At 46.2% G+C, this 227,054-nt stretch overlaps 1 long non-coding RNA gene across 4 annotated transcripts; it reads left to right on the top strand.

Annotated features, from left to right (window-relative positions):
• Positions 1–9,909: 9,909 nt before the first annotated feature.
• LOC108178851 (uncharacterized) lies at positions 9,910–156,477 on the top strand. 4 transcript variants are annotated; one of them, XR_011380551.2, is made up of 5 exons: positions 9,910–10,181; positions 82,469–82,634; positions 104,370–104,531; positions 147,452–147,667; positions 154,219–156,477. It is a non-coding gene; the product is annotated as an uncharacterized LOC108178851 (long non-coding RNA). The 4 variants fall into 4 exon arrangements; XR_016218715.1 differs by having other exon boundaries at positions 82,381–82,634; XR_016218714.1 differs by lacking the exons at positions 9,910–10,181; positions 82,469–82,634 and adding an exon at positions 95,049–95,352 and having other exon boundaries at positions 154,219–154,498.
• Positions 156,478–227,054: the final 70,577 nt, after the last annotated feature.

Here is a 227,054-nt window from a genome sequence, read left to right as displayed (position 1 = left end):
AGCCAACGTGCATTAATATTTTAAACCATCGCTAACACTGGTGCTTGGTAGATCCAATTCTACTAATTTTTTAAAATAACACCTCCCAGTGCAATGTTTAATTTTGCATATTTGTAGCATGCTTAGAATGTGATTGTAAGGGTCCAAGAACCAGAATTGTACTGTATTCACAATGGCCAAATAACCAAGGGAGAAAATGTTAAATCCGGTTAATCAAAGGGTTGTTTGTTTCCAAATGATGTTTAAAAAAAAAAAAAAGAAGAAACTGTTTGACAGGGCTTCTGCATTGAGTCGGCTGATTATCCAGGAGTGTGGAGAGGCGGGGACGTGGGACGCATGGGGCCCAGCAGCAGTCCTGGGTGGTGGTGGAGCACAGCAGTGTCCCCCATGCTTGGCGGTTCCAGGGATGGGGCGGGTGGGGCTGGGGAGAGAGACTGTTTCACTCCACCTGTGGGGCAGGGTTTGCTCAGTGCCTGGAGCTGGGCAGTGGAAGGATCCTACAGGGAGGAAGGACGGAAGTGAGGAAGGGGCCAAAGCAGTTCCAGGAAGAAGGAGCAGCCATGAGCCGGGGCAAAGCCCGGCAAGATGGGTGTGAGGTGCACTGTGCCATTGGCTAAGTGCCTGACAGGGAAGGGGCCGTGGTGGGTGATGGGAAGTGAGGCTGGGAGGACACAGGGAGGTGAAACCATGAAAAATCTTGCAAGTTGAGCTAAGAACACCTCCCCTCTCTCCCTCTCCTCCCCTCTTCCAGTCCCTACCTTCCTTTCTCTATTTCCCTCCTTTTTAAAAATAAAGTTTATTGTGTATATTTATGGTAGACAACATGATGTTGTAAGATACATATGTGAAGGCACTTCAAAAAGCTTGTGGAAAATGGAAAGTTATTTTGGTGCAAAACAATTTTGAAGCCCTGGTATCCAAGGGATCTTCAAAACGTTCATGATGGGCCGGCGCCGTGGCTCACTAGGCTAATCCTCCACCTGCGGCTCCGGCACACCGGGTTCTAGTCCTGGTCGGGGCGCTGGATTCTGTCCCGGTTGCTCCTCTTCCTGTCCAGCTCTCTGCTGTGGCCTGGAAAGGCAGTGGAGGATGGCCCAAGTGCTTGGGCCCTGCACCCGCATGGGAGACCAGGAGGAAATACCTGGCTCCTGGCTTCAGTTCAGCGCAGCACTGGCCGTAGTGGTCATTTGGGGGGGTGAACCAATGGGAGGAAGACCTTTCTCTCTGTCTCTCTCTCACTAACTCTGCCTGTCAAAAAGAAAAAGAAAAAGAAAAAAAAAAAACGTTCATGATGAAAAGAACTGTGCCTGGGTTTAAACACCGTTTGGCACTAAAATAAACTTTTAATAAATCTTTTAATCGCATCTTTGCTGGGGACTTTTAAGCTCCATCCTAGATAATAACTCTGGCGTCAGAGATTTCCAGATGTGGGTGCTGTGTGTCCAGGAAGGGGCAGCCCCACCCCGAAGCATCTTTGGTTTGTGCCTCTCAGCAGCCAGGCTAGCCAAGCCCCGCTTCCGCTGACCTTCTGCCATGTGTCCGGCTGTCCGGCCGTGGGGCTGGGGCATCCAGGATGTCTGTGCTCCGGGGTTGAGAGTCTGTGCTGCAGGGTCGAGGGTTGGCTGCGCCTCAGCCCCAATGCGCGGGTCCTTTCTGAGATCTCACTGGTGCCTGAGTCCTTTGCTGGCTCTTGGGGTCACTGGGAGCAGACACAGCACCAGGGCGAGGGACTGCAGGTAGACCTAGAGCCCCTGGCGAAGCCAAGGAGCGACGTGGATGGACAAGAAACCGTCCGCATTCGTGCCAGCTGGGCGGGGGATTGTGCTGGCCACGAGCTGACGCCCCGCTGAGCTCAGTTGTCATTGGAATGTCCTCTTTGCAAAGTTTATTGGGTCCTGGAGCGACTTGTTAGTGAACTGGTCAATTAATCTATTATTATTATTTTTTAATGAGTTAGGGGATTTCCTGGAGCAGAAAACCACCAGGAAGCGTGACCCAGTGCCCAGAACTCGGGGAAGGGCTGGCCGTACCTTCCAGAAAACCCTATTCAGCATCGAAAGGAGGAAGCGGACGCCTCCCGCTACAGGTGGCGAATTGGGCCCAGCCGGGCACTAAAGAGGAAGGATTTATTCCGCATGGGGTTGAGCGCTGAGGAGCGCCATGAAACCGATTACTGAAGCGCAGCCATCTCAGCACTCTGAAATAAAGCCGCGGCGTCGCCCTGCTGAGAGACAAATGATTTCTCTTTAAAAACCTGCTTGTTCCGTGCAGGAACTCCCAATGTAGCCGTAATTAATGGTATCAGAAGGTGAAGGGAGGCCTTCCTCTGGAACCCCTCCTGCTCCAGGCATGAAATTGGATTAAAGTGAAGATAAACGTAGACGTTAAGTCTGTTGAGGAAATCAGTAATTACGGGGAAATGCACGTGTCCTGAGCTCCTTGGGTGAGTGGGGTTGATGCTCCGTGGTTGGTCTTGTGCCAGGCATTTGGGGCTTGGGCGGGAGGAAGTCTGGAGAGGTTGCTACACAGGGCGTCCCATCCACCCTCGGCCCAACCGTGGACTTGACGCTTTTCTCAAAGTGAAGCCCTGTTGGTCTTTTGCATGCACTGTGGCCAGTACTGTTGCCTGCCTGCCTGCCTGCCTAAAATCTATTTCCCACTCTCTTTATTGGCAGTTTTCCCCCAGTAGGGGATAATGCATTGGTCAGAGAGTATCCCACTGTCCTTGGGTCTCCTCAGGGGATGGGTTCCAGGGCCCCTGCACCCCCCATTATCCAAGGCCAGAGAACTCAAGTGCATTTTGGAGAATGGGGTGACCTTTGATTAGAACCTGTGCACATCCTCTTGTGCACTTTCCATCAGCTCTGGGGGACTCCGAACGCCCGGCACAAGGTAAGTGCTGTGTGGCTAGTTGGGCTTATGTGTTGTTTAGGGAATGATGACCAGGAAAAAGGTCAGCCCTGTTCAGGGCAGACACTTCTTTTCCCAGTGGTTTCCAGTCCACCATGGGCTGCATCCTTGGACATGGAGCCCCTTTCTGCCGAGGGCCAATGGGAACTTCCCAGGCCAGCTGGACAGGAGTGTCCGTGGTTCAGGCTGAAGAAATTTAAATGGAAGTGTGCTGGGGGGCTCCTTCATGAGAAATTTCTTTTTTTCTGAGACAGAGTCGGGGGCCAGCTGGTCCCCCCCACCTTCTCTCCTACCTGGAACGGCACAGGGATGGAATTTCTGTCCTAAGGACCGTTCGTCAACAGCCGGAAGAGCCCAGCTTCCTGGTGATTGATTTCCTTGAGCAAGTGGTAAGGAGAAGGTGCTGCCATCGAGTGTCTTAACAGATCAAGCCTGAGCCATGACATTCAGATTTAGAATGAAATCCTGTTCTTGACTTCAGGTGTAGAAACACAGAAAATCCCGGCATGCAGCGTGTGCTGTTGTGGGAGGACTCCATGTGTGCTGACCTGGCCCCCTTGGGGAAGAAGACACACACCTGCCTGCCCAGACCACTGAACCGCTGGGCTGTGGACACAAAGGGTCAGGAGGAGGTGGTGATGCCCGCTGTGGCCTGCGGCAGAGCATCACGGCTCTTTCCATCCTCTCTGGGTCTCCTTGGTCACCCTTGATGTATCACACATCTTCCTCCAGTCCTGTTTGCTTCTGAGTTGAGCAGGAGGCGTCTTGGGATTACTGACTTTAGAACTAACAGGAAAAAGAAAACTCTTTAGTCTCTCTCCCTGCAGATGTCTGAAGGTCACCATCTGAAGAGAGGGCTGCATTGCACGTCACCTGCTGCTGGTGCTGGGATGTTAGTTACTGTTTGGATTCGGGCCAAGCTGAATCGGAGAGCTGCTTCTTGCCTCTGTGATGGGCTTGCTGTACTTGGCACTCGTGGATGTGGACCCGGGATGCAGGGGCTGTGAGCTGAGCAGGCTCTGCTGGATTTGAACCAGCAGCAGGTCGGAGGCTGGTTCCTCTTCGAAAGCACTTCTCCCACACTTCCATGTGTTGTCTCAACTGGCCTCATGATAGTCCTGGAGCTAGTTATTTTTAGCTTCTTGCCACGTGCGAGAAATTGAGGCTTCAAGAGGTTCAGTATCTGGGTCCAGACCACTGCTGGTCCACAGCCAGCTGGCCGAATTCACTGGAGCCTCCTTCCCCTCCCTCGTTGCTCCCCAGTGGCTCCCACCTCCTCTCCAGACAGGGCCTCCTGGGGGCATCCTGGGATCACGGAGACTGTTGTCTGAGCTCCTGGTGGGCACACATCCAGGTTTCCACTCTGGATTCAGAGCTGAACTGCCTCTCCCAAGCCTCCCTTGCATCAGATGGTATAGGCATCAGTCCTGTTGGTGCAGACCTGTGAAGGTGGAGAATCCAAGCAGACTGCCAGGAAACCAGTGGCTGCCACTGTGGGGGCGGGGGTTGGCGGTCACTGGTTTCTAGTTTAATTCCTTTGTAGTCTGAGAACATTGTACGTTTCTTTTCCAAAAAAAGGTTAAGTGGATTTTGCAGCCCAGAGTGTGCCATGTGTGAGCTTGAGAAGGATGTATGGGGTGTGTAATACGCTCCTGTTGGGTGAAGCAATCTATAGATGTACATTCTATCAAAGTGACTCATGGTGTTTTTGAGTTTCCTTAATGACTTTCTGGCTGCTGGATCTGTCCATTTCTGATAAAGCACTGTTAAACTCATCTGTAATAGTGGAGTCATCTGTTTCTCTTTGTAATTCTGTTAGTTTTTGCCTTATTTATTTTGATACTTTATTGTTATATATGTATGCTTCACAAATTCATTACATAATTCCCTTCTTTATCCCTGATAACGTTTCTTTGTCTGAAGTTCTCTCTGTCTGAATTTAATATAGCTTCTCTCACTTCCTTTTGATTACTGTTATATATTCTCTATTCCTTTCTTCTAATGTATTCGAAGTCAGTTTGTTGTAGATAACATAGAGTTGACTCTTGTTTTTTGAACTGTTCTGAAAAATCTCTGTCTTTAATTAGTTTATTGAGAAAAAAATTTGAAGTCATTATTGATATGATTAACTAATATCTACAATATTTGTTATTTTGGGGGCCAGCATTGTGGCGCAGTGGGTTAATGCCTCGCCCCGAAGTGCCAGCATCCCTTATGGGTGCTGGTTCTAGTCCCAGCTGCTCCTCTTCTGATCCAGCTCTCTGCTATGGCCTGGGGTAGCAGTAGAAGATGGCCCAAGTCCTTGGGCCCCTGCATCCGTGTGGGAGACCTGGAAGAAGCTCCTGGCTCCTGGCTTCAGATTGGTGCCGTTCCGGCTGTTGCGGCCAATTGGGGAGTGAACCAGTGGATGGAAGACCTCTCTCTCTGTCTCTGCCTCTCTATGTAATGTTGTCTTTTAAATAAATAAAATAAATCTTTAAAAAAATTTACTATATTAGTTATTTTTATATGTTGCCCTTATTATTTGTTTCTATTTCTGCTTTCTATTTTTTTTTTGCTCTCTTGGTTTTAATTGAGAATTTTATATGATTCTGTCTTTCCTTAGATACCATTCATACTCTCCTCTTAGTGTTTTTTATTTTTAATATATATTTACAACTAAACCCAATCTGCTTTCAATTAATGCTATACTACGTCACATAAGTCATGCAAATGCTAACAAAATCTTTCTAATTCCCATCTCTTGTGTCATTCATTATCTCTCTTATACATAAGTATATGTAAGCATATATGTATTTATATATACATACATAATGAAATACACTGTTGTTATTGATGTTTTGAATACACAGTTATTTCCTAGATCAATTAAGAGTAAGAAACGGACCTTGTGCTGTGGCTTAGCAGGTAAAGGTGCCGCTATCTCATCTGGGGACCAGTTTGAGTCCTGACTGCTCCACTTCTGATCCAGCTTCCTGCTGATGTGCCTGGGAAAGCAGCAGAGGATGGCCCAAGTCCTTAGGTCTTTGTACCCATGTGGGAGATCTGGAATAAATCCTGGCTCCTGGACTGGTCCAGCCCTGACCATCATGGCCATTTGGGGGTGAACTAATGGATGGAAGATCTCTCTGTCTCTTCTTCTCTCTCTCCATAACTCTGCCTTTCAAATGAATAAATCTTTAAAAGAGAGAATAAGAAAAATTTTAATTTTTTTAAATTTCACTTACTTTTTTTCTCATGTTTTACTTTTCTTTATGTGGTTATGAGTTTCTGCCTGTATTATTTTCCTTCTTTCTGAAAAACTTATTGTAACATTTCTTGCAAGACAGGATACTTTCACAAGTTTCAGAATTCCAGGGATGGGAGGGTTTTTATATCTAAATATGTCATTGCACTGTGTATTGTTTGCATGATTTCTGACGAGAGATCAGGTGCAGATCTTATCCTCACTCCTGCATAAGTAAGGTCCCCACCACCAACCCCTCATTCTTTCATGAATTTTTATTTATCTTTGATTTTCTCCAATTTGAGTATGATACAGCCAGGTATATTGCTTTTGGTCCTTATTCTGCTTGGATTCTCTAAGATTCCTGTATCTGTAGTTTGGTGTCTGATTTTTCATTCTAGGAAATGCTCAGTAGTTATTACTTCAAATATTGCTTCTGTTCCTTTCTCTCCTTCTGGAATTCCCACATATATTAACATCTCATAGCTGTCCCACAGTTCTTGGATATTCTGTACTTTTTCTAAAATTCTTTTTTCTCCTTTTCTGTTTTGGTTGTTTCTATCATCATATTCAAAGTTTTTTTTTTTTCCTCAACTGTATCTAATTTACTGTTGAGCCCATCACAGAGACTCTGTTAAAGTGTTTTTGTTATTTGATATTTCTTTTTTTTTCCTTTTTTTGACAGGCAGAGTTAGACAGTGAGAGAGACACACACAGAGAGAAAGGTCTTCCTTCCGTTGGTTCACCCCCCAAATGGCCGCTACGGCTGGCGCGCAGCACTGATCCAAAGCCAGGAACCAGGTGCTTCCTCCTGGTCTCCCATGTGGGTGCAGGGCCCAAGCACTTGGGCCATCCTCCTCTGCTTTTCCGGGCCACAGCAGAGAGCTGGACTGGAAGAGGAGCAACCGGGACAGAATCCGGCGCCCCAACTGGGACTAGAACCTGGAGTGCCGGCACCGCAGGCAGAAGATTAGCCCAGTGAACTGCGGTGCCGGCCCTCTGATATTTCTTTTCTGTAGATTCCTAGAATTTTCAACCTTCTGTTTACATTATGCCTTTATTGTTGCATGTTATATCTCTTTTCATTAAAGACCTGTATATATTATTTATAGTTTTTAAAAAAGTTCCTGGTCTAAAAACAGCATGATACTGGGCATAAACTCTGCTACATAGATCAATGGAACAGAAACGAGAGCCTGGAAATTAATCCGCATGCATGCAGCCAACTGACTTTTAACAAAAGTGCCCAGACTGTACAGTGGAGTAAAGAGAATCTTTTCAACAAATGGTGCTGGCAGAACTGGACGTAATTATGTAGCAGAATGAAATTAGATCCATACTGCTCCTAATGTACAGAAATCAACTCAAGATGGATCAAAGACCTAAATTTAAGACCTGAGACTATGAAGTTGCTGGAAGAAAACATAGGGAAACACTCTAAGACATTGGCATAGGTGAAGATTTCTTGGAGAAGACCCCCAAAGCACAGGCAACAAAAGCAAAACTAAACAAATGGGACTATGTCAAACTTGGCAGCTTTTGTACAGCAAAGGAAACAATCAATGGAGTAAAGAGATATCCAACAGAATGGGAAAAAAAAAGATTTGCAAGCTACCTGTCTCACAAAGAATTAATATCTTGAATATATCAGCAACTTAAAAACTCAACAACAAAATAACATACAATCCAGTTAAGAAATGGGCAGAGGACCTCAATAGACACAGTTCTCAAAAGAAGAAATACAAATGGCCAGCAAATATATGAAAAAATGGTCAATGTTACTAGCCGTCAGAGAAATGTGGATCAAAGCCGCAATGAAGGGCCAGCGTTGTAGTGTAGCAGATAAAGCCATTCCCTGTGATGCCGGCATCTCATATGGACACTGGTTTGAGTCCTGGCTGCTCCACTTACAGTCCCGCTCCCTGCTAATGCACCTGGGAAAGCAGCAGAATATGGTCCAAGTCCTTGGGCCCCTGCACCCATGTGGAGACCTGGAAGAAACTCTTGGCTCCTGACTTTGGATTGATCCAGCTTTGGCTGTTGAGGTCATTTGGACAGTGAACCAGTGGCTGGTAGATCTCTCTCTCCCCCTACACTCCTCTCTTTGTCTCTCCCTCTCTCTCTCTGTAACTCTGCCTTTCAAATAAATAAATCTTTAAAAAAAACACAATGAGATATCACTTCACCCCTCTCAAAATGGCTAAAATCCAAAACACAAAGAGTAACAAATGCTGGTAAGGATATGGACAAAGGGGAACACTTACATACTGTTGATGGGAATGTAAATTAGTGCAGCCATTGCAGAAAACAGTCTGGAGATTTCTTAAAAAATAGAAATAGACTTGCCATATGATTCAGCAATCCCGGGACTGGGTATATACCCAAAATACATGAACATATTGTATCAAAGAGATACCTGCACCACCACACTTATAGCTGCACAGTTCCTATTAGCCAAAATTTGGAATCAGCCAAGGTTTCCATCACCAGATGAATGGATAAAAAAAATGTGGTATATACACACAATGGAATATCATTCAGCTGTAAAAAAGAATGAAATTCTACCATTTGCATCAAAATGGACATAACTGGAGGACATAATATTGACTGAAATAAGTCGGACACAAAAAGACAAATACTCCATGTTCTCCTTTATGTGTGAAGCTAAAATTAAAAAAAAGAAAGAAAAAAGGAAGAAATGCCTGTGTATATCAGTATTGTTGCAAATATATAGTTTTGTGAAATTTTATATCTTTCTCAAAACAATGGTTAAGAATGTTATACTACTATATTTTAATGATCTTTGATTACCTTAAAATTTACTGTATATTGGTAAAATTTCACTTTCCATTCAATTATTGTTTATAGCCATTGCCTATATTACCACTAAAATATGGTCTTTTTTCTGGTTAAACTTCTTATTTGGTGAAGTATTTAGCCTTATTACTATAATGTACTTTTTTATTTTTTTGAGATTTATTTATTTATTTGAAACTCAGATTTACACAGAGAGAGGAGAGGCAGAGAGAGAGAGAGAGAGAGGTCTTCCATCCAGTGGTTTACTCCCCAATTGGCCGCAACGGCTGGAGCTGTGCTGATTCGAAGCCAGGAGCCAGGAGCTTCTTCCTGGTCTCCCACATGGGTGCAGGGGCCCAAGGACTTGGGCCATCTTCTACTTATTTCCCAGGTCATAGCAGGGAGCTGGATTGGAAGAGGAGTAGCTGGGACTCGAACCGGCGCCCATATGGGATGCCAGCGCTTCAGGCCAGGGTGTTAACCTGCTGCACCACAGCGTCAGCCCCATTTACTATAATGTGTTTTCAAAATATTTTATGACAAAAGCTTAAAAAAGGAGAAGGGAGAAGGGGGAGGGAATAGTATTATGTTCTTAGAGTTGTATCTACAAATCATATGGAATCTGTTAAGAACTAATTGAAAATTTTAAAAAAAGAAAGTTCCCGGTCTAATAATTCCCATATCCCCGACATATCTGAGTCTGGTTCTGATGTTGCTCTGTCTCTTTAAACTGTATGTTTTGCCTTTCACTATGCCTTGTAATTTTGTGTTGAAATATGGGCATGACAGCCTTGCAGAAGGGAGCTGTGGGCCACGATCCTGGAGGTGTGGTGGTGGGCTTGTGCACGCCTTTCTCAGCCTTTGTTCCCCTCTCAGGTGGGCCAGGATGGCCGCAGGGGCAGCAGCTGGTTGTTTTCCTCCCTACAGGCAGGTCAGGTTTAGATAATCTCCCAGCAGGTGAGGGTCTGATTAAGTCAGTGTCCCTGGAGATCAGGCCTTGTTAAGAATAGAAGGGCCCAGTGTGGTGTGCTTCAACGGTTTCCTTTCCCTTCTGGAAAGCATGAGTGGGCCTGGGCCTCCTCTTCTTTGCAAGGACCTGGCCGAGCCCCTGGAGGTGAAACTCACAGAAGCGTGGAGACCCTGGAGGTTGTGACCCTCAGGTCTGTCCACCAGGAGCCTCTGGTCAGTCCTGAGCTGCAGCCGGGGCTTGCCTGCCCTGGCACTGGTTCCCACGGAGGGTTCGGCTCTGGTGAGTTGTGATTTTCTTTATCTCCTCTTTACCTTTCCATTTCTGGGGCCCTGTGACCTCATTTCTCTTCCAGATCCTGGAGGAAGTGCTGATGTTTCAGTTTTTTGGTTTGTTCAGCTTTTTACTTGTTGCTAGCTCCTGACATACCAAACAAGAAGCCAGAGTCCATCCGATTGTTTTTAAACAGAGCCTTGTTATGTTTACTAAAAAATTAACATTTTATCGGGATTCCAGCATTCTCAACCCCCTTTTATTCTCTTTACTTTCTAGCATGTTATCTGGATTGTTTTCAGTGAGAAGCCCTGTAAATGTGAACACTTATCACTGATGTGTGTGGAAGAGGCTTCCCTCTGCTCTCAGCAGTAGCCCTGCTGGCGTGGAGATCAGGAGCTGGTTTTGAGTAGGTGTTCCTCTTGACGAATGCAGCAGGTCTGATTGCTCTCCGTCTGGGATGGCTTCCGCTTGGAGTGCGCTTTAAAGTGCTGTGGCTCTCTCTTCCTATTGCAGTTTCACTTTGTTTCTTCTTTGTTTCACTTTGTTTCTTCACCATCACCAGACATGGCCAGAGCTGGCAGCTTTTACATTATGTATCCAAAGAAATATTTTGGGGACCTATTAATTCTCAACAACTTCAGCTGGCATTTGCAGGGTCTGCAAACAAATGGAGTTGGCGGGCAGCCCAGGCTGTCGACCCAGGCCCCTGTTCGTTGGCAAGGACCTACCTTTTGTGCTCTGACGTTGTTCTGCTTTGCAGATGGCTTCTTTATACAAGCTAGTGGACGGCTTTGGGGGCTGATGGTTCTTACTCCCCTCACTCAATCAGGGGCTGGGGAGCACAGAGGACCATGCAAAAGGCAGGCACAGCCAAGGCTCTTTGTAGAAGGTCTGCATGGATTCCACTCACACACTGTTTCCATTCCTGACTATTGGGTTTGCATTTCAGTCCCACGGATGGGGAACTACTCTTCCTTTTGGAATGGGAAGTCACATTCTGGGCACGTTGTGTGAATGTTTTGCCTGGGAGCAGAGCCTTGGGCGTTTCAGCTGCTCCTTGGTTCTTTGCTCACCCTGTCCTCTGCTTCCAGCACCGTTGGGGTCTCCGACTTGGGAGCACCCCCATCCCTGTGAAGTCAGAGAAGGGGGAAAATTCTCTGGATGTTCATTTTCTCCTCCTCTCTGCCTCCTCCTTTTAGAAAACACATTTATTTTTAAATTACAAAAGCGTTATGTGTTCCCGGTAGAAACTGTGCAAACTGCTGGGATAAGATGCCCTAGTGGAGGTTAAACTGGGACTCATGATGGCAGTGCCTGGCGAGCAGGGAGGATGTATGCTTACCTTGCTCCCTTGTGCCTGCCCACCTGCCCGGCCCTGGGGGCTATTGATTTGTGTATTTCCTGTTAGCTTCTCCTTCTGGGTAGGAGGCTTGCCAAAGGGAGAAAAAATTCATTCACTCATCAGAACACTTTAGACACCAGAACTACCAAACCCACCTGGCATTATTTCCTGGGATCCTGGGTGGGAACTGCACTGCTTCTCTAGACTAACTTCTACATCAGTGGCTGGCAGAGGATGGCCCAAGGATGCCTGAGGGTCTACAGGCTCTTTCAGAGAGTCTGAGTATCCCTGGCTTTCCAATCACATGTCTTCGGGGGGCTGATTTTCATCATGTACAGTCACGTGCGGCATCGTGACAATCGAGTCAATGACAGGACATGCGTTCAAGGCTGGTCCCCTGACAGCGAGAGATCTAAACAGTTCCTCTCATGTAGTGACGTGGTAGCTGTCACATTGTAACACAGTGCGTTGTTCACGTGTGTGTGGTGGTGCTGGTGTGAGCCGACCTGCACTGCCAGGTGTGACACACCCAGTTACGCACAGTACAGAACACTTCATGGTGACCATCAATGACTACGTTACTGGTTTATGTAGTCACTACACTACACTTTATATTGTTATTTTAGAGTTACTCCTCATCCTTAGAGAAGAAGTTTACTCTAAAACAGTTTGTCAGGGGACAGCAGCTCAGCCTCCCATGACTTATGTTCTCTGTGTCTCGCCTGCATGGGTTTCTCCTGCGCTTTGTTTAATCTCAAGTGGTTTGGTGCATTGTGGCCATAGGAGGAAAGACCATGCATGGCTACATAGGAGGATACTTTAAAAGGGTTCATGGTAAAACAGAAATTAAAGCATACTTTTTTGAAATCCATGTATAGTTTTTTTTTTTTTTTTTTTTTTTTTGACAGGCAGAGTGGACAGTGAGAGAGAGAGACAGAGAGAAAGGTCTTCCTTTGCCGTTGGTTCACCCTCCAATGGCCGCCGCGGCCGGCGCGCTGCGGCCGGCGCACCGCGCTGATCCGATGGCAGGAGCCAGGAGCCAGGTGCTTTTCCTGGTCTCCCATGGGGTGCAGGGCCCAAGCACCTGGGCCATCCTCCACTGCACTCCCTGGCCACAGCAGAGGGCTGGCCTGGAAGAAGGGCAACCGGGACAGAATCCGGCGCCCCGACCGGGACTAGAACCCGGTGTGCCGGCGCCGCTAGGCGGAGGATTAGCCTAGTGAGCCGCGGCGCCGGCCGAAATCCATGTATAGTTTTTTCGTAATGTGCATTTCTGTGATCTTTTTGAAGACCTCCTGTATGCAGGATTTCAAACTTCCACTTTCTGGCCAGGAGCCCAGAACTCCATCCAGGTCTCCCACATGGGTGGCAGAGGCCCAAGTGATCTGTCCATCTTCTGCTGCTCTTCCAGGCACATGAGCTGGGAGCCAGCTTGGAAACAGGGCAGACAGGATTCAAACCAGTGCTGCAATTTGGGATGCTGGAGTATTAGGTGTGCCTAACCTGCTGTGCCACAACAGTGGCCTCATATTGTAGGTTTAACAACTGGTAAAAATACAGCCATGCACCGAATGACAGTGTTTTAGTCAACGGGCTGCTCCTACCACATGTGTCCCATAAGGCTGTAAGGCCAACCACATCAGAGCCATCACGCTTTGTGTAAGTGCACTCCGTGATGCTCACACAGAATTCATAGGGACAGAACTGCTTAGCGTGTTCCTCAGAATGTATCCCCATTGGTGAGCCATGCAAGACTGTGAACTGTGTGTTTCAGGATGCACGCATTGGTGGTAAACGCATAAAGAAAACCGCAGAGCAGATAATGTAGGAGTTGAGAGTGTTCTTGATTCTGTGAGCCTGAGCTGAGGGCTGTGAACAGGGAGAAGAGGGGAGCTTCTCAGAGCCGGCTGTTCTCGTCTACACTGAGGTCTTCCTGTCTTCCCTCCATGTGCTCTGCTGAGTGTCAGCTCATTGTCTGAGTGCAAGACTTGTCCTTCTGCACACCTTTTAGGGTGCTGGGGCTGTGATTCTAAAAACTACATTTTCCTGGCCAGCACCGCAGCTCACTAGGCTAATCCTCTGCCTGCGGCGCTGGCACCCTGGGTGCTAGTCCTGGTCGGGGCGCCGGATTCTCTCCTGGTTGCTCCTCTTCCAGTCCAGCTCTCTGCTGTGGCCCGGGAAGGCAGTGGAGGATGGCCCAAGTGCTTGGGCCCTGCACCCCATGGGAGACCAGGAGAAGCACCTGGCTCCTGGCTTCGGATCAGCGCGGTGTGCCGGCCACAGCGCACCACCGGAGCGGCCATTGTGGGGTGAACCAATGAAAAAGGAAGACCTTTCTCTCTCTCTCTCTCTCTTTCACTGTCGACTCTGCCAGTCAAATAAATAAAAAATAATAAATAATTAAAACTACATTTTCCTTTGCCAAATGGCTCTGCCAATGGCTGCGAGAAACGAGCTGGGGGAGAATGGAGGTGTTTGTTGTTTGTGGTGGCTGTCTGCTCTTGTCAGCATCGCAGCAGCCAGCGGCCATGTTTTCCCATCAGAGCAGGTGCAGATCGCAGCAGAGGCAGTTGATTCCAGCAATCAGTCTTTCATGGCCTCTGAGGACCCAGCGCTGAGCCAGCATGACACTCAGTGCAGGGGGGCCAGCGGCTTGTCCTCAGAGATCTGATTTCCACCTCTGTGGATGCTACTTTCAAGCTTCTGGATTTTAATATTCCCAACCTCTTCCCTTTATCCCTGCAGCTCTAGAGGAAGCAGCTGCTTCCTGGAGACAGCACTTGTAACTTAGAGTTAACTGAGGTGCTTACGTGGCACTGAGCCCTTTCATTGTTGTTGACATTTGCTCTGCATTGCCCACCTTACAGTTCAGATGAATTGCTTGGGCATCATTGGTGTGGCCTGCTGTCTCTTGACTGAACCCTTAAGATACAGAAAATGGTTTCAGAGTGACCCCAGGCAGAAAGAACCCCAGACATGGGATTTGGGGCATATTTAATGTCTCTGGACTTCAATACAGTACCAAGCTCATTGTCTGGGGTTACCTGTGGTGGCTTGGGACAGTGTTATGGGAGCAAATGCCATGGGGATCAAGTAGGAGCTGTGCATGGCTGTTCAGGCAGGAATAATGATTGTGGGGGTATCATGGCTCCTTCTTGTGCATTGACACATTAACAGAAAGATAAATGACAAATTCAAGTCTTGAAGCCCTCATTTCAAGTACTGGTCAGAGAACCAGAGTGATTCCAACTAAACTGATTTCTTCTTTCAACCACAGGGCTGACCTTGCTGAAAATCAGACAAAATGTTTAATTGTGCAGGATGCAGAATTATAATCTAAAGTGAATTCAAAATCATGGCTAGTCTGTCCCATGAAATATGGGGTATTCTTTGGGAAGGACGGGCACCCAGAGACCTGCCATGGAGACATTTGAATGGATTCAGATGAGGCTGACAGTTTTGGAGTTTGGAGTCAGTAGAAGCAGCTGGCTATATGCTATAGTTTGGGTCCATGAGAGGTTCATGTGCTTGAAGCTCAGTCCCCAGAGATGGTGGAACCTTCAAGGAGGGTGGCGTAAGTAGGTCACTGGAGGGATTGCATTTGGAAGGGATTAATGTTAGTTTTGCTTGATGAATTTGTTCCCATGAGGAAGGATATTTATAGAAAGAGTGAGCCTGGCCCCTGAGTCTCTCTGGCTTATGTCTCACCATTTGATCTATCCTGCCTGTGCTCCCACTGTGATCATGTCCTCTGCCATGAGGTCCTCACCAGAGGCTGAACAGGTGGGATGACCTGATTTTGGATTTTCAATCTTCAAAATTATGACATAATAAACCTCTTTTTCTCATAAAGTGGCAGCCTAGGTATTTTGTGACAGTAATACATCACAGACTAAGACATCCTCTGTTTCAGAAGAGACCAGGCCTTTATTGCTGGTGGACACTGTAATCATCTCATGCAGGCAAGGTGCCCTGCAGTGTAGGCTCAGTATTCCTCAAAACCTATGCAGCAGCCTGTTGCTAAGTGGGCTCTGAAAACAAGCACCAACCGTGTACAGAGGGGAAGAGCTGATAGGAGTATTTCAAAAAGATGCCTACCTTACACCTTATAAGTCAGCTCAAAATGTAACAAGGACCTAAATCTGTGACCTGATACTATCACATTACTAGAGGAAAACATTGGGAAAACTCTGCGAGACATTACCATAGGCAAAGACTTCTTGGAAATGACCCCAGAAGCACAGAAAATAAAATGAAACACAGACAAGTAGGAGATTGCATCAAGCTAAGAAGCTTCTGCACTGCAAAAGAAACACTCAATAAAGTGAAGAGGCAAGCAACAGAATGGGGGAAATATTTGCAAACTATGCAATTGGTAAGGGATTAATATCCAGAATCTGTATACAGAGTTCAAGAAACTCAACAACAAAACAATCCAGTTAAGAAATGGGCAAAGGACTTGAACAGGCATTATCAAAGGATGACATTCAAAGGGCAACAGACACATGGAAAAATGCTCAAGATCAGTAGTCATCAGGGAGATGCAAATAAAAACTACCCCTCATCCCAGTTAGAATAGTTATTATCCAAAAATAAAAAATTCTGGCGAGGATGTGGGGAAAAAGGGACCCCAATCCACTGTTGGTGGGAATGTAAACTAGTACAACCATTATGGAAGACAGTATGGAGAGTCCTCAGAAATCTGAAAATAGATCTACCATATGACTCAGCCATCCCACTCCTGGGAATTTACCCAAAAAAATGAAAGCATATGAAAGAGTTATCTGTACCCCTATGTTTATTGCAGCTCAGTTCACAAATACTAATATATGGAATCAATCCAGATGCCCATCAATGGATGACAATATAAAGAAATTATGCTGTATATACACTATGGAATACTAAGCCATAAAAAAGAATGTAATCTTGTCTTTTGAAACAAAATGGATACAACTGGAAATCGTTATTCTTAGTGAAATAAGCTAGTCCCACAAAGACAAATATCATATGTTTTCTCTGAAATGTGGCGAATAATATAGAATACAAAAAAGTATGGGAATGAAATGGACATCTTGATATATGATTGTTCTTAGCCCTTGTTTATACTCCTGTGGACCTGTGGTCTTCCTACTTTTTACTTATTAAATCTTATGGTTTGTGGTGAATTAAGTCTATGATTATAGCGTGTAATGAAGTAAGTCTTTGCAAAAAATAAAGAAAAAAGAGAAAGGAAAGGAGGAGGGGATTGAGGGACAGAGAAGGAGAGGGAGAGAAGTTTGGTTATCTTAGAACTGTAGCTATGAAATACATGAAGTCTGTTCTCTTTATATTAATACAACACAAAAAGAATTAAAAGATGCTGCTAATTTATATTACCAGAAAATTGGAGAATATAGACAGTAGTGTATGTCATGTGTGCTGGAAAAAAAAGACAGGATGTGACCTAGGATAAAAGAAAATTTCTCTTGATGATGCCAGACATCCTACATTTATTTTATTTTTTTCCCAGAAACCTTTCCTTTAAGATATACAAACTTCATGAATTTCATAAACACAACTTAAGGAACATAGTGATTCTTCCCACTGTACCAGCCATCCCACCCTTCTTCCTTCTTCCAGTCCTATTCCCATTCTTATTTTTTACTAAGATCTATTTCCAATTAATTTTATACACATAAAATTAACTCTATACTATATATATATATATATAAAACTCTATACTAAGTAACGAGTTCAACAAATAGTATGAAAAAAACTGTTCCTCAACAATCGAAACAAAGGCTGTTCAAAGTCATCACATCTCAAAGTGTCAACTTCACTTGTATAGATTACCTTTTAGATGCTCTGTTAGTTACCACAGATCAGGGATAACATATGGTATTTGTTCTTTTGGGACTGGGTTATTTCACTATGTATGCTGTTTTCAAGTTTCATCAATTTTGTTGCAAATTACAGGATTTCATTTATTTTACTGCTGTGTAGTATTCTGTGGTGTACGTATCCCATAATTTCTTTATCCACATTTGGATTGATTCCGTATCTTAGCTATTGTGAATTGTGCTGCAGTAAACATGACAATACAGATAACTTCCATATGCTCATTTCATTTCCCTTGGGTAAATTCTGAGGGGTGGGATTCTGGGTCATATTGTAGGACTATATTCATTTTTCTGAGGTACCTCCATACTATCTTCTACAGTGTCTGTACCAGTTTACATCCCCACCAACAGTGGACTAGGGTACCTTTCTCCCCACATTCTCATCAGCATTTGTTGTTTGTTGATTTCTGTATGAAAGGCATTCTAAGTGGGGTGAGATGAAACTTCATGGTGGTGTTGATGTGCATTTCCCTGATGGCTAGTGATCTTGAGGAATTTTTCATGTGTTTATTGGCCATTGGATTTCCTCTTTTAAAAAATGCCAGTTTAAGTCTTTTGTTCATTTCTTGACTGGGTTGTTTGTTTTGTTGTTGAGTTTCTTGTGCTCTTTATATATTCCAGTTATTAATAGTTTGCGAATAATTTCTCCCATTCTGTCAGTTGCCTCTTCATTTTGCTTAATGTATCTTTTTCTGTGCAGAAGCCTCTCAATTTGATGTAATCTCATTTGTCAATTTTGACCATGACTGCCTGTGCCTCTGGGATCTTTTCCAAGAACTCTTTACCTATGCCAATATCTTGCAATGTTTCCCCAATGTCTAATATTTTGATGGTATCAGGTCATAGATTAGGTCTTTGGCCCATTTTGAGTAGATTTTTGTCTAATGTGTAAGGTAGATCTCTTGGTTCATACTTCTGCAAATAGAAATCCAGCTTTTCCTGTACCATTTGTTGAAGAGACTGTCCTTGCTCCAGGGATTGTGTTTAGCTTCTTTGTCAAAGATAAGTTGGTTGTAGATGTATGGGTTGATTTCTGGCATTCCTATTCTGCTCTATTGGTCTATCCATCTCTTTTTGCACTAGTACCAGGCTGTTTTGATTATTTGATTATAACTGCCTGTGAATTGCTTTTGGTAGTATGGACATTTTGATGATATTGATTCTTCCACTTGATGAATGTGGAAGATTTTTTTTTCCATTTTTTCTCTGTTCTTTTATTTCTTTCTTTGTTATTTTGTAACTCATTGTAGAGGTCTTTGAGGTCCTTGGTTAAAGTTATTCCAAGGTATTTGATTTTTTTTGTAGCTATTGTGAATGGGATTGATCTTAGAAGTTTTTCTCAGCTGTGGCATTGTCGGTATACACAAAGGCTATTGATTTTGTGTATTGATTTTATATCCTGCCTCTTTACCAAACTCTTTTATGAGTTATAATGGTCACAGTCTCTTAGTGGAGTCTTTTGGATCCCCTATATATAGACTCATCATCTGTAAATAAGGATAGTTTGACTTCCTCCTTCCAAATATGTATGTATTTGAATACTTCTTCTTGCCTAATGGCTTCAGCTAAAACTTCCTGGACTATATTAAATAGCAATGGTGAGAGTGGGCTTCCTTATCTGATTCTGGATCTCAGTGAGAATGCTTCCAACTTTTCCCTATTCAATAGAATGCTGGCTCCGGGTTTGTCATAAATTGCCTTGATTGTGTTGAGGAATGTTCCTTCTATACCCAATTTTCTTAATGTTTTCATCATAAAATGATGTTGTATTTTATCAAGTGGTTTCTCTGTATCAATTGAGATAATCATGCGTTTTTTTTTTCAATTTGTTTATGTATTATATCACATTGATTGATTTGCTAATGTTGAACCATCCTTGCATACCAGGGATAAATCTCACTTGGTCCAATGAATGATCATTCTGATGTGTTTGTTGTTGTTTTCAATTGGCTAGTATTTTGTTGAGGAATTTTGCATCTATGTTCATCAGGGAAATTGGTCTGTAGTATTCTTTATTGTATCATTTTTAGGTTTAGGAATTAAGGTGATGCTGGCTTCATAGAAGGAGTTTGGGAGGATTCCCTCACTTTTCATTGTTTTGAATAACTTGAAGAATTGGAGTTTGTTCTTCTTTAAATTTCTGGTATAATTCAGCAGTGATGCATATCTGAGTTGTTGATTTCCAGCTTCATTCCATTGTTGTAAGTGAAGTTGCATGGTATGATTTCAGTTTTTTTGAATTTACTGAGACTTGCCTTATGGCCTAGCATGTGGTCTATCCTAGAAAAAGTTCTGTACACTAATGAGAAGAATGTGTATTCTTCATCTGCAGGATGAAAAGTTCTGTAGATATCCATTAGGTCCATTTGGTCTATAGTGTCAGTTAACTCTGTTGTTTCCTTACTGATTTTTTGACTGCTTGATCTGTGCACTGCTGAAAGTGGGGTATTGAAGTCCACCATTGTGGGGAGCAGCTGAGACTAGACTAAATTACTGGAACTAGGACTAATTCTATGCATCTGATTTCCCATAATATGGTGCTGGGGAGGAGTAAACAACTTCTACGCAGCTGCCTTGCCAATTTGACTGATAAGCTGCAGGAGCTGATCCTGCTCCTGATTGGAGGAGAGCAGCGTGCTTGGTGTGTGGGTAGCAGAGTTGGGATTGGTGGAAGAGGACTATAAAGGAGGAGAGAGACAACATGCACCAGGAACATCTGAGGGAAACATCTGAGGAACCCCTGAGAGCCGGCCGGCGGTGTGCTGCTCCTCCGCGGAAGTGGGGAAGCGGCGGGGGGTGCCGCCCCTCCGCGGAGGTGGGGGGCCATCAGCTAACCTGGGACGGCGTCGTTTCTCTGTGAGTGGGGGAACGGCAGCTAACCGGGGAAGGGCCGGGCAGAAAGAACAGCGCAGGGTCTGGTGTCGTTCCTCCGCAAATGGGGGAGCGACACCCCATTACTATTGTATGGAGTCTGTGTCTCCCTTTAAATTCCTTTAAATCCATTAACATTTATTTTAAATATCCAGGTACCCTGTAATTAGGTGCATATACATTTATTATAGTCACATATTCCTGTTGAATTGATCCATTAATCATTATATAGTGCTATTCTTTCTTTTAACAGTTTTTTTTTTTTTTTTTGTCAAAGGCTGTTTTGTCTGATATTAGGATGGCTACACCAGCTTTTTTGGTTTCTGTTAGCATGGAATATCTTTTTCCATCCTTTCACTTTCAGTCTGTGTGTATCTTTGTTGGTGAGATGTGTTTCTTGTAGGCAACAAATAGATGAGTCTTGTTTTTTAATCCATTCATCCAGTCTGTATCTTTTAACTGGAGAGTTGAGTCCATTTACATTCAAGGTGACTATTGATAAGTATTGACTTGGCCTTGCCCTTTTTCCATAAATATTCCTATTTTTACTTTGTATTTCAGTTTTTACTTTTACTGGTAGATTTTCCACCTTCACCTTCTTTCATAGTGATGACCATGTTTCTGTGTTTCTGTTTGTAGCACATCTTTAAGCATCTTTTGTAATGCCGTATGTGTGGTGACAAATTCTTTCAATTTCTGTTTGTTGTGGAATGTCTTTATTTCACCTTCACTCATAAATGAGAGCTTTGCAGGGTACAATATTTTGGGTTTTTTCTCTTAAACCTGGAATATATCTTGCCATTCTCTCCTACTTGTATGGTATCTCAGGAGAATTCCACTTTGATTCTAATTGGAGATCCTTTGAAAGTAATCTGGCATTTCTCTCACGCACATTTTAGAATTTTCTCTTTATGTATTACGGTAGGGAGTATGAATAATGATGTGTTGTGGTGAAGATCTTTTCTGGTCATAACTACTAGGGGTTCTACATGCTTCCTTTGCTTGGACGCCTCTTTCTTTCTCCAAATTAGGGATGTTTTCTTTAATTATTTCACTAACGAGGCCTTCTAATCCATTCTCTCTTTCCATGCCTTCAGGAACTCCTAAGACCCATATGTTAGGTCATTTGATGGTATCCTGTAGATCTCCAAAACTACTTTTTAGTTTTCTAATTTCTTCTTCTTCTATTTTTGGACAGATTGTAAAATTTCCAGACATTTGTCTTCTAGCTCAGATATTTTTTATTCTGCCTCATCTAGACTGTTGTTAAGGCTTTCCACTGCATGTTTTATTTGACATATTGAATTCTTTATTTCTAATATTTCATTTTGATTTCTCTTTAAAATTTCAGTTTTATGGGAGAAATTTTCTTTCATATCATCTATGGATTTTTTAAATGGATTTGCTTCTGATTACTTCTAAGTAATCCTATGATAAATTTTTTGAATTCCATGTCTGGCATTTCTTCAACTTGTTCATATTCAAATTATAGTATTGATGTGTTGCTGTGTTCCTTTGGGAGTGTCATGTTGTCTTCCTTCCTCTTATTTCTTGAATTAATGCATTTATTTTTTAGGCATCTGTAGAGATACTTGTTGGTTTTTTCCCCCTCTCTGTTGGCTTTTATCTTTGGATTATGCATCTGTGGCTTAGTGGAGTGTCTGCTCTTTCATTAAATATCCAGATGTGTATGCTGGGTGTGGCCAGGATGCTCTGTTCAGTGAGGGGAATGTCCAAGTTCAGTGTATTAAATATTGTCTTTTTTCTTTCTTTCTTTTTTTAATCAAAGAGAATGTTTGATCAGCTCTGTTAGTATAGTCTCGCACTCACCACCTCCCCAAGGAGACCAGTGCCTGGGTATTAGCCCCAGTGAGTACATTATTCATCTGTGCAGCCACAAGACCCACACAAATGGTCCATGCCTTCCTTAGTGTGAGCATGGATCTTGCCACAGTGGCCCTCACCAGGGAATCAGGGAACCCTGAGCATGTGGATCCACCCACAGTGACTGTCCAAAGACCCTGCACTCTCTCACACAGCCACAGTGTTTTTTAGATTTATTTATTTATTTGTAAGTCAGAGTTACACAGAGATAGAAGGAGAAGCAAATAGAAGGAAAGAGAGAGGGAGAGAGAGAGGGAGAGGGGAGAGAGAGCATGAGAGAGGGGGAAGGGAGAGAGAAGGAGAAAGAGAAAGAGAAAGAGAGGAAGAGAGAGAGAGAGAGAGAGAGAGAGAGAGAGAGGTCTTCCATCCACTGGTTCACTTCCCACATGGCCACAATGGCTGGAGCTGCGCCAATCCAAAGCCAGGACCCAGGAGCTTCTGGGTCTCCCATGCAGGTGCAGGGGCCCAAGGACTTGGGCCATCTTCTGCTTTCTCAGGCCATAGCAGATAACTGAAATTGGAAGTAGAGCAGCTGGGACTTGAACTGGTGCCCATATGAGATGCTGGCACTGCAGGCGGTGGCTTTACCTGCTATGCCACAGCACTGGCCCCAGCCACAGTGTTTTCACAGTCCAAGCATACAAGCTTCCCAAAGTTGCTAGCACCCAGCCCATTGTCAATTCTCCCATCCAGAGTCAGGTGTATCCTCTTGGCTGTTTGCTGGGCACATTGACAGAAGTTGGTGTACCTGTTATGTATGTCCAAAATGGTACCCACCCTCTCTGGGCTAGTTACCAGACACCAGTACTGGGGCCCAAGGACTTGGCCATCTTCTACTGCTATCCCACAGCAGAGAGCTGGATCCAAAGTAGAGCAGCCAAGACATGAACTGGCACCCATGTGAAATGCTGGCACTGCAGGTGACAGCTTACTGCTATGCACAGTGCTGGCCCCTCTCTCCACTTTTTAAAATCTATCTTCCCCTGGAGTAGAGCCACATGTTCCCTCCCTGTTCCACCATCTTGGAATATATTGCTTATTCTGTATTTTATTTTTTAATGTTTACTTATTCATTTTATTTCTGAGAGAGAGCGAGTGAGAGAGAGAAAGAAAGAAAGCCAGAGAGAGTGAGTGAGAGAAAGAGAAAGAGAGAAAGAGAGAGAGAGAAAAAAGAGAGAGAAAGAGAGCGAGAGAGCAAGCGAAAGGGAGAAAGAGAGAGAGAAAGAGAGAAAGAGAAAAAAGAGAAAGAGAGCAAGAGAGAGCGAGAGAGTGAGAGAGCGAGAGTGAGAGAGAGAGCAAGAGAGAAAGAGAAAAGAGAGAGAAAGAGAGCGAGAGAGAACAAGAGAGAGGAAGAGAGAGGAAGAGAGAGGAAGAGAGAGAAAGAGAGAGAGAAAGAGAGAGAGAAAGAGAGAGAGAGAGAGAGAGAGAAAGAGAGAGAGAAAGAGAGAGAGAAAGAGAGAGAGAAAGAGAGGAAGAGAGATAGAGGAAGAGAGAGAGAGGAAGAGAGAGAGAGAGAGGAAGAGAGAGAGAGAGAAATATTCCATCTGCTGGCTCAGTCCCCAAATGTTTGCAAAACCTGGTGTTGGGCCAGGCTGAGGGCAGGAGTCAGGAACTCCATCTTGGTCTCCCATGTGAGCGACAGGGATGCATGTATAGAGCTATCGTCTGCTGCCTACCAAGTTGAATCAGAAGCAGAGGTGTGGCAGAGGTGGGTCTCAATCCTGTGAACTCCCATAGGGAATGTGGTTGTCTCAGTTGGTCACTTAACCCACTGTGCCACAACGCCAGCCATAGAAACCCAGATGTGATGTGCAGCTGGTGTTGGATAATGGTTTGGTTTCCATGACTAATGCCAGGACTCAGTAGGCACCAACTCTTAATGAGGATGAAGTGCCAGAACTTCTTTGCCATCAAAGGTTAAGGGAAATGAGAGTATTGAAGTCAATTTATTACATGAAGCTTTTACTTCCAGTCTCCCTTCCTCCCCTGGGTTGTCCCACAAGGGGACCCACAGTGTCTTCCCTCTGTTAGTGATCTCAGAAGTGCAGGGGTGAGGGAAGGCTGTATGTTGGTGGAGCTGCCACCACCCAGGTGGGCGCTCTCCCTGCAGTGGGGATGATGGATCCTCGAGCAAATGTCATCAACTGGGGGCAGTTAACACCAGAGAGAAGGTGGCCATGCAGGACTGATGGAGGCCAGGTTGAGGGGTCAGCAGACTGCAGAAACCCACAGATCTCTTTGTCTGTGCTTAACTGATCACAGCGTCCTTAGGAATGGAATAGATTGGCAGCCTATGAAAGTGTTGCTTTATCTATATGGGAAGATCCTAGTCTGGTGGCCAGAGTTGCCATATAGAAGAGTCACAGCTTTCTGCTGCAATCCCAGCCCTAAGCCCATTCTCAGATTGAGAGCCCTTGATTGGACCCCCTTGAGAGCTGCCTTACTCATGCTGCACGTGTGTAGACTGTAAGTCTCCCTCCAAGCATCCCCCAAAGGGCCATGACATCATTCATGAGAGTGATGCTACTCAGGGGAAAAAGAAATATCAAGACCCACCAGCATTTTTTGACTCTGAATTGATGCTAATTCCTGGGGTTTCCATGTGCCATTGGCATCTATTACAAAGTGGAGGCTTATGATACACAGGTAATAAAAGGAGAATTGAGCCAAGAAGAAATCACAGTGGTCCCTGGAGGTTTGTGAATTCATCCTGTGATTTTTCTCTCCATTTTCAGAATTTAACATCAGGGTGCACAGACTTGGCAATAGGTAGAATCCATACATTAGCACTTTCTGGTAGGTAGTACCTGGAACTTCTCCTCTCAACCAGGGAAAGAACCCCAAAGCTACACCTGCACAATCCTGACTCTGAATTGAGTTAAGGATCTTCATAGCAGATGGATAGGTACAGGTGATTCTCACCACATGCTTACTACACTTCCATGGGACACACTGCTGGGCCTGTGCAGTTGGGAAAGATGGGTTCTGAGGGATGGAGCTCTCTTTGACTTCTGTCGCAGCTGCTGTTCCACATTTCAGACTTTGTTTTGGAGCTAGTCAGCACAGTTCTTGATACTGGGAAGCAGCTAGTGGCCAGAATAAAGCTTCTTCTGTGTTTTCAAGGAAGATGTTTGCTTTTAGCTTATGGAGTCAAATCACACATGACTGATACAGGGTGTTAAAAGTTCACAGTAAAAGATTTTGGAAATAGGGCTGACACTATGTTGTAGAGGGTAAAGCTGCTACCTGTGGTGCAGCATCCCATATGGGCGCTGGTTGGAGTCCCGGCTGTTCCACTTGCAATCCAGCTCCTTGCTAATGTGCCTCGGAAAGCCCAAGTCCTTCAGCCCCTGCACCTGTGTGGGAGACCCAGAAGAGGCTCCTGGCTCCTGGCTTTGGATCAGTCCAGTCTGGTCGTGTGGCCATATGGGGAGTGAACCAGCTGATGGAAGATCTCTCTCTCTCTCTCTCTCTGTCACTTCCTCTCTCTCTCTGTAACTCTGCCTTTCAAATAAATAAATAAAAAAATCTTTTAAAAAATCATAATGTAATTCTGATCCATGCAAGTTAAGTTTCTCTGTGTTGTTATTGCATCCAGATACAATGGAGAGGTTTCCAAGTGCGTTAGAAGGTGGACTTGAAATGGTTCAACTTAAGATAGGTTTTGTAGGACACATATTGACTCTCGAGCTCTGGGGGATATGTCACTAAGAAAGACAGTCATTCCAGAGCAGCTTCCATCAGGATACACCAGTGGATCTGCCAGGGGCTGACCTGAACACACAACTGCACATTCATGGAACATAGAGGGCAAATACCCGAGCCCAAACAAAACAAAACAAATGAGGACTTCTTTTGCAGTCTTCACATTCTGGCTCTGGATCTAGACCCAGTTCTTTGCACAAAGACATCTCAGAACTGGTGCTCTGGAGGTGGGCACAGCAGGACTTCATTTCACCACTGCACGTGAACCTGGATCAGCACTGGGGAAGGCTCAACCTGCAAGCTTGTGAGTGAGCCGGGGGTAATGGCACACTCTTTTAATGACACACCCTCTCAGTGAACCAGGTGAGAGGTGCTCTCTGAGCAGGAAGGGAGATCCCCTCTCTGGCCTAGTGCTTGATGGAGCCTGGGAAAGACCAAAGGCTTGGAATGGGCTTCAGGCAATCACACTGACCTCAAAGTAGGAGCAAGCCTGCAGAATACAGATCTGTACCATACACCAAGCAGCATAGAATGACAGAAACTTATTTCATAATCCTGGAGGCCACAAGTCTGAAATCAAGGTGTTGGTCTGGGGACACTGGGAGATTCATGTGTGTATATGTGTATGTCTACAGGATCTGTTTCAGGCCTTTGTCACAGCTCCTGGTAGGCTCAGGCTTGCAGGCTTGTGGATGGCCATACTCCCCCTGGGTCTCCTTACTCCCCCCAAGGCATGTCTCCCTGTCCAAATTTTCCCTTGAAACAAACAGGGGCCAGCATTGTGGCACAGTAAGCTAAACTGCCACCATGACACTGGCATTCCACATTGGAGCACCAGTTCAAGTACCGGATGCTCGTCTTCTGATCCAGCTCTGTCCTAATGCACCTAGGAAAGCAGCGGAGGATGCTCAAATGCTTGGGCCCCTATCACCCATGTGGGAGAGGAACTCTGGGCTCCTGGCTTTGGCTTGGACCAGTCCTGGCCACGTGGCCATTTGGGGAGTAAGTCAGTGGACGAAGGATGTCTCTCTCTACCTTCCTTCTCTCTGTCATTCTTTCAGATAAATAATTAAAACTTTAAAAACCAAACAAACAAAACAAACACCAGTAGTATTGGATCGGGGCCCATCTATCATTTAATATATTTAACCACTGTGATGAGTTGATTTCCAAATAAAGTCACATATGTAGCTATTGGTAGTGAAGACACCAACATATCTTTTTGGACAGGCAGAGTGGACAGTGAGAGAGAGAGACAGAGAGAAAGGTCTTCCTTTGCCATTGGTTCACCCTCCAATGGCTGCCGCGGTCGGTGTGCTGCAGTCGTGCACCGCGATGATCCAATGGCAGGAGCCAGGTGCCTCCTCTGGTCTCCCATGCAGGTGCAGGGCCCAAGTACTTGGGCCATCCTCCACTGCACTCCTGGGCCACAGCAGAGAGCTGGCCTGGAAGAGGGGCAACCGGGACAGAATCCGGCGCCCCGACCGGAACTAGAACCCGGTGTTCTGGCACCGCAAGGTGGAGGATTAGCCTAGTGAGCCACGGCGCTGGCCAACATATCTTTTTAAAAGGGTTATAATTCTACTCATAACAGATGCTTTTCATAGGTTCCAGCTCTGGTTCAGATGTGATGGAAAGAAGTTCAGTGGTGAGCAGTGTGCAAACCCATGACCTGAAAGGCGAGGAAGCTGATGATACACTTGGGTGGCACACTGTTGTGGCAGACCTGGGAATGGAACTCACGCCTTGGGATTTTGTGAGTGGTTTTCCTACACAGCGGGAGCTGCCATACTCAGTGATAGGAAGGGCTGGTTGGTAGCAAGCTTGCTACACCAATTGGATTCTTTTAAGGTTTTTGTTACGTCTTCTCAAAAGTGTCTCTTTTTTTATTAATTAATTTATTTTTGACAGGCAGAGTGGACAGTGAGAGAGAGAGAAAGAGAGAGAAAGGTCTTCCTTTACCGTTGGTTCACCCCACAATGGCCGCTGCGGCCAGCGCACCGTGCTGATCCGATGGCAGGAGCCAGGTACTTATCCTGGTCTCCCATGGGGTGCAGGGCCCAAGCACTTGGGCCATCCTCCACTGTACTCTCTGGCCACAGCAGAGAGCTGGCCTGGAAGAGGAGCAACTGGGACTAGAACCTGGTGTGCCTGCGCTGCAGGCGGAGGATTAGCCTAGTGAGCCGCGCCGTTGGCCAAAAGTGCCCCTTTTAATTGGAGAATTTGACGTCCACATTTTGTGGGTTGGTAAGAGCCTAAGGCAACCTAAGTAACTGTCTTTCATTAGAGGAGTCCACAGGTACATTTTCTGGTTTTCATCGGCGCTGAGCAGTTTTCATTTCTTCCTGGAATACTGGCGATGGCAAACAACCCACACGGAATAGCAAGAATTTAATTCTGTTGCTGGGCTGCTGCTGCCTGGGTTTCTTTATTCCTTCCTCCCTTTACTCCTGGTTATCTGAGAAGACTCCCTGACATGGACTGACTTGAAGGATTCAGAACTTCTGGAGCAGTGGAAGCCCACCTGGAAATCCCATGTGGTTTGGATTTTCCTGTGATAGTTTGGGACTGTGTGAACCTCCACAAAGTAAAGTGAGATTCAACTTAGAACAAGGTTTCTCCTGTCCTGCTGGGGGTGAAGAGTGGTCAGAGATGGGTCCAGGAGGCCAACTCTTTGACAACGTTGGGTTGAGGGTGACATCTGTCCTGGAGGACCCTGACACTTGAGGGTGACATCTGTCCTGGAGGACCCTGACACTCTCCTTCCGTCCATTTACTGTGGCTATAACAAAGCAGTCGAGACTGAATTTATAAAGTGTAGATGTTTCTTTGGCTCAGGCTCTGGAAGCTGGGAAGTCCAAGGGTGAAGCTCAGGAGTCTGCTGAGGGTCTTCTTGCTGCATCCTAGCAGTGGAGGGCATTGTGCGGGGAGACAGGGCATGTGTGCTGGCTCAGGCCTCTCCCCCCCGTATCCAGCCACCCCTGTGTTACCAGGGTCCTGCTCTCCTAACCCCACCTGACTTCCTGGAGGCCTCACCTCCAGGACCCTTCCCATATAAATGTGAGGATTATAATTCCAGCACAGGAACTTCTGGGGTACACATTAGACCCCTAGTATCCTCTTCATTGGCTTGCAGCTGACCCATACCTGCCGCTAATCCTGCATCTTCCCTGCATCAATCCTGGGGCATTGTGGGAGTAGGACAGCTTCAGTGCACATCTCCTTGGGGTAACACAAGGACCAGAACAGCCGAGGCTGTGAGTTCATCCAAGCTCCTTGAGAGAGACAGGTCAGGGGACAGCATTGTCCAGGGCACAGGGTGACCAGCACAGCCAAGGGCTACCTCTCCCAGCAGTGTGGAGAGAAGACCCAGACTTCTGTCCTGTCTGCTCTGAGAGCTGGAGGTGCCCACACAGAGGCCGATGGCTGTTGCTGGATTCAGGATCGGGGATATCCTGATGATTGGAAAAAACATAAGAGTAGCAAGGCTCCTTTGTTTCTCGGCTAAGAATCAGCCTGCATCTTTGAGGATGCAGCTGCCCTTACACAGTGAGAAGCGCAGGTATTTGGGGTTTAAGGAGTCAAAGATTCAGGAGGAGAAGGAGCAGTAGCAGGCAGGGAAGCCTCCAGACCACAGTGCAGGTCTGCGACCTGGGTGAGCAGAGGGACAGGAAGAGGGCTGCCACTCGGGGTGAGAAGCCAGCCACCAGAATGGTGTTTCAGTGCCAAGACTGCCCTTAGTGTCCACATGTGACAGAGTGGCCACTGGACTCTGTCCCCGGCCAGAAGCTGGAGTAGACTCTGGCTGTGACTCAGACACTGGCAGACCCCAAAGCTGCTGCAGGAGAAGGTTGTCAGCTTGTTGCTCTCCATGCCCGAGAGGCTCCCAGGGGGGCAGAGCTGAGCAGGACACCCGTGGCCATCAGTTCCTTCACCAGACACCAGCCTACCAGAGCAGGGCCTGCCTCATCTCTGGGCGTGATTTGTTGCTGCTGGAAAGACCCGAATGACCCGATCCAGGTGTGTTGCCTGCACACCCAGGAGCACAGTGTGACCAGGAAAGAGGCCACGTTGAGGACTGGAGCAGGGAGTGGCAACTGACCAGAATTAAATGACCAAATGGAGCCAGCAGAGGAAGAGAAACAAGTGATACAGAGGTATGATGTAGATGAGTGTGTGTATGAGGGTACCTCAACAAGTTGTAGAAAATGGAATTTAAAAATATTTATTTTATTTATTTTGGTAAGAAGATTTGACATTTGTGCATGTGAAGAGTCTTCAAAAAGTTTATGAAAAATGTGTATTATGGAAACACTGTGTATGGATTTCAAATTTTTTACACTAAAATAAGCATCCTTTAATTCCAGCTTCCTTGAACGTTTAGAAAGGCGTGTGTGTGTGTGTGTGTGTGTATATGTGTGTATGTGTGTATTCTCTTTTGCTAGGCACGTAGATATCTATATCCATGTCCATGTCCATGTCCATATGTACTCCAGAGGGAACATTAACACCATGCCTTATAGCAATGAAGGCTTTCTAGAATTTGAAACCTCCATTTTCAATTTCAAAAATTTTCTGTATTATTATACATATTTAATATATAGTATAAAAACTATATATACACAAATGCATGTGTGTTATGATAATGACATTTGTTTGTATAAGCACTTATGACTGTGTGGGAATAGAGAAATGTATGCAAAGATAAGTGGCAGAATGACAGTGTGGTTATGTCAGGAGTGAGAACAAGGGGAGGGACATATGTTTGCCAATTCTTAGTATCTTCTTTAGCAACTTTGGATTGTGCAATTATTCTGTCAAAGTAAAACAGGCATTTTGTTAAAAATCTAAAGCAGTCTTTGGTGGTATCATACAAATTTAAGGATAAATTTTTTTCCATCTCTGTGACAAATGATATTGGAATTTTGATACGAATAGCATTGGATCTGTAGATTGCCTTGGACAGTGTGCATTTTTAAAATATTCTTCCAATCCATGAAAATGAGATGTCTTCTTATTTATTTGTGCTTTCTTCAATTTCTGTAATCAGTATTTTATATATTTTATTTTATTTATTTTTAAAAGATTTATTTATTTATTTGAAAGTCAGAGTTACACAGAAAGAGGAGAGGCAGAGAGAGAGAGAGAGAGAGAGAGAGAGAGAGAGGTCTTCCATCTGCTGGTTCACTCTCCAGATGGCCACAATGTCTGGAGCTGCGCCGATCTGAAACCAGGAGCCAGGAGCTTCTTCCGGGTCTCCCACATGGGTGCAGGGGCCCAAGGACTTGGGCCATCTTCTACTGCTTCCCCAGGCCATAGCAGAGAGCTGGATTGGAAGAGGAGTAGCTGGGACTCAAACCGGCGCCCATATGGGATACTGGTGCTTCAGGCCAGGGTGTTAACCTGCTGCACCACAGCATCAGCCCTGTTTATAGATGTTACTATATGAGTTGGCTCTTTTACTTCTTTGTTAAATTTATAACTAATTATTTAATTTTTTGCCGCTTTTATAAATGAGATTATATCCCTAGTTTCCTATTTGGATAGCTTGTCATTAAGTATATTGAAATTACTGATCTCTGTGTGTTGATTTTGATTCTTCCAACTTCACTGAGTTTGTTTACCATTTCTAGCAGGTTGTGTGTGTGTGTGTGTGTGTGTGTGTGTTTGCGTGTGGTGTAGTCTTTAGTGTTTCTAGTGAAGATCCTGTTGTCAGAAAATATAGAGTTTCACTTTTTCTTTCTTATTAGGATGACTTTTTGGCTTTTTCCTGCCTAACTGCTCTTGCTAGGATTTCTAGTAATGTGTTAAAAAGAGCGAGAAGAGTGGGCACCCTTGCCTGGTCCCTGATTTTAAAGGAAAAGCTTTCAGTTTTGCAACTTTGGGTATGACACTAGTTTTGGGTTTGCCATATTTGAGCTTTACTGTGTTCAGGTACATCCTCTCTATACTTGATTTGTTGACAGTCTATTTATTTATTTATTTATTGACAGGCAGAGTTAGACAGTGAGAGAGACAGAAAGGTCTTCCTTCTGTTGGTTCACCCCCCAAATAGCTGCTACGGCCGCCATGCTGTGCTGATCCGAAGCCAGGAGCCAGGTCCTCCCGGCGCAGGATTAGCCTAGTGAGCCACAGTGCTGGCATGACAGTCTTTTTAATCATGAAAAAGTATTCCATGTTTTAGATACATTTTTCTGCATCTACTGAGATGATCATAGATTTTTATCCTTCATTTTTACACATCATATATAAGATTCATTGATCTGCATATGTTGATCCATCCTTGCATCTGAGATAAATCCTGGTTGATAACAGTGAATAGTTCTTTTAATGTCTTCTTGAATCCATCTGGCTAATATGTTGTTGATGATCTTTTTTCCTCTGTGAGAGTACTTCTAAAAGTTCATAGAAAATAGGAATTAAAAATATATTTATTTTGAAATCCATATGTAGTTTTTTTTACATGTATTTCCTAAACTTCTTGAAGACCCTGAGTATGCATGAATTTCAAAAATTTTGTACCCAAATTGACATATTTTAATTCCATTTTCTCCCATGAGCTTTTGAAGTATCATTATAAAGTTGTCAAGTATATTGGTCTTTAGTTGTTCTTTTTCTTGTAGTGTTTGTCTGGCTTCGGTATCAGGATAAAAATACTAAGTTTATAAAGTGAGTATGGGGCTGGTACTGTGGCATAGCAGGTAAAGCTGTCGCCTGCAGTGTTGGCATCCCATATGGGCGCTGGTTCAAGTCCTGGCTGTTCCACTTTCAATCCAGCTTTCTGCTATGGCCTGGGAAAGCAGTAGAAGATAACCCAAGTGCATAGGCCCCCGCACCTGTGTGGGAACATGGAAGAAGCTCCTGGCTCCTGGCTTCAGATTGGTGCAGTTCCAGCCATTGTGGCCAATTGGGGAGTGAACCATTGGATGGAAGACCTCTCTCTCTCTCTGCCTCTCCTTCTCTCTCTGTGTAACTCTGACTTTCAAATAAATAAACAAAACTTTAAAAAAAAACGAGTCTGGGCAATTGGCATTGTGACATAGTGGGTAAAGTGTCACCTGTAGCTCCATCATCCCACATGGGTGCCAGTTTGAGTCCTTGCTGCTCTACTTCTGATCCAGCTCCCTGATAAGGCACCTGGGAAAGCAGCAGAGGACAGACCAAGTGGTTGGGCCCCTGCCCCATGTAGGAGACCCAGAAGAAGTTCCTGGCTCCTAGCTTTGGCCTGGCCCCACCCTGGCTGTTGCGTCCATTTGGGGAGTGAACCAGTGGATGGAAGATCTCTCTCTCTCTCTCTCTCTCTCTCTCTCTCTCTCTGTTTTTTCCTTTCTCTCCCTATAACTCTGACTTTCAAGTAAATTTTAAAAAATGAGTTTGGAAGTATTCCCTCTATTTTTGTTTCTCTGGGGAAGGAGTTTGAGAAGAACTGGTATTCGCTCTTCAGTAAATGTTTGCCAGATTTCAGCCGTGAATCATCTAGCCCTGGCTTTGCTTCAGAGTCAGACTTAGGATCATGGATCAGTATCCTCAGTCATTGCTGCTCTGCTCAGATGTTCTTCTGCTTCATGATCTAGCCTTGGCAGGTCTTTAGCATGCGGCATCCATATCTATATGTGTGTTAACATGTATGTATATGTAGTTACATTGGGTATCCATCTGTTTGTATCTATGTATGTATATGAGACCATATTTAATAAGTAAACATTAATTTCTTTTTAAATATCTACTTTATTTATTTGAAAGACAGAGTTACAGAGAGAGGTAGAGACAGAGACAGAGAGAAAGGTCTTCTGTCCCCTGGTTCACTTCCCAGATGGCTGCAAAGGCCAGAGCTGAGCTGATCTGAAGCCAGGAGACAGGAGCTTCTCTTATCTAGGTGCAGGGGCCCAAGGGCTTAGGCCATCCTCTGCTGCTTTCCCAAGCACATTAGTGGAGAGCTGGATCAGAAGTAGAGCAGCCAGGACCTGAACTGGAGCCCATATGGGATGCTGGCAGTGCAGGCCAGGGCTTTAATCTGCTGTGCCACAGCACTGGCCCCCATTAATTTATTTTCTTCATTACATAATTCTAAAATTGATGTTGAGTATTATATCAAAATCCTTGAAGTATTTAAATATGTATGTATTTATGTATTTGAGAGAGAAAGAGGGAAAGAAAGAGAGAATGTGCACTCGTATCTGTTGGTTCACTTTTCAGAGCTGGGTCAGGCCAAAGCCAGGAGCCAGGAACTCAGTTCAGGTCTCCCATATACATGGCCCTGACCCAACTACTTCTTTCATAACCTTCTGTCTCCCAATTTGCATTATCAGGAAGCCAGAATCTGGAGTTTGAACCTGGGTTTGACAGGGACTTGAAACCAGACACAATACAGAATGTGGGTATCCCAGTGACGTCTTAACTATGAGGACAAATTGCTTGCCTGCCTACAGCATTTAAGAGTTGATGGTGACTTTTCTTTGTATAGTAGTGATAAATATTTTAATACATGCCCAACAATTGCATCACCTTTGCAGTACAGATACAGAATCCTACTCAATCACAGTGTTTTATTCTTCTTAATATGCTATTTGGGTCTGCTTGCTAATGTTTTTACTTAGGATTTTTGCATTGGTGTTTATGGCTGAAATCTTTCTTCACAGTTGGAGTGTTTTATTTTTGTTTAATTTTGTGTCACCGTTAAGCTGATTTCATAAAAAGAATGTAAAAGTTTGCTTCTTTTTCAATACTTCATTGGCAGTTTTAATAGTGTGGGTGTTATTTCCCTAAATAGTTGGTAGAATTTACCTGGAAGACTGATCATATCTGTGTATATTGGCTGCTTTTTGACAATTTTTCTATGCTTTAAATGGGAATTGGTAGTTTTAGATTTTTTTTCTTTGAAGTTGATGAATTTATTTAACACATTTTCCTGGAAAAATCCTGTATTTTAATCAAATTACAAATTTATCCACATAGAGTTGACCAAAGTAATCTCTTGGTTCTTTAAATTTCCTCTGTATCTGTAGTTTCCTCATTTAAATTTCCTTGTGGGTTTGCAAGAGACCTGTTTTATAACATGGGTTTTCTTTCTACCTTGACTCATAACTAGCCTGACTGAGCCAGACCCAAGGTGGGAGCCGGAACTCAGTCTAGGTCTCCATGTGGGTGGCAGGGACCCCTACATCATCTACCTGGGTGTACATTACCAACAGATGAAACTTCTTGAATCCAGATATTCTGGAAATGGGACCCAAGTATCATAACTGACATCTTAACCACTCACCCTTATTTATTTTTCTTTAATTAAATAAAAATTTTGTTTTTAATTTAATTTTTTGAATTTATTTTTAATTGACTAATAATAACTATGTATATGTATGGAGGTACAAAGTGGTGTTTTGATCTATATACACATTGTAGCCAGACTAACACATCCATCACCGTAAAAGTCATTTTTTTGGTGGGAGTGTGCTAAAAATCTGTTCTTTTAGCAGTTTTGCAACATACATTATTATTATTAATTATGGTCATTATGCAGTGCAATAAATCACTAAAACTTATTCCAGTGCATAACTGAAGCTTTGGATCCTTTGATCAGCATGTCCCATTTGCATAAAAACAAACTTATCTTTCAATTCAATTTAGCATGAACTTTCTGAAGTACTGTTGGTTACATCACATTTTCTTTATTCATTCATGCGTTGATGGGACAATTTAAATTGCCTCCATGTCTTAGCTCTTGTTGATAATGCTGAGATGAATATAGGGGTGCATTTATCTCTTCAAAATACTGATTTCAACCCTTTGGGTATAAACCCTGAAGTGGGATGGTTGGATCATGTGATAATTTTATTTTTAGTTTTTTGAGGAACCAATATGCTATTTTCCTAGATGGCTGTACTCACTTATTTTCCCACCAACAATATACAAGTTTCAATACGTGTTATCGCTCATCTTTTTGGTAAGAAGCATTCTAACAGCGCAAGATGGCTTCTACTTGTGGTTTTGGCTTTTGCTCCCCGATGATTAGACATCTTGAGCATGTTTTCTCAAGTCTGTTGAACATTCATCTCTTCTGAGAAATGTCTGTGCAGATGTTTTGCCTGTTTTAATTGAATTATTCATTCACTTGCCATTTAGTTATTTGAGTTATGTAAATACTTTACATAAGCCACTTATTAGCTGTATGGTTTGCATGCATTTTCTTTCAGTCCCTGGGTTGCCTCTTTACTCTTGTATTTTTTGTTATGCAGAAGCTTTTTAGATTGATTTAGTACCATTTGATTATTTTTGCTTTTGTTGGCTGTGCTTTTGAATTCTTATCCAAGAAATCATTGCAAATACCAATGTCATAGAACTTTTCCCCTATGTTTTATTCTAGTGGTTTTTCAGTTTTGGGTCTTAAGTTTAAGTCTAATACATTTTGAATTGTCTTTTATATATGGTGTGAAATGAGGGGACCATTTAATACTTCTGCATGTTTAATTTTTTTGAATATTCAATTTTCCCAACACTGTTTATCAAATAAATTCCTCATTGTGTATTTGGTGCCCATGTCAAAACTGAATGGACTATAAATACCTGAGTTTATGTCTGGGTTTCCTATGATGTTGCATCTGTTGATGTGTCTGTTTTTATGCCAGTACTATGCTGTTTTGATTACAATAGATTTGTAATATATTTTGAAATCAGCTAGTGTGATGTCTCTAGTTTTATTCTTTTTGCTTAAGACTGCATTGCTGGCGCCACAGCTCAATAGGCTAATCCTCCGCCTGAGGCGCCGGCACGTCGGGTCAGGGTGCCGGATTCTGTCCCGGTTGCTCCTCTTCCAGTCCAGCTCTCTGCTGTGGCCCGGGAGTGCAGTGAAGGATGGCCCAAGTGCTTGGGCCCCTGTACCTGCATGGAGACCAGAAGTATCTGGCTCCTGGCTCCAGATCAGCGCAGCACCAGCTGTAGTGGCCACTTGGGGGTGAACCAACGGCAAAGGAAGACCTTTCTCTCTGTCTCTCTCACTGTCCACTCTGCCTGTCAAAAAAAAAAAAAAAAAAAAAAGACTGCCTTGATATTTCTGATTCCATATGAATTTCAGGATTATTTTACTATTTTTGTGAAAAATCGTATTGGATTTTTATGGGAATTGCATTGTATTTTTTGATCACTTAGGATACTAAGGAGATTTCAACAAGATTAATTCTTCTAATCTATAAACATGGGATATATTTCCATTAATTTTTTTTCTTCAATTTCATTCATCTATGTTTTATACTTCCCACTGTATGCATTTTTCATCATATTAACTGTACTCCCAAGTATTTTATTTTTATTTATTTATTTCAATTTAAGTGGGATTTTTAGGTTTGATTTTTGAAAAGTTTATTATTAGAGTATAAACATGCTACTGATTTTTGAATGTCTATTTTCTAACCTGAAACTTTATGTATTTGTTCTAACAATTTTTGATGGGGTATTTAGTTTTTCTGTATATAAGATCATGCTGGCACTGAACAGAGACAATTTCACTCCTTTCTTTCCCACGTAAGAACCTTTAATTTCTTTTTCTTGCCTTCTTTCTCTGGGCAGGGCTTTCAGAACTATGTTGGGTGGCAGTGCTGAGACTGAGCCTCCTCCTCTTGTCCCAGGTCTCGGCTTTCAGCTTTTCACCGTGAACCACGCGTTAGTTGTGGTGTTTTCTTATTCTCTTGATGGTGACTTTTGCAGAGCAGGGAAATTTAATTTTAATGAAGCACATCTTATTTTTCTTTTATGAGTCATATCTTTGGTGTTGTATCTAAAAAAAGTTATAGCCATATCCATTCATATTTTCTCCTATATTGTCTGTCTGTTTTGTTATTACTTGAATATTTGCTAATTATGTCTTCTTACTTCCCCCAGATGTTCCATGAATTCTTAGTTTTTCCATAGACTGTCCTGTTATTTCTCCCACTGTGATGTGAATACTTGCTCACTAGTGCTCCTGTTCACACACACTTCCTGTGTTTCTCCCTCCCTCACTCTCCCTTCTGCTCTTTTTCTCATACACCATGCATATATTGTGTGATACAGCAATAAACAAATCAGAAATTTCCACCTTCAGGTTTCCATTCTAGTGGGTAGTTCCACAAAATAAACAAACTCCCTGAATAAGCAGTGACATATCGATTAGTGATGGGTGCTAAGGAGAGAAGCAGGGTACGGCTGATAGGAGTGATGGAGGCAGGGGAGGTGTCACTGTTTCTAGAGGGTCACCAGCGGAGGGCAGGATAAAGTACACGTGGACGGAGATTAAGGTGGGCGAAGGGGCCACTGACCTGGGTATCCGGGGAGAAAGCATTGCAGCAGAAGAAGCTGAGGAAAACTCGTCCGACTAGAGTTCTACACCCAAACTTCCACTGCAATGTGAGGGTAACGGAGACCTATTTGGATGTGCAAGGACTCAGGATACGTAACGGAAACACAATCTCTTAGGAGACCACCACGAGCTGTGGGCCAGCGAATGATCACTCTGGCGTTCCGTGGCTCTCCGTTCCGCCCGGCTCTCCGGAGTTGGAGCTTGTTTTCTTGTTTTCCGGGTCATGCCTTCCTCTCCTTCATTCACTCCTCAGCTCTGCCGGAGCTCTTTAAGTAAACACTCAGGCCTGTGGCTGTCTAGGAAAAGGCCCGTGGCCTCTTAGAGGGGAAGAGTGTTCAGACTGGTTTTACAAGTGTACCTTGAAAAATTCTTTTTCTTCAGAGTTTTATAAACCCCGTTGTCTCCTAGTCCCCTGTATTAGGAGACAGTAGGATTCATGGTCCTGATCTGCTGATATGACCATTATTTTTCTCTGAAAGTGTTTAGGATACTCTATTTACTTTAGAGGCAGTGAGAGACAGATCGTGAGCTCCTATCTGCCGGCCACTCCCCCAGTGCTAACCTTGGCTGAGATGGCTGAGACTGGGCTCACGTTGGGAGCCAGGAATCGAATCTGCAGCTGGCAGGAACGCAGTTACTTGAGGCATCACTGCTGTCCCCAGGATCTGCATTGGAGGAAACGAGTCAGGAGCCCGAGCTGAGTATCAAATCCTGATATGGGATGCAGGTGTCCCAACTAGTTTCTTAACCGTTTGGCTAAATGCCTGTCAGTATTATCTTTACTTTTGAAGGTCAGTAATTTCAGGATGATGCTGTCTATGTGTGCACATAAGTGCTTTCTCATTTTAAAACCCTAACTGTAGACAAAACCTTCTAATACTATTATATTATTTAAATTTTTTTCTCCTTAATTTTCTATGTTCTCTACTTGTTGCTAGATTTTGGATCATCCTTGAACTTTCTTGTCCTTTCTTTCACATCTTTCAAATTTATTTCATTTTGTCCTATTTTCTGAGAAATTTTCTCCATGTCTCTGCAAATTTTTCTATTAAGTTTCCTTCATTTGGTTATACATATTTTAATGTCTAAGAACACCCATAAGATGCCTTTATGTTTTTCTTTTGAGAAAGGGGACTACACTTCCATCTTTTGGAGGTTACTAGAAACAACTCTTCAAACCTGTTACCTTTGCTCTCTGCATAATCTTTTCTTTCTTTCTGGATTTATTTTTTCCCATTTGTTTATTTTCTTTCTTTCTTTTTTTTTTTCATTGCATGGCTCACTGTAATATCTGACAGTACCCCTTTAACATTGGGTAATTTCTTAGGAGACTTGCCACTTGTCTGCGTGGTTTTCAAATCCCAGACTGTGTTGATCTTCTCAGGTTTACTCGGTTTCTCCAGGTGAATTCTCTCATCTCTCCTGGAGGAATAGATCCCTGGCCTCCAAAATTTGGTGTCTACGGTGTAAGACTGGAGCCAGGAGTTGTGATCACTCAGTGTCCGGTCCCTTACTTCCACAACCCCATCTTTGCACTGCAGGTGCCTCTGAGTCTTGGCACTATCCTTTTCCAATTTCTTTAGGATGGAGACCCCCATTTCCTGCATGAAGGGGCACCTGGTGCTGGCATTCTGTGTGGGGTGGGCACTGGGGAGAGGGTGGTGTAGACATTTCTGCATTTTTAGCTACTACACACCACTCCAGGCCCTTGAGTCCAGCTTTCTGGAGGCAGCTGGGTTCTGTTCTTGTCCCTGTGCCTCTCTGCAGATGCTCTGGGCTATTGCAAATTAGCCATACTGCTCCATCTGCCTCCTGTTTCCCCAAAGTCATGTCAAAATGCTCTTGTCCACTGATGAATTTGATGCCACCCTCTTCAGTTTGTGGATTGCCTTTCCCCTCCGCGCTATTCCACCAGCAGGGCTTAGGATGGAGGTGTTTACCCAATCAGACATTTTTGAGAGTTGAAAACATGAACTAGAGAACTTCAAAGGGTGGAAAATCCTTCTGCTAGCAAAGGACCATTTAATAGGGGGGCTGACTTGAGTTTCTTCAGTCACCTCTCAGTGTGTCCTGTACTGTCATCCTCAAAGGACATTCCGGAACAGACACTGGAGGGAGCCTCTGGGGGTAGGGGAAGTCTCACTGGGCCTTCATGCACCTCTTGGAACCAGTCACCTGCTGCCCAGCTCTGGCTCCCTCAAGTGCTGGAAAATTAACTGGGGCTATTGCACAGGGAACTTGGGAGCAAGGCAGGATGGGGTGTATGTGGTCAGGGGCAGAACCTTCTGCTATATCTCAACATGGTCAATCTGAGGTCCCAGAGAATTCTCTGGGCTGCAGGTTGGGACCTTGGCACGGGCAGTATGTAATGGATAGCATTTGTTCATTTTTAGCCTGTGCCTCAGCTTCAGAACCCTGGCCCCTTCAAGGGGAGATGGGCTGAGGGATAAGTTTTTAAGTTAAAATTCTACGCTGGGCACCGTGCTAGACACCCGGCAGGAATGACCTCATTTGATTTTCATAACAAACTTGGTAAGGGTCGCTATTCCTGTTTTATAGAGGAAGAAACTGTAGCTCAGGAAATTAAGAAATTCACAACCACTAATTAAATTCAGGTCTCCTTGCTCTGCTTGGACCAAGAGGTGAGGTGGATTTGGGCCAGGTATGTCATCTGTGACCTCTGGACCAAGCTCCACTGCAGGGCATGTTCTGCTTGGCCCACATACAACAGGCTCATGCAGTGTTCTGGAATATTTTGAACCGGTTGGTGGTGCGGGGAAATTCATGAGAGTTTCCATCGTCCTCTGGAATCCCTGCTTTCCTCGAAAAGTCAGAAGCACTAGCAACACTGGGTCTACAAGCCCTGTATGGCAGCAATACCGTATAGCAAGGGGAGACCTCATGCCCTGGAAGAGCAGCGAAGTGTCGTCCCCAAACAGCCCACGTGAGCATCTCTCTCCTGGAGCGCATGGAATTACTCTGTGGGTGCAGCAACCACACACGTGCCACAGGTGTGTGCCTGCCAGCTTGCCGCTGTCTCCACCCCTCCCTGTTGCTCTCCATCCTGATGCTGGTGCTTGTGACCGAACTCATTCAGTGGTTTTCTTACAGCATTATCTGTTGGGCTGGCTGAGTCACATCTGCCTCACTGAATGAAATGGGCTTAGCAGGGGCGACTCACGAAGCAGATTGATGCCTCATTACTGTTCCCCTCTAAGCTCCCTTCCTGGGCCCCGGGTGGATCTTGGGCTGAGACACACTAGATCACAAGAAGTTTATTTGAGTGTAACAATCATATCACGTGTCAGCTTGTACCCTTCCCAGCTCCTGCATCTCGGCCACCAGGCTGCCATGCGTGGTGAGACTGACTGACGGATGGCCCGCTAGTCCCTCCCACTGCGTCTGCCTCCATGGCTGGCTGCTGCCTTCAGTCCCTGCAGGTCAGGCGTGGGACAGGGCAAGCTCTCCTGCAGCTGGGACAGTTGGATCGTGCTGGTGCCCCTGTGTTGAGCTCGTCCTGTGCAGTTCCCGGCTGGGGTCTGCGTCTACCATCCAGCGGCACTTGGATCCCATTAGTCCCTGGCATTCTCCAGGGCCTCAGGGCCTCCACAGGGTACTCTTGGGCAATATTCGGTTTTGGATGACCCTAGGCTGTCTTGATTTTGCGGGGGAGGTCCACATCTGGCCTTCTGGGAAATTCACATCTTTTTTCTGCATACTTCTGTTTAGCCAATTTCCTAGGTCCAGTTCCTTCTGTTTAAATGTAAGTGGTGTGGTTTCTGTCTCCCTGGCTGCGCTTCAGGCAGGGCAGCTCCAGCATCTGACCATTGTCTCAGTGCTTCAGACGGGACGCTAATTCCTCTGCACATGCATTGTTAACTTCCAGCTCCACTCGACATTTCTTCACTCAAGTTTGCTTTTTTTCCCCTTCACATTTATCCCATTTTACCTCTGGATTTCTCTTCCTTTTCTGTGGGGAGAATGCAATGCATCTGCCTACTGGCAAGTGTGTCCTACCTACAGCCATGGCTTGTTTAGTTAAAATGATGGTAGAAAGATGGGAATGAGTTATGCAAATACTGAGGAATTCTGAGTCATTGTTCGTTTATAAATATTGTTTCGACTTGGCAGTGTTTGTTACCCAAGCAAAATAACCAGCAGAGGGAGGACATGGGGCAGGTTAAAGATTGGGTGGTTTCCTGACCTTGAATCTCTCCATCTGTGGCGTCTGCACTGTGATTATTTATCCTGCTGAACTTTGGTCCAGCTCTCTCACTCCTGTGAAACTGCGCAAGAAATGTTTGACTAGTCACGAAAATGATCACTTGAGTAATATGAATAGAATCCTGAGGCAGAAAAGAATTTTTTTTTTTTTTTTGACAGGCAGAGTGGACAGTGAGAGAGAGAGACAGAGAGAAAGGTCTTCCTTTGCCGTTGGTTCACCCTCCAATGGCCGGCGCACCGCTCTGATCCGATGGCAGGAGCCAGGAGCCAGGTGCTTTTCCTGGTCTCCCATGGGGTGCAGGGCCCAAGCACCTGGGCCATCCTCCACGGCACTCCCTGGCCACAGCAGAGAGCTGGCCTGGAAGAGGGGCAACCGGGACAGAATCCGGAGCCCCAACCGGGACTAGAACCCGGTGTGCCGGCGCCGCTAGGCGGAGGATTAGCCTAGTGAGCCGCGGCGCCGGCCAGAAAAGAATTTTTTAAAAAAGATTTATTTATTTATTTGAAAGGCATAATTACAGAGAGGCAGAGGCAGAGGCAGAGAGAGAGAGAGAGAGAGAGAGAGAGAGAGGTCTTCTATCCACTGGTTCACTCCCCAGAAGGCTGCAATGGCCGGAACTGTGGTGATCCAAAGCCAGGAGCCAAGAGCTTCTTCCGGGTCTCCCATGTGGGTGCAGGGACCCAAGCACTTGGGCCATCCTCTGCTGCTTTCCCAGGCCATAGCAGAGAGCTGAATTGGAAGTGGAGCAGATGTGACTCAAGCCAGTGCCCATATCGGATGCTGGCAATATAGGCAGCGGCTTTACCCAATATGGCACAGTGCCGGCCCCTGAAAAGACCTTGAAGGTTACTTCGGGCTATCACTTTGCCTTTAGGCAAGTCAACTCCTAAACCAGGCTAGAAAGAATATATTCAAAGAATTTGCTTCATTGCCTTTATTAGCCTAATTTTTAGGTGAAAAAGAGTTTTATCCAGAAACTCTCCTTGGGTCTTACTCTGAATTGACTTAGTCCTTCCATGTCTCTGTCATTCATTCAGAGTGTTCTCTCAGTCTAAGCTATGTACCAGGGACTGTTGCAAGGAGACGCCATCTCCATTTAGTCCCCTGTGTCTGCACCAGCACCGATGAGTAGGATGGATGTTATCAGAAGGCAGATCTCAACTCCATGAGGAAGAGGTTCCCAGGCATGAGAAACGGCTGAGATGGATCGGGCGCAAACACGGCCGTGAGTCTCTTTGCAAGTAGAAAGGATAGGAGCTGCTGCTGGAGGTTACAAGTGTTGACCCTAAAGACCCATTTCAAGTTCAGGATATTGTGTCTTGCCCGAGCTCTCTGTCACAGCGTCTACACTTCCTTCCCATTTGATTTTCAGGGAATTCATCCTTGCAGCTATATGATCTTGATTGGTAGAGAAACCTGTCAATTGACCAGTCACTGAGTGGTGATTTGCTTTTAGTAGTTTGATCTTTATATACTGCATATTTTTACCTTTGTAAACAACTTGTAGCACCTAGTACCATGCCTGGCACCTAAAAGACCCTTTATATTGTGTGTGTATGTATGACACATGTGTGTATAGTTATGGTGCGTATATATTAGCGTCTTACAGAAGAGACCTGAGTGATTTCATGACCCTTCTGCCACGTGAGGTTAGAGTGAGAACACAGCCGTCTATGAGTAAGTGAGCCCTCAGCAGACAGCCGATCTTGGGCTTCTCAGACTTCTGAGGAATAAATCTCTGATGTTTATAAACCACCAAATCTATGGCATTTTGTTATAGAAGCCCAACTGGACACAAATCCCAATGCACAGAGGAAACCATTGGAATGGAGCAGAGGAACCTGCATATTCAGACCCCCAAGCCAGTGTCAGGAGGGGTCAGAAAGGGGCTGTTTGCCAAGGAGGCAGTAGGAATTGAAGTGGGCTGGACGGTGGGGACATTAGGTGAACTGTGGGCAGCGGCTGATGAGGCTGGGTGACTGGGAGGAAGTAGTCTGTGGCCCATGAATCTTGGGAAGAAGTCTGTGAACTGGAGTCTTAAGAACCCACATCATCAACTTAATATCTCATTCCCCAGATGGAACTATGATAAGAGATGCCAGAGCTCATTCAGCATATAATACTTTAATCCAATTCTAGGGGATCCTATACTTCCCCCATTACACTGTTTTTCACTTTCAAATAGTTGGCAAATCCATGTACTCTGCATCTATGCATTGGAACAAAATAATTTTCCTATAGGAGTTCAGGCCACACAGGCAGTCATGAAGCATCTTAAGTGACGTTTGCCATGAGGAGAAGTAGAGCCTCGCACGTGAAATTTCCCAGCATTTAGGCCCAGTCGGGGGTGACACGAGTCCTACTGGAAATGGTCCAAATCCAGACCGAGGAGTGAGGAAAGTGTTTGAGACAGATCTTATCTGCAAGAAATTCTTTATCTCCTTCTCTCCCCTTCTCAATTCTCTCTTTTTAATTTTTTTTATTTTTTATTTTTTTGACAGGCAGAGTGGACAGTGAGAGAGAGAGACAGAGAGAAAGGTCTTCCTTTGCCGTTGGTTCACCTTCCAATGGCCGCCGCTGCGGCCGCCGCACCGCGCTGATCCGATGGCAGGAGCCAGGTACTTATCCTGGTCTCCCATGGAGTGCAGGGCCCAAGCACTTGGGCCATCCTCCACTGCACTCCCTGGCCACAGCAGAGAGCTGGCCTGGAAGAGGGGCAACCGGGACAGCATCCGGTGCCCTGACCAGGACTAGAACCCGGTGTGCCAGCGCCGCAAGGTGGAGGATTAGCCTAGTGAGCCGCGGCGCCAGCTCTTCTCAATTCTCATGTCCATCCATGCATCCAACCATCATTTTTGAGTTCTGTGAGAATATTTTAATCCACAGAGCAAATTAGCTGATTTGTTTCTTTGATTCATTATTCAGCGGAATTAAGTCAACCCGTTGTTACAGTTTGATAGATCCAGCTAAAATATTAACATATTGTCTTAATTTAAAAAAATTGAGCAGGCTCTGTATTTGTTTCCAGTTCCAATTTTAATAATGTGAGTCATTCTTAATATTTACTGTTATGATAAGGTACTTTTGATTTTGAAGGTGGAGCTTACATGTGTATTCAAAGCTCCAGTGGGTCCTTGATGGCTTCCCTATAATGCTATGTCCTGTTGGCACCCACCATTGATTCTTTTTCTCAATTCAGAAGGACATACGTTACTGTTGGTGTTGACTGGAACCATAAAATTGAACACGTGGGAAAAGCACATTGCAACGGTCACTGTCTTTGCTCTATTGGATATAGAATCCTCATTTCACAAGGCCTTCAAGCACTGTTTTTTTTTTTTTAAATTCTTTGTTTCATTTATGGATGGTGCCTCAGGCATCCACTATGCCATAGGTGCCCAATAAATTATAATAGCAGTTATTATCATGGAGCAGAAATCTGCTGATCCTCTCATATGAGTGGAACCTTGAGACCCCTTTCCTATTATGTAGGAGGGTGTATTTGTTTTAACACCACATTGCGGTCGCTTTTTATGTCAACGCATCAGCATTCCATTTATCCGCATGCTTCAGGATTTATTGTTATAGCCATGTCTGTGTTTCTGTCTCCTCCATATTCCTAAGCTTCAGATTGTTTTTTCTAAATTCCAAGAGTTCTGATAACCACACAAAATGCATTATAAATTTTTGCCTCAGTAACCAGTAGAGGAAGTAAATGAACCTCTGGCCATGATTAGACTAATTTTGTCTGTGTTTTTCTTGTTCTAAAAATGTTTGATTAGCTCATTCTTTAGCATTTTGGGAAAGCAAAGAAAATGTGATTAGGGGCCCATATATCTGGGCTGTGTTCCTGGAACTGTTTTTATTTAGTGTTGCTCTGCTTGGGTGTTGTGATGTTTATGTGATGGACTTTCCCAGTTACCCAATGTTCAATGAGAGTGTTGCATTTATTTATTTTTTTTATTTTTTTTATCTTTTATTTAGTGAATATAAATTTCCAAAGTACGACTCATGGGTTACAATGGCTTCCCCCCCCATACCGTCCCTCCCACCCACAACCCTCCCCTTTCCCACTCCCTCTCCCCTTCCATTCACATCAAGATTCATTTTCGATTATCTTAATATACAGAAGATCAGCTTAGTATACCTTAAGTAAGGATTTCAACAGTTTGCTCCCACACAGAAACATAAAGTGAAAAATAATAGATGATTTTTTTTAAATGATGATGAAATCAGATCAGACCTATTGTCATGTTTAATCCCAGTAAGAGTCAAGTTGGGAATTGATAATTTCTTTTTTTTTTTTTTTTACAGAAGATCAGTTTAGTGTACATTAAGTAAAGATTTCAATCGTTTGCACCCCCATAGAAACACAAAGTGAAATATACTGTTTGAGTACTCGTTATAGCATTAAGCCTCAGTGTACAGCATAGCACTCTGGCCTCAGAATCAGCCCTAAAGGCACTCGGATCTGGCTGAAAAGCCCATGAGAGTATTTCAGGCATGGAAAGCCAAGACACTCTGGCAAAAAGATCTCTGTGAGTGAGATCCCAGTGGAAAGAACAGGTCTTCAAAGAGGGAGGTGCCTTTCTCTGAAGGGAGGAGAAAACCTCCACTTTGACTATGACCGTGTCTAAACAAGATAAGAGTCGGAGAACTCAAGGGGCTTCCATAGCCTTGGAAACTCATGACTGGTGCATAGGGAGATTACTGATGCCATAAACAGGAGTGTCAATTGGTAAAGTCAACAACAGGAGTCACTGTGCACTTACTCCTCATGTAGGATCTCTGTCCTTAATGTGCTGTACACTGAGGCTTAATGCTACAACGAGAGTGTTGCATTTAAACCTTTTATACTGTCTACATGATTGGCCTAGGGGAGGTTTTTTTTTTTTTTTTTTAACTTGCTTTAAACCTTATACAAAGCATTTTGTTTGAAAAGATGCCAATAAAGATGTCCCATTTCCCGCCATTTCATAAAATGGATGTGATGTCACCATTCTCTCATGACTCAGTCAGCATGTGCTTAAGTTGTAGGGCACTGAGTTGTCCTCAGGAGCTACCAAGATGTTCTCATTCTTGCTGTTCCCACGCTGTTTACCTGGACGTCTGTCTCCTGCTGCGCCATCAGGCCGTTCATTCTCTCTCTCTCTGCTGCTGCTTCTGCCTCCAGTGTTCCCCTCCCTCCTATCCTAACAGTAAGATGGGTAGATCCACAACCAATCCTGTTGTTATGCCATGTTAAATAAGAGCCAGTAAGCTGGGAATAGACACAGTACCTACTGTGACTCCTGGGCATCGAAGTGTGATTTCTGAGAATGTTTCTGTAGAAAAAAACATTTTCATGGCAATCCAACTTTAAAAAAATTTATTTGAAAGACACACACACATACGCACACACACAGCTGCCATTCTCGGCTTCGCTCCCCAGATCTCCACAACAGCTGGGGCTGGGTCACATTGAAGCAGGGAGCCAGGAACTCAGTCCAGGTTTCCGACATACTTGGTAGGGAGGCATCTACTTGAGCCATCTCTTGGTGTCTTCCAGAGAGTGTGTTAGCAGGAAGCTGGAGTCAAGAGCTGGAGCTGTGTATTGACTCCAGTAATCCAGTGTGGGACACAGGTGTCCAAACAAACAGGCTAACAGCCAGTGCCCACCCTCAAGCAAATTTGAAAAAGAATAATTTGAGTAAACTTTTTCAGCAAAACCATTGCCAGGTAGGGGCTGGTTTATGCACAGTCTTTTGTCTCCTTGGGTCCATGGGCCTCCTGGGTTTCTCAGAACCATCTTGCATCCATTGAGCAGGACTCTGGAACTCTGTAGGGACAAAGCCACCAGCTACAGGGTCTGTGAGTAAAGACTCAATTTGGTAAAAAAGCAGACGAGACACGTATCACACTAATGATGCTAACTTGTGGTCGTGCAGCCCTTCCTCATTTGTACGCCCTGTTGTGAGCAACATCTCATGGAATCTTCACAAGTCTCTTGTGAGGGGCTTTTCCTACCCCTGTTTTACAAGACAGCAAACTGAGGTCACATCTCACGGAGGCTGGTCTCAGGACTCAAAGCCCTGTGCTCCCACTCTCCATTGTCTGCAGAGAACAAGGAAGTCCCTCTCCTTCCAGTTTGTTCAGACACGTGTCATTGAGGGGATCAGTTCAAGCCAAGCAGTTCTATTAAGGGTACCTTTAATAAAATCCAGTCTTTTGGTTTTGCCTGGGATTTTCTTGACCTTTCAGCAGAAATCTGTTACTAGGACAGTGCCTAAGGCATGTGTGCCTGATGGCCTGCTGTAATCAGGGAATGGTGGGTATACCATCCTGAAACCCTGCCATGCCAATCAGAATGTGTGTGTGTGTGTGTGTGTGTATACTGCCAAGTGTATACCGAGTGTATATATACACACTGCCGAGCTACAGCTAAGCTCACATCTGTCTATTGTGGTTAGGTATGTGGACTGGGAGTGCTTTTTCCTCTATGTTAGTCAATCATGTCTTTTCTAAATTGTTTCCCTATCCAGCCAGAATCTACTTAAAACAGAGCGAACGTGGGAATGTAAACTGGAAGATAGTTAAGGACCATGCAGTGAAGCTAGCGCATGCAGTGATCCCCTTCCTAGCTGTGTACCCAAGAGAAGTGACTGGCAGAAAGGAACAAGGATATTCACAGCTGCTTTCCTCATAAGCATCCCAAATTGGACACATCTCCAAGGTCCATCCTCAGGAGAATGGATGAATATAAAACCACATAGAAAAACAACAAGAGTTACTGATATGCACCAGAGCGTAGATGGATTAACTATGAGTAACAGAAGCAAGATCAGATAGAATCCTTGCATTCATGTGAAGTTTAAGAATTAAAAAACTGACATATGGTGATAGAAACTATGTCACCTTCCTCTGTGAGGATAGTTATGGGCCAGAGGGGGCACACAGCAGCCTGCTGGGGTACTACAAATAGTCTATCCTTGAACTTGGTCATGATTACATGGGTAGAGATGTGTTTTAGTGTGTATTGAGCTCATACAATGGGTGGGGAACCTTTTTCTCTGCCAAGGACCATTTGGATATTTATAACATAATTTGTGGGCCATACAAAATTATCAACTTAGAAATTACCCTGCCATGGATTTATGAAAGGGCCAGACTAAGTGGTTTTGCAGGTATCATTCAGCTCATGGACCAGACATCCCCCAGTCCTATAAGGTGCTGTTTATGCCACCTAGTCCACCCCTTCCAGGATGGCCACTCATGCCTGCAGCCCCTGGGAATGTTGGCGTCAGGTAGCTCTCTCAGCTGAGCCCATTGCTAGCACCTGCCTTTGGCCACCAAGAATATTCTTGCTATGGTTATGCCCCTCCCTCAGGGTAGCCAGCCTTCAGTTCAGGCAACTGCAGGGCCAGTCCCACTCTGGAGCTCTTGTAGGAGCAGCCAAACCTTTCTGCCGGCACCACAGCCCAGCTCCTCTCTCTGCCCCACGCTGTGTCCTTCATCATCCACAGGCAAAACTGGCTCCTCAATTTGTAGGACCCGGAGCAAAATGAAAATGCAAGGCCTCTATTCATAAATTATCTAGAAGTCCAGAATGATGACAACAGCGTTGGGCCAAGTGCAGGGTCCTTCTAGACTTGAGACCCTGTGCCACTGCCCTCAGCCATCTGCCCTGGGAGACTCCCTCCACATAAATGACCAGCAGCACATTTCTGTGTGAGGCTGACCCCCAAAGGGAAGCCTGACAGGTGACAGAACTGCACTGTAAGGATTTAAGTGCTTGACTGAAAGGCAGAGTTACAAACAGAGAGAGGGAGAGACAGAGAAATCTTCCGTCCTCTGGTTCACTCCCCAGATGGCCACAACGGCTGGAGCGTGGCCAATCTGAAGCCTGGAGCTAGGAGCCAGGAGCTTCTTCTGAGTCTCCCACATGGGTGCAGGGGCCCAGGTGCTTTCCATTGCTTTCTGAGGCCATAAGCAGAGAGCTGGATTGGAAGTGGAGCATCCAAGACACTAACCGGTACCCCTATGGGATGCAGGCTGCCTCTTGACATTGCAAAGTCCAGGAAATGGATCGTGCCCTAGAACTTCCAAAAGGAGTACGACCATGCTCACATGTTGGTCTTGGCCTTAAGATACCTTTGGATGTCTGGCTCCCAGAACCATGAGAGAATAAGTAAGTCCCAAGCCGGGGGACCCCATTAGAGCAGCTACAGGGATGGGATTCGAAGCTGTTGCTTCGTTACTGGGTGCTGTTCTCAGCCTCTGCCATGAGTGGTAGCTGTGGGAAGGGCTCTGGAGGGGACATGCTGGAACATTACCCCAGGCTTGTGGCCCTCAGAGGTCCTGGGGGGCCACCGGGGACAGGGTGTTGGGGTGCCTGAGACCTGGGTGCTGGGATGGGGCAGAGACCTGGGCTGGGGATGCTGGGAGCTTCTCTGTGGCTGACAGTGCGAGTTCAGGCTTCCCTCCCAGTGCTCAGCTCACCACTGTTGCTGTCTCCAGGACAAAGGCCTTCCTTGGGTTGGTTTTCTGAGGCTCGTGCCCTCTTTTTCCCCCTCTTGTTCTTCGGTCAAGGCCACCTCTGTCCCTCCTGCTGCTGCTGCAGGTGTGTGGGCGCTTTCTGGTCTCTGTGCCCTTGGGTGCCATGCACTGCTTGCATGTCCCAGGCAGGCTTTGCCGCCCCTGAGCCTGTGGCATGCCGTGCTGCAGCCTGGGTGCCAATCACAGCTCTCCATCCCAGGTAGGTCTACCATAGCCTGAGCGTCGGCATCACTCCGTGCTCCTGTTCTGCAGGGTGAGGAGGGAGGGGACACTTGAAGGGTAAGTCTCGTGACAAGAGAAGGCATTGAGCGGCCAGATTCCTCGGTTTCTCCGGGCAGATTTTCCTTCTGCTCTCCCCTCAGACATATTTTTATGCGACGAATGCTCCAGCGCCTGACTTTTCACAACCACGACGGGCGTTGGCCCGGCGGAAGTCCCAGTTATGACCCATAAGGAGCAGTACATGCATGATGGGGGGGGGGGTTGCATCTCAGTCTGCTGGAAATGCCACCTCCTTTTCCTCTCCCTGGTGGTGGTGTTTCGGATGAACTCCGTGTGCTCAGGGAGCTCTGTGCTGTTCATTCTGTTGGGGCGAGCGCGTCAAGCAGGGGGCTGCGTACATGGTGAGGAAGGGGTGACGCAAACACTCTCCAGGTGTTCCGCTCCCTCCCCTGTGTTGACTGGGGAGCTCATGGCAGCAGCCCTGCCAGGGCATCCCCCATCCCTTGGCACAGTGGCTGAGATGGACGTGCAAGGCCTGGAACCAGCCGATTACCCGTGCTGGTCTGGGAGAATTGCCCAGCGAATGCTGCATCAGGATCCAGTTCTCTACTAGGTTTAAAATGGTCAGAGTTCAAGTGCTGAGGCAAGCCTTAGTCTTGTTTGACTTCTTGTTTTTAAAGATGTATTTGTAGTCGGCGCTGCGGCTCACTAGGCTAATCCTCCGCCTTGTGGCGCCAGCACACCAGGTTCTAGTCCCGGTCAGGGCGCCGGATTCTGTCCCGGTTGCCCCTCTTCCAGGCCAGCTCTCTGCTGTGGCCAGGGAGGCAGTGGAGGATGGCCCAAGTGCTTGGGCCCTGCACCCCATGGGAGACCAGGATAAGTACCTGGCTCCTGCCATCGGATCAGCGCAGTGCGCTGGCTGCAGCGCGCCGGCCACGGCGGCCATTGGAGGGTGAACCAACGGCAAAGGAACACTTTTCTCTCTGTCTCTCTCTCTCTCACTGTCCACTCTGTCTGTCAAAAACAAAACAAAACAAAAAAAGATGTATTTGTTTATTTGAAAGGTGGAGTTAGAGAGAGAGAGAGAGAGAGAGAGAGAGAATGAATTTTGCATCTGCTGGTTAACTCCTCAAATGGCTACAACAGCCAAAGCTGGTCCAAATGGCCACAACCAGGAGCCAGGAGCTTCTTCTGGGTGTCCCAAATGCGTGCAGGGGCCCAAGCACTTGGGTCACCTTCCACTGCTTTCTCAGGTGCATTAGCAGGGAGCTGGATCAGAAGTGGAGTAGTAGAGACTTGAACTGGCGCCCATATGGGATCTGACACTGAGTGGGCCCCACTTGTTTGGTTTAGAGAACCTGAAGATAGGTATAGATGACAGGAATGAAAACTCAGCTTCATGTTACAGAAAAAGGTCACGCCTCTGAGCCAGACATACCCCGGTTTAATCTCAATTTTACCACTTTCTGAAAGGTGTGGTTTTGGACTGGATCCCAGTCACCTTGTCCATAAAGGGGACTATAATAACTATCTTTCAGGGTTGCTGACAGAGTACGTGAAATGACATAAATTGCCTTAGCTAGTACCTGGTGTGTGGCAACGTGCTCAGCACAGTGTTAACTGCTCACCTTGTGTTGTAGTTAATAATCATGCTAGACATCTAAAGATGCCAGCTGCAGGCACCACCCAGCCACATCACCGCTGTGTGTGGAAGAGCTCTTTCATTCTGTATTCTGCAATTCTGGGCTTCCCACCTTCTGAGAAGTGGATTCCAGGTGTTCAGAAGCTTCGTGGGAGTGGTACCTACAGGAATAAGGCATTGTTCAGCTTTGACTTTCAAGTTGGATTTTGGTTTGATGCTATGGGCTTTGTGGAGGGAAAAAGGATTTTCCTAGTGCTCCAGCGGAGCCAGAGTAAAGTTTAGAGGTCTCTGATCACGTAGTTCTTGTTTTACTTTGTTTTTAGTAAAAATTCTGCAGAGCAAGGGATAGAGAAGAGACAGGTCTTTAAGTGACCTTGGGGGTGGTGGTGTTTTAGAAACACCCACAAGGATGTGTGGGAGTGGGGTCTGATAAGAGACAGGGCTAGTGGGTTTCTGTCCCACCTCCTCCTCTGAGGACAGACTTGGGGCTGTGCCTTAACACAGCAGTGCCAGCAGGAAGGTGCTAGATGAGGGAGTGTGAATTTGGCTTGAACAAGGCGGAGTGCAAGGAAGCAAAGTTCCCTGTAAGCTAGTGGTGGGGTGTGCAGGTGAGACCAGGCCTTTGAGACTCAGTCGTGCGCCCTTTCCCTGGGTTCTCGAGAAGAGGTTCGTCGTGTTGAGGACAAACGTCCTGTCTTGGCACTTTGGTGACTGGCTGGCTACTACATGGTAGCAGAAACCAAGAAGGAGCCAAAGGAGAGTGCAGAGTCAAAGTCCATCTCTCCTCTCCCACCCCGTGCCCATGGAGACAATGGACTCCCCTCACCTCTGCAGGCACCACCTTAGCGAAGAAGATGAGCGTTTGCTTGGTGAGACATAGTCAACAAGAAAGACCGCCTACTTGAGAGCTGAACATTGCTTAGCTTGATCATCTAAACCAAGAAGATGTTACTCAAACCCAGAGATGGGATGGTTAATTGGCACAGGCAAATGTTCCCCCTGCCTGGGGAGAACACATGTTAAGCACATTTTCTCTGTACATCTGGGTGTGGTGTGAATCAGTGTGCAACCCCACTAGGCGTAAAGGTCAGTATGCAAAAATTACTTTGATTGGCCGGTGCCGCAGCTCAATAGGCTAATCCTCTGCCTTGTGGTGCCGGCACACCGGGTTCTAGTCCTGGTTGGGGCGCTGGACCTCTTCCAGTCCAGCTCTCTGCTGTGGCCCGGGAGTGCAGTAGAGGATGGCCCAAGTGCTTGGGCCCTGCACCCGCATGGGAAACCAGGAGAAGCACCTGGCTCCTGGCTTTGCATCAGCGTGGTGCACCGGCCGCAGCGGCCATTGGAGGGTGAACCAACGGTAAAGGAAGACCTTTCTCTCTGTCTCTCTCTCTCACTGTGCACTCTGCCTGTCAAAAAAAAAATTACTTTGATTAAGAGTTGTGTTATATTTAATTCACTTCCATGGAGTTGTGAGTTTCCCTTTGGTTCTCATGTCTTTGTTGTTATTTTAAAAAATATTTGTGTCCTGGGGCCAGCACTGTGGCACAATTCATTAATCCTCCTCCTGTGGTGCCAGCATCCCATATGGGCACCGGTTCTAGTTTGGCTGCTTCTCTTCCAATCCAGCTCTCTGCTATGGCCTGAGAAAGCATTAGAAAATGGCCCAAGTCCTTAGCCCCTGCACGCACATGGGAGACCCGGAAGAAGCTCCTGGCTTCGGATTGGTGCAGCTGCAGCTATTGTGGCCATTTGGGGAGTGAACCAGTGCAAAGAAGACCTTTCTCTCTGTCTCTTCCTCTCACTGTCTGTAACTCCACCACTCAAATAAATAAATAAAATATTTAAAAAAATATTTGTGTCTACATATCAGAGATTGATCATGAGTCTTTAAGGTTTTTCTCTTTGCAATTGTTTTTTTGCAACTTGGATATAATATACCAAAGTGTAGTTGTTTTGACATTTTTCCTGCTTGGTGTTCTCTGAGATTTCTGGGTGTATGGTTTGGTGTCTGTCATTAATTTTGGAAAGCTCTAAGCTATTATTACTTCAAATATTTTCTCCTGCAAGTTGTTTTCTGTTTATCATGTTCTAATTATACATATATTATACTTTGTGAAATTGTCCCATAGTTTAAAGTTTTATTTATTTTAATTTTATTTGAAAAGGAGAGGGAGAGAGAGAGTGATTTTCCATCTACTGGTTCACTTCTCAAATGCCCACAACAGCCAGGACTGGGCCAGGTCAAAATCAGAGCCTGAAACCTGCTGGTTCTCCTACATGGGTGGCAGGGACCCAAGTACTTGAGCCGTCACTTGCTGCCTTCCAGGGTGCAGTCAGACTCTAACCAGGCATTCTGATACGGGATGTGGGCATCCCAAGCAATGAGTTGGCCACCGTGTCAGATGCCCATCCTGTCCCATAGTTTTTTAATGTTCTTTATTCCCCCATTCCTTTTCCCCTTTTCATTTCAGTTTGGGAAATTTCTATGGACTTATCGTCAAGCTCACAGATTCTTCCCATGGCCCTGACAGCCACTGAGCTGCTCAAGAACTTTCTTCATTTCTGTTAAAGCATTTTTGATTTCTAGCATTGTCTTTCAATTTTGTCTTAGAGGTCACGTCTCTTTGCCTACATTTCCATCTGCATTTTTCTGTTGGCCACTTTTTCCATTGACATATGAATTGGTGCATTAATCATAGTTATTTTAAATCTCTTGTCTGCTAAGTTTATTAGCTCAACTATACCTGGGTCTGGTTCTGATGCTTGCTTTGTTTCTTCTCTATGTTTTTTCCTTGTCTTTTACCATGTCTAGTAATTTTTTTGTTGTTGAAAGCAAGACATATTGTATTGGATAAAAGGCTTTGGTGTAATATCTTACATTAATCTATCTGGAAGCTGGGTTGTATCCATGTTGCTTTGATTATCAGTGTCAGAGGCCTTGAGTTCCTCCAGTGTCCTTTTCTATGTGCTGCTGACTGACTTTGGGATTCCCTAAGTTCTGGTCTTCAGAGAGTCTACATCTTGCAACCCAGTTACACCCTACAGGTGTTACACTGGAGTCCAGTTGGTGGGATGCTGCCAGTCAGGGAAATCCCCAGAAGCCAGAGACCGGAAGTAATCACTGCCCCTACCAGGGCAAAGTGCCAGAGCTGGGGCATCACTGGCCGCAACAGTGAAGGAGCCAGCGTGCTGTTCTTCCTCCAGCCCTGTTATCTTCCTCTGTCGCCACTTATTTGTTGAGCTCAACAAGGGCAATTGGCAAAGGAGAACTGAGGTTTTCAGAATCCCAACCCAAGGGTGGGTTTGGAGCAATGGGTAGTTGCTTAATAAACAGAACAGGTTTTATTCAGAGCTATAAAAGTATTAACTCAACATACAGCAGATGAGACAGGAAGCCCACAGAGTCACCTTGAGGAATGTCTCCGGATATATTAAACTGGACTGGAGTTGATTTCAACATGTTTACTTATCTCAAGGGGGTCCAGTCAGTACTGAGGGCTCAGAGAAAGGAGCTGCTCACCAAAGAAAATGTTGGCTGGTCCCACTTGACCTCAGTGTAATTTCCTTCGGTTGCGAGGGATAGAAATTTACTGAAACCCTTTGGGATCTCCTGTTGCAACATAAGGTAGCTGAGGATGGTGTGTGCAGCAGGGAGGGAGCCTGGGAGGTGAGCTGTGGAAGAAGTGAGACTTCACAGGGAGGGAGCCTGGGAGGTGAGGCTGTGGGTGATGTTTGACTTCACAGGGAGGGAGCCTGGGAGGTGAGGCTGTGGGTGACCTGAGACTTCACAGGGAGGGAGCCTGGGAGGTGAGGCTGTGGGTGAGGTGAGACTTCACAGGGAGGGAGCCTGGGAGGGGAGGCTGTGGGTGACCTGAGACTTCACAGGGAGGGAGCCTGGGAGGTGAGCTGTGGGTGAGGTGAGACTTCACAGGGAGGGAGCCTGGGAGGGGAGCTGTGGGTGACCTGAGACTGCACAGGGAGGGGGCCTGGGAGGGGAGGCTGTGGGTGACCTGAGACTGCACAGGGAGGGAGCCTGGGAGGGGAGCTGTGGGTGATGGGAGACTGCACAGAGAGGGAGCCTGGGAGGGGAGGCTGTGGGTGAAGAAGTGAGACTTCACAGGGAGGGAGCCTGGGAGGTGAGGCTGTGGGTGAAGAATTGAGACTGCACAGGTTGGGAGCCTGGGAGGTGAGGCTGTGGGTGACGGGAGACTTCACAGTAATCCCCTCGTCACGGTGTTCTCGTGACAGGGAAGAGAACCTCCAGTACTCCGAGCTGTCCTCAATGATTTCACTTGCTTCAAGTCCCACTCTGAAGGTAAAGTGATTTTTCTATTCTCCATTCCCCTAAAGAGAGAAAATCTGCTAGTCATGGCCAAGAAGTAGTCTGTTTCTTTCAAGACCCTTAGTCCATTGGGTTTATACATTAGTCCCTATCCATTTGATTCTAGTGAGTTTTCTCTTGGGAGATAAAACACAGGGGTTGAGAAAGTCAGGGCTCTGCCTTTGAGGTTGACGGTGTTGACCCTGCTCAGTAGTGAGTGTCTTCATGGGATTTGCTTCTCATTCTTTCCTGCAGATATTCCAAACTCAGAACATATCTTTTCACTAATCAGCAGACTTTTGTAGACATAATCAGTTATTTAGGTCTAAATGCAGCAGGCATACTTTTTGATGTCTCGATCTAGGTTTTGGAGTTAGCCATGTGCTGCCTCACTTTGGGGAAGGGTGCGGCTTTCTCCTGGACAGTTTCCAATTCTGCACAGCCCCTACTGAATAAAATCACATCACACACTATGGGTGCATATCAGATGAGCAGGTAACTTACTCAAGTTCACCCGTGCGGCTCCCGATGAGGAAAACGCTGATTTCAGTACTATTATTTGGCAGACACTCATTACTGAAAGATACACAGCGTTATTCTCCATTCTCATTGTTCATCAGATCCTCAGTTTTTATACAATAACGTACTGGGCAGTGTGCTGCCTGGCCATATGTATTGAGAGATGGGAGAGGAAGAGAATCGAGCTAGGCTCTAAAGGCAGGCTTCCAGTGTTGAAACCCTGGCTCATGCAGGTGGCGGCTGCGTGACCTTGGATGAGTGTAACGTAATGGCGCTTGCCTCAGCTGCCCACATCTATAAAACGGAACTCACAGTCATTCCTACTTCTCAGGGACAGGAGAGTGCCGGCTCACTCACTGGATGCTCCCGCTAAGTGCTGCACCCTGTCACAGCTACTGCTGCTCCACTCAACGAGGAACTTCTGGGATTTTTCAAGGACAGCTTCAGCTCCACGTGCTTTTTCTTTCAATTGCTGACTTCATAAATGTAATGGGTTTACCCACATAAAGCGGGCCCTGTAGGACTCCTTCCTCAGGAACATTCCTGCAGTTAAGTCTTCTCAGGGGGCCCCAGAATTATGATCTTCCAGCGCAGTGGGCAGGAGGGCCACACCCCTGCCCAAGACTCCTGACCTCCTGTGGCTAAGCTTGTCTTGATGGAAGCTTCCAGCAAAGCATGTCTGCAGAGCAATCCATAAAGTGTGACCTAGAGCTATGTTAAGCCTACAAAGATCAACCCCCAACAGTGAGAAGCAGTGTTCTACAATTAAGTAGTGATTACATTTTCTAATGATTGCTCAAAGTGTGTTGTAGTCTGCAGGGAAGATACTTCATCGCTCCTGGGAGCCTCCCAGCTCCCCTAGTCATCTTTCTGAGCTTTAAGCAGAGCATGAAATGGAGGAGAGCGACCCTGGTGCCCACTGTCCTTTGGGGAGCTCACTACCTGCAGGCTGCGTGCGGTGAGCCTGAGTTTAGCCAGCCGGCTCCGGGTGCCAACGCTTGTCCTCAGACATAGGAGGGTGCCTTGCACCTCCCTCCCTCCCTCACTCCAAGCTTCTGTTTCTAAAATAAGACTGTATTTCATAGACTCCAGTGAAGCTCTAGCATTTTCCACTTTCATGCAAGAAGGTTTTTTTGTGCTAGCAAATTTAGAGCTGTCTGCAGTCTCCAAAGGAGTTTATGGTGATGTGCTGCGGACCCTGCCCTGGCAGGCTTCACGAAGGGGCCTCTTTTTCCTTGCTGAAGCATTGAACCGGGCGAGGGCCTCCAGGGCAAGCCATCCTGGCTTGGTGCTTGAATGTCAGCTACAAGATGGAGGTTTTTTAAAGAAAAAGCAGTGTCCCTTCTCTAACTTGCCATTGCTAATTGTGAAGAGGATGCTATGAGTCCAGATTCTAACACAGTGTGGAGAAGATGGGAGAACTCTAGCAAACAGGAAACCAGGGCTTCTTGGGCCTTTTTCGGGGCCTGGGTCATGATGGGCTGGAGAGTGGCTTTGTTTATTGATCTCAAGGTGGAGCTCACTGGCTGCTATTGAGGATGAGTCTGTAAAGGCAATTTTCTTGTTGCAAATAGGTGGTGGATCCAAAGATTACTCAACACGTAAGGCAGTATCAATGCCCCCACAAAGGACAGGGACTGTGAGGTTGAAAGGCACTTACATATAAAGGTATACACGGCACACATGTACATGCATGTATGTCTGCATGCATGCACACGCACACCTCTGTCTGCCGCACTGTCGAGCTCGGGGCTGCGTGTGTGTGTTTCATTAAAGGAGCACAGATTTGGAAGCCTGGCTATTATTTCCAGCGACTTGCCGCCTCGAGGGCAGCGTGAAATGGAAGGAGCAGGGCGGCCTGCTCTCCGGGTGATGTTCACAGCCTCTGAAAGGTCACGCCGTGTTTCCCGACAATTGACTCAATGGATTTGGATTCTGCAGCAGAAGGTCGGGCCGTTTCCACTCTGCCCGTGTTTCCTGGGGAACGTGCCTTCCAGTTGTTTTCACATTGACCTCATTACCCAGCCCTGCTGATGAGCCTGGTGTGGACAGGCTGGGCTGCTGCTGTCTCAGGGCTGCTCCGTGCCTGCAGGCCCTGCACCTGTGCCCAGGCCACTGTGGTTGCGGCTGGAGGCCTCTCCCTGGGCTCAGCAAGGCCCGAGATCTCTGCCTTCTCCAGCAGAGACTGGTTGCATATCACTGGACAAGGATTGCAGGAGTGAGGAGGACGTGCAGGAGAGGCTAGGGACTGTTTCTCTCACTCATGCAAGGGCAGTGATGAAGAGGGGATGAGAGACAAGAGATAGCCAGACCTGTCATCTGAAATCACTAGTGCATGAACCCAGGGACCCAGTCAATACAAAATGTCCAACATTTCTCAGCTCCCAGAATGGGTATTTTCTAATTAGCCCAGGAAGCACATTTTTGAGCTTAGAGAAAGTGATTTGTTTGAATCCAATGCCTCTGTATATTTCTTGCCCATAAAACTTTTTCCTTCCAAAGAAATTGCAGTACTTTTGAGAACAAGATTGTTCTAGCTCGGGAAAGTGCACTACATCAAAGCCAAACTCTCTGACCAGTTGAGGGACTTGAGTGTGAATCAGTGGCCCAATGCTTCTATCCGTGGGATCCTGGACAGCCAAGGGGAGCTGGGTGGGGTGGGCTTTGGGTCACCAGGAAGGAGCACCGCAAGGCTCCCACCCTTGTGTTGTGACCTGCATGGGTTATTTGGAATCTCAGAGCCCGAGGTTTCCCTATCCTCACTATGAGGATTGAAGGAGATGGCATCTATGGTGTACTTAACAAAGGCTAATTTCTGGATTTCACTGTGGGGCTACTTCATTCACAAAGGTCTGACCAAGTGTTTGCTGAAGCCAGAAGAGGGAAAAAAACACCAAGCAACCTGTAGTGTAACATGGAGGAAAAGAAACTTCTAGACTATGAAGGTCAAGCAGGTAGTAGAATCATTTTGCCAAGGAAGCCGTCAGGGCACCAGCACTGGAGACGTTTGAGGGGAAATTGGATGTAATACGTAGGGAAATGGGATTGGAAGTCTTTTCGCCCTTGTGTGTGAGTCTGAAGGATATGACCCAGCAGCCAGTCTATAAATAAAATGCTGTTTTGTTGTCTCAGACTTTGTGCACTTTGGGAATGGTGGGATGTGCTGGGCACATTGCAAAGTGACAGCACAGATGCCTTGCAGTAAAAAGAAAGTCTGATGTTGCTCTTCATGCCCAAAATGATGTTTGAAATGTGAGCCCCATGCTAAGAGGCCAGTCTGAGGATGTCACTTGCTTTCTGCTTCAGGGTGGATCACACTACTATGTATAAACTTTCCTAATACTTCAGCACCATAGAAGGTTGTTTCTTGGCTCCTCGGGGCCCAAGGCAGCTGGACCGGGGGGACGAGTAGCTTTCTTCCACACAGTGGCTCAGGAACCCACACTCTCATCCTGTGGCTGCAGTACCCCTGGAAGAGGAGGAGATGTGTAGGAGGGGCAGCCACCTGTGGGAAGTGTTGGTGAGAACAGGTGCCATCTTCCTTTTCATATCCCCTCGGCTAGCACTCGGTGGCATGGCCACATCAGTCAGCGAGGGAGGCTGGGGAATGGTGTGAGCTGGATGCCCAGGAAGAAAGGAGGCCATGCCTCCAGCTGGACAGCCCGCAGTGCTGCCACACTCCTGTTCTTAAAGTCCTCCAGCGGCTCCCCACTACGCTGAGACCAAAGCCTCTACTCCAGGCAGGGCCAAGTCACAGTCTGCTATCCCAGGAAAGATAAAAGCTGTGGAGTCTCTCCCCAGGCTTCTACCCATTGTCAATTTGCTTGCAGCTTCAGGCGTGGCTACCCGACTGCATCCACGGAATCCCTGGTGCAGAGGGCAGAAGACCTGCCCTCTGATAATGCTCCCGGCTATGAAGTAGGGTTTCCACCAAGCGCTGGTGCATCAGCAGAAAGCCTGCAGGGCACAGGGAGCCTTGTGAGGGGCTCGTTTTGATGCCAAAATCTCTAGGAGCCATTGCTTGGAGAAATAAACAGAGGAGGTAAGATGCTGGCCTCACCCCATGGTGAAGTGAGCTGTTTGCCCCAAAGACACTAACAGGTCAAGGCTGACTTATAGGCAAAAGGTGGCAGATCCCCAGGGCCCAACTACACAGGAACACATGTGTGTGTCATAATTAGCCATTTCCTGTCCAAACCCCACAAACAAGCTTGAGCCCTCTGGAATCTTTGACAGAATCACTTGCAGACCAAATAATACTCTTCTGTAACCTGTTTAATTACCTTAGCTGTATATTTAACTGCCCTACAATTGCTAGTACAAATTTTATAGAGAATCGGATGTGAGGGCAGTTCATTTCAGGAGGGGCTCGAGCCACCACGTGGCGCTTGACAAAGCTGAAACCGAGGCTTCTGTGTCCACACGCCCCTCGGATGGGCGCAAGGTCACAGCTTCCTGTTCTAGGTCTTGCCTGTCAAGACCAATAAACACGTCAGGAAGTGAGCAGAAACGTGTGAATTTGGGAAGGCAAACACTGGCATTCAGCGCACTGTATCCATGGACCCGACCGGCTTCTGTGCCCTGTGCAGGGAAGCAGAGGCACTAGATCATTTAAGGCAAAACCCCCTGCAAATCCCCAGTTTCCCCCCTCCTGGCTTTCTCTGCATGTCTTAGCAAATACACGAACAACACGACCATCTTCCCTTCTAGCAGAAAATGAAATTTCATGCTGAAGTCTAAATGGTGTTTGCTAACTCTCAAGGCTGCAGCTTGGGTGACGTCTGTGCGTGGCGTAGGTGTGGCCCATGGAAGGAGCTGCTGTGTGCTTTGCACCCCGGCAGCGGTGCCTGTGTGGGGTGCTGTTGCGGGGTCTGCCTCCAAAACGTCTAGAGGTCACAACGACACACCCTAGCAGCGGTGCCTGTGTGGGGTGCTGTTGTGGGGTCTGCCTCCAAAACGTCTACAGTTCACAACGACACACCCTAGCAGCGGTGCCTGTGTGGGGTGCTGTTGTGGGGTCTGCTTCCAAAACGTCTACAGGTCACAACGACACACCCTAGCAGCGGTGCCTGTGTGGGGTGCTGTTGTGGGGTCTGCTTCCAAAACATCTAGAGGTCACAACGACACTGGACAAGCATTTGCTCAGGCTGTCTGGAGATTCGCGTCAATGAATTTTCATCACACAATTGATTTTTCAGTGCATGGACCTAGTCAAAGCCTGTCCGTTTTGAGAAGCAGAATTCCCGCTTGGCTTCAGAAACGGAAAATCATGCTATGGCCCTGATTGACTTTTCCTCAAAGGCTGTCCATGGGCAAATGCAAACTGAACTATATGGCAGATGAGAAAATCCAGATGAGAAAGAATCGTTTGAAGGAAAACGTTGGGCATATTGCAAATGAACAACAGAAATGGAGAATTGTACTCTGATATTTGCAAAGTCTATTTGTGTGTGTGTGTGTGTGTGTGTGTGTGTATGTGTACGTGTATGAGACAAAGAGGGAGAGAGGAGAGATCGAGTGACATACTCATTTGAATAAAGCTTTATTTTATGTTTATTTGGAATAAGCCTGTTTCATTTTATTTTCTTATTATAAATAATGCTTCAATGAACATCTTTGTGTAAATTACTTCTTCTAAATTATTTCCTCAAGGATGAATTTTATGCATAGGCATATTTGGTCAGAGGATATAGAATTTCATTTTTCAAAAATATGTGTTGCGAACTTACTTTCCCAGAATAATTATGCTAATTTATAGTGTCATTAGCAAACAGCAAATATAACAGTTTCATAGCAGTTTTGTTACTATTGGATTCTTCCTTCTTTTGTTCCTTTAGTAGGTCTAAAATGATACTCATTCTTATTTCAATTTACTTTTATTTATCACAATGATATTTTGGGAAATATTCAAATATCTTTATTTTTGTTTGACATTATTATTTTTCTGTTTGAAAGAGTCCTTTATGGAGCATGTGCTTATTACCTTAAGCAAATTAAAATAATGATAATTATGTTCTTATCTACAAAATGTGCACACCAGTTCATCCCTTGAGCTATTGAACTGAGCTGTGATCATGCATTTGAAAGTGCTTTGGAAAAGCCCAAGGATTATACACATGGAAGTATGTGATGATCTCAGTGTAAAACTCACATTTAATTGTGAGTGTGAGGACTGAGAGTTTAGCTTAGTGGTTAGGACACCAGCTGGATGCCCACATCACCTATCAGAGTGCCTTGGTTCAATGAGCAGTTCCAACTCCTGACTCTAGCCTCCTGTTAATGCAGATGTTGGGAGGCGACTGTGGTGACTCAAATAACTGGGTTCTTGGCAGACACATGTGGGAGACCCGGATTGAGTGCTTGGCTCTTGGCTTTGGCCTGGCCCAGCCCTGGCTGTTGTAGGCATTTGAGGAGTGAACTGATGGGTGGGAGCTTTATCTCTGTATGTTTGTCCATCTGTCTCCATCTCTGTGTCTACGAGTATCTCTGCTTCTCAAATAAAAACACAATTAAGTGTATGAGAACAAACAAATATACCTTGGGGATAAACAATTTGATAGGAATTCATGTTCTGAGTGTTTTGGCTCATCATGAACTCAGTAAGCAACAACAACAAAACATGTGTGGAAAAGTGAGACACAATAGATGCCTGAATATATGGTGAGATTTTTTCTCCAAAAATCATCCATTAGGAAAAATAGTCACCTTATGTTGACATCTACGACATCCCTCATGTTACAGAATACAGTGATAAATTGCGGCAGGAAGACATTCTCATATGACATTAGTCGATGCTACTTTTGATGTTTGCAGAGGTTCCTAGATAGATCCATTAAAAAAAAAAGAAGGCACGAAATCTCCCATCAACTTAGTGATCATTCCTGGGTATGTGGCCTTATAGTTGTAAATTTCAAATATTGATTTAAACAAGTTTTTTTATTCATTTTAGAGATAATTTGACACAGACAACAAGGAAGGCATTATATTGTGGAAAATCACACTTACATAAACCTATGAGGTGAATTTAAGAAGTCCGAATGCCAAATGTTATATAAACATGTACTGGTGGCCTGAGAGAACCATTTGGAAACTGTCAACTCAGTTTTTAGCAATGCTGTATTCCTTGAACTTCAACTATAACATGAAGCACCATGGATGAATCTTGTGAACATAATATTTATTCAAAGGAGCAGGACACTGAAAGCACTTACATAAAATTCAAGAAGAGGCAGTTCTGGTCCACTGTGTTAGAAAACAGGAGTGTGGGTTACCTCTGGAAGAGGACAGAGGGACCCCTGGGGTGCTGCCTCATGATGGGTACAAAGGTCACTTTGGACAAAGCCGACAGGATGAACAAAAGTGGTCTGTGTTTTTTTTCTATATGCATGTTGTGCTTATGTGAAACGTTTGAAAGCATACTGCATTTTAAACAAGCTATAGCTAAGTGTGATATATTTCAGAAAATCATTTTATGTGATTACAAGATGGCTCTAGTGATGGCAAGATGATGTTAAAGATGCAAATAATTTTTCTGATGAAATTTATTAAGAAAGAAAAGCCATGTTCCTACATTAATCTATTATGCTAGAATGTGTGGTTCAGAATAAGTGTGTGATTTAATTTCTAAATACAAAGTTAAAATTTGAGTGTTGGATCCTAATCCTTCAATTACAAAGGCTCTCTGACATACAGTAGAGACATATCCTGGTAAACTCACTGTACATTGAAAACATCACAGGTTGAAAATTCATGGAATTCACCTAACCCACTACACATCATGCCTGACAACGGGCCCAGCAGAGAGCATCAGCTGTCACCTCGTGCCATGAATGTGAGAGGAGCTACTCACTGTGCTTCTCAGCACTGCCAGAGAGGAGCAGGCAGCATAGAAGATCCGAATTCAGAATTCCAAGAGCCAGGGCAGGCGTTTGGCCTTGTAGCTACAATGCTTGCCATTCCATATCCAAGTCACCAGATTCAATTGCCAGCTCCAGCTCCTGGATCCAGATCCCTGACAACGCAGGCCCTGGGAGGCCATGGTGATGTCTCAATTAGTTGTTTTCTGCTACCCACATGTGACGCCTGGCTTGAGTTCCTGACTCCCAACTTCTGTTTGGCCCATCCCTGGCCCTTGTGGGAATCTGGGGAGTGAACCAGTGGGTGGGAGCTCTCTCTCTCTCTATTTTTCTCTCTCTCACTCTGAGAAAACTTTACTGAATATGTATCATTTTGCACAATTGCAAAGTCAAAAAATCCTACGTCCAATCATCATAAGCCAGGCACTCTCTGATATGCTAAGATTTGTCATGGTGTTGTAGGGTCTTCTCCCTGGGAAGTTACAGTAGGGCTTTCCTTGTGTGGTCTTTTTAATGTTGAGAAACAGTGTACGGTCAGCTCCTGCATGTTTAGTTCTAGGTGCAGCGTCTTAAGAGGGAGACTTGGCCAGCCAGGCAGAGGCAGACCAGAGGACTAGGGGATTCTGAGAGCATTGCTGTGAGGATAGGCTGAGGATTGCAGAGCTGAGATCATGGAGAAAGTGGGGTGAAGGCTGTGTGTGCTTATGGGAAAGGCTGTCCCGTGGGGGGAGGGTGAGAGCTTCCCACTGGCTCCAGGGAGGAGAACCAGGATGAATGAGTGGAGGGCGTGGTTCCAGCCAGCATTCTGAAGAATTTCCCAACGACTAGGGCTCACGGGATACAAGATGGGCTGCCCTCAAGTGCTTCCACTAGATTCAAGAAGCGTCCCTTAGGTTAGTCACAAAATGCAGGAAGAAGTTGGGTAATTATTTACTAGAAACACGAGGGGACATTCTATCTTCAACAGATTGGCTCTCTCCCAGTCTCAAGAGCTCACGACTTCATGGTGCTTTTCTCAGCTGTCTCCACATCTACAGAGCTTGAGAGGTGGGAGTCGGTCTATGAGGTGATCCGTACCACTGGGTGGGCCAACGCAATCCAGTTTGATTCTTCACAGGGCTCAAACAAACAAAAATAACTGTTCTCTTTGTTAATTTTTCTAGGTCAAAGTTATGAACTATTGCTGTGTTTCATTGAGCTCATGGAATTTAAAAATATGGACATGTCATTTACATTTAAAAACACGAAGTTTTTAAAATAGAAAACTTTCCCATGCTGGACCCCATTCCCACAGACAGCAATAGGGGCCATGTGGCACTGCTGCCTGCAGGGGGCGCTGGCATTCCCACCCAGAGAAACAGTGATGTCATGTTTACTGCTTCAAGTCTAAGTTTTAGCATGTTTTTCCCAGAAACAGATAAAACTATACATTATCTTATCCTTTGTTCACTTTTTTCTTTTGGAAATTTGCTTGCCATACATTGCAATTTGGGCTGAAAGAGGATGCAGTATTTAAATTCAGGTATGTCCTTTATGGCAGTTCATAGGAGCTTTGGGGTATAACATAATGATGTTATTTTGTCTCCTTTTAAGATATTCTTTCTTACCTCTTACAATTTTAGTTGGAGCCAGTTAATAGAATATTAATATAATTTTCAGGTTTTTAACTCACTTGATTTTATTTTTTTTAAGTATGCAACATTAATCATTGCTATTTAAGACCAACAAGGAAAGGGTCATGGACACGCTGTTTAGGCTTCATTGTCTCCATTAAACATTAGGTCTTTTTCTTCCACCTTGAGAATTTGGGGAATTGAGCTGCTTTTGGAGAATCATTTTTTAACAAAATATATGAATATTTAACCATGAGGTTATTTTTTCTGTTGTCGAAGTTTTCTGTTTTGGAGTTTGAATTTTACTGGAGTCAAGCCCCTGGTAGTTGTAAAACCCACATCTGCAAATTTATTCCCTGGAAGAGGCTTTCATTTGGTGACCAATTGTTGCTCTGTGGATAAATTCAATTATAAATTACAATTGAATTGACTTTTTCATAGCATTCTTTGCTGAGTATCCTAAGTCCTTTGTGGATTATAAAGTAATGACAGCGCTCACAGGACAGCTTAATAATTGTGTGCACGAGCACAGACTTCCCTCTATATTCAAGAAGGGTTCATTCCCAGCCAGGAACATTAAGTTGGGTTTTATTGAGACTGGGGGCTGTTGGCCCAGGCAGCTGAGTGATCCCTTGAGCTATTTGAAAAGTGTCCTGGGAGCTTTAATTTCCACCTGGATGGTCAGGGAGGCGAGAGAATGACCTCACTGGGTGTGACCTTGTGTTCTGCTCAGGGTCTTGAACCAGGTAACCTCCCACCTCCGAGGTGAGATATTCAACATGGGCAGTTACACAGTCCCCTAATTACTGCTGAGTCCCAGCTGGGCTCTCACGCCAGGTTCTCTCCCAGGCCAGTTTGGATGGTGCTGAGAAGAGACGTTAGGAAGTTCTCTGAGAGCCATTTCAGGATGTTCTCATGGATCCACACCGGAGGTTTCGTGCCGTTGCTTTTTGATATGATTTTTTCTTCCTGTGGTGCCACACGTGTAATATGCATGTGACAAGCACTCAAGGCTAACTGCTTGCATGCAATCATTTTCCCTTGGTTCATCTGAAACAGAGATTTCTGTCTCTCCTTTGTCCCATTTCATCTCTGACCTTGGCACTGCTGACTAATCAGTGATCCCTGTGTCTTTTGTGCCCCTCTCCTGGGTCGGGTATTGGTATAAGGTGCTAATTACGCTGATGCTGTTGGCCCTGTTGTCTGTGCGGGTTCCAGGAAGACAAAGGCCTCTGTGAGGTTATTGTGTGTGAGTGTGTGTGTATGTGTGTGTGTGTGTACTGGGTGTCCAGTGTTCTGAGGAATTGTGGCCAGCTAGAATTGTTTTAGAGCTTACAAACGCAGCAACTTCTTGAAAATACCTGTTGTGTTGACTCAAAAGCCGCCCAAAGGTGGTTTGGCTGCTCAGCTCAATGCCGCTGTGTGACTGCCCAGTTTCCACATGCACCGTAGTGGAGCATTTTCTGCGTGTAGAGAGAAGTAAGTACATCCTAGGAAGAGTCAGTATCTCCCTCCGTCACCTCGCCCTGTGGATATTAGGAATGAGGATTAATAAATCGAAGAGTAGTAGAAAGCGCTGTTTCATCAGTGTCGAGATTGCACGGTAAGTTTGTTCACCTGCCTGGACTTGCTGCCTGCCCGCTGGGCTGCGAGCCCTGCTGTGTTCTCCTGGGGCCCAGATCCAAGGCACTGACTGCCTTTCGTCCACAGCTAACACACTTAGCTTTGCTTCCGTGCCTCTGAATATCATTTGTAGGCTTCAGCAGATTTCTAAAGTGAGCTGTTTGATACCTTTCACAGCTCAAGGTAAAATCTATGCCATGGATTTCTACATTCTTTTCCTCTTACCTGGGGGCGAGAATGAACCTTTTTCTAGTGCTATTTACGTTGGAGATAGCTTTCATCTGTTTACACAAATTCTATTTTTCTTGCTGTGATAAAAAAAAATCTCCCAGGCTGTCTACATAGGTGTGAAGCTCTTGGCTGTGATTTATTTGAAGTGAGTTGAAGCTGGGCTGCTGTCATTTCCGTAGCCTGAGTAGCACACTCCTTGCCTCCCACACGGTGGGCTGTCAGTGAGCAGTCGCTGGGTGAAGCAGTGCCTCAATTCTGGCAAACAGTGATTCAATTACGTTTGCCTGAATTAACAGACCCACCGGCTGTTTGGAATATCCCTGTATTTCTGGAGAATGTGGAAACACCCTGAGGAGCAGGAGGCTGCAGGCCTTGGTGGCAAGGGGCCCAGAGACCCATGGTTGAATTCTGTGGGGGCTGTTTTCCAACAGGAAACTGCTAAGGACCTTTTTTTTTGTAGCTGATGTGAACATCTCGGCTCTGAATAACATGCAGGCCCCTTGTCCTGCAGTGAGCAGAGGGGAGAGTTGGTTTTTTGTCTGTCAGGCCTCCTTTGGAGGGAAAATGGTCTCTGCGGAAAGCAGTAGAGGAGCAAAGCACCAAGCAGCCTGTGCTCACGCTCCAAGACGGGAGCCCCGGGTGTCTGGAAGGGCTGAGGTCCCTGCTGAACGGCAGCGGATGCGATAAAGACGTCGCCCTCGCCGCACTGTGCGGAAACCAGAGGCACCTTGCAGCAGCTAATGGGAAGAGGAAAATGTGTCCTTGGAGGAGGGGCCGTGGTGCAGAGGAGGTGGAGACACTGAAGCGGGTACAGCTTCCTGCGGGCCCTTTCAATGCAGCCCCTGAGGCTTTGACCTACACCCGTCACGGTCCCAACACCTTCTCCCCAGCTGACAGCCCTGGTAATTGATGGATGGGTGGGGGCTTTCTTCTGCTAACACATTAAAGCAGGAGGCAATGTTGCAGCCCCCGCCTGCCCACGGCCTGGCACGGGGGACCCGGAGGAGAGCAGACACAGGGCCTGGTGACGGCAGGGAGGAGAAGGGATCGATTGCGTCAATCAGGCTACCCAGCTACTGTCACGCTCCGGGACCTTTCACCTGCTCCTTGGAGTCATTAGAACTCCCAAATCTCTTCGCAGGCCTTTTCTATTAGACACACACTCCCATGTTTTGATTTTTCTGCTCCCAAAGTCATTTTTTTATAATTACCTGCATTGAACCACACTCACCGGCTTGGGCTGAGGCTGGGCAAATGATTTATTGGTCTTGGTTTCTGAGCGTGCTGAGTGGCGTGGCATTGATTTGGTGGGTGACACACACAGTGGACGCGCTGATGGGTGGGAGGTCAGTGTCAGGATGAAGCCTCACATGTGGGGACCTGGGGTCTGGTGTTCAGTCGGCCGACAGTGACACTGCACAAGTGGAGTCTCGAAACAAGGTGGCTCACGATGCTTCTCTTTAAGTAGAAAGTGTGAGTGTGTGTCCACAGGAGAGGCGGTGTGCACAACTCAGACCATCCGTGATAAGGCTCCAGATCTCCTTTGTCCACTGCCTGCCTTGGGTGCAAGGGTTTGGCTGTGTAGCGGGCAGTTGTGTTGGGGAGGTTGCCCTGATCACTTGGCGTGGCCTTCCTGTGTGCCGTGATTTACATTCAAATCAAGCTATCCATCAGTATGACCATTCTTGCTGGTTGACGTGATGTTTTAGGGCTGATTTTTTTTTTATTATCAGATTGTGGCTTGGTCCGTGGGATGCCGCTTGGACAATCACTTATCCTCCCCCATAAGATGCTGGGAGCATCAGCCCCAGAGCAGGTGCAGGGCAGTGCTGAGTGGTTGTGACAGCTTGCCTTGGTCTCTTCTTTTCTCCTGCCCAGAGTGGCAAGACCACTGATCCAGGATGCTTGGGGCACGGAGAAAATAGTGAGGGAAAAGGGCCAGGATGTGTTATTCTTGTGGGTCAGGCAGCCTCTGGCTGAGCTTATTCCAAGTTCTTGGTGCCACGTGAGAAAAAGAATTCAAGGAGGAGGTACATGCGAGGGGAGCAGGGAGCAAGGTTGACTGAAGGCAACAGGACACAGATGTGAGCGTGGGCAGCAGTCTTTAAGAGAAAGGAAGGGTGGCTGTGCTCACCAGAGTTGGGTTTGGGGGTGGAGTCTGGGGCGGGGCCTCACGGAATATTCAAAAGAGGCCAACTCTGGGCAGGCATTGAGTACCACTTAGTTCCGTGTCCGTTTTTTGGTGGATCGTGGAAGTGCCATGGCACTGGGCACACGTGGGGCTGGAGAATACTCGTCTTCTCCAGGAAGGTGTTATCCTGTCTCGTTCGCAATGGGACTGAGGCTCAGGTGCATGACCGGGAATGGGTGTGCAGAGCCTGTGGCCATGCTGGATGTGTCCAGCTGGTGGGGGGATGTGGGTGGGGCTTGGTGTGTGCGGGTGCTCCAGCTCTCCTCATTCACTGGCTACCTACCCATCACATGAGTGTGACTGTGATGGGCTGAGTGACTTTTGCCTTCATAAACTGTCTTGTCCATATAAATATGAAAGTTGAGAAGTCGTATGTTACTATGTATTGGGGTCAAGTGACATTATTAGTATCACATATTAAGCCTTCTTCTATGTAACATTTTCTTCTTCTGGTTTTAAACATATTAAAACATTTTCACGGGTGTCACAAAGTACCATGGCCTTGGGCACAGTACCTGCTGGGCCTGATGGATACCTGGATTGGGGGAAGAGGGGCAGGTGCTATTTCATGTCAAGTAGAAAATGTAAAAATCAGGATCTCTGTCCAGTGTAAAGGCACATAAAACGTGTTGGTTTTCTGTGAGCAACTTTCTGACCTCTTAGTTATGAAAGCTGAGCACTGACAGAAGATAAACAGAGGCACCATAAAAATTCAGAGTTCGTTCAAGCAAAAAATAAAAAAAATCATGACCAGACAGCTGCAAACAGGAAGCAGTTCTGAGCCTCTGTTAGGATGGGGAAAGGGACAGGCTTTCACAGAATGAAGGGGGGGGGGGCGTAAGGAAAACACCTGATGGGTGCTGTGAGTTGGCTGCAGCTCCAGTGTCTCCCAAGACTTCCTATGCTGAGATTTAAGCCCCAAATGGGAGTCAGTAAGAGGGTGGAAGCTAAAACTGACTGTGGTGTTTAGACACAGCCCCTTTGCAGGGAATTTGGATTAGATTAGGTTGTTAGGATGGAGACCCCATGAGTGAATTCTGGACTTTGTAGGAGAGACCACACACACACACACACACACGCACACACACCTCTTGCCATGTGATGTCCCATGATGCCTCTAACCTCTGCCAGCAAGAATTTAACGAACATCATTGCTACAAGCAGCAGCCCCTTGACCTTGCAACTCTAGAACCATAAGCCAAAATAAACCTCTTTTCTTTAAAAATAGGCAGCCACGCGTGTTTCATTATAGGAATGAGAAATGGATGAATCCCACGGATTGCGCTTATGAAGTTGTCTGACTTGGTCTGTCCCACCAGAAGGTCCCCAGTTATGCAGTTAAAAGCCACTATGGAAGTCAGTCTGGAGATTCCTCAGAAACCTGAATATAACCCTACAATTCAACCCAGCCATCACACTCCTTGGAATTTACCCAAAGGAAATGAAATTGGCAAACAAAAAAGCTGTCTGCATATTAATGTTTATTGCAGCTCAATTCACAATAGGTAAGACCTGGAACCAACCCAAATGCCCATCAACAATAGACTAGATAAAGAAATTATGGGACATGTACTCTATAGAATACTATACAGCAGTCAAAAACAATGAAATCCAGTCATTTGCAACAAGATGGAGGAATCTGGAAAACATTATGCTGAGTGAATTAAGCCAGTCCCAAAGGGACAAATATCATATGTTCTCCCTTAATGGCAACAACTAATTGAGCACCAAAGGGGAAACCTGTTGAAGTGAAATGGACACTATGAGAAACAGTGACTTGATCAGCTCTTGTCCTGACTGTTGATGTACAATGTAATACTTTATCCATTTTAGTATTTTCTCTTTGTTTTGTTCTAGTACTATTGGTTGAACTCTGTGATTAACACACAATTACTCTTAGGTGTTTAAATTTTAACTGAAAAGTGATCCCTGTTAAATATAAGAGTGGGAATAAGTGAGGGAGGAGATGTACAATAAGGGACATGCTCAATTGGACTTGCCCCAAAAGGTGGAGTTAGAATCATGCCAGGGGATCCCAATACAATCCCATCAAGGTGGCATGTACCAATGTCATCTCACTAGTCCAAGTGATCAATTTCAGTTCACAATTGATCACACTGATAGGTCTAAGAGTCAAAGGGATCACACAAACAAGACTAGTGTCTGCTAATACTAGCCGATAGAATCAAAAAGGGAGAGAACGATCCATCATGGGAAGCGGGATACACAGCAGACTCATAGAATGGCAGATGTCCTAAATAGCACTCTGGCCTCAGAATCAGCCCTTAAGGCATTCGGATCTGGCTGAAGAGCCCATGATACTATTTCAGGCATGGAAAGCCAAGACACCCTGGGGAAAAAAAAAAAAAAAGAAGACCTAAATGGAAGATCTCTGCGAGTGATATCCCAGTGGAAAGAATGGGGCCATCAAAGAAGGAGGTACCTTTCTCTGAAGGGAGGAGAGAACTTCCACTTTGACTATGACCCTGTCAGAATAAGATCGAAGTCGGCAAACTCAAAAGGCTTCCATAGCCTTGGCAACTCATGACTAGAGCCTAGGGAGATTACTGACGCCATAAACAGGAGTGTCAATTTGTTAAGTCAACAACAGGAGTCATTGTGTACTTACTTCTCATGTGGTATCTGTCCTTAGTGTGTTGTCCAATGTGAAGTAATGCTATAACTAGTACTGAAACAGTATTTTACACTTTGTGTTTCTGTGTGGGTGCAAACTGATGAAATCTTTTCTTAATATATACTAAATCGATCTTCTGTATATAAAGATAATTGAAAATGAATCTTGAATGGAATGGGAGAGGGAGCGGGAGATGGGAGGGGTGTGAGTGGGAGGGAAATTATGGGGGAGGAAGCCATTGTAATCCATTAAGTGTACTTTGGAAATTTATATTTACTAAATAAAAAAAAAGTCAAAAAAAAAAAGTGGGCTGGATGCCCTAGGTATCACTGTCACCCAGTTTCCAAGTTCTGTGTAGACTGTGGCAAATTATAGTACTGGTTAACAATCAATATGCTGCCTCAATAAACCAGGAAAATCTGGAAGGCAAGGAACCTTATATGACATCGAAAATCTCTTCAGGCCATGCAAAGACCTGTTACAAAGCAATAATGCCTTCCAATGCACTTGCTTCTCATTTGTGCTTGTCGACCAGTGAGAAATTCTGAACTGACCGCACCCTTACTATTTCTAGCCTGGCGAGTCCAGAGGGGTTGGGCCTTCGTGGTGATTTGATTTCCCTACCCTGCCTGGTGTTTCCAGAGAGCAAGGTGGTAAAATGGTGAACAGGCCAGGCCAAAGGTGTGGCTGAGCCAGGTTCAAGTCCTGGTGCCGCTACTTGCTCTGGGTGACTTGGACAAGTCTGAATTGCTCTGTGTGTGTCAGTACCTTCAATATTTAAAACAATGTGTTCCCCAAACCATGTAGGCAGTAAGCATTCACAGAGCTGGAGCATATATCTCCTGATCTCACTGGTTCATTTTTCTATTATTTGTATTTTTAAAATGATCATAAAATAGTATATATTTATTTTGTACAACCTGATGTTTTGAGATTTCTATATATTATGGGATGACTAAATCAAGCTAATTAACATGTTGTTGGTTTACATATTTATTTGGGATGAAAACATTTAACACCTACGCTAGTTGTAATTTTCAAGTCTATGTTGAATTGTCATTAACTGTAGTCACCACGTTGTTCAATAGATCTCTTGAACTTATTCCATCTAAGTGACATTTTGTGTCCTCTAACCACCGTCACCCAATCCCCCTCCCCAGCTACCTCTGGTAACCACCATTATGTTCTGGGTCTCCACTTCTTAGATTTTTAGGTTTCACATGTAAGTGAAATTGTGCATTGCCCCTGGTTTATTTTACTAGTGAGAAAAATAATGAATACATTTCCAACCTACTTCCTTCAAATTCCTAAGACTCAAACTCATGGTGATCAACTAAAGATTTATGGATAATGCGAGGTGTCTGAAATATCTGTTTCTCTCAGCTTTGAAAAAATTCACTCATTGGTGGGGAGGCTTGTGTGTACTGGAGCTGTAGGAGCTATTTCCTTACATTTCATTAAACACCATGAAGTAATATTTAAAAATGCATGCGAATGCAAAAGGCTAATCGTAAAATAATATAAGCAAGGAAAACAAATTGCAAAGTGATTCTTTGCAGATTTGAAAGTGAGAGAAAGTGGGCGGGGTGGAGCTGGGATCCCCTTCCCTGCATGGGATGTGAGGATGTCATGGTCCACAGTCAGTGAAAGTGACTGGAACCTTAGCCACCATAAACAGGAAGGGAATCTCCTGTCGATGAAAGAGTGCTGATTGTGACATTTTAATCTGCATCCAATCTTTAGCCGGTGGGGACAGAAGGCTCCCAGCATCGTCATTGGTACAGACCGCGTGATGCAAACGTCACATGGCGTTCATTGCCTTCTCATCAGGGAGAGTTTTAGCCCAACACCTTCTTTATCATTTCCTCCTAAAATAGCTTTGCCTCTCTTTAGAGTTCTGTCCAGACACATTCCCTTGTCTTCTGAAATGTACACATAAATTCATATAAAATGCCCTCTTTATTTTTTTTTAATCTCCCGGTTTCATCAACATAAAAAATTTTATCTGTGGTTGGCAGCTGTACCCACCAGAGGCAGCAGCTGCTGCTCCCATCATTTTGGAATTACCATTCTGTCAGGTTTTATTCCTACCTACCTTTCTCAAAACCCAAGGTCTCCTTCAGAAGCTTGAAGATGACTAGCAACCTCTACTGCATGGACAGGATGTCCTGTGGCAGCCTGTGGGGGCCATCAAGCCCTTCCTGAGGGGCTTCTTGAGTTTTTTTTTTTTTAAGATACTGGGATTTCCTGAGCAGCACAGAAGTTTCAACATCAATCACATCTGCCTAGTTTTACTTCTCCATATAGAAAAACAAGCAAGCCATTTGTATACCATATGGACAATGCAGATGTATTTGTGACCACAGGTCTGTCTTTGTGTATTTGTCCCTCTCACTGCCTTTCTTTGGATGTTTGAGCTTTTCCAAGCTTCTCTGTCTCATGGGACTGTCCACTTTTGTAGAAAGCATTTTCACTCAGCAATGCAAGGAAGATGACTGCACAAGACACACCCTAGTGTTTTAAATGAAAGCAGCAAGTGGCACGGCTCCAGCCTGCGACAGCAGAGGGCTTTGTGCATCCTCTCATGAGATGCAGGAGAATCAATGAATGTTGGGTAGAGCCTTGTAACAAGTATTCTGCTAGTGAGATTAGTTGAAGGAAATCGTAGGGCCCACTTCACAGGGCAGTTATGGGGATGCATGTAGACTCCCAAGGGCTGTGCCTGTGGTATGAACTGACACACAGCATCTTGCCTCTGAGACAAGGAGTCCATGTACTCAGTCACAGGGGTCTTCAGCTCCTACAACCCACTTTCCCTATATGTGTCCATGCTCAAAGCTGCTGGAAGAGTTTCAGCTCTTCCAAGTTGAACAACTCTTTTTCAAGGTGAACAAGCTTCAACGTTTTCCTCCTTCCATGGCTGGGCACTGACCCTAGGGAGAAGCCCGCGGAGGGTTGTTAGAAGGAGAGCATCTTGGAAAGAGAGAGCAGAGAAAGCATGATGAAAATGAAGCCAAGGTTCCTTCTGTTGAGGGTGCCAGGTGGGTTCTGCTTTGGATCTCTTGGTTCTTTAGTTTTCCAAGACGCAGAAATGTAGCCCCAAATTCTCTGTGTGGTTACTGAGAAGAGTCCTGGGAAAGAGGAAATGGAAGAGGTGCACGGGTGGATGCTAGAAGGTTGGACAGAGAGCCTCCTGGGCAGCAATAGCTCACACTCACTTTTTTCCCATCAAACATTATGAGATTTATTAATGATAATAGATGTAGATCTAGACTACTTGTGTACAGCTGAATTTGAAAATCCAGTCTAGAAGTAGTGATCTTTAACTGGCTAATTTAATCCATTTACATTTATTGTGAATATATTTAGATATATTTCTGTCATATTATTTTTAATATTTATTGTGATTTGTTTTAAACATCTGTTTGCCTTCTTTTTATTTATTTATTTATTTATTTTTTACAGGCAAAGTGGACAGTGAGAGAGAGAGAGATAGGGAGAAAGGTCTTCCTTTACTGTTGGTTCACCCCACAATGGCTGCTGTGGCCGGTGCATTGTGGCTGGTGCACCGCGCTGATCCGAAGCCAGGAGCCAGGTGCTTCTTGTGGTCTCCCATGTGGGTGCAGGGCCCAAGGACTTGGGCCATCCTCCACTGCACTCCCGGACCACAGCAGAGAGCTGGACTGGAAGAGGGCAACCGGGACAGAATCCGGTACCCCGACTGGGACTAGAACCTGGTGTGCTGGTGCTGCAGGTGGAGGATTAGCCTATTGAGCCATGGCGCCGGCTAAAACATCTATTTGTTTTCTATTAGAGGCTGAGTATTTTTTTTTTAAATATTTATTTATTTATTTGAAAGTCAGAGTTACACAGAGAGAGTGGGAGAGGTCTTCCATCCACTAGTTCACTCCCCACATGGCTGCAAAAGCTGGAGCTATGCCGATCTGAAGCCAGGAGCCAGGAGCTTCTTCTGGGTCTCCCATGTGGGTGTAGGGGCCCAAGGACTTGGGCCATGTTCTACTGCTTTCCAAGGCCATAGTAGAGAGCTGGATTGTAAGTGGAGCAGCCAGTACTAGAACTGGCGCCCATATGGGATGCTGGCACTGGAGACAGCAACTTTACCCACTATGCCACAGTACTGGCTCCATGGCTGAGTATTTTTTAAAACTTCTTTTCCTCATCTATGTGTTTTGATATTACATATCTATTTCTTCTCTATTCTTAAATTTGTACTGTGCCTATCTGATGTAATAAATAAAAAGTAATTTATTGTTTCCTTTTACTGAAGAGTCCAAAGACCTTATAATGTTTTCAATTCCTTTCAAATTACACTTTCTAGGATTTTAATTCCTTACTGTTTTAGGTCCGCCGTATTGGCTGCCACATCATCGCCAATCGGCACATACTTGCATTTATATACACAGCCATTTGTCAAATCTCTACTTATCATTGTTTCTGCAGGTCTCTGTTTCCTGATGAATGAAATCTTTTTTTAAGTGAAGAATAATTTTTGTATTTTCTTTCAGATAATTAAATAGAGACAAATCTTTCCTTTCAGACATCTTATTTCATCTTACTCTTAGATGAGCGTTTAGTTGGGTAGAGAATTCTAACTGTTAGACTTATTTTTTATTATCACATTGGAAATAAAAACCTATCGTCTTTTGCTCTCTGATGTTTCTTCCTTTCATAACTCTTCATTTCTATATTTCTTTAAACTACATTATGGATAAATTATTTCCATCTCATTTGCAACCCACTATTTTTCCTTGGATATGGATAATCTGTTTATCCATTACTGAGTATTATTTTTAAGATTTATCTTTATTTATTTGAAAGACAGCTACAAGAAAGGTGGAGAGAGAGAGGGGGAGGGAGGGAGAGATCTTGCATCTGCTGGTTAACTCCTCAAATGGCCACAACAGCCAAAGCTGGTCCAATCCAAAGCCAGGAGCTAGGAGCTTCTTCTGGGTCTCCCACATGGGTGCAGGGGCCAAAGGACTTGGGCCATTCTTGCTGCTTTCTCAGGCACATTAGCCAGGAGCTGGACTGGAAGTGGAGCATGTGGGATGCTGGCACTGCAGGTTGGGGATTTAACCTGCTGTGACATGGCGGCAGCACCTACTGAAGTTTTCGTTATTTCAATGGAAAGAGTTGCAAATTTTTCAAATTTTTCCAATAATTTTTCTGACCCCTCCCACCTACTACTGATCCTATTACCAACCTATGATATAAAGTCTTTCTTTTATCTGTAAATATTTATTTGAGAGAAAAGAGTTACGATTTCCAATGATGTCTGTGAATTATTTTTATCTTTCTCTTTGGTTCTGTTAGTTATTGGTTCATATATTTAAGAACACACATAGGACTGCTGGACTTTCGTATTGAATTTGCCCCCTTTTATCATTATTAAGTATTGTCTTGAGCTCTCATAATTTTCCTTGTGTTAAAGTCTGCTTTATCTGATATCGACAAAGAAATGCTAACTTTAAAACTGGTGAATATTATAGTATCCTTTTATTCAAATTTATAATTTTATCCTATTTGTGTTATACTTAAAGTGAGTCTCTTATGTATGTCATCTATAAGTAGCTGAGTCTTGTTTTTTTTTTAAATCAACCTGACAACATATGTCTTTTTGTTTGAAGGTTTGGTTATTAACACTTAATGCAATTATCGGTATGGCTGAATTTATGTCTATGTTTCTATGAATCTTGCTTGTTCTTCAATTCTTTGTTCTTGCTTCCCATCCTTCTTTTTTTTTTTTTTTTTGACAGACAGAGTGGACAGTGAGAGAGAGAGACAGAGAGAAAGGTCTTCCTTTGCCGTTGGTTCACCCTCCAATGGCCACTGCGGCCGGCGCGCTGCAGCCGGCGCACCGCGCTGATCCGATGGCAGGAGCCAGGTACTTCTTCTGGTCTCCCATGGGATGCAGGGCCCAAGCACTTGGGCCATCCTCCACTGCACTCCCTGGCCACAGCAGAGAGCTGGCCTGGAAGAGGAGCAACTGGGACAGAATCCGGCGCCCCTACCGGGACTAGAACCGGGTGTGCTGGCGCCGCAAGGCAGAGGATTAGCCTAGTGAGCCGCTGCGCCGGCCTCCCATCCTTCTTGTGAATAGACCATTTGTTTAAGTAATCATCTATTTAACTCTTCTATTGTCTTCTTATATCTCTTGTTTCACATGTTTAATGATTGCTTATGGATCACAATATCCATCCTTAACTTTTGGCAACCTGCCTTGAATTAATGATACTCATGTCTAATATAATTACCTTCAGTAATCCCTACTTTGTGCTATCATAAATTTTAATGCTACATGTGCTATACATCTTTATGTGTGTAATATATGTATGGTTATAACATTCATATGTATGTAACGCACATACATATGTTATACATTGCTGTGATTTTTACTTTAACCACAACATTGCCTTTTAAGGAGAGTCAGAATTAACTACATATGAGTCTTTTATTTCTCCATGTATTTATTAATTCCTGTGTTCTTCATTTCTTTCTGTAGAGCCATGATTCCATCTGGTATTATTTTTCCTTTAACTGGAAAACCTGAAGAAGTTAAGTGTGTACAATAGTCATTCTTGCAGGGATAAGAGAGGGTATCGCTACCTCTGGTGATTATGTCATTGCAGGTTTCTATCAGGGTTGAACACAGTGAGTGTCTGTTAGAAAAACCCACTTTCCCAGAATTGGAAAGCAGAATTGGAGTAAAAAAAAAAAAGACCACGGATATTCCCCTAAACTTGAGCTGTGCATGTGCCCTTTTCCTTGACTATCTGAACGGATGGGACAGGATGCTGCGTCCAGTTTACTCATTTTGAGAAATAAATGGAGCAAGAGGAGGAAGAGAGGGAGTCAAAGTTTTATGTAATGTAAGGGTCTTCAAAAAGTTCCAATTCTAACAAAATATGCAATAAGTTGTTGTAAACCATAAGAAAGAGTTCACAGAAAACACAGGAAAAAACTCTGGATGGACTAAAAATGAACAATGTTTTAGTTCCATTTTCCCACAAGCTTTTTGAAGTCACTCAGTATTTCAAGGTGTGCTGTACTTATTTATTTCCCTGTTTTCCTCTTGCATTCTCTGCCCCGTGCTGGGGAGGGTGCTGACTCTGTGGCTGCTGCACACCCAGGAGAAGCAGCCTCTCCTGTTCTCAGCCACCAGCTCTGTGTTTATGTCCACACAGCAGCCACGCCAGGGCTGAGACTAGACTGCAGGGACTCCGGTCGGAGAGGGCCCAGGATGGAGGGCAGAAGCCAGAGGCCCCTGGGAGTGCAGAGGACGCTCCCTCCCTGCCCCCAGAACCCACTCACCCCCAACCTTCAGATCATGCTGTGTGCCACTCCCCTGTGGCTCGACCCAAGGTTACTGATAATAGGAGAAAAGAGAGAGCTTTCATGAAATATGAAATCCATGTACCTGCAGCCTGGGTCTCACTGCTGGCGGTGACTTGGATGACTGTTTAGAGTCAGTTTTGTCACCTGTAGGCTGGAAAATGACATTTTTGGTAAAAGAATTAGATTTGGGTAAACATGTCCTTGGAGAGTAATTAGAGATGAACCTACTCTGATTTCCTCAGATCTGGGTGATCTTTCTTCAGCTTCTCCAGGGACAGAGAATTCAGGATTGTAGAGCAGGGGAAGGTTCTGTATATGAAGAACTCTCCTCTGTATGGCACTCATTGACTCCTACTGTTTGCCAGGCTCAAGGTCATTGTCACCTTGGGTTTACCTCATTTCTACAGAAGTAGGAGTTTGTGCAGATCCTATTGGTTTCCTGTTAGCACTTGCTGTTTGCACTGTGTTTTGTTCACTTTGCAAATTCGCTAGTGTACAGGATGTCAGATGAGCAAAGGCCACGGACAAGGGTGGATTTTGATTTGTTTTGATCTGAGTTCTCTGGTCACCTGCACTCCCCTTTTAAGGGATGCTGATTCTGAAAGTGCAGATCTCCTGGTCTCGTCCAGACTCATGGAGCCGGAAATTCCGGGCGTTGGCACTGCGTTTCTTTGCAGGCTTCTCAGATGACCTGTGAGCCCCCGTGTCTGAGAGCATCTGTGGCTTTGCCACGCGGCTTCCCTGTTACTGGGTGGAGAGGGGCTTTATTACATATGAGGAAACTCAAGAAGGGAGGTTGAGTGGCCTTTTGTGGGTACAGTCAGTTAAGGTGGTTGTAACATACAAACCCAAAGAGTGGAATGACAAAGCGATGTGTTTCTCTGATTTGCAAATCATAAAAAAGAAATCACTTAATGAACACAATGTTCTCAGTCGGAATCCATGGAATAGGGTGGAAAACCTGGCAATGCTTCTGGAAGGTTCCTTCCTCCTTGGGTGGCTCCTGGGCAATGCTGGGCACTGGGTCTTAGAGACCTGGGCCTTAACTGAGTCAGGGTGCAGGCACTGCAGTCACCTTGTGGGTAACTCGGAGGCAGTGAGAGTGGCCCTCACCTCCTCACAGCAAGTGCAGGCAGAGGATCCACTGCCCTGTGTTTCCCCTGTGGTCCGGAGGATTCTGTGGGGGATTAGAGTCATAACCAGGAAACTCTTTCTATGCATTTCAAGATAACTTCATCAGGAAGACAGTTTCCACCTGAATGAAGCTCCTCATCCTTACCCCACTCCTTCCTTTTTTATGTTTATGTTATTGCAGTCACTCTGCAGAGTGGAGGAGAGGGAGCTGGAAGGAGGTCCCGGGTTGAGGATTTGCAGTCTCAGGCTTGATCCATCCCTGGGGATCCCTCTCGCCTCACACCGCTATGGAGACAGACACAGAATCAATGGCCAAATCCAAGCTTTTCCAGAAATAGAAAATGAAGGTAAGATGAACACTGCGTGGGTGTAAAACCGGCACCTGCTTGAGCAAACATGGTTTGTGAAGTGCAGCAAAGTCCTGCGTCGCTTACATTCTGAGAAGTGTGTGATTAGGTTAACTCGTCATTGTAGGAACGTGGTAGAGTGTGCTTATACAAACTAACACACCCTCGATGGCGCCAGGCCATGCAACCTCATGGCACTGCCGTGGCAAGTGAGGTGCGCATTGATTGGATGTATCATTGGGAGGTGCGGGACTGTGTACCAGGAGAGGATTTTTGCTGGAGCAGCACACTGTGAGGGGCCCTTCTTGCCTGCTGCACTGACTCATGGTGCCAAAGCCCCCTGTGTCTCAATGAGGCAGGTCTGTCTGTGGGCTCAGAGGCTGCCCGCGCTGCAGGAAGCATCGGCTTCGTCCTCTGCAAGGAACCTCTCAGGGGAACAGGGCTTATGCTTGGCTGGTCTCCCAGGCTGGGCGCTGGGGATTTTTTTTTCTACCAGACAGGATTGAAACAGCTCTCATGGGCTGCCTTCTGTCTTGGGTAAGCCTGTTTTTCAACTGGTTCAAAGTTTCCTGTCGGAAATCTTTCTCATGGGGCTTACCAGGAGGCCTCTCTTCCTTCAGAAGTGGTCTGGGACGTGCTGGTCGCTAACTACTTGCTAAGAACCTGCCTGCACTGCGGCTCCGAGCTCTGACCTGTGCCATCTGCCAGGTCAGCATTTCGTCCCTGGACCTCCCCGGCTGCCCTGCAGAGAAGGGAGGAGGAGCAGAAAGCAAACAACCATTCACGCCTTACTCGTCGTGCAAGCAGAGTGGAAAGTATAGGAAAGGTGTATGAGCTAAGAGGGAGGGAGACCACTTTGTGTTCCACCCCAGAGACTGAAACATGACTGTTGTGCTTGGTCTACATGCTCCTGTCTCTGCTCTTCTCACGTGACACAGTGTCTTGAGCATATTTTGGGGTCACCTGCTCTTTTTTGTAAGTGACAAGTTAGTGCATCATTTGGGGGGGGGGCTCTGTATGTGCCTGACTGCTGTACAGCCTCACGCGTGGCTCCTGAAATGTTGGCCTCCTATACAACATGAGAATGGACAGCCCAGGCTGGCTGCTTGCAGCACCCCTGATCACGGGACGGCTCTGTTCAATGTCTGTTTGGCAGAATTAGGTCTGAGCTGAACGTAGCTTTTCCCAGGAGGCAGAGTGACAGTGCTAAGATGTTCCCTGGAACCAGGAAGCACCTCCCTCACTCCCCAGCCTGAAAGAGCCCTGCCCAACCCTTCCCAGCTCACCTTCAAGGGCTGCACTTTCTCATTCTCAGGGAGCCCTTGCCACACATGCATAGGGAGGGAAGATGGCCTTTGGGGTTGTCCTGTAGGGGATGGAGCAGACCCACTCTAAGCCAGGCACCCTGGACGGGTGATACCTGGCTGGGGACATGTCTGTCACTTGTCCTGGTCCCCTTTCTAGTCTCTGAACCAAGCTCAAGGCTGTTGCTGCTCTGTTCCCGCCGCCATCCCTCCTGGCAGAGTGAAGGGAACGGGTCATCCACTTTGTTGTGTTTCTGAGGGGTTTCAAAAACTGTGTGGAGCAGGCTGGCGCCGCGGCTCACTAGACTAATCCTCTGCCTTGCGGCGCTGGCACACTGGGTTCTAGTCCCGGTCAGGGTGCCGGATTCTGTCCCAGTTGCCCCTCTTCCAGGCCAGCTCTCTGCTGTGGCCCGGGAGTGCAGTGGAGGATGGCCCAAGTGCTTGGGCCCTGCACCCCATGGGAGACCAGGATAAGTACCTGGCTCCTGCCATCGGATCAGCGCGGTGCACTGGCTGCAGTGCGCCGGCCGCGGCGGCCTTTGGAGGGTGAACCAACGGCAAAGGAAGACCTTTCTCTCTGTCTCTCTCTCTCACTGTCCACTCTGCCTGTCAAAAATAAAAAAAAAAAATAGAAAAAAAAAACTGTGTGGAGCAATGGCATTGAAAGATAGGATCCTTTTGATGTGAAAAGAATTCTGAAATCTGTAAATGAAAGGGCCTTCATAAAGTTTCATGGAAGGTGTGTATTATGGAAAGTTATGCGTGGGTTTCAGAGTTTATTTTTACACCAAAGTAAACTTACCTTTCAATTCCATCTTTGCACAAACACTTTGAAATACCCTCTTACTGTTTTTTAAAAATATTTATTTGAAAGTCAGAGTTACACACACAGAGAGAAGGAGAGGCAGAGGCAGAGGCAGAGGCAGAGAGAGAGAGAGAGAGGTCTTCTATATGCTAGTTCACTCCCCAATTGGCTGCAACAGCCAGAGCTGCACTGATCTGAATCCAGGAGCCCGGAGCTTCTTCCGGCTCTCCCATGAGGGTACAGGGGCCCAAGCACTTGGGCCATCTTCCACTGCTTTCCCAGGCCATAAACAGAGAGCTGGATCAGAAGAGGAGCAGCCGGGACATGAACAGGTGCCCATATGTGATGCCGGCACTGTAGGCAACAGCTTTACCCGCTAGGCCACAGTGCTGGCCCCTCATACTGTTGGTTTTTAATTGCTGTGAGAGCCCCTTGACCTGTCCATGCCATTGGTATCGATGACTCAAGTAGAAGTCACATTACTGCCCATCATCTAATGGATATTGAGGTTAAATGGTTTCTGGGGCCCGATTGGGGCACAGGGAGTAAAGCCGCTGCCTGCAGTGCCAGCATCCCATATAGGTACCGTTTCGTCTCCTGGCTGCTCCACTTCCAATCCAGCTCCCTGATAATGGCGTGGGAAAAGCAGCAGCAAATGGCCCAGATTTTTGGGCCCCTGCAACCCATGTGGGAGACCTAGATGAAGCTCCTGGCTCTTGGTTTTGGCCTGGCCCATTGCTGGCCATTGTGGTCATCTGGAAAGTGAACCAGTGGATGGAAGATCTCTCTCACTGTCTCTTCCTCTCTCCAATTCCTTCAAATGGTGTCTTGGGCCATGGGTCTGCTCGTGCCTCCCTTGGGCTTCCTAAGTGGATTTATCCCCACGGGAAACAGTCTCAGTGATGGTTTGGCCCCATGTTCCCAAATGACTGGAGGACCAGGCCGGTTAGTTATTGGCCGTTAGGAGGGAGGAGCCTACAGCTGTCCAGGTTGCTTTGCCCAAGGCCACGTGTGCTCTGCATTTGTCACCTTTGTTTTAAGCATGGATGTTACCAAGACAACCTCTTTAACAACAACAGAAAAGACATTTCAAAAAATTTTAATTCCTTTTGATCCAGAAATCCAATTTCTAAGAACCTATTGCTAAGGAATTAATGAGAGATTACAAAGTAAGTGTTTCTCAAGGATGTGCATTGTGGTGCTGCAGTATTGTTACAGAGAGGGAGAACAAGTGAAAGGAAGAACTGGGAGGTACTGTGAAAGGAGGCTCATTAAGAAATCACAGTGAACCCAAGAAACACTAACAATGGAGGGAGGGCTATCTATGTGTTTGGGGAAATGTTTAGAATCTAACTCTGAGGAGAAAAAGCCAGAGACAAAACACAGTGGGGACTCTTCAAGGAGACCTCAGAAATTTGTGAAAATGGAATTGAGTAAGTTTATGTTGGAGCAAAATAGTTTTGATATCCATGCCTAGCAGAGCCTTCCAGAAGTTCATGGAAAATGGATATTATGAAAAATCATGGATTTTGAAATTGTTTTGTACCAAAGCAAGCTCATTGTTTGATTCCGTTTTCCATGAGTGTTGTGAAGTACTTTCACGTGCACAGACAGGGCAAACAGCACTGATATGCTGGCCTTAGTTGGAGAAGGCTGGAGGCATTGTTTTTTCTCTTTTTGTGCCTTTCTGTTCTTTTTTGTTTGTTGTTTTGTTGGCAGGTGTTTGGCTGTTATGATTGGCAAGACCTAACAAATAAAGCTTATTACAATATACTCTTACAATATACTTAGAAAGAAAAATGGTGGTGCCTTGGCCAGTGATTTCCTTAGAGGAGAGAGATGCGCTACTTCCCATTTGCCCTAACACAAAGCAGAAACCTGGCCGACACGTCATACATTTGCAGCATTTTTAACTTTTCCACAGTGCACACGTTTGTCATTGTAGCCATTGCTGGACATCTGGTCTTGGGGCTTGGAGTCCCTGGGTGAATTATTGGTTAGAATATATGGCATCAGGACTTACCTGGGCAAAACTGTGTGCAGTGGGCCTCTGCTTCCCTCCAGCCATTCAGGAAATAGGGTGCCGGAAGCCTGCCCCTGCCACACTTGCCACCTCCTGTGGGAGGCGTGGCTGAGAAGCCCCATTCCCCATAATGGGAACGTTTTTAAGAAACACAAGGTGCCAACAGCAGGGGCAGCTGGAGGAAACTGGTTTCGAGCAGTTTCCACTCGCAGTGGGGTCTGGATAAGATGTGATGGGATTGGGGCAGCTCAGGTGGAAGAGAGAAGCATCCCGGGGCTTCCCTCCCAGGGTGGGTGGGCGGTGGAGGCAGAAAGCTGACAGGAGGTTATGAAAGAGAAACCGGGATCCTGGGGAGTAGGAGGAGAGCGCCCCAAAAGACGTCTGGAGAAGACTGCGCCTGCCTCATGCGTATCGGAGGATCGGGGCTGCTTAGCTGCGAGTGGGGGAAAGGTCCTTCCAGAGACATTTTTTTTTGACAGAGTGGACAGTGAGAGAGAGAGACAGCGAGAAAGGTCTTCCTTTGCCGTTGGTTCACCCTCCAATGGCCGCTGCGGCCGGCGCGCTGAGGCCGGCGCACTGCGTTGATCCGATGGCAGGAGCCAGGTACTTATCCTGGTCTCCCATGGGGTGCAGGGCCCAAGCACCTTGGGCCATCCTTCACTGCACTCCCTGGCCACAGCAGAGAGCTGGCCTGGAAGAGGGGCAACCGGGACAGAATCCGGCGCCCCGACCGGGACTAGAACCCGGTGTGCCGGCGCCGCAAGACGGAGGATTAGCCTAGTGAGCTGTGGCGCTGGCCCCCAGAGACATTTTTAAAAGGACCTTCTTCTAGTCAGGCTGCTCTGGCAAAATGCCATAGGCCGAGTGGCTTAGAGGCAGTGGACGCTGGTTCCTAGCAGCCCTGGAGGCCAGGAAGGCCAAGGCCAAGGTCAAGGTGGAGTGTGTGTGGCCACAGGTGGACCCTCTTCCTCCTGTGTCTCCACCCTCCTCACCTCACCACCTCCCAGCTCCATCCATGTTGGGGTTAGGATTTCAGTGCATGCATTTTAGGGAAACACAAAACATGTTAATCTCACTGCAGGTTTCCTGGGTGTGAACTTGACTGAACAGAGCGGTATCAGACTGTCCCGCAAGGGGGTCAAGTGCTCCTGGGGAGGGTCAGCAGGCTGTGAGGTTGGCCTGACCTACAGCCACAGGAAACTCAGCTTTCCCTAGAGTGACCAGGGACAGTGTGGACGTGGGGATCCAGCAGGGAGGGTGAAAGTGTGCAGAACTGGGGCCGGTGCTGTGGCATAGTAGGCTGAGCCTCTGCTGCAGTGCTGGCATCCCATATGGGCACCTGTTCAAGTCCTGGCTGCTCCTCTTCTGACCCAGCTCTCTGCTGTGGCCTGGGAAAGCAGTGGAAGATGGCCCAAGTGCTTGGGCCCCTGCACCCTCATGGGGGACCCGGAAGAAGCTCCTGGCTCCTGGCTTTGGATCTGCCCTGCTCCTGCCATTTCTGAGTGAACCAGTGTATGAAAGATCTTTCTCTGTCTCTCCCTCTCTGTCTATAACTCTGCTTATCAAAGAAATAAATAAAAAATCTTAAAGAAATTTCACTTCCACTGGAATTCACTTCAATGTCCTTTGGCCCACAGGGTGACTCTAAATCAGCCTTCTCTCTCCGATTTAGTAACAGAGGCGTAATGGGCTGGAGCTGGGGTGCAGGGGTTGGGGGCCACTGATGATCGGCCAGCACACAGGGTCACCCAAGGAGGAGTGGGCTCCCCTGCAGGGGTACAGGCTTGGGGACAGGGAGAATTCAAGCTGGCCTGGACAGGTACACAGAGGGGTGGCCCTCGTGACCGTGCACAGAGTGGCCAGGAAAGTGGGACAAGGAGCAGGAGGGAACTGAGCACCTGTCTAAGGGAGCAGCTTCCATGTAGCTCCCACTGCTGTCCAGTGGACAGGAACATGGGCTCTGATTTTCCTAAAGTCTAGAGAATTGTGTTTTTGAGGATCACCTTTCATTTTTACAAACATGACTCATTCCAAACTCAACAACACTGCGTCAGCCCAACGGCACACCTTCTGGGTCATGAGTGATCACTCCTACTGGATCAGAGAATCTGACAGCTCAGGTTCAGGCTGGCCTGGGGGTGGGGTGGGTGTCCCCTGTAATCACCACTGAGAGCTTCAGTAGCTAGGGGTGCACCTGCATGCCACATGCCGGGATCTCCACTCCCACTTGGGGCAGCGCACTCCCATTTTGGGGCTGAGAAAAAGGGCTGAGTAGTTGGCAGGAAGTAGCGGGCTGCGCCTCAGGTCTTTTTCATGCCCAAGGCTTCCTTCCCGTTATCTAGGGCTTTTGTATAGCAGAGAATGGCTTGGATAGCTTGACTGTTACTATCAGGGTTATCCAGAAAAACAGAACAGGATATATATGTGGCATTTCCAGAAACTTCATGGAAAATACATATTATGAAAAAACTATGCATTTCAGGATTCTTTTTGCAACAAAATAAACCCACACTAGCCTGTTATAACATGCCTGGACAGTCTAGTTTGAGCCACTGAGAAGGATGGAGAGATCAAGAACCCCTATGAGAGCAACGTGAATTCTGCCAAGACTGAAGCCAATGTCAAGTTCATGGTGAAGCTTGAGTGGAAGAATGGTGACATCACTTCTGCTCTAGAAAACAATGTATGGGACGATGCTCCAAAGCCATCAGCAGTTCACAAACGGATCCCTCGTTTTAAGAAGGGAAAGATGATTTTGAAAACTAGCAGAATTTCTGTATCAAATTAGGAGGAAAAAAATAAACTGTTTGTGCCCTAATGGAAGAGGATTAACGATAAACAACAGAAAAAAATACTAGCCAACGCCATCTCGACTGGCTCGGCTCCCACAGTCATAACTGAGCAAATTACAGTGGAAAACTTTCCAATCCATGGACGCCAAGACTCTGGTGGCCAGAGCAGCTGTAGACCAAAGGGAGCTCTCAGTGGAAACTTTCAACAAACGGAATCAAGGCCCTGAAGCATTTCTCCCAAGAGTTGTAACAGGAGATGAAACATGGCTGTACCAGTGAGATCTTTTTTTTTTTTTTTGACAGGCAGAGTGGACAGTGAGAGAGAGAAAGGTCTTCCTTTTGCCATTGGTTCACCCTCCAATGGCCGCCATGGCCAGCGCGCTGAGGCTGGTGCACCACGCTGATCCGAAGGCAGGAGCCAGGTGCTTCTCCTGGTCTCCCATGGGGTGCAGGGCCCAAGCACTTGGGCCATCCTCCACTGCCGCGGAGCCGCGGCGCCGGCCACTAGTGAGATCTTGAAGACAAAGCACAGTCAAAGCAGTGGCTATGGCTACCAAGGGGTGGAAGTGGTCCAGTCAAAGCAAAAACAGAGCAGTCGAGAGCAGAGGTCGCAGCAGCTGTTTTCTTGGGATGCTCAAGGTATTTTGCTTGTTGACTTATTGGAGGGCCAAAGACTAATAACATCTGCTTGTTAGGAGAGTGTTTTGAGGTGAGCCAAATCCGTAGCAGAAAACAGCCCGGGGAAGCTGCGCCAGAGAGCCCTTCTCTTCCAGAGCAGTGTTCCCGATCGTTGCTCATCATTCCTCTCCTGGAGCAGCGTGACCTTGCAGGTTTCCTGAAGGCTGAGGAAAACCAGTGGGGTAGTCCAGTCCAAACCTCAGGCCCGAGAACCCGGGGCTGGTGGGAGAGGTCCCTGTGCAGGCCTGAGAACCCGGGGCTGGTGGGAGAAGTCCCTGTGCAGGCCTGAGAACCTGGGGCTGGTGGGAGAGGTCCCTGTGCAGGCCTGAGAACCCGGGGCTGGTGGGACAGGTCCCTGTCCAGGTCTGAGAACCCGGGGCTGGTGGGAGAGGTCCCTGTCCAGGCCTGAGAACCCAGGGTGGTAGGACAGGTGCCTGTCCAGGCCTGAGAACCCAGGGTGGTAGGACAGGTGCCTGTCCAGGCCTGAGAACCTGGGGCTGGTGGGAGAGGTCCCTGTCCAGACCTGAGAACCCAGGGTGGTAGGACAGGTGCCTGTCCAGGCCAGAGAACCCAGGGTGGTAGGACAGGTCCCTGTCCAGGCCTGAGAACCCAGGGTTGGTGGGAGAGGTCCCTGTCCAGGTCTGAGAACCTGGAGCTGATGGGACAGGTGCCTGTCCAGGCCTGAGAACCCAGGGTGGTAGGACAGGTGCCTGTCCAGGCCTGATGAACCCAGGGTGGTAGGACAGGTGCCTGTCCAGGTCTGAGAACCCAGGGCCGGTGGGAGAGGTCCCTGTGCAGGCCTGAGAACCCGGGGCTGGTGGGACAGGTGCCTGTCCAGGTCTGAGAACCCAGGGTGGTAGGACAGGTGCCTGTCCAGGCCTGAGAACCCAGGGTGGTAGGACAGGTCCCTGTCCAGACCTGAGAACCTGGGGCTCTTGGGAGAGGTCCCTGTGCAGGCCTGAGAACCTGGGGCTGGTGGGAGAGGTCCCTGTCCAGGCCTGAGAACCCTGGGCTGGTGGGAGAAGTTCCTGTCCAGGTCTAAAAACACAAGAACCAGGAAGACAGATGTCCAAGGGCAGGAGAGATCCAGATCCAATAGAGAGTAAATCCCGCTTGCCCTACCTCTTTGTCACACTCTGGCCCTCAGCGGGTTGGATGAGGCCCACCTTCCCTGGGGAGGGCGCTGATTTAAATGCTAATCTTCAGAAATGCCCTCAAAATACACACAGATGCAGTGTGTTATCAGCGGCCTGGGCATGCCGTAGGACGGTCAGTTGACAAAAATGTGAAATTAACCATCACTGTTACCACAGCCAGTGATGATAAGAATCCCAGGAAGCAAACAGCCTCTGGAAGTTGTGACTGTCATCCCAGCCTCTGCAGTCTGACGCGCCCAGAGCATTATCCAGGCTCAGGATGGAGAGTCGGGAAGCGCGGTTGCTCTTTCTGGCGTGTGTGCTGCACACTTCAGCAGGTCACCCATTCACTCAGCACATGCCTGCTGAGTTCCTACCACGTGCCAGACCCTGATCTTGGCACCCGGGACACAGCAGCAAACTTCGACACATGGCCTGCCATTGTGGTGCCTGCATTCTGGGGTGGGCATACAAGCGACAAATGATACGCTTTATGCCAGGTTAGGATGTGACAAGTGCTATTCTAAGAAATGCAAAAGAGGAATGGGGAGAGAATGTGTAGGGGTGGTGAGGGCTTCGAGTTTGAAAAAATATTCTTTAAAATGTATTTATTGGGCCGGTGCCGTGGCTCAATAGGCTAACCCTCCGCCTAGCGGCGCCAGCACACTGGGTTCTAGTCCCGGTCGGGGCGCCGGATTCTGTCCCGGTTGCTCCTCTTCCAGGCCAGCTCTCTGCTGTGGCTCGGGAGTACAGTGGAGGATGACCCAAGCCCTTGGGCCCTGCACCCCATGGGAGACCAGGAGAAGCACCTGGCTCCTGCCTTCGGATCAGCGCGGTGTGCCAGCCGTGGCGGCCATTGGAGGGTGAACCAACGGCAAAGGAAGACCTTTCTCTCTGTCTCTCTCTCTCACTGTCCACTCTGCCTGTCAAAAAAAATGCATTTATTTATTTGAAAGGCAGAGTTACATAGAGAGAGGAGGGAGACACACCCACACACACACACAGGTCTTCCACCCACTGTTTCACTCCCCAAATGGCCACAATGGCTGAAGCTGGGCCAGTCCAAAGCCAGGAGCAAGGAGCTTACTCCAGTCTCCCATGTGGGTGCGGGGACCCAAGCACTTGGGCCATCTTCTGTCTTCCCAGGCCATAGCAAGGAGCTGGATTGGAAGTGGAGAAGCTGGGACTTAAACCTGAGCCTGTATGAGATGCTGGCACTGCAGGCAGCGGCTTTACTGGCTGTGTCACAGCCCTGCCCACTAAGGGCTTCAATCATCAATCACTTGATGAGGGCGTGTCTCGCTAACAGGGTGGCATGGGAAGACAGTGTAACGGAGAGAGAAGGGTGGAGGGAGCCAGCTGAGTACCAGAGGCAAGACTTCTGGGGGGGGGGTTGGGGGGGGCAGCGCACAGCTGTGAGGAACAGCAAGGGGCAGAGCAGCAACTGGGGAGGAGGAGGGGGGATGCCGAGGTCAGAGGTCAGGGAGCCCTGCCCACCCAGTCCTGGGGGCCCCCATTTCCTGCTCTGAGTTCAGCTCCTCCTGTGCCCATGCAGCTGATCGCCTCTCTGGTGCCATGCCGGTCTCCCGGTGCTGGAGGGTCCACTCAGTGTTTGCTGACACTTTGTAGGGGGAGAGCACATGTCAGTCACGCTTTCATTCCTGCCAGGCAAGACAGCTGCCACGAAGCCTCCTCAAGCGGCTCTGTTTATAGGGCGGGAGTCGCTCCCCCATGCCTACGGGCACTGTTTCCCGGCGGGATGGCTTCCCCCATCCCTGGGACATGGCTGGCGCTGGGGCACGCAGCTGTGTGATCCCACGGGGCCCGTGCTCTGAAAGGCCCTGCGCTTGGTCGCACGCTCTTCCGTGGCCACCCGAACGCATTCCCTAATTTTGTCTTTGCGCTTGTGTTTTCCTCGGGATGCCTGGCAAGGCCGTGGGGCGCGCTCACCAGCAGAGATGTAGGACACGTGGTCCGCACACCTGCTGCCGCTGCTGGCCCCAGGAGCACGGCGTTCCGGGGCGCCCCCTGGTGGTGGCAGTCCAGCCAGACTCAGGCTGAGGCCGAGTCCTACGCTGGCCTCTTGAGTCTGGGGCCTCTCTAGCCAGAGCTTGATTAAAACCCAGACAGGAGGCACCGGTGCCCTCAGGGGCATCCAGGACCAGGACCCGGGCGCATGTTCTGTCTCCGGCTGCTTCTTGCGTTAGCCTACGGCTGATGCTGGCCCCTGGGCATAAGAGGGGAGGGCACAGGTCTCCCTTTCAGCCCGCTCTCTGCCGAAGGCTGAGCGTACCAGAGGACAAGAGCAGCTGGGTTAGTTTTGTGCAGCTTTGCAGGTGAAGGCCACTTGAGGGGTCACGTTCACTGCGTGAATGTGATGCCTCTGAATTCAGTCCTCTCTCCTGGTGGGGAAAATCCCCAGGGGTGTGTGCGCTATGGGATGCAGTCTGTGATGTCAGTGACGCGGTGCTAGGGCTCCCCTGTGCTTGTTCCGTAGCTGGCACGGCCCCATCTTTGATGAATGGAACACTCCCGATCCTGCACGATTGGAGGCTTTTTCTTCAATTGGGATGTAATAGGCGGAAGATAAAAACGCCAAGGTCAGAAGGAGGGGAAAGTCTTTGTATCCTGGTCCCTTTAATGGTACCTTCCTTCCTGCATTTGGAACGAAGGGCCAGCATTTTCATCTTGTGCCAGGCTTTGCAAATTCCCTAGCTGGCCCCGGGCCAGCCCAGCTGGGGCGCAGTGAACCGGCTTCTGCTCACCACCCTCAGGTCCCAGGAAGACTGTCCCTGCAATGCCAAGATGGACACCACTGTGGTGGGGGCCCTGCTACCCATGGTCTGCACCGTGCTCTCCCCTGCTTTTAATTTCAACGAATGAGGAGAAAAATCCCCAGACTTCAGGGTCCATTTGGGGATCAATTCCCCTAAAAAGAATGAATAAGAAATCATGTCACTGTAGGCCAGAGTGTACCATAAGGCACGGATATTTTTAGAAGTGCAAATTCAGGGCTGATGCCATGGCCTAGAGAGTTAAGTTGCTCTCTGCTCTCTGCTGCGTGGGCATCCCATATGGGTGCCGATTCAAGTCCAGCTCCCTGCTAACATGCCTGGGAAAGCAGTGGAAGATGGGCTCAAGTACTTGGGCCCCTGCACCCACATGGGAGACCTGGAATAAGCTCCTGGTTCCTGGCTTCGGTCTGGCCCAGTCCTGGCCCTTGTGGCCATTTGGGGAGTAAAGCAGTTGGATGAAAGATATCCCCCCCACCTTTCTTTCTCTGTAACTCTGTCTTTCAAATAAATAAACCTTTTTTATAAAAAAGGTAAAATTTCATACAGTCTCAACAGGTAATGAAAATAAAAGACAAATTTTCTCTTAACTGTACAATGCTGATGGAATTTCCACCGCAGGTTTAGAACAGGTAATGGTTTAGAACAGGTAACGGTGATGTGAACGCCACACAGAAAATGCACACCTGTATCTCATTACCTTCTGCATCGTCCCCAGGACCTTCTCATTTCCTCTCCCAAAGGGCGTGCCAGTGCCCACACTTTGAGCAAGAAGGCTAGAGGGAGGAGGAATGAGGTTCCTTTTCCAGTTGTCTTATAAAAAAAGAAAAAAAAGAAAGAAATCCTTCCCTTTCAACACTAGAGGTCGCTCTGCGACCACAGATGCGAGCGCAGAGTTGTGGCGTCAGAGGTCAGCGCCGCTAATCTGTATAAATTGCTGCACCATGAGCCAAATTTGTACCTAATTCGAGCTGCTTTGATGCAGCAGCCCCGCTCCTATGAAAAGTTTCCTTCTCTGCGGCAGAACTGTGGGTGTGGCCACCCCGGTGTTTCTCCACCGAGCCGGGTGCTTTTCAGGCCCGGGGCCAGAGCACCCAACTGTCTCTTTCCGGTTGTTGGTGTTACCTGCCACAGGGTGCCAGGCCATGCCAACCTGGTCTGCATTTCTTGATGCAACGTGGGATGCAGGTGGGCGATGGCCGCAGGCACACGAACTGTGTGGGAGGAACTGTGTGGGAGTAGCTGTGTGGGAGTAACTGTGGGAGTAACTGTGTGGGAGTAACTGTGGGAGGAACTGTGTGGGAGTAACTGTGTGGAAGTAACTGTGTGGGAGTAACTGTGGGAGGAACTGTGTGGGAGGAACTGTGGGAGGAACTGTGTGGGAGTAACTGTGTGGAAGTAACTGGGAGTAACTGTGGGAGTAACTGTGTGGGAGGAACTGTGGGAGTAACTGTGGGAGGAACTGTGTGGGAGGAACTGTGTGGGAGGAACTGTGGGAGGAACTGTGTGGGAGTAACTGTGTGGAAGTAACTGGGAGTAACTGTGGGAGTAACTGTGTGGGAGGAACTGTGGGAGTAACTGTGGGAGGAACTGTGTGGGAGGAACTGTGTGGGAGGAACTGTGGGAGTAACTGTGTGGGAGGAACTGTGGGAGGAACTGTGTGGGAGGAACTGTGGGAGGAACTGTGCGGGAGTAACTGTGTGGGAGGAACTGTGGGAGGAACTGTGTGGGAGTAACTGTGTGGGAGTAACTGTGGGAGGAACTGTGTGGGAGGAACTGTGTGGGGGGAACTGTGTGGGAGGAACTGTGTGGGAGTAACTGTGTGGGAGGAACTATGTGGGAGTAGCTGTGTGGGAGGAACTGTGTGGGAGGAACTGTGTGGGAGGAACTGTGGGAGGAACTGTGGGAGGAACTGTGGGGGAGGAACTGTGTGGGAGTAACTGTGTGGGAGGAACTGTGTGGGAGGAACTGTGGGAGTAACTGTGAAAGGAACTGTGTGGGGGGAACTGTGTGGGAGTAACTGTGGGAGGAACTGTGTGGGAGTAACTGTGTGGAAGTAACTGTGTGGGAGTAACTGTGGGAGTAGCTGTGTGGGAGGAACTGTGGGAGTAACTGTGGGAGGAACTGTGGGAGGAACTGTGTGGGAGGAACTGTGGGAGGAACTGTGTGGGAGGAACTGTGTGGGAGGAACTGTGTGGGAGTAACTGTGTGGGAGGAACTGTGGGAGGCACTGTGTGGGAGGAACTGTGTGGGAGGAACTGTGTGGGAGGAACTGTGTGGGAGTAGCTGTGTGGGAGTAACTGTGTGGGAGTAACTGTGGGAGGAACTGTGGGGGGAACTGTGTGGGAGGAACTGTGTGGGAAGAACTGTGGGAGTAACTGTGTGGGAGGAACTGTGTGGGAGTAACTGTGGGAGGAACTGTGTGGGAGTAGCTGTGTGGGAGTAGCTGTGTGGGAGGAACTGTGGGAGGAACTGTGTGGAAGTAATTGTGGGAGTAACTGGGAGGAACTGTGTGGAAGTAATTGTGGGAGTAACTGGGAGAAACTGTGGAAGTAATTGTGGGAGTAACTGGGAGGAACTGTGTGGAAGTAATTGTGGGAGTAACTGTGTGGGAGGAACTGTGGGAGTAACTGTGTGGGAGGAACTGTGTGGGAGGAACTGTGGGAGGAACTGTGGGAGGAACTGTGGGGGAGGAACTGTGTGGGAGTAACTGTGTGGGAGGAACTGTGTGGGAGGAACTGTGGGAGTAACTGTGAAAGGAACTGTGTGGGGGGAACTGTGTGGGAGTAACTGTGGGAGGAACTGTGTGGGAGTAACTGTGTGGAAGTAACTGTGTGGGAGTAACTGTGGGAGTAGCTGTGTGGGAGGAACTGTGGGAGTAACTGTGGGAGGAACTGTGGGAGGAACTGTGTGGGAGGAACTGTGGGAGGAGCTGTGTGGGAGGAACTGTGGGAGGAACTGTGGGGGGAACTGTGTGGGAGGAACTGTGTGGGAAGAACTGTGGGAGTAACTGTGTGGGAGGAACTGTGTGGGAGGAACTGTGGGAGGAACTGTGTGGGAGTAGCTGTGTGGGAGGAACTGTGGGAGGAGCTGTGTGGGAGGAACTGTGGGAGGAACTGTGGGGGGAACTGTGTGGGAGGAACTGTGTGGGAAGAACTGTGGGAGTAACTGTGTGGGAGGAACTGTGTGGGAGGAACTGTGGGAGGAACTGTGTGGGAGTAGCTGTGTGGGAGGAACTGTGGGAGGAACTGTGTGGAAGTAATTGTGGGAGTAACTGGGAGGAACTGTGTGGAAGTAATTGTGGGAGTAACTGTGTGGGAGGAACTGTGGGAGTAACTGTGTGGGAGGAACTGTGGGAGGAACTGTGTGGGAGGAACTGTGTGGGAGGAACTGTGTGGGAGTAACTGTGTGGGAGGAACTGTGGGAGGCACTGTGTGGGAGGAACTGTGTGGGAGGAACTGTGTGGGAGGAACTGTGTGGGAGTAGCTGTGTGGGAGTAACTGTGTGGGAGTAACTGTGGGAGGAACTGTGGGGGGAACTGTGTGGGAGGAACTGTGTGGGAAGAACTGTGGGAGTAACTGTGTGGGAGGAACTGTGTGGGAGTAACTGTGGGAGGAACTGTGTGGGAGTAGCTGTGTGGGAGTAGCTGTGTGGGAGGAACTGTGGGAGGAACTGTGTGGAAGTAATTGTGGGAGTAACTGGGAGGAACTGTGTGGAAGTAATTGTGGGAGTAACTGGGAGAAACTGTGGAAGTAATTGTGGGAGTAACTGGGAGGAACTGTGTGGAAGTAATTGTGGGAGTAACTGTGTGGGAGGAACTGTGGGAGTAACTGTGTGGGAGGAACTGTGGGAGGAACTGTGTGGGAGGAACTGTGTGGGAGGAACTGTGTGGGAGGAACTGTGTGGGAGTAGCTGTGTGGGAGTAACTGTGTGGGAGGAACTGTGGGAGGAACTGTGTGGGAGGAACTGTGTGGGAGGAACTGTGTGGGAGGAACTGTGTGGGAGGAACTGTGGGAGGAACTGTGTGGGAGTAGCTGTGTGGGAGGAACTGGGAGGAACTGTGTGGGAGTAACTGTGGGAGGAACTGTGTGGGAGGAACTGTGTGGGAGGAACTGTGGGAGTAACTGTGTGGGAGGAACTGTGGGAGTAACTGTGTGGGAGGAACTGTGTGGGAATAACTGTGGGAGTAGCTGGTGGGAGTAACTGTGTGGGAGGAACTGTGTGGGAGTAGCTGTGGGAGGAACTGTGTGGGAGTAACTGTGTGGAAGTAACTGTGTGGGAGTAACTGTGGGAGGAACTGTGTGGGAGGAACTGTGGGAGGAACTGTGTGGGAGTAACTGTGTGGAAGTAACTGGGAGTAACTGTGGGAGTAACTGTGTGGGAGGAACTGTGGGAGTAACTGTGGGAGGAACTGTGTGGGAGGAACTGTGTGGGAGGAACTGTGGGAGTAACTGTGTGGGAGGAACTGTGGGAGGAACTGTGTGGGAGGAACTGTGGGAGGAACTGTGCGGGAGTAACTGTGTGGGAGGAACTGTGGGAGGAACTGTGTGGGAGTAACTGTGTGGGAGTAACTGTGGGAGGAACTGTGTGGGAGGAACTGTGTGGGGGGAACTGTGTGGGAGGAACTGTGTGGGAGTAACTGTGTGGGAGGAACTATGTGGGAGTAGCTGTGTGGGAGGAACTGTGTGGGAGGAACTGTGTGGGAGGAACTGTGGGAGGAACTGTGGGAGGAACTGTGGGGGAGGAACTGTGTGGGAGTAACTGTGTGGGAGGAACTGTGTGGGAGGAACTGTGGGAGTAACTGTGAAAGGAACTGTGTGGGGGGAACTGTGTGGGAGTAACTGTGGGAGGAACTGTGTGGGAGTAACTGTGTGGAAGTAACTGTGTGGGAGTAACTGTGGGAGTAGCTGTGTGGGAGGAACTGTGGGAGTAACTGTGGGAGGAACTGTGGGAGGAACTGTGTGGGAGGAACTGTGGGAGGAGCTGTGTGGGAGGAACTGTGGGAGGAACTGTGGGGGGAACTGTGTGGGAGGAACTGTGTGGGAAGAACTGTGGGAGTAACTGTGTGGGAGGAACTGTGTGGGAGGAACTGTGGGAGGAACTGTGTGGGAGTAGCTGTGTGGGAGGAACTGTGGGAGGAGCTGTGTGGGAGGAACTGTGGGAGGAACTGTGGGGGGAACTGTGTGGGAGGAACTGTGTGGGAAGAACTGTGGGAGTAACTGTGTGGGAGGAACTGTGTGGGAGGAACTGTGGGAGGAACTGTGTGGGAGTAGCTGTGTGGGAGGAACTGTGGGAGGAACTGTGTGGAAGTAATTGTGGGAGTAACTGGGAGGAACTGTGTGGAAGTAATTGTGGGAGTAACTGTGTGGGAGGAACTGTGGGAGTAACTGTGTGGGAGGAACTGTGGGAGGAACTGTGTGGGAGGAACTGTGTGGGAGGAACTGTGTGGGAGTAACTGTGTGGGAGGAACTGTGGGAGGCACTGTGTGGGAGGAACTGTGTGGGAGGAACTGTGTGGGAGTAGCTGTGTGGGAGTAACTGTGTGGGAGTAACTGTGGGAGGAACTGTGGGGGGAACTGTGTGGGAGGAACTGTGTGGGAAGAACTGTGGGAGTAACTGTGTGGGAGGAACTGTGTGGGAGTAACTGTGGGAGGAACTGTGTGGGAGTAGCTGTGTGGGAGTAGCTGTGTGGGAGGAACTGTGGGAGGAACTGTGTGGAAGTAATTGTGGGAGTAACTGGGAGGAACTGTGTGGAAGTAATTGTGGGAGTAACTGGGAGAAACTGTGGAAGTAATTGTGGGAGTAACTGGGAGGAACTGTGTGGAAGTAATTGTGGGAGTAACTGTGTGGGAGGAACTGTGGGAGTAACTGTGTGGGAGGAACTGTGGGAGGAACTGTGGGAGGAACTGTGGGGGAGGAACTGTGTGGGAGTAACTGTGTGGGAGGAACTGTGTGGGAGGAACTGTGGGAGTAACTGTGAAAGGAACTGTGTGGGGGGAACTGTGTGGGAGTAACTGTGGGAGGAACTGTGTGGGAGTAACTGTGTGGAAGTAACTGTGTGGGAGTAACTGTGGGAGTAGCTGTGTGGGAGGAACTGTGGGAGTAACTGTGGGAGGAACTGTGGGAGGAACTGTGTGGGAGGAACTGTGGGAGGAGCTGTGTGGGAGGAACTGTGGGAGGAACTGTGGGGGGAACTGTGTGGGAGGAACTGTGTGGGAAGAACTGTGGGAGTAACTGTGTGGGAGGAACTGTGTGGGAGGAACTGTGGGAGGAACTGTGTGGGAGTAGCTGTGTGGGAGGAACTGTGGGAGGAGCTGTGTGGGAGGAACTGTGGGAGGAACTGTGGGGGGAACTGTGTGGGAGGAACTGTGTGGGAAGAACTGTGGGAGTAACTGTGTGGGAGGAACTGTGTGGGAGGAACTGTGGGAGGAACTGTGTGGGAGTAGCTGTGTGGGAGGAACTGTGGGAGGAACTGTGTGGAAGTAATTGTGGGAGTAACTGGGAGGAACTGTGTGGAAGTAATTGTGGGAGTAACTGTGTGGGAGGAACTGTGGGAGTAACTGTGTGGGAGGAACTGTGGGAGGAACTGTGTGGGAGGAACTGTGTGGGAGGAACTGTGTGGGAGTAACTGTGTGGGAGGAACTGTGGGAGGCACTGTGTGGGAGGAACTGTGTGGGAGGAACTGTGTGGGAGGAACTGTGTGGGAGTAGCTGTGTGGGAGTAACTGTGTGGGAGTAACTGTGGGAGGAACTGTGGGGGGAACTGTGTGGGAGGAACTGTGTGGGAAGAACTGTGGGAGTAACTGTGTGGGAGGAACTGTGTGGGAGTAACTGTGGGAGGAACTGTGTGGGAGTAGCTGTGTGGGAGTAGCTGTGTGGGAGGAACTGTGGGAGGAACTGTGTGGAAGTAATTGTGGGAGTAACTGGGAGGAACTGTGTGGAAGTAATTGTGGGAGTAACTGGGAGAAACTGTGGAAGTAATTGTGGGAGTAACTGGGAGGAACTGTGTGGAAGTAATTGTGGGAGTAACTGTGTGGGAGGAACTGTGGGAGTAACTGTGTGGGAGGAACTGTGGGAGGAACTGTGTGGGAGGAACTGTGTGGGAGGAACTGTGTGGGAGGAACTGTGTGGGAGTAGCTGTGTGGGAGTAACTGTGTGGGAGGAACTGTGGGAGGAACTGTGGGAGGAACTGTGTGGGAGGAACTGTGTGGGAGGAACTGTGTGGGAGGAACTGTGGGAGGAACTGTGTGGGAGTAGCTGTGTGGGAGGAACTGGGAGGAACTGTGTGGGAGTAACTGTGGGAGGAACTGTGTGGGAGGAACTGTGTGGGAGGAACTGTGGGAGTAACTGTGTGGGAGGAACTGTGGGAGTAACTGTGTGGGAGGAACTGTGTGGGAATAACTGTGGGAGTAGCTGGTGGGAGTAACTGTGTGGGAGGAACTGTGTGGGAGTAGCTGTGTGGGAGGAACTGTGGGAGTAGCTGGTGGGAGTAACTGTGTGGGAGGAACTGTTGGGTACTCTGGGGTTTCTCCCTCCTGTTGGATGGAGATTTGCAAGACCAGCTCTGTGACCAGTGCAGGGCGCATCATTACTTACGTCTCTTGGGGAGGGGGTCTGACCCCCTCAGAATGACTCACTGATTGGAAATTAAAACCCTGTGTCGGCATCCGTAGATTTCAGCTTCCTTCGGATAGCTGCCCCTCGGGGTACCTGACACTAAGATCCTAGACTGGGGATATTTGCCTGGGTAGAAATTTTACCTCCCATTGCCAGCAAAAAGAGTGCATCACCTTGTTAATGGCTTCTGCTCACTGGGGCTTAGTCTGTGCTGGGTGGGGGTTGGGGGCACTCCGGTCTCCCCCTTCAGTGAGCTGAGCAAGCAGAAGAGGCCCAAATGGACCTACAGCTCCCTCCTGAGCCTCCAATGGTGGATGCCCGTGTCACACGGGAAACAGGCTCGGCTCACTTGTTGGCGCTGGAGCTGGAGCTGGAGCCAGGCCAGCTGGCCCAAAGGCTCCCATCCCCCACCACACCCGCACCCCCTTGGCAGGGCTGCGCCCCTGCACCTGTCGTGGAGGAATTGACTCCGGTGGTCGCACCTGGGGCAGACTCCTTTCCCCCAGGCGTGGCCACCTCCAGGAAGACTTCAGCTGCTGCAAGCCACACGGTGTCTGTGGACTGCACAGTACAATTGCCCAAGCTGTGCAGCCGCCTCCGGGTTGGATCCAGGGCTGGACCGGGTTTTAACCCGTGTGCATTTTGCGGAGGTTTGGGGCACAGGAGCCGGTGGAGGCCATTGCTGTCTGGGAGGAGACGAGGAAAGCGCGCTGTGGTCATTGACCTTGGCCCAGCCCTGCCCACCGACCCTGGAGTTGGCGAGGTGCGGGATGAGCGTGCCAATGCGTGGCACCAGTGCCACAGGCACACTCCCGCAATCTGTGCGTATTCTCAGCGGGCACCTGGCCGTCCTCGCCTGATCTCACGGCGATCCGAGTAGTGAAGGGGGTCCTGGGGGGTCCTCCCCAGGGGAGCGCGCCAGCCTGAGCCCTGCCACCCCGCAGCCCGCTTCCGCTGCCCTCACCAACGTGCGCGCTTGCATGGCCTGCCTGCACTTGGGTGAACAGTCCCCCATCAATCACCCGCAGAACCGCTATTTGGGGGGATTGGCTAGAAAGGAGGATTTTACTCTATAAACAGGATCGATCGCACTGAGGAGCCATGAGCACACTCCCAGGGGGCGGTGCTGGCGCTGGCACTGGATGCGGGAGCCAACAGCACAGCGTCCCCGCAGCGCTGGCGGTGGCGGCTGCGGGAGCGAGGGAGCGAGCACCTGCTGAGGGCACCCTTGGCCTTGGGGCCCGGCCCCCGCCAGCGTCAGCAGCTCTGGGGTTGTGCCCAGGGCCCACCTGCCTTGTGCTCCCCTACGTGGTAACCCGGGCTCCGCGCCTGCCGCTGCCTGTGCCTCGCACACCTAGCCCAGGAACCCGGCCTCCCCAGCCACCAGCGGTCCCGCAAACCGCAGCTGGAGAGTGGGAGGAGCCCCTCCCGCTGCGCTGGGCCGGGAAAGCCTGTTTTTGCCCTGCGGACACAGCCCGAGCCCAGGACTCGGCCGCGCTCAGTGGGACCGAGGGGAAGGGGACGCCTGCAGCTCATTCTGAGCGGGTGTCTGAGCGGCGTGGTTCCCACCCCCGGTACCCAGGGTGCAGGAGAGGGGTGCGGCGCGCTCCCGCGGCGGCAGGTGCTGGGCGCCTCGCGTGCGCCACCGCGCTCCGGGCCAGCGGGATGCGTGCTGCGCCCTCCGGTGGTGCAGGCGCGTGCTTGCCCTGGCCGCCGCAGCCCAGGGCCGCATCCCTCCCCCAGGGTTTCTGGGGGCTGCAGGAGGGACCCCAGGGGTTTCCCAGGTTCCCTAGGAGACTCCGCTGTGCGCCTGGGCTGGAGAGCCTGCGTTATCCACCGAGGAAAGCGCTCCCCGTGGGAGGTGTTGCCCTGTGGGGGAAGGGACTGGAAAAAGTTCATGGAAAGCCACACATGGTTTAAAATGGTTTTTTTTCCACCAAAATAAGCTTGCCTTTTTTTTTTTTTTAAAGATTTATTTATGTTTTTAAAAGGCAGAGTTACAGAGAGGCGGGTGGGGGGCTTCCATCCGCTGGTTCACTCCCCAGATGAACGGGTTCTTCCTGGTCTCCCACGCGGGTGCAGGGGCCCAGGTACTCTGGCCACCTTCTACCGCTTTCCCAGGCCATGGCAGAGAGGTGAATCAAACTGAGGCCCGTGTGGGATGCCGGTGCTGCAGGCCATGGCCAGCGCTGGCCCCGAAGCTTGTCTTTTAAGTGCCTTTTACATGAACTTATGTTTGGCTTTGAAATGAGTGTGTTAGATTGGTGTTGATCATTTTACCCAGGTCTCACCTGTGTGTAGCTGGAATCTGGAGATTTCTGATCCTCCTGCCGGACCCTGTGGGGCGCCTGGCATAAAGCCACTCCCAGGGCTGCCCTTCCACGGAAGGCACTGGAGAAGCCAAGTGGATGACCGCCTGGTTTCTTGGAGATGGAGGTGGCCACGTGACACAAAGCTGGTCAATCAAATGGAAGGGGAAGTCCACTGCTGTGTTTCCAGAAAATTCGTGTCCTTTTTTTTTTTTCTTTCTCCAATTAAAAGAAATAGATGTGAAAGACCGCCCTCACTCCTCTCCTTGCTTTGGATACAGGTATGATGCCTGGAACTCATGCAGCTCCCCTGCAACCGTGAGGCTGAGGCTAAGAGAGGAGGAGACACTGCAGCTCTAAGAGTGAAAGGCAACCCCGGCAGCCTCCTGCCTCCAGGCTTCTGATCATGGGGAAAAACAGTGTCCTGTTTGTTCCAGCCTCTGGTAGGTTATAGTTACTCTATGTCATGCTCTCTAGTGCATGTTAGAACAACGGCACTGGTGATGTGGTGTGGTGATGGAAGGCCTGACTGAGCGAGAAGACAAAAACCTTTCTTTGGAGCATGTGTTAGGGACCAGGCCCTGGACTTTCACACACTTTCTGAGTGTTCCCAGTGGTAGCAGAGACGTTGGTGCCATTGTGACCATTTGTAGTGGAGAGAGCTGAGGTCGGGTCATTGTTCAAGCAGCCGGTTTAGTGAGAAGGACTGCTTTGTGAAGTGCTGGGGTCACGTGTCCAGTGGGGTTTCTCTGTCTCCAGAGCCTCGATCTCTTACGAGGTTTTGTTTTCTCGCCCCCTATTGCTTGTCGAGAGTGGACACTGGGGGCAGGCGCTGTGGTGCAGCAGGGAAAGCTGCCGCCTGCAGCGCTGGCATCCCATGTGGGTGCTGGGTTCAAGTCCCGACTGCTCCTCTTCTGATCTGGCTCTTTGTTATTGCACCTAGGAAAGCAGTGGAGGATGGCCCAAGGCCTTGGGTCCCTGCACCCATGCGGGAGTCCCAGATGAAGCTCCTGGCTCCTGGCTTAGGCCTGGCCCAGCCCTAGTCATTGCACCTATTTGGGGAGTGAACCAGTGGATGGAAGGTCTCTGTGTCTCCTTTTCCCTCTAACTCTACCTTTCAAATAAATAAATCTTAAAAAAAGAAAGTAGCTGTTGGGGGCTGGCACTGCTGGGGGCTGAGCTCGCCCGCGGGGCTGCCAGCATCTCCGGAGAGCACCACGCGCTGCTACTCCCAGCCCTGGCCGCTGCCGCCGCCTCCGCACAACACCGGGGCAACCAGGGCGGCTGAGGGTATGGAGCTGGCCGGCTGTGTGGAGCAGCCCCTGGCGCCCGTGAGCTGAGTATGGAGCTGGCCGGCTGTGTGGAGAGGCCCTGGCGCCCGTGAGCTGAGTATGGAGCTGGCTGGCTGTGTGGAGCCTCCCCTGGCGCCCGTGAGCTGAGTATGGAGCTGGCCGGCTGTGTGGAGAGGCCCTGGCGCCCGTGAGCTGAGTATGGAGCTGGCCGGCTGTGTGGAGAGGCCCTGGTGCACGTGAGCTGAGTATGGAGCTGGCTGGCTGTGTGGAGAGGCCCTGGCGCCCGTGAGCTGAGTATGGAGCTGGCCGGCTGTGTGGAGCGGCCCCTGGTGCACGTGAGCTGAGTATGGAGCTGGCTGGCTGTGTGGAGCCGCCCCTGGCGCCCGTGAGCTGAGTATGGAGCTGGCCGGCTGTGTGGAGCCTCCCCTGGCGCCCGTGAGCTGAGTATGGAGCTGGCCGGCTGTGTGGAGCCGCCCCTGGCGCCCGTGAGCTGAGTATGGAGCTGGCCGGCTGTGTGGAGAGGCCCTGGCGCACGTGAGCTGAGTATGGAGCTGGCCGGCTGTGTGGAGCCGCCCCTGGCGCCCGTGAGCTGCAGGCCCAAGCCCAGGAGCAGAGCACCCGGGGAGGGAGGGCACGGCAAGTTCTTCCCGAGGGAGGGGCTTGTTGACTGCAGGACGCACGGAATGCAAAGCCACTGAGCTGGGCTCTGAAGTGAGGGGCCTGTTCCCGCTCAGGTCTGCACCGAGAGTCGGGAATCTGTGTGTGCGAGGGAGAAGGGTGGAGAGCCGACTCCAGTAATGCGCCGGAGACTGCGCATTTTGACACCTGCCTAAGAGCGTTGGTAGTGAGAAGCGGAGGGTGATTTGGGGTCGGCTGTCCGTTCGCTGTCCGCCTTTGAGACTCACACAGTCTTGTGTGGGACCCTTCCCCTAGCCATGGTGGCATGTGGCCAGGTGGGCCTGCCCCTGGAGGACAGGAGCGCCGAGGCACCCAGCCGGGGCCCAGCGGCCGCACGCATGCGGCACATGGCTCTCTGCACCGGAGCGCCTGGCCTCCCCTCTCATCGACTCGCATCTTCCCCTAATGGAGAGATCGTTAAGAAAATTGGTTTACAAGGCTCCCGCTGAGCGTTTGGGCATGGGAGAGAGTCAACAGACGCCAGCCACACCACAGAGCTGTAACATACGACGCTGTATCCAGCGCTTAATGAGGCCAGTGCACACAGGAAAGCAGATTAGCCGCAGATAAATGGACCGGGCCGTGTAGAATCGGGAGTTGGCCGTCTTTGGTTTGATGTAGCTCTAGAAGCAGCAGATGTTCCGTCAGTCGTGGCAAAGGAGCTCTGACTAATCTCGTCACTGAGTTCACCTCGGTGGCTGGAAAGGATAGGAAAAAACACAACAAAACACTGCGTTTCCACGATCTTAAAAGTCAGAGCTCCTGTAGACAACTGTAGAAAGAGAAAAACAGAAAGTTGAAATGACCGGTGATACCTCCGTGAGCACCAGCCCCTAACAAGAGGGGACACCTGTCGGTGCTGTGTAGCTGTGCTGTGCAGTGTGAAACACTGTTCTGTTGGCACACAGAACCCCCAGGGAAGCCGGGAATACCAGCAGCCCCTGGTGAGAGGAATCTGGGGACAGGAAGTTCCATAGCCTCTCCAGGTCACACGCTCAGGTGGTGGGGGCAGGATTTGACCTTGACTGTTTGACCCTGGAACTTGCATTTTTTTAATCATGAAAATCTGTTTCCTCTGAGGCATTATGTACATTGTGTGGTTTTCTTCCTTTGGAAATGCATGAAAATTCTCTCTCTCTCTCTCTCACTAACACACACACACACACACACACACACACATGGCCTGTCCACATCTGGGGCCACGTTCTATGTTTTGTCATATAATTTTATATGTACAGTATTGATTAGAAACCATGTTTGCTGACTGTAGTACGTTCCTTCTCGTGGAGTGCTGTGGTTTGCATGTGTCCCCCGAAGTCCCGAGTTTTGGCAGCTTGACCCCCAGTGGGCGGTCGCTTTAAGAGATGATGAGGTCGTGGGGCGGTGCCCTAGGAGTGGTCTGGCACTGTTATCACCCAAGAGGGTTCCCGATGGAAGGATGAGTCCCGCCCGCTTTCCTTGCTCCTCTCTGTCTTGCTCTCTCCCTCTTTCCCCTTCTGCCACTGGGTGACGCGGCTCAGAGGCCCCCGCCAGAGACCGGCACCTGCGCCTCCCGTGTCCCAGCCTGCAGAGTGATGAGGGACAAGCCTCCATTCTTTACACATTCACCAGGTTCAGGGACTCTGCCGCAGCCGCCCAGGGCAGAGTAAGGTGGGGGAGGTCCCCCAGAGTTTGTTAAAAATCAGTCTCCCCACCTCAGGCCTTCATGCTGTTTCCAAGTGGCGTTGGTTCAATTCAGAACCGATGCTAAGGTGAGGGCTCAGTGTGTCTGAGCGAATGCGCTGTTTTATCCAGGTGAATCCCCGCAGGGCACGTTCCTGAGAGGGAACATGTGGGAAGTTTCCCTGGCCTGGATATAATCCAGGTTCTCACACAGGCTAGATTGGTGCCTGGCTTTGGCCATGCAAATGACATGAATGGATTGGCGCTTTTCTTTTTTATATAAAGATTTATTTATTGGAAAGGCAGAAATACAGAGGAGGGGAGAGAGAGAGCGAGCGAGCGAGAAAGATAGAGATTGACCATCCATCCACTGGTTCACTCCCCAGATGGCAGGGATGTGCCAATCTGAAGCCAGGAGCCAGGAGCTTCTTCTGGGTCTCCCATGTGGGTGCAGGGGCCCAGGAACTTGGGTTATCTTCCACTGCTTTCTCAGGCCATTAGCAGGGAGCTGGATCGGAAGTGGAGCAGCCAGGACTTGAACCCAGCACCCACGTGGGATGCCAGGGCTGCAGGCGGCTTTGCCTGCTGTGCCACAGCAGCGGCCCCATGGATTGTTTGCTAATTTGTGGTTGTGACTTCAGCTCTGCCAGAAACTCTATGACAAGAGCACATTTTATAGGAGGGACAATAAGTCCCACAAAGGCTCTTAAAAACCCCAAGGAGCTCCATGATGGGCTGTTTCCCTTCCTGGGGCTGGGAGCAGAGGGAGTGGCTTTCATTGGCCTCAGGTTCATGGAGAGCCTTCCCGGGCCAGCACTGTAGAGGGAGGGCCCTGTGCTCTCCTGCGTCCCAGCACTGGGGCAGATCCAGGAGCTCTGGGGACCTCTCTTTGTGCTCTGGTTCATCTGACCGGCTTCCTCATGCCCAGCCTTCTAGGTTCATGCCTGGTGCCTCCTCCTGGGATGTAGACTGTCCCTTGTGCCAGACAAGGGTGGCAGTGTATCCATTCCCTGGGAGCACCTTACAAAGTAGGTCCTGCACTGTTCTCCCATTCTGCAGAGGAGGAAGCCAAGGCATAATGAAGTCCCATGACTTGTGCCGGGCCACACTGCTGGTAAGTGGTACACTGGGGACTGGAACCCTCATTGGCTGAATTCCCAAGACTTTCCTTTGCACAGCCTCTTGGGGCCTCTCCACGTGAGGTCCTGTGGTTCAGGTGGGGGCTGAGTGTGGGGTTCAGTGCTTGTCCTGATTCCTGCAGAGTCTGGAGAGAGCAGGGACCCATCTCCTGGTGATGGCGTTGTGTTCAGGGTGGATTCCGAGGGCCTCCTGGGAAGGGGAGGATCCTGCGGTTGTGGCCGTGGCCAGGCAGAGATGAGAGTTCAAAGTGGTTCCTGCCGAGAAGCACTTGACCCTGGCAATGCTGTCATTCGCTTCCTCTTATGATAACAGTGACTTTGGTTGCTGTTTCTGTATTTAGCAACATGGCTTCCACTCCTTATCAACGTCCAATAAGGAATCCAGGGCTCCCTGCTTTGGTCATTGGTTCCTGAGCCTCCGGGCACTGAGGGTCTGGGCTGCTGCCTCATTTCCTCCCAGCTCACCAGGGAGACTCAGTGAGGCACGCGTGTGACAGCTGTCCCGGGAAGACGCTCTGGGTGTGGGATGACGGACAGCAGGGCCACAGCTTCAGAAGAATGGCCTGTGACGTCTGCCACAGCGACTGCGGTGGCTTGTGAAGTCTGCCACCGCACGGCGACTGCACACAGCTCCCAGGGCTCTCGTTTGGAAAAGTGAAAGTTGGTTGAAGGTAACTGATTCCCCAATTCCCCACCTCCGCCTCCCGCCTTCCGGCCGTCCCCGTGTGTTGCTGCCTGTGGGTGTGTGCTGCGGAGTAGAATGTTGGCTTGCAGCGGAGGGCAAGGCCAGCAAAGGACCTAAAGCATTCTCGGGACCTGGGTGGCTGGCCATGTGCCACACAGGGATGGCAAGTGAGGCCCTTTCCCCACGGGGCTCCCGTGGGCCTGTCCTGCTCTGGAGCTGGCCATTGTCAAGTGGAGAATTCACAGGATAAATCGTAACTGCGATCGTTTCCAAAGACGACGCTGGGGTCCTCCAGCTGAAATGACCTTGCAAAGCTGCAGCCGTTGTACAGCACCTGCTCCTTAGCTCAGGCTCTAAGATTCCACATCCACGTCGTGTGCTTTAAACATTGCAAATCTCTGCGGTAAATCATTCCCCTCCCATGGCCACCTCCTCCGTCCGTGGGAAACCCTGCTTATAAATCAGGATCAAACCAGGCATGGCGGTACCTCTAGTTTCAGGGAAGTTTACGAGACTTTTTAATTGTAGGCAGTACTACTCCTTGTAGACGGCTTTCACAATAAAGAAATAATGAATTTGGAAAAACCTCCTGGAATCCCATGGCTCACAGGCGGCCCGATGGTTAATTCCACTCCTTAAAAAGGAAAACAGAAACAAGAGGATGATGGCCTTCTTTGTAGGACTCATTTAGGCCTATGGAGAGTGGTTTTGAGTTTGGGTTTTTATTCTGAGAGCTCGGTGCCACTGACCTGTGGCAGGGTAGGGTGGGGTAGCGCTGCAGTCCCCGGTTGCTACTCAGGCCACCATTCAGAACAGCTGCAGAAGGAAAGCCAAGCCCTGCGTCTTGCCCAGTGACGTTCGAGTTGTGGACGCTGAGGCTGCTAGGTCTCCTTTAGGAGCAGTTTTGCCAGCATCTAGGGACAGGTTCTGGTTGTCACCACCGAGGAGGGGTCAGGGGTGTGACAGCGTCCTGCAGTACCAAGGACAGCCCTGCACAGCTCGACATGCCCAGGTCTCTCGTGTCCATAGTGCTGGGGTTGGGCCCCCTGCCCCAAGCCTCCTCTCCCCTTCTGTGGGAGGAATGAGACACTTAACATGGGCAAGGACATGAAGGGAACCGAGTTTTTCTGATGGCCCAGGCTCCTGGCTCTGGGTTAGCTGGTTCATAGGAGGTCATTCTCCATCATGAGCCTTCTAAGTGGGTATCACCTTCCCCATTTTACAGATGGAATACTGAGGCTTGCAGAGGTCGCTCATCTGACGAGAGGCATTGGATGGGTGGCACACGTGAACACAAACCCATCTCCTTTCAGAGCCCATGCTGTTTCCACTGGGCAGGAGTGCGGGTGAGGGAGGACATTCACTGACGTGGAACGTGAACCTGGGGCAGGGCTGCAGTCAGGGTGCCATGTCCCTACAAGGAAGAGATCTGCACTGTGTCAGTTCGGCCGTAGGGAAGATGTGGTGACCTTCAGCCAACTTTCTAAGGCAGTGACTGCTGACGGCATCATCACAGGGCCTCACGTAGCAAGCAGTGTGGCCTGGGGAGTTAATCGTGTCCCCAGAGCTGTACATTCTGGAGAGGTGACTTCCTGTTCTCGGTCATCCAACAAACGCTTACCGTAGAGTACTGGCTGGTGGCTGGAGCTGCCCTGGGCACACACTGGCCTGGCAGGGCCCTTCCTCTGTGTAAGGGGAGATGGGTGAGGGGAGATGGGTGGTAAGGGGGTGCACTAGGCATTAGGAAATCCCAGGACGGAGACAGCGGCGAGATGAGGGAGACTGCAGAGGGGCCAGGGAGAAGTTGGCTTGGGGGTTGAGCACGGGGGAGTGTCCTGAGGAATGAGGGTCAGCCTGGGTTTTGGAGGATGAGCAGAAGTCTTCTGAGTGGTCGTGGGAAAGGCGCAGGGTGGAGCTCCGTGAGGGAGCCTGCTGCGTTCAGCGGACAGTGTGTGATTTTCATCACGTCCCTGCTTGGCCTGGCGAACGAGACTGCTGTAGAGAACACTACAGAACAGTGAGGACGGAAGCAGGTGGCATTTGGATCAAGGCCCTAGTGGCTGGAAGGAGCTGCGTACATGACCTGGGAATCCCGGGTCTCGATTCTTCCCCTCTCCTGCCCCAGGTCCCAGTGGTAGCATTTTAGGCCAGAACCCCAGGCCAAGGGGCCCAGGGCACAGGAAAGCTCCCAGTGAGGGTGACGGCTCCTGCTTCTCCGTTTTCCTTGCTGGTCCCTTAGTGGAGGAGGGAGGCAGCCTCTGTCCGCAGGCCTCCTGGCAGCTCCCGGGAGCACCTCCCTGACCATGGGACCTGCTGAGTGTCTCCCAAGGCTCAGAAGCCTCCTGATTGAGGCACTTTGGGAAGATCTCACTGCTGGGGGTGTGTGTGCTTTTAGGGTTGCTCTGCCCTGCACCCGTTATTTCCTAATGGGAAGCTTGAGAGTTCCTGGGGAAAAGCAGTGAAGATCCGGAGGGCAGGGGGCTCAGCACCCAGTGGGGGCGCCAGGGAAGATGGGAAACTGGGCCTTGGTGGGAGTCAGGGTCTGCAGGGCGATTCCAGCGCCCTCCACACAGTGCAGGGTGGTCTTGTCGTGGGTGCAGGGACCAGGTGAACAGTCTGATGGGAGCTGAGCAAGGCGAGCCCTCCAGAGCCCCAGGTGAGCATCGGGGGAGGTGAGAGGTGAGAGGGCTGGGAGTCAAGCCAGAACCTCAAGAGAAGTCATGGTGACCTTGGGGTCCCCCTGCTGATGATCAGGAGACCCACATGGTGCCGGGGTGAGTGCACAGCCAACGTGTACTTCAGACAGCTTCCCTCTGGAGATGGCAGAGAGGCAGCGGGGTTGATGAGGGACAGACAGGCTGAGACGGTCAGGAGGTGACAGCAGACAGTGTGAGGGTCAGGACGTTTCCACGGTGGGAAGACAAAGTGGATGGTGGCCCTGTCTTCAGGGTCAGGATGTGGGGTTGGACACAGGCCTGGGGAGGGAGAAGATGGTGAGTTTAATTCTGAGGCTGCTGAGGGCAGAAAGCCAGGAGCTGCTTGGCATCCAGGTGTGGGGCAGGGGGCTCCTGGCCACTCAGGTGTGGGGCAGGGGGCTCCTGGCCACCCAGGTGTGGGGCAGGGGGCTCCTGGCCACCCAGGTGTGGAGCTGAGAGGCCGGTGACTGAGTTGATGATCCAGGGATGAGCTGTGAGTAATGGTTGGTGATGCCCCAGACATGGGGAGAGTGAGAGGAAGTGAAGGACATGATTCTTTCTCTTCTAATATGCACGAAAGGAAGAGAGTGTAATGAAGGTGACTGGGCAGGTGTGGCTCAAGAAAGTAGAAGAAGAATCAGAGAGAGCAGGACGGTGGACATGGACAAGAGTGTGCACAGCCACCCAGCAGGAGAGCATCTTTCTTCTGCGTAGTGACACTGAAGTTCAGAGAAGTCCTGACTCATCACTCGTGGGCTGGGGTGGGTCATTAGCAGACCTACTGACCACACCACTCAGTGTAGCCCCATTGCACAGGCTCCTAAGAGTCATGCTCACAAGAACATGTCTTGTAGCAGATGAAAATATGTGTATTGTTTTCATTACGAATGTAAGTGCATTGCACAAAAGTTGGGAAATACAGGTAAGAAAACCACACCAACCATAACCACCCTCTGCTTAATCCAAACACTGTTAGCATTTTGGTGTGACTTTTGAGATATTGTGTTTTTTTCTGACTTATATTCTAACTTTTTTAACCTGATATTATAACAAAAATTTCTTCTTAAAATTTATCTTGCTCACTTGAAAGGAAAAGTTAGAAAGAGAGAGGGATAGGTAGAGAGATCTTCTCTCCATTGGTTCACTTCCCAAATGGCCACAATGGCCAGGGATGGGCTAGGCGAAAGGCAGGAGCCAGGCTCCCATGAGCATGCAGGGGCCCAGGGACTCGGGTCATCCTCCACTGCTTTCCCAGGCACGTTAGCAGGGAGCTGGATTGGAAGTGGAACAGCCGGAATCAAATTGGTGCCCATGGGGGATGCTGGTATTGCAGGCGCAGCCTAACCTGTCATGCCACAACACCGGCCCCAAACATTCAAGTTCAGCATGGTCTCCATAACCATCCTTTAAGAGTCACATAGCAGTCTGTCTGCTGACTGCACCACTTAATTAATTGGAATGCACTCCAATTTTGAATACTTAGGTTACTTTGTTGCCCGTTGCTGCTGACGTGTGTAACGTTATTCCACTGAATTGAACAGTTTTCTGAATTTAAGATGATTTCCTCATCAAAGTTTCACAGTTGATGTTTGTATTGGACTTGGTGCACAGTGCCAAATGGCTTCACGAGAGAGCAGTGCGAGTAATTAGCCAGCAAATGTGTGACTGGAGATGTTTACTTTTTAATTCTGAAATTTTTTATGGGAATCACCGGGCTCAACAAGATGGGAGCTGGAGGCCCTCAGAGACTACCAGTGGGAAAGGGGCTGCCAGCTGCAGTGTGTGCACACTAAGACACGTGGGAATTTAGTTTCAAGTTGGTCTTTCCCTGGAGACTGCATGAGTGATTGGCATGAGAGAAGCCCAAGGTGACTTGGGAGGGACAGGAAGGCAGCTGGGGGTTGGGGTGGGGTAGGTCCTGACAGCGCAGGAGCAAAGAGAAGACAAGAGGGGCTGGAATGGGGAAGGAAGCGGTCACCCACAGGGATCCCACACGCTGCCTGCCACACGGCTACACTCCTCTGAGGCTGCCCACTGGAGATCATAGCTTGAGAACTCAGCAGGGAATAATTTACCAGCCTCGCTAATGCGCCTACTGCGTCCTCCAGGGACTGGTGAATCCTAAATGTGCCAGCCCAGCCTCTGTTCTGTGCACTTGGAGAGTGGGGACCACAGCCGCATCCTTGGCTCCCAGCACGGCTGAGCCGGGTCGTGGCTAACTAGCCCCAGGGCTGGTGTCTCGGGTCCAAGGGACAGGGGCCTGGTGCCAGCGAGAGTGGGCTGCAGCCCTGTCCTCTGTGCACGTGGCCTTCCTTTTTGGCCCTTGATGGCCCTGGGCGAGAGTTGCGCTGATGAGAGGTGTGGTGTGGGCTGGCTGCTGTTGCTTAGGATGCGATGGGGGAGATTTCAACCCTACCAGACAGACTGAAGGAGGCTTGCCTGGTTCTTGTCCTTGCCCCGGTCCCTCACAGACCACACCAGCTACGAATGGTGGAGGAAGTGCTTTGCAGTCTCTCTTGCCTTCAGGGTTCAGATAAGGACTCTGGGTTGCCAGGGGAGGAAGCGTGAGCAGCACACAACTGCAGCTTTCTGGAGAAGCCTTGAGATGGCAAAGCGCCGTTAGTGGGCGAAATGCACGGTAGCAGCCGCCTGCGTCGGGCTTCGGCTTCTTGACAGGACTGGAATGAAAAGAGTTATGTAGAAAGCCCCACTTTCACTTAACTTGCTGAATTCGGTGGGTATAATTACCCCTAAGTGTAATTACAGAGAAGACAAATGGCATTTTGAGCTGCGGTCTTAAAGAGGCGAGTCAATTTCCGACTTTGACCAGAACCGCCATGTTAATTAGCTTGGTCCCTGCCTCCCTCCCTCCCTCTCTCTCCCTCTCTCTCCCTCTCTCTCTCTCTCTCTCTGAATGGAAGCTCGTCTTGCAGGACAGAGCGTGGCCCACTTCTTCTCCACCTGTGAGTAATGACAGGCCACTGCCTGCCGCCCGAATCGGGGCTGCTGTATTAATAAGGCTACTTTCCTGTTCATTTATCATCAATTAAAGGTGCACTCGTTGGTAAAGTCACCCCACCTTCGGCCCGGCTGCCCAGAACGGCTACTCATTTATTTTCTGTGTGGTTTCGGTTGGAGCTGGATCCACCTTGCAGCTCAGAGGTGACAGGCAGCGTGAAAAAGTACACTAATTGAGCCATCTCCAGGGAGGAATATACGAAAACTGAAACGGTAATTAGAATGAGAGGATTTGGAGCTGGGCGAGGGAAATCGAATGGAGGTGCGCGTTAGGGGCTGTTATAAATGGGGGTGAGCGGACATGGACGTGGAGGGGGAGGGGAGCGAGCAGCGGATTTTAGTGCATCCCCTTACAGCTCCAGGGAGAGACAGGAGACTCAGAAACAGCCCGGGTCTGGGGTATGGACTTCCAGGAAGGGTGGCCTTGCAGGCAGGCTGTGCTGGGGGCTGGAGGGAGGCTGATGTTCCAGGGAGAGAATGTGCTGGCTGGCTGGCTGGTAGAAAGCGTGGTTGGGAAATTAAACTGCAATTTCTAGCGCTCCCCGTCTTTTGTGCAAAGTGGTGAGGAAGGCAGCAGCGGGATTTCCTGTGACTGCGAGAGGGGAGTGTTCTCCAGCTCCTGCCTCCAGTGCCCTCCCTTGCATGTCTTTGGACCTGGGTCCTTACGGCATCCTGAGGCTGCATGAGGAGGCTGAGCCCCGTACGGCTGGCAGGGAACTGAGACAGGTGCATCTTCCCGCAACGGCCCGCCTTGTACACGGATGCTTGTTTTGATTAGAGATTTCGATTGCAATTTTTCATCTTGCTGAAATAACAATTCCCAGAAACCAGATACTAAGGGACCATTTTAAGAAATGTCCCTTTAAGTGTGAGAATGGTTTTGAAAAACCAGTTCCGATGTTAGCGTGGTCTATCGTGAACCCCTCAATTCTTGTCCACCAGATGCATAAACTTGGAGAATTGTGCCAGGACGGCTGGGGCTGGTGTTCTCATCTGGCCCATGAGGGTGAGAGCCGTGGGGTAGTAACGCATGGCTCCTCCTGGCTGGGAGGGAGAGAAGTGTCTCCCAGCTCAGCTAGCACTGGGACAGGGAGGTGTCCTGTCGTCACCTTCTCTTGGTGGTCTTGACGTCTCCCTTGTCACTCAAGAGCTCTTTGGATATTGGCATCTAACAGTCGCACTGTCTCTGTCTTGTTGGCAGCTGCGGTTTGCTCAGTCCCTTTCACCTTTCCTTCCCACTTTAGCCGTCATCTTGGTGTGGTGCCTTGCATCAGCCTAGTCCATCAGAGCGGGAATTCCTGGCCCCTCCTCTGTCGTAGGACACACTTCCCTTCATGCATCTGAGCTCAGCTTGATTTCTGCAGCTGCCTCACACTAACCATCACTGCCAATTTCCATTCACGGTTACTTGGGTCCTGTGATGTGCCGGGAAGTGACCAAGGCAGATGTGGCACCTCCTGCATGGCATGGGGTTCCCAGTGTTGGGAAGAAGGTCCTCGTGGATGGAGGAATGACAGTGATGGGCATTAGGAAATGAAGCAGCCAGGCAGCCGCGGGTGCAGGGCCTGGCTTCAGGTCCAGTTCAGGAGAAGGTACAAGGCCCTCGAGGAAGGAGCATTAGAGCTGAGTCTTACTTTGGAGGCAGGGCCCCAGCGACGTGAGGCATCACCACTGGCTTCCAGGGTCTGCATTACTAGGAAGCTGCAACTGGAAGCAGACCCAGGACTTGAACCAAGGTGCTCTGGTATGGGATGAGGGAGTCTTAGATGCTAGGCCCAGTGCCCACCCCAAGAGCCTGGACTGTAGATCAAGTGCCTTCCTTTTGCTAAAACTAATGGGTGGCTCTTTTCAGTGGGAGAAATTAGGTTAGATTTTCAGTTCATCCACCCCAGGATCCCTGAGTCTTCTTCACGTGTGCTCCCGGGAAATCCCGTTTCTCCCCACTCCCTGGGAGCGTGCCCAGCTCTCTGCATTCTGTTGACAAGCTCTGTGTTCACATTCCAATTGTAGACCCCAGCATATGCACTGGTGACAGTCTGCATGGACGTTTGTTTTTGGATTTTGATTCTCTGACATATTTACTCTCCCTCCAGCTCCACTCCGTTTTGCTACATGTGTCTCGTCTGGTTCATTCCTGGGCACGGAGAGCTTTGGGCTGGATAGACCCTGTGGCACTTGTCCACAGACCGTCTTCCAGGCTGAGTTAGACCTGTGCACAGACATGTGCTGGGTTCCTGCTTAGCCTCCCTTGCCCCCTCTGCCCCAGGGAAGCATCAGCTGCCTGTCTTCCTCCAGCTGTCATCTTGGGGGGTGCAGATCAGACACATGCCTGTCAGTCATGTAGCCATCCTGGGGTGGGGCGGTTCCCCAGGACCGACCCTGCAGAAAATGGGGTGTCTGCCCTGAAACAGCTTAGATCCTGTCTCGGTCAGCTCAGGCTGCTATAGTGAAGAATCCTAGACTGGGTGGGTCATAAATAAGGGACGTCCATTTCTCAAGTTTTGGAAGCTGGAAGTCCGAGTAGAGGGTGCCAGCATGGTTAGGTTCTAGGAAGGGCTCTGTCTCTTCCAGGTGTGGATTGTTGTCTTCTTGTCCTGTCTCCAGGGTGGAGTGAGAGGACTCTCTGGAGCCCCTTTTACGATCCCATTCACGAGGGTTCTGCCCTGATGACCTAACTTCCTCCTGAAGGCGACTCCTTCCATCACTGACCTTGGGACTTGGTGTTTTCGGCATATGAGTTTTGGGGAACATAAACATTTAGCCCATTATGGAACCCCTACACGGTCCTTTTCCTGAGGAGCATAAGACAAAGAATGTTTGCTTTAATTTCCTGCCTGACTCTTGCCTGAGTGTGAAAAGGTCATGTGACATCATGGCCGCCACATCAGGAGGTCATGGAGGAAGCTTCCGGAAGAAATGCCGGTGAAACTCAGGAAACGTCCCGAGAGGACTCAGCCTTCATTTGGAACGCCTCTGAGAGGTATTCTGCTTGGTGGGACAGTAAAATGCCAACTCAGTTCTCAGATGGCCCAAACGCTTACTTTGGTTAACACCTGAAGCAGTTTGCAGATTTCTGGTTATTACTCCAGAAAGCAGACTAAATCCAGCTCACTCAGCAAATGTTGGGCACCCATGTGCTACAGCAACGTGGGCCGAGCGTGCGGTCAATCACATGTCACTCTCGAGTTCCTGTCCACAGTGAGGCTCCAGGTCTGTCTCCGTCCCGTTCTATTTTTTTTTTTTTTAAGATTTATTTATTTATTTGCAAGTCAAAGTCACACAGAGAAGGAGAGGCAGAGAGAGAGAGAGAGAGAGAGAGAGAGAGAAGAGAAAGAGAGGTCTTCCATCTGATGGTTCACTCCCCAATTGGCCACAATGGCTGGAGCTGCACCGATCCAAAGCCAGGAGCCAGGAGCTTCTTCCAGGTCTCCCACGCGGGTACAGGGGCCCAAGGACTTGGGCCATCTTCCACTGCTTTCCCAGGCCACAGCAGAGAGCTGGATGGGAAGTGGAGCAGCCGGGACTAGAACTGGTACCCATATGGGATGCCGGCGCTTCAAGCCAGGGCGTTAACCCACTGTGCCACAGTGCTGGCCCCATACATCCCATTCTGAGCTCGCACATTCGCCAGCCCTTTAGAAGTGTCCTCAGAGCCTTGCTCATTCTTCCTGATTGTCACCACTCCTGCAAGTGTGACTTGGGACGGACACTGCCTTTTGGGTGCTTTTCTTGCCCTGTGTGGGGGACTCATAGTCTCTCTGCCTGCAGTTGCATGCAGCTGTTCCCAGAGTAGAGGTGCTGCGGGTATCCCTGAGACGTAGAGCGTCCTAGCTCCCTCCGTGTGCACTTTCTGCACTGGCCATATCCTCGTTACCTGGAGGGCTTGTCTGGGTGCTCTGCTGGAGCGTGGGGAGGCCTTTTGTATAGACTGAGCCTGGCTCCCTCCCTGGAAAGATCCAGCTCCCTTAACTTTTCCCCACTTTGTTATCAAATGTTGTCCTGGGTGTGTCGGGGGTGGGGGGGCGCTGTTTCACACGCTCTCATGCCTGCTTTGGGTGGGTGATACTCCGGCGACTGGCGTGCTTCACTGTTCACAGCCGTAGTGGTTGGCATAAATAATTCTACTGATCATGCAGGAATGGCTATCAAAGCAGCATGTCTGGATGGAAAGGCTGGAAGTTCGGAGTGAGCAGCGCTTGGATGGCGTGGCACTGAACTCGCTCATTATGGTGGCTTCGTGTATGTGTTTGATCATGAATTTAAAAAATTTTCCCCCTCCTCCAAAATGCACACAAAAGTAGGCAAAAACCTAACCCAAATTTCTCTTTGCATTTAAAATTACTCTTGGGGGCAGGGAGATTTCTGAATCACACATGCAAATCGGAACATCAAAGAGGACACCCCCCCTCCCATACACACATACCCAAGGGACGAGAGCTTTTTCTTTCCAACTAGATGAGAAATGAAAAAAAAAAAAAAAAACCCATGGACTTGAAAGTGAGTTTCCACCAGGGCCACAGTAGAGTGGAAAAGACCACATTCCTCTGTGTAGCCAACTCTGAACACTGCTCGGTGAGAAAAACACAACCCAGGGAAGGGACTGGTCAAGGGAAAGCATGTCCTGGTGTTCAGCTCAAGGCCAGGGCTAAGTGGCCCCTTGTTTCCGACAGCACTGGGCGGCTAATGTAAAGAGAAGTGACACTGGACACCACACGGCAAAGGACTCTGAACTTGCCTCGAGATAGAGTCTTCAGAGGAAGATTGATGAAGAGCTGTTTAAAAGAAATCATCATATTCTGAGTGCAGATTGAACGTGTTTGCTTCTGTGTTAAAGTATTTGGCTTAAGATAGATCATCAATTTGTGAAAGGCCGCCATGGTCACAAATGGAGGAAGCTCATTCACGTCGTTAGGTAAAACAATAATTGTGTCCCGTGCTCTGTTTGTCTTCCTGAGATGTGTCATTTGGGCCATCATATTTTCCCGACTGGGCTATACTTTTATGCTCTGTATTGTTCCTTGGCTTTCTTGGATTTAATGAGTGCCAGTAACTGGACGAGAATAATCTAGTTATAGCATACGAGGCACCACCGCGCATTGCTTCATCTGCGTCTTGCAGCAGTCTTGTAAGACAGGGAGATGTTAGCTCCCACACTGTCAAAAAAGCAGTGCAGCTGACTGCTGGCTGCTGTGTGATGCGGCTGGTCGAGCCATCATTTGCAGTGCTGACGTCCTGAATTGGAGTCCTGGGTGCTCTGCTTCTTTCTGATGCAGCTCCGTGCTGATGGGCCCGGGAGGGCAGCGGAAGAGGAGCCAGTGCTGGGCCTGCACCCACATGGCAGGCCTGGATGAAGCTCCTGCCCCTGGCTTCAGCCTGGCCCAGGCCTGGATGTCGTGGTGGACCTTGGGGGAGTGAACCCACCCATGAAAGGTCTCGGTCTCTCTCGCTCTCTCGCTCTCTCACCCCCTCTCTTTGTCTCCCTCTCTCTCTCCCTCCCTCCCTCTCTCCCTCTCCCTCTCCCTCTCTCTGGCTTTGATTTTCAAATAGATAAATAAATCATTAAGCAGCATGAAGGGTGACTAACAAGCACCTGCAGCAGACATCGTGGTTAAGGTTGGGCCACAGCAAGGATGTGTGCTGCCATGGCTTCTGTTCAGTACGAGAAGCTGTCGGCAGTAACCACAGCAGGATGCAGGATGCTCTGAGCTCTGGTCTTTTGTTCAGCCTTCTTGACAACGCCACAGCGCAGACACTGTGTAAGTGCAGCTGCTCAGAGAGGTTATGGCTTTCTCTAGAGTTGCACAGCAAGTGCGGGTATGCCTGTTGGAGCAGGTGTTTGCCACCACGGTTGAATACTCGCACACAGAAGTGCCTTCCACTGTCTTGCACCAAGTCCTTTCTGCCTGTCCTAGGCATTCAGGTACCGAGCGGCCATGAGCAGCCTGAGTCTGGAGGTGGCAGGGCCAGGACCCGACTCCAAGCAAGCTGCGTGCTCTCCTTGTTCCCTTTCTACGTATTAGTTCTAGATGGGACTGTCGGTAGATCTTTAAAATCTTCATGAGTTTTGAAGTTCTACACGCTTAGTAAAAACCTCTCCTCTCCTGTAAAAAGAAAATCCCAATTGGGAAGCTAAAAAGTCAGAAGTGGCTCTTCTATTTTAATGCCCTTGAAATTTCCAAGGTCACTTGAACACGGTGTCTGCATTTTCTCGTGCGCATACGTTGCCCATTAAGTTAAATGGACTGCAATTGTTTCGCCCAGTGAGGTTCACATGGAGTGACTGCTTTTCGCTTTCTTGGGTTATACATTTAATTTTTTTTTTGACAGGCAGAGTTAGAGAGAGAGAGACAGAGAGACAAAGAGACAGAGACAGAGAGAAAGGTCTTCCTTCCGTTGGTTCACCCCACAAATGGCTGCTAAGGTCAGCATGCTGCGCCAACCTGAAGCCAGGAGCCAGGTGCTTCCTCCTGGTCTCCCATGCAGGTGCAGGGCCCAAGGACTTGGGCCATCCTCTACTGCACTCCCGGGCCACAGCAGAGAGCTGGACTGGAAGAGGAGCAACTGGGACAGAACTGGCGCCCCAACTGGGACTAGAACCCCGGGGTGCCGGCACCGCAGGCAGAGGATTAGCCTAGTGAGCTGTGGTGCTGGCCATGCATTTAATCTCATGAGGTTTGTTTCTCTGTACATGACTGGGCGCTGTGAGCCAGGGGGGATCCTACAGGATGCCCTGACTGCAGCCGGCTTTCCTCTGGAGCCCCAGGGCTGCTGTGTGTTCCCCAGCTCCTGGGTAGCTGCCTCAGGGACCAGGGTGGCGACTGAACCAGCTGATGGAAGACCTTTCTCTCTCTCTGAAGCTGACTTCAAGCTTCGATTCCACTTCCTCCTCCTCTTGTACTCCCTTTGTGTGGCCACAAGGGGGCCCTGTGGGGCGAGGGGAGGGACATCCTACCTAGAGGGTGCAGAGCAGTCCCTGTTACTACCAATTGTTCACATAGATATGTAGCCATCTTTGATCTAGGAGTTAAGACACCCACGTCCCACTTTGGAGTGCCTGGGTTCAATCCCTGGCCCCAGCTCCGGACATCAGCTTCCTGTTAACGTAGACTCTGAGAGGTGCCAGTGATGGCTTATATGTGGGTTCTGACACCAATGTGGGAGACCTAGATTGGATTCCGGTTCCTGGCTTTAGCCCCAAACCTTGCTGTTGGTGGACAGTTGGGAAACGAACCAGCAGATGGGCATTTTTTTTTCTCTCTCTCTGCTTCTCATAAGTAAGGAAATAAATAAATAAATAAATAAATTAGCATATGTAATTCCAGCCCATGAGAGAGGCCCGTGGCTAGGTAGAGACTGCAGCTCCCGACAGTCTAGAATGAATATTTCTGCCTTGTTCTGTTCAATTAATTAGCTACTTACACTCATACATTAGCAATTGCCTGTATTAGCCAGCAGGCATCGGCATCTCTCAAATGCTCAAGGATATTTCTAATATTCTGAATGTTTGGAGGCAGGAGGAGGAATCAAGAAGAAAGCTGTTTGTAGCCTGTGTGTGTGTGATTTTATTATTATTATCACTGTGTGCTAAGCTGTAATAATCTAACAGGATAATAATAATCATCTAAATACTCCATAAAATTCAGAGATCATTCCCTGTTCAGGAGGACATCGCCCTGCAGTGTGAAGCATCTAGGTTTTTCTGTTTTTGCTTGGATTCTGGCAGTCTCCGGGAGCTCTGGGATGTTTTCTGTGCCTCTGATTAAGCCCATGGAAGGCGTAGTACAGTGGCTCCTCTCAAAACGAGAGCGTTCTGGAACATTTGCAGCTCGAGTGAAGTCAGAGAGAGATCCAGCGGCTGCTCTTTTCACCTGCTCTTGGGATGTGGTGGCACTTGGGTGGACACAGATGTGCTGTGGGGGTGTGTTTGGATATTTTCTCCAACACTGAAAAAAGGGATTTTGATTTTAATAAGGAAATGGAGAGTTTCTATTTATCTGTGAGTGTTTTTTTTTTTTTCCTGCTCAGTTTCCTGGAAGTTCAGAACTCCTTTTCCAACTATTTCTGCTCTGATAAACTGTGGGGGTGGGATGAGGGCCACACCACACATCCGTGCTAAGTTGGAGACAAGTCCAGCACGTGGGCGGGCACCAAGTTATTTTAGCACAGGCATTGGCCAGGGGGCAGTGTTCTCCACACAGTGCTCTTAATGAGCTCGCTCCTGTATCTGCATTTGCACCGAGTGTATATGAGTCACAGTAAGGAAAGGATGCTCCCAGAGGCTGGAGTAGCACACTCAGGGCCACATGTCTGTTTCTGGCATCTCTGGCCCCAAAGCTTTTTTTTTTTTTGAAGAATTTATTTGAAGGGCAGAATTACAGAAGAGAAGAAGAGAAGAGGGGGGGGAGAGGGGGAAAGGGGGAGAGGGGGAGGGGAGAGAGAGAGAGAGAGAGAGAGAGAGAGAGAGAGAGAGATCCATCTTCTATCTGCTGGTTCATCCACCAAATGGCTCAAATGACTGCCATTGTCAGAACTGGGCCAGGCTGAAGCTAGGAGCTTCATCAGGATCTCCCATGTGGGTGGCAGGGGCCAAGGGCTATCTTCTGGTGCTTTCCCAGGTACATTAGCCAGGAGCTGGATTGGAAGTAGAGCAGCTGGGACACAAACTGGCACCGTATGGACTGCTGGTGTCACAGGTGGTGGCTTAACCTGCTACGCCAGCATGAAGGCTCCCTAAGATTTACTCTTAATCATTACACATCACCACCAATAACAAAAGCTATTTCTCTTCTTTATAATAAAAGGTTAGTATACCAGTCTTTTTAAAATTTATATTTATTTTATTTATTTGAAAAATAGAGTTACAGAGAGAGGTGGAAGTCAGAGAGAGAGAAAGGTCTTCCATCTGCTGGTTCACTCCCTAAATGACTGCAACAGCCAGAGCTGAGCTGATATGAAGCCAGGATCCAGGAGCTTCTTCCAAGTCTCTCATGTGGATGCAGGGCCCCTAGGACTTGGGCCATATTCTACTGCTTTCCCAGGCCATAGCAGAGAGCTGGATTGGAAGTGGAGCAGCCAGGATTCGAACTGGTGCCCATATGGGATGCTGGCACTGCAGGCTGGGGCCTTAACCCGCTGCACCACAGCACTAGCCCCTGTTTTTGTTTTTACTCACTTATTTTCATGTCCAAATGAGGCAGTTGCTCCTTGATGGATGCCTGATGGGGCAGGCAAGACTGAAGTCTTTAAAAATGTAAAGGCTTTTCCTTCTCAAATAAAAACTTTTTGTTTTTCTTCGCTGTTTATTTGTTGGAGAACAATTATTTATTTTATAGAATAGTGGTTCTTAAGTTATGTATAAAGGACCAAATTTATTTTTTGATTTAAGATTTTAATCCATCACAGATCAATACTTGTGTGATATTTAAGAATTGATTACTCGGCCGGCGCCATGGCTCACTTGGCTAATCCTCCGCCTGTGGCGCCTGCACCCTGGGTTCTAGTCCTGGTTGGGGTGCTGGATTCTGTCCTCGTTGCTCCTCTTCCAGTCTAGCTCTCTGCTGTGGCCTGGGAGGGCAGTGGAGTATGGCTCAAGTGCTTGGGCCCTGCACCCACACGGGAGACCAGGAAGAAGCACCTGGCTCCTGGCTTTGGATCGGCGCAGTGCGTTGGCTGTAGCAGCCATTTTGGGGGTGAACCAACGGAAGGAAGACCTTTCTCTCTGTCTCTCTCTCACTGTCTAACTCTGCCTGTTAAAAAAATTGATTACTTGAAAATTTAAATAAGAAACATAAAAGAAGCTTCACAACCAATTTATGAATATTAAGCAGACATAAAGTTATATTTTAAATAATGCAATAAGAAATGTAGCATAAAGATAATGAATTATACAAAAAAATTATATAAGAAAATACAAAAGAAATATACAAACAAAACAAAATTATGCATTGTTCATTGAAAGTACATGTGTATGTGACTAATATGGAGAATTACAGTTACACACATACATTTTGTTACACATATACAGTTGAAACTAAACAGAATTAATGAGTAAAGTGAGCAATTTTCGGTATTAAACACCTATACACACACTTTGGATGTATATAGCCATCATATTTATATTACAATGAAATTTTTTTATATTACACAGAATTTATATCCTGCTTGTGAATCTAGCCAACCTAGATTGAATTAATGAGGCTGTTTCCTGCTTAAGATAAGGTACATGTGGATGCCTTCCTGATTTGTTTCAGTGGCACTTATGTTAGACAAAGATGAGTTACGTTGGTAAAACAGAAGAGGGGGTTTTACAACCATTTCAAGTCACAGGACATTGATTATTAACTTTTATCAAAAATGTAGCAAGTGAAATTGTATTTTCAAGATTAATCTTCCATGCCTTATCAATACCCAGTTCTAACATGTCACCCTTGAAGAGATAGTGAGATTTATATGATCTTATATCCAACCTGGTCATCTCTGCCTTTTGGGATATTTGTATTTAGCCATTTACATGTAATATAATTAATTATATGGTTGGATTTAAATCTACCATCCATCTAGCTTTTCTCACTTTCTTTGGGGGTAATTGAGTACTTTCCATGATTCCATTTTGTCTATTAGTAGAGATGATATTTTTAGTTATACCTCTTTTTAATTTTTTGTAGTGGTTGTTCTAGGCTTTATGATATATGAAGAATCCTCACAGAGTTTGTGGAAAATGGTATTAAAAGACTTGCCAACATTTATGAAGTTTTTTAAGCTCCCTGTACATAATTTTTTCCTAATTTTTATTTATTTTCATTTTTATGTGAAAGGTAGAGAGAGAAAGAAACAGAGAGACAGTTATTGAGAGATTGTCTGTCCACTGGTTACTCCCCAAATGCCCACAACAGCCAGGACTGGGCCAGACTGAAGCCAGGAGCCAGGAACTTGATCTATACTACCCCCAGGCAAGTGGCAGGGCCCAAGTACATGTGCCATAATCTCTGCCTACCAGGGTGTGCATTAGCTGGAAGCTAGATCAGAAGTGGAGGAGCCAGAGCTTGAACCAGGTCCTGATGTAGGATGCAGGTGTCTCAAACAGTGACATACTGCTGGCCTCCTTGTACATCTGAATTTATAATCCAGTTCAGATTATATTACTTCGTATATCACATAAGAAGAATCTCACAGAAGTACATTTTCCATTTTTTCTATACTTTCAGCTATTGTCATCAATTAGTTTTTTTATGTATAAGTACAATAATACATTCTTCCTCTCTCCCCCCAAAAAACCTTTTATTTAAGGAATAGAAACTTCATGGTTTTCTTAAATGCAACTTTAGGAAAATAGTGATTCTTCCCACCATACCCACCCTGCCACCCATACTCCCAGCCATCTTCTTCCTCCCTCAGCTATTCCCATTCTTATTTTTTACTGAGATCTATTTTCAATTAACTTTATATACATATAAGTAACCTTATACTAAGTAAATAGTTCAACAAATTATATGGAAAAAAACCTGTTCCTCAACAGGACTTTTCAAAGTCATTGCATCTTGAAGTATTAATTTCACTTCTTTAGATTACCTTTTAGGTGCTCTATTATATACCACAGATCAAGGAAAACATATGGTATGTGTCCTTTTGGGACTGGCTTATTTCACTAAGCATGATGTTTTCCAGTTTCATCCATTTTGTTGTAAATGACAGGATTTCATTTTGTTTTTACTGCTGTGCAGTATTTCATGGTATACATATCACATAATTTCCCTACCAGTCTTTGGTTGACGGCATTTGAGTTAATTCCATATCTTAGCTATTGTGAATTGAGCTGCAGTAAACCTGGGAGTATAGATAACACTTTCATATGCTGATTTCATTTACATTGGGTGAATTCCCAAGAGTTGGATGGCTGGGTCATATGGTAGGTCTATATTCATATTTCTGAGGTGTTTCCATACTGTCTTTCGCAGTGTCTGCACAGTTTACATTCCGCCAACAGTGGACTAGGGTACCTTTTTTCCTACATCCTTTTCAGCATTTGTTGTTTGTTGATTTCTGTAGGAAAGTCATTCTAACTGGGGTGAGGTGAAACCTCACTGTGGTTCTGATTTACATTTCCCTGATGGCTGGTGATCCTGAGCATTTTTCATGTGTCTGTTGGCCGTTCAATTTCCTCTTTTGAAGAATGTCTGGTTAAGTCTTTTGCCCATTTCTTAACTGGGTTGTTTGTTTTGTTGCTGTTGGGGTTCTTGAGCTCTTTATATATTCTGGTAATTAATCCTTTATTAGTTGTATAGTTTGCAAATAATTTCTTCCATTCTGTTGGTTATCTCTTCATTTTGATGAGTGCTTCTTTTGCAGTACAGAAGCTTCTCAATTTGATGTAATCCCATTTGTCAATTTTGGCTTTGATTGCCTGTGCCTCTGGGGTCATTTCCAAGAACTCTTTGCCTATGCCAGTGTCTTTCATGGTTTTCCCCAATGTTCACTAACAGTTGAAAAGTATCAGTCCATAGATTTAGGTCTTTGATGGGGCTAGTGCTGTGGCACAGTGGGTTAAATCCCTGGCCTGAAGCACCAGCATCACATATAGGAACCAGTTCTAGTCCTGGCTGCTCCTCTTCTGATCCAGCTCTCTGCTATGGCCTCAGAAAGCAGTAGAAGATGGCCCAGGTCCTTGGGCCCTTGTACCCACGTGGGAGACCTGGAAGAAGCTCCTGGCTCCTGGCTTCGGATTGGTGCAGCTCCAGCCATTGCGGCCAATTGGGTAGTGAACCAGTGGGTGGAAGACTCTCTCTGTCTCTACCTCTCTCTGTGACTGTGTCTTGCAAATAAATAAAACAAATCTTTTAAAAAAAGATTTAGGTCTTTGATCCATTTTGAGTGGATTTTTGTGTAAGGTGCAAGGTCCAGGGTCTTGATTCATACTTCTGCATATGGAGATCTGATTTTCCCAGCACTATTTGTTGAAGAGACTCTCCTTGCTCCAAGGATTGATTGTAGCTCTTTTGTCAAAGATAAGCTGGTTATAGATGTAGGGATTGATTTCTGGTGTTTCTATTCTATTCCATTGGTCTATCCATCTGTTTTTGTGCCAGAACCAGGCTGTTTTGGTTAAAGCTGCCCTGTAGTATGTCTTGAAATCTGGTGTTGTGATACCTATGGCTTTGTATTTGTTGCATAAGATTTCTTTAGCTATTCAGAGTCTTCTTTGTTTCCGTGTGAATTTCAGCATCATTTTTTCTATATCTGTGAAGAATGTTCTTGGTATTTTGTTTGGTATTGCATTCACTCTGCAAAATGCTTTTTGTGTATGGACATTTTGATGATATTGATTCTTCCAACACATGAACATGTAAGATTTTTCCACTTTTTGGATCTTTTTCTATTTATTTCCTTAATGTTTTGTAATTCTCATCATAGAAATCTTTGACATTCTTGGTTAAGTTTATTCAAAGGTATTTGATTTTTTTGGCATCTATTGTGAATGAGACTGATCTTAAAAATTCTTTTCTTAGCCTTCATATTGCCTGTTTGTACAAAGGCTATTGATTTTTGTCTGTTGATTTTATAACCTGCCATTTTACCAAACTCTTATGAGTTCCAATAGTCTCTCTTAGTAGACTCTTATGGATCCCCTATATATACAATCATGTCATCTGCAAATAGGGAGAGTTTTATTTCCTCCTTCCCAATTTGTATCCCTTTGATTTCTTTTTCTTGCCTAATGGCTCTGCCTAAAATTTCCAGGACTATATTTAGTAGCAATGGTGGGAGTGGGCATCCTTGCCTGGTTCTGGATCTCGGTGGGAATGCTTTCAACTTTTACCCATTCAATAGGACACTGGCCATGGGTTGGTCATAAATTGCCTTGATTGCTTTGAGGAATGTTCCTTCTATACCCAATATGTCTAAAGTTTTCATCATGAAAGGGTGTTGTATTTTATAAATGCTCTCTCTGCATCTATTGAGATAACTATATGGTTTTTGTTCTTCAGTTGTTAATGGGATGTATCACATTGATTGATTTGCAAATGTTAAACCATCCTTGCATACCAGGGATAAATTCAACTTGGTCTAGTCAATGATCTTTCTGATATGTTGTTGGCTGATATGTTCTGATATGTTTAACTGGCTAGTATTTTATTGAGGATTTTTGTGTCTATGCTTCTCAGGGAAATTGGTCTGTTTTTATATTTCTCTGTTATATCTTTTTCAGGTTTAGGAACTAAGATGATGCTGGCTTCATAGAAGGAGTTTGGGAGGATTCTCTTCCCTTTCAACCATTTTTAATAGCTTGAAAAGAATTGGAGTTAGTTCTTCTTTAAATGTCATGTAGAAATCAGCAGTGAAGACATCGGTCCTGGGCTTTTCTTTGCTGGGAGGGTCTTACTACTGATTCAATTTCTGTTTTGGTTATTGGGATACTTAGGTTTTCTATTTCTTTATGGCTCAATTTAGGAAGGTTTTATGTGGCCTGGAATCTATCCATTTCTTCTAAGTTTCCTGATTTGTTGGCATAGTTTTCTTTGTAGGAATTTATGAAGATTCTTTTTATTTGTATGGTGACTGTTGTTACATGTCCTTTTTCACCTCTAATTTTATTGATTTGGGTTTCTCTTTCAATTTTTTGGTTAGTTGGGCCAATGGTGTATCTATCAATTTGGTTTATTTTTTCAAAAAAATGAGGTTTTTGTTTCCCTCATTTTTTGATTTTCATCTTCTTTGGTTTCTATTTTGTTTATTTTTTCTCTAATTTCAATTTTTATTTTATCCTACTAGTTTTGTGTTTGGTTGCTCTTGTTTTTCTATGTCCTTGAGATGCATTGATAGTTCATTTATTTGGTGCCTTTTCAATTTCTTGATGTAGGCACCGTTTGCTATAAATGTTCATCTTAACAATGCTTTTATTGTGGGCGGGTGCTGTGGTGCAGCAGGTTAAAGCCTTGACCTGAAGCACTGGCATCCCATACAGGCACCGGTTTGAGACACAGCTGCTCCACTTCCAATCCAGCTCTCTGCTATGGCCTAGAAGGGCAGTAGAGGATGGCCCAAGTCTTTGGGCCCCTGCACCTGCGTGGGAGATCTGGAAGAAGTTCCTGGCTCCTGGCTTCAGATGGGTACAGCTCCAGCCATTGTGGCCAACTGGGGAGTGAACCATCAGATGGAGGATCTCTCTCTCTCTCTCTGCCTCTCCTCTCTCTGTGTAACTCTTCCAAATAAACAAATAAATAAAACACTGGTTTTGCTGTATCTCACAAGCTTTGATATGTTATGTTGTTATTTTGATTCATTTTCATTAATTTTTTTATTTTTCTTTTGATTTCTTCAGTGACCCACTGTTCATTCAGGAACATGTTGTTCAGTGTCCTTGTGTTTTCATATATTTTAGAGGTTCTTGATTTGTTGATTTCTAGTTTGATTGCATTGTGGTCAGAAGAGATTCATGGTATGATTTTATTCTTTTGAATTTGCTGAGACTTGTTATATAGCCTGGCATTGGTTTATCACACCAAAAGTTCCATGTGCCAGTGAGAATAATTTGTATTCTACCTCAGTAGGATGAAAAGTTCTGTTACGTTCATTTGGTCTGTAGTGTCGATTAATTCTGTTGTTTCCTTGCTGATTTTCTGTCTGATCTGTCCATTACTGAAAGTGGAGTATTGCATTCCACCATTACTGTTATATTGGAGTCTGTGTCTGCCTTTAGATCCCTAGCATTTCTTTTAGATATCCAAGTGCCCTCTAGTTAGGTGCATATACCTTTATAATAGTCACATCTTCCTATAGAATTGATTCCTTAATCAATACAGAGTGCCCTAATTTGTCTCTTTTAATAGTTTTTTAAGTCTATTTTGTGTAACATTAGGATAGCTATATCAGCTCTTGTTTGGTTTCTATTAACATGGAATATCTTTTTCCATCCTTTCACCTTCAGTCTGCGTGCATCTTTGTTGGTGAGATGTGTTTTTTCTAGGCAGAAAATAGATGAGTTCCATTTTTTAAATCCATTTATCCATTCTGTATCTTTTAACTGGAGAGTTGAGACCATTTACTTCAAGGTGACTATAAGTAATGACTTGTCCTGCCATTTTTCCATAAATATTATAATTTTTTAATTTGTACTTCCTTTTACTTTTACTGGGGGATTTTCTTCCTTTACCTTCTTTCATAGTAATATCCATGTTTCTGTGTGTAGCATATCCTTAAGCATCTTTTGTAAGGCTGGACAAGTGGTGACAAATTCTTCCAATTTCTGTTTGTTATGGAAGGTTTTTATTTCACCTTCATTCAGAAATGCGAGCTGTGCAGGTACAGTATTCCAGGTTGACAGTTTTTTCTCTTAAGACTTTGAATATATCTTGCTATTCTGTCCTAGCCTGTGGGGTTTCTGATGAGCAGACCACTGTGAGTCTAATTGGAGATCCTCTGATTATAATCTAGTGTTTCTCTTGTGCACATTTTAGAATCTTTTCTTTCTGTTTTAATGTGGAGAGTTTGAGTACAGTGTGTTGTGGTGAATATCTTTTCTGCTCATGTCTGTTAGGAGTTCTAGGTGCTTCCTGACTTGGATGGCCCTTTCTTTCTCCAAATTAGGGTCGTTCTCTCTTTCCACACTTTCAAGAATTTCTAAGACCATTAGTTCTTATGTATATTGTCTTTTTTCTAATGTTCACATATCTTTAGAGTTATTTTAAATTTCCTACTCACTAGTTCTAACATCTGATCCATTGATTACTTTGCTTTGTTACCATTGTTTTAATTTTCTTACTTGTTTATATGTCTTATAATTTTTGATTGGTTACTTGACATTCTGAGGGTCTAGTATTTATCACTGAAAACATGTAAGAGGCTGAGCCAGTGTAGCTAATATTTGATCTGAGTTTGTGTTTTGTTGGGGCTACTTATTCTGTCATTGCATCTATTTTTTTTCTTTTTTCTTTTTCACAGGCATAGTGGACAGTGAGAGAGAGAGGGACAGAGAGAAAGGTCATCCTTTTTCTGTTGGTTCACCCCTCAATGGCTGCTGTCGCTGGCGCACTGTGGCCGGCATACCACGCTGATCCGAAGCCAGGAGCCAGGTGCTTCTCCTGGTCTCCCATGCGGGTGCAGGGCCCAAGCACTTGGGCCATCCTCCACTGTACTCCCAGGCCATAGCAGAGAGCTGGACTGGAAGAAGAGCAACCGGGATAGAATCTGGCACCCTGACTGGGACTAGAACCTAGTGTGCCGGCGGTGCAGGTGGAGGATTAGCCTATTGAGCCGTGGCGCCGGCCGTGTCATTGCATCTAAAACCTCAGTATTTTTATAGCACTAAACTGCTCCATGTTTAGTGTTGGTGCTTGAGTGTTGAAGGGTTTTTCTCAGTGCTGCTACTCCTGAGTTACCCATCAGCCCTCTGTGCACACTCGAGTCGTGGTGGGAGGGCAGAAGGAAGATTTGTAAGCACTGTGTTGTACTGAGTGACATGCTGCAGCTGTCTTATACATGCTCACGAGATCCAGCTGTGTGCATCTCTTTCCCACGCGGTTTTTGGTGACATCATGTGGTGGCTTGACGTAGGCTATAGTGGGAATATTTGCACCACAGAAATTGGCCAACACTGGAAATCTGGACTTCTTCACCTCTTGTATTTGTAGTTCGTCTCAAGTGGAAAGAATAATAATCCTCCTCCAGTGCTAAAACAAAGCCAAAACAAAATCTCACAACTCTCTGCTTTCCAAAGCAGATCCTGGGCCCAAGACTGTTTTCTTTCTCTTCCCCAGGGGCAGAGGTTTGATTTTGATATTTCTGTAGCTGCAAGGGAGCCTTCCTGTGCCCTGTACAAGAGTTTTCTGCCCCTTCCCTGCAGGCAGACACACGTTGCTTCTGTTTATTGCAGAGAAACTACGAAACTTCATCAGGGCCCTTGTGAATGAAAGGACGCACTGCTCCTCCCCAGTGACTCAAGGGTTTTTGTTGGCAGGAGAGAAGGCTGTGGGAATGGCCATGGGGATTTGTGCTTCTCTTCATGCTTCCATGGGTCACCTTCTGATGCTTGTACACCTGTGCCAATCAGGGGGACCTTTTCTTAGTCTGCTCTTCTGCTCCCACTGGTCCTTGGGAGAAGCTGGGAGAGCCTTTGGACCGGCACTGTGGCATAGCAGATTAAAGCCCTGGCTTGCAGTGCTGGTGTCCCATATGGGTGCCGGTTCAAGGCCCAGCTTGCTCCAATCTAGCTCCTTGCTAATATGCCTAGGGAAAGCAGCACAGAATGACAGAATGACCCAAGTCCTTGGGCCCCTGCACCCACGTGCAAGACCTGGAAGAAGCTGCTTGCTCCTGGCCTTGGATCAGCTCAGCTCTGGCCATTGTGGCTATTTAGGGAGTGAACCAGCAGATGGAAGACCTCTCTCTCTGTCTCTACATCTCTCTGTAACTCTTTTGAATAAACAAAATAAATATTAAAAAAAGAATGGTGAGAAACTGCCAATGTACCTTCTGTCTGTTGCTCCCAGCCACTCCATGCTGACATGCCTACCCACAGCTGACCTTTAAGAATTCCATAAATTAATCCAATTCCTTCTTTCTAACTTTATGATACCAACCTCTTTTTCCAAGGCTATGCCAAATGTTAACAGTTCATGAGTCTTGTGTCTCCTTGGGAGAATTTGTCATTTGTGGAAACTGGTTCACTCAGTTGTCTTGTAACCATGGCTTTGAGGTGGGTTCAAGATGCAACTCTTTTGTAGATTAACCAGCATTTTTTCTTGTTGTTAAGTGGGAATGACAGTCTTTGAAGTTTTCTGCATCCTAAGCACCTGTTCCTACAGTTTTGATGTTTCTTTAAATTTTCTTTTTATAATTTTTGAGTTCTAATTTATGTACACTAAACTGCCTACATGTAAAGAAGACAGTTTGTTGAGTCTGATGTATGTGTACCCCAGTGAAACCATCCCACGGTCAGCATAATGGCCGTATCAGTCACAGCCCACACTTTCCTCATCCCTCTGTAAGTTTTCTTTCTCTATTCCCATGCTGTTGTCAACAACTGATATGTTTTTGACCTTAAATTATCTTTTGTTGAAGGAAACATATTCTGGACTTCATACAGTATTGGGGCACAGTAGAAATATTATACTTAAATTAATGTACCTTGTAGCAGGGTCGAATTGCTCTTGATGGATGAATAAGCAGTTTACAGTAAATATGGTTCATCACGTGAGTTAAACTTGAGTTCGCACAAATCAGCTTCATCCTCTTTTTATGAGATGAGTCCTTGTGAAATCACTTCCCATCTTTGAGACTAATGGGTTATGAACAAGCATCCTTCAAAGATGACCAATAATTTCAATTTAAGAAACTCAATTGTTTAAGATTTTATTTATTTATCTGAGAGGCCGTGTTACAGATAGAGGGAAAGACAGAGAGAAGGGTCTTCCATCTGCTGGTTCACTCCCCAAATGGCCACAATGGCTGGAGCTAGGCTGATCTGAAGCCAGGAGCCAGGAGCTTCTTTGGGTTTCCCATGAGAGTGCAGGGGCCTAAGCACTTGGGCCATCTTCTACTGCCTTCCAGGCCACAGTAGAGAGCTAGAAAGGAAGAAGAGCATCCAGGACATGAACTGGCACCCATATGGGATACCAGTGCTGCAGGCAGAGGCTTAGCCTACTTTACCACAGCGCCAGTCACTGAGAGAGAAAGAGAGAGAGAGAGAGAGAGAGCGAGTGAGAGAGCACTCTCATATGTTGGCTTACTTCTCCAGTGCCTGCAATGGTTGGAGATGGGCTGGGTTGAAGCTAGGAGCCAGGAACTCAATTCAATTTCCATTTGGGTGGTAGGAACCCAATAACTTGAGCCATTACTGCTAACCCCCAGAGTCCACACTGAAAGGAATCTGAGTCAGATACCAGAGCTGAGAATCAAACCCAGGCACTCTGATGTTGGATGAAGGAATTTTAACTGTTAGGTCAAATACCTGCTCAGATAATGAGTTTTAAAAACTATCACTGTGGGCCAGCGCCGTGGCTCATTGGCTAATCCTCCACCTGTGGCACCGGCATCCCGGGTTCTAGTCCTGGTTGGGGTGCTGGATTCTGTCCCGGTTGCTCCTCTCCCAGTCCAGCTCTCTGCTGTGGCCCGGGAAGGCAGTGGAGGATGGCCCAAGTGCTTGGGCCCTGCACCCGCATGGGAGACCAGGAGGAAGCACCTCCTGGCTTTGGATCGGTACAGTGCTGGCCTCAGCACGCTGGCTGTGGTGGCCATTTGGGGGGTGAACCAATGGAAAAAGGAAGACCTTTCTCTCTGTCTCTCTTTCTCTCTTACTATCTAGCTCTGCCTGTCAAAAAAAAAAAAAAAAAAAACTACCACTGTGAACTCATAGAGATACATGTGATAGGCTTCAACCCTGTGCATACTATTCTGATGCTCAAATTGTAGCTTTGTGGCCAGTGGCAGATCCTTTAAAAGCTTTGTGTCTTTTGGATGTAATACTATTCGTGTGTGAGTGCCTTCTAACCTTTTGATGTACTATGTTCCACATTCACCTTGTCTACTTCTTGCTCTAGACTTGGAACTAGAAACTGACTCGCTTTTTGTAATTTACAGACCATAATCTGGGTGCTGGGAGATATAAATAATTTAATTTTTGCATAGTATTCAAATACTACAATTTATCAATACCTTTCCAATTGATGGACAAGTATTTTTCAACTTTTTGCTTTGAGTCTTTAAAACAACCTTTAACTGCTTAATGTTTGCACTTGAGCCTGGTGCTAGGCATTCAACAGAGGAGGGGATCAGCAGAATAACAAAGGATGCTCACTGGTTCTTGGTTAATCTCTGTTGTTTAATGTGTGTGGGGTGGGGGCAGTGACTTTGTTGAGTCTGCACATCATAAACCTGAGAAGGCAAGCTGAGGGTTCTTCTCAGCGGGAATCAATCACTGGGGATTGATAAAGTTTTCCTTTGCCAACTATAAGATGAAGTATTTGGTGCAGAACAGCAGAACACCTTTGTCTTCTGTTGCCACCCGCTAAGGGTGATCTGGACTCCATCAGTTTTCCTGATCTGAGGAAGAAAGCTGGGACCTGCCTGCGACTTACATGATCACTGATGCTGATGAGACGTTATTCACCCACATGGATTCCACAGAGTTTCCATGTACAGGGATAAAGCTAGCATGCATTACTAATTATTTATTTATTTGGGAGAGGGAGAGGCAGAGGAAAAGAGAGCAGGGAAATGGAGACAGAGAAGGAGAGAGTGAGTGAGAGCAAGTGAGAGCTTCCACTGGCTGGTTTACTCTTCAGATGCCCTGAATGATTAACCAGGAGCTGGGAACTCGATACAGAGCAGGGGCACTGTGACCTAGGCCATCATCACTGCCTCCCATATCAGCCTTAGAAGAGAGCTTGAGTCAGGAGCCAGAACGAGGTATTGAACCCAAGTGCTCTGATGTGGCACATGGGCGTCTTAACTGCTTGGCCAGATGCCTGCCTGTGAAAAGTGTTATCCTGACAAGGTTTTGCTGTTCAAAGTGAAGTGCACAAACAAGTCATAACAAAAATTAAGAAAGGAGTCGGTATAAATAAAATTCTACAGAAGGGTATTTTATATTGCATTTTTGGCATGGGAGAGCAAATACACTTGTGGACAAAGTAATGGTTTGATGATATACATGGTGGCACTAGAAAATCCCATGACTGCTTATCCTAGCCCCTGAATTTGGCAAGTATACACGAATAAGGATCTGTTTGTAACTAATCTATGATAATAAAGGAGGAAAATTTTGTTTAGTTTTCTAGGCTGAAACTATGCTTTCTTTTCTTTGTAAACTACATGAAAACCACTGTTAATTGTAATTCAGGAGAGAAATGTTAAATAAACAGCAATATAAAAAATACAAAAATTTTGAAACTATATATTTCAAACAAATTTGATATATTTTATTTATTAAAAGTGTCATAAATCTGAATTTGTCACAATTACTGATGCTATTTTTTTAATCAAGTGGGAATTCACATTGCTTCTTGACCTTTTGTCTAAGATCAAGTGAAGTAGGAATTCACAGGGGTAGTCCTTCGTCCTCCTCTCTCTCTCTCAAATTTCTCCATTGGTGATTTTTTAAATCCAGGCTGTAGCTTTAAATACCTTCTACATGCTGTGACTCAAATTCATATTTCTAAACTTGATCAAACTAGTGTGGAGTACAGATTTCATACTAGGGTGTCTGATGGCCTACTCAAATGCTCCACGTGAGACTCTATGGGTATGTATTTCAATCTTATATGTTTCAGATTAAATTCTGTATTTTTATCTTTAAATATGGTTTCCCCTATGGTTTCCTGTAGCAAGAAATTGCACCACTGGGGCTGGTCTGTGACGTAGCAGGTAAAGCTGCCACCTGCAGCACTGGCATTCCATATGGGCACCCATTCCTGTTCCAGCTGTCCCAGCTCTCTGCTGTGGCCTGGGAAAGCAGTGGAAGATGGCTCAAGTTCTTGGGCCCCTGCTCCAGTGTGGGAGACCTGGAAGAAGCTCCTGGCTCCTGGCTCCTGGCTTCGGATCAGTGCAGCTCTGGCCATTGCGGCCAATTGGGGAGTGAACCAGAGGATGGAAGACCTCTCTCTCTCTGCCTCTCCTTCTCTCTCTGTGCAACTCTGACTTTCAAATAAATAAATAAATCTTTTTAGAAAAGAAATAGCACCACCACCAATCTACTTATCAGAACACAAATCGTGGAACTGTCACTGTCTCAAGGATAACTTTTCTTCACATCAAATGAGACCTGTCAGGAAATACTGCTGTTTCTGCAGCTTCCATTCCACCATTGTCCAAGCACCACCATGTTCAGCTGGAACTTGTGCCATGTGTCTGAATCACCATCACACACTTTTTTTTTTTTGAGTTTCAAATGATTTATTCAAGCAATACATTAATTTGACAGCATTAAATTAATGATAAAAGCAAAGCCTTTATGTTACTTTGCACAGCAGAGGGAACTTTTGATAGATATAAATACATGTATATTGCATATACTTAGAAATAAGAACATGTACTTACATTTATTTTTCTTTGAATTTCACTCTTCTTCAACACCTCAACTTTTTAAAAAATATTTATTTACTTATTTGAAAGAGTAACAGAGAGAGGGAGAGACAGAGATCTTCCATCTGCTGTTCACTCCACAAATGGCTGCAACAGCCAGCATTGGGCCAGGCTGAAGCCGGATGCCATGAACCCCATCCAGAGCTCCCATATGGGTGGCAGGGGCACATATGCTTGGGCCAGCTTACTGCTGCCTTTCCCAGGCTATTAGTAGGGCATTTGATCAGAAGTGGAGCAACTGGGACGTGAACTGGTGACCATATAGGTACTGGCATAATAGGTGGTGACTTTACCCATTATGCCACAACACTGGCCCCTCAATACCTCAAATTTAATATCTAAAATTAGACTCCTTTCTAGATCTCCCCACTTTCCAAATACTTTACTGGTCCTTCTATACACTTTTCTCAATTTCAGGTGTTGTTATGTATATCAAGGAACACAAGTCATGAACATGAGAATCGTCCAAATTTTCTCCTTCTATTTCAAATTATGATTATCCCCACTATCCATTAAAGAACATAAGAGAAGTTCCACTGATTCTATTTCTCAAATGACTTCTGAATCTGTGCAACAAGACCTCCCCCCACCATTCTCCATCCCTTCTCCATTGCTACAGATAAGACTTTACTTTTTTTTTTTTTTTGCCAAAATTAGTGAAATAGCCAGCTAAATAGTATCACCATCTATGTTCTGCCTCCTTTGCACCTATGATCAAACTATAATACAGAATTTAGAAAGCCACAATCCTATTAAACACAGATAAAGTCAGAGCTCTTGATACGACAAAGAAAAATCTGTATTGCCTGAGTTCATGTATCTCTGTTGTCCACTCACCTCCCTCTGTCATAGAGCTTTTACTCTGCCACCAAAGAACTACAAATTTGTCAGTTTCCCCCAGGCACCAGACTGTTGTATGCTTCCATGCCTCTTCCTTGGTTTCTCTTTGCAGAGTTGCTTTTATCCCTAGTCTGTCAGCTACTCTAACTAAATTGTTCATTCATTCAAAAAAAAATTTAGTAAGTACCAACAGTGGACCAATTCCTGGATTGAATGCTGGTTTTCTTTTTCTTATTTATTTATTTGGAGAGTGATGAGAGAGAGAGAGAGAGAGAGAGAGAGAGAGAATTTTCCAGCTACTGGTTCATTCCCCATCCCCAGATACCCACAGCAACTAAGGTTGGACCAGGCTTAAACCAGGAGCCAGGAAGTCTCCCAAATGGGCATCCAAGTCTCCCAAATGGGCATCCGGGTCACACATACTTTAGTCATCATCTACTGCATCCAAGGTGTATTAGCAGGAAACTGGATTGGAAGTAGAGGTGAGACTCAATCACAGGCACTCTGATGTGGGATCTGAGTGTCCTAAACTTCAGCTTCACCTACTGAGCTGAGACATCTGCCATAGAATGTGTTTGTTTCAAATTGTATTCTTCCCATCTTTCTTTTTAAAATCTAGTTTAGCCATCATCAAATAATTCAAGGCAATCACTTCTTCAAAGGAACCTTGGAAGCTCAACTATCACCTTTCCTCTGTGCCTGCAAATACCCTAGCAAATCACTCCATTAGCTACATTGAAGTCATGTTGCTTGTTTATCACACTCAAAATATTGAGGCCATGTTGGGCCAAGTCATTATCACTTGTTCTTGTCTTCATTTCCTGAATCCAGTGTCTGTTCATAAACAGGTGCTTGACAAATATGTTTTGAACTAAGCTGTATGTAGTGAGATTGATGGCTACCAATACATAAAACAATAATATACATGGGTCCCTCAAAAAGTTCACAAAGAACTCATACTATGACAAACTATGCATGGATTTCAAACTTGTTGCACCATAGCAAACTTAAAATTCCATTTTACTTATTTTTTGAAATACTCTTGTATTTCCTCACTACCAAGAGTATTTCACCCTATCATTTTTAATGCTCACTCTATTCTTTCACTTTGTTCCCTTTCTCCTGCATTTGCCTCTTTTCCCTTTATGTAAGTATTTGGAAAACATGCATAGAACCTATCATCCAGATGTTGAAACAACAGCTCTTGGCCACTGTCTGGTCAAAGGAAATTATTGGTGACCTAGCAGTAATGGGAATTCTAGGTGTGTTGTGGTTGAAGGAAGGAAATGTTGAGGTTTGAGTTCAAGAAGGGAAGGCAGAAAAAGAGAATGTTCTATGTAGGGTAACATACTAGAACCAAAGGTTTGGAATACAATGCAATCGGATGTGGGAGGATCCAGATCACCTAGCATTGGAGTCATGAGCTGTACTGTCATTTGAAACTCCAAGCTGAGCGGCCTCCCCAAGCTCCTCAGGAATGTCAGAGAAGAGAGTACTCATGGAAGCATTAAGTCTAAGTCCTTCATTTTACAGTTAAGAACACTGGAGCTAAAATTAGTATTGCACAGCTTTATGAGCTTAATATGTGCATTCCTGAACACACAGAAACACACCCAGGATGCAAATTTTCAGACACATTTGAATACCCATTTACATGGGCATATACACAAAAGCACATACACACACAAGCATGCATACAAGTACACACATTTTGCACAAATACATAAACTCTTACATTTTTGGTATATCTAAATTTTCCATTTCTACACTGTATAAACTGGACAGATCCTATCCAATCTTCAAATTCCATCATGTTCTTTGTTACATTTATCCAACTCTACTCTCATTCCCATAAAGAAATAGAAAATGGTCACAAACTGTAGTAAATGATTGTATTTGTTAATTTACAATCCACAAATATCAATAATTATGGCAATTAACATAATGGGATTTAAGTAAATAACTGGATAAAATAAAAGATCATTTTGGAAGTATTAGATTCAGCAGAAATAATATCACTTTGTCAAAATGCTAAAAAGGCTTTTAAATTTTTCTTCTCAGTTTTCTCTCCTTATGTCTTTATCAACCAGAAATAACATGTGAACTGGAAGCAATCCACAGCCCATGCTTTGAGAAGTACTTTTCAAAAAAAGCAAGGGCCGGCGCTGCGGCTCACTAGGCTAATCCTCCGCCTAGCGGCGCCGGCACACCGGGTTCTAGTCCCGGTTGGGGCGCCGGATTCTGTCCCGGTTGCCCCTCTTCCAGGCCAGCTCTCTGCTGTGGCCAGGGAGTGCAGTGGAGGATGGCCCAGGTGCTTGGGCCCTGCACCCCATGGGAGACCAGGAAAAGCACCTGGCTCCTGGCTCCTGCCATCGGATCAGCGCGGTGTGCCGGCCGCAGCGCGCTGGCCAAGGCGGCCATTGGAGGGTGAACCAACAGCAAAGGAAGACCTTTCTCTCTGTCTCTCTCTCTCACTGTCCACTCTGCCTGTCAAAAAAAAAAAAAAAAAAAAAAGCAAGTGTAACTTAACACTGTGGCTAGCATATGTACACTCACTGCATGGATTAAAGAATGGACCTCAATACTGCTACAGGAAAACACCAGTGTCTGGTTTTTGAGGGTTTCTCCCTCTAGTTTACAAACATGTAACATTTCTGAAATAGCTGACCTTAGCATTAGATAGGTGATTCAGAGTCTAGTATCACAGCATATGCTTTCAATCATTAATCTATCAATTAGCATTTATTGAACACAATCTCTATACCATATACCATCCTAGAGGGTAAGATCTAAATTTGTATAAACTATGGATCCTACATCAGACAAACCCAAATTAGATCCATTCTAGACAATAATTGGCATGTCATTTTCGAATACAACAGAATCACAAATGTCAAGAAAAATCTAGAGAACTTTTCTACATAACAAAAGTGAGCAAAACATAACTGGGAAACAAGGTGTACCATTCAGAAACAAATTATTATACTCTAAGGAAACCTCAATCAGAATGTACTTGTTTAACTGATGAAAATTGACTGGTAACTGAGGATGAGACAGTAGTAATGTGTCAATATTATTTACGGTAAACTCAAGACACCCATAACATGGGACCATACCCTTGGTGGCTAAAGCAAGAGGTTTTTATTTCTAACAATTTAGAGGTGGGGACATCTAAGATCAGCATAGCAGTAGATGAGATTCCCTAGAGAGGATGACCATCACACACTTTCCCTTCGCTGAATGTCTGTTGTGTTATAGACTCTGTGCTTGACAAAGGCCAGCCTTGCAGCTTTGTGTGCAATGGAGGAAACACACATGAAAACAAATAGCTACATTATCAAGAGGTCCATGCTAAAGTGGATGTGGGTGAAAATTGCTTGGAGAGTATAGGGAAAGGATAGCCACTGACAGACTGTGGCCATCCACTAAACCAGTATGTGTCACTAAAGACCAGTGTGAATATGCTGAGTACATGGTGGGGGAAATTCTTATACAGGCAGATGGAATGCCAAGTGCCAAAGCTGAGGGTTCATGACATCTTAGGAGCATCTCTTTCAGTTGGTATGTTGTGCACACTCCTGGAAGGTGAAGATTTTTCCAGGGATTTCACAGATAGATATGGAGAGTTTAAAGGAATCCATTTCCAAATCGTCAGCTTATAGCTTTTCTAAAATGGTTCTTTTTGAGAAGTGCTCTAGATGTACAGTAGCCTTTTCACTTTCCAATAGGAGGGCACACCTGTTGTGTCTCCAAATCTCCCTTTGATGTGGTACCCTAGGCTAGGGTGCAGACCTCATACCCCATGATATTTAGTGAAAAGATAAAACAGGCTGTCATAACCACAGTGCTCTCAGTTTTCTTCTGTTTTATGCACAATTGTTTTGAGAGTTTTGGAAAGAGGGTGTTTTTGCCTGTTTCAGGAAGCGTTAAATTCAGAAGAACAGAACACAGATAAAATGCTTATGCTAATCTTTTAAAAGTAGTCAGACCATTTTCTGGACTTGCTACATTTTCAGCATGTATTGGATAAAACCAATGGGTATAAAATTTTTATGATCACTTTTAGATTTAAGGGCTGTCATTCAATAAGGTAATGAAAGCTGATTTTAGATAATGGCTGTCATTCAATAAGGTAATTAAAGTTGATTTTAGATAATTAATGAAGTACACCTTCCAGTTCCAGTCAAACTTCTTCCTGTGAGTCATGTACAGCTATTGAGTCTTAGCTTGTACAGATGGGACTGAGGTTTGAATCAAGACTCATCTGACCAAAAGTCCCTCTCTTGGCTTCATGAAGGTGACATGTGACAGCTACATGGTGTCTTCCTGTCTATGGAATTCTCTGTGGTGAGCAGTCACCTGAGTATTGAGCTGAGGGAATGCCAAGCCCATATTACTTGATTCTGTCTTTGCTCAAGGAGGCTGGCTGGGATCTCTGTTTTCTCTGGTCTGTGATCTTGGGAACTGACCAGATTTTGTCTACAGGGAATTAGCTCCCAGCTAGTAACGATTATTTGAGTGCCTGAAAGTGATAGTTTGTCCAAACTTTTCTTTTTCTTTTTTATTTGTTTGAAACACAGAGTTGCACAGAGAGAGGAAGAGACAGAGAGGGAGATCTCTTCCATCGGCTGGTTCACTCCTCAGATAGCCAGATGGCCTGGGTCAGACTAATCCAAAGCCAGGAGCCAGGAGCCAGGAGCCAGGAGCCAGGAGCTTCTTCCAGGTCTCCAATGTGGGTGTCAGGGGCCCAAGCACTTGGCCATCTTCTGCTGCTTTTCTCAGGCCAAAGCAGAGAGCTGGATCAGAAGTGGAGCTGCAGGGACACAAACTGGGGCCCATCTGGAATGCTGGTGTTGTAGGCTGCTGCTTTACCTGCTACACTACAGCACTGGCCCCTTGCCCAGACTTCCCTCTGGACACTTGTGCTCTGAATCTTTCTTCATTTCAAGGAACACTTGAAGCATGGCTGTTCTTCTTTTCAGTAGGATGTTAAGTCATTTGGAAGCTAAAATCTATACCCACAACTTCCTTTTTTCCTTCCTCTTTTTGCATTTTGACAGTTGAATTCAAGTATTTTGTGTACACAGGTCCAGGAGCCACGTTTGAGTAGCACTGGAAGTAAATACTTGTTCTGCTATGAGCTGGTTTCCTGATGCTTTCCTTATTCCTCTGTGAATTTAGAGGGGAAAAGGGAAGTAGAGAAAGAGCCATAGGGAAAGAGGCAGTGCCCACCGTTCCTTCCCGCAGCCCAGTGAGGGCACGGGAGGCTGGTGGTGGCTGATAGCTTCTTCCCTTGTTGCGTGTGCCTTTCCCCATCCTGGGGAGGATAAAGCAATTCTGCTTGGTGCACAAAGTTTCCTCTACAGAAAGTGCTGTGACTCCAGCTGTGAGAGTGATTGATGTTCTTCTAGACTCCAGAGGCTTCTGCAGGCATCCGCTATCGTTTCAAGCCAGAAAAAAAGTGCAAGTGTGTGTGTGTGTGTGTGAATTGTGTGAAAAAACCCATTATTCTTTATTTTACCAAAATGGGGAGTCGGAAAGGGAAGAACTGTGGGAGTGAGTAAGGAGCTTCTGTGATAAATACAGTGCGTAGGTCTGAGCAGTGACAAAACTCCTCCTCCAGAATGAATTGTTCCGTATTAGTCATTCATTCACTTATGCAGATGCTGAAGCCCTATTAAACGCTGAACTGATGGACCCTGTGCTGGCTTTGGGAAAAACAAAGACAAATAAAATTAAGTGCCTACCCATGAAGTTTACGATCTAGTGGTGAATATGTCTGTTTGAACAAAAATATTACAGTCCATTTGACGTGTGATGGCAAGGAGGAGAGGACTCCGGGAAGGAATGACTCTCCCAGGCTGTTGAAAGGAGAAAGACAATGTGAGTCTTCAGGGGGCATTCAGCACCAAGGTGAGGAGCCCTGCCTGCAGGGGGCTTATGGGTAGGAGTCTGTCCCCACTACCTCCTAGCTCTATGATCCGGGGCTCTGAGCACATCTCCACTGAGCATAACAGCTCCATGGAGTCATTGTGAGCTTTGAATGAGGTGAGATCCACAAAGTGCTTAACGCAGAGCTGTGCACAAAGCAGGTTTTCTACGGAAGTGTGATCTATCGCCACGGTCCTGGCTAGGTTGACCTTTGCTGGTGGAGAGCAAATAGGAATTTGTCAGTCAGAGGGAAGCTGGGTAGAGTTGAGAATTGAAGGTGTTTAATCAGCTGACTGATCCTTGATTTTGGTTGGGACAGGGGTGTAGGGAAGTGTAAAAAATCCCTGAGGACGTTTGGATAAGTTAAAGAGAAGACAACTGGGTCCAAGTGATTTTAGTGTCCATTCTCAGGAGGGGTGTGCTGAAGTGCATAGGAGTTGTGGGCGTTCAGGCTGGATTTGCTTTCACACATGTGTTTCCTCTCCTGATGCAAAGCAGACTGGCCTGACAGCGGTTGAGCCGAAAGGCTTCAGGAATGTGCCAGGTGTGCTTCATGTGATGCTAATGGAGTTGATTTGGAATCTAATTTGCTTCTTTTCCCCTTAGATCAGGATCCTGTTGGGCCAGTGGTTCTCAGGTTTGGTTATATATCAGTGTCTTCTGGAAGACTTTAGCGATGCCAGTGCCTGTGCCACACCACACCATACCATCTACATCACGCCATGCCATACAGGGAGATATTGTTTCCCTGGGTGTGGGTGAGGCCCCAGGCCCTGGGGTTTTTCAGAAGCCCCCCAGGTCATCCTCAGGTACAGCCAGGGATTATGGCCATTGCCCTGGGCTGGGGGATGAGGTACAAAGTTCAGCCATACTGTGGTTTAGAGTGGCCTCGGTCACACCGCCTGCTACTGTGCCTTCTTTGCAGAGGCAAGGCTGCCTTTGTGATGATTGTTTAGTTCCTTCCTTCCTGGGGAGTATCTTTAACAGTGAAAAAGGGTCCCTTAGTAGCTGTCACTTGGAAACTCTGGGGAGTGACTCCTCCAGGACCCCTGAGGTTATCAGAATCTGAGGGTGCTCAAGTGTCTTCTATAAAGTGGAATTTGCATATAAACTACTCACACCCTCCTGTGTATTTTAAATCAATCTGTATAGTTTAACATATGAGGGGTCTTTGAAAAGTTCACGGGAAATATGTATATGAAAACACTGCATGATTAAAAGATTCTAAGAGTCAAAGGGAGCATTTAAACATGTCTAGTACCTGCTAACACTAACCGATAGAATAAATAAAGGGGAGAGAGATCCAACATGGGAAGCGAGATACTCAGCAGACTCATAGAATGGCAGATGTCCTAAATAGCACTCTGGCCTCAGAATCAGCCCTAAAGGCATCCGGATCTGGCTGAAAAGCCCATGAGAGTATTTCAGGCATGGAAAGCCAAGACACTCTGGCAAAAGATCTCTGTGAGTGAGATCCCAGTGGAAAGAACAGGTCTTCAAAGAAGGAGGTACCTTTCTCTGAAGGGAGGAGAGAACCTCCACTTTGACTATGACCTTGTCTAAACAAGATAAGAGTCGGAGAACTCAGAGGGCTTCCATAGCCTTGGAAACTCATGACTGGAGCATAGGGAGATTACTGATGCCATAGACAGGAGTGTCAACTGGTAAAGTCAACAACAGGAGTCACTGTGCACTTACTCCTCATGTAGGATCTCTGTCCTTAATGTGCTGTGCATTGAGATTTAATGCTATAACGAGTACTCAAACAATATATTTCACTTTGTGTTTCTATGGGGGTGCAAACTGTTGAAATCTTTACTTAATGTATACTAAACTGATCCTCTGTAAAAAAAAAAAAAAAAAAAAAAAAAAAAAAGAAATTATCAATTCCCAACTTGACTCTCACTGGGATTAAACATGACAATAGGTCTGATCTGATTTCATCATCATTAAAAAAAATCATCTATTATTTTTCACTTTATGTTTCTGTGTGGGAGCAAACTGTTGAAATCCTTACTTAACGTATACTAAGCTGATCTTCTGTATATTAAGATAATCGAAAATGAATCTTGATGGAAGGGGAGAGGGAGTGGGAAAGGGGAGGGTTGTGGGTGGGAGGGACGGTATGTGGGGGAAGCCATTGTAATCCATAAATCGTACTTTGGAAATTTATATTCATTAAATAAAAGTTAAAAAAAAAGATTTTTTGCACCAAAATATACATATTTTAATTCTATTTTTGCACAAAATTTTCAAAGTACCCTCATACCTAATATAATGTAAATGCTATGTAAATAGTTACTATTATATAATTTTAAAAATGATGGATTCATGTATTTATATTTTGAGATGGAGAGAGAGAACTCCAGTCCACAATGCCTGAGACTGGCCCATCAGGAACCAGGAACTGAGTCCGGATCTCCCACACGCGTAGCAGGAACCCACTCATTTAAGCCATCACGACTGCCTCCCAGAGTCTGCACTGGTGAGAAGTTGGAATCAGAAGCTGGAGACAAGTATCAAACACAGGCACTCCATCATTGTGGGATGCGGGCTTCTTAGCTGGTATGTTAACCTCTCGACCAAACACCCTTCCCTGTGCTGTTTTCTTATAGGTTTTAATTGTTTTCATTATGTTTTCTGAGTACCTTCTGTCCACAGTTGATTGAATTCATGCATGTAGAATGCACAGTACCAGACTTTATGTTACCTGTTGGATGTACCTGTGGCTCCCCTGGTCTGATTCTCTATCCAACATAGCAATGATCTGGCTGTTGGTAGAATAACTCCTGTGACTTTGGAGACCACGGAGGACCTTCTGCTTTTCTGCTTTGCTCTGGGTCCTTCTCTTCTCTCTACCAGCTGTGTCTGGCGTTAGCACCTTCTGAGGCTTCACCACTGATGCTCTCCCAGTTTGACCCTTGGGCTGCCCTGAGGTTCACCTTCTGTTACCCTGGGCCTTGGAGCAGGACACGCGCCCTTCACAGTCCTGAGGTGCATCCACTGCCACTCTCAGGTGCAACCATTGGGCATCTGAAGGGCATAATTTCTCTGGCAGATTCTGAAGGCAAGTCAGCCATGGAACTGCTTGAAACAAGTTCCTTTGTGAAGAACCCAATAGTGCCTGCTCCCCAATAAAAAAGTTAAGTTGATATGAATCACCCTTTTGCCCAAAATAAGATGATTATTGAACTCATAGGGGCAGGGGTGGGGCTGGTCATTTTGATCCTCTGCTGAGGATCCTTAGCAGAAATATAAAATAAATAAATAAAATAAATAAAATAAATAAATAAGCAATTAAAATTCTCAAGGTCCCTTCCCTCTACCACCAATACTCCGTGTGCTCCTTCCCTACTTAAATGTATTCCTTAAAGAAAAAGGGAAAAAGAACCTGCTCCGCTGACCACAGTGATGACAGACTTTTCCCTCTATGTGTGGTGGAGCATCTAAGTAATAAAAATCCCAAGCATGACAGAAATGAACAGTTTTGTAAGTCTTTTATAAGTTTTATAAGTTACCTAAAAGTTCATGCATGGAATTGCTGACTGTATATGTACGAGAGGTTGCTAGCGAAGCTGTGGCATGATTACGTTCAGCAAGAACAGGGTGTTTCCAAGCAGAGCGTCCTCCGGATCTGCCTGCTGGCTGTCAGTGAAAGCTCGCGTTGGGGAGCTGCGGCAGAAAAGGCGTGGCACCTGTGCCCTGTCTGTCGCTGTGCGATGATGCAAGCTCATTAGTCATGCAGGAAGATGGCACGATGAGCACAGCCACCCACACTGCTACCTCCCAGAGGAGACGTGAACACGGTTCCGTTGCAAGGGAACTGGAGTGTGGAAGCTTTTTTCTTTTTCTCCCTTTTGGAAGCAAGGGCCCCGTGGAAGGGGAGGGGTGGTTAAAAAGTGGTTAAATGAACAGCGGTCTCTGCCCCTTGTTGGCAGACTGTCTGGGAGTATCAGCTGTTTATTTCACTGACACGTTCTGAAGGGTCTGCAGGGGGCTTTTTCAGAAGTCAGGACCTCAGTGTAATATACAAGCATTGATTCTGATATTTCCCTTGATAACGGTGCTCGACCATATTGGGGTTGTAAGTCAGTAAGGTTCATTGGCTGCTGATGCTCACTGTCACCAGTCATAAGTGCAAAGGATCTTCTCTGAAAGCTGGCTTATAAAACTTTCAGGAAACTTGGACTGCCTAAGTGAACTTGCAAGGTTCTGGGAGGGGGCCAGACGGGCCTTAGTTGTCTACTTATATTAATTTCACAGAGTTTAGAGGGTCGAGAAAGGCGGTCAGCAATGCTTAGTAATTTATGAGAGACCGACTCTTGTCTGTCTCACTGTCTTGCTTTGACCATTCTGCCTTTCCTTTTAGAGAATTTAATATAAATTAAACCTTCCCCGACAAGAGTGCCCTGGAGGATTAACTCTAAAGTTCACAGCTGGAATAAAAGGATCTGAAGATGCAGTATCTTTTTGCTGGCACAATGTCATCGGAAGCGGTGTTCAAACAGTAGAATCACACAGTGGACACAACGCAGAAGGGAAAGCAATTAGAGGCAGACTCCAGTTTGTCAAGGATTCGCATGTTTTAAAAACATGAGACATTCTCGCTCCTCCGGAGTTTTTCTGCTTTCCTCAAGAAAGAGTGTCTTGAAACAGGAATGTGTCCGTGGCCTGGAGAGAGGGGATGGTTCTTGCTGATGGTTCATGAGTCACAGCAGTGCCTCCAAACATATCTGACTGCTTAGGAGGAGTGGGACAGGAAAACAGAACATCGCCCTAGAAATGAGAGCTAGCTCACTAATGCCAATGTACCTTCTTGGCTGATTGGCTTTTAAGCAGAGAGAAAGTCACATTGTGTAAAGGCAGAAATTGAAAAATCACACTCCCTAATTTAGTCTTCACCGAAAGCTTTGGTTGCTTTCCCTATTTTCAGAGGTGGGCATCGGGCTCAAAGAGATTAAACCAGTTTCTGAACCTGTGCAGATAGGAAATAAAGGGATGCTCCAAACCACAGGACCAACTAGAGTAGACCTACTAACTTGGAAGCTTTTTGGCCAACACAACCAAGGGTAGGACTAGCACGTGTGCCAAGTCCTGAGTGAGAGAAGCAGAGTACAGACCAGCCTGACAGCACTGCGGCAGGTACGGTGAGTGCAGGGAAAGCAAAATTGCATCGGAGAACCAGCAGAGACAGGCAGCTTTAGTAGGCTGGTGATGGGGTTTTACTGTAGGATAGTGGGAGGCACTTGGGAGTTTGAGTAGAAAAACAGTTAGATTTGTAGATTTGTGAATTAAATAAAGGTTGCATTGAGAGACCAGTACTTTCTCGAGGAATGGAATAGCTGGTGGCAGATAGTGCTGCTACAGCGGACAAGAAGGAAAAGCCAGCAATGGAGCTGCTGTCACATGACACCAAACCGGAACCTTGTATGTCACAGAATTTTATTTCTCATGGTTCTGGATGCTGACAACTCCAAGATCAAGGTGGGTCGCAGCCTGCTGAGGGCCTGCTGTCTCACAGACAACACTTTCTTGATGCGTCCTCACATGGTGGAACAGGTGTCCAGCTCTCTCTTTATCAAGGACTGGTTTCATTTATGTGGCAGAAGCTCCATGACTTAATCATATCCACAAGGGGTCCCTGCCATCAGCTCCGTAACTAGAGGAGATGGACATTCAGACCACATCACCAGATTGAAACGTAGAAATCATCAGCTTGAAGCAGCAGCGAGCTGCTCAGGGACGAAGTCGGAGCGTGGCTAACCCTCCCTTCTGCAGCTTCTTTTCCACCAGGTGCATCGCTGGCTCTAGATGTAAGCAAGAGGCTATTTACCCAGGATTCGCACTAGGGGCAGGCTGCTAATAGGGATAAGAGAAACCAGTGGAGATTCTGGAAGAGACTGGGGAGGACTTGAGGATCCAGCTAGATTTTTTTTTTTCTCAAGGCGGATGAATTCTGAGGCTAAATGGAGTAGGGGCTAGTGGTGGCTGGAGAGGATATGAGGAAAAGAATGAGAATGTTTTTATAGCATTATAGTATATTCTAAGAGGTGATTATAATTCGGACTAGAGTAATGATGATGGAGATGGAGAGATAGCAACTGATGCAATAAGAATTTAGGAGTTCAAAACTCTCAAAAGAGCACACAAAAGTGTGTGTGTCTTTGGTCAAGATGGATTGAGAAAATCTAAGAGGGGTAAAGAACCAGCACTCTTTGAGCATGGTGCAATAGTTATATGGGAAGAGAACTAACGGTCAATTACTTTAAACAAGTTTAGCTTGGCTGTCAATAAAATTGGAGTCCTGCTATTTCATTGTCTGCTGGTGAAACCAGGGGGTGAGTGTCTGAGGGTGTTTGAAAGGCAGGGGCCATTTCATTTTCCTATTGGTTTCCTACTGTTGATGTAACAAAGGACAGCAAACCTAATGGCCCCAACAACACAGAGGTATTTTCTTACCACTCTGAAGGTCAGAAGCCTAAAGCCCAAATTTGTGTGAGGCTGTTCTCTTTGGAGTCTTCAGAGGATAATATGTTCCTCTTCACTGCTTCTGGGGCCTGCTTGTCCTGTGTTCCTTGACTTGTGGGCCCTTCCTTGTGTCCACACAAATTTTTAATGTCCATTCTTCCCTCTCCCATGGGTGGGAGACTCTGATTCTCCCCTCTCCCTTGTAGGGCCCTGTGACTACAGTGGACACACATGGATCATTCAGGACAATCTCTGCATTTTACATTATTACATCTGCAAAGTTCCTTTTCTTATAATACCATGACAATTTCCAGGGATTAGGTGCAGACATCTTTTAGAAGACATTATTAAGTTTACTACGATTTGATATGTTTAATGTACATTTATACAAAAGTTACGATTTTTATATGTTAATAGCAGTGTCACTGATAAAATAGCCAAAATGTGGACATAACCCAGATGTCCACGTACACTTGAGTGAATGGATTTAAAAACAATATTGTAGGGGCTGGTGCATGGCACAGTAGGTTAATCCTCCGCCTGTGGCACTGGCATCCCATATGGGTGCTGGTTCTAGTCCTGGCTGCTCCTCTTCCAGGCCAGCTCTCTGCTGTGGCCCGGGAGGGCAGTGGAGGATGGCCCAAGTGCTTGGGCCCTGCACCCCATGGGAGACCAGGAAGAAGCACCTGTCTCCTGGCTTTGGATTGGCACAGCTCCAGCTGTAGTGGCCATTTGGGGAGTGACCCAACGGAAGGAAGACCTTTCTCTCTGTCTCTCCCTATCACTGTCTGTAACTCTACTTCTCAAATAAAAAAATAAAAAAACAATATTGTGTATCAGTAAGTACATTTTCAGTGCTGTTCAGTGATCGCCATCATCCACTTCCAGAACTTGTTTATCTTTACCAGTTGAGATGCTCTACCTGTTAAGCACTAAGTCCTTATTCTTGCTGTTCCTTGCCCAGTTTGTGCCAGGCACCATTTTATTTTGGTTCTTATGAAGTTGACTACTCTCATATCTCACATAAGGTACTTGTCCTTTTGAGACTATCTTATTTAACTTACACAATGTCTTCAATGTTCATCTATGCTGTAGCGTGTTGCAGAATTCCAATCTTTTTAAAGACAGAATAATATTCCATTGCAGTAGGTGCCGCTTAAAAAATCCATTTCCCCAATGTGCATTGCTGCTACCTCTGGGTTATTGTCACTGATACAGATATCCACTGAGATCTTAGGTTTTGGGGGGGGCATATTCCAGAAGAGGAGTTTCTGGATTATTTGGTCATTTTATCTTTTTAAAATTTTTTTGGTAATTGTATCTTTAATTTTTTGAGGCATTTTCATAGTGTTTTCCACATTGGCTGTACCATTCATTATCCCCACCAGTGGTTCACAGTTGTTCCAGTTTCTCTCCATCCTCTCTAACACTTATTTTTCTGCCTTTCTGATAATTACCATCCTACTGGGGCTCTATATGGTTTTGATTTCCATTCTCTGGGAATGCTGAGCATCCATGCCTATGTTTATTTGACATTTGTGTATCTTCTTTATAGAAATATCTACTTAAGTCCTTTCCTATTTTAAAATCAAGTTGATGGGGTGTTTATTTTTAGTTTTAGTAATTTTTATTATGCATATCAATTCCTTATCATATATGTATATATATACTTTGCAAATATTTTCTCTCATTTGATGGGTTACTTTTGCATTTTAGTGAGTGTTGTGTGATGCATACAAAATTTTAATTTTGATGCAGCCCCAACTCATTTACTTATTTATATTTTGAGACCTATGCTTTTGGTGTCATATCCAAGAAATCGTCAGCAATCCCAATCCTCATGTGCTCTCTTCTAATAGTTTCATGTTTTTAGCTCACACACTAAGGTCCATTGAGTTAACTTGTGTCTGATATTTGCTGGGAGGCCAAGGCCTCTCTTTTCCATGTGTATGTCCATTTTTCCCGGGCTGATTTGTTGAAAAGACTGCCCTTTTCCTGTTGAATGGTCTTGGCACCCTTGTCCAAAAATTATTCGACTGTATATACAAAGATCTCTCTGTTCAATTCCACGGGTCTGCATAATCTGAATTTATGCTAATACCACACTCTTTTGGATACTGTGGCTTTGTAATAAGTTTTGGGTTTAAGAAATGTTAGATATTTATTGCCATGGCTAAGACTACAAACCTGAAATCACCCTTTGGTAACAGAGGATGAGTAAATGAATGGCCTTAAAAGCAACTGGAGGCCGGCACCGCAGCTCAATAGGCTAATCCTCTGCTTGTGGCGCCGGCACACCAGGTTCTAGTCCCAGTCGGGGCTCCGGATTCTGTCCCGGTTGCCCCTCTTCCAGGCCAGCTCTCTGCTGTGGCCAGGGAGTGCAGTGGAGGATGGCCCACGTCCTTGGGCACTGCACCCACATGGGTGCCTTCGGATTAGCGCCGTGCGCCGGCTGCAGCGCACTGGCCACGGCGACTGTTGGAGGGTGAACGAACGGCAAAAGAAGACCTCTCTCTCTGTTTCTCTCTCTCACTGTCCACTCTGCCTGTCAAAAAAAAAAAAAAAAAAAAAAAAAAAAAGCAAATGGAGCTGTGTAGTCACAGCAAACAATAACAAGTCACTTTCTGTATGTTTTCTGCTTCTGCTAGGACCATGAAGATGAAGAAAAAGTGTCAACATTTGAAAGATGAGGTATGGTTTTGGCTCCTCTTGCAATTGTTGCTACATGAAGTCAAACATCTCTGGTTTAGACACTCCTGGACTCTGGTCTTCATTTGTCATTGATGGCTCATTGTATGTACAGACAAAAGGGAGTGGGAGCAACGTTCTTAACCAATTACAACTCAGTTTTTAATTCTATTTCTTCTCCCTACTTTAATGCCTGTGTGTACTTTCAACTCCTTGAATAAATTGTGATCATGATAAGCTGCATGTATAAAGTTAGAAAATTATTTGTGTCCCTTGCAATGAAATTCAGAGGCTTAATCCAGGAGGATGTGTAGCCACACACCATTTCAGCTACTGGTATTTCTTCCATCTCTCTGGTTTGCACTCGCTGGACCATGGCCCTCATGGTCCTCTATCAAAGATGGAAGCTGAGTTCTGCTGAATCTGGTATAACATATCATATCATAACATTATCTGGGCATATCACATCATGTGATAGAAGAGCTGTAGGAAGGAAGAGAAATCCAAAGAATTCCCTTCTAATGAGACTTCCTGGAGGAATCACACAGCACTTCTGTTCACCACTCATTGGCTAGGACTTAGTCACATGACCATCCCTCTCTGAAGGGAGGCTGGGAAGTGTAGTCTTTTGTCTGAGTTCTATTAGCAAAGAGGAAGGGGGGAATGATTACTGGACATCAGTGTGAAGTCCCTGCCATGCTTATGAATACCTTCAACATAAAATTCTCTACGGATGCACTTGTCCTATGTTCCACACTGTTAGATATGGCTGCACATAAAATAATAAACACGATGAATGTTGGATATGCACTGCTATGATGAAACAGGACACAAGCCCTTTGGAGGCTCCCTGGAATGAGCATCATGGCTCCACTGAATCCTGAGCGGTTTAACTCTCCTCCACTTCAGTCCTCTTTGGAGTGCCCATCACTGCCTTTGCACTGTAGGGTAGGTGGGTTATTTTATTGCTCCTTTGCTTTGTCAGGTTAACTGTAGTGATCTCACCGAACGTGACTCACCACAGGGGAGCCAACATGGGCAAAAGATCAGATGCAAATTGATGGCAATCTTTCTTGCTCACTTTTCTGGTCACCAGAATTCTGACAGCAATGATTCTTTGGAGTCCACTGGGCCCAGAGATCAAACTATAGAAAAATCTCCAGGGGCCATCTAACCTGGAGCTGAAAGATTCAGCCCAACGGTAAAGTGACAATGAATACATGGTTTTCTGGAAATGAAATTGAACAACGATAAATGCATTCAGTGCCTGTATTATGGACGACCCTTCTTCATGAAGAAATTACTGAAATCATTGGTCACGTGTGGCTCAGGAAACACCGTCCTATCCAGGTTAGATCTGCTGCTTTGTCACCTGTCTCCTCTTTGTCTAGCTTTTTCCTTTTCCTTTGCCTACTTTAAAATGCCGCTTCTTTGATTAAAAACCTTTCAGTGTTGGTGGCAAAGGTTCAGATTCATTCTCTCCTCCCAGGTGAATGTCACATATTTTTTAGCTCTCTGGGCACGCAATCCTGAAATCTGGTAAGGTTCTTCTCCTTCGAAATGAAGGCTGCTCTGTCCACTGCTGGGGAGTATTGCCTGTGGCTATGGGCTCCTTGTCTTCTGTTCTCCCTCACTGGGCCTATTCTTGGTAATCAGCGGTGCTGCTTTCAGAAGCCATTATGCACATAGCATGTATTTCTTCCACGAGGAGTTCACAGTCTGGTTGATAATGATGATTTCTGCAGTATTCTTGGAAGTTGATCATCCAAGTAGATAAAAAAGCAGTTGGAAGTATTTTTCTTTTTCAAGTCCAGGAGCCAACTAGTTTACTTTTTCCAAAGTTTTCCAGTAGACGGAAATAGAGAAAAAAAAGTTGCATCAAATACTTAGTTAGATGCCATGGTACAGTAGGTTAATCCTCCGCCTGTGGCGCTGGCATCCCATATGGGTGCTGGTTCTAGTCCCAGCTGCTCCTCTTCCAGTCCAGCTCTCTGCTGTGGCCCAGGAGGGCAGTGGAGAATGGCCCAAGTGCTTGGGCCCCTCCACCCATATAGGAGACCAGGAAGAAGCACCTGCCTCCTGGCTTTGGATCGGCACAGCTCTGGCTGTTGCGGCCATTTGGGGAGTGAAGTGACGGAAGGAAGACCTTTCTCTCTGTCTCTCCCTCTCACTGTCTGTAACTCTACCTCTCAAATAAATAAACAAAATCTTTAAAAAAATACTCAGATGAGAAGTTGGCTTATTATTGGACCCCACAAAGTTCATTCACTCCCTTATCCCATCTCCTGCACTTTCTCCTTTCAGTAATTGTGAAGTGAATCTGCTACTCTTTAATTTATCTGAGTAATTCTGGGTTATTGCAAATGGATAATGATTAAAGAGTAGAAGTTCCATGTGTAAGATTGAAACCTCCAAATGTGTTTGTTAACTGTGCACAATAATAATATACCCATCTCCTCTACCTATAGAATCACAAGAATATTCAATTTAAATGATGCATGTAAGAGTTCTTTATAGACTATAAAATGCTGTACAATGGTGGTTGTTCTTATAAACGTCATTCCAATGATTTGCTTCAGTATCTAGGCTCAAAGCAACGAAACATTTTTTAGCTTCAAATTTGACTTAAGGAAAACACAAAAACATATTGGCTCATCTTGCTTGGAAGTCAAGTCTGTTTCAGGCATAGTGAGATCCAGGAGCTCAAACAATGTCATCAGGAGTCTTGATCTTCTCTGTCTCTTGTTTTGCTGCTTCTGCTTTGACCGTGTTCTTTTCTTTAGACTTCCATTTCCTCTGTGTTTCCAGGGTGGATCGTTGCTGACCTGGCCATGTCACTCAATAGAGAGTTTCTTCCCCGTGTCCATGTGTCAGTTCCTGGGAACTGTACCGAGGATGGCCCTGTCCGGGTGACAGCTGGGAGTGACGTCCTTCATGAGGGCTCCAGCTTCCTTCATTGAGTAGGTGCTAAAAACAAGAAAAATGAAAAAGCATAGTTCTGTTAAATATTAAAGGGAAACAGATAATAAATAGAAAATTTAAAATGTTAGCTATATTTTGGAAAGTTTCAGTGGCAAGGTAATGGTTATTTTTTTCTCCTTATGGATGTAAACTTGCAGTATTTATTTTATTATGCTTCATAACACACATGCATATATGTGTATATGTATCTGAAATAATAAATTATAGAGATATACAAAAAACAAAACATATGTTCACGCAGGTTTCCTCAACCTAATTGAATCAGAAATGCTCATTTCAGTTGGTATTAATTGGCACGTAACTAAGGAAATTAGGAGTCAGAGTATGATTTACAGGTGACTCTAATGCATTGGGAAACACTAAAGGTTCAGGTAGGCTGAGGAACTAATAGAACATTTGATAATTAATGAAACATTGAATGACACAAAGAAAACAACAAAGGAAGTCTTGTCTTTTTCAGTTTGGCCAAATGTAAATTTGGATTCCATACAAAAGTGGGGAGCTGGTTTAAGGAATGTATTTAGGATATTTAGAGTAATGTTTCCCCATCACATTCATTAAACCAGGGAATAGCTACCCCAGGGAGGCTTCAAAAAATTCATTTATTACATCGATAGATGTTGGGTTGGAAAATGAAAGTCAGCATTAGCTATTGACAGTGTTATTTTTAACTCATATTGGAATTTTTAACTCATATGGGAATAGTTTGAATTTGTATTCCTTTTATAACTTTAGAACTGGATTTTTGCATTGCCTGGCATTTTCCTCAAAGGAATTATGGTTAGGCAAGGACAAGGAGAACTATGCATAACAAAGAGGACAGAAAGAGGGGTGGAAAAAGAAGGAAAGGGTGGGGTGCAGGGAGGGAAAGAGAGAGAGTGCTATAGTTGGGAGAGCAGGGTCTTGGTGATGCCTCTCAGTTGCTGTGTGACTTGGACAAGTTTCGCTACTTCTCTGTTGTTCACTGGGTACCTCCATCTGTGGAGGCACCAGCCTCTACTTTGTTCCACATCATTCTTAAGATCCCAGACTTTGCAAGCACATGACACCTGACCCAGGAAGGGACATGGGGTGATTCAGGGAAGACTGTCCATATTCTTAATCACCTGCAGATCTGTGCCATGAACTTGGCCACGTGTGGGTGGTGAGTGTAAATGAACCCTTTGGAAGCAAGCTTTGAGGGGATTGGTATTTGGTCTCCAAAAGGGGTAAGGGAGAGGATGGTTAAGGTGCCTCAGTATACACAAGATGACTTTGTGTTTCTGCTGGTGCACCTGCGTGTCTGCATGCACACAGAATGCATATGAACGCAGCTGGGCAGTGCATTCTACCACGCAGGTCATGCTGGTGGCTGGAAAGGACAGTGGGAAAGTGTCGGGTCCACTGTCAAGGTGGGTTAAGCATTCGAGGGTTCTGTCTTCTGGTAGGGGACAGTTGAGGGCACCACCTCCAAGTACTTCTTTCTGTTTTAGGAACAGTGATAAGAGAAAGAACATGGACTTTGGAGTGAGGCAATGACTCTGGTTCTTCCCCTTAGAACTGTGTGACCTTGGATAGCTCTGAAAAGAGGGGTAACCCGATGCTTTGTCAAAGATAAGTTGGTTGTAGATGTGTGGCTTGATTTCTGGAGTTTTTATTCTGTTCCATTGGTCTAAAGTCTGTTTTTGTGCCAGTCCCAGGCTGTTTTGATTATAACCACCCTGTAGTATATTTTGAAATCTGGTATTATGATACCTCTGGCTTTGTTTTTATTGTATAAGATTGTGTTAGCTATTCGGGGTCTCTAGTGTTTCCATATGAATTTCAGTATCATTTTTTCCTCTATCTTAGAAGAATGTCCTTGGTATTTTGTTTGGTATCTCACTGAATCTGTAAATTGCTTTCAGTCGTATGGACATTTTGATGATGTTGATTCTTCCAATCCATGAACATGGAAGATTTTTCCATTTTGTTATGTCATCTTCTATTTCTTTCTTTACTGTTTTGTAATTCTCATCACAGAGATCTTTGATGTTCTTGGTTAAATTTATCCCAAGGTATTTTATTTTTTTTGCAGTTATGAATGTGATTGACCTTAGAATTTCTTTCTCAGCCATGGAATTGTTTGTGTTTTGAGATTCTACTCCAGCATCTCTTGGCTTCTCCAAGGACAAGAGTCTTCCAACCAGAAAATAGTCACGTTCCAAGAGTCTTAGTAGCCCAAATGCTATTTCTCTCCAAAGCACCCCAGATGATTCCCCTGGCAACCCCTTTACTCTCCCTAGCAGTATCTAGCACTAAGTCTGTGCTGTTTTTCTGGAAGAAGAGTCAGAGCAGGGTTTTGCAGCCATCGTGATTGCCTGCTTCCTGTCACCTATGTCATCTTTGCTGTTGGCTTCCACCTGTGAATTGAATCTGGCGAGGGAATGGGAGGCCAGAGCTGGGACGTGAGGCTATAGGAACAAAGGTGCAACCAGAGGTGCCAGAGGATGCTGTGATTGTCATGGTCTTGTTTGCAAACCAGTCTACTCAGCCAGACTCAGCTCAGTATTTTTTTAATTTATTTTTTAAGGAATACAAATTTCATAAGTATAGCTTTAGGAATATAGTGATTCTTCCCACCATACCCACCCTCCCACCCACACTGCAATTCCTCCTCCTCCCTCTCCCCTTGCCAGTCCCATTCTCCATTAAGATTCATTTTCAGTTAACTTTGCACACACACAGAAGACCAACTCTATACTAAGTAAAGATTTCAACAATTTGCGCGCACACACACAGAAACTGTTTGAGAATTGGTTTTACAGTTAACTCTCAATACAACTCATTGAGGACAGAGGTCCTTCATGGGGAGTTAGCGCACAGTGACTCTTGTTGTTAATTTAACAATTAACACTCTTACATATGACGTCAGTTATCACCCGAGGCTCTTGAAATGCGCTGCCTAGGCGATGGAAGCCTTTTGAGTCCACAAACTCTGTCACTATTTGGACAAAGCCATAAGCTAAGTGGAAGTTCTCTCCTCCCTTTAGAAAAAAGTATATCCTTCCTTGATGGCACTTCTTTCCACTGGGGTCTCACCCACAGAGATCCTTCATGTAGAACATTTTTTTGCCACAGTGTCTTGGCTTTCCATGCCTGAAATGCTCTCACTGGCTTTTCAGCCAGACCAGGAGGCCTTAGGGGCTGATTCTGAGGTGAGGGTGTTACATAAAGTGATTGTCATTCTATAAGTATGCTGTGTGGACTTTAGCTAAATATTTAACAGTAATTCATGTCAAAGGCAAGGCCAAGATTTGCTAAGCACTCACGTATGACCAGAATGCAAGGGGTTCCTGCAATCCTGCCCTGAGCCTCTGTGGCCACCTTCAAGCACATCTACTCTCAGCAGTGTCTCCCATTTGTCAGATACATGGGTGATCCTAAGTGGATATTACACTAAATCAAAACCTCAGGAAGAAATTATGGAAGGCATTTTACAGATGTGCAAATTGAGGCTTCTTAGCTGTGAGTCTGAAAACTGGGTAAAAGGGGAAACTGAGCCTAAAGTTTCCAAGTCCAGCCACTGGAGGGTTGCATGGGGGCAGGGGAAAGAGACTTTCTGGTGTTAGCCTGCAAGCAGAAGAGAACCTGGAGAAAGCTGTAGGGAGCCAGAGTTCTGGTGAACAAACAGGAGAATGAACTCCCAGGAGGAGCTGATTGACAAGGTCTGTACCTGCCTTTCCCTGGGCCCTCCTACTCCAAGATAGGTGAGTGTGAAGGGAGAGGCTAGCTTCAGCTGGTTGCAATGGGAAGTTGGCCAAGCCAAGTTTTGGGTGCCCATCCACTCTAAGTGCCCTGATTCTGTGGTTCGAGAAACTTCCTGGTTCTTTTCACAGCACTGTAGATGATTCTGCTACAGAGCCAAATCTCTACATCCGTGCCCGAGTGTTCCAAGTGCTTCTCCACTGTGAGCTTGGAGGACGGAGACCATAAATGATTCAACTACTACTCTCAGGAGTGAGCCACCCAAAGCTTCCAAGCACTTTGTCTTTTGATTTTTCTGTATTTGGCCAACAGCCTCTGTGCTTGTGTGATGTGATTTTGGTTTGTTGAAAATGCTCATCAATTTTCTAAGCTTGAAAAATAGGAATGCACAACTCAAGATCCCCTTACGACCTACAGAAAAATGGACGTCACCATCAGCTGCTAATATTTTCCTTAATTCTAGCCCCTTCTCGGCTCATGTGCCTGCAATCAGGGCTCCAAGATCAGGCATGCGTTTTTCAAATGAAATTGCAGTTAATGGTACAAAATATTTACATTTATACCCTCTATCCTAAGAGCCACAAAACTTTATTTCTCCTCTTGTAATTTCAATATTTAATCAGTGATGAAGCATCAGAAAGCTGCAGGGGAAAACACCCCATTATTTTTTAAGTTACAGTGTATTTACAACCCACTTCCACCTGCTCCCTTTGTCTCCGCCTGTCTCCAGTGCACACAGCTTTGTCTCAGCTGTCCCCTCAGGAATACAGCTGTGTCATCACACGCTGTGGCATCCTAATATTTCATGCTAAGCCTTAAACCAATTAGGAATGACTACCGACTGTGCTGACTCATGGGAAGAGAAGGGGATAATGTGTCCTTCAGGTAATGAACTTCTTCGGGGACTTGACACATACTTCATTTTTTAGCACCGTTGGTTTTCCCTTGTCACATTTCTGTGGATGTGGCTTCATTTTGACTCATTGTGCCAGGAGGATTATGCAAGGATTAATGTTCGCAAAGTACCAAGTTTATATTAATAACAGGAATTAGAGCAGGACAAAGTAGGATGATCGAGCCAACCTCTCTGGCCTCAGGGCCACACGGCAGAGTTCAGGTGGACCTGGCTCAGGAGAAAGGCTATTTGCCCTCTGTGCCTTTGTTTTCCTCTACCCCCTTAATTCTCAAACTCAAGTGTGTATCAGGATTACCTGTGGTGCTCACTAGAACACAGTGCTGGGCTCTCAACTCCGGAGTTCCTGGTTCAGTAGGGCTGGGGCAGGCCCTGTTGAATCCCCTGGTGAGGTGGTCTGAGGGCCACGGTTTGGGACCCACTGCCCTCAAATATGATGCTGTGATGTAACCCCTTTTCAGATGTGTAAGGATTCCTTGATATTCTTTTGTGTGGCTGGATCAAGGTTAAAACTCCAAGGCTCACTGGGCCAGCTGGGTGCTGTCAGTCATCAAGGTGAAGGAAGCAGGATGGAGGTCAGGGTCGAGGGAGGGGGTGCTGAGAGAGCCCAGGCCCCACCCAGAGCTCAGAGCCTCAGCTGAGCTCCAGAAGATGGTGGTCTGTGGGAATCAGCAAATCCCCTTTTACAAGGTGAGCCTTCAGTCTTGATTTTTAAAATGTGGAATTTCCCTGTTTCAAAATGGAGCCTGTGTACAAATGAAATAGACCAGTGTGGTGAGAGCTCTGTGGCTGGCCGGCCCTCAGTTTGCCAGTTTACCATCTCTTGCCTAAACAATCATTTTTTCCCCTGAGGGGGTCAACAGGGATACTGCTTCTGCATGGACTTTCCTTAGGGTTTTCCCAGCTTTGACCCTTGCCTACTTTCATTCACTGGGAGCCTAGGGTGACCTCTAGATGACTGGAATCACTGGTCCAACATTCGAGTGGGCAGCTGGGGGCGGGGTATGCATCTGACTCTTGTGACCGAGAGAGCGGGGTCCTGGCGGGACAGGGTGCTTGTCTCTGGAGCAGCTTCCATTCTCGTGTGGGGCAGCAGTAGATTTCCATGGCACAAACTCCTGCAATCCCGGGCAGCACAGGAACGAAGCTCCAGCACTTGGCTACATCCCTTCAAAGAGGGCGCTCGTCCTGGGAGCTTTCATGAGCTGCGTCTCATGTAATCCAGAAGGCGACTTCGCCAGGTTATTGTTGCCATGTTGGGAAGATGACGCTGAAGGTCTGAGAGCTTCAATGGTCTGTAAGTGGTTGAACTGAAAAGAAGCCGAGTGACCCCTCATGCCCGCCCCGCAGCCTCCTTGCCTGGGAATACAGCGTGGCGAATGGCGAGAACACCATGGATGGCTTTCACGTACTTTTCATGACATTAAATTTTATAATGGGAATGTGGCTTCACATTTGCACATATGCCTACATCAAAAGAACTTAATTTCTCTTGATTAGCATAAAAAATGACCCCGAGAGAGTTCCTCTCCGGCTCAAGCAGCCTGTGTTGAAATCGGGTGCCAACAGGAACCTCACAGCTCACGTCTGAGTCGTTAACTTCCCGGGTTTGAACGGGCCAGGCCCTAATTCTTCAGCTGAGATTTCTTTGCTTCACTAAGTTCAATCCAGGCTGGGGCTGTTAAAATGTCCTCGCCATGCTTGGTCTGAAATTATCCTTTTTACAAATTTTCCTGTTATGTAGATCTACAGCCCTTTGGAAAATGAGTTGCTGTTGGCGGCAGTGGTGGGATGCCTGTGATTTGAATATTATCCAAAGTGTCTCAAGGAGTCAAAGTTTGTGAGCTATCTGGCTATAAGCTCAATCCTGAGTAAATAAAAATGGACTTTGCCCAACTCCTGCCTCCAGTAGAAAAAAACTGTTTTGAAGTAGAGGTGACAGGTGCAAAGGAAGAGCAGTGCCTAAGCCCAGGAATGTGGAAGGTATAAGTGAGGTACTTAATATTCATCTGGCGTTCAATGCAATAGCATCAATCTTGCCAGATTCTCCTGGTATTAATGTAGATGCTCTGTGTTTAATATATACTGCCGGTGGAATTTCATTGTAATTGAGCACTAAATGAAGTCCACTTATGGTAAAGTGGTCCCAGAATTTTTTGTAATAAATGGGTTTTACTGAAATAGAAGATGCCAGATTCATCGCTGAGTCTATGTTAGACGCTTTATGCTCTAATTGCCATTGGCTGTCTTTACTGTATTAGTTCCAGACAGTTCATAATTTCCCAAGCAGAACAAATGGTGATTTGTAAGTGGAGTAAGACGCTGACTGGATTTTGTGGTGATATTGATTCTTTTTATTCCCCTTGCATTTTGAAATATAGTTGGCCTTCTGTATCTGCAGGCTCTGCGCTCATGGATTCAACCACGTGTAGATCAGAAATATTTGAAAACAAAATTGTCTGTGTACTGCACACTACAGACTTCCCTGATCATTCCCTAAACTGCACAGTAGGACAGCTGTTTCCATAGCATCTACATTGCATTGGGTAACACGAGTTATCTAGAGATGACTGGAGGTCCTGCAGAGAGTGTGCATAGCTTATCTGCAAATTCTTTGCCCTTTCATATAAGGGACTTGAGCATCCGTAGCAGCTTTTGGTATCTGAGTGGAGTCCTGGGAACCAGTCCCCTGCAGATACCAGGGATGGTATATTTCTTTTAAAACCATCTGAATCGTTCCTGTCTGTGTCCTTGCTAAAGGCTGTAGAATTGTAAGGGGAGTGGCTTGTACAGCAGCAATCATAGCACATACCGAACACTGAGTGAAAGTGATGCTGTACGGCCATTGCTTCTTTGAACCTCGCAGCTGGTCACTCTGATTACCGCATATATCTTAGGTTGGTTGGGCATCGGCGGTTTAGGAATTTGTGTGAGGTCATCCAGCTAGAAAGAAGCAGGCATGGTGATTGCATCCACATAGGCCTGGCTTCAGGCTTCAAACACTGTGTGTGCTTCAGCCGCTGCAACAGAGTGGAATTCTCTGAAAGTAGACAGAGAAGACTATGGATACCCAGACTGATGAGAAGTTTCTATGTTTCTGTATCACAAGCAGGATAGCATTTAAAATTTATTTAAGAGGGAGACACACAGAGCACCCATCTGTTGGTTCACTCTCCAAATGCCCAGAATGGCTGGAGCTGGGCCAGGCCAAAGCCAGGAGCCAGGAACTCAGTCTAGGACTCCTGTGAAGGGGGCAGGGGCCTAACTACTTCCCAGGGACCTCATTGACGGGACCTGGAACTGGCACTTGGCACCAGGCATTCTGATGAGAGATGCAGGCGCCTTAACTTCTAGGCTAAAGCCTGTCCACCCCAGGATAGACTTCTAAGATAACCCAAGAAGTTGGTTAAGACATAGCTGAGATACGAGTAGCCTATTTTTGGGGCAAATGACTATCTGAATATGAGACACAGGAATTCCATATATGAATAATGAAACACACACATTGCCCAGACTAGTTGTTTGCATGCAAACAATTTTACCAGACGTAACATAACAACCAGTTAGCCCTGAGGACAGAGCACGTGGTTGATAGAGTGGAGGACAAAAGCTCTCTTTGGCTTAAAGTCCATGTGCTGCCTGGGCTGGAGTTCTGGGAGACCCACTGGAAGGGCTGTGGCAAAGCTGACACTTGTCTGCTGATGGCAAAGCACCTTGACTTTTCCATCTGCAAAAGCAAGGGATTGAGGGGGAATTCAATCCTTTCAGAACTGTTCAGGTTGGCATTGTCTTTCCTCAGAACAGAACAGTGCAGAATATGAATGTGTACAACAGCTGAGCATTGAAAATCTCTGGGTGAAGTGGATGCCTAACCCTTCTCATTCTAGGCTGGAAACTTTTAGGGTCTCCTTGTGCTGGCCCATGTCCCCCTGGCACCTTGTGAGAGATCTCAGGACAAGTCTATGCAGCCTGTGGACCAGCTGTTCCCTCAGGCTCCTGCTAACTCACACGTCTGATGCCCTTCCCATCTGCATATTGAATGCCCAGAACAATCTGTGTTTTATGAGCAATGGAAAGGAGCTATTGATTGGTTTGTCTTTGTCTTGGGGCATTTCTAGCTGACTTGCCTTAGGGTGGGAGTATTATACACTAGTGCATTTTACATACCACAGTGTCATTTTTATTTCTTCCTTATTTATACTGTGTGTATGTATCATGTGCTAAATACAAGTCTTTAAGCCACTATGAGGGTTTGTTGTTTGTTTTTTTTTAGTAAGATAGATTAGGAAACCACCCAACCAGGCAACAAAAACTCCCCCAAATCTTCAGATTCTGTGCACAAAAATATGTCATTAACTCCCACACATCTTGTAGCCTAGAACTCAAATGTCACTTCTCATGTACTCTAGTGGCTGCTGGCTTTACACACATCAGTGTTGCTGTCGTCCTCCTCATCACACCCCACTGCCCCTTTGTCGCATTCATCATAGATCACGATTATGAACTTGTATAATTACTCGATTCAGCACTGAGCTGAATTTTTAGGAGAGAAAGCTGAAACAGGGTGAGTTGTACCATGCTAAGGTGTTTGGACTTTACCCTGTTTAGTTTCAAAGTTAGGTAGACACAATGGCCTTTGCTAGCCATTACAGAATGGTTGCTGGAGACTGATAAATCCTTAGAGACTTAGCAGGAGGCTGCTATTGGGACTTAAGTCTTTGCAATGGGAAAAAGCAGTTCTTTATTGTTAATGCCATCATGTCAGATAATATACTTTTTATCTCTGCCTATAATGGTAATGTAGATAAATTCCATAAATCAAATCTCAGCAGTAAAAAGGTTAATAAGTTTACGCTGTATAATTGAAAGCCATATTGGTGATTAAAAGGATTTTATATATCAGTTTTCTGGGTCACCAACTAATTATTTTCAATGGCCAGTAATAAAACACAGCACCATGGCTGGCTAGACACTGCAGACTGTCAGATGTTAAATCATGTAGAAAGGACTTGGGCAGGCTACCTTAAGTCGGCTGGCCTTTCCCTTGGGATGTGAAGCCATTGAAATCTCTGTTGTTTGTTTTGTGTCAAGCTTACATGATGCTTTTTGTTGTCTTCTTCCACAGAGAGCAAGAAAGCTAGATGATCCTCCCCAGAGGAAAGGCGTATTATGCGCCCAGGACCCCAGGATAATTGTAATCATTCATGTTTAATGGCCCGTTTACAACAAGATCATGGCCACACGATGGCTCCTACTTTGCCACCCTTGCTCAGAATGGAGGATTTGCAAAGGAAAGGAAAAGTGTGGGATGGGAAGTAGATTAACATTTATTGACCTCTTAAAATGTTCCAGGAACACTGCTTCATGCTATATATATCCACTAGAGGCCAGTAAGTTAGTCTTTGCCAACTCAAGGTTAGTGACGGAAAACTGAGGTTTAGAACTGTGAAGGAATTAGCCAAGGTCATGGATAACAGGTAGAAGAAGGCAATGTTCAAGTTTAGGTTTGTCCAATTCCACTCTCAAGCAATTCCACTATTGGGTGATATGTTTTTTCCTTCTGGTTTCGAGGGATACCATCTAGAGACAGTAACAACAACAGCAAAGTAATAATAATAATGATAATAAAGGTAAAAGAAGATAAGATGTTTATGGGTTGAACTCTAATTTGATTTGGGGTATTAGAGATTTGTGTGGCCAGTGCTGGTGGAAGCTAGGGAGTTGCATTGCATAACACATGTGTTATGTTCTCAGTAAATGATGCCTGCTGGAGTAGTCCAATGTGGTTGGAAGTGCATAGAAGAGGGGAAGGGATTCTTCCACTTTTGGAAGCTGTATAAAGGTAGATGAATAAAAGTAGATGGAAATTAGATGGAGAGGAGGCAGTAGGGGATGGGATTTGTCTTTTTACATTATTCCTTAAGACTAGATCTGATATGTCACTTAACCAAAATGCTGTCACTACTAGAGTTTGTTCAAAAGAAGTATGCTTATGGGTTTTTATTAAAAATATGCAGTTATTACATGTTTATGAATTATGGGCTTAAACCCAGAGCAATTGTTAAATGTAACAGTGAATTCCTTTGGCACTTGAATTTGTCTGACTTTACCCCATTAAGGGTGGAGTTAAACTTGGAGACTGTATTTGAAGTCTTCCTTTTTGGTTCTGTAGTTCTACTCTGGGTTCTGGAACTAACGCAAGGAACAGGCACTGTGTTGGGTTGTGTGCATTAATGGGGGGGGGCAGGTTTGTGAAACAAGCCACTGGGGCTCTACAAAGTCTGTAGTTACAGATGAGAATGGGGTGGTGACTGCCATTGTCTTGGCTGTAGAGTTTAGCCCTTTATAGAATAGCCAAGAGCACCCAGGATTGCAATGGCTGCTTGAAATAGTGTATCTGGCAGCTATGCTAATCAAAGCGCCAGGAGAAGGAGACAAGCTCAAGATGGCACTGACACAGGCCCAGGACTCTTTGGGGTCTTGGTAATTAAACCCAATGCTTTCTGTCTTCAGCATCCAGTGCTAGGCAGTACTGACCTGTCAGGGACTTAGTGTTCCCACTGTCAGGCGAGACCTGAAATGTTAAGAGCAGCCTCAGTTCTGTCCTTTAGGAAGAGGGAGACACACTTACCCCAGTAACTCAGAGGGAGGACTCAGAAATGTGCGCAGAGAAAGGCTGGAGAATCTCGTTTAGGTCATGTTGCAGGGAAAAGTTGGGCTTCTCACGTTGCAGGAATTCTTCTACATGTCCATTCGTGACAAGAGCATTCCCAAGATGAAAATTCCCTTAAGTGCTCAGCCATATTTTAAAAAGAAATATTGGAGGGTGGGGTGGGGAGTAAGGAGGGGAGCAGGTGGAGAAGAATGGAGGGGCAGGCTCCAACAGGCAGAGAGAAAGAGGAAAGAATGACACACACATGCACCTCCATTAATATGAAAACAAATGTGCTTCAGATGGCTTGAGGCACAAGTGACATTTATCTCGAATGGGAAACATATTTTGAATACAACAAAGCAAGCACCATCCATCGTCTTCCCTCCTGACATTGCCTTAACAACGTGCATCAGGGCATCTGTGCCTCACGCGGGGATGGTGGGTGGGAGCTAAGTCTGGAGGCAGATGCTTGTCTGGGTTCTGGGAGCGCAGAGCTGGCCACTCAGGGATGACTGTGCCTTGTGCTAGGTAAGAATTCTGCTGAGGGTGCAGGGAAGCCAACGCTACAAGGCACCACCAAAAGTTTCAGGAGTGGACCAGCCCCTCCAGGGAAAAGCCTTCTTTTAAGTTCGTGTCCATTGCTAAAGGTTTTCACCTGGTGGGGAGTTGACAGGAAGACAGGGGAGAAGGGACATGACTTGTCCTGCACACATGTGCTCTCTTGCACTGGCCCATTCTCTCCCTCTAGGGCCTGAAGCCTCCCTAACAGGCTTTGTACGCCTCCTCCATCCTCCTCCCAGTGGAGAGTTTCCTGCCCTCATCCTCACTCTCAGCTCATTGGATAAACGCAAGCAGTCTGGCAGGACCATGCCTACCCATGGATTCACCTGTTGTCCCCAGAGACAGGGCTAAGACTTCAGTAGAGCCTGCTGGGAGTCAGTCTTATGAGCCAGGGAAGGCCTGGGTAGGGGAATTCCGTCCACCAGTTGTAGGGGCTGGCACAGTAATGTAGCAAGTGAGGCGCTTGCCTTGGACACAACATTCAAGAGTAAAGAAAAACAGAAGACCTCTGTGATTATGATCATGTTTTCTTATGGTACTTTGACTACAGAAATTCTATGATGAACAGATGGTAAAGTTCTCCATACAGAACCCGTGAGCCATAGGGTGACAAGAGTGAGGTGTTCACGCTGAGCCCTGTGGCTGCCGAGGTGTGTCCAGTCTCTACTTAAAATTGAGACGTTTTGTTTATGGGGAGCTGGGACTGGTGGGGCTGGGGCGCACCAGGGCCTGTGTCTTCAGTTCTGGAAGGTTCTCTGTGACTTCCCTCTGAACGTTTACAGCAAGTTCCCTTTTTCGCAAGCTGGGTTGAATGGGGTTCTCTTTCTGGCCACCTGGGAGCCAGGTGCTCATTTCACAGGGTCTACTCTGAGAATCACTGGATCTTTCCTTCTACAGTCAGTCTTGTGCTTGCAATTAAAAAAGAAAAAAAGTTTTTCTTTTTACCTGTATTACCCCTAATCCATTAAGATAATACAATACTTTTCATTGTCACACATTCCTGTGTAGGATCTGATCATAGTTTTATGGACTCACAATCATAGTGAACATGTAATTTTATATTCTACTTTTTTGGTGAGCTTTCTATACCAAAGATGTTCCATGCTGTTACATGTCGATGGCTGTGGGCCATTCGGTTGAGTTTTTGTCCTTACTTACTGTTTACATCTGTCATTTTTAGACTTGTAAATTGTTTCCAATTTTCCCATAAAATAGGTAATGTGAAAATTAATATGTTCATCTCCACAGATTTTGTTTTTTTCACTCATTTCTTTAAATTATGATCTCTGAAGTCTGATTCCTGAGCTGAAGTCCATTATTATCCTTCCTAAAGTATAATTTGTATCACAATATAATTTTCAACAGCATTTAGAATTTATACGGAAAACAGTAGAATTTAAGCCAAATGATTTCTTATAATGTAACTTATTTCAAATTTAAATTGGAGTGGGGAAAGTATTCATCTTTGAAATTTGATTTGTTTATGATATCGATCAGTTTCAAAACTGAGCCCCAGCTAAACGTCTTTCCTTCTACTTGCTGTAAAGACTTTTGGTTACACTAAGCACTTTTGCTCTCTCCAGTCTATTTTGCAAACCAGAAGAGCAATGCTATCTTATGGATTATTTACAAAGAAAGTATTTTGCACCTCTGATAATGGTCCTATGAGTTGAAAATTTAGATTGGGGCCGGCGCCGCGGCTCACTAGGCTAATCCTCCGCCTAGCGGCGCCGGCACACCGGGTTCTAGTCCCGGTTGGGGCGCCGGATTCTGTCCCGGTTGCCCCTCTTCCAGGCCAGCCCTCTGCTGTGGCCCGGGAGTGCAGTGGAGGATGGCCCAAGTCCTTGGGCCCTGCACCCCATGGGAGACCAGGAGAAGCACCTGGCTCCTGCCATCGGATCAGCGCGGTGCGCCGGCCGCAGCGCGCCAACCGCGGCGGCCATTGGAGGGTGAACCAATGGCAAAGGAAGACCTTTCTCTCTGTCTCTCTCTCTCTCACTGTCCACTCTGCCTGTCAAAAAAAAAAAAAAAAGAAAATTTAGATTGGAATTCTGTGTAAGCTGCCAATCATTTATTGTCCAAAGCAACACTGATATCGTACCTCCAAGAGTGAGTTTAAGTTGTTTGACCTGTGGTCATTTGTGGTCATTTGTGGTCATTTGTGGTCATTTGTGGTCATGCACAGCACCCCTGTGCTACTCGGAATTAAATATATTCAAAGAAAACCTAGAATCACATTTCACATTTCTGTGGTTTACTTCCACTGTGGCAGTTGAGGCCGTTTTAAACCAATAGTAAGCACAAAAGTAGGACCTTAGGCTCCAAAAGGCTCCATTTCCTTCTATTGAGTCCATGGCTGGGCTAGTGATCAAATATTCCCTACAAGCAGTCATTGTCTCTGTGAAAGAGCCCTGACAACATTTCCCCCCGCCAGCATTTTGAAGCGTGAAAGGCATTCTCAACCTGGATAAACGAAAGGGAGGTAAGAAGCCGACACGTGGCTGTCAAGACACCACATCTTAGAAGTGGAACTTCCGGCCCCATTTGTTGGAAGATGAATTTCCACTGGGTAAGGCTTCAGGTCAACAGCTTGGAAACACAAAGCACTTTTGAAAGAAGGGCTTTCTGGAAGGTAGAGAAGGAGGCAAGAAGCCAATGAAAGGGAGGCAGTCAGAATGCTACAGTGATGAGGTCTCAGCCGGCTGGCAGAGCAGGGAGAGCTAGCCCTAGGCCAGGTAACCCTGGAGATGGAACCAGCCTGTAGAGCAATGCCCTCCACTTGTGGGTGAAGTGGAGAAGGCTCCATGGTGCCCACAGTCAAATGAGTTGCTTGTTCCAGCATCTTCTGCAGCTCAGCTGTTTGGAACCTTTGCAGATTATACCTAAAACAGCCACATCACTGACAATAACACATTCTTCTTGGTGGCAGGCCACTCTTGTCCCTCTCTCTTTCCTTCATTCCTCAACCAGTGGAGTCCCTATTCCAGGCACTCCTGTGGCCTCTGGGCTGCTCATAGTAACTGACATGGTATGACCACTCCCAAATTCTCTTCCTCTGACCCATCAGGCTGGGACATCTACCAACATACACCAGTTCAATCTGTTTCTCTTAGCTCACATTCTCTAATAATTATTTAATGGGCTCCGCCCAAGCCCATTCTCCTGTAGGGTGGGTTCGTGGCCTGATCCCTCCCAAATGAGCTGATGGGCGGTTTCCAGGAGCAGGGAGTTCCACGTGGCGCTATGTGGTGAACCTGGCTGAGCATCCCTTCTGCGCCCTGCCTTTGATAGTCAAGGGTCCTGGCAGGACACAGAATTCACTCAGGCATTTCAGGGAAGACATTTGCATGGAACAACTCCCTGCAGAAGAATGGGCAACGTCAAGGGACCAAACGAGGGATGTCAAGACACCTGAGTGAATAGGGGATCTGTCACCTCTGGGGGCTGAGGTAGAAAGTGGAGGAAACAACACAGGTTCTTGTGGGAGCTGGAGTGAAGGGAGGGCTGAGTATGCTAACCTGCCGCTCTGGAGGATGCTGGCCATGCCAGAGATGATGTGCTGAGCGGGGAGGCCATGAGGAAGGAAGAAATACCCCTCCCCACCATCCTCCATCTCCCACCCACTTCCCACTGGCCAATCCATAAGGCAAGGCAGCCAGTCAACAAGGGAATGAGATGTGGTTGTGAGGGTCAACCTTGCAGGGGGCACCCAGCAGAGAATGGGTTTGGGGTGCAAAGGGGAAAATCAACAGCAAGTATTTTTCTGCATATCTTCTCATTTAGTATTTAAGAATAGTCCCATTTTATGGTTGAGGATACTGAGGTAATTTGATGAGCTCTTTTGACTCCTTTCTGAGAAAAGCACCTTCAATCAATACCTTTGCTCTCGGTCACAGAGCTAGTGCGCCACCAGGATCTGAACACATCTGACTTACCCTAAAGATGATGATGATCGCCAGCACTGTGGAAGGCAGGTAATTTTCAGGCACTGTACCAAGCCATTCACAATCATAGCTGGTTCAGTTCTCTCAGCAGCACTGGGGGATAAGTACTACTGCTCTCTTTATTTATTTATTTTTTTTCTCATGGGATGGAGTTTTAAGAAAGTTAAAAAAAAGGCCAACCATCAGTATCCTTAGGGGACTGGTTCCAGTACCCACCCAGTTACTAAAATCCATAAATATTTTATATAAACTGTTTTAGTATTTGCATAGAACCTGTGTACAAACTCCAGCACACTTTAAATCATCTCCACAGTATTTATAATGCCTAACAAGATGGGGTTTCAAAAAATCTGTTGAAAAGTGGAATTAAATGATAAGTTCATTTTGGCAAAAAAAAAATTGGATTCCATATATATGTGAGGTCTTCAAAGAGTTCATGGGAAATGTATATAAGAGAAAAATTATGCATAGATTTCAAACATTTTTGCACCAACATTCGGTTTTTTAATTCTATTTCCACAGATTTTTTGAAGCAACATTCTACAATGTAAATTCTATGTGAATAGTTATATGTATTATTTAGGGGAAAATGAGAATATAAGAAGTTCATACATCTTTAATACAATTTTTTGAATGTTTTAGATGCATGGTTGATTGAATCCATGGATGCGGAGCCTGCTAAAGCAGAGGGCCAGCTGTGGTAGGGGCAGGATTCAGATCCATTGCTGTCTAATCCAGAGTCTAAACTCTTAACCACCTCACCAATCTGCACGTCTTCCTGATGCCTCTTCGGTTTCATAAGCTGTCTGTGGAAAACAGAGAAACCCTACTTCATGAGGGTGTCCAGTCAGTGACCTGCACCCAGTTTCCTCTGAAAGTACCCAGCTTGTGGGGCCTGGTCCATCTTCAGGGGGCTCTTGATGCGTATTGACATTCAGGAGATGTATTCTATGAAATAATAATGATTGCAAATGACATTTTCCCCAATCCATAAGAGAAAACTTCAGGGTGGGTACTGTTGCCATTTCACAGATGGCACAATTTGGGTTGTGATGAGCATGTGTCCTAAGCAAGCTCACATGGATTAGTCCCAGCCAGCATTAGCAGCCAGATGGGACTGTTGGTAACAGCTGCCCTTCTTTGTCTAATGCACGTCTCACTTTGTGATCCACCTCCAGTCAACTAAACTCTTGAACAGGAACTGAATCAAGAGGTGGCATGCACTCAATATGTTGCTTCTTTGGCCTTCCTTGTCTTCTCCTCCTCTGACCTGTTAGAACAGAAGGGATGGCAAACTCCAGTGAAAGGTAGAGGAAGGAATGAATGAAGAAGTAGATGAGCATATATGTTCTCATTCTGGCTCTGTGAAATCCATAATTTACATTCTTTTATTGTGTCATGAAACCCCGGGGGTGGGTGGCTGCCCCCATTTTACTAGAAATCAGGCCACTGGAAGAAGAGAGTTGCATGATTTCAAATTAGTTTCCTCATGCCTTGGAAGTTGCCTCTACTAGCCTTTTGGGTGGTGGGGATTGAAAAAGCCTGCGGCAAATGTTTAATAGACATCTTGATTTGGTGTCTAGACAGAATCCTTTGAGGGTTGATAATCCAAGAAGTGGACATCAAATCCTGTCAATTAATGGGGTTATGCAGCTCACCCAGAATCAAACAGCCGATGGACGGTGCCTGGGGTGCCTTTTCCGGCTTCCCTTCCTGACAGAAGACTTCCAGCAGGGAGGTTTTCCTGTTAAAGGAGCTCTCAGATTTAGGAGGATGTATCTGGGGCTGTGAGGGAGAACTGGGAGACCTGCTCCACCAGCCACACCGGCTGAGCCTTCCTCTTGGACACCTTTGTGAGCCGGACAGCCCCTGTGCTTCTGCAACATAATGTTCGTGAGAACCGTCTGGGGAAGGTTTCGATTTACTCAGTGTGGGATTCTTTGTTTATGATGACAAGTTTGTTGGTCCAAGGACCACACATGAAGTATCAGGGACCCGGGATGAGCATTTCTGACTGCCGTAGTGGTCGTCTCCTGATTTGGCCAGTGGTTTGTTACTATTTCTACCTGGGGGAAGAGCTGATCTTATCCAACAGCATTCGATGCCATGGAAGTCACTGTCGTTGTCACTGGACTCACCCAGGAGTCAGCATCATTGTCACTGCTACTTTGTGTTGGAGATTTTCAAAACACTCACTTGCAGAGGCTCAGAATAAGAGAAAACTTTATTATAGGATGTATCAGAGCCCCTTGGGAACTGAGCCAGAGAGAGCATCCTATCTTGGTTTCTTCCTGTGTGCCTTCTCAGCTGGCACACACAGCTACCTGCTGGTGATGGCCTCACGACCACGTCCTCACAACTGAGAGGTGTGTCCACTCACAGCTAACTGACTGCACCTGTAGAGCCCCAAGAGCCCATTATTCCAGATACAGCCTGAGATCTAGTCTGGGTCGAGTGTCAGGAGTGTAGGCAGGATGCTGTGGCCCACAGGCTGCCAGGCCTGCAGGCTCCAGGGTGGGGCATACGGGGTGTGTAGACCCTACATAGGCATTGCGGCTCTTCCTGTTCAATGGATGCAGCAAGGGAGCCTCAATGACATCCAGGCTCATGTAGCTGTTCCATGGGTGAACTGGGACCCACACCCACCTTTTTCTCTCTTCCAAGTCCAGAAGATTTCTCATGATTTCACTATTTGCTGGGCCGTTGGTAAAAAGAATCCTTGAAATCTGTCTTTTTTCCTATCTCCTTTCTTTAAGGAACCTCTTGTTTTACCACTTCCCTCCCTGGGAGCATTGCAGTGGGGACAGTGATAGTGGCCCCTTCCCCAGGACCTGCGGCTTCTGTTGCAAGGAGGCAAAGCTTTAGGTTAGCCACTTTCCAGAGCCCAGTCCCAGGCTGCCCCACTCAGCTTCATGGCTTCCCAGAGGGCACCAAGCCTGAGCTCTCAGTGGCTTTCAGGCCTCAGCCTGGATGTCGCCCTCTGTCCTCCCTCCAGGACTGTGATCGCTTTGCTCTGTCCCCTCCCCAGGCCAGGGCCTCTGCAGCCTGGGGGCAGATGTCACTGCGACCAGACTCTCCCATCAGCTGGCCACTGTCCAGTCTCCCTGGAGCCCTTGCACGGTGTTTCTGTGAGACTGCAAATCCAGGGCTGGAAGTTGCACACTGGCTGTGACATCACACACCCAGCACGCCTGGCTACCCTCTGATGCCTGCCTGTGTCCCCAGTGTTGGTTCCATGCTGGGTGCTCAAGGGGGTTCTTGCCCTCACCCCTGAGTTTCCTCTGCCTGAGCGTGATGGGGACCCTTTCTCCATAGTTGGATCTGCCATTCAGTGACAGAATGGGCTGGGTGCGAAGGCGATGGATGGAGCTGGTTGGCTCCAAAGACACCCTTTTTTGCACTGACATTGTTGCTGCAGGTCTCGATCCAGGCTAACCATTGTTGAGGGGTAGCGGTGCTGTAACCTGTGGGGGAAGAAGAGGGCTTCCCCTAGTCAGGTGTGGAGAAAGCAGGGAGAAGCAGTTGCTCAGAGGAACAGGGAGGGGCTGCTAGTGGGAGACTCTCATCAGCTGGTGTGGGAGCCACGTGAGGTGCCGTTTCTCTGAGACCAGTGAGGCAGTTCCAGCCTGGGACACTGGTCAGGCTGGAGAGAGAGTTGGTCAGGCAAGGCTCACTGACCAAATCAAACCCTTAGGAAGGGTCTATAGCAAGGATGTTAAGAGAGATAAGAGGCAGGGCCAGCTCCGTGGCTCACTTGGTTAATCCTCCGCCTGTGGTGCCGGCATTCCATATGGGCACCGGGTTCTAGTCCCGGTTGCTCCTCTCCCAGTCCAGCTCTCTGCTGTGGCCTGGGAGTGCAGTTGAGGATGGCCGAAGTGCTTGGGCCCCTGCACCCACATGGGAGACCAGGAGGAAGCACCTGGCTCCTGGCTTTGGATTGGTGCAGCGCACCAGCCATAGCGGCCATTTTGGGGGGGTGAACCAACAGAAAAGGAAGACCTTTCTCTCTGTCTCTCTCTCTCACTGTCTAACTCTCCTATCAAAAAAAAAAAAGAGTGCGTGTTCACCAAGTGTGTGGAACACAGGACACAAGTGGCAGCCCCTCTCACCTGTGGAGCTGGGGTGGCTGATGGAGGAATGGGGCACCTGGCTGTCACGTAGCTTTTGTCCCTGTGTGGGCAAGGGTCAGAGAGCAATGCTTGTAGGCATATTTGACGAGAAGATGGATATGAGACGATCATGGGGCTCATGGTGGGTGCGGAGATGCATTGTCACCTGATGCCTGAGACTGGGGCACCACGCCGTACTTGGGCCTTGGGTAGACTTGGCCTGAATCCACAGTGGTGCTTTCCCTCTGTCAGTGGAACTGTCCTCACCTATAACGTGGAGGTGGAGCCCCCTGCTCCACAGAGACAGTGTGGGACCAACAAAGACAGCACCAAACACAGTGCTTGGCACACAGAGATGTACTCTACTAATTTTATGACTAAACTTTACAAACCTGAGGGCCACGTGAAAATTGTTATAATGGGGAGGCAGTGAATGATGGAAAGGCCATGATAGTTGGAAACTGAAAACCTTGGTTCTGGGCTTCCAGCCGCACACCTGTAGCTGTAACAACCCAAGTGGTATCTCTTTACCTCTGTGAACCCCATTTTTAAAAAATATATGGGCAGGCACCACAGCTCAATAGGCTAATCCTCCACCTGCGGCGCCGGCACACGGGGTTCTAGTCCCAGTCGGGGCACTGGATTCTGTCCCGGTTGCCCCTCTTTCAGGCCAGCTCTCTGCTATGGCCTGGGAGGGCAGTGGAGGATGGCCCAAGTCCTTGGGCCCTGCACCCGCATGGGAGACCAGGAGAAGCACCTGGCTCCTGGCTTCGGATCAGCACGGTGCACTGGCCGCAGCGCGCCAACTGCAGCGGCCATTGGAGGGTGAACCAATGGTAAAAGGAAGACCTTTCTCTCTCTCTCTCACTGCCCACTCTGCCTGTCAAAAAATATATGTATTTGTTTTAAAGGCATATTTACAGAGGGCAGAGAGAGAGAGAGAGAGAGAGAGAGAAAGAGAGAAAGAGAATGAAATCATCGATCCACAGGTTCACTCTCCAAATGGCTGCAGTGGTCTGGGTTGGACCAGGTTGCAGCCAGGAGCCAAGAACTCCATCCAGGTCTCCCAAGCGGGTGACTTGGACTCAAGCACTGGGCCATCTTTTGCTGCTTTCTCAGGTGCATTAGCAGGGAGCAGCTGGGACTGGAGTTCTGGCTTGCAGGGGGCAGCTTAACCCTCTGTGCCACACCACCAACCCCTCTCTGTGAACCCCATTCTCACAACCTCGTATTGGGAAGGATTAAATGAGAGATAATGCATGATTATGCATTGATTAAAAATGAAAAGCATTATTTCTGAGTTTTTCCTACCCTATAAAGACTAGGAAAATAGAACTAGTTTTGGCAAAATTTAAGGGAAAATACTATTGAAAAATCAAAAGATCACAACCTTTCAACAATGCTATTACACTGACAAAAGAAGTAGGGGGGTTTGTGTCATAGGGCAGTGGGTTGCTGATGCTTCCATCCTGTATCAGAGTGCTGTTCCAGTCCTGGCTACTCTGTTTTCAGTCCAGCTTCCTGCTAATCCACCTGGGAAGACAGCAGAAAATGGCCCAGGTACTTGGGTACCTGCCACTAACATGGAAGACCAGGATGGAGTTCCAGGCTCCTGGCTTCAGCCTGGCCCAGCCCCAGCTGTTGTGGCCATTTGGAGAGTAAACCAGCAGATGGAAGCTCCCTCTGTCCCTCCCCTACATACCTCATTCTCCCTCTCCCCGAGACTTTCAAATAAATATAAAAAAAAAGGAAAACAACAGATTTTTAAAAAAGATTTATCTATGTGTTTGAAAGGCAGAGTTACAGAGATGCAGAGGCAGAGAGAGAGAGAGAGAGAGAGAGAGAGAGAGAGAGATCTTCCATCTGCTGGTTCATGCCCCAGATGGCCGCAACAGCCAGAGTTGTGCCGATCTGAAGCAAGGAGCCAGGAGCTTCCTCCGGGCCTCCCACATGGGTGCAGGGGCCCAAGAACCTGGGACATCTTCCACCACCTTTCCAGGTCATAGCAGAGAACTGGACTGGAAGTAGAGCAGCAGGGACTCGAACCGGCACCCACATGGGATGCCAGCACTGCAGGTGGCGGCTTCACCCGCTACGCCATGGTGCCGGCCTCAAGAAACAGATTTTGAAGACCAAGTAAAGTACAATTTTGACTAAGGGTGATTCCTGTTGCTTCAGAGATTGTCCTCTTAGGTATAAATTCTGGTGCTGCTGGCAAAGCATCGTACCCTCTGTTAATTGCAGCTTCAGTGGTCTCCCGAGGGGCTGCTCTCTGCTGCACCCTATAAAACAGTGCATTTGCCTGTGGCTGTCTCTGTACACTTTGAAAAATCCTGTAAAAAGACCCACAAAAGGAAATTTGAGCGCCTTTAGACTTTTTATTCCCCCCTTTCTACTTTTTAAGTTTCACTGAACATTAAAAGTTTTTATGGGTATCAAGAAAAGGCGTTTTGCCACTTGAAGTTAAGGTGTGATTCAAATTACAGGATGGCAGAGTCCATTCCAGAGTGGAGTTTAACGAGCTTCACAGATATCTTTTTGACAGGCCGTTTCTCCCAGCCTGGAGAGGCGGCAGACAGAAGCTCTCGGAACTGGCCTGTGCCCCAGCTCTGCTCACCAAACAGCCTGGGCCACTCTTTCCTTTGATCCTCGTCCTTCCTGTTAACTGAACGACTTCAGCACACATTTCCCGGACTGGCTCCAAACCTCCACGTGCTTGCACCTTTGCAGAGACACATGGCCAGGTGACAGGGGACTGGTGGGTGCGCAGGAGGGCCTACCTCAATTGCCAATTTGATGGGTGTGTTCCCCTGCCTGTGGGGATAAAGGTGAAGTCTTGGTGTTTACAGCACTTTAATCTAATTGCTCGCTGTTGAGTGACAAGGGGCCATGTGCAGACTGAAATATCGATGAGAGACTGATACCTGCAAAGTTTTGGCTGTGAAAGCTGTGCATCGCTGCTGTTTTCCAAAGGAGAAGAAGCAGTGAACAGAGCTGTTTCATTCTTTCACAGAAAGGGCAAACAACCTTACTGATACACAGATGGAATGAATTTTAAAAATCCCACAGATGGAATGACCGTGAGCTAATTAGTACCTGCAGGTTGTGAGTGAAGACCTGTGCAGCCACTCTCCCTTTCTTCTTGGAAGCCACGTCTTCTTGCCCAGAGCGTAACTATCTCGTTAATCTGGTCAGTAATTCAAAAGATTTTTTTAATGGGATGGCTGATTTATCTTGTTTGATTTTTTATCATTTGTCAAATTAGCTGGCTAGTCACCTAATTGATACGTTCCATTTCACATGGAGCTCCCACTTGAATGTCGAAAGTGTTCTCCCTGCCAATTGGAAAAGAAGGCTGTCCCCACCCCCGGGGCTGCTGATCCACTGCAGGCTACATGTGGTGATCCAGAAAACCGGGCATGGGGCACGACCCGGTGAGAAAGTTTTTGAGTTCTTTTTCCATTTAGCGTTAAAACCATCTTTAGTGAAGCCCTGGGGCCCCTTTGGTTCAACTGGTATTGAAATGCCTTCAAGGATTAATAATAAAATCCACCCAGAGTCTATTTACATGTATTTCTAAGCACACTGAAGGACATGGGAGACGAATTATGTTTTAAACTCACAAGCAAAACCTCCCCTTCTCCTTAAAGGCAAGCAAATCTGAGTTGACTTCTCCCATAAATTCAAGAACAAAAAGTTATAAATGGAACCCATGAAGGACATCGCCTTTTTTCCAGTGATGTTTCCTTGCCTTAATGGATTTAGCTATGGCAGAGAGGCAGTGAAAAGCTGTCTTAACTAAATCTTTGACTGATTATGCATTTTTTTCCTATTCATACCAGATAGATTCATCATCCCAATTTGTCAAGCTGGCCAAGTTCCAATTAATTACACCGGGCAAACCTCGCCTTGCGTTATGCCTGTGTCAGGCCTAATCTAGTGCCTCATTTGCCAGCTTTCCGATGAAGAGGTATCAGAGGTGGTGTTCCTCGTGCTACTCACTGTGATGGATGCTCTCACGGAGCGGCCGGCGGAGTGGGGCCCTGGGTGCGTCTCTCCGCGGAGCCCGAGGCCGCGTGGCCCCCAACTCATTTGAGGGCTCATCTGGACGGTGAGCGTGGCTGTAGCCTATCCTTCATGGCTGGCCTGAGCTGCCCTGTCACATGGGCTGTTTAAATATCTACTCAGGTCCTCCGTTGCTGTCAGCTGTGTCCTTGCAGGCCAGAAAAACGAAGAGGTACTTGTCCTCCAGCGGAGCTTGGGAGCTCTTCCAAGGCTGAGCGTGTTACAGGGGAGGGCCACAGACCCCAGCTGTGCGCATCCCTGCAGTGTGTGGACGACTCCGTGGGTGCCGGTGGGCGTGTGCCCCAGGTTGCTTTTACATGATGCCATGCCCTTTTGACTGCAGCGACGATGCTTTTGGTTTGCCAGGCAGTGGTCTGCTAGCAAATCTCATTGATTAAGCCCTGCGAGACCCAGTCCGCTGGCGCACGCGTGAACTAAGGTTTGCTAGGCCAGGTGCTGTGTCGGCATTGCCTCTCTTCAGGTCAATTGTTGTTAGCCTCTTCTGAGGCAGGGAAATTCAGCCCAGAGAAGTTCAGGGGTTCGTTGGGAAGTACACTGGCAATGAGTTGTAGAGATGGATGTATCTCATCGTAAGGTCTGGACTATTTCTGGGGCCCCAGGTTATTTCTCTGTGGCTATTTCTGTCCACGCTCCATGCTGACCTGCACCTCTCTCTCTTCCCCCTCCACCATGCTAATCTGTAAATTGCAGTGAGCCTGTGGTATCCTGCCATGTGCACCACATTTGCAGAGCTGGCTGCAGAGCTCCATGGCGTTGTGTGTTGCTGGGACCATGGCTCCACTGGGCCAAGTGACCGCCAGGCAAGAAGATGTCTGGAGCTCAAACTGAGACCTGTTCCAAGATTGCCTTGACTGCTTCCTTCTCTCCCCCTCCCCTTCCCTCTCCCCTCCCCCTCCCTCTCTCCTTCTCCCTCTCCCTGAGTCTCCACCTTGGCCATCTCTCCATCTCTGCATCAATGTTGGATGAAATTTGTGTGTTGGAGGGACCGCTGGTGGACTGGGTGGTATATCCCTGAAGTGCTGGGACAAACCTTGACCCATGGGAAAGTGGAGATGGGATGAAGCCAGCTGACACTGACCCTGCTTTCTTGTATTCATGGACGAATGTCCCACATACTGAGGGAACACACCTGCTGAGCGTCAAGCTTTGTCTCCATGGCTCCCGGTGACTCAGTGGCCTGTCGGTAGTGCACATCCTTGCACTGCCTTGCCTCTTGGCCAAGCTTCTCTCTTAACCTGCCTTACGTTCAAGACAAAACATTGGCATCATGTTCTTTGCCTCCTGACTTGAGACAGGGATAGTGGGGTGTCAGGAGAAAAGTGGATTTCTCATCCCCACTGCCCCTGCAGAAGAGACCCTGAAAGGGTTTGTCATGTTTGGGGAAGAATTAAGTCACATCAAAGATCAACTTGTAATTTAAGTAAGACTTCAAGTGTATTAATATTCAGCATTCGTGTTCTTCCTGGTTCTTAAATAGGATGTGTTTTACAGTTATCAGAAACATATGCTGCTTTTCAGCAGCATCTCATATAGAACTTGCTCGGCAGAAGGTGCCAGCATCCCAATATGTTTTGCTTAGTTTTGGCTTTAACCATTGTGATGAAAGAATTCAAGTGCAACAATGTCTTTTTTTTTAAATGTAGATGGAGATGTTGTTAAAGGGTGCCTCGTGAACCAAGAAATAAGATGGGAATTTTAAAATCCTTTCTTTCATGAGATGATTTTTATGCTGTTTCTAATATGGGGCATCGCTGTACCAAGCTGGGTGAGAGCTACATGCATGAGTCAATCCCAGATACTGTCTTCAAGGAATTTTCAGTCTTATAAAATTGCTTCTTGAGGAATATAGTATTTCAAAAAATATAGTATTTTTTGACAGGCAGAGTGGACAGTGTGAGAGAGAGAGAGACAGAGAGAAAGGTCTTCCTTTTGCCATTGGTTCACCCTCCAATGGCTGCCATGGCTGGTGCACTGTGGCCGGCGCACCGCGCTGATCTGAAGGCAGGAGCTAGGTACTTCTCCTGGTCTCCCATGGGGTGCAGGGCCCAAGTACCTGGGCCATCCTCCACTGCACTCCCTGGCCACAGCAGAGAGCTGGCCTGGAAGAGGGGCAACCGGGACAGAATCCAGCACCCTGACCGGGACTAGAACCTGGTGTGCTGGCGCCGCAAGGTGGAGGATTAGCCTAGTGAGCTGCAGCGCTGGCCTAGTATTTCTCTTACTAAAGGGATCAGTGATAATTTTCTGATGCAACACCTGTAGAACCACATTGATGGTTATTTGATGAAATGTGTGCATACCTATTGTTCTACCTGCATTATCCTAGGCTGCCTCGTCCTTTCCCTGTGGCACAGCCAATAGGTCAATAATGCTTTGCAAGGCAAAGGACTCCAAAGCTCTAGCATTGTGGCCAGTGTCCAGTTTGATTGCTCAGAGCCCGTGACTCACCTGATTTCCAATGTTTGAAATGTCTTTCCTAAGTGGAGTGGTGCTGCGCTTGTCATAGTCACAGTCTTTATCTATGCTGATTAACTTTACGTGAGTTGACTGGGCCAAGGAAGTTCTAGGTGTCTGGGAAGACATTATGGCCTGGTAGTATCTGGGAGGGTGTTTCTAGAAGAGATAAACCTTTGAACTAGAGGCTGAGGACAGAACATCACCCACACGAGTAGGCTCCAGCCAGTCCACTGAGGACCTGAATAGAACAAAAAGGCTTAGGAAAAGGGAGTTCACTCTGTCCGCCAGAGCTGGGCCATTCAACCGCTGCCCTTGGACGTAAGTGTCTTTGGAATTGTGGTGGGACTTACCTGTCATTCCCAAACATGAGTTTGGACTGCAACTCGGCCATCCGCCTTCCTTGGCCTTAAGCTTGCCTCCAGCAGACTAGACTGGGTCTCTGAGCCTCTGTACTGGGTGAGCCAGCCCCTCACGCAGAAGCTTTCTCTGTCTCTGTATTGTATTGATCCTGCTTCTCTGGACCTGCAGGATTAACACAATGGTTTCCCAGTTCCAGTCCCCAACCAGCACTATGGCTGTGCTTCTCCTTTCTTTTCTTCTCAGTTTGCGCTTTGTGTGTTTTGAGACTCTGTTACTAGGTTGTTATTCACTTAGGGTTGTTTTATCTCCATGATGAATAGGCTCCTCTATCATTATGAAATTAAACTATTTATTGGTAATACTATTTATCTTGAAGTTTGTTTTGTCTAATACTAGTGTAGCCACATTTGCCTTCCTAGGCTGAGTTGGCAGCATGCATCTTATACTAAACCTATGGGTGTCCTCACATTTATGATTCTTCTCTTGAACACAGGATGTAGGTGAGTCTTTTTTATATTTATTTATTTATTTGAAACTCAGAGTTACACAGAGAGAGGCAGAGGCAGAGACAGAGACAGGTCTTCTATCTGCTGGTTCACTCCTTGATTGGCCGCAACGGCCGGAGCTGCACCCATCTAAAGCCAGGAGCCAGGAGCCTCTTCCAGGTCTCCCATGTGGGTGCAGGGGCTTAAGGACTTGGGCCATCTTCTACTGCTTTCCCAGTCCATAGCAGAGAGCTGGATAGGAAGTGGAGCAGCCAGGTCTCAAACTGGTGCCCATATGGGATACTGGTGCTTCAGGCCAGGGCCTTAACCCGCTGCACCACAGCACTGCCAGAGTCTTGTTTTTTGTTTGTTTGTGTGTTTGTTTGTTTTTTCCTTTTTGACAGGCAGAGTGGACAGTGAGAGAGAGACAGAGAGAAAGGTCTTCCTTTACCGTTGGTTCACCCTCCAATGGCCGCTGCAGCTGGCAGGCTGCGGCTGGTGCGCTGCGGCCGGCGCACCATGCTGATCCGAAACCAGGAACCAGGTGCTTCTCCTGGTCTCCCATGCGGGTGCAGGGCCCAAGGACTTGGGCCATCCTCCACTGCCTTCCAAGGCCACAGCAAAGAGCTGGACTGGAGTAGGAACAACCGGGACAGAATCTGACACCCCGACTGGGACTAGAACCCAGGGTGCTGGCGCTGCAGGTGGAGAATTAGCCTATTGAGCCACAGCAGCCAGAGTCTTGTTTATTTTTAAAACCCAGCCATTCTCTGCCTTTTAATATGAACTGTTGGTCTATTTATATTTGATACAATTCATGATGTGGGCTGGTTCAGTCTAGCATTTTGCTGTTTGTTTTCTAATAGTGCCTGTTTTTAATGCTTTGTTCTTCCTTTTTTACCTTTTTTTTAGGTTATCAAATATATTTCTTTTTTTTTTTTTTGACAGGCAGAGTGGACAGTGAGAGAGAGAGACAGAGAGAAAGGTCTTCCTTTGCCGTTGGTTCACCCTCCAATGGCCGCCGTGGCCAGCGCGCTACGGCCAGCGCACCGCGCTGATCTGATGGCAGGAGCCAGGTACTTATCCTGATCTCCCATGGGGTGCAGGGCCCAAGCACTTGGGCCATCCTCCACTGCACTCCCTGGCCATAGCAGAGAGCTGGCCTGGAAGGGGGGCAACCGGGACAGAATCCGGTGCCCGGACTGGGACTAGAACCCAGTGTGCCAGCGCTGCAAGGTGGAGGATTAGCCTACTGAGCTGCGGTGCCAGCCCAAATATATTTCTTAAAAAAACAAGAAAAAAATTGTAAATTCCTCTCAGATTTTAGCTGAACCTCTAATTTTTTTAGGTGTTGCTCTAGTAATTATAATGTGCCTTATTAGCATATCACAATCTATTTAGCATTATTGTAGCACTTTGTTTATGACATAAAAGCCTTGACATGGTGTTAATTTATCTCCCTTTCTCACTCTTTGTGGTATAGTTATCATATATTTTAACATCCATATGCTTCTTGCATTATATATATATTCAATATTACATAGAATTGTATTTATACTCCTACTGTACACACACATAAGCGTACTTAAAGTAGTTTGTAGAGATGGAGTTAAGAGATTATTTGGGGATAAAACATTTTGAAATCCTTGTAATTGAGGAGGGATCTTCAAAAAAGTTTACTGTAGTCTATATTAATGAAAACAATATGCATGAACTTCATAATTTTGCACCAAAAACTATAAACTTATGTTTTAATTCCATTTTCCATGGCATTATTAAACTATTCCACACCCCCACCTTACACACATACACACACACACACACACATGCTTTAACAGGACAAAGGAAAGATGATCTTTGGCATATGCCTAAATTTATCATTTTCAGTACTATTTATTATTTCCTTGTGGATCTAAGTTTCCATCTTAGTGTCATTGCCCTCTGGTTTCCACTTGCTTTGGCCTCTCTTGAGTGCTTCAGATAGAGAAAACCTGTGGATTCCAAACACCAGAGGTGACAATACGTGTCTTGGTGATGAGCCAGGTGTGGCAGTTCAGAATTTCAGCCCAGGCAATGGGAAGGTGATCTCAAAGCAAGGAGGCTATGGGTGGCTTCTGTCTGAAGGTGTATTTTACTGAATCACACAGGGCTTGGCCTATTTTTGGATTGGGATGATTTCATATAAAATTGTGAATTTTTGAATTCCTTTAAAAACTTAGAGACTCTGGAAATTTGAGGTCCTAAATGCCATTATTCCATTTGGTTTGGCACATTGGCCAAAGGGCTAGAGGTGAGCAATACTTCCTCCTCCAGTGAGAACTTTCACATTCAGCTTACTTAGGCTGCTCCCTGGTATATTCATCAACAGCATCTTCTTGAGCCCCAAAGTTAAGACCCAGGAACCAAACTTCTTTTTTGTTAAAATAATTTAGTTTCAATTTATTAGAGAAAGAGAGAGAGAGAGAGAGAGAGAGAGAGGATATCTTCCTTCTGCTAATTTAATCCATAAAGGTCTGTAACAGCTAAGACTGGGTCAGGCTAAAGCTGGGAACTCAGACCAGGTCTCCTGTGTTGGTAGCAGGGACCCCAGTACTTGAGCCATCATCTGTTGCCTACCAGAATGTGCACTAGTGAGAAGCTGGATTGGAAGTGCAGCTGAGACTTGAACCAGGCACTCCAATATGGAATGTCAGCATCACAAGCAGCGTCTAATCTCTGTACCAAATACCTGCCCCTAGAACTTCTTCATGTACTACCTCACTCACAGAGGTATCCTGGGAGTAATTAGACGGTGAATTGAGGTAATTTACATATTTGTCATTCACATCAGTTAAGAGGTAGTTGGGAGATTTGGAATAATCTGTGTTTGTGTCTTTTAAAGGCCAGATTAAGACTTCTCTGAATAGAATGGGACTATAGTAGGGGCTGGAGCTGTAGCTTAGTGGGTAAAGCTACTACTGCCTGTGATACCATCATCCCGTATGGACACGGGTTGCTGTCCTGGCTGCTCCCCTTCCAATGCAGCTCCCTGCTAGTAGCCTGGGAAAAGCAGTGGATAATGGCCTGAGTGTTCGGGCCCCTGCCACCCATGTGGGAGACCAGGAAGAAGCTCTTGGCTCCTGATTTTGGCCTGGCACATCCCAGGCCATTGTGGCTATCTGGGGAGTGAACTAGTGGTTGGAAGATCTCTGTCTCTCCCTCTCCCTCTATAACTCTGGCTTTCAAATAAATAAATAACTCTTTTTTTTGACAGGCAGAGTGGACAGTGTGAGAGAGAGACAGAGAGAAAGGTCTTCCTTTGCCATTGGTTCACCCTCAAATGACCACCGCGGTCAGTGCGTTGTGGCCGGCGCACTGCGCTGATCCAATGGCAGGAGCCAGGTACTTCTCCTGGTCTCCCATGGGGTGCAGGGCCCAAGCACTTGGGCCATCCTCCACTGCACTCCCTGGCCACAGCAGAGAGCTGGCCTGGAAGAGGAGCAACCGGGACAGAATCCGGTGTGCTGGTGCTGCAAGGCGGAGGATTAGCCTGGTGAGCCGCGGCGCCAGCCAGTAAATGACTCTTTAAAAAGAATGTGGATATAGTAAAAACGAAATCTCTTGAATTCCTGGATGAAGACCATAAGACAAATGGCATTTACGTTTCTCTATAGGCATCCTGGATAAAGGATGTTCTCCATGTCGTAGCAGAGGCTGCATTTCCTGCAGATGTTTTCTCTCCTGAAGTTGGCCTTTTATCATAAAGGAGTGGCTCAAGAACACCATCTTTTCAGAGGTCACAAAGGTCCAGATTATCCTGGCAATAATACAGGTGACAGTGGTCCGCCATGTTGGGAAATGCTTTTGACTCTTTTGGGGTCAATACAGTACAGAAGTTACTCCAGGAAGACTGTAGGGTCAAGTACCTGGCTCTACATGTTGGATTCCATAGCCCTATCTGAATTCAAGCCCTGTGATGCTGAGGGGGTGGGCAGAAATCAGAGAGAACAAACAGGGGAGGCGAATGCATCCCAAGCAAGGAACATGCTTGTGATCAGTGATGAAAGATCATGATCCAGTATGAGAAGAGGTTAAACCTGTGCTCTGCCCCTTGCAGGAAGAATCTGAGAAGGAATTCCAGGTCTAGCTGGGTGAAATAAATAGAAATCTCTCAAGGCAGACAGATGCACAGACACTCCCTGACTCATTTTATCTACTTTGGAGCTTCATGGGGAAAAAACATCAACCTTTTTCTGATGATAGAAAATTAGCAAAGACAAGAGGAATGGGATCTCTGCCCCAAATCCATTCTGTGAGATTAATGCTCACTAATGGATATTAGAGCATGGCAGATTAATGAAAGCCCAATAGACCATCCAGCTGAAAAAACACAATTTCTTTTGAGAGCAAGGCAGTCAAGAGATGAACAGGGATTAAAGAGCAATTCAGATTAAATTACCCTGTCCATTAGAATGCCAATTCCTTGATAATTCATGAGCTGGAGGAGAGGGGCAAAGAGATGCCATGGTCAACAGAGGTCCCTCTGATACAGGCAAGGAGGTAGCAAGGAGGAGTGGTGGTTTCCAGCCCCTCTCTCTGGCCCCCATCCCTTGGGCTGTGGAAAATCAGTTTCCATGTGACCACTGTTGAGAACCAGTACTGGCCAAAATAATCAATGTGGGTGCTGACTGCATCCCTGCCATGACCTATGGCTACAAAATATTTAGATACTTCGGAATAAATTTAACCAAGGAGGTGAAAGACCTTTAAGATGAAAATTAAAAAAACATTAAAGAAAGGAGTAGAAGATGGCACAAAAAATGGAAAATTCTTCCGTGTTTATGGATTGGAAGAATATCCTCAAAATGTCCATAGTACCAAAAACAATTTACAGATTCAGTCTGATCCCAATCAAAATACAATGACATGCTTCTCAGATCTAGAAAAAAGGATGCTGACATTCATATGGAAACATAAGAGACCCTGAATAGCTAAGGCAATCTTATACAACAAAAAACAAAGCTGGAGGCATTATGATGCCAGATTTCATGACATACTACAGGGCAGTTATAATCAAAACAGCCTTGTACTGGCATAAAAATAGACATGTAGAGAAATGAAACAAAATAGAAACTCTAGAAATCAATCCACATATCTATGACCAACTTCCATGAATGTGGAAGATTTTTTTCATTTTTTGTCTTCTTTTATTTCTTTCTATAATGTTTTATAATTTTTATCATAGAGAACTTTCACCACCTTTGTTAAATGTATTCCAAGGTATTTAATTTTTTTGATAGGTGTTGTGAATGAGATTGATCTTAGAAGTTCTTTCTCAGTCATGGCATTGTCTGTGTGTACAAAGGCTATTGACATTTGTGTGTTGATTTTATATCCTGTCATTTTTCCAAACACTCCAATGAATTCCAAAGTCTCTGAATAGAGTCTTTTGGTTCCCCTATGTATAGAATCATGTCATCTGCAAATAGGGGTAGTTTGACTTCCTACTTTCCAGTTTGTATCCCTTTGATTTCTTTTTCTTACCTAATGGCTCTGGTTAAAACTTCCAGGACTATATTGAATAGGAATGGTGAAAGTGGGTATCCTTGTCTTGTTCTGGATCTTAGTAGAAATGCACTTTTCTCCATTCAATGAGATTCTGTTTGTGGGTTTGTCATAAATTGCCCTGATTGTGTTGGGGAATACTCCTTCTATACCCAGTTTACTTAAAGTTTTCATCATGAAAGGATGTTGTATTTTATCAAATGTTTTCTGCATCTGTTGAGATAATCATATGGTTCTTATTTTCACAGCTGATTTCTCATCCTAACACTACAGGCTAGGAGAGAATGGAGAGATATAGTCCAAGTTTTAACAGAAGAAAAAATTGTCAACCCAAAGTACTGTAACCTGCAAAACTCTAATTTATTAATGGAGGTGAAATAAAGACCTTCCATAACAAAAAGAAAAAATTCATCATAACTCATCAAACCTTACAAATGATGCCTAAGGATGTGCTACATAGAGAACCACAGGAAGAAAATCATCATTATGAAAGAATGTGAAGGCAGAAAATCTCCCAGAAAAAGTAAAAAATAAATCCAAAGCAAACAATAGGAACATTTATGGAAATATGGCAGGGTCAAGTCATGACATATCAATAATAACCTTGAATGTAAATGGACTAAATTCTCCAATTAAAAGACACAGGGTGGATTGAAAAACAAGACCCATCTATTTTCTGCTCACAAGAAACACATCTCACCACAAAGACACATACAGACTGGAAATTAAATGATAGAAAAAAAATCTATGTTAACAAAAAGCAAAAACGAGAAGGCATGTAGCTATCCTAATGTCTACAAAATAGACTTTTCCATAAAAACTGTTAAAAGAGACAAAGAAGGTGATTATGAAATGATTCAGGGGGCTTCCTCCAAGATGGAGGAATAGGGAGGGGCACACTGATAGTCCGGGAAAAGATAGAATAATAGAAGTGGAGATACTGTAGTCTTAGGGAAGAGTTAGGGAAAAAACTGCAAAGGAAACTCTTCCAGAACTAGTGGGACATGGTGGACCTATGAGGAGGCTCGGGACCCCAGCCGCTGAGTGTATGCACCAGCGCTGGAAAGGGAGGTGAGGCAAAACCTCAGTAGCCTGAGACACTGGCGGGGAAGTGGCAGGAAGAGCCTAGAGGGAACAAGGCTTGAAGCCCTGTGGGGGAAAGTTCACCAGGTTAACTAGAGGAGAGAAAAAAAAAATAAAAGGGACCAGTACGGACATGATTCTCTCTTTCCACTCACCTTACAAAGGCAAGCAAGACAAAGAGCAGGGGCCATTAAGCTACGCTATCTCTGGGCTGTGACCACCCTCAGCCAAGCAGAAAAACCTGACTCTGGTGGGGAGAAATAACAGCAGGTTAAGACCTAGTGAATGTGTGGAGCTAATGAAATGAGACTGTGGGGAAAAAAAAAAAACAACAAAACTGAGGGTGTGGGAGAGAACTTATGGAGTGCTTGAGACGCCACAAACTCGGCAACCTCGGCAATCCGGTGGGAGATTACAGGGGAATTTGAGCTTACACTGAGGACTGAACAGATTCTTTGTGTGGCCCTTGGGACAGAGCAGACAAATATTATAACCACAGGGGCCAGAGCTCAGGCACTGACTGCCTTCAATTCTGCTCAGCTGTACAGAATTACTTCCCTTCTGAATAAGAGAGAGAGAGAGAGGGAGAAAGAGAAAGAGAAGATTTACCACACCTAACCTGAGTGTGTCACTGAACAGAGCTCTCTGGCCACACCCATCACAAGCCTCTAAGGATCCATCAAAATCAGACAGTCCACTTAATCTATAGCCATTGTATAATGAGAAAAAAAAAACACAGTGAGGAAAAAAAAAGAAGAAGAAGAAACCAAAGAATAACTCCACAATACCAAGCAACAAGCAACAAATGAAGAAACCAAGGAAACAAGAACAAGGAAGACATTATGACACCGCCAAATGAACAAGACACCCCAATTCAAGATTATGAAGATGATAAGATAGAAGAAATGCAAGATATGGATTTCAAGAAGTTTATGATAAAGACATTAAGAAGTTCTCAAAAACAAATTCTTGAACTACAGAAATCCTTACTGGACAGGATAGAAAATCTCTCTCATGAAAATTAAATCTTTAGGAGAATCAAAATGAAACGCAAAAACTAGTAGAACAGGAAAGTGTGATAGTGAAGAGAAATAAAAATGAAATGAAGAACTCAATAGATCAAATGACAAACACATTAGATAGAGAGCCTTAAAAACAGAGTCAGTGAAGCAGAAGAGAGAATATCAGACTTAGAAGACAGAGCACAGGAAAGTATACAGTCAAACCAAAGAAAAGAAGAGGAAATTAGAAATCTAAAAAATATTGTTGGGAATCTTCAGGATACTATTAAAAAAACCCAGCATTTGGGTTCTAGGAGTTCCTGAAGGCATGGAGAGAGAAAAAGGATAAGAAGGCCTTTTTAGTGAGATACTAGCAGAAAACTTTCCAGGTTTGGAGAAGGACAGAGACATTCTAGTACAGGAAGCTCATAGAACCCCTAGTAAAAATGACCAAAGGAGATCCTCACCACGACACGTTGTAATTAAACTCACCGCGGTGAAACATAAAGAAAAGATCCTGAAATGTGCAAGAGAGAAACGTCAGATTACTCTCAGAGGATCTCCAATTAGACTCACAGCAGACTTATCAGAAACCTACAGGCTAGGAGGGAATGGTGAGACATAACCCAGGTACTAAGAGAGAAAAACTGCCATCCCAGAATATTATATGCTGCAAAGCTTTAATTTGTGAATGAAGGTGAAATAAAGCCCTTTTATAGCAAACAAAAAATTAAAGAATTTGTCACCACTCGTCCAGCCCTGCAAAAAATACTTAAAGATGTGTTATGCACAGAAGCACAGAAACACGGCCATCAATATGAAAGAAGGTAAAGAAGAAAACCTCTGAGTAAATGATCACAGGAAGTTAAAAGCAGATATTAGAAATATCTTTGGGAAAATGGCAGGGCAAAGTTACTGCTTATCAATAGTCACATTAAACGATAATGGCTTCAACTCTCCGGTTAAGACAGAGACTGGCTGAATGGATTAAAGAACAAAGCCCATCTATTTGCTGCTTACAAGAAACACATCTTTCCAACAAAAATGCATGCAGACTGAAAGTGAAAGGTTGGAAAAAGATATTCCATGCCAACAGAAATGAAAAAAGAGCTGGCGTAACCATATTAATATAAGACAAAATCAACTTTAACACAAAAACTGTTAAGAGAGACAAAGAGGGACACTATATAATGATTAAGGGATCATTTCAACAACAAGATGTAACTATTATAAATGTATATTCACCTAATTACAGGGCATCAGTCTATTTAAAAAATATGTCAAGGGACCTAAAGGGAGACTTAGACTCCAATACAATAGTACTGGGGGACTTCAATACTCCACTCTCTGAAATAGACAGATCATCCGGACAGATCAACAAGGAAACAGCAGCTTTAATCGACACTATAGCCCAAATGGATCTAACAGATATCTACAGAACTTTTCATCCTACACTTAAAGAATTTACATTCTTCTCAGCAGTACCTGGAACCTACTCTAGGATTGACCACATACTAGGCCATAAAGCAAGTCTCAGCAAATTCAAAAGAATTGGAATCATACCATACAGCTTCTCAGACCACAGTGGAATGAAGCTGGAAATTAGCAACTCAGGAATCCTTGGAGCATATGCAAACACATGGAGACTGAACAACATGCTCCTGAATGAAAACTGGGTCATAGAAGAAATAAAAAGAGAAATCAAAAACTTTCTGGAAGTAAATGAGGGTAACAGCACAACATATCAAAACTTATGGGATACAGCAAAAGTAGTGTTGAGAGGAAAGTTTATAGCAATAGGTGCCTGCATCAAGAAATTGGAAAGTCACCAAATAAATGAGCTTTTAATGCATGTCAAGGATCTAGGAAAACTGTAGCAAAACAGACCCAAAACTAGTAGGAGAAGAGAAATAATTAAAATCAGAAGAAATCAACAGGATTGAATACAAAAAAATTACAAAAGATCACCCAAATGAAGAGCTTGTTTTTGAAAAAATAAACAAAATTGACACACCATTGGGCCAACTATCTAAAAAAAGAAAAGACCCAAATCAGTAAACTCAGAGATGAAAAATCAAATGTAACAACAGACACCACAGAAATAAAAAGAATCATCAGAAATTACTACAAAGAGTTGAATGCCAGCAAACAGGGAAATCTATCAGAAGTGGACAATTCCTGGACACATGCAATCAACCTAAATTGAACCATGAAGACATAGAAAACCTAAACAGACCCATAACTGAGACAGAAAGTGAAACAATAATAAGGCCCACACAACAAAGAAAAGCCCAGGACTGGATGGATTCACTGCTGAATTTAAACAGATATTTAAAGAAGAACTAACTGCAATTCTTCTCAAACTATTCAGAACAATCGAAAAAGAGGGAATCCTCCCAAATTCTTTCTATGAAGCCAGCATCACCTTAATCCCTAAGCCAGAGAAAGATGCAGCATTGAAAGAAAATTACAGAACAATATCCCTGATGAACATAGACACAAAAATCCTCAATAAAATTCTGGCCAATAGAATGCAGTAACACATCAGAAAGATCATCCACCCAGAGCAAGTGGGATTTATCCCTGGTATGCAGGCATGGTTCAATGTTTGCAAATCAATGTGATACACTACATTAACAAACTGCAGAAGAATAACCATACGATTATCACAATAGATGCAGAGAAAGCATTCGATAAAATACAACACCCTTTCATGATGAAAACTCTAAGCAAATTGTGTATAGAAGGAACATTCCTCAATACAATCAAAGCAATTTATGAAAAACCCACAGCCAACATCCTATTGAATGGGGAAAACTCAGAAGCATTTCCACTGAGATCTGATACCAGACAGGGATGCTCACTCTCACCACTGCTATTCAATATAGTTCTGGAAGTTTTAGCCAGAGCTATTAGGCAAGGAAAAGTAATTAAAGGGATACAAATTGGGAAGGAAGAAGTCAAAATATCCCTCTTTGCATATGAAATGATTCTTTATTTAGGGGATCCAAAGAACTCTACTAAGAGACTATTGGAACTCATAGAAGAGTTTGACAAAGTAGCAGGATATAAAATCAATGCACAAAAATCAACAGCCTTTGTATACACAGACAATGCCATGGCTGAGGAAGAACTTCTAAGATCAATCCCATTCACAATAGCCACAAAAACAATCAAACACCTTGGAATAAACTTAACGAAGATGTCAAAGATCTCTACAACGAGAATTACAAAATCTTAAAGAAAGAAATAGAAGAGGATACCAAAAATGGAAAAATCTTCCATGCTCATGGATTGGAAGAATCAATATCATCAAAATGTCCATTCTCTCCAAAAGCCATTTATAGATTCAATGCGATACCAATCAAAATTCCAAAGACATTCTTCTCAGATCTAGAAAAAATGATGCTGAAATTCATGTGGAGACACAGGAGACCTCAAATAGCTAAAGCAATTTTGTACAACAAAAACAAAGCCAGAGGCATCACAATACCAGATTTCAGGACATATTACAGGGGAGTTGTAATCAAAACAGCATGGTACTGGTACAGAAACAGATGAATAGACCAATGGAACAGAATAGAAACACCAGAAATCAATCCAAGCATCTGCAACCAACTTATATTTGATCAAGGATCCAAAACCAATCCCTGGAGTAAGGAAAGTCTATTCAATAAATAGTGCTGCGAAAACTGGATTTCCACATGCAGAAGCATGAAGCAAGACCCCTACCTTTCACCTTACACAAAAATTCACTCAACATGGATTAAAGACTTAAATCTATGACCCGAAACCATCAAATTATTAGAGAGCATTGGAGAAACTCTGCAAGATAGAGGTACTGGCAAAGACTTCCTGTAAAAGACCCAGGAGGCACAGGCAGTCAAAGCCAAAATTAACTATTGGGATTGCATCAAATTGAGAAGTTTCTGTACTTCAAAAGAAACAGTCAGGAACCCCTAGTAACCAACAGAATGGGAAAAAATATTTGCAAACTATGCAACAGATAAAGGGTTAATAACCAGAATCTACAAAGAGATCAAGAAACTCCACAAAAACAAAACCAACAACCCACTTAAGAGATGGGCCAAGGACCTCAATAGACATTTTTCAAAAGAGGAAATCCAAATGGCCAACAGGCACATGAAAAAATGTTCAAGATCACTAGCAATCAGGGAAATGCAAATCAAAACCACAATGAGGTTTCACCTCAGCCCGGTTAGAATGGCTCACATTCAGAAATCTACCAACAATAGATGCTGGAGAGGATGTGGGGAAAAAGGGACACTAACCCACTGTTGGTGGGAATGCAAACTGGTTAAGCCACTATGGAAGTCAGTCTGGATATTCCTCAGAAACCTGAATATAACCCTACCATTCAACCCAGCCATCCCACTCCTTGGGATTTACCCAAAGGAAATGAAATTGGCAAACAAACAAGCTGTCTGCACATTAATGTTTATTGCAGCTCAATTCACAATAGCTAAGACCTGTAACCAACCCAAAGGCCCATCAACAGTAGACTGGATAAAGAAATTATGGGACATGTACTCTATAGAATACTATACAGCAGTCAAAAACAACGGAATCCAGTCATTTGCAACAAGATGGAGGAATCTGGAACACATTATGCTGAGTGAATTAAGCCAGTCCCAAAGGGACAAATATCATATGTTCTCCCTTATTGGTGACAACTAATTGAGCACCAAAGGGGAAACCTGTTGAAGTGAAATGGACACTATGAGAAACAGTGACTTGATCAGCCCTTGCCCTGACTGTTGATGAACAACTTAATACTTTATCCCTTTTAGTATTTTTTTGTTCTACTTAATACTATTGGTTGAACTCTTTAATGAATACATAATTATTCGTAGGTGTTTAAATTTAACTGAAAAGTGATCCCTGTTAAATATAAGAGAGGGAGGAGATGTACAATTTGGGACATGCTCAATCGGACTTGCCCCAAATGCTAGAGTTAGAAACGTGCCAGGGGATTCCAATTCAATCCCATCAAGGTGGCATGTACCAATGCCATCTCACTAGTTCAAGTGATCAATTTCAGTTCACAATTGATCATAATGATAGGTTTAAAAGTCAAAGGGGGCCAGCACTGTGGCTCAGTAGGATAATCCTCTGCCTAGTGGTGCTGGCACACTGGGTTCTAGTCCCAGTCGGGGCGCCGGATTCTGTCCCAGTTGCCCCTCTTCCAGGCCAGCTCTCTGCTATGCCCCGGGAATACAGTGGAGGATGGCCCAAGTGCTTGGGCCCTGCACCCCATGGGAGACCAGGAGAAGCACCTGACTCCTGGCTTTGGATCAGCACGGTGCGCCGGCCGCAGTGTGCCGGCCGCGGTGGCCATTGTAGGGTGAACCAACGGCAAAGGAAGACCTTTCTCTCTGCCTCTCTCTCTCACTGTCCACTCTGCCTGTCAAAAAATAAAAAAAAAGAGTCAAAGGGATTACATAAACAAGACTAGTGTCTGCTAATACTAGCTGATAGAATCAAAAAGGGAGAGTACGATCCAACATGGGAAGTGGGATACACAGCAGACTCATAGAATGGCGTATGTCCTAAACAGCACTCTGGCCTCAGAATCAGCCCTTAAGGCATTCGGATCTGGCTGAAGAGCCCATGAGAGTATTTTAGGCATGGAAAGTCAAGACACTGGCAAAAAAATAAAAAGACCTAACTGAAAGATCTCTGCAAGTGAGATCCTAGCAGAAAGAATGGGCCACTAAAGAAGGAGGTACCTTTCTCTGAAGGGAGGAGAGAGCTTCCACTTTGACTATGACCTTGTCTAAATATGATCAGAGTCAGCGAACTCAAAAGGCTTCCATAGCCTTGGCAGCTCATGACAAGAGCCTAGTGTGATTACTGACGCCATAAAGAAGAGTGTAAGTTTGTTAAACCAACAACAGTAGTCACTGTGCACTTACTACTCTTGTAGGATCTCTGTCCTTAATGTGTTGTCCAATGTGAATTAATGCTATAACTAGTACTCAAACGGTATTTTACACTTTGTGTTTCTGTGTGGGTGCAAACTGTTGAAATCTTTACTTAATATATACTAAATTGATCTTCTGTATATAAAGATAATTGAAAAATGAATCTTGATGTGAATGGAATGGGAAAGGGAGTGGGAGATGGGAAGGTTGTGGGTGAGAGGGAAGTTATGGGGTGGGGGAAGCCACTGTAATCCATAAGCTGTACTTTGGAAATTTATATTTGTTAAATAAAAGTTAAAAAAAAAAGAAAATGAAAAAATAGAAATGATTCAGGGACCAATTCAACAGGAAGATGTGACTATAATTAATGTATATGCACCCAATGCCAGGGTGCCTGGCTCTTTAAAACAAATGTTAATGAATCTAAAGGGAAACACAGACTTTTTTACAATGCTAATGTGTGGCTTCAACACCCCGCTTTCATCTGTAATAACTAGACAAACAATCAACAAAGAAATGATAGAGATAATCTATATGATAGACCAAGTGGACCTAAATGATATCTATAGAACCTTTCATCCCACAGTTCTAGAATACACATTGTTTTCATCAATGCATGGAACTTTCTCTAGAATAGACCATATGCTAGGCCATAAAGCAATTTTCAGTAAATTTTAAAAAATTGTAATCATACCACACATCCTTTCTAACCACCATGGAGTGAAGCTGGAAATTAACAACTCAAGAATCTCTAGAAAATATGCAGACACATGAATACTGAACAATATGCTCTGGAATGAACAGTGGGTCATAGAAGAAATCAAATGGGAGATCAAAACATTTCTGGAAATGAATGAAGTTGACAATACAACATATAAAACTTACGATATACAGCAAAAGCAATGTTATGAGTGAAGTATAGGGGCTGGTGCTGTGGCGTGAGAGTGGAGCCACCACCTGCATTGCCAGCATCCCATCTGGGCACCAGTTTGAGACTCGGCTGCTCCACTTCTAATCCAGCTCTCTACTATGGCCTGGGAAATCAGTGGAGGATGGCCCAAGTCCTTGGGTCCCTGCTCCCACATGAGAAGACCCAGAGGAAGCTCCTGGCTCCTGGCTTTGGATCAGCGCAGCTCTGGCTATTGCAGCCAGTTGGGGAGTGAACTGGTAGATGGAGGACCTCTCTCTCTCTCTTTTTCTCTCTCTGCCTCTACTTCTCTTTCTGTGTAACTCTGACTTTCGAATAAATAAATAAATCTTTAAAAATATAAACATCAATTTGGTTTAAAAAAAGAGTGAAGTAGCGCAGTTGGTTCCTATATCAAGAAATTGGAAAGGCATCAGAAAAGTGAGTTATCAGTGCATCTCAAGGACCTAGTAAAACAACAACAAACCAAACCCGAAATTATTAGGAGGAAAGAAATAACTAAAATTGTAGAAAAAATTAAACAAATTTAAAAATACAAAAGATTAGTGAAATAAAGAGCTAGTTTTTTGAAAAAATAAAATTGATACACCATTGGCCTAACTAACCAAAAAAAGAGAAAGATTCAAAATAATAAAATCAGAGATGAAAAAGGAGATATAACAATGGATATCACAGAAAAAATCATTAGGAATTACTAAAAAAGAGCTATATGCCAACAAATTGGAAATTGTGGAAGAAATGGATAGATTCCTGTATGCGACAATCTACCAAAATTGAGTTATGATGGCATAGAAATCCTGAACATACCCGTAACGCAGACAGAGATTCAATCAGTATTAAAGACCCTCCCAACAAACAACAGCCGAAGACCAGATAGCTTCACTGCTGAATTCTACCAGACATTTAAAGAACTAATTCCAATTCTTCTCAATATGTTCAAAACAATTGAAAGGGAGATAATCCCCCAAACTCCTTTTATGATGCCAACGTCCCCCTAATTCCTAAACCAGAAAATTATATAACAGAGAATGAGAACTGTACACCAAATACTCCTAAGAACACAAAGGCAAAAATCCTCCACAAAATACTAGCTACTCAAATCAAACAGCACATCAGAAAGATAATTTGCCTGGACCAAGTGGGATTTTTCCCTGTAATGCAGAGATGGATCAACATTTGCAAATCAATAAATGTGATACATCACATTAACAAACTGAAGAATAAAGACTGCTTTAAAGAATCTGGGTGCGCCTGTACACAACTCAGATAGAGCTAGTAGATGGTACAGTTTTCTGACAGTTTCCACTGGCACTGTACCTGGCACTGGCCACCCTTACCCTCTTGTCAGGGATTTCCTGTTCATCCCTTGTTGTCTCATGATTCTGGGGAGGGAAATGTCACCCTTTCTCATAAGTATTTTTGTGGTTCTTTCATGTAGGTTGCTTCTATGTTAATTTGTTGCTTGTTTTCAGCACCAGCTAGAGACTCCTGTTTCACCATGCAGTTATGTTTCCAGGATTGTGTATTATTCTATAACCCATTACTGCAAAGTTTGCGAAGAAGTTGATTTATTTCCTTATTTGACACTTTCCATGTCTGTATGCCATAAACAGCTCTGATTAAAGAGGAAGATGTACTCATCACTCTTACCTATTTGGGCTTGAGTGCAGAGGTAAGTTGAAGGGGAAATTCTACAACATGGAGATTCATTCTGTGATGAGTTAGTTTTGGAATCTATTTCTCAAATATTGTGTCATTATAGTATTCTCTTTAAGCCTACATTCAATTCGGTTTCTCCTGTTCTCACCATTATTATCGTCACTATCATCATTCTTATCCTCACAGTCTGAACGAGTGTCTGTGTATAATTATGAGATATCTCTGTGACATGAAACTTTTAATGTGAAGCTATGTAGTCCTGTGGAAGCATGAAGAAATTGTTGAGAGTTAAAGTCGAGTTTTTTTTTTTTCAGAGTGTACTTATTTTTTTTTTTTTGACAGGCAGAGTGGACAGTGAGAGAGAGAGAGACAGAGAGAGAGGTCTTCCTTTGCCGTTGGTTCACCCTCCAATGGCTGCCGCGGCTGGTGCACTGCGGCCAGCGCATCGCGCTGATCTGAAGCCAGGAGCCAGGTGCTTCTCCTGGTCTCCCATGTGGGTACAGGGCTCAAGCACTTGGGCCATCCTCCGCTGTACTCCCGGGCCATAGCAAAGAGCTGTCCTGAAAGAGGGGCAACTGGGACAGAATCCGGTGCCCTGACCGGGACTAGAGCCCGGTGTGCTAGCGCCGCAGGTGGAGGATTAGCCTATTGAGCCATGGCGCCAGCCTAGAGTGTACTTCTTATTCCAACTTACCAAATTAGCCAGCTTTGTGTCCTGGGACTACCTATGTTGCCTATAAAATTTGCACAAAGTTGCCTTTCTCCTTTTTGATTTCATAAAATGGATGAGACACACTTTGTACTCAGTGAACATGATATCAATTTGGATAATGAAAAAGAAAGAAAATGGTAAGCAAATCAGGTCTGTACCTTTCAATGAACTCTAGATATTGCTTTATCTTAGGATAGCAATTTTCAAAATGCGCATGCCAAACATGGCTCCAGAAGGTACCATAGTGGCAGGGATTTCAGCCATATTCTCAGTAGAAGGACTTTATTCTATTGATTTTTCGTAATAGGATTTTTATATTGGAGTATCAAATGAATTTGATTAGAAATAAGAAAATATTCCTCTGGTGCAGATTTGAAGGCTACTCATGTTGGATAAGATTCTAGATAGCACTATGGTTAGAACAAAGATGCATTCGACAGGAGGGTCATGTACTCAATTTGATGAAGAGTAAAAGGCAAGTCTAGACCTATAACGGGGTATGGGTTAAGAAAGGTAGTTACTGAGATTTCAAATTCAGTTCCAAGTTTGTGTATTTAGCAGAGATTGCAAATGAATAGATAGCTCCTTTCTGATTTTAGGTAGTAGGGTAGTTGTGACTGAGCTAACAAGAAGTCAAAATGCAAGTAATAAAGGTCATGGGGAGAACAATGGATGGGAAGCAGGAGACATGGTCTGGTACCACAGCTGTACCCATATGTGGTAATTATCAGGTTGCTTCTCCCTGGAGCTGCTCATTTGTGCATTCGCATACATTGAAGCATCTTCCCCACAAAGTTAAAGTAATGATATCCTAGATCTCTGCAAGTCTCTTATTTTATGCTCAGTTGCTGTTTGGATGAAGTGCACATAGATGGGTGGAATAGAGTTGTCCAGGAGGTGGGTAGAGATGCGTGAAGGAGGTGTGAAGCTGCAGCTCATTGCCAAGTCTTGCTTTTTCTCGTTTTCCCCAGTGGTCAGACAGGTGGGGATTTGTGTGGGGTCCTGTGCCTGAGAGCATTCACTGACCCCAGGAGCCAGTGGCTCCATCCTCTGGAATCCACTAGCAGAATCTGTGTTCTGCAGAGATTAGCTCTTTTCAGAACAGGGGAAGTAGGGAATGGGCACCCACCAAACTTGACCTTTGGCTTTGCCAACGAAGGGCATGGGAGCTGGCCAGCTGCCCCATGGCCAGCTGTTTTTGGCAGCAACTTTAAGGACAGCAGCAGTCTTGGAGAGAATTTGGTGAGGAAACAGGGCATCCAGAGACATAGACATCCGGAGAAATGCATGTTAGTTATGGAGAAGGTGAAAGGCTTAGAAAACTGATTAGCGTAGCAGTCTGGTCAGAGGGAAACGAAAGCTCAGAAGCATAATCGCTAATTGGGTGCTTACCTACTAATTTGAGCTTGGATGTCAGCAGTACTGCACTTCATTTCAAACCCAGGGTCAGACTGTAATGCTACATCATAAATTACGTAAAGGCACAACACTAACAATTAGATAATTATGGAGACCCATGCTGTTGCAATTTAACTGGGCGCGTTCAGGGCAAACATGACAAGGAAGTTGTTTAACTCTCAGACTGCTGGTGAGTTTTCTTCCAGAGAGACAAATGAGACCACATGATGGTGTTGTTGGCTGGTGCTCAAAGCTGATGGGTTAAATAAATTCTTTCAAGTAACTGGATTCATCAGAATGACATAAGCAAACTCAGAAGAAATATTAGAGAAGTGTTAATTATAGTTCAGGAAAATCCAATCTTTAAATCCCCATCAGCTAAAGCTCCTGAGGGTAGGCTGGGTTCCAGCGAAACATTAGACTAAAGCTTAAAATCAAAGCCAAATTTTGTAATTATGAGACTTTCTATAGAAGAGTGAGTGGGAGTCCTACCCAGGTTTCCTAATAGTACCATATGAATGAAAATGGAAGATTCAACCAGGATTTCGCTCTCACTACGTTCTGCCTGGTGGACCAGTGGCTGATTCAGTCAGTGACAGTGAATGGTGACAGTGACTCCTCAAGGCTGGCTGGCACTTCTGTAATGTGCATCACTCATCCATTCGTCCATTCATCTCTGTGTGTGGGGTTCTGGGAATAAAGTTGTCATGAGACGGATGTTGAACCTGCTCCCGTTCCCTGATGCACACAGGCCTTGTGGAGGCTCATCCCACATGTCTGCAGTGTGATGGTTTATCTCAGAGAGTTTGGTCTTCGCTTGCAAAGTGTGAGCCCGGGAAAGTCTGGAGCCACTCCTTGTGGTCCCTCTATCCCCACACCCCCACCACAGGGCGGGGGACGCATTTGGAGAAATAAACAAGTCTAAGAGTTTCAAGGAAGGGATGAATACTTTTTGTCTAGAAAAAAAAAGGAAAAAGTGATGGTATAGTTTAACTGAAGTTTAGATATTGAATACTCATATTGTCTGACTAATAAAGTCACAGTTTTACTTCCCCAAATCTGAATCCTGGTGCATAAATAGTTGTCTGTTAAGTACAGCTCAGCTTCATTGGCTTCCTCTTGTTCTCTAAATGATACAGTGTGGCCAGCCCAGGTCTGTGTGGTTGAGGTTGTACATATTATAGGATCAGGCACCATGGGATTTAAGATTTTTGGATGCACAGTGAACTCATATTGAATCTGATGTCTTGATGTGCAAGAGAATGAAATTTCCCTTAGAGCTTGAATTTTTGGGACCTGGAATGGGAAAGATGTGACTCAGGACCATAATATTGGAGAAGGAAGTGAGGGGAAGACTGAGAATGTAAATCTCGGTAGGACTCACCTATCTGGCATTGAGGGCATCCCACAGTGGGGGATCTTCCCTCTCTGTGGGTGCATGAATATGTATGCATGAACATGTGTATCTGTGCACAGACACCTGTATGTGTATACATACATGTCTATCATATGGATATATGTATGCATGTGTATATTATAGACATATATGTTTATCTGTGTGTGTTAATTGTAACAGGGTTGCAAAGTTCCTAAGTTGGGCAATGGTAGAGCAAATTAGAACCATGTCTACTACTCCTGGGGAGAAATGCTGTCTCCTCCAACCATGACCTCACCCTTGCTGTGGTCATAATGGCGCTTGTGGGCCTCCATGTGCTTTCTCCAGGCCATAGGAAGCAGCCACAGAGTTTGGTGGTGCCACCTACCAGGTCACTGCTGTGCCTTCAGAATGGACAGGAGAGCATCGAGGGACCAGCGTTGTGGCACAATAGGTTAATCCTCACCTGCTGTGCTGACATCCCCTATGGGTGCCAGTTCTAGTTCCACTTCCAATCCTGCTCTCTGCTATAGCTTGGGAGAGCAGTAGAAGATGGCCCAAGTCCTTGGGCCCCTTGTACCCATGTGGGAGACTCAGAAGAATCTCCTGGCTCCTGGCTTCGTCAGATTGCTCAGTGTCGTCGTGGTCATTTGGGAAGTGAACCAGTGGATGGAAGAACTTTCTCTCTGTCTCTCCCTCTGACTGTCTGTAACCCTACCTCTCAAATAAATAAATAAATAAATAAAATCTTTAAAAAGAGAGAGAGAGGGGCAGGTGCTGTGGCACAGTAGGATAATCTTCTGCCTGTGGCACCAGCATCCCATATGGCTACTCCTCTTCCAATCCAGCTCTCTGCTGTGGCCTGGGAAAGCAGTAGAAGATAGCCCAAGTGCTTGGACCCCTGCACCCGCACGGGAAACCAGGAAGAAGCACCTGGCTCCTGGCTTTGGATCGCCACAGCTCTGGCTGTTGCGGCCATTTGGGGAGTGAACCAACAGAAGGAAGACTTTTCTCTGTCTCTCCCTCTCACTGTCTGTAGCTCTACCTCTCAAATAAATAAATGAAATGAGAGAGAGAGAGAGCGAGAGAGAGCGCATTGATGGGAGGGAGTGGGGCCTCCTGATGATCTGAGCTCCCTCTTTTGCAGGGGTGAAGTCAGCTAGGACTGACTTTGAGAGCCCAGAAAACCTAGATTCTGAAGTGGACAAAGGAAGGTGATTTTAGGGAAGGAAGAAAGATAATATCCTTCTGTTAGGTGGTAGGGTATGGAATCTCTTAATGTGAATATGAAAGATCCCTTCATTTTATACCCCAAATCACTTAAATGAAATATTAGTTACAAATATATGAAGAATTGAGGCCTGTAGAAAATAGAATAGATGTTTCAGACTGTAGAACCTAAATTGATCCGTCTTCTCACCAAATGATATTAATTTTGATGTGTATATGGTAGTATGACACAAAATGAGAAAGAACAACAATTTTATGAGAAAATTCATATGCATAAAAATGACATTTTTCTGAATTAAATTTCATCATTTACCTTGGACAATGTCTTTTTGACCACTTTGCCCTTTTGTCCTTCCAATTTCCTCAAATATATCTGCTGAGTCAGAATCAAAATCCAATAGGTATAACACATTTCATCAACTTTCTTCAGCGTTCAAAGTCTCTCCAGTGAGTATTGATTGAGACCGACAGGTGTGTCTTATTGACAATAGTTTTTGTTTCTGAAAAGGATCTATAGATGCTCCTTGACTTATGATGGGGTTGCATTCCAGTGGAACCCATCATAAGTTGAAAATATTTTAGTTGAAAATGCATTTAACCTAACCTACCAAGCATTGTGCTCAGACCTTGTACATTAGAAAAATCATGTAGCACTAAGCCTATTTTATATTAAGGTGTTGAATAGTTCATGTAATTTGTTGAATACTAAAAGTGAAAAGCTGAATGGTTGTGTGAATAAGCTCTCACGGCATCATAAAGTCAAAAATTGTAAGTCAAAACACTGCAAACTGTGGACCATCTGTATTGGACATTTTTCTAGTGGTTGGAATTTGGTGTGCTTTTTCCTTATATACACAAAGATACCTGGTGGCCCAGCTTTCACATTTTTAATGCAAATCACAGATATACTCAGTAATATCAAAACTGAGCTCTGCGACTCCGAATCCATCTGACCTCTCTATTGCTTCCTTGGCAGGGGGGCAGGCTCTCATCACTGTGTTGTCGCTGTAAGGGAGGTAGCTGAGGCTGAAGAACAAGCGCATCTTCAGTGGTGAACTGGCGTCAGGCAGCTTGGTTTTCTAGCCAGGATAGACATAAATACTAATACTACCCAGAATATTCTCTCAATTCTTACAAACTTTAGAAAACAGTTAGCGAAAATCAGCAGAATTCAGTTTTTTGGCATGATCTAGGAGAGAGACTTGTGAGCAGTCAGCTGAACATAAGTTTTGGCTTGCTGTGCATTGCTGGTTGTCTCTTAGTTAATCAGCTGTAATTCTTAATCATCTTTGGCATGTCAATTCATGGAAAGGATCGCTACTTTAATTCAAGGAAGTGATCTTTCTCTAGAGAAATAATGCATATTACTCAAATAAATTTTCATCTCTATTTTACCTACTCTCACTGACTTCTTCAGTGGGTGTATGTATGTTAACTGAGCTAATTAGAGCACAGTTAATTAACAGAAAGGAATATGGACTCCCGGTAGAGCCCAGGAAATTTATAATTTTCAAAGGAGAACCAAACAGCTCTTTATTGTTGTGGTTCTTCCCCTGTTGCCAAATGGACTTCTTAGTTGCTTGCTTGTCTTCTCTGCTCTTGTTGTGGTGCAAAAGATGGTGAAAGAGGCAAGAGAAAGCCAAGAGAGTTGGTTTCTTCTCCTTAGGATGTCCATCTCTCTCACTTGCTCTTCTCCTCCTCTCCATCTCTGTTCTCACTCTAGGGCCTGTGAAAGCCACCTTGTTCTGAACTCTGGTGTTTGTATGAAAAAGAATATACTCCGTTGTCTGCCCTGCTTCAGCATGTTGAGGGTGAGCTCCCTGTTTGTAGCAGTAGCTGAGCCTTCTGTTATGTGGATAGACCATTGTTTATGAATCTGTTCTCCAAAGATTGTCATTCAAGCACATTATAATCTTCTGTCTTTGAAAATAGTGCTATAGTGTGAACATCCTTGTTCATGTGGCTTTGAGCCCACGAGGATAAATTACCAGAAGTGTACATTGCTGGGTCAAAATGTGCATGCATTGTCAATTTTAGTGAATATTGCAGTATTACTCTTCGAAGATTTGCTAGTCTAACAAGCAATGGAATTCCAAAAAATATTTCAAAGACACCTCAACAGAATTTGAGCAGGTAGAACTGGTTTATATGAGAGAGAGAGAGATGTGAACGCTGGACAGGAGGTTGTCGGCGGAGGAAGATTGGGGGACACTGAGGGTCTAGCTTGTGGGTAGGAGTTATATGGAGACACATTAGGGCTTAGGATGAAAATCCTTTCTAAAAGCACCTGCCAGATAGAGACCCCTCTACTAGAAGCATGTTAAACTTAAGGCTGGTTGTCTAGGTGCTGTGTATGTGAGTGTGTGCACATGTGTCTGTGTATGTAAGTGTATACATATATGTGCACACATGCATGAAGGTAGTAATATGTATATTTATGTATGTGTGTATGCACATGTACAGGGCAGTTTTATAAAGGGGACATGGCATGGGAAGTTAAAGTTCTTTCCAACACACTCATTTAATTAATAAATTAAAATATAAAGATTATATTTGTTTGATTCAAGGTTTTGTTTGACTGAATTGCCTCATCTAAAAGCCCCAAGGGAGCAATCTGGTACTGTGAATTCACGACCTCCGTGAATATGCTTCAAGTGCCTTGCTGTCAGACACCTAATGCCACAGCGCTCACATGGAGCCTACCCAGGACCCGATGGAACCACCCCCTCAAGGCAAAGGATTGTACGAAAGTATGTATGGTAGGTGGCCTAGGCCACACCCAGGATAGATGACGGTGAAATCTGAAGCTGAAGGGTTTACTTATGTGAGTGAGTTTCTTGGTGACCACAGGTGGATAATTTTGGACAGAGGCTCGTGAAGTTAGATTAAGTGAAAGGACCTTGGGTCCACATTTGGATTGTGTGGCCTGTGGTGGTATAGGGGGTAGGTGAGAATAATTTAGGTGAGGCTGAGCAGGTAGTCTGGGAACAGAGGAGAAGGGACTTGGGGGACATGCTAAATTGGGGCTTTATTCCAAGGGCAATGATATTTGAAGGGTTTTGAACAGTCGAGTTGCATGTTAAGACTTGTGCTTTATCGAGTTCCCCCTGGTATCTTGGCATGGAGATATTTTGAGACATTTCTTAACCTTGGTGCTGCTGACATTTTGAACTCATAATTCTTCGTGGTGGGGCTGGTCTGCGCATTGTAGGAAGTTTAATAGCATCCCTGCCCTCTTGCCACTAGTTGCTGGTAACACCCCTAGTCCTCCATGTGACAACAACAAATGTCTCCTCCAAGCATCGTCAAATGTCCCTTGATGGAGTGAAATTGCCCTGGACGATAAACTTTGTTTTAGGAAATGAGATAACTTGGTGGATGATAATAGCAGAAAGTGGGTCAGAAGGTGACTCATAGAACTGACAGACTTGGAAGCAATGTTGAGTATGGAGATGGAACTAGGGATGAATCTGAGGTTTAGGGAATTCACAAACTGAGCTGTGACACCCAAGAATTATCCCTTGAGTGTGATATATTCCATTTTAAAATGGTGAGCTTGAAGTTCCCCGGGGGGCATCCGAGTGGAGTTATCTCACCAGGATCAGCCTGGGGTTCAGGGGAGTCTTGCAGAGATTCTGAGTCATGGTTGGAGCTAGTGGATGCAATAATGCCCCTCCCAGCCCCATTAATAGAATTGTGCATCCTGGATACCCAAGTGTTTGTGGCAGTGTGCTAGTCACTGTACACAGAAACGTGTAGCCAGCTTCAGCTGCTCACCGCTCCTTGGTCCTTGGGTCATCCCAGTGGAAAAAGAGCCACGTGGCTTCCTGAGTAAGGAGGGCTGCCCCCGTAAGGTTGACCTTTCCTGCTCTCGGTTGCTGAAGTGCTTCTTAAGTGATGGCTGAATGGTCAAAGCTATTACTCTCACTGTAATTTGTAGTGGCTCTTTAATGCTTTGGAGAGAGCGGGCGTTCCTGGGATGAAAGGTGACTTTTAAAAGTCAGTAATTATACTTCCAGTGAAAATGTGTCTCTGGCACAGTGCATAAGTATAGTATGCAGGGCATCCAAGAATTCATTCCTGGACAGGCTTATATTAATCATAGTTTCAATGCCTTGAGAATATGTTCTCAGTAGTTAACCACCCTCCTCCCCCTCCTTAAAATGTGGGCCTTGTAATCAAAAGAAAGACACACCCTCCACTATGGCAGGGCTGCTGTACTAAATAAAAAATTATAGTTATTATACACGGACTTCATGCTGAGCAGGGTCAAGTTATAACATTTCTGGTAACCTCCATTAAAGAGCTGAGTTATGTTCAGCTTGTGTTTTAATTAGCCTGTGATAAACAAAGAATCAAAGGCCATTCCGCTCTGGTGGCTTTTATATTTATGACTGCTCTCACCTGCACTTACATACAGGTTTATGAAGTGTGAAAAAGGGAACAGTTCTAGTTGCGCTGTCTAGACCACTGGCTGCAGCAGATGGGTGAGAGGACTGCCGTGCTGCCCCAGCCGGACGTGTGCAGAGGCCTGCGGGGCTGGCGGGCTGCCTGGTGTGCAGAGCTATGGGCACCAACGCAGTCTGATCTCCTAAGGAGACTGGGGAGTACCAGGCCTGGACCTCACAATCCTCTCTAGTTGGTGAAAATGTTACAGAATGATGGAGCTTAGAAAGAATGAGTTACCTTCTGAGTCGAGACTGCAACAAGACCCTCTCCTCCTGAATAACGCAGAAAGTTGTGAAATCCAACGAGAAAACATTTTTATGGGGGGGCAATTGAGCCCAAAAGGCGTCTGCCCTGGCCCACCTCTCCAGCCCTCACAGCTCAGAGCAATAACTGAGCAGGGTGAAATTTTGCTACAGAATCTCCAAGCTTTAGGAATCTCCCAGGTGTGTTGCAGTCCTGCGGTTCTCATGTAATAGGTTAAGTTAGATGTTATAATTTGGGGTGAACTGGTCACTTCCCTGGCAGGGCCTGTGGCACTGGCCTGAAAGACGCCATCCAGGATGAGCTCTGTTCCTCTTGGCCTCTCTGGGAAAGCTGCCTCCACACCCAATCTTCTTTCTTTTCTGAGCAAAGATTCTGGACCAGGCCCCACCCAGGGGACTGACTCACAGATCTGTTCCCACTCCTAATTTTGCCCTTTGAACCACATTTTTTCCCTTTTGCCTTTGATGATGATTATTTTTTAAATTTGTGCTTAGAAGTATAATACCCAGGCAGCAGCATGCAGAGCCGTCCAGTGAGCATTCTCTGCACCCCCACTCACATCAGGATGTGCAGTATCCCAGCACCCCACAAACTCCCCTGGGCTTCCTTCCAATTGTTCCCTTGTGTGTCACCCCCCCCCCCCCACAAAGTAACCACTCTAACCTCCACGGACCTTAATTTTGCCTCTCTGAGGTTCCTGTCAAAGACTTAATCAGAATGTTCTCTTTCGCTTTATACTTGTGTGACTCATTGATGTTGCTGCATTGAGCTGTAGTTGACAGCCCTGTGTTTGGATGCATGCTTCCTTCTCCTTGTGGAAGTGAAGTATGGAAACTCAGTTGTATCCAGTTTGGGCCCATTGTGGAAAAGACATGGACATTCGTGCACAAACGTCATGTGCATTTCCCTTGGACTCGTCCAGCTGACTTGTGGTTTGAGTTCTGATAAATCATTGAGCTTCCTGGGATTCACTGCAGTGTCTCTGAAATATGCTGATGAAATCAGCCTTAATGAATCCCCTATTTAGTATCCCTACCGAACAGTAGAATATTTTGAGCAAGCTTGTTATTATCCCTAGGGTCATGGTTTTGCTTCTTGCTTTCTTTCTGTGAGCAGACAGCAGGGGAGACACACCCAGTTCTTCTTTTAGACCCGAGGTCTTCCCAGTGTGCTCCCTGGATCTATACCTTCAACATCACCTGGCAGCTGGTGAGACATGCACACTCTCAGGCCTCCTCCCCGACCTACAGACTCAGAGGCAGATTTGGAGGCCAGCGCTTGTATGTTAATAAGTCCTCCAGGGAATTCGGTGCCCGCTCAGGTCTGAGAACGTTACATTAGCTATTCACCCCATCACCTCTCCCAGCAGCTGCACAGGAGGAGGCACAGGGCAGGAAATAGATTTGTGCCTTTGTTATCTATTCATCCGATCAGGACCTGTTGGACCTTGCTAAGTGCTAAGCTACACTAAGCTAAGGGAATAGATATGTGGTCGTGAAGATGTATTTGGGGAGATGAAGAGGCATTGGAGTTGGTCCTTGCTGTGAAGGAGCTCAAAGTCATCAGGTGGATATAGTACAGCATGATACATGGCACAGAGACAGACAAAGGGAGTGACGGTTTCTCTTGGGAGGTTAGGGAATGTTCCATTTAGGAGGTGAGCCTTGCACAATCATTGAATGGCATGCCTCATGGCAAGACCTAGTTAGGACTTGCGCATAGCTTATAGCCTCTTACATATGAAAGTGTACAGTTTTGGTGCCTGGACCATAGTTGGTAGCCATTAAATATGTATTGAATTTCTGAATGAATGGCTAATTTTCTCTGTGCATTTTTTTTTTTGCTCTGTGTCACTTTCATTCAACATGCACGAATTGAACACCTGCTATATGATTGGAACTCTGCCACATGGTGAGTCAAAGCAGTGAGTGGGGATAGACACCATTTGTACGTGTATGAAGAATGTGGCTATGGGAAGTGTTCACTTAGCTGTAATAACTAGTTCCCACTAAGCAGTTTGAATGCTTCTAACTGGTCAGTGATCTGGGAGAAGACTGTATGAAGAAAAGGATCGAATCAGCTTCTTCTGATGGTGGCTATAGTACACACATACTCAGATAAGTGAAAGGAAGGGCCCTGTGTTAGTCACCGCTCAGAGTGAGAGGAGGCTGCAGGAAGAACCACAGGAGTTGCCCTTAGGGGAAGGGGTCAGTGGACAGGAGCTGGCTGGCAGTTTTTGTGTAGCAGACGGGGTGGAGTGAGCCAGGTCCTCTGGACAAGTTAGTTTGAATACCCTGTGGGCTCTGTGGGACAGTGACTGATGCTGGTTGGAGGGACCTGGCACTGGGTGAGTAGGGCAGGTGCACAGGGGTCCTGGAGTATGGGGACCCGAGAAGGAACTGGTTGGGGTGTGGATTTAATCAGCTTCTCTGGAAGGGGAGTTGGCCAGCTTCAAGCCAGGGCCTCCAAAGTGAATCAGGACAGCATCTTAAGGAAAAATTGCATGACATTGGGAAAGTTTACGGAATGACTTAGTCCTGTTTGCCTCCATGAAGCATCTACAAATGTACACAGCCTTGGTGTGGCTATCTCCTCCCTTTTGTCTCCAGCTTTTTCTTTTTTTTTTTTTTTCTTTTTTTTTTTTCTTTTTGACAGGCAGAGTAGACAGTGAGATAGAGAGACAGAGAGAGAAAGGTCTTCCTTTTGCCGTTGGTTCACCCTCCAATGGCCGCCGCTGCAGCCGGCGCACCGCGCTGATCCGATGGCAGGAGCCAGGAGCCAGGTGCTTTTCCTGGTCTCCCATGGGGTGCAGGGCCCAAGCACCTGGGCCATCCTCCACTGCACTCCCTGGCCATAGCAGAGAGCTGGCCTGGAAGAGGGGCAACCGGGACAGAATCCGGCGCCCTGACCGGGAATAGAACCCGGTGTGCCGGCGCCGCAAGGTGGAGGATTAGCCTATTGAGCCACGGCGCCGGCCCTCCAGCTTTTTCATCTATGTAGTGGGTGGTTTTTGGTGTTCATATGGGAATAGAAGTGGGAATGGTGCAATAACATAGATGAGTATATGTTATAAATGAAATGCAGTATTTTTAGCTTGGTAAGGGAGGATAAGATGTTGAAGATAAACGCCATATACCTTAAGCTGGTAAGCTGTGATAGAAGACATGCACCAAAAAGAGGTGGCCAAGACCTACTTATTTATTTACTTTTTATTTTTAGAAATCAACCCAGCATGTGAGAGGCACCATTGTTGTGAAATGGAGCTGCTATCTAGCGCTCATAGCCCTTTTCCTGAGAACAGACACTAAAGGTGAGCCGCCACTTAACTGTCTAAAAGATTCCAATTAATGTTATGTGGCCCATCAAGCTGTACTTTTTTTCCTGGGGTGAACCAGAATAAAATGTAGTGTGGCATAAGAAAGGGGCAAAACCAGAAGTGAACGTCAGTGATTTTTGGAGCCTGTTTTCTACTGGAAATTGTATGCATGAATTACAGGGGTGGGAGGGAGTGATCTCATTTAGAAGGCCCTGTTGTGAACTCTGTCAACTGGATGCAACTGTTTCGCTTGAATTCTCCCAGTGCTACAACACCCTCAGAGTCTGCTGGCTGTGCATTTGCATGCACACAAATGTTGGAGCAGACACCTGGAAAGCCATTAGGTCCATCCAAGCCTCCAGACAACCTCGCTCCCCAGTCAAGCTTGTGTCTTGCTGCAGCAGCCCAGAGATGCAGATATGAAGTTCATTAAGAGAGACTCACTGCATCTATATTTAAAGCATCCAAAGTCCCAGGATGCAAAGGGAAAGTGGTGGTGTGTCATTCTTGGTGGATTTGCTGTCCAAAGGCTCACACACTGCCGATCCTTTTCTATAATCCTGATCCCGTAATTCATCGTCTATTAAAAAAAAAACTCAACCTGCTTCTATATTAAAATCCAAACCAAACTAAACCATCCACACCGTGTTTATTCTAGCAAGTTTATTTTTAAAAAGCAGAAAAATCAATATTCTCCCTTGCACAGCTGATATCCTGGGAGATGTGCTACAGGAATCACAGTTAAATTGCTGCTGTGATAGAAAAGGTCAATATTTTTTCTAGGAAGAAAGTGCTCTGTTCTCCTCTTGGGAGACAAGAGAATGCAGCAGTGGTAAATTACTGGATTTTGTGCCCAAAGTGATTGTGTGGGATAACTCCACTCTACACGAGGAAACACTCCTCTTACCTACTTTTCTTTCTTCTCATCTCTCCCACCCTCAACTTTGAAAGCATTTCCTTTGGTCCATGTCACTGGCTTATCCCCACAGAACTGTCAGAAATGACTATCCCTCCCCTAAGCTCAAGGAGGTAGATGTGAGCTCGAGGGGTTGTTTTTTATATCAGTCAGGACATGTCACGTTGTGCTGAAGTAACAAAGTACCCTAACCTCTGGTAGCTAAAACCATCAACATTTAATTCCTGCTCAGCAGCGACCTCTGACCATTGGAATGATTCAGAGACCAAAGCTGAAGGAGCCTCCATCTCAACACTTGTCTTCATGACTACCAACACAGTGGAGATGGAGGCAAGCAGGTGGCACTTCACTGTTGGAGCTCTGTGTCACTGTTTCGTCAGCCAAAAGCAGACACAACAGAGCAGGGCCCAGAGGGAGGACAGACTCAGTATACCTGTGACCAGGCCCAACGATCACTGTGGATTCTACTCCCAAGCTGGAATTTGGAAAGGATGTGAGAGCGGATTGCCTCTGGGCTTCTTTCTAAAGGAGAAGTCCCTCCACAGTATGCCGAGTCGCTGGCCAGGCTCACCCTCTGTTGGAGTGATGCTGGTGAGGGCTCCTCCCTACTTCTCAGGGTGGCCAGTGTGTTTGTGGCCAGGACAGCACCTGGATTGTCAGACCCTCTTAGGAGCGCAGTCTCCTCCCCTGCACTCTGGCTCTGCATTCCTGGCTGTAGAGCACTCTTTGCAGTCTCTGGTTCTTTATCTGTAAGATGGGACTAGCATGGCCTTTATTCAAAGTGTAATTGAGTAGATGAAACACAGTGAAGCCCACAAAGCCCCTGCAAGGTTGGCATGTAATTGAAATGAACAAGGGCATGAGCTTTTCCTCCTGCTTCTGCATAGGCTGCAGTGAAGTTGAATGTCAAAAATGTCTACAAATTAGTACCCAAAGACACAACCAGTGCTTTGTTCTTGTGCATGGGAAAACTCTTAAGTGACTATGAACACAGTAAAAATATACCAATATTTGGACGGAAGGGGCTACAGAAACTGCTGAAAGTTCAGCGGTATAGATGTATATTTATGAATTGTTCAATCACATAAGAAATTTATTTATTTAAAAATAAATGAATTTTGTTTTAACCTTATCTCTACTTCTGATTGGTTGTCTGGACTGCATCTCCCTTCCACCCATAGCTTACTGTGAATTCTTTTCCATAGCTCAATTTTTCTCCAGTTCTGCTAGGCTCAATGTGGCCCGTATCTGCTCCAGATAGTATTGCTGATCATGTGGAATTGCCACAACTTTAAGGACCTTGGCACTGTTTTTGAATAACCCAGTGCCCACCCCACCTTTCTGAGTTGAATGAATGATGACGTAGATGGGTATCTCACAGTATCCAGCAATTACTAAGTCTCAACATGCCACTCTTCTCCCTTCCTCCTGGGTAATCTTGGAGGACAACTGGGGTCCCAGTTCACGTTGTTTAAGCTCAGTATGCTAAGTGAGATTCAGACACATGTTGCTTGTCATTGCCCTTCATAAAGTATCACCATCATTTGAGACAAAGGGAAAAGAGGATATCTCGCTATTTCTCTGTGGGTTGTGATGATTTAGCAAAGCAATGCTGTCTGAAGAATGGCTAAAGGCATTTAAGAGCAGTGAGAAAGCAGAAACCACCATGGGGGGAAGAGAATGCCATAGGGGATGGAGCCAAATATCTTTCAGATTTGGTTTTGCATGTTTAGCTTGATTTAATTAGTGCTTCGGTTCAGGAGTGCTTTGTTGAACGAATGCAGACTTTACAACTTCACTAGTTAATAGAACTGAACAGGTGCTCCTAGTGGGCTGAAGAGCCTGGAACCAGCTTCAGAGCACTGCAGTTGCTTCCAGGGGCTCCCTCTGGTGCTGGTCAGGCGTCTTTCCACCTGGCCTTGGGTCTGGAGTGGAGACAGTACCCCCCTGAGATTCCCTCTGGCCCCACAGTTCACTTTTGTGATATGCTGTAGGGGCACTCGGACTTACAGACATGTTAGACCTGGGATTTTGATCAAGAGGTGCAGGTACTCTGAATATTCTTTAATCTTGAGCCAGTTGGTTTCAGGAAACAGGAAAAATTCATGTTGAGTATTATGTGAAATCAACATTGTAACAATTAAATGTGTTAGATGTGGAAGTTGTCACAATCTAGGCTGGTGTCCTCACTGTCAAGACAGCAGCAGATTCCCCTGTCAATCACTGGGTTCCTCTGTTGTCAATTTTCTCCTCAACCTTTTTTTTCAATCATCCTCTGAAAAGACATCTTCTTCCCTTTCCTGCAGAAACTTGCTATAGGCTGCAAGTGAGAGCCTTCCTGACTCCCTTCACTGCAGGTACAAAGAATGTCTTATTCTTAGAACCTACTTGACATTTTACCAGTGGTCCCCCTTGGAAGCCTGCCCCTTGCTTTTATGCATAAGTGGCTGTGTCCATTCTGCAGTTCTCACTGCAGAGTAAGAACCCCTCGAGAGTGTATCCTGCACCTTTGATTGATTTATCATGGGGCCATCCTCTGCGCAGTGTGTCTACACAGCAGTGACTTACTAACAAGGTATGTGGAAAGTATTTAGCCATGCAGTATTTACTGCTGTACTGCATGGCCTAAGTCTATGGGCTGTGCTGAAGCCCTCCGTGATCCAGACACAGCCACTATGTTGCCTTGAATCTCAGAGTTAACCAAAAACACTTAGTAAGGATAGCTTCCTGCACTCTGAACTCAAACAGCTGGTTGAAATGCCAGGGAAACATCAGCTAAATTAGTTTTTGGTATTATGTGGGAGACCAACAGTAGCTTTATTAAGATGGGATAACATGAAAATTGGATGCCCTCACCTAGGATTGCTGTAACATAGCATGCATTTTTTTTTAAAAGATTTACTTATTTGAGAGGCAGAGTTAGTGAAAAAGAAGACACACACACACACATACAGAGAGAGAGAGAGAGAGAAATCTTCTGTCCCCTGGTTTATTCCCTAAATGGTCACAGCAGCTGGGGCTGGGCTGGGCCAAAGCCCAGGGCCAGGAAATTTCTCTGGGTCTCCCATACGGGTGCAGGAGCCTGAGGACTTGGACCATCTTCTGCTGCCTTCCCAGGTGCATTAGCAGGGAGCTGGATTGGAAGTGGAGCAGCTGGACTCGAACCAGTACCTTAAGGGATGCCAGTGCTCACAGCACATGTGTCAGTGTGAAGCTGGGATTCTCTATTCGGTGTGCCTTCTGCTGACCGCTCGGTGCCTGGCACTGCCTTATTTGCCCAAGCCGCTGGCATCATCCACGATAGAGATGGCTTGGACTGAAGTCCACTAGGGGCCAAGCAGAAGCTCTTCAAGGAAGGGAGCAGGGTGTTCAGATCTGAATTGAGGAGGGCTGGGAAGGGGGGCAGTGGGAGCTGCCTCAGAAGCCAACAAGTAGGTACCAGGGTGGCTTAAAGTTAGTCAGTGTCACCTTTTCCTTCAGTTGTAGCATTCTTCCAGTTGTCCCATGTTGTTCACAGCGTCCAGTGCGGAGTGGCCCTGTTTACAATCCAAGACTTCATCTGATTTCAGTGTTTTTTAATCCTAGAGGGAAGTTTGTGTTGACATCTTCTGACCCACGGGAAGTGGGAATCAGCTGCAAGCCTAGCTGAAGGGCAGCTCGAGCTACACAGTGGCTTCCCCTGCAGACTACAGCATGGAAAGATGGAGAACACAGCTCTCCAGTGGAAGAAGCCTGACAACACGACTCAAGGTCAACATCCAGGTCATCATTCCCGGGGTTTCCATGTAGAGAGGATGTGCCCTTCATGTGATGTGACCAGCCCGGTGCTTAACCCCGTCATGCTCTTCCCTCTGTCTAATGAGGGGAAATGAGGGACACATCTCAACCGAGGAACAGTCTGCAAAATCCCTGACCAGTTCTCAAACCCCTCCAGGCCACCATAAGCAGGGAAAGTCTTGAGACACTGCCACAGCCAAGAGAACCCGAGGAGATTCACGGGCCAAAGGCAACGTGGGGTCTCCGGCAGGACCCTGGAGCACGGAATGACCCCGGGGACCACTGAGGAAACGGGGTTGAAGCAGGACTGTGAGTGTCAGTTATTCACTCGTGACAGATGTGTGACACCAGTGGAAGAGGCCAGTACCTGGCAGAAACTGGGTGTGGGGCCTTTTAGTATTCTCTGCGATTCTCTATAAATCTAAGGCTATTCCAAAATCTAAAACTAGGCAGCTCAGCCTAGAGGCTTGCCTGTTTCATTCATTCATTTATGTATCTGTGAGAATAAAATTAAAAGTTGTAATTGTGACTATGACATTTCAAGGGATGAAGATAAAATTACGGAATATAACCTTCGATCGTACACTGCCGACTACCCAGGAGAGACTGAGCATGGGAGAAGGGTAGAGTGCACAGAAAAAGCAGAGACAGACAAGGCAGGAGCAGGCGGCACTGCAGGGGTGCAGAGGAAGAGAGACCAGCAGAGACAGGGAGCTGCTCCTTCCTGGATGGAGAAGCCAACCAGGCTCCCAGCGGGGGTTCAGGTACCAACTGCAGCCCAGGAAGGGGACACAGAGGCTGCTGAAATGAGGCTGGAGCAGCAACATTCCGTCGTGGGCTACTCTGGCCTTGCTGTCTCGCCCGGGCACTGCTGCTTGTTACAGCTGTGGTCAGAAGCCAAACTGGCCGGGAGGCCGAGGGTTTTCCCCCCAAGTGGCCACAAGGATTCCTATTTCTGTACCCCATCAGCTGTTTGAAAATAATACTTTATAGAGTAGTTCAAAAATTCATTTGGGTCACCTTGTCATGAGTTTATAATGAAAACAGTAATAAACCAGAATCTCAGCTGTTGCCTCACAAAATGTACAGGAAGTTGGAAGTGCACACTCTGTGCCCTAAGACTGGCCTGCTTAGACCTAAGTGGATGCATGTGTATTTTGAAGTTGGAATGGAACTTAGCCGTCATAGTTAGCCTGCGGTCTTGACAGTGTCAGGAATGCAAACTGAGCTGGACCAGGAGTGCCTGAGCTTCTGTGCCTCTGAGCTCCTGGGATTTCATTTAGGAATGGAACGTACAGCACTCCCTGGGGGCCAGGCCAGCGCTAAGCCAGCCTGGGAGCTACCCACAGAGTTGCACTTGCCTTGTGTTTCTAGGCAGTAGTTTTCTGCATTGCCCCATGAAAGTGATGCTTGCTTACCTGGGCAAGCGTCTCCTACGTGTTCTCTCGGGATGTCTTGCATTCGAGCACTTTCTGTCACGTGAAAGAGAACTTCAAAACGTTCAAGGGAAAATGGCATTCAAGGATTTTTTTCTTTTTCTGGTATAAACATTTTAAAATCAATGCCTGTGAGGAGGCTTCAGGAAGGTCATGGTAAATGTGTATCCTGAAAAGATTATGTGTGGTGTGTTGGGAGGTACCTTTGCGATGTTTGTTTACTGTGGTATCCCTTTTTTCTTATTCTGCAAAGAACATAAATCCTTCTTGATGCAAATCTATTAGCTTTCAGCCCCTGAATCATATCATTGAATACAAGTGCTTAGTTTCTTTACAATTTTCCAAACAGGCTGGGACTTCCTATCTCAATGAATTCCTGGTTTGTTATACAGCATTGATGCTGCGTGTTCATTTTATTTTATCCTAAGTTATTTCCTGTATTTCTGGGATCCTATGATAGTATTTCAAAACATTCAAACATTGAATTGAAAAATAAGTTTATTTTGCTGTAAGAATAATTGAGATTTACATTGTTTTTTCATAATTTGCATTTTCCATTAGCCTTTTGAAGATCCCGTGTATGTTTTCATCCATCCTGTGTGTGTTTCATTTTCTGAGAGTATACAATCACACTTCCACTGCTAATTTTTTAATCAATATTTCTTTTGCCTGCTGTATTTTCTAAGTTTTTTTTTTAATCTAAGTTATGCTGATTGCCTTTCCATTCAACCCTTCTTTTTTTTTTTTTTTTGACAGGCAGAGTGGACAGTGAGAGAGAGAGACAGAGAGAAAGGTCTTCCTTTGCCGTTGGTTCACCCTCCAATGGCCGCCGCTGCAGCCGGCGCACCGCGCTGATCCTGGCAGGAGCCAGGAGCCAGGTGCTTTTCCTGGTCTCCCATGGGGTGCAGGGCCCAAGCACCTGGGCCATCCTCCACTGCACTCCCTGGCCATAGCAGAGAGCTGGCCTGGAAGAGGGGCAACCGGGACAGAATCCGGCGCCCGAACCGGGACTAGAACCCGGTGTGCCGGCGCCGCAAGGTGGAGGATTAGCCTATTGAGCCACGGCGCCGGCTTCAACCCTTCTTTTTTATACAAATTTATTTATTTATATAAAGAGAAGGGATTTCATGTATTTCATAATACAGTTTTAAGGACATAGCAATACTTCCCATCCTCTCTGCCTCCTTCTTCCTTTCGATTTATCCAGGAGGGAAGCGGGGAGTGAGGGAGTGAGGGAGTGGGGAGAGAGAAAAAGCACGAGTGCTGCCACCTGCTGGTCTGCTCCTCAAATGCCCCGATAGCCAGGGCTGGTGGAAGCCGAAGCCAGGAATTCAGTTCAGGACTCCCAGGAACCCAACTACTGGAATAGTCGTCTGCTGCCTCCCAGGGTCTGCGTTAGAGGAACCTGGAGTCAGCCCAGTGCAGGATGCTGGTGTCCCACCTGTCTTTTTAGTCACTAGGTCACCCTGAGGGCCACCTGGTATTTGCCAGCAGATTTTCAAGTCTCCTCGTTACTCCTCGCATCAGGAAGGTCCTTGTTGTTTCTCTGCCTTACAAGGAAATGCTTTGGTCTGAGAGGTTGGGTGCAGTGGTGAATCCCCTGATGTGGGGCTTGCTTTCAAGCTGCATGAAAAGCAAAACCCGTGGCCAGCACTGTGGCGCAGCAGGTTAATCCTCCACCTGCAGCACCAGCATCCCATATGGGCGCCAGTTCTAATCCCGGCTGCTCCTCTTCCAATCCAGCTCAATGCTATGGCCTGGGAAAGCAGTAGAAGTTGGCCTAGGTGCTTGGGCCCCTGCACCCACATGGGAGACTGAGAAGAAGCTCCTGGCCCCTGGCTTCAGATTGGTGCAGCTCCAACCGATGCGGCCATTTGGGGAGTGAACCATCGGATGGAAGACCTCTCTCTCTCTCTCTCTCTCTTTCTCTCTCTCTCATCCTCTCTGTGTAACTCTGACTTTCAAATAAATAGATCAATCTAAAAAAAAAAAAAGAAGGAAAAGCAAGGAGCCAGCGCCGTGGCTCACTTGGTTAATTCTCTGCCTGCGGTGCTGGCATCCCATATGGGCACCGGATTCTGTCCTGGTTGCTCCTCTTCCAGTCCAGCTCTCTGCTGTGGCCCAGGAGTGCAGTGGAGGATGGCCCAAGTGCTTGGGCCCTGCACCCACACAGGAGACCAGGAAGAGGCACCTGGCTCCTGGCTTCGGATTGGCGCAACGCCAGCTGTCGTGGCCATTTGGGGAGTGAACCAACGGAAGGAAGACCTTTCTCTGTTTCTCTCCCTCTCTCTCTCTCACTGTCTATGGTTCTATCTGTCAAATAAAAATAAATAAAATAAAAAAAAAAAAAACGAAAAGCAAAACCCATGGCAGAAAGTGACTTGCAACTGACAGGGCCCCAAACCAAAGTCTGAGCTGGGGAAAGGTGAAATCCCGTGTTCCTTTCCCATGTCCTCTGGGCAGTCAAGTCCTGTGGGACATGATGGGCAGCATCCTCTCTCCTTTACATGGATTCCTGGAGTTGCACTTGTGGAGCCACAAAGTAAAGAATGCAACTCAGTGTAGCTGGAATGAACTACTTGGCTGTGAGGTGGGGGCACTGGGCAATGCACCTGACTCCAACCAAGCCCTTTTCCTGGGCTCCTGTCTCCTGTCCCGACAGGGCCCCGTTCATCAGGACAGGCTAATTTAGTTCCATGTGACATTCAACACATGAGACTTCTGTTTCTGGTATAAATCTCCAGACGTGTTATGCACCAGAAATGTCCAGTGTATACACAGGTCCTTTTGCTGCATGGTAATTACTGCTGACCTCCTTCCTGGAGCCTGTCCATGAAGGGGCCACTTTGAAGGAAGCTGTGCCATCCCCTGTTCTCCAAGGCTACAGTGGAACAACACAGATCCTAATTAGCCGGCCTGTGCAGGGAAGCTTGGTGTCTGATTTTTGGGTCAGTATTTGATACAGGGGTAGTCAGGGGAGGTGAGGCATCAGCTTTGATTAAAGAGTTGTGATGAATCAAGATAAAATTGACATTTAATTTTTTTTCAGGCTAAACTAGTCTTGCAGATGCAACTTAAAGGTGAGTTGATTTTCCCTTGGTTTGTAGGGCAAGCAGAGTTACTTATAGACACGTGAAACCATTTCTAAATTTTGTGATAAGCCCAAAATTCCTATAATTGCTCAAATCATTGCTGTTTAATCAAATAAGTCTTCTTGCAATGATTTGGTGGCGATGAAAGGTCTCTGACTCCTTCAAATCAAATTTGAAATATTATCTTAGCGCTCAAAAAATGCTTTGAGTTGGGGCCAGACCTGTGGCATAGCAGGTAAAGCCACTGCCTGCAGTGCTGGCATCCCATATGGGCATAGGTTCTAGTAACAGCTGCTCCACTTCTGATCCAGCTCTCTGCTATGGCCTGGGAAAGCAGTGGAAGATGGCCCAAATGCTTGGGCCCCTGCACCCACATGGGAGACCAGGAAAGAGCTCCTGGCTTTGGATTGGTCCAGCTCTGGCCATTGCAGCCACTTGGGGAGTAAACTGGTGGAGGATTCTCTCTCTCTCCCTCTCTCCTTCTCTCCCTCTCTCCCTCTCTCCCTCTCTCCCTCTCTCCCTCTCTCCCTATCTCCCTCTCTCTCTCTTCCTGCTTTCTGCCTCTGCCCCTCTGTAACTCTGCCTTTAAAAAAAGGTTTATTTTATTTATTTAAAAGGAAGAGTTATGGAGAGAGGTAGAGCCAGATAGTGAGAGTGAGAGCTAGAGAGAGAGAGGTCTTTCATCTGCTGGTTCACTCCCCAGATGACCACAATGGCCAGAGTTCAGCTGATCCAAAGCTAGGAGCCAGGAACTTCTTCCAGGTCTACCATGCAGGTGCAAGGAGGGGCCCAAGCATTTGGACCATCCTCCACTGTTTTCCCAGGCCATAGCAGAGAGCTAGATTGGAAGTGGAGCAGCCAGGACTTGAACCAGAGCCCATATGGGATGCTGGCACTGCAGGCTGGGGCTTTTAGCCCGCTGCACTACAGCACTGACTCCAAAATGAGTCCATTCACTGAAACCTTATCCAAGACAGCTCTGAGCCACATCTTAAGCATCTCACTCGCTGTCATGCATGTCTCACTCCTTCACCAGTAGAAAAATGATCCTTGCTGCTTGAAAAGAGAAGAAAAAACAAACCTGTTAGATGGCAGTATATTTAGAATAGCAATGCACTTTGCAAACATGCCGCAAAACATGTGATTTTCTTCCTAATTAAACTGACATCCCTCTTGATAAAAATGAAAAAAATAGGAGAGGAAATAGCTTCAAGTGATAATTGTCTTTTCTTTGATTGTCAAAAGTGAAATAAATAATCAGAAGACAGTAACTCACCAGTCTGTAACCTAGAATACTGTTAATTATTCCCAGAACACACACACACACAGTCTCTCTCTCTCTCTCTCTCTCTCTCTCTCTCTCTCTCTCTCTCAGACTCCATACCCTTGAGCTAAAGTGATCTACAACAGCAGCAGATCTAAGGTCCTGTTGGGATGGACAGAGGACTGGGCTGGCTGGTGCGAGGGCTGGCATGAGGCCACCGGAGAAGTAGCAGCCTTTCATCAGTAGATGGGAGTAGAGCCTCACAGATGGGCTGGCCCTGCTGCTGGGCCTGGGAGTCGGTCCCCAAAACTGTGGTACGGGCTCTGCCGACCGTGCAGGGGCTGGGAGTCAGGACCCCCACCCCGGAGCTCGTGGAATCACAGGCAGAGTCGGGACACGATTTCCTGCCCAGCTGTGCATTCTGCTTTGTTTCTTTTTAATTTTGTTAGACCATGTTAAAAATAAAGTTGCTTTTATTTCTTGCTATCCTATTACGGATTCTTTCTCCATTCCCTCTCTTATTCTCTTCCTCCTTTTCACCTATCTACAATTTCCTTTATAGTTGTCAGGTGATATCCTTTTCATAGTTAAATAGGATTTTTTGAAGGCTATAAATTTTCTAGTGGAACACATGGTTAGGAGGGTACATTTTCTCAAAAGCATGGAGGGTAAGGAAGTCATAGATTTTCCTGGAAAAGTTGCCTGTTTTCTTTGGGAAGCAGTCAGGTACTTTTAATGCATTGGTTTGGTAGTTAAAATATATCCTACTATATTTCATAGTAGAAACAGCAATATAAAATATAATAAAGTAAGACAGATAGGCTTGGTCATGCTCCTTAGCTCCTGGCATATTTGTTGTCGTCATAAAGTTAAAATTTTTATTTATTTTGTTAAATAAACTTTTAATTCCATTATCTCGTGAACTTTAAGGAAATTATGTATTTTCATTTTAATTGAAAGGCGGGCACAGAGATCATCTGTATACTGGTTCATTGCTCAAATGTCTGAAATAGCTGGGACTGGGCCAGCCTGAAGACAGGAGCCTGGGACTCCATTTGGGTCTCCCCCATGGGTGCAGGGGCCCAAGTAGTTGAGCCATTACTGCTGCCTTCCAGGGTGCACATTACCAGGAAGTCAGAACTGGCCGTGGAGCTGCGACTTGAGCCCAGGTGCTCCAGGATGGGTTGCTGGTTTCTTAAGTGCTGTGCCAGATGCACATCTTTAGTTGCTCATTTTCTTACCCTCATTTCTCACTGCCATTGGCTCCTCCCACCCATCCCTTACACCAGCCATGCTAAGATATTTTATATACATAACCAGGTGTCCCTTGCCCGAAATGCTTAGGTCTAGAAATGTTCTCGTTTTTAGATCATGGGATATTTGCATATACATAATGTGGTATCTGGGTATGAGATGCAAGTCTAAACACAAAACTCATTTATGGTTCATATGCACCTTATACCTATGACCCAAAGGTGATTGAATACAACAGTTTTTAGTGTGTCTACATTTTGACAGTGACCTATTATAGGAGGTCCAGTGTGGAATTTTCCGCTTGTGGCATCCTGTTGCTGCTCAGAAAGTTTAGGATTTTGAGTATTTTGGATTTTAGACTTAGCCTGTACCTATTTATTAGCCTGTGTTGCTGTAGTGGGTATGCTTGCCAGCTTACATGGTACTACAGTACAATAGTGGGCCGTTGACCCCATTCTATTTCTTTTTCTTCCCCCCTCAGTATTGTGCCTTCCTGACCTACTCATGTTGCCGTGTGTACCTTCTGTGTGTTGCTTCCAGGGCTGCAGAGAATTCAGCCTGGCACGTGAGGCCTTCCGCCTGCTGCCAGTGGCCTTGCAGACCCTCACCTGCTGTGGGGATCTTCTCTCCCTCAGCTCCTTGGGTTTGGTGGGGTTCTCAAGGATTCACTTAGGATGGGGGTGCTGTCCTAGGACCCAGGAGTGCTTCGTCTCATGGCTCTGCAGAAGAGCCACACCATTTACCTTCCTCAGAAGTGCCTGTTCCTACACTCGCATCACCATGTCCCTGTCGAGTGACGTCTAGAAAACAAAGACATCTCCATGTACTCAGACCTTCTTCTTTTGTTTCCTGTTAGAATTTTAAAATATTATTTATATTTTTAAAATAAAATGTATATTCTGTAATTCTCAGATATTTTCTATTTTTTTCTAGCTATTGTGACTTTTCCTTGAAATCGTATGTCCTAATCGTTTGCCTGTGTGTAAACTGAAGTTATTGGCTTTGTGATACCACATTTAGAAAGCTTCCTGAAGAATCATAGTGATTCTAATAGTGTATCTGTTGCTTCTGCTGCGCTGCTTGCAAAAATAGCTATTTGCCTCTTTATCCTTACGCCTGTTGTTTCCATGTGATTCCCTAAAACATGGGCCAGGGCCCTGGTACCATGTCAGGCAGCAGCAGCAACAGTAGAAAGTCTTGTCTTATTTCCAGTTGAAAGGAAATGTCTAGCATTCTCATTGATGCTATTTGCTATAGGGCTTTGGGATATAGTTTTTGTCGGTTTAAGGGACGTCCTTTCCTTTCTGATTCTGATGTGCTGGGAAGTCTTTCCTGCACTTGTTGAGGTGGTCACATGATTGTTTTTTCTGTAGTCTATGTGTGACATATGATGTTGATAGATTTCTCAGAGTGTGGCCTATACTTCTGTTCCTGGAAGCAATGATTTGGTGACAGCCGGGCTGATGGATTCCAAGAAGAGATCCTAAGCTTTAAATTTCTCTGACATGTTAACATGTATTGCAAATTATATATATACACACACACACACACACACACACATACATGTATGTGTGTGTGTGTGTGTTTATAAAATTCATAGCTTTTCATCTGCTCTGTGTTAGACCCTGGACTGGATACTGAGGATGTATTTTATTTAAAGATTTATTTTATTTATTTGAAAGACAGAGTTACAGAGAGAGATAAAGAGAGAGGGAGGTCTTCCATCCACTGGTTCACTCCCCAGATGGCTGCAATGGCTGGAGCTGCGCTGATCTGAAGCCAGGAGCCAGGAGCTTCTTCCAGGTCTCCCACATGGGTGCGGGGGCCTAAGGACTTGGGCCATCTTCTACTGCTTTCCCAGGTCATAGCAGAGAG

The sequence above is a fragment of the Oryctolagus cuniculus genome, chromosome 12 (genome assembly GCF_051225735.1).
Source record: "Oryctolagus cuniculus isolate XC-2025 breed Fujian yellow rabbit chromosome 12, ASM5122573v1, whole genome shotgun sequence".
Taxonomy (NCBI): domain Eukaryota; kingdom Metazoa; phylum Chordata; class Mammalia; order Lagomorpha; family Leporidae; genus Oryctolagus; species Oryctolagus cuniculus.
This window is presented reverse-complemented; position numbering and strand designations above follow the sequence as displayed.